The 246,273-nt window shown below is 35.9% G+C and overlaps 1 protein-coding gene across 18 annotated transcripts; it reads right to left on the minus strand.

The window, feature by feature from the left end:
- Positions 1-7,953: 7,953 nt before the first annotated feature.
- On the minus strand, positions 7,954-207,824 carry KCNC2 (potassium voltage-gated channel subfamily C member 2). Of its 18 annotated transcripts, none has more exons than XM_045466283.1 (6): positions 206,899-207,399; positions 205,094-205,775; positions 18,537-19,464; positions 18,027-18,130; positions 16,298-16,462; positions 7,954-10,243 (listed from the first exon to the last, which is right to left on the minus strand). In XM_045466283.1, exons 2-5 carry the CDS (start codon positions 205,754-205,756, stop codon positions 16,343-16,345), a joined length of 1,815 nt encoding a protein of 604 aa, XP_045322239.1. In that variant the 5' UTR covers positions 205,757-205,775; positions 206,899-207,399; the 3' UTR covers positions 7,954-10,243; positions 16,298-16,342. The 18 variants fall into 18 exon arrangements, 17 of the variants coding, with proteins under 17 accessions (XP_045322239.1, XP_045322231.1, XP_045322235.1 ...); XM_045466284.1 differs by having other exon boundaries at positions 8,917-9,082; XM_045466281.1 differs by lacking the exon at positions 18,027-18,130 and having other exon boundaries at positions 8,917-9,082; positions 10,151-10,243; positions 206,899-207,394.
- Positions 207,825-246,273: the final 38,449 nt, after the last annotated feature.

The following is a 246,273-nucleotide window of genomic DNA, read 5'->3' on the forward strand; positions in this document are numbered from 1 at the left end:
AAGAGGTTCAAAACACTGTAACTACAGAGTCTGTGGCAAGTTGAAGTTTTAACTAGACTGGTATCGGTGTCCGAGAAGGTCCAGTCCAATGGGTGAGGCAGGGTAGCAAGGGATCCAGGGACAGTGATAAATATGGTGTCCACTATATCCCAGATACCTTATGAGGCCCTGGAGATACTGAACAAAGGAACCAAATAAAAAGAATGAATAGTTGACCCTAAACAGGTAAAAGGAGCCAAAATGACAAAATGTCTTGGATGGCAAGCTTAAAATTTTGTATTTTATTCTGACACTGATAGATAAACAACTGGGGGGAACACAATAAGATATGGATTTCAGAAAAATCAGTCTAAGTAACAGTTCGATTTAAAAAAAAAATGTGTTAAAATTCTATAAGTTCGGTAATGTGGTTGGCAGTAGAAATAAGGTGATGAATGCCTGCTGGAGGACCCTAAGGGTCAATTTCCAGAAAAAGAGCAGTCCTAGCTAACTCATTTTATTATGTTCCTTGACCATAAAATGAGAAGAGATGAATGGCAGCAACTTATCAGCTTACTTACAGTCCCCTGTCAATTTAACCATCCAAGAAAGAGGGGACTTAACTGCTTCAAAAAAGGAAAGCAGGCACTTGAGTTTTAATAATTTTAAAATAATATTTATAATATTATGAATAGCTTCTTAAGATCTACTTCAAAATTAAAGTAAGTTACAGAGTGGTTGGAATTCCTCCCCACCCCTACTCATTCCTTGTAAGTCCTCAAAGTAGTTTTATTGCAGTGTTTTATTGATTCACAATTTGTGATATCTATTAAGGAAACGTCCAAAACAAATTGCATCATACCGGTTAAACAGACGAGGAAGACTAAGATTACTGCAATAGGACTTAAGACTGTGCAATAGGGAAGAGAGATTGAACTCAACTCTGCTAAAACAAAAGCAGCAGAGCTTTTAAACACTGGGGTGAGTGAGAGGAAAAGTACTGGAAGACATTTGGGAAGATGTTGGTCAGTGTGGTTGGGCCATCTGTGTTTTCTAACTGGCATTTTAGGCTCCTATCCTCCCACAGGCACTGGTGGGTAGGGGCACTTTCATAATTATTATATTTTAAAGGAATGGCTCCCAGGCCCTTGGGAAAGACACTCTTGGGTTGTAACTGGCAAGAGCTGGGAGAAAAATTATATTTCCAAGGGATGGAGAAAGAATATGCAACATCAAGTTTTCTAAAGTAAATGCTCTAAGAAAACGGAGGTCAGGGTCCTCGAGTCAAGGAAAAATAAATCTAAAGTTTAGTCAAATGAGGAGAATATTAAGATATCTTGTCATAATTACCAGTTGGTAATTCAATGCTTTATTTTTAAGTAATATGTAACCTGATATTTAACATATGAGAAACAATCTCATATTTAAGGTGGTATGCTTGCATAAAGGATTTTTTGATGGTGTGAGGCAACAGAAATGTCTGCTTCTGGCTCTCTAGTGGACTACATATATCAGAGAATGCTAAGTATTAATTCTGTGTCATTTTTCCATGTGTCTAACAAACCACATGTCAATACGTGGATATTTGGGACCAAGAAAAGCTGTTGCTAAAGGCAAACAGTCTTCTTCCACATTAATATTTTGACACTTAACATTACGATTTTTCATCATAGAGTTATCGGTTCTAAAAAACATATGTAGATTTACATCTCAACAATTTTAATTTTGGAAAATAAACCTTGTAATGATATTTGCCTTAGAAATCTCATTTGTGTCATTAAGAAGTTGCACATTAAAAAGCAACTTGTTCTCAGTAGTATTTTGTCATTATATTTTGCTCTTGTAATAAATCAGACCAAAAGCTTGTGTAAAGACCTTTTATACAAATAAAAACAAAAGAAAGCCAGTAATATTTTATATTTTGACAGTCATTAGTTGATTCTGAAAGCATTTAACCTTAATATTAAAGAATTATTATTATTATTTGGTCAACACTGAAAGAAGAAAATAAAAACAAGGCATCTAAAAGAAAGTTGCTAACTTCATTCTTTGCTAGGGAATGTGAAAATTGGTGATCTCTTCTCCTGACTCCTTGCTATGCAATGCAAACCTTTCAAGGTCTCCAGTGAAAAGAATGTCTGGCTCTTTTGTGCAGAACTTACCCTAACATGGTTTATGAAGCTGAATTATTGAATTTTTTCTTTATCTTTGGCTTGTCTTTTTGCTTACTTCACACTAAATGCCCTTGCTACAGTCAATATTCAGTATTTGCTACTTTACCTTATGCCTTTTCTTTGTCTCTATATATCCAGCTGTGTGTATGAGTATGTTTTTTAATCATTATTATCTTAGATTCTGGATATTTCTACCAACCATCCCTCCAGAATTCCTATAATTTTTTAATGCTTCTCACCAGCAGCCAAGGTGAGAAGGTGCAGTAACTGCAAAAGGAGGGAATACCATGTAGAGCATTTAAATTAATCCCTTTTGTTTCCAGAGAAACCAAGTTACTGGCAAGTGTGAGCTCTGGAGTAAAAAAAAAAAAAATACATACAGTAATTCCTTGGGTACTAACTTCATCCTTAATCCTTTGCAATGAGGTTACAGGTTTTGTTTTTGGTTTGGGTTGGTTTTGGTTGGCAAATTAAGCATGTCTTAATACAGCTTCTTTAGACCATTAAGAAATAATGGTCATTATTGATTAATAATTGATTAATTGATTAATTGATTAATCATATCTTTTTAGCTATGTAATACTGAGACCATTTATTCATTCAAGAAAGATTTCAAGAACTGCCACATTCAAATTATATGAAGAATCCTTTCCATATGGTGGCATTTTTAGCCATTTCATGTCATTATTTAGTACTCTTAATAGAAATGTGAAAATTTCACTTAATGCCAAAGTATTTAAATAATTTTGCTGTAATAATTTTGCTTTTCCTGGCTTATAAGAAAATTTATTCCCCCCCTAAAATAGTTACTTGATACTGAGTTATATGGAATGCCCTTATCTCATTTTTTTACTATGAGAAATATACTGAAAAATGAAAATATAAGTTGAATGGGTCTACAATACGTGCACACTATTTTACAAACAATAATACATCATATTTGATTCCAAATTTGAAATTTGGCTCCAAAATGAAAAAAAGAATTTCCAGAGAAAAGATATGTGGCTGGTGTGCTAATAAATGAGTAGCTAAACTATAAGGTAAGTGGACACATGACATTTATAAAATCTAAAATGATTTGATTCATGTTAGTGTAATGATTTACATAAAATAACTCTAAGCAAAAGAATATTTTTTCACATTGTAATGCAGCTAAGAAAATTGTCCTGATAATGTCAATTTGATTTGTTGCTGATGAAATATAACATTATATGACTATGGGGAAGTAGTTTTTAAGGTATGCTCATAAAATTTTTCATACTCTTTAAGCCAATAATTCCATTTGGGGAATATTTTTTTAAATATATTTTTAAGGTTTATTTATTCTTTTTTTTTAATTTTTAACATTTATTTGTTATTAAAAGACAGAGAGAGACAGAACATGAGCAGGGGAGAGGCAGAGAGAGGGGAGACACAGAATCTGAAGCAGGCTCCAGGCTCTGAGCTGTCAGCACAGAGCCCAATATGGGGCTCGAACTCACAAACCATGAGATCATGACCTCAGCTGAAGTCGGATGCTTAACCAACTGAGCCACCCAGGCGCCCCTAAGGTTTATTTATTCTTAAGAAAAAGAGAGAGAGAGAGTGAGTGGTGGAAAGGCAGAGAGAAGGAGACACAGAATCCAAAGAAGGCTCCAGACTCCGAGTTGTCAGCACAGAGCCCAAAGCTGGGCTCAAACCCACAAACTGAGATCATGACCTGAGCTGAAGTAAGATGCTTAAACTACTGAGCCACCCAGTCACCCTGGGGAATAACCTTCAAGAAAAAAAAAAAAAAAACCTCCTTGCCACAAAATAAAATATACAAAAATATACAAAGACCATTGACAAAATGGTCAATGCTTTGTGATTTATAATAGAAAACAGGAAAAAGAAATAGAAATCATGAATAGCTGAGGGCAATGAATATATATAGAACATTAACCTAATGGGATATTATGCATCCTTTTTACATTTTAATTGCTAAAGCAATACACCTATGTGCAAAATGTTTAGAAAAAATGCTATTCTATTAAGTTCAAGTATCTATCTTACATTAGGCCATGTTAGACAGGAGAAAGACCTGTGGGGTGTTTGTTCTTTATTTATTTAATAATACATACACATGAGACTTTACTTCTTAAAGCTAATATATATGTCCAGGCCTCATCCCAAGAGATAATTTCAAAAGATTTAGAGCTGAGCACAGAGGTATGTGTGTGTGTGTGTGTTTATTTAGTTAGTTAGTTATTTTAAATTTTTAATGTTTATTTTTTATTGTATTTTTGAGCATGAGCAAGAGCAGGGGAAGGAAGAGCAGAGAGAGGGAGACACAGAATCTGTAGCAGGTTCCAGGCTCTGAGCTGTCAGCCCAGAGCCCAATGAGGGGCTCGAACTCACCAACTGCTAGATCATAACCTAAGCCGAAGCGGGACGCTTAGCTGACTGAGACACTCAGGCACCCCACAGGCATGTGTATTTTTAAAGGGCCCCAACAATTTTTTCTGATGCAGAGCCAGAAAGGGACCAATATACTAGATGGAGTTCTTCCATGGCAGGGATGATGTGATCATTGTGTGGCCCTGCAGTGCTTCCCTGAGACCGCACGGAGTGGGAATACAGTGCCTGAGCAAGAATGAACTGAGGCTAGAGGGGTAAAAGGCCAAACTGAAGCATGACTGAAATGAAAGGTAAAATACACATACCCACACTCACACATTATATTAATATTACAAAATGAGAATAACAAAAGGAAAAAAGGCAAACCAACAAAATGAAACCATTTGGTTTGTGGAGTAGAACATTATGGAATTATATTTAACTTTCTTTATTTTTGTAGAAGCTTTGTTTATATTTTGTAAAAAAAAAAAAAAAGCTATTTTTAAGGAGAAAGAATCTGCTGGTAGATAATCAACTAATCTATTTACTTCTTGAAATGAAACAGCAGATTTATCAATAATTTGTGTGTAGTCCACATTATTGGCATTGAGAAAATGAAGAGAACCAAATTTTAAAAATGAGTGTAAACTAACATACTCTTACCATATTACCCAGCAATTGTGCTCTTGGTATTTAGCCAATGGATCACAACCTTGTATCTACACAAAAACCTAACAGAGATGTTTACAGCAGCTTTATTCATGATTGTCAAAATTTGGAGACAACCAAGATGTCTTTCAGTAGGTGACTGGATAAACTGGGATACATTCAAAAACTGGAATATTATTCAGCACTAAAAGGAAATGAGCTATCAGGCCATGAAAAGGCAAGAAGAAATTTTAAATGCATATTCCTAGGTGAAACAAGTCAATCTGAAAAGACTACATACTGTATGAGCCCAAGTATATGACATTCTGGAAAAGCAAAACTATGGAGACAGTAAAAATATCAGTGGGTGCCAAGGGTTAAGGGGAAAGAAGGGATGAGCACAGAGGATTTTTAGGGCAGTGAAACTATTCCGTATGATATTACAATTGTGGACACATGTCATTACACACTTAACAAAATCCATAGAATGTACAACACCAAGAGTGAACCCTTATGTAAACTATGGGCTTTGGGTGATAATTATATGTCTTTGTAGGTCCATAGAGTGTGACAAATACATGACCGTGGTGTGGGACGCAGACAGTAGGAAGATTGTGCATGTGTCGGGTGGGGGTAAATGGGAACTCTCTCTACTTTCTGTTCAATTTTGTATAGACCTAAAACTGCTCTAAAAAATAGTCTATTTAAAAAAAATAGCATTAGGTTATGTGGGATTCTAACTGGAAATCACCAAAGTCTTTGAAGATCTTGCTGTTCAAAATGCATATTCAGCGATCCTTCACTTTGCCATGACAATATGATAAAGAAAAATATCAAGATGCATAGGGGCACTTGTACCCCAAAGTTTATAGCAGCACTCTCAACAATAGCCAAATTGTGGAAAAAGCCTAAATGTCCATCAGCTGATGAATGGATAAAGAAATCGTGGTTTCTATACACAATGGAGTACTATGTAGCAATGAGAAAGAATGAAATATGGCCCTTTGTAGCAACGTGGATGGAACTGGAGAGTGTGATGCTAAGTGAAATAATCCATACAGAGAAAGACAGATACCATATGTTTTCACTCTTATGTGGAACCTGAGAAACTTAACAGAAACCCATGGGGGAGGGGAAGGAAAAAAAAAGAAAAAAAAGAGGTTAGAGTGGGAGAGAGAGCCAAAGCATAAGAGACTCTTAAAAACTGAGAACAAACTGAGGATTGATGGGGAGTGGGAGGGAGCAGAGGGTAGGTGATGGGCATTGAAGAGGGTATCTTTTGGGATGAGCACTGGGTGTTGTATGGAAACTAATTTGACAATAAATTTCATATAATAAAACATAAAAAAATTAAAGAAAAACATCAAGAAATACTAATTCAATACAATTATTTAATTTTTAGACAATGATGGAAAATATCATATCTTTGAAATAGAGTTAGTTTAGGGGAGAACAGGAAATTATTAAATTTAGTATCAATATGAATGATACTGAATCCATGTTACAGAAAATTAATATATATCTATAATTTAATAATATTCAAGAATTTAAACAATTAACTGAATTTTGGCAGGGGAAATTGGAAGAGAGACAATTTTTGTCAGTAAGAAAAAATTTTAAGCTGCATATTTTAATCATCATAAACTGCTCGGGATTTCAATATTTTAATAGATTCATTTAGCTCTAAATGTCTTCAAGCATGGTATAAATCCTCCAGAGTCCCTGCTTTGTAATATAGCCTTTTAACATATTCATTGTCTCTTTCCAAGAAAGTTCACTATTGCTATTCCATTAGTCTGTTTTGTGATTTATATCAAAGATAAAATGAATATCTTCACTTTTCATTCATGACTATTTAATCTTGATTTTTTAATAAAAATTTGATGGTAATTATCATCTATTAAAACACATTCTTTCCCTCTTCTTGTGCATTTTTCCTCTTTACAGTAAATCCTACATTCTGACACCACAGTTAAAAACATTTTATCAGTAATTACATCTAGACATATTCCTTTTATGAACTCAGTCTTAATAGACTCTTAATCAACTCGGAGCATTTTTAGACATGGCAAAGATTCTATTGATGCATAATAGGAGAGTGTTGGATTTGCCAACCTCGTTTCTCTTTTTCACTTTACACTTCCCTTAATCCCGATAGCTTCATAGCTTTTATAGGGTAAACTTACACAAAACCTCACCATATACTGGAATGTTAGCTATGTGTGGTGTGCTGTCAAAACAGAAGTCCATTACCCATAAGTGAGACAGAAGACATCTTTAGATGGAGGAAGCATTCACAAGAGGTTCAGTAAATATTAGAAGATAAGGCATTTACAAGAGGCTCAGTAAATATTAAAACCATGAGAAACTATGGCAGAGAAGATCATCTGCAGCAAAAATAAAAGTAAACTGTTCTGCCTCTCTGATCCTTAACTTTACCATCATCAAAATGAAAACAAAATATATTTACCTCCAGAATCGCTGTGATGATTAAGTCAGAACATATAAATGAAAATTCAGTACTAGTCATAAAATGCCATATAAATATTGGGTAGTATCACAATTAATAATAATTCTATCTCAGAATTATAAGAAACTTAGGCAGGCAAAGCATTTAGAAGAGGAAAACACAGGCTACATGCCCAAGACTTGAATGAAAGTGAGAGCTCTGTATGTTCATAAATCCCTGCATCCCAAATTCCTTGTATTATGTGTGAGCGTCTGCTGTGGTACCATGAAGCATAAAAACAGTAAAGCCTGTTGAAAATTCCAAAACAAAGAGAGGAGCCAAGAAAAGAATATGAATAATTTAATCAGATAGGATTCAAGTTTATCCCCAGCTTATTTGCCTTTTATTCTTCATTTCAGTTAGTTACATATCCATCAGTTATCACCAAGGTTGTGCATGCACCTTGAAATGTTCACAAAAGGTCCACAATACAGGGGTTCATAATTAGGATATATGTTATATTCAGAATCCCAGGGGAACTAATCGATTCTGGAAATATTGATTAAGCAAGATGAAGAATTCTTACACAGTTTCAACTACAACAATTTTAAACAAGTACAAGCTTCGGTTGCCACAAAACTCACAAAAAGTAATTGATTGAAGAATATCTCTTTTATGCAAAATATACATTTTAGGATATAATTTGATTAATACTCTACTATATACTGACATTACTTCCTTGATCATTTAATAAAAAAATACTCTCGTTGCCAGAATTTTATTTTCTGTAATATTTATAATTGAGGTAACAATGACAAAACACTTAAACCATGAATAACATTGGTGAGTTTTTTTTAAAAGTCATAATGATTCTCCAGAACTAAACAAATATGTGACTAAACACAGGTTAGTTTTGATAAATAGGCACTGAAAATTTCACAAAAAGACAAGCAGATAACATAAATGGTTTATAAAAAAATGATACCATCGATGTTCATGGATTCAAACAACAAAGAAGAAATAAGGGAAATTAAGACACATCTATACTACGCCATTTTCACTGCCTTGTATGATTCACAGCACAATCTACTGCAGGCCCAAGAGGGGCAATTCACAGAGGTATGGGCCTTACTTGAAGCTTCAGAGATATTGATCATGAATTTGGCTTCCTTGGGTGTGAGATGGCTGAAGCTGTTGACCCATGCACACGTGTTGGTATTTACAATTGTCTCATGGATCCCGGCAGGTCCACAAGCAGACCACTCATATGGGGAGCACCAAATGAGTTCCAGCCACAGTTCTTTACTAAGCTTTAGATGCCTCATGAAGACGCAGGGACTTCTTCCGAGTGCGACCTGGTCACATCAGGGCACATTCAGCAGCAGAAGTCTGTTTCCAGTACAGTCCTTGGCATGGCTAAATTCCATTGTCCCTTTTTCAGCAGTCAAAAATCCATGATAAATTCTGTACAACACTGCAGTCAATAACAGCAGCACCAGACAGTATATTAATTCCTTTACCATAAAGCTATATGGAATTATAACTTTCTAAGGGTGGTATTATTAAAAGGATCACAGAATCTCTAAATATCAGATGTGTACGTCTGGGTAAATACATTGCCGTACAAAATCTCAGACATGCAGTTCATGCTTTAGGACTTAGAGAATAATAGACGTTATGTGATCAATAATAAAAATGACATTTGTCTTCCTCACAAAAAATAAACATGAGAATTAAGGATTAATCAACAGTCTCAAGGATCCTGAATGCCTTAGAAATAATAATGTTTATCCCTCAATTTATAGTATGGCATTTTTCCTCCCTCACATGCCCAATACACCGGACACACTATTGCTATTGCATTCATCGGGACGCTGTAAACAGAATTTCTTCCACTTGGGCTGAATAAAACTCCCTAGGGGTTTTGCTGGAGTGTAGTGATGAATGCTGGTTGCTAGGTAGTAGACACTGACACTGCAGCCAGCAACCCAATGTAATGGTGATACTGCTGCTTAAATCCTGCTTATCAAAAAGGTTCACAGTACTGATTAACGTAGGTAGTCTACAGGGCATCATCCATTTACACACAAAGCAGAGAGGCTGTTCCAAATAGCAGAGAAGGCGGGGGGGCAGGGGAGAGGACCCGGTACTAAAATCATGAACATCTTATCAAGGCATTTCTGTGCTTCATGAAGACAGATGGCATATACATTGAAGACAGGGAGCTAAGACAGACGGACAAAACGCCATACAGGACAAAGCACCTGATTCAACACTGCCTGAAAATCTGATTAATCCCGTGAGTCAGAATTTAAGGCTGGTCAAGAAAGCCTCCAGTGAAAACAATCATCTTTGATGTTTGCACAAAAATCAATAAATAAAAATAAAGGAAGGGATAAAAAAAGACACGAGAGCTTTGGGTGATATTTGGCACTTTGCCTCTGAAAATGATGACAAATCCTGGGATTGGAAAAATATATATATGACTCTAATACCAAGCAGCAATTCCTGGCTAAACAATGCAAGCCTGGCTGGCAGTTACCTTTCTCATGTTTTGTGCCTTCCCCAAGTCATTAAGTAAGAGCTCTGGCCTCAGCTCGCGTGTAACCAGTAATGACAACCTCTTTGCAGTTATCTGTGTGCAAACAACCAGAGACATTCAGAACTCCAATACAGCATTTTTGAAGAAAAGTAAATCAACCAAGAAATTAAACTGTTTAAAACAAATATTTCTTTCAAAGAATAAGGAAAAAAAATGTCAAGGAGAAACTCGCCCTCCCTGCCCCACAATTCAACATGCAGAACAGTCAACCAGTGCTTTCATATCAGCAGGTACACATATCCTGAGCCATCCACGGTCCCCGAACTCTGCGACATTGCTTTCAGGTGATAGAGACAAGATGGTCCATGCAAATGAGCTGACCAAAGTCATGTTGTGTGCAATCAAGATAGGATCCCAAACATCTTCAAAATGGTTTAGAGTCACGAGAAATGAAGGTCCAATGAAGTGACCGGTGTTTGGAAGCACACTGTTTTACTTATATCTCCCTGAAGATATGTTTACGTATTAGCATACTGGCCAATATCTGACACTACCTGTCATTTTATTGCGAAAGGAGAGCAGGGTAATTAATATGGAGAAGTAGCACTACTTTAGATAATCTTTAAAGCCAGGAGAAGATTTGTGAGCTACCCAAGTGGCATTTCTGACTTCAAAAAGTAGTATCATGCAGGATTGAAACTGTATTTAATGGAGCCTGGAGTAACTCTACATTTACTTATTTCCATTTTGGGGTAAACAGTACTCAAATTCATACAATTTAGCCGACTGATGCAGTTTGGTTTACAAAATAGATGGGATGGGAGATCGAGGGCGCCTCAGAGGACAAGGAGAGTTGTAGGGTGATGTTACTGGAGACAGCCTCAGAGCATTGCCTGCCAAGCCCGCTATGTTGTTTAAGCTTCGGGATTTTTCATATCCTTTTATGAAAAAATGCACAGACATCAGTTGAATTCAACCAGAAAATAGACAGAGACAAATAATACCATGCAGGATAATCAAAAGTGCTATTTTGAGTTCAAGGGAAAAAAATTTTTTTTACAAAGAATTCCATATTGAGACCATTTATAACTTAAAAAAATAAAGCTCACTATAGCTGTCATTCCCAAGAAATTAAATCAATCAAAACTTATAGTTGTAATACTTCAAAATTCATTCTTTCCCACTGTAATTTGTACTGATGTAATTTTGATATATAAAATACTATAGATCTTTTAAGAGTTAGGCAAAGCAACTTAAGTAAGATATAAACTGGGCTAATATTTTTAAATTTCAGAATCTGTTTCTAAAAAAAAAAAACAAATGGGCTATTTTTTCTTTTCATTTTGTATTGTTTACTAAGCTAATAAGCATGATCAACTTTAAGTGGACAACTGTTTTTCCAGCATATTCAATTTTTCAGCTTTATAGTGTTAAAAGGATGATTCTTAAATAATGGCGTTTGATGCCATTATCTAGGTGATGTAGAATGCCCATTTCTATATCTTTGGATAAAAAATGTAAAGAAAAAAGGAAGGAAATGAAATATAAATTGAGTCATAATTTCAGTGAATTACAGTCTGAACTTTATGATGTGATGTTTTCAGTTAGCTCTCCACTGCCAAGAACTGAGAACCATTTGATCATAATTCACTTTTTCTATTATCTTGCGTTCTAATCAACTGTACGTGATTATCATGGACTTACGGAATAAAAGATCCTCCTCACAAGCTTTAACCCAGTGGTTTTCCTTAGTCACTCAAGCAACATTCCCATCAAAGTCACCTTTGGGAAGATTCATATATTGTAGCATTATTTATTAGACAAAGAGTAGAGGCAGTTCAATGGGGTGGTTAGCACCATGTAAAGTTAGAAGTGAACTGTCTTAAAAGCAGGACAACTATTGATTGAAAAAGTAGTCAAGAACCAAATGTAGGATTCAGTCATAAGAAAAACTAGTCAGGAAATAAATGTTCTGACAAGTCCACTGAAAAAAAGTGTTGTCGAACAGGAAAATGAAATTCCCTCAGCCGAAGCTGAGCAAGTGGATACAACTTCACTAAACTTCATGGATTCCTTAGTCTCAGGACATATTCCTTGGGCTCTGATTAGCCCTTAGTGTGCATGATTAGTATATGAGAAATAAAATGGGCCTTTTGTGTTTCCCTGTGTTCCTCTCAGGTACTTTTTTTAATTTTCATGGAACTTCTGGGGAAGAAGCTAATACTATCTCTCCTCCTTTCACTAGAAAAGAAGAAACATTTTCAGTGAGTTAGTGATTATTTGATTTTCAAGCAGCCAGTACAAGAATGGACACAGATTGTAATAACTGCTCTACTGTGGGAGAAGCTGGACTGGACAGAAACGTCCTTCCCCATACACACACACACAGAAACTTTCAGCGGTCTTCCTTGAGATTTTGTAGATGGAAATTTATGCCATCCATAACCTATTGTAAAATTCTCTAGGACATCCTTTCTGCTGATGAGAGGATTATATGCCAATAAGCTTTGTTAGCATTTAGAGATATAAAACATGGGAGGCAACATGTATTTCATTCTATTCCAGAGGATGATGGAATACTTAATAAGAGAATGTCTTAAATAATTAAAAAAGAATTGCAGATAATTTATCCTTACACAGGGACCTCCATGCTCCTGAAGAGCTAGTCATTACTGCTCTTCTGTAAAGACATTGGAAGTATAACTTTGGGAATTATATGAAGAATAATTTATCCTAGTTGACCATGTAATCTCCCCACAGGACCTCCAAAAAGGTAAAAATTTACTTGATCGTTTTATGTTAATCACCCTAGTTATATGTAAATCTTGGTTCCATTCTTAATGTTCAATTATTATTCTGAATTACAGTTTTTAACATAAATATTATCTATTCTGTTTATAAGTCCTTTTACTTTAATAACTATAATTTCAGTGTTAATTTGAAAAGACTTCCCTTCTAGTTTAATAACAAGTATTTAGTAAAATTATACATTATTCATTGAATATATATATATTTTATTCTGCAGGTTCATTTCTGATACAAAATTTGATAACGTTTTGCTTAAGCAAACTTTTTATTGAATGGAATGGTTAAAAATATAATTCATGAGAATAAACAATATTGAACCTACTTGGAATTGGCATCTAAATACAAGGTGTGCCTATTATATGGTCCTTTTTTTTTTAGTTTTTTAAATTTTTTTAACATTTATTTACTTTTGAGACAGAGAAAGACAGAGCATGAACAGGGGAGGGTCAGAGAGAGAGGGAGACACAGAATCTGAAACAGGCTCCAGGCTCTGAGCTGTCAGCACAGAGCCTGACACGGGGCTCGAACTCAGGGACTGCAAGATCATGACCTGAGCCGAAGTCGGACGCTTAACCGACTGAGCCACCCAGGCGCCCCAATTATATGGTTGTCAAAAGCATGTGCTTATATGGGGAAATATTGAAACTGCCTAGCAATGTACTATCAATGGGTATGTTTTTGTGTATGTAATATGATTTCCTAAAAACTACTGAATAAATAAAAACACAGGTTCTAAGTATTGGGAGGTCATTCTTACAGGGAATCCATAAATTTTCTTAATGTATGTCCAACTATATTCATACTTGTTGGTAGAAAAAGAATTCAGTGGGAATCTGGTAATTTCTTTTCATCTGTACAGGGGAGAATTTTCAGCACACTAAAATCAAATCAGTTGAAAGACCAACTTGAAAGATAAAAAAGGGATCACCTAGGAAATAAATGCCTGAATAAGAGTAATAGCAGAAATCTACAATCTACATAAAAGGAAACAAGAGAAGAAGTTAATAGATTCCTGATAAACATGACAAGACAACACACTAAAAAAAATAAGTGAAGTTAGCCAAACTGTTACAAGGACCGGGAGGAAAAACACAGTAGTGTAAAAAAAAAACCAAGCAAGAATGAAAAAAGAAGTTGATTATGATGAGAAATGACAAAGAATAAAAGCCCATAGATGAATTTTCAAAGATGTGCTCATTGATAAAGAGAATTTTGTCTTTGTGAAATAGAATTTTCTGTATAATTTTTCCATGCAAACTAAATATCTTATTAATTGCTTTGCTCATGAAACTTTGCCATTTTACAGAAAAATTCTATATTTGCATAATGTTTTATAATTTGCAAAGTATTTTTTCATATGTGATCTCCTTTGAAGTTTAAAATTCAAATATTGTCTGACAGTGGAAGGAAAAAAATTTAGCTAAGTTCTTAACCATGTAACCTTAGTATAAGCATTGGATGTGATACTTTATTATGTGATGTTCAAAAATGTATAAAAATATAGCCACACATTACATATAAATACATATATACATATATATACATATATACATATATATATATACACATATATAGTGGGTTAAGATATGTAATGTACTTAAAATATAATGTTCTATACAATAAATTACTAGTTATACGTTATTATCATTAGTTAATGTATGTATACATATTTTGCTTAAGTACAATGATAGGATACTATCATAAAATATTTAAAAAATTGTTCTAGCACTTAATATTTCAATGTAAATTAGCAAACAATCAAATAAACATATTCAAATAATTGAAATATATTTTGGCATAAAGAATAGATGCAGAGGAATGGAAGTAGCTTAAATGAAGAAGTATTTGAAATATTACATACTAAAGAAATAAAAGAAGAGTCTGACTTCTCTTTTGAGATCAAAGGCATGGAGACAGACAGGACAATAAAAAGTGTTCAGAAGCAATGAAAGAGAAGTACAATATGGGTAATGAGACATTTCAAAGAAGACATCACAAAATAAATATTGAAGGCTTAAAATTGTTAAAGTATTCAATTGGGAGAAACTGCAATGAATAGCAAAAAGTGAAGTATTGTTAAAACACAGTTGCACTAATATGAAAGTTTTGGATTGGTTTTCATTCAAATTCAGTACATTGCATAAGAAATAATTATAGTTCTTTCTCTATTCGGTCAATAAACAGAGAAAGAGAACCATGGCAATAAAGCAAACAGAATTATCAAAGTAGGAGTAATCAAAGAGCATATCAGCCCTTGGACCAGGGTAGGTAATGACACAAAATTATTTCTTAAGGAGCGGGTAAAAGGGCCCAATTGTCCTGAGATCCATAAAGTTTACCCAGAACAAAAACAAAAAACAGCACCTAGGGAATGGTCAGAGACAGTGGCATAATCTAGAAAATTGGAAGCACATGGTGGAGTGGTGCTTCAATACTGTTATATTCCTTGACCAAGATGCCTAACCACCAAAATATACTCATTCAACAAGTGTTATTGAGTATCTTCTGTGTGCAAGTCACAGTTCAATGTGGGTTGAAAATAGTAATAAACTTAAAATTATTAGTATTTCCTTGAAGAGAAATTCTGTATCACATTATATAAGTACACAAGTAGCCTTTTAAGTGATTGGATATACTGTTTTATATGGCCAGGGATGTTATATCTTTTTAACCTTGTGACATTCAGATAAATCATGGCAAAGACTGCCCAAATACTGGATAAGAGATTTAATTAGAGAATGTTTAAAGCTTTTCTTTGAAAAAAGCCCATTGTTCTATCAATTACTTATCAAATATATGCATAGAGCCAATTACTGAGTTTTATTACTTGTAGTTTAAAAGATAACTTTTAAAGACTGCTGAGTATATTATATTAAGATAATTAGATGAGCAACTTAATTTTTAAATACCCCATTACAATTCTTCCCATAGACAAATGGAAAACCAAAAACAAGAATGAATGAATGAATGAATGAATGAATGAAGACCAAAATGAATGAATGAAGAAAGAAAGAAAAGACAGAAATGAATGAAGAAAGAAAGAAAGAAAGAAAGAAAGAAAAGAAAGAAAGAAAGAAAGAAAGAAAGAAAGAAAGAAAGAAAGAAAGAAAGAAAGAAAAAGAAAGAAAGATGAAATACCTTTCAGATATGACAGTCAAGTGTACTGTTATGATATGTACTTTAAATGTTTATAATGAGAAAAGAGATGATGAGAAATGTGAAACAACACTGTGTGCAGTTTTTCCTAGAAAATGACGAAAGAGCATTTATATCACTCCATATATTAGTAGCACTTAATTTCTAAGTCACCTGTTAGGATCTGATTAAATGCATGCCTACCTTTCCTGATCCCTCCATCAGAAGCACACGTGTAATCACCTGTTGTCAGTAGGAAACATGTTTCCCCTCTTCTGTTTTTGTCTCTGGTACTAGAGCGTCTGATGGGGAGCCTTTCTGGGGGTGATAATGGCGGCTCACTTCCTGTACTGTCGTCACCTGATAACACTGGTCACAGCACCATGCCCATTGACAGACAGTGATGGATGAGGAAATGAGACAGTACAAAGAGTTTACACTGAATGTCCATAGTACAGTCACTCCATATACAAAACACAGTAATCACATCATGATAAGAAAAAGGATTTTCATCACTCATTACAAAAATCTACATGGAGCAAAATGGAAATGTATTGAAAAGGAGAGAAGTGTTCTTTGGGAAATTTCAATTCCATTTTGGATCCCATTTAGTAGGAAACTGACTTTCACAGAACTAATATGAATTCAAAACAAGTGTGATAATGAACTAGCACACACATTAATATCTTAAGATTTTTGACATGCTTTCTAGTTACTGTGAATAGGAATCTTTAAAAGTGGAGCCTACTTAAGGAAAAACTCCGAGGTACATATTTGTCTTTGGAGTTCTTTAAGACACAGGCTTTTAATATTTGCTGAAAGTAATTTCCCCCAAAATATTAATAAAATAAATCCAAAATCTCACTTTATATCCAGGTTCTCCTTTTTGAAATGAAAAATATTTTTTGAGCATAACGATGGAATAAGATTAACTTCTCCAAATGCCCTTGAAACAACTGTTTACTTCTATATGCTTGCCAAAGACATTTACATCCTATTGGCCTAGATGCTAGCTTGTTATAACAATATTTACCCAGGTTGAGAGTTTGTCCTCTTTTTCCATGCCCTTCATAAGGAATCTGCACAGGTATACTGAGAACAGTCTGATGAGACCAACATCAACTAAACTCCACTATTCATAAAGACATTCTTGGCCTAATAGTTTTTAGATATATTGACAGAATCTGCAGAACAATGTACTAAATGAACAAAAAGATCTTTATGAATAATATATTTAAGAAAGCATTTTAGTTCCAGCCACGTTTTTTTCCCCACTTACTTTGCGAAAACTTCTGGAAACTAATGAAGGGACCTATGGAAATGTTACTTGCCTTTTTTGTTTGTTTGCTTGCTTGCTCTGTGTAATTGGTGTCATTTCTGAATTATGCAAAAGTATTCACATAGGATTATCATAAATCTTTTTTTTACAAGAAAAATATTAAATATATCTAAGTTACAGGGAATGCACATATCTTAAATTTTCATAGTGGGCTCAAAGCTAATTAAATTGTTTAATCTACAAAATATTTCATCTGTACCCATACACAATAGAGAGGACACTACTGCCTATAACTTTGGCAAAATGAACATCAATTATCAGTTGATGTTCTCTAGATTATTTATGGCAATGGAGAGGAGAAGGGATTCAGCAATATATCACCCAAAATTCATTTTGGGAGGGAACAGAGCACCCAATGCGTAGTGTAGAAAAAAGGAAATCCACAGGGAAATTCAACTTTGCCACTGATTAGACAAAGCAGATCATCTATCTCCAGAATAATGGTGAGTCTATTATATTACATAGCATTTTACCCAATCTAAAGGGATTATACTGAAGATCCTACCTAAGTTAACAATCATGAAAATTTAATTAACCCTCCAGAATATTACTAGCAACAACTTGTATTATCAAAAGGGCTATCTTCCATATCACCTTTTTGGTGTTCAGGCTTTTCAAATATAAGCATCCATTCTTTTTAAGTAACTGCTTCTTGTGAATTAGGTTGAGATGCATGGCCCCATGTGGCAGAGATAAAACTGAGACAAACACGCCAAGCCAAATGATATGGAAAGCAACATTTTGAGAATGAAAGATGGAAAATGGCCAATATCATACCATCACATCGTGCAGGGGAACAAAGAAACATTGGCACAAGAGCAACAAACAGGCAAAAGAAAATATTGGCACCATCAGCAGAGGGCATTCCCACTAAAGCAGGAAAACTCTATAGACCAGCTACGCAGGCTTCTACTTGGAATCTACTGAGAAAAGCTACAGGCTACAGTCTAGCTATCTACAAGCCTGATACAAACACATGTTTTGCAAAGGGGTAGAACTGAAAACTCATGAAAGTTTACAGAGAATGAAAATGGTTGCCTTCTACCTAAGGGACATACTGGTCTATAAAGTATTTAATGGCATGCATTTGAAATTGTGCCTTACCTGATCTGTTATGTTCCAGAAGCCGATTGTCTTTGCCCAGACACGTGTCACCCTGTGTGCTATTACAGGCCATATTTAATTCTGTCTTGCAAAAAGTAGGTGAGCTTGCCTGAGGGGCAGGAGGGATGTGCTTCTTTCTTTTCCTTGGAAGTTTCTGCTTCGCCATTGCCAAGGAGTAGTACATCCCAAAGTTGTTGACAATGACAGGCACTGGCATGGCTATTGTCAGCACTCCAGCCAGAGCACACAGGGCTCCCACCAGCATCCCTGACCATGTTTGGGGGTACATATCCCCATAGCCCAAGGTAGTCATGGTCACTACAGCCCACCAGAAGCCAATTGGAATGTTTTTAAACTGCGTGTGCTCACTAGCTGAAGGGTCGTTAGGTTGAGCTCCTACTCTCTCGGCATAGTAGATCATAGTAGCAAATATCAAAACTCCTAGAGCCAGGAAGATTATCAGCAGCAAAAATTCATTAGTGCTAGCTCGAAGAGTGTGTCCAAGCACCCTCAGACCTACAAAATGGCGGGTGAGCTTGAAGATTCTCAGGATCCTCACAAATCTTACCACCCTGAGGAAGCCAAGTACATCTTTAGCAGCTTTGGATGACAGCCCACTGAGTCCCACCTCTAAGTAGAAGGGTAGGATGGCCACAAAGTCAATGATATTCAAGAGATTTTTGATGAATTCAAGTTTATTAGGGGAAAAAATGATACGGACTAAAAATTCAAAAGTAAACCACACCACACACACTCCTTCTACATACGTCAAGGCAGGATCCGTTTCGATTTCATATTGCAGAACAACGCTTGTGCCATTGATGACTGGTTCTGTCTTGTTTTTAACAATATTGAAAGCTTCATGTGTCTCCAGGCAAAAGGTTGTGATCGAAACCAGGATGAAGAATAAAGAAGCAAAAGCAATAAACTGTAGGGGGCGGGGGGAGGGAAAGAAATAAAAAAAGAAACAAAGAGTGATCTGAACTATAATATACTTTGATCCAAATCTAAGAGCATCGATCCCCGCAGATGAAAAAGAGCAAAAGCATATTTGGAGATTTTGGAGGTTTTGCTTGGGATGTTATTTAAGTGAAAGAAGACATGTGTAGGTATCATTAATTAGAGTTGCACATGTAATTTGTTCCAAGTTCTGTTTTCTGTTATATAGGCAAAAACTTTTGCTTATGTTGGAAAATAATTTCTTGACTCTTTTGTATAAGAAAATATACCTGTTAAGAAAGCATAAAAATCAATCCAAAACAACGTTAAAGGGCAGCAGACTAAAGAAAAAAATGTAGACAGTGGCTCCAGATATTGGTTCTGATCCTAGAAACCTTCATGTATTAGATCAAGTTTTACATCTATAAATATAAGGTACAGTTCTTACTGATGGAAATTTGGAAGCTACCCAAATTTAACTGTAGGTTTTTAGCTATAAATAAAATGCTCCAAGTTGTCATAGGTATGGACATGAAAAAAAAAAAAAAACCTTTTGAGCTATGTTAAAGTTAAATTGTATCAGCTTAAGGTGGAGACTTGTCCAAAAGAACAAATCTAGGGAAGAGGAATAGTCAACAAGACTGAAGAGAGAGAAACAGAGTTAAGGAACAAATTAAAAGACAATTTTCTTTCCCACCTGAAAAAGAACTCCAAGTGTTATTAGAGTAGCATGCTATAAAATTGCAGGGTTTTTTTTTTTTTTGTAATTCAACTTTTTAGTTCATTTCATTAGTCCCCATGTGAATACACACACCCGCTAATACAGAATAATAATAATAAAATCTCTCCTTATATAGTTCCTATTACTGCCAGACATTCATAAAAACAAATTATGTAATTAACTCATATCCATACTCATAACACTACTATTACCATATTTTACAGTTCTACAATATTAGCACAGAGTTTAAGCTACTTTTGCAAGATGTAAGATAACAAAAGGATAGACGAAACACCCTAACCTGATAAGTTTTGCTCCCAATTGTTCTGTTAACTACCAAACACTCGCATGTTGAATACAAATATGTTAAACCATTTACTTATCTTGGGATCACATACTTCTTAATATTCAAGCTCTGAAAACTTAACACCCAGTTGTCTGAGTGAATGGTACTGTGACAGTCAGTACCAGAGGCTTTCAAAGAAGCCTGTAGAGTTCTAGTGCTCTCTGATAATGCCCTTAGACTTAGCGTGTGTAATGAGCACCAAGAGATTGCCCCTTGAATATCCAAATTAATTAATTATGTAAGAACAAGAGGTCATCAGTCAAGTGGAGGGTAGCCCTTACTTGGAAATATTAGGGTATATCCAAATCCCAAAACTGTCCCCTAATACCTGTTCTTCACCCATACCATTGAAAAGATCTAAGTTTCAAGAAGAGATTGAAACTACCTCCTTTTTTTCCTGGTTGAGTTTCAGTGTAAGAGAGATACAAAAGGACTAAAAGAAAACATCTTAGAATTGTAACTATCTGCCTCAAAGAACCACCTCAAATTCTGAAATTGTATCTATGCAGGGTAACAGTTGGTACACTGTTCATATAGAATTACAAAGCATGCCATTTTCATGGTTTTGCCTTACTCCCCCACGCATATCTTCCAATCTCCCTTGGTTTTGACATTATGGTTTCACTAATATCTTTTCCCAGACATAATGCAAGACACTAACATGTTTTCACTCAGCTTTCCCTTTGTCCAAATATAGAGTTCATTTTTTAATAACTACTTGTTGTAACAGTATCACTAAGACCCTCTAGATGCTTTAGAAGATAGTATCTTCTAGAGGAAGAATCAATCATCCTTGATGCATGCATTACTTCTTAATGTAATCACAATTTTATCTATAGATTTGTTTCTGATTCCCCCTGAAATTTTTTGTCATCAGAGCCCTGCTGGTGGGTATATGTTGATGCCCCCACCAAGCCCCCCCACCCCCACCACATTGCTCCCCCATCCACATCCAGTCTCCAGCATTTCAGATGAAATGTCAAAAGTTTTAGTGCACACATTCTATCTACAAGGCAGGTAGACAATATAAGGCAGTTAAAGCAAACTGTAATTTTATTTTATGCGTCTAGTATTCCTCAGTCAGCATTTTTTCAGTTAACTTTGACAAACTCTCTCCACCTACATTCAGGTGAATTGAATGGGACTTCCCAACACTGCTGTTTCAAAATCTGTCCTCACTTCCCAGCCATATCCCAAACAACAAAGGCAGTTTTCTAGGGTACTTTGATGCTTGTAAATACAAAACACTGGGACCTTTTATGAGGGAACATTTTCTTACTCTTCATTCATTCATTCAAGTATGAATTAGGTGCCTCTCTGTGCCAGGCCACAGTGTTAGGGCTTCAATTTAACAGTAGATAACAAAACACAATCTGTGCATTTGAGGAATTCACAATCCATTAGGGACACAGACGTTAAATAATGAACCATGCAAAAATTATATAATTACAATTGTGATAAATGCAATGAAGGATAGAAAGGCTCAAAAACGGGGCTTTATTTAGACTTAGGGGTCACAGACACCTCTGACAAAATATCAATAGACTGGAATTTGAGGGATAAATGAAGGCTAACTTGATGGAAACGGGAGACCCGTATATAACACAGTAGGAAATTTTAACAAAACGTCTGGACTTTTTCAATCTGGCTTTCTCAAGTGATGCCTTTACTGTAACACTGCAGGAGCAGAAGGTTTTCCAAGTCTGCCTCTTTTGCACAAATTACGATGATTAAAGCCCAAGCTAGCACAGAGGCTCTGACATTTTAAAGGTTAACCTCTTTTCCTAAAGAGCTTTAAATAAACTAGAAATATTACCTAGGTTTTAAAATGAAGCTGTAAGGAGACTTTAAAGCAGTTTGATTGTTTATGGTCCTCCTTTGGACTTGCTGGCTTATTGGGAAAGCTTTAGAATTCACTTGTCTTAAATTATTGTAACAGCCCCATTGTTTGGGATGAAGTAAAAACACAAGATATAGAGGTTAAAGTGGTTTTTAACTTAAAGTCCTATGCAAATACTATAAATCATTATTATTTATACTTTAAAAATATATAATTATTACCTCAATAAGTACTACCAGAACCTGAGGCTTATGTTCATTAAATGAGTTATTATGTTGTCAGAAAAAGGTCAGCAGAGTCATAAGGTACTACACTTGGTGGTTGGAGTTTAAGTAACATGAATCATCTTGTTAAATTACCCATTTTAATTATCCACCCACAGAAGACATGAATAGACAGACACTTTTCTAAAGAAGACATCTGGGTAGCTAAGAGACACACATAAAGATGGTCAACGTCACTCATCATCAGGGAAATACAAATCAAAACCATGATGAGATACTGACCTCACACCTATCAGAATAGTTAAAATTAACACCACAAGAAACAACAGGTGTTGGCAAGGATGTGGAGACAGGGGAACCCTCTTGCACTGTTTGTGGGAATGTAGACTGGTGCAGCCATTCTGGAGAACCGTATGAAGGGTCCTCAAAGAAGTAAAACTAGAACTACCATATGACCCAACAACTGCAATAGTAGGTTATTTACCCAAAGGATACAAAAATAGAGATTTTGGGGGGTTCATGCACCCCAGTGTTTATAGCAGCATTATCAACAATAGCCAAACTATGGAGAGAGCCCAAATGTCCATCAACTGATGAATGTATAAGAAGATGTGCTATATATATATACACTGGAATATTACTCAGCCATCAAAAAGAATGAAATCTTGTCATTTGCAATGACATGGATGGAGCTAGAATATATTATGCTAAGAGAAATAAGCCAATTGGAGAAAGACAAATATCATATGATTTCACTCATATGTGGAATTTAAGAAACAAAAGAGATGAACATATGGGAAGTGAGGGAAAGAGAAAAGAGGGAAACAAACTACAAGAGACTCTTAAAGATAGAGAACAAACTGAGGGTTGATGGAGGGAGGTGGGAGGAGGATGGGTTAGATGGGTGATAGGTATTAGGGAGGGCACTTGTTGGGGCACCTAAGTGGCTCAGTTGGCTAAGCGTCCAACTCTTGATTTTGGCTCAGGTCATGATCTCAAGATTCGTTGAGATCAAGCCCAATGTTGGGCTCAGCACTGACAGTGCAGAGCCTGCTTGGGATTCTCTCTCTCTCTCTCTCTCTCCCACTCTTTCTTCCTCTCCCCCCTCAAAATGAATAAATAAATATTTTTAAAAAGGAGGGCACTTGTTATGATGAGCACTGGGTGTTGTATGTAGGTGATGAATCACTGAATTCTACTCCTGAAACCAATATTGCACTGTAGGTCAACTAACTAAAATATAAATTAATTAATTAATTAATTAATACTTGCCCATCCATATTCCTAGAAAAGAAATTTAGTCACATTCATTAGAATATACCTGGGGAGCTTACACGAATGTGAATTCCTTACCCTCCACATGACACATCAGACACAGATTCTCTTGTTTAGGGAAAGGGAATTTGCATTCAACAAGCTTTTGTAGTGATTGCTATGCATATCAAAGTTTGAAAAACACTGTTTCAGTGTATTTTCAACTTGATAATACAAAGTTGATAATTCATTACTAAATGAATTGGAGAAGTTTCTAAATTATAAGCATTTGTAGACTCTTAAAAGAATCTTCCTAAACCTGTGTGTGTGTGTGTGTGTGTGTGTGTGTGTGTGTGTGTGTCTTCACATGTGAGTTGTGACATAATTCTGGCTTCTACACAAATATTGGTGAAGAAACAAAGCAAATGAACAGCCTCCAAATATACACAACTCTAAGACACAAAAACTTTGAAAGCCAAAAGTTGTCTGTGTTTTTACAATTCGCTTGGAACTTGAATTTATCAATATTTTCATTAGCATTATTTAAAGAACCACATGATTTTGTATTTTTATTATTCTTCATTGTAATTTTTATAGCTCTGTATATCTTTAGTTTTTAAGGACTTTGTAATTCTGCCAGAGTGTGATAATAGTATAATAGGAAAATAAAAAAGAGTATAAAAAAAGATACAAACTGTCATTATGGGAAAGAGACATTCATTCCAGAAGTAGATGACTGTTTTGCTTTAAAAAAAGAAGCTAGATAGGTATTTTTTTATTTATAAAGTCTAAAGACACTAGAAATGGTCTAGAATGGGAAGGTCATAACAGAGAACTAAAGTATTCTTCATAATAACATGGTAGAAAATTGAATGTTGTCTTCTGACAACTTAAAAGTGGGGAAGTTGGAAGGAAATTGAAATCCAGAGAGAAAGAAACAGAATAGTTCTTTGAGGATGAGGAAAGTCCCATAATGGGAAGGAGCAAGCAAATGAGAGATCCCTGAGCGGTACAGCAGCAGAACTTTGGGACACCAATGGGGAATACCAAACTTTAAGGTGCTGCTTGCTCTGCTATGCCTTCAGCAAAAGGTGGTTGTACAAAAGAACCTAGTGTTGATTGATGGTGCTTCGAGTGATGAAGGTATTGGGCCATGCAAAGACAAAAGGAGGGGAGCAGTCAACCATGGAGGCAAGATACAGTGAGGTTCAGAAACTTAGAAGAGTACTAAATAAGAGTAAAAGATAATCAGGAGAAGTGTAGCCCTTGTGAGAGTATTAGAGTTATTGAGTTATTAAGAGAGAAAGATCTCCCCATAGAATGAAAAATAAGAGCTCAGTTTATTGGGAACTTAGTTTGAGTATCAGATGAAAAGGTGACCCCAGAAGCCTTGAAGACCTAGAATCATCTGGAGGCAACACTTGGAATCCATTATCAAGGAATTTGTACACTTCATTTGAACTTAATTTTAAGAGACTTGGATACAGAAAATATCTTGTTTTGTTTTGTTTTGTTTTTCTGACTCTCTGAGTTAAGCCCAAATGGGTAAATATGAGGTTAGTTTGAATAATATTAAGTAAAAGAAATTTAAAAGGAAAGAAATGGTGGGAGGGAAAAGGTTTTATTTGTTTTTCTCCTTCACAAACTGGAAAGTGCTTAAGGACCAGAATGATTTCATATCCATTTTTGTAGCTCCTGCTTTTGGCACAGTGGTTAGTATTTAGGATGGCTGACTGGCTGGATAGAAGGATGAAAGAATTAATGAAAGAATAAATAAATGAACAAAATAATAAGGTAGATCACATTCTAGTGAGAAGAAAAATGATGTGAGGAAAAGGAACTAACAGAAATGAAATAATAAAATATGCATATTGAAGAAAAAAAAGAAAGAAAGAAAGAAAGAAAGAAAGAAAGAAAGAAAGAAAGAAAGAAAGAAAGAGCCAAATTTATAGCAGGAGCAAATTGAACTGGTCTGTAGGTCCAAACATCGCCCTCAGTAGCTTCCGTTCATTCTGTTAATGGAATCTTATCAAGGAGTTGAGGGAAAAAATCACATTGTCATTTCTCTCTTCCTTTTCCCCTGTGATAAGACCACAAACTCTTACAGGCATTAAATGAAAACAAGATAAAGCATGCTAAATAATTAAAATTTTAGAAAGCTCTCTAGGTGTTATGTTGACTGAATTCACAGAACTCATGTATCATCTCAGGGACATTTAGAAGGGAGATGCCCTGCTACAATATTGACTTGTGGATGTAATAAGTAGCCAGTTTTTCTCCCTAAGCCCAGTGTCCATGATTAGCTTGATGAGTGTCTAATACTCTGTTTTTGTTTTGTTTTGTTTTCTAATTAGCGACCATGAAGAGAAAGCCCTCAAAGTGCGGTTCTACATAGAAGATAGTATGTACCTGCCTCAGTGCAAAGATTCAAGTAGATCTCTACTACTACTACTCTACATAGTAGATAGTATGTATCTACCTCAGTGCAAAGATTCAAGTAGATCTCTAAGTATGTATAGTAGGCCGACAGAAAGAGGAGGAAAGAGGAGGAAAGCAGGCTATATTTTTGTTTCATCATTTTCTTTCCTGTTAGTATTAAAATGAATAAAACTGAACTCTATAAGAACCTCAAAAGTGCCAAACATAATGAGGACCAGACTGATTAAGTGGCCTTTTTCTGTGCTCCCCTAGCCCAGGATCACTGATGGAGCAATTTTCACATACTTTTGTTACTGATTCTATAAGACCACAAATTGTTCAAAGAGAAGAACTTAATATCTATCTTTAGAGCCAAACACAGGCTTGACTGATGGCAAGAAGTAGGTGATCAGTTCTTGGGAAATTAGAAAAGGAAAGTGTTTTTGAAGTATGTTTAACTTGGTATGTAAAAATTCCACTGGCTCCAACACAGAATCTCCTTTAAAAGTCACCTTACCCATTAATTCACAATTAGAAACCTCAACCTATATTATAAACCTTTAAGGGGGAAAACAACTTGAAGAAAAATTAAACTTACCTCTATTTGAAAATAAAAGTCAATGACATAATTTAATAGTTGGAAATTAACATTACAGGGAGATTTTTTAAGACAAATCCTAAAATATATACTTTGCCATGGCCCAAAAATTCCAGTCCTTAAAGGAGATTCCCATTCATGGGCCATGACAAAGAAAAGCCTGAAAGCTCTTCTTGACCTTGACAATCACCTTGAAAACAGACTCCTCGAATCAGGAAATTGAGGTGACTGGAGTTCATCAATTAAGGTTGTGAAAATAGTCATCAATTGGATGAGGAGTTTAGGAAGGAGGAGTTTTCTTTCCTCCTTGATTTCCTCTCACTTGTGAAAGATGATGAACCATCACTCTGCTTTGAGACGATTTCTCACTTGCTCTGGCATCTTGCAGGAACTTTATGTACTAAAACTGATTTCAGGGCGCCTGGGTGGCTCAGTTGGTTGGGCGTCCGACTTGGGCTCAGGTCATGTTCTCAGTCAGTGGTTGGAGCTCCGTGTCGGGCTCTGTGCTGACATGCTGACAGTTCAGAGCCTGGAGTTTGCTTCTGATTCCATGCCTCCCTCTCTCTGGCCCTCCCCGCTCATGCTCTGTCTCACTCTCTCTCTCAAAAATAAATAAGCACTAAAAAAAAAGAATTTTTAAACTGAATGATTTCTTGGGATTATGGTTGCAATACTTGGTCTGGGATCAGCTTTAAATATCCTTTGTATGTAAATACTGATAAAGTTGTCAGATGCTCAGGGTTGCCTGACCTTGTCAGTTTTGCTGCAAAAAAACATTAGGTACATCGTACTGGGGTTATTATTCATGGAAACAATTGGTTAGGATCTATTTTCTCTCATGGAGCTAATGCTCTGAAAAGGGATCCCACCACAACAGTTTTAATCAATGCTTGGGAGTACGATTTTATTTTTATATAACTGTTAAGATTGCTGGGGGACTGAGTTAGCCAAAAGGAAGACAGTTGCCTGCTTCAAGAAGAGGTGTCATATTTCAGGTTAAGATGTGAAAGCGTGAAGAATGTTGCAGTAAATGCCGATTTCAGAACTCTTAGTGTAGTGTAGGAATTAAGATCCTTGGGAATTAAGTAACTATGGAGGAACATCCTAAATTGCAAAGATTTGCTACTGCCAGCTTTCAACCCAAGTCAATTAAGCCAACCTGCATTATCATAAAACTGCCAAAATGCTGCATCTGTTTAAATGGGAGTTGAGTTTGCTTTATTTGCCTTGTGTACCCTGTCCCTGCTCTATAATGTCTGTAATCATGAAGATGGAAAAAATTGTAACATTAGTTTCAAATATGTGTTTGTGTGTATGTGTGTATACTAAGGAATTTCAGTTTTTGCAATTCCACATGAGGTATATCTATTTTTAGTTTGCATTTTAAGGACATTATATATTTTCCAAACAGAAATGCTTCATTCTTATTATACACATTCTTCTTTTCACTCTTAAATAATTAAATAGAGACATGAGCAAGGACTTCCAACAATGAGGAATCAGAGCTCATAGTACTTCCTGATCCAAAATTTCCACTTTTACAAATTTACTCTGGTAAAATGTGGATACAAAAGTACAAGGATATATGTGGAAGGACATTCACTGAAGCATTATTTGTCAAAAAAAAAAAAGTGTAAGTCAATGGTATATAGCATTACAAAGAATGAGGCAGCTAAATATGGAATGATATCCAATGAAACCTATTAAACAAAAAGATGACTGTGGTACAACAATATGTAGAGTCTAATACAACTTCTATCTCTATGTACAACTAATGCATGCTTATAAATAAATAGCAACATTACATTCTTAGCAATAGTTATAAGAGTGGCATCATGTGAATGTGTTGCTAATGGAGAATTGTAACTGATTCTATAAATATCTTCAAAGTTTAATTTTTTTATAAAAAAATTAATCATGTATTATATGTTTTATTTTAAAAGAAAATTCAAAGAAATTAATAACCAAGAGAGGATTTAGCTTGGATCTTCATTCTCAATGACCATTATGCTGATTTTATTATGCCACAGAAATTATACATTGGCAGATTGCCATTTGCCTTCTTTTGCCCAGCACCTTAAATTTAGCAGATGCTCTTAATTATGTATGTATTCAAGTCTCATATACTAGCTTTGCCGTAATTAACAAGAATGTGGTGTTGTTCACAGAGCTGTGGTCTCTAGAGAAAGAAAATGGTCTCTTTCATTAGTAAGAATATCCTCAAGGGCCAACCACATAGGGACAACTACAGCCCTGCGTCTGCTGGTTCCATGCAGAGTTGACAATTACTTCAGCCTCTTTTGAGGCTGGTAAAATCAACTTCTCTTCATTCAAGTTTTACTGTTTAAAAGCAGTTCCACAAACTTTATTGGATTTATAACGTTGAATTAGATCTTTCCTCAGTGGGGATGCCAAAAACATATATGATTACTAAATTCAGAAATTAGTGAAGAAGGCGAAGAAGATTAACCTACATGTAACTGTATATAATCATGTCAGTGTTTATAACACATATATGTTTTATATTTAGATCAATGTATCAAATGTGTTTATATGTATAGACAGATATGTATACTATATACAGATATGATATGATATACAGATACAGGTATGAATATATTATGTAGATAGGTATAAAATTGATATAAAACAATATAAGATTTAGATTTCTCAAGTCAAGATACCCAAATATTTTTTGATCACTGAGACTTATGTGACTCCTGATAAAGATATTCCACCATGTTGATACCTTTATCCAATATAGATACACATCATTCTCTCTACATTTTTTTTCCTATGCAACAGGAATTTCACTGAAATTTTTACTTGGCTTATCCACTCACACCTGAGTGTAATTTTCTAGGATACAGGCAAGGGAGGCCTATACATGACATTAGTATTATCACAATGAATTATGGTGTTCAAAGTTTAACTACAATTAAAAGTCATCAAATATGGATACACAGGATCATTTTAGTTCTCTAAGTCTTATGATGAAATTTAAAGTGTTTGTAATTGATATCTTGCATGAAAATAATTTTTATAATTGCTTTATTAGACAAGAATTTTACAATTTTTAGTCGTAAGAATAACAGCTTATAGTCACTTCATAGCATAAACATGAATTGTAATTCTTAAATTCCAACTATTGAAAACTCCCTCCAAAACTTCCACATTTATTATATATTGTCTTAAATTCATTTTTAAATGATTTAGTTTGTCTTGTAATGATATGACCTACACCATCATGATCTAGGAATACCTAGGAGGTCACATTTTTAAACCCTATCTACTCTTAAGTCCTAGGATATCTTTCTTGAGGCCAACACTTTCCAAATTAAATTATGCAAGAATCCTGTTTAACTTAGTTGAAAGTGAGGGAGGTAAATAGAATGCTAGTGGAAGGCAAAGGGAGGTGACTAGCTTACAAACACCTGCCAAAGATTTGTTGACTCTGATAAGTCTGTTTCTTTCAACACTCTATACACTTTCAACACATCTGTCTAGCCTATTAGAGCACCTCTGCTGGTCTAGTCCCTATACAACATAGGGAATCCCAAGCTTTAGTCTCAAATGTTAGCATTCTTTTTCCATACCTGCTTGCTCAGTAATCCTTTCTAAAACATAACCATATGCACAGATAGCCAAGTCCTGAGTCTCCCATGGTTTATGTGTGCATTCCTTTTTCTTCAAGATCTTTTGTTTGGTGGATATTTGTTCTTTCTTACTACTAAGCTGGGTCAGGACCCCTCCAATCCACCCTAGTCTACTTCAGCAAGTATGCCTACCTGGAGAAAGAATACTAGAGTCTCAGTTCCTGATCTGCCTGGAAATCTTGGATACTCTTGCAAATAGATGCAGATTCTTCCCAGGGGCAAATTTCCTATATCCCGCAAAACAAAAGCTCCTGGGTTAACTGGTACTTTCAATACAAGAAGCAGAAAAGTCATATTTAAAATAGGGAGGAATTGATTGGCTATGTAACTGGAAATCCTATAAGGTGAACCTTAATGTTGTTTGCCTAAGCAATTTAACTATATCAACAGCTGTCAGAATGTGGCCTGGAATTACTAGCAGTCCAGAGACCCTTTTCTTGGGTCTATAAAATCAAAATTAGTTTGAAATAATATTATAATACTTTTTGCTTTTTTCATTCTCATTGTCTTACCAGTTTATAGAGGAGTTTTCCAGGGGCAACATGATGTGGTATATTACAACAGAATGAATGTGCCAAGAAGATAGGAGAATCCAGCCACTTTCTATTAAGTCAGACATGAAACAGATCTACAAAAATGTAAAATAATGTCACCCTTCTCACTTTACTCTTCCTCTTTCAGAAATTTTATTCTTTTTAAAAAATTATTTTTCTAAGTCATGGAGATGTAATGTAGAGCATTGGGAATATAGTCAATACTACTGTAATAACATTATATGGTGACAGATGGCAACTAGACTTATTATGGGGATCATTTCATAATGTATAAAAATATCAAATCACTATGACGTACAGCTAAAACTAACAGGATATTGTATGCCAATTACACTTCAGTGTAATTTTTTTCATTAAAAATATGTTTGCTCACATCACTGGATTACATCCTAATCATGGAAAATAAGTATCTCCTAACCTTTCTATAAATATTAATATGGCCTACCAGTGACTCCATACAAGATCATAAAGTCTCCAAGGCAATGTTCAATACAATCAGCTCCTTTACTAGATTATAAAGTAAATAAAAAACATGCATTTGTTATGTTAACAATTTTAAAACTGTCATGAATGAAGTGAGAGCTAAACTAAGTAATTCTCAGGAGTCACAGAAATCTATCCACATCTGCTTAAATACCAGAATCTTTTGAAATTTAGTAATCTTTTCTACTTCCATGATTCCAAATGCCATCAATGCACCAGTGATAGCTCACATGTCAATCTCCAGCTTATACCTTTCTGTGTGTGATTTATCATAATTTGCCAAATCCACAAGGTTCTTCAGGCTCAATTAAATAACAAATGATATAATGGCAATCAAAATAATAACTCTACTAGTCTGGATTCTCCAGAGAAACAGAACCAATAGGATATACCTAAGTACATAGAAAGAGATTTATTATGAGGAATTGGCTTACATGATTACCAAGGTTAAGAAGTGCCACCATCTGCTGTCTACCAGATGAAGGCTTGGGAAAGCTGGTGGGGTAGTCTTGGTCCAAGTTTGAAGACCTCAGAACCAGGGTCCCTCTGCCTTTCTGTCCTATTTGGACCCTCAACATGTTGGATGATGCTCACCCACACTGGGGAGGGGTTCTTCTTCACTCAGTGTACTGACTCAAATGCTAATGTCTTCTAGAAATATCCAGAAATGTTTACCAAATTGACACATAAAACTAACCATCACAGTGACTATCATGCATTTTAATAGTGAAGGTTTAAAAGGAACTTCAAACTCTACTTGCCCAATATATTACTGAAATCTATTCTGCCTGTTCTATTCTATTCTATTCTATTCTATTCTATTCTATTCTATTCTATTCCATTCTATATATTTCTTTTATTCTGAACCATCATTTACCAATTAACTAATTTACTACTTAGATTTTTTTCTTCCCCAGCATCTTCATCTGTCATATTCCTAAATCCTGTAGATTCTCAGACTTGAAATATCTCTAGTATTTTTCTCCCTTCTCTACATTCCCAGTGCTAATGGCTTAGCTTTTAATTTGACTTTAATTAGCTGTTTCTGGATTACTAGAAATAAGCACTCCTTCAAGGGAACAAATATGATTATGTCACTCATCCGCTTAAAATAATTTAATGGCTCCCATTATAGGATACACAATGTTCCTGATATATCATTCAAGGAATTTCTTTATGTGCACCTTACATACCTTTCTACTGTGAATATCACCATCTTGCCTAATGTACCAAGAACGCCAATCCTCATGCCTTTGTACATAGAGTTCCTTTGTCCAATATGCTTTTTTCCTTTGAATGACTGGCAAAGAACTACCTAGTATTTAAGACTCGACTCAGAAATCGTTTGGTCTTTGAAATTCCTGAAATATGAGGCAAAATTAAGCACTTTCTTGTTAGTTTCTTGCTTATATCTCTACTATAGCACTTATCTCATTTCTGCAATATTTTATTTTCTGCTTCTTTTGTAAAACACAATCTTGTGACATAAGTACACATTTTAAAAAAAAATTTTTCAGTGTTTACTTATTTTTGAGAGACAGAGAGCGACAGCGCATGAGTAGGGAAGGGGCAGAGAGATAGACAGACACAGAATCCAAAGCAAGTAGCAGGCTCTGAGCTGTTAGCACAGCTGGCCTCGAACCCACAAACCATGACATCATGACCTGAGCCGAAGTCAGATGCTTAACTGGCTGAACCACCGAGGGGCTCCCATAAGCAGGAATTTTTATTTGCATTTTATGTCAATGGCATTAAGCTAGTGCTTAATAAATATTGACAAGAAGTAATAAACACTGTGGCCAGACCAAAAATAAAGTTTAACTCAATTTTGTTTCACTTATTTACACTCAACCACTTCCTCCAAATGGATTTTTAAGAAGGCCTAGGAAAACAACAAATAGAATAAGAAGAAAAGTATAAACTGAAACTAATAAGCGAATAGACTGTCAATTTGAGTGACAAGAGCAGGGCAATGTCAGAGATAAAAAAGAAAGCAAGGCTTTAAGCAAAGAAGGATTAACAATGTCAATTTCTGTAGCGTTCAAAGAAGATAAAAATGGAGAAAGGCCTTTTGGATGAGATAATTACGCCAACATTAGTTTCCCTTGATGAAGCGTTTTCAGTAAAGAAATAGGAAAGAATCCAGATTTCATGGGATTAACAAACCAGTTGGTGCTGAGAAGTATAAGTGGCAAGTAAACACACACACTCACACACACACACACACACACACACACACACACACACACACACACACATTACTGCATTTTCAAGGGCTTAAGTCACTTTTGTTCACAGAGATCATTACAAATTTAAAAAAAATTGTTCCGCTTTAAGAATAAGAAAAATGGGGGGCACCAGGGTGGCTCAGTCAGTTAAGCATTCAACTTTGGCTCAGGTCATGACCTCGTGTTTTCATGAGTTCGAGCCCTGCGTCGGGCTCTGTGCTGATAGCTCAGAGCCTGGAGCCTGCTTCAGATTCTGTGTCTCCTTCTCTCTCTGCCCCTCTCCTGCTCAGACTCTGTTTCTGTCTCTCTCAAAAATAAATAAACATTAAAATTTTTTTAAGGGGCTAATTTTACAAAATATAAAAAGCTACTCAGCTAATACAGCACCAAACCATATTTTTGAAATTGTGAAGATGAGAGTTTAGCAAACAAACTAGTACCAAATGTTCTTGAATACTATTATCAAAATTATTTAAATTGTAGACATTTTTAAATCTATAACCAATGAACTATGTGATTATTTTGTATTGTTTTTAACTAATTTTACCCTCAAAATCTAACTCAGTATCTGTTGTCCTAAGAGGCATCAGGAAAGTAAGAAATTCATGACCTTGCCACTGATAACAGTTCTAAGGGAGTATTAAGTGATAATAAAAATTATCAATAGCTTTAAGATGACAGGGGAAATACTGCCTTTGTCATTCAAAAAGTAGCAACTATTTTGGGATGAGCACTGGGCGTTGTATGGAAACCAATTTGACAATAAATTTCATATATTGAAAAAAAAAGTAGCAACTAAAAATAATAAAAATAAAAATAATCTAAAAATAATAACCATAATAATACTAATAGGTAATGTTCAGCAAGCACATCTGTCCTAAAAATATTAATTTTCATCTCATTTAATCCTGAAAACATTTTGCATAGTAGATTCTATTAACCCATTTTATAGAAAAGCAAATTGAGGTATAAAGACTAAGGTCAAAGCTCTCTGTTTTATGGCATATATTGCTCTCTAAATTCATTTTTTAACAAGAATCTTCAACTCTATTGGGCAGAAATATTAAGAAAATAAATATTATAATATTCCTATAAATAGTGTTTTATACACCTATATACATGCAAATATGCATACATGAATGCTAAACTTTGGTCATCAATAGTACAAAAGCAATAAAACTAGGAAAATAAAATTTCTGAGCTTTATTCCTGATATTTATATACAGTACTTTTTCAAGGTCCTTATAAAATAAATAGTATAATAACCAAACGCTGATTCTACACAGGCAAAGATAAGGCTAGAAAGCAATTGTGTGTTCATTTTTTTGGACAGTTAACTATACATGCTGGGCCTAAAGTATCTAAAAAAAATTCTGAAATTTGCATGAATGGACAAGTGTGAGCCGAGTCCTTTTTCCTCCTGTATATATTTTTTAATCTCCATTTTCTAGCCAAAGAAAGAAATGGTTGTTTTCATAGATTATTTAGCTCATTTCAGAGCTTTCAGAGCAAGGTTTACAGGACTTGTCCTTGATATAGAGACAACAGAAGGAAAGCTTCTGAATATTTAATAGAGCTAGAAAATACTACATTTAATATTCTCTTGAGCTTGCACAGTGCTGACTTAGAAGGAAACCTAAAAGAGAAGGTGTCTCTTTTCCACCTGCAGAATCTTAAAAATACAGTCAGGAAAGCAGTCTCTGAAATGACACCCACAACTTGAACGGTTCCATTCTTAAAGGTAAAACACGTCTTTTAAAATACGTGCTGAAAGCTCTTAGTTACCTGGGGGGGGGGGGGGGGGGGGAATAACTAAACTGTGCTTTAGAGTTTCATGCATGTTCTATTTTTTATCATCTTATTTCCTCTTTTTAAAATTTCAAGTATTTGGGAATAGCTAGATTTTTAAGCTTTGTTTTATTTTCTTCTGCTTTGCCATTTTTGGGTTTTATTTATTTGTTTGAATAAAGCACAAATTTTAGGAATACTAAACAAATCATCCATCTAATACTATTTAAGAGTTTTTGCACATCCAATATGCCTTGATTTTGATGTTACAAATACGAAAATTCCTTTAGATAGGGTAAAATTTTAAAGAACTAGGATTGGAAAAGGAAGTTCCTTACCTCAAAGGTACTTTTAAAATGGCTATTATCCTTCACAGGACTTTTGAAAAATGCCCTAGAGTTTGGTTTCTTCTCTGTTCTGCAGTTTCTTTATACGTCGTTCAAGAGTCTGTAATTCAATTCAATAAATATTTATTGTCCAACTATTAAGTTGAAAGCCCTGTGGTGTGAAATTCTGGAGAAACCAAAACAAGTTCTTGTGTACAAGGAGCATCTATTCTATATTTCTGTAGGAAAATAAATGCCTCAAAAAAGGGTAAAATATAGTCCATTCAATAAGAAGGAAACAAAATGCTTAAAAGTCAGTGGTCAACCCACTCTGGTCAGTCTTCTATGCATATTTCTCCAATAAGAGCAGCTAGCTCTTGGGGTGGTCATCATTTGCAAACCTGTTGCCCATTCCAATGGATACATTTATGTTCATGCTCTCAAAAAGCAGGAAACCCTGAAGGTTGCTAAAGGCTGTATCCCTTTGAGACACTCTCACTAAACCACTTCCAGAATACCATGTTCTTATTTTCTTCCCACTTGTCTGGCCAATGCTTTTTAGTTTTCTTTGCTAGGTCCTCTCTTCCACCTGACCTCCAAATGTTCGAGTGGCATATGACTTGACTTCAGGTCCCTTTCTATTTCTAGGTGACCTGATATGGTCCAATTATTAAAAACCTACATGCATTTGCTTATGATTCCAAATTTGTATCTCCAGCCCTAACCTCACTGAATTCTTGATCATTTGTTTTCTTATATTGGTAACAGGACATGATGTCAAATAAGTTTACTTATTGTTTTTTATTTCTTTCCTTTCAAATCTGTTCTTTCTCTCAATTTCTTTTCCTCAGTAAATACAAAAATTGCTACTCAAGTCAAAACTGAGAGGTCATCTTGGTGCTTCCCTCTCCCTCCTCACTTCTGTGTCTAATTCACAAACTCACCAGAAGCCAAGTAAGTATCATCTTCTTGAGAAACTGCCATAGTCTTCTAATTAATTTACTTGTCCCCATGCTCGTGGACATTGCTGGAGTTACCTATTGCTGTGTAAATACTACCTCAAAACTTAGCAACTTAAAACAACAAATGCTCATTATCCCAATTTCATACAGGGTGGATCTGGGTAGGCCTGGCTCAGGGCCTTTCATGAGATTTCAGTTCAGATTCTGGCCAGCAACTATGGTCACCACTGGGACTGGTGGATCTGCATTCAAGGTAACTCACTCACAGGCCATTGGTAGGAGACCTCAATTCTTTGGTGTCTGTTGAAAGAAGGCCTCAGTTTCTTACCTATGGGCCTCTCATCAGGCTCGGTGAGTGTTTTCACATCATAACATGTCAGTTGCCCTTCCCAGAGTGAGGGATTCAAGAAAGTGAGAGAGAACAAGGAGGAAAATGTCATGCCTTTTATGACATTAGTCTCAGAAGTTTATGTACTATCATTTTCTCCATATTCTATTTGTTAGAAACAAATCACTAAGGCCAGCCCACATTCAAAAGTGGGAAGTTAAACTTTCTTTTCTTTGCTGAGAAAGCAGGGACTTTACATAGAACAACTCCACGACCATTGTGACATGTGGTAAAGTGGAATGAAAGGATTGAACAAATGAGCAAATTCAAGAATTGTGAGTTTGTGTGGATATCGACAGAATAGCATTGAAAAGAAGTCTAGGTGACAAAGTCTAATTAAGATTGGAGGAGATTCCAAAATTCCATGAGTAATTCTTTCTTTCTTTTCTTTTTTGTTTTTGAAAGAAAGGGAGAGAGAAAACATGCAAATGGGGTAGGGGCAGAAGGAGAGGGAGAGAGAATCCCAAGCAGGATCCATGCCCAGCACAGAGCCTGACATGGGGTTCGATCCCACAACCATGAGATCATGACCTGACCCCAAATCAAGAATTGGATGTTCACTCTACCGAGCCACCCAAGTGCCCCTGTGGGTAACTTCAATGAGAAGAAATGATCTAAGAGCACAGACGACAGAGACAAACTACTTCCAGTGGGGAAAGCTTCAGAACAGTGGTATGAACGTGGCAGCAGAGAGGAAAATGAAAAAGTACCTCTTTTCAAGAAATGGCAAAAGAAGGTGCAGATTGAAAGCAATCTCAAGAAAAGTTAGGTTTCACTTAGGCGAGGAGGTGGAGGAATGAAAGGAATCCAGACACAATCTGGTTGTGTTGGTCTGCTCAAACTGTTGTAACAGAGTATCAGAGGCTAGGTGACTTAAACAAAACAACACATTTATTTTCTCACAGTCCTGCAGGCTGGAAGTCCAAGAGCAAGGTGGCAGCAGGATTGCTTTCTGGTACAACCTGTCTTCCTGGCTTGCAAATGGCTTCCTTCCTTCCACGATCTCACATGGCATTTCTTCTATGTGTGTTTATTCCTAATATTTCTCCCTCTTCTTAGAAGGACACCAATCCTATTGGATCAGGGAGAACCCACCGTTATGGCTTTATTTAACCTTAATTACCTCCACGAAGGCTCTTTCTCCCAATGCAGTCACACTGGCAGTTAGGAACATCAATATGTGAATTTGGGAGGTGAAGGGGAGACACCATTCAGTCCATAGCACTGAATTAATTACTTCATAGCAAAAATGGACTGTGGGTTTCATGGCACCAGGTGAAAGAAGAGAAGAGCATCAGAGCCCAGGTTGTTGTAGGCAAAAGAAAGAGTTAGGATAGGTATTTGGAGGGTGGGAACACAGAGTAGGGAAGGAGATCTGAAAGGAAAGACACAGTGTCAGATTCAGAATGGAGTAGCTGAGGAATACTGCAGTCTTGGTCTATAAGCAAGAATGGGATCAGAGCTGAATAAGCAGTGGGTTGTCATTTCATGAACCAAATCACCTGAAATGCTTCATTCAACCATTGGGGTGCCTGGGTGGCTCAGTCAGTCAAGCATCTGACTCTTGGCTTCAGCTCAGGTCATGATTTCACGGTTCATGAGTTTGAGCCCCATATTGGGGGGCTCCTTGCTGATGGCACAGAGCTAGCATGGGATTCTCTCTCTCTTTCTCTCCCTGCCCCTCCCCTGTTTGTGCTCTCTCTCTCTCAAAATAAAAAAATAAACTTACAAAAAAAAATACATAATCATTGACAATGTTGGTGGTAAATTCAATAGAATGGTTCATATCTTTAAATTTCTTACTATACATTTTGGCAACAGAACATGCATATGAACCAGAGACAGGACGTATCCTTTCACAGCTTAGGATGAACATGTTTAGGCAGGTAAAAAGCAGATGAGAAAATAAAATGCAGAGGCAAGACCCATCAAGTATGCCTGTACTTCCTTAGCTTGCCAATGTGCTAATTATCACAATCAATTATTATTTTCCCCCAACAAATGATTCATGATGATTTGGATGAATGTTCAAACTTTACAACAAGAGATTAGATAATTTTCACTTTCTTGGTGCTACAAAAATGATTTTTTAAACTATGAATGCCTAAAATGGTAATAGAATTTAAAAAAACTTTCCATCCTGTTTGAAACTTGCATTGTTTCTAAAACTAGACTGTTCTCCAGATAGAAAAATATTAATAAGCAAAATTGATACATATGTTGCCTAATCTCTATTAAATTCTATTTCAAAATACCATTCATTAACTCCTTTGTGCCTTTATTTCATTGTTACACTACTGTAAGGTGCTATAAAATGCAATATCTTATTAGATTCTAAAAGATTCCAAAGCCAGAAAAAAGTCAAATGTTGGATGGACAACATTACTTCCCCATAATACCTTTTATCTTTCATGATGCAGCTTCATGTTATGGATATGACTATTTTAATAAGATGTCCCAGTTTATTTTTTGAAATAATGATAACTTTTCACTTCCAGGGGGAAAAAGCTGTAGTACACTAAACTCTGCTGCTAAAGACATATTTTAAGGGCACCTGGGTGGTTCAGTGGGTTGAGGATCCCACTCTTGATTTCAGCTCAGTAGAGCCCTGTATTGTGCTCTGCCTGACAGTGTGGAGTCTGCTTGGGATTCTCTCTCTCCTCTCTCTCTCTTTTTCTCTTTCTCTTCCCCCCACCTCCATCTCAAAATAAATAAACATCTAAAAAATGTATTTTAGTATTCCCTGTAATTGTAGGAAGACTGAATAAATTTTTCTCTAAGTCATATGTATTACAGAAATGATATAGAAATGACATTTTTTTTTTATTTTACATTACTGCTGTTATTAGGAGATACTTTAAAATTTCTTCCCATTGAATTTTTGCTCTGCTGTTGGAAGGAATGGCAATTGTTTTCAACAAGATGAATGTTTTCAAAAGTGGACTTTGGAATGACAAAAGAAATTATGCTCAAAAGTGTCATTTTCAAGTTAATTCTTGTGACAGGGTATACTGCCTTTTAATTTTGAGTTTGATCAGAAAATGTTCTCTCTCTCTCTCTCTCTTTTTGAAGTTTCATGCTTGAATGTTGTGGACTTAACTCTCCATTAAAATATGTCACTTTACAAATTTTCTCGAAGTGAAAATATTTTGTGTAATTGGGTTGTGTAGTGCACTCTACTGAATATACACGGTATGTGGTGCAGCAACAACAAATACTACACAAAAATTATATAAAATTTATAAAACTGTGACTGTATTTGCCCAAATGACATAGACAAGTAGATAGGTGGAAAAGAGAAGCCAATATCACTGAAATTCTTGATTATCTGAGCATCTAATAATCCTTATTTATTAATTTGGTTTTCATATATACTAACATTTAAATGACAAAAACAGAAATACAAAATTAAATGTAATTATTAGTCCTTGAAAAATAACTTCAATGGTAACAAAAGATTGAACCACAGGAATTCAATGAATCCCTAGTGGGATTCAAACAGTAACAGTCAACAGCCATTTGTCAGTTTTTTCAAAAGACCCCAACAGCAGTGAGAATGTAGTAATTCAACACATTGGGATACCTCAGGTGAAGTCCCAGTTTGATCTAATTCTAACATTTTTGAAATTTATGAACATGTGGTTTTAAATATTTATAGTGTTTTAAAACTATTATAATTATAATATAAATATTTATATTACCAATTATTAGTCTTCTGTAAAATTTTAATTTTTTAAATGCTCAAAGAAACGTTTGACATGATCAGGGTTTCCTTTACTTTCTCAAATAAAATTACATTTGTATTTTCAATTTGCTATAATCCCACTTTCACCAACAAAGAAAAATGTGATATATATCAAAATTTTATAAATACTTAATATCAAATATCTGTCTATTAAAAGTAAAACATTATCCTTCACTTATAGAAATATAAGAATAATTAAAAAGATGTAACTTTATGATAGTAATATTTTCATTTCAGCCTTCCTTATTATTTTTTATTTCTTCAACATTTGCACTATTTTTAATAATTAGCCAATGTATGAAAGGCCACAATAAAATTTCTTCTCTGCATCATTAGGTTCAGCTACAAATTTTGTTGTTATATAAATTCTAATACACTTAAGATTAATTATTTTCCTACAAAAACAAAGCTTGAACTAAAATGTGCTCTTCATGTCATTGGAAGTACTGGTAAGTGTTTTTTGTTTTGTTTTTTTCCATGGAGAAAATCACATAAATTTGGATTATATGTATGTTACAACCTATGAATAAATTAGTTTCTTAGATAATTTAGGCCTTTGGGCTATAATTGCTACTCAGTTGAAACAGTTCATTTGCATTTAAAAATGAAAGATTTGGATAATAACCAAATCAAGTAACTCACTTCATTGCAATTAATTTTACTAAAATTAATAACACTCTATTACTATTAAAATGATATAGTTATAGTTATATTACATGGACCTGACTTTAAGCCATGTGTTCTTTCTTCTTACGTAATCATTCATCATTTAATAAATAAATTAAAACATCAATTTTAATAAACCCAATATATTTTGAACCTGGAATTGCGTATTCCTGTTTTTACTAGTTAACTACAAATAGACAAAGATTTTCAAATTTAACAGGGTATGGTTAAAAGATATTGTTATCTTAAATATACCAAATAAATATATTCTAATTGTTCTTTTATCTATTACAAATTAATAGAAAAATAATTTTAGACCTGTAAAAATCTTTAACATCATGTTGTCTAATATCTTCAATTTATGGACAACAAAAACGCTTAACAAGTCGTGTCACATATCTGTAGTCACCTAGATAGTTTGTGGCAAAGTCTCTAATCCACTATGGTATTTATATGCAGTTCTATTTAAACTTTTACAACAAGCAAGCAGATAAATTACAAAACATTATAATATATTAAATCCATGCATTCAACAAGCACTTATTGAACACCCACAATATGTAACACCCATGACAGACAGGCAAACATGACAGATATAAACAGAATCCTATGGGAATGGAGGGACAGAAAAGATGAATTCTTCCCAGAAGATATGGAGAGTCCTCACTAAGGAGGAGTTATTGACCTCAGCTTGTCCCTTTAGAAAGCCTTATATGACTCTCTTCTGCATGGCTAGTTGTGTTAGAAGAAGAATCATATCCCAAACCTACTAAGGAAGCACTGAAAATAGATTCTACCCTTTAACTACGTGTTCTTAATATATAAAGATCTAAACAATCATCAATATGGAGAATGTGTTCAGGAGCAGTAGCTGCCCCCTTCCTGGATTCCCATACTACCTCACCAATTTATCAGTGTCCCTCACATCCTCCCTGCCCCCACTTCTGGCAGACTGTAAGCTCTTTTACAGCAGAGAAAATAATTTATTCTTTATGCTCTCAGTCTTATGCGTACAGAGGGCACTCAAACACTTCTACTGAACTAAAATAAACTGGATCTAATGGAATTATCATGGATTTACCTCTTTATTAATTATTTTATTTTATTTTATTTTATTTTATTTTATTTTATTTTATTTTATTTTATGTTAGAGAGTGTGTGCTAGTGGGGGAGGGGGCAGAGGACAAGAAAGAGGGAAAGAATATATCAAGCAGGCTCCATGCTTAGCATGGAGCCCCATAAGGAGCTCAATCCCATGACCCTGGGATCATGACCCAAACCAAAATCAAAAGTCAGATGCTCAACTTACTGAGCCACCCAGGTGCCTCAGATTTACCTCTTCAGCAAAGGAAGTGGGAAAAGGACGTCCCAAGGAAGGAAAAAAAAGCACAAGGTTTTAAAAGACTGTAGTGAGTCTGGAGTAGAGTTTGGCAAAGCCTGCACACCTGGAGGGTAGACCATGGTCATGGAAAGCAAGGGCATGTTGCTTATAGAGTAATTGATGGGTGATGAGTTGGATCTAAATTGAGAATGACTTCAGATGCCATAGTAATCATTGTGTCCTTCTCTGTTCACCACAGGTATCCCAGGGATGTTTTAAGCATGGTAATGACATAACTAGTCTTTATTTTTAAATTTTATTAAGTTTAATTAATGCAAAGGAAGAACTTTTGGGAGAAATAACTAAATAAGAATGTATTCCAATCAAGAAAATGAAAGCATAGGTTAAAGCCATCAGAATGGAGAAAGGAAATACGTTCCAGATATGTTTCCAAAGTAGAACAGAATTTGTGGATATATTTTGTTAAGAATTATTTAATAAGGTTAATAATTTGTAGAAAAAGATTTGAGAAGTAGAATGTGATTAACAGTTACAAAGGTCAGGGGGAAATAAAAAAGAACTTAAAATTGATGTTTGGACTTGGATAATGGAAAGTAATTGAAGACCAGAATGAGAATTCTTTCATGGGAGCGCTTACCTCAGAAGCAAACTCTAAGTTCAGGAGTGACTGGTAGAGGAAAGAAAGACTAAAATGTTCTTCACACAATTCCCCATACCATGAAAGAGATTTGAGGCAAAGCTTTAAAGGAGAGGACCAGTTAAAGGAAGGTCTATTTGTCTTTGCTTGGTTTTGCTCTTCTTTAGAAGATATTTTGAGTACGCTCACAGGCAAAAAGAAAGACATTAGTGAAAAGAAAGGGCTTGAATATACAGGAGGAAACATACTTACCTGGGAAAGTTTCTTAACAGAGAATTAAAATTAAAGAACTACTGAAACATGTCAAAAGAATTAAACATAGCTTCACTTTTATACAGCCTGTAAATCAAAATAATTGTCATCACACGCTTAGTATATATTTTTTTCCATTGAATGACTCCAGTGACTTAAGATTTCATTACACAGTGTGGGTGTTGCACAGTGACCACTGTGCTCACACAGATCTTATTTCAGTTCTTCCAATCTAAGCATAACTGGGCTCAATTAATCATTCTTTATTGCCAAATGCTTAAAAGAAGTCCCTCTACTGGGTATATCAAGAAAAGGAAAGCATTCCCTCCCACACCTCCAGCCTCTGGGTAGAAGCTTCTTGTAGATCTAAATTACAGACCTTGGGGATAAATAAAACTCAAGCCAATAAGGAGTTAATATCTCCTCTGTGCATCACATACACTGTCTACACGTTTCTTATTCAGAGAGACCAGAGAGCAAGGTTGAGTCTCAGGGGGTCAATTTCTGAAGCTGTAAAGTCAAGTTCAGTAGCCCCATCTTTACACCAAGAAGACGGTAAGCAAGATCTAACTGACTGCCTTGCAACAAAATTCATGAGACGTAGATTTCTCTCTCTGGCTCCTTCACTCATGCACAGAAATGTAGCTTTTAACAATCATTAGCTAAACTGTATGAACTAACTTAAGAAAATACACTGAATCAATAAAACATAGGAATATTCTGCTTAGTGAAAAAATATTTTATGACATATTTTAGGCAAAAATGAGTCACTTTTTAACTCTTATAATGTTAAAAATTGTAAAGGCAAATTCTTTCAAGGAGAATTAAATATTTTCAGAGGAAAATTCCCAGTCTAAAACATACATTGCCATTTCATCTCAATCCTTAAGGTGAAACACTCACAAATAGACCTTTTAAAAGGATCTTTACATATTCTTAAGTACATCCTATAAAATGATAATATATCAATATGTAAATGCATTTATAATATGTTCAATTTACAGGCACCTTTATCAGAGTTATATGTATTAATTTAATTTAAAAAATAACTTTATAAATTGTAAATGGTGATTAAAATACCATTTGTGGGAAATAAATGGAGAGTACAAATATCTTGAAAAATTAATTTTTTCAGATGAAGGAGCTAAAATATACCCATAGGACATACACATGCAGAGGCAGAAAATTACATATTAAAAATACATGCTTTAAAATTAATTGTCCATTTTCTTAGCCTATTTTTCACATTATTTCTTACGTTTATTTTGCTAAGTTTTAAATATTCATCTTCCTCATTGTTTTCCTGTAGCTATTTACATTATCATGGTATAGAAGGAAGCAAATTTTACAGGACTAGAATTGAATCATTTCTTCACCATTTACTATCTTTGCGACTCCCGGCAATTTACTCAGGCTATATTTGCATCCCACCATAATGATAGAGATAATAAAACTCTTTATGTAGTTACTATTTGATCCTCCAAATGATGTGACCTATGTAAAAGGCAGTGTATAATGCCAGCGTCTCTTCTAGTGTAAGAGGTGTCTTAGAAGCAATTTAAATAGACATTTGCTCTGGGTAGACTAATTTATGAAAATGCTCCCATGCCTCACCAGGTGTCCTGGTTTAGGGAACTGAGAGAGGAGATTTAGACCCCTACTTCCTTCCACCTAATGACAGGAGGTGGAACCTGCAAAGCCTACATTACAGCCCTGCACACTTAATGAGAAGGAACTCAATAAGTATTATGTGATATCTCCCCTTCTTAGACATACCAGGCTTCTAAATAAAGAAGTCCCCTAGGGCGCCTGGGTGGCTCAGTCAGTTAAGACTCCGACTCTTGATTTCGGTGCAGATCATCATCTCATGGTTCGGGGGGTTGAGCCCCATGTCAGGCTCTGTGCTGACAGAGCCAAACTCGCCTGAGATACTTTCTCTCACCTTCTTCTCACCATCTCTCACCTCCCCTGCTCATGCACACGCATGCACTTTCTCTCAAAATCAATAAATAAACTTTTAAAAAAGTATCCTAACAATACTGGTAGACAATTTTTCATAATTTTTTTCCATATAAGAAGGAAACCCAACACATTCTTTTTGTCTTAAAAGGTTTGGTTCAGGGGTCCCTGGATGGTTCGGCTGGTTGGTTGTCCGACTTCGGCTTAGGTCATGATCTGGTTTGCGGTTCGAGCCCCATGTCAGGCTCTGTGCTGACAGCTCAGAGCCTGGAGCCTGCTTCCGATTCTGTGTCTCCCTCTCTCTCTGCCCCTCCCCTGCTCTCTCTCTCTCTCTCTCTCTCTCAAAAATAAATAAACATTAAAAATTTTTTTTAAAAAGGTTTGGTTCCTCACTCATTCCTATTGAGAATTATCATATATATGCTATACATATTATTTAAGTTTTCAAAGAAGCAGAAAAAAAAATGAACTATCCTTCTTAGTAAAACTGTGCCCTCCCCCCTCCAATACAACTCTTTTGTGATTCAGCAGACACCTCAGAATAATTCCTCAGGGCTATCATCATGAAGAACAATTAACTCTCCAAACACATGTGAGTTAGTTAAGGTGTTGAATAATAGAACACCAAATACAGAGATTCTGTTTATATAAAAGTCTTGATAGGAAAGTTCAAATAGCTGTATTCTTTAATACAATGTTAATTTGATATATGTAACTTTGCTGACATAGAATTAACAGATCATGGACCTTGTTGTGAACTTGCATACAATTCTGTCTTTCTGTTGATGCCTTTCTTGCCTAGCTGTTCATAGCTGTTACTAAACATCATGTAATCAAAAGGGAGAAGAATTAAAGTGACCTTGACATTTGTGAGCACTGTTGCAAGACAAACATGATATCTAATTTGATTCCATTTAAAATGTTTTGAATGATTCTAATCACTGATAAGTAGATCCACCATAGGTGATTCAAACTGATGTTTAAAGAATATAAAAAAAAAAAGATGGTAAAAGGAAAGAAATGTATTCTTTGTAATAAGATCCTTCAGGAATGTCTGTTATTATAATATGTGCATTACAGATGCTTATCTTTCTATGTATCTCAAGTCTTGATGACAAATAACATCTGGAAAACTCAAAGGTATGAAACGTTAGGATACTTTGAAGGGAAAACCAATAAAAAAATCAATTCCTATATACAAAAAGTCCTTTTATGGTTAGCTTTGCAGGAATTCTTTCATAGATCTCAAAAATTTCTCTAGAATTTGCCTAGGAGTGCCTGGGAATGACAACCTTAACTTGCAATTGTCTTTCTCTTGTCAGTTTAAATCAGACCTTGAATACTATATCAGTTAGGTTTTTGAACTAAAGATCTTGAAATGGCTTTGATCTGACACAATTTTAAGACACAAGTCTGTCAAAATTGCCAAGTAAATATGACTTGCAGACTATTATGGGATTTCAGATCTCTCAATAAGACAGTTTCCAATGAAGTGCTCAGAACAATGCCCATTCAAAGGCATAGGAATACATCCCTCATTACAAAAATGTGTATTTATGTCATAGAAAAACGAATATCATATAAATTGTAGGAACTGAACTGAGAATTGTAAAGCTCATTTCCTGGCTTCATCATACTGCACAGGTTGTTTATCTGTGCAGACCTGATATTCTATCATCAAAAAAGAACTACTGCCATTTCTTTGATTATTCAGTCTAAACATATAATAAGTCTGCACGACCCTCTAAGCTTCTCTGAAACAAATGTTACCATACAGCAATAACAACAATAATATTGTTATTTTAAAACCAAACATAATTCTAAAATAGGTTCTTGGCTAGCTAAATTCTGCTGACAAGAACTTTTGATTATAAGTAAGAAATACATTTAAAAAGCTGTTAAAGTCAAAGCAATATCTCTGTACCAATTTCTGCAACTCATTTTCTTTGTAATTTTGCATGACTTCTCACTTCTTTGGGTTGGTAAGGTTTTCAGAAAATTCAACTTAAGAAAGAACTCAACAGAGGGGCCTCAACATGTTTAGTAAAAACCTTCCCTTGGGGCACCTGGGTGGCTCAGTGAGTTAAGCATCTGACTCAGTTTCGGTTCAGGTCATGATCCTGGGTTCATGAGTTCGAGCCCCACATGGGGCTCTGCACTGTCAGTGCAGAGCCTGCTTGGGATTCTCTGTCTCCCTCTCTCCCTCTGCTCCTCACCTTATCATGGTCTTTCTCTCTCAAAATAAATAAATTAATTATAAAAAAAACAAAAACAAAAACAAAACAAAACAAAAAAAAACCAGGAGCGCCTGGGTGGCTCACTCGGTTAAACAACCTATTTCGGCTCAGGTCATGATCTCACAGTTTGTGGTTTAGAGCCCCGCGACAGGCTCTGTGCTGACAGCTCAGAGCCTGGAGCCTGCTACCGATTCTGTGTCTTCCTCTCTCTCTGCTCCTCTCCCTGCTTACAGTCTGCCTCTCTCTCTCTCTCTCTCTCTCTCTCTCTCTCAAAAATAAACAAACATTTAAAAAAATTAAAAAACAAAAACAAAATTTTCTTTCAACACTTTCAATATTACATTTTTTCAGGTAGATACAGATGATCTAATTTTAAGTATTTTCTTTGTTTTCTTGCTTAAAATACTCTGCACAATTATAAAGCTGCACCTAAATTTGGACAGTGTGAATTATTCATCTAAACTATGTACAATTAAGATACAGTTTCGAAGAGAAAGGATATAAAACTCTCAAAGTATGGAGATAGCTGATTTTCAAACACCGTTATTGAATAAACCATGCAAATGATTTAAAATTCCAGAGAGCATATAAATTTATGGACTACCTAGATCTAGGTAGTAATTATTCTTAAGTTATTGTTATGTCTCTCAATTTATGATTTTTTAACTCAATGAATCCAAATAAACTAGATTTACTCAGCCTAGGTAAAGTTGTTGCATTGTGCTGAAGTTCTTCTGAAATATTCTGGATAATCGATCTTTCCCTATGGCAGTTTCACATATAGTAGCAATATATCATCCATTCTCTGTTATAACTCTTCAAGTTGTCTATCTCTGAAATTGTAAGCATTTTGAAAGGGAAAGATTGTGTCAGAAAAAAAATTGTCAACAAAAAACAGATTTAGAGTTTAAAATGATGGTTTGGCTTTATGATTATTGTTATATTCTATTGAAATAAGAAAGAAAATGATTCATTACAATATTAGTTATAAAAGAAATTAGGTAGGAAATCAGCAAGCTGGGGAAGAAAATCTAACCAAGGCTGATTCATGAATATATATATATATATATATATATATATATATATATATATATTTGCTGTTTGAGTAAACTGCTGCTGTTGAAATTCTATAAAACTCATCAGTAGACTGTTTCCAAAGTAGAAAGTATAGAAGAGGGGCACCTGGGTGGCTCAGTCCGTTAAAGCATCCAACTCTTGATTTCGGCTCAGGACACGATCTCACAGTTCATGAGTTCGAGTCCCATGTCATGTTCTGTACTGCTTGGGATTCTCTCTTCCTCTCTCTCTGCCCCTTCCCTGCTCTCTTTCTCTCTCTCTCTCAAAATAAATGAATAAACTTAAAAAAAAAAAGTGTAGAAGAATCCCTAAGCAGTTTTGAAGCCAACACAGGGAAGAGAGGAGGCAGTGAGGGTCTGCTATCCAAATCTTTATGAAGTCTCTGCTACTTGATCAATTCCACTTTCCTTGCCCTTCTGAAAATTTAGCATCAAATTAAGTTACCTCAAGGCAATAACTGCATTAACCCTTATAGTTTCAATAGTGACAGCCTTATTTACAATTCTGGTCTTGGTCTGTCACTGAAGTTCTAGTCTCTAGGGTCCTATGTGTAATTCTAGATTTGGATATGATCTCGGATACCACTTTCAAGTTTAAAGGCAGAAGCCTGGCCTAAGAACTGAGCTCTGCTCTGTTTTTATTCATTTCATAAACATTAATTATATACCTATTATGTTCCCAACATTAGGCATGACACACTGACACCACAAAGATGTATTGTATATATCCCCTGCCCTCAAAGAGATTGAAGTGCTAAATAATTGCTGAACAAGAGAGATGAGTAAATTAATACTTAGTATAATGGTGTAATAAGTGTTGTGTTAGAGAAATAGTGTGCCTTTGGAAGCACAGAAAGAGGCATATCCAACTCAGAAGGACAGTGAAGGTCTCAGTTGAATCAAAATCCAGATTACTAAAGGAAGGAAAGGCATTCCTGGATCAAAGTAAAGAAGAAATTAGTTAAATAGCAAAATGTGTTCTATTGTTGAATGAAAGTTTCACTTGGAAGAGTGGAAGCATGTGAGTCTAGAACGATTAGACGAAAAGAAATCATTTAAGGAATCTGAATCTGAATGTCAATCTATGAACTTTGAACTTTAATCCCAAAGCAACATTGAAGATCCATGCAAGAGAAAAATAGAGTCAGATCTATACTTTAGAACCCTATTAAAATATGATATAATCATATGTCATGATTTTGTGTGTGTGTGTGTGTTTAGTCTTGTTTTCTTCATTTATTCCAACATCCACCCCACTAAGCCAATGGTGGTGGTTAAACGTTGCCCCAGTCAAGAGATGTCATGATTCTTTATCCCATTATTCTTTCAAAAGAAAGCACAACTTCACATCTGAATAATCTCCTTAATCTCTTTGGAGAAAAGTTGAATGTCTTCAAACACTAATCTACCTCCCAGGAGAGCAAAACACAGAAGTGCTACAGTATGTAAACTTTCTAATCTGAAAACTAAAAGGTATTAGGGGAAGACTCTGTAAAAGAAAATCATAGAACCAGTCTTGAATCTGTTGGGATTGCATGGAAGGCGGATGACAGCTATGAATGTTTTGTTAATTTTTACAATGTTAGAGTCTTTGACCTAAATGTTGAAATTTCTGAGTGTAGTTTTAGAAAGTAAATGCAATTATACCTATATTCATGCTCCAAGTAAAAGAATATGCATACCAATATTCATGTTAGCTCCTCAATAAGTCAAGTATGAGATCTTTTTAAAATATCCTTCTAAAGCCTTTTTTCGAATGGACTTGAATTAATTACTTCCTATATAACAAACATAATTTTTCTATTTAACATTTGTAAATGACCTACTCTAACTATAAAAGCAAAGGAATTTTATAATGATCAAATTACTGCTTTAAAAAGCTTTTAGATGGACATGCTATTCTAAGACCTGATATGCAGTTAAACAATATAGCTCCTATGCACCTAGAACAGACTTAAGAATATGAAAATGTATAAACCAATGCCAGAATCTTTTCTTGATAGAAAGCTCTAAAATAGTGCCAAAGCCTCTTTATATGGTCAGAGTTTTCAATCAATTTATCCATCTGTATAATAAATAGTAATATTATTAGGCATTGTCAATAAGATGTTTTACTTATGATTAACCTCCAGAATGTGAGACCCTTGATACTCATTTTAATAACCCCAAAATACATTAGTGTATTTTAAGCAATGAAGTCGTTGACTTGCTTTATTTTACTATCTTATTTGCCAGTTAAAGGTACATATTTGTCTCTACCAACAGAAATATCTTACAAGCATTATTAGTTGTTAATAAATCTTAAGAATAAGGATTTTGGGGCCGCCTAGGTGGCTCAGTTACGCATCTGACTCATGATTTCAGTTGAGGTCATGAACTCACAGTTTGTGAGTTTGTCACAGAGCCTGCTTGGGATTCTTGTCTCCCTCTCTGTCTGTCTGTCTCTCTCTCTCTCAAAAATAAATAAATAAACTTAAAAAAAAAGGGTTTTTTTGTGGTTGGAAATATTTTCTAACTTACTATAGTCAATGGGAAGAGCACACATCAGTTTATAAAAAAATTTTAGTTTCACCAACCTTTAATAGATCAATAGATTTATTACATTGGGTCAATAGGTCATTGATTGTACATTGGGTACAATAGGTCAATAGATTTATTACATTGTTAATATACCATGTTATTGCCAGAGCTAGTTTCATTATTATTTACTGGGAGAAAATCACTTTTGGCATCATTCCTTAAATAACAATGCAACCATATATTTTCTATATGGTAAACCCTATTAAAATCAGTAATTTTCTAAGACTTATAAATGCTTGTTTTTATGGATATGAATGATTCATACAATAATTACTTTCCACACATGGTCATTTTGGTAATATCTTATCAGATCCAGTCTGAGTAAATTTAAGTTTGTTTCCTAATGGGATATTCCATGGTTCCTAGTAACTATAATTGAGAAAACAAGGTAAGGTTTCTGATGCAAAGCAACTTCTTGGCATTACTCATTTATTCTTTTTTTGTTTAGTTCATGATAACTTTAAAGGACAAAAATTTCCTCTCTTCTAAAGGATTCCAAGATATACCTTAATATGTAACTATGCATCTGTCAACAGTCTTAGAAATAACCATTAGAATCTTAGAAGGGAGCTTATGTAATTTAGGACCAATTCAATGGGTAATGTCCTTTGTTAGGATATCTAAGTAATGACAGGATAAAACCACAAAAATACAAATAAAGCGGCAAATAAGCTGAACCCCTATTTCCTTTGGTAATCCTGATGGAAAAGGACAAGAGACAGTAGCACGTTTAGAAGTAGATGTACATAATATACACGCATCCCAGTAGAAGACCGCTGTTGGAAATAGACTAAACATTACATATTCAGTTACTATCTGAGTTGTAAGAGGAGAGCCTTAATTATAATTATTAGGATATCCCCCTTTCTACTTCAGGACTCAAGCTCTCTCTGCATTGTTTCTATTACTTGTTTTCATGCTGTGTGGTTACTCTTATACTTCCATTTTTTTGTGTGTGAATCACTTTAATAAAAGGTAATACATTCAGCCCATCTTCGGTATCTTGTATATAGTATACATTAAGAAGACTGGTCAAGAGTAAGAAACCATTAACTATGAATAAGTGTTGGATAAAGTGGTCTGAATGAAAACTGGAGAATGTTGAGTGTGTTCCTTTGAGGAGACAGAAGGCCAGTAGTAATGGGAGACCAGCCCTGGTAGAAGGGCATTATAACGCAGGTTTTCAGGATACATCAGTATAAAGATGTATCCTTTGCTCAAACTTACATATTTGAACATTCAATTCAATATTTTCACATAAACCTATCTTCTATAATTATAATGACTTTCAAGGCAATGTCCTACCAGAGTAGAGAATACAGAAAGAGCTGTTGAATGGTAATAGCAATTTCCTTCAGTATCGTCATTCTTCACTATCAAAGAGTCAACACTTAGACAATAAGGGGTAAGGCTGAGATTCCAATCCAGTCAGTCAGCTTCTCTACTAACCAGGAGAGTGATTATGGTAAGCAAAACGAATGACTTGAAGGTATTGTGAAGATACTTTTAACATAATTTATATTCTTTCCATAATAAAATTGCAATGTTCTTCACTTAAGATGGCCTTTGAACACCATAAGTAAATTACCATGGGTATGGCTAGAGAATACCTAAGTAATGGTAGGAAAAATGCCTCTGGATTCTTCTTATATCTGAGCTTAATGCAAGGGCTTCAGAATTTTCTTATTGTATTTTCCTACTTCACTGAGATAAAAATGTATGAAACCACAAGAGCTACATATTTTATCATAAGAAGTTGAAATTAGACTAGGAGGTCAGAGAAAATAGAATTACTTGTTTTAATATAGATCCTGTAATATAATGTCAAAAGGTGTTTGTAACTTAGAGAAATTTTTTGTGATGTTGTGAATAAAAGGACATAGGATTATGTTAAAACCATATTTACGGTTTTGCCTCTTCCACTGAGGAGAAATGATAAACATGAAGAAAGATCAAACCTTTGATATTTCATATGAACACATTACAGTGTCCACTTTTCCACTGTTCCCCAGGAATTCTCTAGCAACCTACCATGGGGATGAAATTCCATTCCTGAAGGGAGAGGCTATACATAAAATTTCAATTTCAAAAGAAAAAAAAAATCTAAGTTCTCATGACTTTAAGGATATTATTTTTATTGTAACTGGCACATAATATATACTAAGAAATACTTTAGTAACTAAATAAATGAGTAAAAGAAGAAATGCATATTGAGCCCTTTTGCTATTATATTTGTGTGTTTAAAATATGTATATGTTTGTTTGTGTGTATATACTGCGTATATATGTTTGATCATCATAAGCACTTGCAAGTTAAATCTTATAATACACTGTAAAAGAAAGAAGTCTCTACACAAGGCTGGAATTCTAACCAGAAGTAAAACAAAAACCGTTACCAGATACCAAATTTTTTGATAAATCTAAGCATCTAATTGGCTAGCTGGAGTTCATAGCTCTTAATTAGAGTTTCTCTATATAAAATAACCAAATAATCAAGAGTTAAGATAATTCTTTAAGATATATTTTTTAAACCCAAAAATGAACCCATAACCATATGGTCAATTAATCTTCAACAAAGCAGGAGAGAATATCCAATGGGAAAAAAGAATGACCCTTCAACAAATGGTGTTGGGAAAACTGGACAGCAATATTGCAAAGAATGAAACTGGGCCACTTTCTTACACCAAACACAAAAATAAATTCAAACTGGATTAGAGACATAAATGTGAGACCTGAAACCATAAAAGTTCTAGAGGAGAACACAGGCAGTAATCTCTTTGACATCAGCCATAGTTACTTATTTCTAGATATGTCTCCTGAGGCAAGGGAAACAAAAGCAAAAACAAACTATCGGGACTACATCAAAATAAAACTTTGGAATGGGAGAAGATATTTGTAAATGATATATCTGATAAAGGGTTAATAATCAAAATATATGAAGACCTTATAAAACTCAACACCCAAAAATGAATAATCCAATTAGAAATGGGTAGAAGACATGAATAGACATTTTTCCAAAGAAGACAACAGACACATGAAAAGATGCTCAATATCACTGATCATCAGGGAAATGCAAATCAAAACTACAATGAGATATCACCTCATACCTGTCAGAATGGCTAAAATCAACAACACAAGAAACAACAGGTGTTGGTGAAGATATGGATAAAGGGAAACCCTCTTGCACTGTTGGTGGGAATGCAAACTGGTGCAGCTATTCTGGAAAACAGTACGAAGTTTCCTCAAAAAACTAAAAATAGAACTACCCCATGATCCAGCAATTGCACCACTAAGGTATTTACCCAAAGAATACAAAAATACTAATTCAAAGGGATACATGCACCCAAAGTTTATAGCAGCATTATCTACAACAGCCAAATTAAGGAAACAGCCCAAGTGTCCATCAACTGATGAATGGATAAAGAAGATGTGGTTTATACATACAATGGAATATTATTCAGCTATAAAAAAGAAAGAAATCTTGCCATATACAATGACATGGTTGGACCTACGACTGTAATGCTAAGTGAAATAAGTCAGTAAGAGAAAGACAAATACCATATGATTTCTCTCATATGTGGAATTGAAGAAACAAAACAAACTAGCAAAGAGGAAAAAAAGAGAGACAAACCAAGAAACAGATTCTTAACTATAGAGAACAAACCGATGGTTACCCAGAGGGGAGGTGGGGGAGGATGGGTGAAATAGGTGATGGGGATTAAGGAGTGCACTTGCCATGAGCACTGGGTGATGTATGGAACTGTTGAATCACTATGTTGTACACCTGAAAGTAATGTTACACTGTATGTTAACTAACTGAAATTTAAATAAAAACTTTTAAAAACAGATACTTTTTTAGCATTTTAGAGATAGAAAGAGAAAAAATATATAGCATCTGTTTTTGGTACATACCATTCCTTTATGAATTCAATTCAAGAGGGTAGGTAGAGATAATGTGTTTCCTGTTCTTGTATCTGAAGCTTTCCACATTTCATCAGCAATGAGAATAAGGAGGAATAAAAGAGATCCTAGAATTGGCAGTGACTGCAGGATAAGGGGCCCAGATACATGATGGGACAGTCCTTCAGTGAAGATTTTCTTCCACCTGGTTTAATTTTACAGGAATTTTTTTTCTTTTTTAACTTTAAAATATGTTGTTTTTTCTTCCTATTTTCTTGCTCAGTCTCATGATCAGTTCTGTTGGCAATGAATTATTCTTCCAAAATAACTCAAGAATTTCATTGAAAATAAGTTTTGAAATCACAAATGCATTTAAAAAAATCATTAAATAACTAGCAAAGGCTGAAGCAGATGCACTATGCAAACAATCCTTTCTCTGGTGCATTTGTACACTAAGAGTGAGGTTTAGAAACTGTTTTGTTTTGAATATGTGAGAGAGTGAATTGTATATTCACAATCATACATAAGCCCCATTTGGAGTGGTACTATAGAAGAAAAAACAAACCTAAGAAACTATCCAAGTTGTCTTTTGGTATAAACCAACTAGCCATGCATAAAGAGAACACAGAATTCAATCTAACACTAGTGATTTAGCTTCACAACAAAATAGGGCCTTCTTGAACATATGTGACATCTCTATCGTGGAAATATTGTTGCATCGTTCTGTACCTTCAAGCATGTACCAGTCACTTAGTGATCCCTCCCACTCTGGTGCCCACTCACAGCACTGTTATGCCTATACCAGAATTTCATTCTTAGACAGTTGTTGCAGTTTGTATTTGACCACCCCATGATGGCATAACCCTCAGTACACAGTGGAGTGCTGAGCATAGATCAGAAATTATATATATTAATTGACAGAGATTGATGGATCTGACTATGGTTTCCTAATCTTTTCATGGCAAATTCCTTCCGGAAATAGTATACACTAGCTAGCATAAGGTAAAATTGGTGATTTTCTGAATGTCCTTCTATTTTCTGTAATTATAATCTATAGCCTCTACACATAGTGCAGAACGATGCAGGGCTCAATCTCATGAACTGAGATCATGAGCTGAATGGAAATTAAGAGTTGGACACTTAACTGAATCATCCAGGCACCCCTGAAGTGTATCTTTGACAAGTTTTTCCCAGTAATCTTTAAACCTCTTGGAACAAGATTCAAACCAAATGAAATCCCATCCTAGAGAATTTTTTTTTAATATCAGGGCCCTGGTATATCAATACATTTTAATTATCCATGCATTTTTTTCACATTCAATTCCTGGGCAATTTATATTTTGTTTTAATATCAATATGTTCCAATTGGAATAATGAAGAAGCACAATCAAACACTGTCTATTCTTTTTTCTTTTCCAAACTGCTACTTTTTAAACATTCATTTTGACCTTAGAAGCACCTTTGGCTGAAGACTAGCTTTATACAGACAATAAAGTATAAAACAAGACCTAAGACTGACATGACCAACCTCAGAATACCTTTGTTCTATAGATTTACAGCTCCTTCTTAACATAATAGTTTGGTTGCTGGGGATAGTTTGCTAAATATTTTATCCACCAACAGGCTGATTCACTTCTGGTAATAAATTTTCCCAGCTACTCTGGAAAATGCTAGCAATAAAAATTTCCACTGCAGGTAATGGAGTCATGCCTAGATAATAGTTTGAAAATATAAGAAGAATATAATACCTATTCTTACCTCAGAAAAGAGAAGCAAAAATGTTGACATGAAAACACACAGAAACTGAAAATCATGATGCACACTTGCTGTGCTTAGAAAAGAAACATAACCCTTGGGGCGCCGGGGTGGCGCAGTCGGTTAGGCGTCCGACTTCACCCAGGTCACGATCTCGCGGTCCGTGAGTTCGAGCCCCGCGTCGGGCTCTGGGCTGATGGCTCAGAGCCTGGAGCCTGTTTCCGATTCTGTGTCTCCCTCTCTCTCTGCCCCTCCCCCGTTCATGCTCTGTCTCTCTCTGTCCCAAAAATAAATAAACGTTGAAAAAAAAAATTTAAAAAAAAAAGAAAAGAAACATAACCCATATTATTAAACATCTTTTCACACAACTGATTGGTACCTAGAAGCCTGTGCTTAACCCAAAGCCAATCCTATATGGACCTTTCTACTGATTTCTACTCATAACAAACATCTTCAGAATGATTGTGTTTTTAAAACTAAAAGAGGAGCGCCTGGGTGGCTCAGTCGGTTGGGCATCTGACTTTGGTTCAGGTCATGATCTCGCAGCTTGTGAGTTTGAGCCCCACGTCGGGCTCTGTGCTGACAGCTCAGAGCCTGGAGCCTGTTTCAGATTCTGTGTCTCCCTCTCTCTCTGTCCCAACCCACTCGCATTCTGTCTCTGTCTCTCTCAAAAACAAATAAACATTAAAAAATTTTTAAAAAATAAAATAAAATAAAATAAAATAAAATAAAATAAATAAAACTAAAAGATATTTCCTGTATCCTAGATGTGCACATTTTCATTGAATCTCTTGAGAACCACTTAGTTTAAGTTTAAGCTTGAACAAGTTGCTTTTCTGCTAAGTATTTTCAAAATGTGTAAAGGAGTCACAATGATATTATTTCTTACTATTACCTCACAGGAATGCTGCAAAGATCAATTAAAGCACTGTTTGCTGACAGCTTTGAAAAGTGCTATATAAACACAAGGTATTACAATTTTGCAGAATAAAGGTTATCTCAGGAAGTTTTAAATCTTGGAAATGAACGATGCATCAGAAGGCATTGGAATCATCTATAAAATCCATGTAATAATAATAATAATATAATAATATATTTAAAATTATAAAATGGCAGTGGAAGTAAGATTTCTAAACCTGATGCTGTTTCCTCCACCACCAACAACCTTCTGTAGTAAAAGGCAAATCTTTGGTAGATAACGACCACTAGACTAACACACCAACGACAGTGCTTTTGATACACATATGAAGAAAGGGCAGGCAGCATTATTTATCAAGTGCTATACTGTATGCCAGATCCTTTGCCAGTTGGTTTTAGGCAATGATCTCATGTAAGTCTTACAACAATATTTTTGGTATATGGGTATAATTTTAACTATTGTAGAAGTGAGGAAACAGTGTCAGACATATTTAATAATGTGCTCAAACCAAACAATCGTTCACTACCAGAGCTAAGTTTTCTGTTCTGGTCATCTGCTCTTTGCACTTCAACACGCTGTAAATATTTATTTTAATGGTCATTGACCAAAATAGAATTAATATGTCTCCTATATAATGAGAATTTAAATTTCCTAAAATGAGAGAGATTGCTGTGTATAAGAGTAAATACTTCCCTGTGTGCAAGTGAATATTACCTTGTATGCAGGTAGAATGTGTACACTGTCCAAGGTGTAGGTACATAACTGATATTTAGTTGTAAATGCCACTGTGCAGAAGGACAATTCAGAGTGTTAACACAACAAGTAAAATGAAAACAATCTTGGAAGAAAATGACATTTGCAATGTGTGTGACCTGGATTAGTATCCTTAGTATGTACAGAATTCTATTTTTTAAAAAACAATTATATAATTTTTTTAAAGGTGAGATACAAGTCAAAGAAGACAAGCAGTGATTTTACAGAGAAGAAATACAAATGTCCATTATGTGTTTTTAACGTTTAGTTTCCCTAGTAACAAAAAATTCAATTCCAAACAATAAGATATTTGTTGTCAATCAAATGCATATTTGAACCAGTGTTAATAAAATTAAGGGATGTTTATTTCTGGTTAGAGTGTAAATTGGTACAATATTCCAAAAGATTAAATTATAAATATGAACCCCAAATCTCGAAAATTTAAATTCTATTTGATCCAGAAATTCTTTCAGAAAATCACCCGAGGGAATTAAGCATCAATGTGTTAAAAATTTAGCAATGAGAGTGAACGTTCCTTGTAGTGCTGTTTTTCATGGTAAAAATATGGAAGTAAACTCAATAGCCATCTAATAAAGAATAGTTTTGGTAAATTTTAGTGCATTCATATACTGAACTGCTTTATAACTAATTAAAATAATATTGTGGAAAAATACATTATGATATTGAAAGATATTCACAAATTAACCAAAAAAATCAGATTACAAAAGAATACTGAGAATGATTATACTTTTGTTTATATACAGACAGCATGCGTTTCATTTTTTCATCCAGAGAGGGAGATACGTATATAGAGAGATAGAAACAGATCTGTCCAGATAGTGATAGAACTAGAGACACGTTGCGAGAGACACAGACAGATATCCCACAGAGATAGACTTGTAGATAAAAATATAGAGATATCTACATAGGGCAATAGAAATATATCTATAAATACAGAGTTACAGATTTGGATATATTCAGATATAAATATATATATATATATATATACACACACATATATATATATATGTATATATACACACACACACACACACACACACACACATACATACATATATCCAGCAAAAGTTTAGAAGTGGTTATCTCTAGGGAGTGAGGATTAGAGGTTTTCTATTTTGTTTATTTATATTATTTTGTTTAGAAATTTTCTAAGGTAAATATGTAATAATTTTTAAAAAGATAACCTGTAAAGGCAAAAACTAACAAAGGTCAACGCTGTCTTACCAAGAACAGTGTCACTGCTGTTTTCTGTCAGCTGTTTCAATTCATGGCAAGAAGAAAGAATCAAGACCCTTTTAGTCTTCTCCAATCACAATCTAATTTTGGTTTGTTAACTGTACTGGTAATTAATTAGCATCATATTTGAAATTTTCCAGGTTTAAAGAAAAATCCTTAGAGACAATCACCTTTGGTGCATTTTTCTGGTTGGAGCATAAATTGGTACACATTTCAGAAGACTAATTTACAAATATGAAAGTGTGGAGAATGTAGTTATTTAGTTAATTTGATAAAACCAGTGAGGGTACATGTTAAAGCCAAAAGAGGTTAATAAATTAGAAGTCATGAAAATAAGAGCTCCAATTCAAAATTCTGCTATTTACTAGGTATGAAACCTTGAAATGTTTCCAAAAACTTCTTCCATCTCATTTTTTTTTCATTTATAAAATTGGGTTAAAAATATACCTGAACAGAGATATGTGAATACTGACTCTGATAATATGCATAAAATCAATAAAGGTTTATATAAGAATTACAATCAGTGTAATTATTATTATTCTAAAAATAAATCAGGAAATTAACAACTTGAGTTAATTATCATGTTTATATATCAGTACAAAATATTTAAACCTAACATTTTTAAGCCTTTAGGAAGGTATTTTACTATAGTAAACACAGATTTTTCCAATATTTTCCTACTCTTTCTTTAATAGACTAGAAACACTGCACTGTAATTAGTAAAACTTCAAAGATATCAAATTATATAAAATAAAATGGCATTTAGTTAAACTCAAAGAATAAATATATTCATTTCTAAAGAGTAAATATATTCATTTCTATTCCCTGCATACTACATTCTTGAATCAAGCTGGATATGTGTAAGAAGTGAGGTTCCTAAATTGGATGCCTCTCTTTAATTAGAATCCTCTGTTTAATTTTTGATTTGAGAACCCCATACTTCTATTGAAGTATCCAAGAATTAAACCACTTCAAGTGTATTCACAAAGAAAATTGAAAAATGTGGATGTCAAGAGTATCTAAGGGGCATCTCCTCTACCACGGATAATATATAATGGAAACTGCTCTCAAGGGGCTCATAATCATGTTGGTTATATGTATACACACATATATATAAAATATATATACATTATTATTTACATATAAAACATACATGTATAAATATATATGTGTATATATAATGCACACAGGTTAATATATATGTGTATATGTATATTATATATATAATGCAAAACAGTAAAAGATTTTTAAAAATGCCATAGGAATTTACAAACATAAGATGTCATCCCAATCCTACTATTTTTAGATGATTAAGTATCACTCTTAGGCTCCTAGAATTAGGAAGTGGCATATTCAAATCTCTGCCATTTGATTTCAGAGCCTATGCTCTTAACCACTACAGAAGGGCTAACATCTGAAAACTCCATGAACTCTCTTAGGTCATGTATATATCAGTATGCTTAAGTAGTCATTTCTCAAATGGTATAGAAGTATCCCCAGGGAGTTTGCTGGTCTGATATAAGGTCTTTATCACCAGTCTCTCACAGTAGTACTCCCAATGACAGGTTCCACTTAACTGATTATGATCACTTATCTAGTAACTTTGCAAATAAAGATTCATGTCTCCAAATATAAAGAACAAGAAAATTAGAAAATTAAATATGACTTCTAGCTGTGTCATTAATGCAATGGTTGTGAGGAAAGAACATTACATTAAGATCCAAAACACCTGATTTCCCAACCTCTGAACATTCTCGGGGAAATTTCTTTTCTGCTGAGGGTAGAAGCCTGGCCAAAGCCCATACCAGTTCTAAAATTAATAATTTTAATATAATTCACCTCTTATAGATAAATATATACCCCCACCCCCATAGTTTGCTCCATTTATATTCTAGGGAAGATTTAGGATCAGGAAGTATCGATAATGACTCTGAAATTTCTCTACCCCCAAACTGAAGAAGCCACCATTGTGCTTTAAAACCACTTGGGAAGACTTTTCTTGGTGTGTGTATTGGGTCGGATGGAGGGAAGACTGGAAAGGGCAATGGATGAGAAATCTGGCCATTAGAAGGCAAGACCTTTGTGCCAAATGTGTGGCTGTTGAGCCACCTGCCATCGCTGTCATATGTCAGTTGTGCAGTTTAGGTAAATTGGAAGAACATGTGCAACAAAATAATAATAAAAAGAATTTAGCTGAGATCAGAAATAAGATGCATTTTTCTACTTCAATTTGCTTGGTATATTTTACCTCCTTGGTGATCTCTTAAAGTACTAAAATGCATATGAGTAAGTGAGATCTTTCCAATTTGTTTTCAACCTACATTTGTTCGTATAGTAGAAAAGAAGCTCAGTGAGTCAGCACGAGTCTTCAGGGCCAAGAGTTATTTTTAGTTCACCTTGAAACAAGTAGAATATAGTCCCTTAAAAAGCAGATTCATTTAGCAAAATGATACAATTTAAGATAAATGACAAAGTTCAAGAAATGAAGGAAAAGTGAACATCTGAAATTTCTCACATTAGATATGGCATTAATATAGAAATCATCTACATTGCATTCTAAGTGGAGTGGGCTTATTTGGTGATTGGCTCAACTAGTAAATTGGAATTGAAAAACTATAAAATATTTTTACAAGGGTTTTTAATGTTCAAAAGCACTTGAACTCATTTTATTTCATTCATGTAGTCATTCAACAATACCAACAAAATTGTCAAAATGCTTTCTACGTACCAAGTACTTTGCTGTGTACTAGAGATGGGAAGATGAATAACCCTTTGTTAGTTCTTGTGCTTATGGAACTTGGAACGTCAGAAGGAAGACATATCACCCTACGAGTACACTTATGGCCCCATCCCTGCCAGAAGATATATGTTTACCAAGTATCCCCTCTATTAATTTCCAAAGCCGTCTCTGCAGGTTTTATTATCACTATTTTTGTGCGTTTTATTTACTACTGTAACTTAGTAACTCAGTTAAAATTTACAGGAACTGATTTAAATGCTATAGAATTACATATAATTTAACTAAAAATCTACATCAACTAATGAAAAATTGTATAGTATGTGTGAAAGAAAACTTTAAAAGAGAAGGAGGCTAGAATAGGAGAAGGGGTGAGAGATCTTGAAAATGTAAAAGTTTCTGTACACATTACTTCCCAAATTTCTTTAAGTTCTTGCTTTAATTCAGAAAAACCCAAAGCAAAAATTGTTGAGAAAGCAAAAATAAAATGTGAAATTTGTCAGTAGATGCGTACTCACATACATACTTTACCGTTAAACCTCAAAGTAAGTAACCTTGCAAGGAAATAATTTGTCCAAGCCCCATCTGATAAACAACTATACTGAAGCACAAACCCAAACGTGTCTGTAACAGAACTCCTTGTTCTCAGTTACCACATAACAGGCTCCCCATCCCCATAATGAAAAGATAATACGTAAAGGACAGATTAAACAAGAAAATATAATATCACCATTAGAATGTAAGCCCCAAAATCTTAATTGGTTAATTCTGGAAGACTGATTACAAAGTTTTGTAACAAAACAGCATCACAAATTAAAGTTAAATCACTATGCTCTATGTCAGCATTCCACTGATATATCAAATATTCACATATATATGTATATATATATTTTTTAATTACTCAAGAAAACAGTGAACAGAAATGGGGTACATCCTGGTGATTTGTCTGTTAACATTCTACCGAAAATTAAGTGTCTATATAGTTCTGCTATAACACACTAAAGAAATATACTCTTTAGTCAGTCAATGCATAGGGTTTTATGTTAAGTAAGAAACTGTCACACATTCTCAGCATTCACTATGTAATACTCTTAAATTGATACCGTCTGTTAGAATGCTGTGTAATATAACTATAAAACAGACTCCAGCTGGCTCCCTTGGCTCAGAGTTCTGGAAAGCATGTAGACTTTCGGGAGTAGGAAAGCTCTAGATTCAAATCCTTGTGTGACTTTGGGCAAGTTTCAGCTTCTGAGTCTGCAAAATAGGATTGATAAAACCTACCAGCAGAACTATTTTGAGGATAAAATTATATGACTAAATAAAATGCTAATATATAGGAGGTTAACAATAAAATAGACTCCAGTTCCATCAGTAATTGAGTTAGGCTCTTCTTTAGAAGATCATCTTAATTATAGTGAAACCAGGAAAATAAAAATCCAACCTAGTAGGATTTAAAATATGACCTATGAATTTTTAAATATTGAATGTGGTTTTTACCTGTGTTTCATTTATATCAATGGGAGGTGTGAAGTAAAGAGAACATGCAATATTTAACAATTTTACACTTAATTGGACATTTACTTTCCACACTCTTTATCAGTGATGAAGTTGGTAGGATTATTACAAATGAAATTGTCATCTCCAAATGGTTAATAATGTCTTGGATTTCAGATTAAGATATCTAAACCTGTGCTCTCTATCTTGGTAGCCACTGGCTATATCTGATTATTTAATTTTAAAGTAATCAAAATTAAATAAAATTTAAAATTCAGCTCCTCTGTTTCACTAGACACATTTCAAGTGCTTAATAAACACATGTGGCTAATTGCTACCATACTGGGTACTGCAAATATGGAGCAGTTCCATCATTCCAGAATGTTCCATTGGACAACCCTGAAACAGGCTTTAATAGCAACTATTTTTAGCTTAGATTTTTTTCCCATACAAAATGGTCCAGTTTAAGACTTTCCAATAAGCTGAAATGGGATGTTTTTAAATAATATCTTACTATTATTATTAAACCAGTTGAGTCTTGGATGGCATCTTGTAAAGAGCGCCAATCACATTTCAACTGTCTAACATTTCTACCAGGAGTTTCTATATACGTTCAAACTCACTGCCTTTGGAATTACCTCTAAATTGTCACCATGCTGTTTCTTCTAATTCTTTTTTTGTCTTGTCCCTCTCTCCACTCTCACTGCCACTCTTATCAACCCTTTTCTCACTTCAATCTATCTTCCTAAGAAAAGCCATAGCAGCCTTCCAAAACACAGACAAGATGACACATCCAAGTACAAAATAAAGTGCAAACTCCTTAGCATAGCATTAAGAGACTTCATAAATCCTCACACACGCCACCAATGCCCTCATAATGCTTTGATAACTAACTACTCCTGAGTTTTTTTTTAAGGCTATTCCAAACACCTAAAAATAAGTTTGAGATCTTTAATTTTCATGACCTTCAGTTCCTCCATTATAAAGGAAAAAATATTTACTTTCAGAGATAATTTAGAGATTAAAGTTAAAGCATGTAATAAACCACTGCTGTTAATAACATTATCATCACCTTCTTCAACATTATCATTAATTTGGCTCTAACCTCAGTCTTTAGTTGCATTCTCAAAGTGTTCTGCACAAATTGGTAAAGACCCTTAAATTTCATTTCACTAGTGAAGGAAAATGGGTCAGACAAGGCACCATCCACTTGCCATGACAAATCATATCACTGAGGAGTAGCTGCAGGATACCAATGACTTTCTCATTACCACTAAAGGTTACTCAAAGGCTGTTGAGTCCAATGCTATAAATGACCGTAAATTGTTTTTATAAGATTTCTGAATTTAGTGGAAAGATTTTTATCATACCTCTTCTCTCTCCTCATGCAACAGCTCCCATCTGTAGTCTGCATGACTTATTGCCCAGGCACACTACAATAACAAACTTATCCAGTTGGCAATGTTATTCTATTACCACTAAATGAAAATTACTGGTGTATTATTACTCTAAAACTTATCTCAGTTTTCATTCTCAACTTTCATTTAAGCTTTTTAATCCTTCAAATTCATTTTTTTTCAGCTTTTCATGCAGCAACAATTTAGAAGCAGTCTTAAATGAAAATAGCTGCCTTTTGATATAATAAAAGCACTTGTTATTAGCAAACGCAAGGAATTTGCTGAATGACCATAACAGGTTAATCTACTGGAATCTCAGCTTTCCTCACACATGGTTGTCTTTTGGGAAACAGTAAAATAATGCCAGAAAAACAATTTATAAAATGAAAGGTCTTAAAAAGTAGTGATTTTATCCTCATGGAAAATAGGTCCAAAGTCAGGTACTAAGTTGCTCTAATTAGAAAATCCTCAGTTTATATGGGAGGAGGCAAGATGGCAGAACAGCATGGAAATTTTTTGTGTGTCTCGTGTCCATGAAATACAGCCAGACCAACACTAAACCATCCTACACACATAGAAAACTGATTAAAGGATTAACACAACAATCTGCACAACCTGAACCACAGAATTCAGCAGGTACGTGGCGCAGAGAGGTGAACTTGGGGAGAGAGAATCCAGCGGCAGGAGGGGAGCCGCCTTTGCAGGCAGAGAGGACAGAGACTGGGGAAGGGGGGAGAATAGGTGCTTGGGGAAAAGCACCCCTCCCCAAAAGCAGCTGGAGAGAAAGTGGAAAATTGGAAACAGCCGCAGGGCCTAAACTAAAAAGGAAGAAAGGAGAGGGTTTAAATTCCATTAAGACTGTAAACAAGGGGAGCGCAAAGGCTGCAACTCCACAGCTCAATACCTGGTGGTGCTCTGGTGGGAAGGGCGAATCCCCAGGAACAGAGTGGGGTTCGGGAGGTTCTCGGACCACACGGGAAGAAACAGTTCCACTGCTGGCAGGACATTTGGTAGAGACTGTTGAAGCCACCTAGTCCCAGCAGACCCCAGAAAACGGCCACATTCACTGTTGCTGGAACAAGGTCGTTAAGGGTGAAGCCTGGTGCCAGATGTGTGTTGTGATTTTCCATAATCCCTGAAAAGCTGCTGCTACACTATCTTGCGAACTTTTCCTGGGGTGGGCTGGCACCTAGCCTCAGTCTCAGGGCACCGGCAGCAGCAGGGTCCAGCAGGCGTTCCTGGTGCAGCTGGCATTTGGCCATTGCTCAGTGAGACCCTCCCGCGGAGGGGCGGAACGGGTCAAAGCTGCAGTCCTTCGGAAGTAAGGGGCTGGGGAAAACAGCTGCTTCAGAGACAAAACTCCAGAAAGAGGTACTGCCTGGGGCTTGGTCATGGACAGTGAAGAAGCAGGGAGTGGACAAAAGCTGAAAACAGAGGACGGGTGCTTGACTGCTGATCAGAGAGAACAAAGTTCCCTTACTAGAGACTGGATAGCTGGGTTACGCCATTTTCACCCCTCGGGCGCATGCGCATACACACCTACGAACGCTGCAACAATCTACCCCAGTAGGCAGGCAGTGCCATCTAGTGGAGAACAGAGCTGTTACACTGAGCCCCACCCAACTGGGACATCCTCACTCTTTAAGAACACAAGTCTCACCGCCTACTTAGTTTATGGACTATAAAGCACTACAGTCTGACTTCTGGGGAAAATGAAGTAATTTCAGTCCTATTTCAATCTGTTAGCAGGTCCATCTATTCAATTTTCTTTCCTTTTTTCTTTTTTTTCTCTTTTATACTTCTTTCCTTTTTCTTGAATACAGAAAGAAAAAATTCATTTTTTTTCAATTTTTATTAAAAATATTTTTCTTTAATTTTTTATTTTTTATTTTTTTTATTTTTTTATTTTTTTCAACGTTTATTTATTTTTGGGACAGAGAGAGACAGAGCATGAATGGGGGAGGGGCAGAGAGAGAGGGAGACACAGAATCGGAAACAGGCTCCAGTCTCTGAGCCATCAGCCCAGAGCCCGACGCGGGGCTCGAACTCACGGACTGTGAGATTGTGACCTGGCTGAAGTCGGACGCTTAACCGACTGCGCCACCCAGGCGCCCCTAATTTTTTATTTTATTTTTTAATTTTGTGTTTTTTCAAATTCTATCTTACTTCCATCATTCTATTTTAGTCTACTTCAGTGTATTCACCTTTTCAAATTTTTGAACGATTTCCTTGTTTTCTTTTTCCTTTTTTCTCTTTGTTTCTTTTCTTTTTCTTGAATGCAAAAAGGGAAAACCTTATTTTTACTTTCAATGTCTATTGAAAATATTTTTCTTTAATTTTTTTACTATTCTTTTTGCTTTTATGTAAATTTTTTCAAATTCTATTTTACTTCCATCATTTTATTTTAGTCTACTACAGTGTATTCACTTTTTCACATTTTCAAATGATTTCTTTTTTCTCTTTTTCATTCCTTTTCTTTTTCTTGAATACAGAAAGAGAAAAAAAATCATTTTTATTTTTAACTTTTATTAAAAATATTTTTCTTTAATTTTCTTACTAATATTTTCTTTACTTTTGTGTAAATTTTTTTCAAATTCTATTTTATTCCCATCATCTCATTTTAGTCTACTTCAGTGATTTCATTTTTTCAAATTCTCAAACGATTTCCTTTCCCACCCTTTTTTTTTCTCTAATCTGTCAAAACAATTTCAACACCCAGACCAAAAGATACCTAGGATCTGGCATCATTTATTAGATTTGTGTGTGTGTTTTTAATTTTTTAATTTTAATTTTTTTATTTTAATTTTTCTACCTCATTAATTCTTTTTCTCCATTCCAAATTACAAAACGAAGGAATTCACCCCAAAAGAAAGAGCATGAAGAAATGACAGCCAGGGATTTAACCAACACAGATACAAGCGAGATGCCTGAACCAGAATTTAGAATCATGATAATAAGAATACTAGCTGGAGTCGAAAATAGATTAGAATCCCTTTCTGCAGAGATAAAAGAAGTAAAAACTAGAAAGAATGAAATTAATAATGCTATAACTGGGCTCCAATCACGATGGATGCAGCGGTGGCAAGGATGGATGAGGCAGAACAGAGAATCAGCAATATAGAGGACAAACTTATAGAGAATAACAAAGCAGAAAAAAAAGAGGGAGATTAAGGCAAATGAGCATGATTTAAGAATTAGAGAAATCAGTGACTCATTAAAAAGGAACAACATCAGAAACATAGGGGTCCCAGAAGAGGAAGAGAGAGAAATAGGGGTAGAAGGGTTATGTGAGCAAATTGTAGCAGAAAACTTTCCTAACCTGGGGAGAGACACAGACATCAAAATCCAGGAAGCACAGAGGACCCCCATTAGATTCAACAAAAACTGGCCAGCAACAAGGCATATCATAGTCAAATTCACAAAATAATCAGGCAATGAGAGAATCATGAAAGCAGCAAGGGAAAAAAAGTCCCTAACATATAAGTGAAGACAGATCAGGTTTGCAACAGACCTATCCACAGAAACTTGGCAGGCCAGAAAGGAGTGGCAGGATATATTCAATGTGCTGAATCAGAAAAATATGCAGCCAACAATTCTTTATCCAGCAAGGCTGTCATTCAAAATAGAAGGAGAGATAAAAAGGTTCCCAGACAAACAAAAATTAAAGGAGTTTATGACCACTAAACCAGCCCTGCAAGAAATTTTAAGGGGGGCTCTCTGAGGGGAGAAAAGATGAAACACACACACACACACACACACACACACACACACACACACATACCAAAAGCAACAAAGATTAGAAAGGACCAGAGAACACCACCAGAAACTCCAACTCTACAAGCATCATAATGGCAATAAACTCATATCTTTCAGTACTCACTCTAAATGTCAATGGACTCAATACTCCAATCAAAAGACATAGGGTAACAGAATGGATAACAAAACAAGATCGATCTATATGCTGTTTACAAGAGACCCGCTTTAGACCTAAATACATCTTCAGATTGAAAATATGAGGATGGAGGAACATCTATCATGCTAATGAACAACAAAAGAAAGCCAGAGTAGCCATGCTTATATATCAGACAATCTAGACTTTATTTTTTTTTTTCAACGTTTATTTATTTTTGGGACAGAGAGAGACAGAGCATGAACGGGGGAGGGGCAGAGAGAGAGGGAGACACAGAATCGGAAACAGGCTCCAGGCTCTGAGCCATCAGCCCAGAGCCCGACGCGGGGCTCGAACTCACGGACCGCGAGATCGTGACCTGGCTGAAGTCGGACGCTTAACTGACTGCGCCACCCAGGTGCCCCTAGACTTTAAAATAAAGACTGTATCAAGAGATGCAGAAGGGCATTATATCATAATCAAGGGGTCTATCCACCAAGAAGACCTAACAATTGGAAACATTTATGCGCCAAATGTGAAAGCACCCAAATATATAAATCAATTAATCACAAACATAAAGAAACTCCTCGATAGTAATACCATAATGGTAGGAGACTTCAACACCCCACTCACAACAATGGACAGCTCATCCCATCAAAAAATCAACAAGGAAACAATGGCTCTGAATGACACAGTGGACCAGATTGACTTAACAGATATATTCAGAACATTTCATTCTAAAGCAGCAGAATATACATTCTTCTCCAGTGCACATGGAACTTTCTCAAGAACAGACCATATACTGGGACACAAATCAGCCCTAAGTAAGTACAAAAAGGTTGAGATAATACCGTGCATATTTCCAGACCACAACGTTATGAAACGCGAAATCAACCACAAGAAAAAATTTGGAAAGGTAACAAATACTTGGAGACTAAAGAACATCCTACTAAGGAATGAATGGGCTAACCAAGCAGTTAAGGAGGAAATTAAAAAGTATATCGAAGTAAATGAAACTGATAACACCACAACCTAAAACCTCTGGGACGCAGCAAAGGCAGTCATAAGAGGAAAGTATATAGCAATCCAGGCCTTCCTAAAGAAGGAAGAAATATCTCAGATACACAACCTAACCTTGCACCTTAAGGAGCTGGAAAAAGAACAGCAAATAAAACCCAAACCTAGCAGAAGACAGGAAATAATAAATATTAAAGCAGAAATTAACAGGTCACTGAAACCAGAAGCTGGTTCTTTGAAAGAATTAACAAAATTGATAACCACTAGCCAGTTTGAAAAAAAAGAAAAAGGAAAGGACCCAAATAAATACAATCAAGAATGAAAGAGGAGAGATCACAACCAACACAGCAGAAATAAAAACAATAATAAGAGAATATTATGAGCAATTATATGCCAATAAAATGGGCAATCTGGAACAAATGGACAAATTCCTAGAAACATATACACTACCAAAACTGAAACAAGAAGAAATAGAAAATTTGAACAGACCCATAATCAGTAAGGAAATCGAGTTAGTAATCAAAAATCTGCCAAAAAACAAGAGTCCAGGGCCAGATGACTTTCCAGGGGAATTCTACCAAACAGTTAAGGAAGAGTTAACAACTATTCTCTTGAAGGTGTTCCAAAAAATAGAAATGGAAGGAAAACTTCTAAACCCTTTCTATGAAACCAGCATTACCTTGATTCCAAAACCAGACAGAGGCCCCACAAAAAAGGAGAGCTATACACCAATTTCCCTGATGAACATGGATGCAAAATCCTCAACAAGATATTAGCCGACCGGATCCAACAATACATTAAAGAAATTATTCACCACGACCAAGCGGGATTTATACCCGGGATGCAGGGCTGGTTCAATATCCACAAAACAATTAACATAATTCATCACATCAATAAAAGAAAGGAAAAGAAGCATATGATCCTGACAATAGACGCAGAGAAAGCATTTGACAAAATACAGCATCCTTTCTTGATAAAAACACTCAAGAAAGTCGGGATAGAAGGAGCATATCTCAAGATCATAAAAGCCATATACAAATGACCCAAAGCTAATATCATCCTCAATGTGGAAAAACTGAGAGCTTTCCCCCTAAGGTCAGAAACAAGACAGGGATGTCCACTCTCGCCACTGTTATTCAACATAGTATTGGAAGTCTTAGCCTCTGCAATCAGACAACACAAAGAAATAAAAGGCATCCAAATCGGCCAGGAGGAGATCAAACTTTCCTCTTCGCAGATGACATGATACTCTAGATGGAAAACCCAAAAGATTCCACCAAAAAACTGCTAAAATTGATTCATGAATTCAGCAAAGTTGCAGGATATAAAATCAACGCACAAAAATCAGTTGCATTCCTATACACCAACAATAAAGCAACAGAAAGAGAAATCAAGGAATCGATCCCATTTACAGTTGCACAAAAAAAAAAAACCATAAAATACCTAGGAATAAATCTAACCAAAGAGGTAAAAAATCTATACACAGAAAACTATAGAAAGCTTATGAAAGAAATTGAAGAAGGCACAAAAAAATGGAAAAAGATTCCATGCTCCTGGATAGGAAGAACAAATATTGTTAAAATGTCAATACTACCCAAAGCAATCTACATATTCAATGAAATCCCTATCAAAATAACACCAGCATTCTTCAGAGAGCTAGAACAAATAATCCTAAAATTTGTATGGAACCAGAAAAGACCCCAAATAGCCAAAGCAATCCTGAAAAAGAAAACCAAAGCAGGAGGCATCACAATCCCATACTTCAAGCTATACTACAAAGCTGTAATCATCAAGATAGTATGGTACCAGCACAAGAACAGACACTCAGAACAAGGGAACAGAATAGAGAACCCAGAAATGGACCTACAAACGTATGGCCAACTAATCTTTAACAAAGCAGGAAAGAATACCCAATGGAATAAAGACAGTCTCTTCAGCAAGTGGTGCTGGGAAAACTGGACAGCAACATGCAGAAGAATGAACTTGGACCACTTTCTTACACCATACACAAAAATAAACTCAAAATGGATGAAAGACCTCAATGTAAGACAGAAATCCATCAAAACCCTCAAGTAGAAAGCAGGCAACAACTTCTTTGATCTTGGCTGCAGCAACTTCTTACTCAACACGATTCTGGAGGCAAGGGAAACAAAAGCAAAAATGAACTACTGGGACCTCATCAAAATAAAATGCTTCTGCACAGTGAAGGAAATAATCAGAAAAACTAAAAGGCAACTGACAGAATGGGAGAAGATATTTCCAAACGACATATCAGATAAAGGGTTAGTGTCTAAAATCTATAAAGAACTTATCAAACTCAACATCCAAAAAACAAATAATCCAGTGAAGAAATGGGCAAAAGACATGAATAGACACTTCTCCAAGGAAGACATCCAGACAGCCAACCGACACATGAAAAAATGTTCAACATCACTCATCATCAGGGAAATACAAATCAAAACCACAATGAGATACCACCTTACACCTGTCAGAATGGCTGACATTAACAACTCAGGCAACAACAGATGTTGGCAGGGATGTGGAGAAAGAGGATCTCTTTTGCATTGTTGGTGGGAATGCAAGCTGGTACAGCCACTCTGGAAAAGAGTATGGAGGTTCCTCAAAAAACTAAAAATAGAACTACCCTACAACCCAGTAATTGCACTATAGGCATTTATCCACAGGATACAGGGGTGCTGTTTCAAAGGGACACATGCACCCCCATGTTTATAGCAGCACTATCAACAATAGCCAAAGTATGGAAAGAGCCCAAATGTCCAACAATGGATGAATGGATAAAGAAGATGTGATAAATATATACAATGGAGTATTACTTGGCAATCAAAAAGAATGAAATCTTGCCATTTGCAACTACGTGGATGGAACTGGAGGGTATTATGCTAAGTGAAATTAGTCAGAGAAAGACAAAAATCATATGACTTCACTCATATAAGGACTTTAATAGACAAAACAGATGAACATAAGGGAACAGAAACAAAAATAATATGAAAACAGGAAGGGGGACAAAACAGAAAAGACTCATAAATATGGAGAACAAACTGAGGGTTACTGGAGGGGTTGTGGGAGGGGGGATGGGCTAAATGGGTAAGGGGCACTAAGGAATCTACTCCTGAAATCATTGTTGCACTTATGCTAACTAATTTGGATATAAATTTTAAAAAAATAAAAAATAAAACAAGTTAAAAAAAGAAAATCCTCAGTTTATGTGATGCAAACTATGTTTCTCTTGTGTTTTATTATATTTTCTAAACATAGTTTAAATTTTTTTAATGTTTATTTTTGAGACAGAGACAGAGACAGAGAGACAGAGAGACACAGTGTGAGCAGGGGAAGGGCACAGAGAGAGGGAGACACAGAATCCGAAGCAGGCCCCAGGCTCTGAGCTGTCAGAACAGAGCCAGACGCAGGGCTGGAACTCACAAACCAAACTGTGTGATCGTGACCTGAGCCGAAGTTGGACGCTTAATCGACTGGAGCCACCCAGGTACCCCTCTAAACACAGTTTAGAAGTTGTTGGAATATGTGGATAACTCTCTCTCACTGGTGGAAAAAATATTTATGGTCCTTAAAAATAACCTACAAGTGAGTAGTTCCCTATATAGTGCTCAAATATAAAAAATATATTGTATTCAGAAAACAGAATGCCATAAGGATTGCAAGCAAATATAAAACTAGGTCTTTTAATATATATGCAAATCCTATCCATTTTGGTTGTAAGCCAGAATTTATAGGATCTCAGTTATTTTGTCATTTATGGCAAATGTTCAACAACTCAACTGTGCTTACTAGTTGATTAAAAGGAATAGTATATATGCTGTATTTCTATATGATTTCCTTCAATTACTAGCATTCATTCTGTTACCATCATGTGTCTCAGAATGTGCTCCCTGGATCAACAGTATCACATCCACCTAAAAAGCTTGTTTGCCTGAAAAAATCTGAATTTTGGAGGTGGGGCCTGATCTGCATTTTAACAATCTCCCCAGATAAGTCAAATTTGAAAACACTGCACTATATTATTTAGAATTAAAGCAACTGAATGACAAAGCCAAAGGCAGATGAATGGCAAATAAATGTGGAACTTCATCTCTTTCCCCAATACTTATTTTAGATATAGAATGTAGTCAGTCTACATAATTACTCTTTAGAATAACAGACGTGGTTTTCAAATTTTCTTGACAAAGTTTCAGTAGTTTAAATAGTAAAATAGATTAATGCTTATATAGCCAACATAAATTTATTTGTAAAAATATCTTAATCAATGTAACAGTTCTCTGGGGGGGGGGAGCTTATTTTTCATTGCCTTGCAAATATATTCAAATATATTTTACTCAAGTTTGCATTAAAATTCATTGATGACAAGTTATATAAATATCTTCAAGGCAAATTAAATAAAGACATCTATTCCTGAAGAATGGGATTTTTCCCTTGGGTAAGCTATGATTATGGTAATTTTATTGTATAAAACTCTAAACAACAATGATAAAAAAATTAAAATTTTATACTTAAGGAAAATACATGAATAATTGTCAATCTTCCCTTCCCCTACCTCTTCATATTTCTGTCACAATCTCTAAATGAAACACACATTAAATATTACAATTTAGTCCTAAAAGAAACATTCTTTGAATAAGAGGCACAAGTTAATAGCTTTGTTTGAAATTAAATCTAATATGGACATAGGCTTATTATATTCCAGTAGAAGTCATTCTTCTCTGTACAGTTCAATCAGTTCATCACCAATTTTTATCACAAGATATGCCTATGACTTTAAAAGGTCAGGAATCCTACTTGTGATTGTAATTTGACCTTCAGATTTTATTAAATTGGTTGAATAGCTATCTGTTTCTTCCTCTTCTATTTAAAACCTTTCAGGGAAATGAAAGTGGACACTGGAGAGAAACCAGTGCAGTAATTGAAATTGTACCTTTTTATCATTTCATTAATACATAGAACCAAAATACTCTGTCAACCATAAACATAAAAAGAAGAGTGCATATTCAGATAGAATGGTAGCAATTCATAATGAAATAAAATTCAGGAAAGTCTTCTTTGAAATCTGTTCTCTTTTTTCACAATGTCAATTGTCTCAGCAGTGTTAATTCTGCATATTTTACAAGATTAGTTTATATCCATAAAAGGGAAAAAAATATGTCAAGACATGCTCCTACCCTCATGTGATTGTGGAAAATCAATCTCTGAAAGAAGCTAATGGCCCAGAGGCCTGATTTCTTCAGATGCAACATCCACTCTCGTGGAAAATCAGACTGACTATTCACCACAGATTGTTCACTCATGGATCAGTAGGATACGAAAAGACTTGAAGCCTTTTCCAGTTTATTCAGGGACAGAAGCACTCATTTCATCTAGAAGTATGGATAGCAACACATTACAAACTAAATTATTCTTAAACTGGAGACTGAATGAAGTTGTCAACAATGTTCACACTACAGCTGGGGCTGTTATTTGGGTAGGGAAATCCTAGCACAGCCCGACATTGACTAGAGCTTACTGCACTAATTTTGCTTCCACGTAAATGGCCAATGGCAACTAAAACCCATGGTTACCCACAAAATATTCAAGATTTTCAGAAAAAAATTAAGTTTAGCATCCTTATTACCTCCAATAGTAAATATAGATCTACTGACCAGCAAGAAAACTGAAGTAATGTAAAAGATAAAGAAAGAAAGAAAGAAAGAAAGAAAGAAAGAAAGAAAGAAAGAAGGAAAGAGGGAAGGAAGAAAAAGGAAGGAAGGAAATAATGAAGGAAGGAAGGAGAAAACTGAGGTAATGGGAGACTGCTTTGCTAAAAGGTTCTACCTAAAGAGCTTCATTTAATGTATTTGGAGTTACAACAATGCATACGCTCAGTGTAGTGCTTTACTAGATATTTCTTTTAAATTTTTGATTATTTTCCAGTTACTGAAAAAAACACTCTTGCCTCTCTTTTGGGTTCAGAATATCAGTGTTGCACATTTAGTTACTGTTCACAATTTGGGTGGGTACAGCTTTCTGTTTGTTAAAAGTAACATTAGGGATGCTTGGGTGTCGGCAGGGATGGTTGAGTGCTGGACTTTGGCTCAAGTCATGATCTTGTGGTTCCGCTCTGCCCCTCCCCAGCTCACACTCTCTCTCTCAAAAATAAACATTTTTTTAAAGTAACGTTAAACATGATTTCTTTTTCAAAGTTGTCTTTCAGTTTTTCAATTACACGAAATTTAAACAAACATGAAGTACATATTAAAAATTAAAAGTTAGCTGCTCCTCCTACACCAATTGCAAGTAGTCCATCAACTAACATTATATAAATGGACCAGCATAAAAAATTGCTCTACCAAGAAAATACACAGTTAATGAGTTGTTATGTTCAAGCAGAGCAAAGTAATAGCCTGATTTGTTAAAGGTGATATAGCAATATAGCAAAAAATACTCTGCTCTTGTACACTTATAAATAAATGCACTTATCCTCATACTCCCCTAGCTTAAAAATTGAACCTGAATAGCAAATTCTCCCCCAACCCCTCAAAATTATATGCAGTAGTATTTTGTCTTCTCATTTCTTCTTTTTTAAATGTTTATTTGTTTATTTTGAGAGACAGAGAGAGCAGAGGAGGAGCAGAGAGGGGGGCCAAGGGAGAGAATCCCAAGCAGGCTCGGCACTGTCCGTAGGTGTTCCATCTCAGGAACCATGAGATCATGACCTGAGCTAAAATCAAGAGTATGATACTTAACTGGCTGAGCCACCCAGGCACTCCCTCTCTTTTTTTTGAATCTCATTTCAATCAGTTGTAAACATAACCCCTCCCCAACTCAGGGAAATGTCTGGCTTACAAAGTCCTTCTTTTCATTTAACAAGAACTTTCACCTAACAGCAAGGTTTCCATAAGGACAATTCAAGAAGACATTGAGAAGTTTCCAGGAATTTTTGAACTGAATCAGAGCTGATAAGGATTAATTAGCTACATCTGTCCTCATGACAGTCCTGATTTGAGAACAATAATCAAATGAAAACTCTAGCAACAGAAATAGGCGGTGATAAAGACTTACTGCATCTCTCTCTCTCTCAAAGGTAAATCCCCACTGCAAAGACTCTAGAGAAACCAATGTTACAGTGAGATAGAGGATACATGACCCACTGTGCTTGCAAACACACCAATGAAGTCTAGGAACACCCAGCTCTTTTTAAAAGTTTAACGATTGGTGGGGCACTTGGGTGGCTCAGTCAGGTGTAAGTGTCCCACTTCAGCTCAGGTCATGATCTCAAGGTGGTGGGTTGGAGCCAGGGTTGGGCTCTGTGCTGACAACCTGGAGCCTGCTCTGGATTCTGTGCCTCCCTCTCTCACTCTGTTCTTCCCCCACTCATGCTCTCTCTCTCTCAAAAACTTAATAAACATTAAAAAAATCTTTTTTAAAGTTTAACAATAGGTAAAAACAGAAATTAACAACATCTCCTGTCCCCTTGATAGAAAAAAAAAAAAAAAAAGGCTTAAAGTCATCATGCTTTACATAGAGTGGACTATATATTGTCAGCTTTCCAGTACTGACAGAGGATGATCTGTGTTTACTCATCTATATTTTACAGATAACAGAAGTATAACGATGGAAAAGTGTAAGAATGGAGAATGGTTTATAGCTAATCATCAGTCAAGAAAATTACACAATCATACTGACTGCTATCATTTCCAATTTATGATCTTAATCCTTAAGTGGCCCCTTCGTGTTGTCAGGCAATTCTATTATATAGCATTATAATATATATTATGTTCCTTAATCAGGTAAAGATGCATGAGTGTAGCCGCACAGGGCCCTCACTTAGAAGGTCCCATGCTTGGTGTAATGTTCAGCTGTCACTGTCTTGAATTTTTAACAATTTATTAACAAAACTCTCACATTTTGCATTTTTCTTCAGGCGCTGAAATTTATGTTGCCAGTGCTATTCCTAGTCAAATCACTTTTATACTCTTCCACTCCCCCAAATGACTATTCCACACATTATTTTCTTTTATTTCTCCAGTGTCCTCTCCCTCTTTCTTGCTCTCAGTTTGATGGTTTGGGTGTCTTATTTTATTACCAAGAAGATGAAAACAATCAAAAGACAATTTTTACCTTTTCCCACAACTATGTTCGACAACCTACCTATATCTGTACCAATATAAACTTGGGTTTTCTCCTGTTAAATTAGGCAAATATTTCTTCCTTTTATCTAAAGCCACTTCTAACACCCAGGGAGCATGAGTTCTACCCAATGTTTGGTTTACTCCATCCTGTGACAGGCCAGTAAACCTGCCTAATTCTGGAAGACAGTATTAAGAAACCAATTTTGCCCTTACACCCAAACCACACTCTTCATTCCTACATTTATTAGTACTAAAGATAATATTTTTGGATCTCCATATGTTAATTCTTTGTCTTATTTTTCAGAAAAAAAAATTGAGTTTCAGGAGTCTCTCAAAGATTTCAACAGAAATCAGTTAATAAATATTTGTTGAGTGAATGAATGAATGAATGAATGTGGTTAAGCATGTTTTTAAATATTTGATTACTTAATCTACCAAGTAACTTTATATTAAAAAATATAATCCTGAATTCCTTACATAATTATGATATTTTATTCTTATTCCATTAGACAGGAATATGGATGGGTACTTTACCTGTGATTTCACCAACTGTAGGAATCCACTTCACATAAGACGGTGGTGGTCAAAGACTCAATTTACTTGAGAAAGTAATTTAGAATGAATGGCTTTTGGTAAAATGGTAAAGTTATGTATGACTCCATACAGCTTTACCCTCTCCCTCCCACAAGACATCTACTGCTTGAAGTCCCTAATTTTTTTCACAAATACCATGATGGATAAATCCCACAATTTGTACTTCCATTACACCACTTTGAACCAAGTCAACTGCAAACTGCTCAGCTCAATCTTATTTCCCGTTAGAAATAAATATACAGTTCAAGTTCCCCATGCCTGTAGGAGATTCAATTTACACATGAAAACTGAGAAGAATAAACTAGATGAATACTTTCTAATAGTGTTGGTTTCATGATAATATTTTAGGAACAGTGTGGGCGAAGTGGGGAAAGTAGTAAGTAATCCCAGTGGATTACATTCTATCAGAACAAAACTGCATTTACTTTCCTTATCCATTGAGTTTTCTCATAACACTTGTTTAAGATATTCTTCTGCTAAAAATTATATAAGCTCCTTTACAGTTCTAAATGCTTAAAATATTTTTGTTGAGTATAGGAAACATTATATGGCCAATTTGTTACTCAAAGGATCAATACCAGAGAAAGAAATGGTACTGTTCTTCAGAAGAGGGAGTAACAGCAAAAAACAAGTGATTATATGGAAGAACAAGAGCAAAGAAGTGACTAATGAACAATGCAAGGAGGGGAATGAGAGCATATATGGAACTCTCTACACTTTCTGCTAAATTTTTCTATAAACCTAAACTCCTCAAAAACAAACAAACAAAACCTCGGTTTGTCCAGGGCTCAAAAACAAAACAAAAGAAAACAAAAGAAGACAAAATGATACTAGCAAAGTAATTCTACCTTATTAAAAAAAATGCATTAGAAGCCATAAAACATGATTTTTAACAAAGACTTTGAATACAGTAAGACTAGCCTTGATCTTTACCATCTGCCTGACCTTGAAAATAAAATTTTTTAACTTCTCAAAACCTGTTTCATTATTTAAAAATAAAGACAAAAAAAAAATAAAGACAATATTTGTACCTATGTCCTTGTGCTTGTTTTTCTTAACATGAAGTACTCAAAAATTAATGGTATCCTTCTATTTGTTCTTATAGAAATAAGAGCAGGATCAAGTTATGAGAGGGTTCCGTTTGAACCATGGTACAAATTTACTACCTTGTACCTACTAGAGTTCTGAAATAATTTTTATTTTATGATTTTACTATTATGAGTATGTATAATTAAGAAGTTTTGCTCATTTTCAAGCCTTAAAGAGGTGGTGAATTAAGAGCAATGAGACTCCAACCTGAAGTTCGTAAGCAGATGCTGTTCTTATCTAGATAAGAGCAATTTAAGAATATGGTTTGCTTGCTGAATATTTTATGTTAAAACACATTAGCAACATTTAATGAAGAGAAGTTTGCTTCTGTTCTTCCTAATAAGAAGCATGAGAAGCTCTTTTAGTACCTACAAGTTTCACTGGGCACTTATGTTACTGTGCAATCTGTTGCTATTTGTAAAATATTTATTTCACATTACTCTGGTTGGTTGATTCAGGTTTTATTTCCACTGAGAACTACAGAGAAGCTTCTCAAACACATTCTAAACCTATCTAAAATCCCTCTTCTCTGTGGAATTCTTAAATTGTGTTGATCTGCTATGAGGAATTATTTCTCAGCAATCATACTGGAGGAATTCTGAAGTTATATAAAAGCATAAGCCAAGTGTGGTCTGAGAAAGGCTCACAAAGCTGCTGATATACACGGAGTGGGGCTGTGACCTCACAGAACTTAGGAAGGTTCTCTTCTCTCTGTCCAGCTGATTCACTGTTTGACCTTGCACAAGGACTCTTTCTTATTGGATATAGCAAATGAGCAAAAGGTGTCAATATCTTCTACATTCTTTAATAACATCTTAGGGGTTGATAACCTTAAGAAAACAAATCTTAGAAAAGGAACTGCTGGAAAATGCAAAGCATCACTATTATTTATGAAAAGCAAGATGTGAAAACTGGAATGTATTAATTTGAAAAAAATGTGAGTAGTATCTACAAGGCTGGCACAAATGCAAGGTGCCATCTTTCTGAAATAAATTTACTTTCTATTTCTAAGGCTCAAATGAGAGAAGGAAATTAAATATTGCACATACAAAGCCACAACTGTACAAGGCATTCAGAGATTTTAATCTAGTTCACATTCAAATAAAGTTCAGTTGCTCACACAGTTTTGCTTTGTTTTGTCCCTGAAAGGCCCAGCAGCTTGCCCAGCTGTCTATCGGTCATTCTTGATCATAGCTTTATTAGAGGAAGTCTGTACTCCTGATATTTCCTTTGGAACTAAAAATGGTTAGACATTTATATTGCTTCTGATCCTATGAACATGAACATTACAAAGGAGACATTACTTAGAAATTCTTATACAAACACATGGCATTTATAAGAATTCAACCTTGACTGAGTTATTATGGCTTCATTAGATAGCTGTTGAATGATTAATCATTTCAAGATAAAGGATTTAACTTTTGCTCAAGTACTAGATTACTATCACTCCCATCTCAATCTCAAGTCCCTATGGAATAACTTCAAATTAATAAACAAACAAAACATATCACAGGAAAAAAAACTGCCATATTTTGGACTTATAGCATTTGTCAGGATGAACAGAATAACTGTGAGCTGTGGGCTATTAGAGCAGTAGTCCAGAGTCAGAAGAGAGTTCTGACACCAAATGGTGGACTGACCTTGGGAAAATATCTGAGCTTCCATTTACACATAAAAATTGAAAGTGTTCACTTCCCTTCCTGTTAGAACCACTTTGCACATAACTTTCTTATTCCTGAGGTTCATCAGAAGATTTAACTGAATAAAAATATTTCTTTTCCTACATACTCTAAATAATCATGCGATTTCTAATAGTCTTTTGCATAACTAAGAGCTAAAATAGAAAAACTAGCTGATGAATTGAAGATAAAACATGGTCAATCTGTTCCTCAAAGAGATCTACATCAGCAGCTTGCTCTTCCTTTGGTTTGTTTGTTATCACTATCATATACTTATTTTACAAATTTCAGGGTGTTCATATAGCAAAACATACTCTAAGAGTCCAAACCAATTGACAAAGTCCATAAGAAAAAGTGAAAATATATAAGTAAATAAAGTTTCCTAAAGACATTACAAGTTGGATATATAATTTCACATATTGAATATGAAATCGAATTTGATGTGGAAATAATATTTCTATAAAACAACACACATATTTTAGATGTCATTAAGTACTCATGGATCATATTGCTATTATCACGTCAGTGTTCTCCCTTCGTAACTGAATAGTGTTAACAGACATTTAGAAAGTCTTAATGTAGTACAATGACACTGATTAGAACAAATCCAGAATTATAGCACATTTTTATACATTTTTTTGTCTTAAGAATAAACCTGAAAAATTTCAATATAAACACAACACAATTTTTAGATTATAAATTATAAGCTCTGTTACTGATCAAAGTGAAATTCGAAACTTAGTAATCAGATATTAAAAGAAATATAATAGATAAATAGGGGGAATTATGAAGCAGTAAAGGTGTTTAAATAAAGCAGATTCCCAAATTTCATATACAAATATCAACTCAATTTGGATAATAGACCTGAATGTAAGAGCAAAGCTATACAACTTCTAGAAGAAATATGGGGGAAAAAAATCTTTGGGAAATTTGATAGACATTTTTTCTTATATAGGACACAAAACCCAGGAGTCACAAAAGCAATATATAATATATACATTATATATATTAGTATACATACTAATATATATCATCAGTGTATATATATTATGTATTAGTATATATACTAATATATATGATATTATTTATATATTATATATTATATATATTTATATATATATTAGTATATATATATTATATATATTTATATATATATTAGTATATATATATTATATATATATTTATATATATATTAGTATATATACTAATATATATGATATTATTTATAAACTGATTTATTTATATATCTGATAATGAATTTGTATCCACAACATGTAAAGAAATCATAACTCAATAGTATGAATCAACAACCCAATTTTAAAAAAGGACAAAATATTTAAACAGACAATTCATCTAATAAGAGATGATGATAATGAATAGGCACATGGAAAAATATTCAGTATTATTAGTCATTTGGAATATGCGAATTAAACCACAATGAGATATTACTATAAAACTACTAGAATGCCTAAAATTAAGGGAGGGAAAGCAGACAATAAAAACTGCTGACAAGGATGCTTTGAAACTGGAACTCTTATACATTTCCTAATGAGAATGCAAAATGGTACAACTACTTTGGAAATGAGTTTGACAGTCTCTTACAAACTTATAAACATATCTACCATATGAACCAATAATTCTATTCACAGGGTAATTACCCAAGAGAATTGGAAATTTGGGTCAAAGGCCTATACACAAATTCTTCATTCACAATTTCACAAAACTGGAAGCAACCCAAATGTCCATCAACAGATGAATAATTAAACAGATTGTGACAGATCCATACAGTAAAAACCTATACAGCAACAAAAAGCAACAACTTTCATGAATCAGAAGCATCATCCTAATTGAAAGAAACCAGACACAAAAAGGTACACATTGTATAATGCCATTTATATGACATCTGGAAGAGACAGATCAGTGATTTCTAAGGGCTGAGATGGCTGGGCAGGGGCAAGGCTGAATATAATGGGGCATCACATTTTGGAATGATAGCAATCTTCTATCTTGAATCAGGTGTTGCTTCCAACTGTATACATTCATCAAAACTCACCAAATTCTTTTTCTTTTTTGAAAGGAAAATTATACATCAATAAACATTTATTTTTAAAAAATAGGTCTAGGGGCGCCTGGGTGGCGCAGTCGGTTGGGCGTCCGACTTCAGTCAGGTCACGATCTCGCGGTCCGTGAGTTCGAGCCCCGCATCAGGCTCTGGGCTGATGGCTCAGAGCCTGGAGCCTGCTTCCGATTCTGTGTCTCCCTCTCTCTCTGACCCTCCCCATTCATGCTCTGTCTCTCTCTGTCTCAAAAATAAATAAAAACGTTAAAAAAATAAAAATTAAAAAAAATAAAATAAAAAATAGGTCTATGGTTCAATCATAGAGGGCTAGTTTTTTAAAAAGTCATTGTAGAAAGATATGCATAGGTACAAAATTCCTGGAATAATTCAGTTAATCAGACCTTTTCAGTATTACTTTAGAGAACCATGTGTGACTTCGACTTGGGAAAACTTATAGGGAAAAAGAAAGAGAATATTGCCAAACAACAACCAAAAAAATCTGGTAGGGAAGACATGTAGAAACCATAAAACAAATGTTGGAACATAAAATGCATACTAAAAGAGAAATATGGCTTTAGACAGCATTAATTCTCAGGACTCTTACCTTGATTAACTCTAGGGTGTCTCTAACCACACTTCTCTTCCTGCTGCCCTTCCTGGTAGCTGAGAATCAATTATCTTCTCATGGGAATTGTTAAGCCCTCTCTCCCCACAGTTTTTAAGGATTGGCACAGGGGTCCTTCCAGGTCAGACCAGAATTTCAAGAATAAGCAATGCAAATTGGCCTGATTAGAAGGTCATAGATTTGGTGGACTGTTCCCAAATTTATGCGCTTATTTCCTTATTGGTTGACTTGGGGAGGGAGAGGCACATATCATACAGTTTGGTCCATAAAATTACTGCTGATATGGTGCTTTGAGAAGTCCTTGGAAAGACAGGATTGGGTGAAACATAATGAAAATCTTATGAAGAAGCTTCTATTCCTGCCCTTTGGTGCACAGTCCAAGATGCCTAGAGTGGCAAAAGAAATGTCTCCATTAAAAATATAAGAAAAAAAGGGGGGGGGGCAGAGCTTTTCAGTTTCCCTTGGCATTAACTCACATATAAACATGATACTGTATTTTTTGGGTGGGATCATATGGACAATTTGATATTGGTCATGAAAATATATTCTTTCCAGATGACTTGAACAAAAGGGGAGTGTTTGTTCTAGAGGTTATGAATCAAGATCACTCTGAAACTGCAGGATCATCCCCCCGTGTAACCACAAAAAGATCAATGCTTAAGTGGCAATTGACAAAGATTGGATTAATTGGATTTAACTCACATATCACATATTTGTCCATCTGCATTAAGAATTTTTTCTGAAGCTTTACATGTTTTAACACATTGCATCAAATTCCTATCCTTCTCCTTTTTATGAGATTTCTAACCTTGGGTCTGGTCACAAGTGAAAATTATATGGAAATATTGCTAAATGGGGGTCAGGAGACTTAAGTCCTTATCACCTCTGCAAATCTGAGCAAATCAATTAACCTCAATGGCACTCAGTTTCTCTTTAAGGGTTCTTTAAATGTTAAAATACCTAACTCTATTGGATGATAAATGAAAAGGAAGAAAATATAGCTTTCTAAGCCTCTATGACATGACATTGAATTCAGATTATATTATTTATAAAATCTTAAAGTCATAAAAATCTTTAACTTTTCAAAGTAATTTCACCTACATTACTTCATTTTTGGTTCACAAAGTTATTGTTTTTATATATTTTGAAAAAATTGTTTTTGCTTTCAAATGTTAATCATTGTATTAGTGAGAACTAGCAAATATTATATAAATGATATAGAAATATTTAGAACTACATATATTTGTGATATATAAAAATATATTTACCATATATTTATCAATATAACTTACTAGTGAGAACTCACTACCTAATGGCTTAGAGAAAAATAAACATATCCTGTATGTTGTCAATATAGCATGACTTATGATGATTCCTAATTCTTCTGGACAATAGTAGTTGTATCTCTGCGTTGGAAGAATATTAGCCAGTTTCACCGACATATATGCTACATACTTTTCTATGGTATTGAACAAGGAAGTCAGCCTTACCCTCCTGAGGAGAGCTGGCTGAAAGACATCCTCAATCACATTCTGGCATGTTAGTAAATTATAACACTGAATTATGTATGATAATTCTCTTTTAGGGAAAGAAACCACAAATAAAAGGAGAATGTTTCCTCTTCTCCATTACAAGACTATTGATAATTTTAAATCAATATTTCAACTGTGAATTGTTATTTTGGTGGCAGACTCATTTGGCATTTTGTACACGAGACTTTTCCACCTACTTTTAGGTCCTTTGTGTTGGGACTGCAAACCTTACACATATACAAAATTGGTAAGATAAGCTTTCTAATTAAGGAGATTTATAACCCATGTGCCATATACCTACTCAAAAATTCAATCCAACACAGATAGGAGGGCAGTTTTATCATGTTTTACTTGATAAAATACGGCTATTTTAATTACATTTTTCACTTTGATGAGATTGGTTAAATTTCAGGTCACACAGTGTGCAGAGACTTACTATTTCATTCTGGGGCAGTATCACAGGTTGGAATTATTGTGGGAATACCTAAAGGAAGTTTTGATGTGACTTGCCAAGAAGCCACATCTTGGTTCAGAGTTGGCCATTTGGTCTGTTACATCCTTTGAGAGTGCAGCTCTGAATTTAACAGAACAATAAATGAGAACTAGTTGATGCAGTGTGTGAGCCTAAAGAAACCATGACCTCCACAAAAAGAACATCTCTAAAACAGAGGAAACTTAGCTAATCCCTAAGACAACCTTTTCTTCCTAAGAGCTAACTAATGTAAACATACTTCTTCCTTAGGAAACCAAAAGGACCCAAACTAAAGTTTCCTTGTTATCCACCTTAACACAAATTTTTCAAAGCTTTGGGTGTGCTACTGGTAATGCTATGGAGTTTTTCCTTATTCTCGGCACCAGGAGAAAACGATGAGAGTATGAGCAGAAAAGGAAAATAAAAATTGCATACATATTCCTCTGTGGCCAAATTTAACAAGCCTTGAAATTGCTAGAAAATGAGATTTCATTTAAGAGGAAGAGATGGCATTTAAAACACCAAATCATCAAGTTCAAACTGCTTATCCCAGCAATGCAAACTGACAGCATATGCACACACATAATCAAATGGGAAATAATAATAGTACATCTCGATGGACTGCCCAGCACAAGAAAGTCAATGGCCCAAAAGATATGTCAAGAATAATTTCTTCACGTGCAGTGCTCTCATGCTGTGCTTTCACAGCATGATTTCATCAATGGAGAGTATATGAAACTCTTAGGCAATGAGACCGGATCTTTATTCTCACCCAGCCTCTTTATAAGGGAAGAAGAAATCAGGTTATTTTCCTAAAACGAGCAGCTCTTTTCTAAGAGGTAGTGGTGGCAGCTTTTTCTAAACAGCCATATTTCTGTGTATTCACACGAATCAAGAGTGAAGGAAAATAAGCTATTTTCCCAAAGAGAGTAGGGACAAAAAGAGAGAATTATACAGTGGGGCAGATTTGACTCTTTTCTTTTCCAGAGGAAAATTCCATCACTTGGAATAGTTTTTCAAATATAATCATTACATGCTAATTAGATGACTAAGGTGACATCTGCACTAGTTACATACCTCTAATTTTGGAGAGCCCCAGTTGCTACCCCAGGAAGAAAACACGCCAGTGGCCAGAATGGCCTTTAGTAAAAACTATATGTTGCCTGGACATTTCCTCAGAGCTACCCCCATAATATTTTTTGCTAGTGGCCAAAGGAAAGTAGGGTTTCTTTTTTTAGAACTACCTCCATAATATTTATTACCAGTGGCCAAAGAAAAGTAGGATTTCTAATTATAGATGCTTATGTATATGTACAAACACATTTCTAATTATATGTGTATGTGTGTGTGTGTGTGTATATATATATATATACACATTCATGTTGTTTTTGTGTTTTGGGGGTTTTTTGTTTTTCTTTTAATTTTTAAGATCAAAGAGCTTATCTTAACGGAAGTAATTAGGGGTAGTGTAAAAAAAATTAAGTCCTCACCTACATGGTGAGTTTCAGAAGTTTTTAGAAAGTGCCCACTGCCTATGGAATACATCCTTTTCCTATACATGGTTACTGACAAATAGATTTTTTAACAGAGGGCAATGCCTTCAATTTTACAAGATAATTTGTTCCAAATAGCAATATATGAAAGGGAATGTTTTGGTTTGAACCTCACATATGATATAAAAAACTGTGACTAGTACTTTCCTCAAGGCAGGTCTTCATAGTTGGGAGAAGAGCACTGGGACATGAGATGCATCAGCGAGTGCCAGCAGGACAGTCAGGATGCCAGGACAGGAGATTGAGAATGTTGAAGACATGTTCCAGCTTTTCCTAAGAGGGTACTGAATTGCTTGAAAAATAATCTCCAAGGACAAATAGAGGCTCTCCAAATAAAGACAATCAAAAGGGTTAAATCCAATTCCATGGAAAAGAAACAAGCCAATGAATGTTACTGGAAATTTCCAACTGTGAGTCAGAATGAATGTATGGACTCTATATCCACTATTATTGTTCCCAAATGTATGAGGTTTCTTTCTTTCCTTATTGTTATTGAGGTAGAATTGTTAAATAAAGGCTATGATTTGTCCTTATTCACTGTCTTGAAACCTGAAAATATAGCCAATCATAAAATTCCACCAGTTGAGCAACTTTCTGTAACATATTGAAGGAATAGTTATACGCTCTGGGGACTGATCCTTATACTTCACTGCCAGAGTTACTGAGTTCTTGAGTTACTTAATATCAACAATCCTGCAGAGCACTCTATATCTGTTGTCTCATTTGCTTATTATACCAGAGCTTTACAATGAATAAATATTCCATTTTAAAATGAGGTGCATGAAGTTTAATGTTAGTAACCTAAAGCCACACAGCTAGTATGAGAACTGGGACCAAAAATCTGATTCCAAAACCCCACATTTATTGAACAATGTAACACTTATATGCAGGGATTGGTACAGCGTGTTCTCTTCCAAAACATGGCCTGAGAGAATCAACATTAATGGTTGAATATAATCAAACTATCAAAATATATGTAATATAATCGAATATAGCAATATATAAAATGTAATCAAATATAACAATATATTTTATTTCTGAGCATAGTTTTGAAATATGTCTAGTTCATATATGAATTTAGTAATAATAAACTTTTACTTTGGGTTTATATTACCAGGTCCTGTTTTAAATGCTCTCCAAATATCCAAATGCTTTCAAAATATCAGCTTGTTTATCTTTATAACAGCCCTGTGCAGTATGTATACATAAAGAAATTGACATACAGAATAGGTAAATAAGTTGCCCAAAGTGAAACAAAATAAAAGATAGAGCCAGGTACAGCTAACCAAGAAGGTACAGCTCCAAACTCAAGAATCTTACCACTAGGTTGTATTGCCCTTTAAGTAATAAAAGCATGTTCTCAAAATTAATGACAATTATTACAATCGATTTATCCAACAAATATTTTTTGAGCACCTACTTTACATCAGGCCCTAATCTAGGTGCTTGAGATGAAGCTAGGATCAAAACATAACAAAGCCTGCCTAGGGAAGTTGTATTCTAGTGAGGAAGTCTGAAAACAGGCATTATCAACAAGTGAAATGTATAGTATGCTAGTCTTTGGAGAAAAAGAAAGGAAATCAGTGGAGTAGGAAAGTCTAGGTGTACAGGGAGTGAAGATTTACTATTTTAAATCTCCCTGCTGCAAAGATGACATTTAAAGAGAGGACTGAAGGAGGTGAGTGTGTGAAACATGCAGATATCTGGGGGAAGATCATTCTACCAAAGGGATCAGCAAGTGCAAGGACCCTGAAGCTAAAGAATGCTTAACCTCTATGAGTAGCATCAAGAAGACCAGCATGAGGGGCATCTGGTTGGCTCAGTCAGTTAAGCGTCTGACTTTAGCTCAGGCCATATCTCATGGCTCATGAGTTCGAGCCCTGTTGAGCTGTGCTGACAGCTCAGAGCCTGGAGCCTGCTTTGGATTCTACGTCTCCCACCCTCTCTGCCCATCTCCCACTGTCACTCTGTCTCTCTCTCTCAAAAAATAAATAAACATTAAAAAAAAAAAACTTTTAAAAGAAGACCAGTGTAACAGAAGCAGAATAAACCAAGGGATAGATTAATAGAAGTGAAATCAGTGATAAATGGAAACCAAGGTCCATAGAGCCTTGGAAGGACTTGGCTTTTACTTTGAGAATAATGAGATGCCATTGTTGGATTTTGAGCTGAAGGGTATTCTGTTCAAGAATGGACCAGGAAGAAAGATGTCAAGGTGGGGAGGCCTGGTAGAAGGCTATTGTACAAATAAAAGTGAGATGATATTGACTTGGACTTGGGTAGTGGTGGTGGAGATAGAAGTAAGTATCAAATTCTAGATAAATTTTGAAGATGCAGCAAATAGAATTTCCTAAAGAATAGGTTATAGGGAGTAAAAAGAGAGAGAGGATGGGGCATCTGGGTGGCTCAGTCGGTTCAGCGTCCGACTTCGGCTCAGGTCATGATCTTACGGTTCGTGGGTTTGAGTCCTGCGTTGGGCTCTCTGATGACAGCTCAGAGCCTGGAACCCGTTTCATATCCTTTGTCTCCCTCTCTCTCTATTCCTCTCCTGCTCATGCTTTCTCTCTCTCTCTCTCTCTCTCTCTCTCTCTCAGAAATAAATAAATATTTTTTAAAATATTAAAAGAGAGAGAGAGAGAGGGGTTAAACTTGACTCCAGTGTTTTTGGCCCACACAAATCACAGGATTAAGTTGCCATATTTTGAGATGGGGAAGACTTTTTAGAGAAGCAGGTGTAGAGATCACCAGAATTTCTTTTGGGGACATGTTAAGTCTGTCATGGAAGCTAAAAGGCAACTGGGAAGAGATGTCAATTAAAGCAATTGAATACAGGAATCTAGAGTTTAGAGAAAAGGCCTATCTGCATCAGCCTATTGGTAGAATTCAAATATCTTAGACTGGAAGAGATCACTACAGAGAGAAATAGAGTGAACTATTTGAGGACTGAGCCGCTAGAGAACTCAATCATTAGGACATTGGGCAGAAGAGAAAACAGCAGGAGAGACTGAGAAGAAGCAGGCAGAAGGTGGAAGGGAAACTAGATGACCTGTAGAACAAATGCTTTGAGCAGGATGGAATGATCAATTGTACCAAATGCTGTTGACAAATGTTGGTGTTGTCAGGGATTGATGACGTCACATTCGTTTTAGCAACGGGAGGTCATTGGTGACCTTAAAAATAGTAGTCTCTGTGAAACTGAGGGCTGAAAGCCTGAGAGTAGTAGGTTCAAGCAAGACTCGTAGGGTAGGGAAGATGAGAGGAAATAAGGACAGCTCTTAGGAAATGTTACTATAAAAAAAAGCAGAGAGGGGCGCCTGGGTGGCGCAGTCGGTTAAGCGTCCGACTTCAGCCAGGTCATGATCTCGCGGTCCGTGAGTTCGAGCCCCGCGTCAGGCTCTGGGCTGATGGCTCAGAGCCTGGAGCCTGTTTCCGATTCTGTGTCTCCCTCTCTCTCTGCCCCTCCCCCGTTCATGCTCTGTCTCTCTCTGTCCCAAAAATAAATAAACGTTGAAAAAAAAAAAAAAAATTTAAAAAAAAAAAAAAAAAAAAGCAGAGAGATTGGGGCGCCTGGGTGGTGCAGTCGGTTAAGCGTCCGACTTCAGCCAGGTCACGATCTCGCGGTCCGGGAGTTCGAGCCCCGCGTCGGGCTCTGGGCTGATGGCTCAGAGCCTGGAGCCTGTTTCCGATTCTGTGTCTCCCTCTCTCTCTGCCCCTCCCCCGTTCATGCTCTGTCTCTCTCTGTCCCAAAAAAAATAAATAAACGTTGAAAAAAAAAGATTTAAAAAAAAAAAAAAAAGAGCAGAGAAATAAGGTTGTGGCTGAAACAAATTGTAGTATGTTTCATGCTGAAGAGAATTATTCCAACTGTAAGAGACAAAACAGTGAGAGAAGAGAGCAAGAGAGAAAGGAAAATTGTTGGAGAGGTGTCACCCAGGAGATGAGATAAATGCATGTACTTAACACAAGGAGAGAATGTTATCAGATAGAAGGAAAATTCATTCTTAGGAATAGGAGGGAAAGCAAAGAATGAGGATATGGGCACTCCATGCAGATACATGCACACACAGGTTTCTTTCAGATGGTGCTGTTTTCACAATGAAATAAAAAGCAATTAAAAAAAATCACCCCCACCACCACTAGTACTGATTGAGTATCAACTATGTAGTAGGCACAGGGCTGAGTCCATTAATTATGTCATGATCCTGACATTACTATGGAGAAAACTGATATCAGCAATAAAACAATTCATATATTCAATTTCAAAAATACATTTTTAATTCATCACATGTTAATATTTAGGGAAAGCCAATATATGCAAGCACCAGTACATAGTAATGAATAGTAGTTTTTAGAATCAAGTCAATTTTCTGTCCGCAAATTTTTTTCATTTATGTTAGCCAGATAAACCAAAAAAAGAATATAACACAAGGATATGATAAGAGTTGAAAGATTGGGGATAATTAAAAGAGCTTTTAATATGAAATTTATTATTAAGTCAAATACACATGGAAATAAAATATTTTCCATCTTTTACGTATTATACAAAGTATTTAGTCTATTTTACTAATCTGTCAGAAACAGAAAGATTTCTCTAAAACTAATCTCTGATTAATGGCATGGTCAGTCAATCTTCTCAAATCTCTTTTAGATTTATGGTTTCAACTGAAGAGTGGAAGGAAAACAAAATGCATCTGTTTATTCAAATATGTTTGTCGCAAATAACTTCATGTAACATTTCTATAATTTTTAAGTGTAAAAATCAGAAGAGTAAAAGGAATATGATGATGGCAACCATAAAGAATATAAATTTTTAAGTAAGCAGAAGAGCAAACAGAGAAAAATAGGCCTAAGTCATTGATTTCTAAAATATTCAGGAAAAGCTACAAGAGAATTACTTTTACCCAATGCATATTAAAACATAGAGCTCTCCAGACACTTTTATTTTCTGAAAGCAGCAAGCAGAATCCTGCATATGAACCTCATTTACTTTGAAATCATGTATTCACTTCACAAAAGATTAAAAAAAAAAAAGATAAAAAGAACAGAAAAAAGAAAGAAAACAATTGCAGAGTAAAAAAAAAATAAAGTCACTTGAACCGTCCTTCGGCCCATGACCTCTGCGAGCTGACACCTTATTTTAATCAATAGTAAGAATGTTCGCTGAATAAATTAATAAATAAATGTCAAGCAGATATCTGGTACAGTGTTTTGGGTTATTTTCCACCCACCTCTTTGTACAATGACCTCTCCACAGCTACCTGAATATATCCAAGAAAATTAATTTACAGTCTGGATTATGACTCAGAATTACTAGCGTTTAAAAAAAAACGGATATGCAATAGACTGTGTGACCTTGGGTAAGCTACTTAACTTTTCTGATCTTTACTTTCCATATCTACTAAATAGGAAAAATCTGTTTTAAATTTAATGAATCACTATAGGATATCATAGGATAATAATAATATTACAGGATAACAAGATAATACAAACAAAGTATTTAGAAAGGGGTCTGGAACAACACAAAATGAGATATCTGCTGCCATGATCATACCATTGTTTGCCTCATCTTTCCTAACCTCATTGTAATCATGCATTTCTCTCTCCTGCTTCATAAGTTTTAATAACTCAGAAACAACCATGTCCATTCTTAAGCAATTCTACCTCCCCAACTACTTTGTTCCTTAATACCTTATATTATGGCAGTGAGTTTGAGAGCAATTTTTAATGAAAAATCAGAGGAAGAAAGAATAGAGGGACTAAAATTGTTTCTGATTATAGCTATGTAAAATAATTATATTTTATAATTGTATTTGCATATTCGTGTTTACCCTGTCTTTTTCATGTTTATGAACTGAAGACTGTTTAGGAGCAGGAAAAGGAGACCCTGCCATCGTTTGCCCTCCAAAGCCTCTAGAACAATTTCTCCAATATTGTTTAACCACTCATCTTACAAGCAATTATTTGAAAAATAAGCTCAGAATTGGGACTACTATTTACCGTGACTAAGCCTTTAACTCCACTTTCCATTCCAAAACAGATGCTGAATTTCACATACCCAGCAATTACAACTTGCCCCCACAAGCCCTCACAGCTCTTATAAGTGGATTCTTGGCTTAAATCTATTCTAAACCAAATAGGAAGCAGTGTGTTCATGAATCCAATGAGACAGTTTCAAGGCTGAGATAGTTTTCTTGGGCATGAACATTCAAGCAGTTCAGGGGAAATTCAAACTATTAGATTTAGCCATTAAACTTGACAGTAAATATCACTCCAAAGTAATATTTTCATATATATGCTAGAAAGAAGAGATGGACTTTCACAATTTCTCTGCAATCAAGTTTAGGGTAACTTGGATAAAGAGTTCTCTATCGGAAAGAGTACAAAGTTTAGAATCCAGACAAATTGGAGTTGAAATCTTAGGCACTTCCTAATGCAACTGTGGGCAAATAACTTATTTACTTATACCTCAGCTTCTTCCCTTAAAATGGAGCAATTATTATAGATAGATAGATAGATAGATAGATAGAGATATTGATGTGAAGATTTAAAAGCAAACCTAACATAATAAACCTCATAAATTGGTATTTACATTTTATGTATAACTAATCAGTCTTAAAGAAAGACCTCAGAGATTCTGGAGAGACAGCATCTCCTGAACTTAAACCTTAATTGCCACTATTCTGCTTGTGTTCTATGGTTCAAGACAACAGCCACTGAAGACAAATTGTTTACTCTCCTGTGTCTTATTGGAGTCCAGAAACCAATGGCCTCGTTCACCCAAAGATAACTTCTGAGAAGACCTGAGTTATTTTCGGGAGGTCATGTTCATGTGGGGTCTGAGAACTTATAGGGGAGCCATAATTAAGGCCATGTTGCTAACCATCTTTGAAGTTAAGTGGGTATTAAGGCTTGCATTGCCCCCCGGCAGGTCTGGCAGCATCTGAGAAGATCCTTCATGGTGCTTCATCAGGTTTCAAGTCCATGTCTATTCACTGAAGACCCAAAGGAACGAAAGTCTATTGGGCTTATATCCTTCCCTTGGTTGGCCAAGCACTTATGAGCCCTCATAACCTGACTTGATGGCCACCAACAGGCAATGAAACCTAAACACCTGTGGGAGGAATTTCAAGCAGGACATCCAAACTGAAAGCTTTTATTTTCAATAGTTCGCTAAGAAGAATCTGATAATAACTTAAAGCTAATAAAAAGCAGTATGACCATATACGGGTATTCCTTAGGTCTTAAAAAGTAATCTGGAATTTAAAAAAAATCAGTATAGGAAACAAAAGTGAACATGACAACATTTAAGAATTGGCAAAGATGAATGAACAAGAATATCTCAAAACAGAAAAAAAAATACAAGAATATAAAACATCACGGGAGAAGAGTTAAGAGTCTGAAGGAAAAATACAGGAGATTTGATATGCAAATAATAAGAGTTTCAGATGAAAGAAAAGGAACAGATGGAAGAAAGAGAATAATCAAGCCAACAATAGACAAAATGTTTTTTGAGCTACAGACCGAAAAATTCACCACATCCCAGAAAGGACTAATGGAAAAGAAAAATCTTATTTTTATATGTATTCCTGTAAGTTATTCTGAATTTCTAAAATGAGGTAAACTCTTTTAAGTTTTCATACAAAGTAACTAACTTTTGCAATAAAAAAGCATCAGACTAGCCTTCGAACTTACCTGGCATCCCAAAAGGGAGAGGAAGCTAATACAGACCTGTGAGAAAAGGACTGTGATCAAGAACTCACCCAGACAAGACACCTATCACCTGGGAAAATAAAAATGTATCTCTGGATAGGCAGAGATGTCACCCATGTAATCCCATCTGAGGAAAATACATGCGAAGGTGCCAAAACTCAAGTAAACAAGAACGGAGACTATGGGATAGGGGCAGAGGAGAGGAAGGAATGGAGAGCCATAAGCCTTGTAAAGCACAAAGATAAATCTACATGGATGATCTCCTTGAAGAGGCTGACAATTAATATGCTATGTAATAAATATACCTTCCTTTTCTGAGATCTTTTAACATAGTGTGTTTACCTAAAAAATGTTACATGTATAAAAATAAAGCACAATAAGAAAACGAATACTCGTGAACCAACCACGTGACTGTCCCCACACCTTGACTAGGCTACAATTCCTTTGGCTGACTCTACCAGCAGTGACCACCATCACTTTCTTGCTCTTTCTAAATTTATGGTTTTTTTAAAACATAGGTATCTCTATGTGATATACTCTTTGCTTTTCTTGTTTTTTAAGATTTATAAAAACTAGTATTAGATTATATGCAATTTTCTGGAACTTATTTTGATGCAATAATATGCTCCTTAAATTCATGCATGTTTTTCTGTGGATGATCTGCTTTCACAGCAGGATAACAACCCATTGCATGAACCCACTGCAAAGTTTGTCCATTTTCTTTTTGGAGAATTCTGGTGGTTAGCAGTTACAAACTGTATTGCTATGAAAACTTTCATTCATACTTCCTGGTGTAATAGTTTCTCTAAGGAATATGTTTAGATAAGTATATCAATTTATTGTATATTAATAGATATTCTACCAGGTAATGCCAATTTTCATTGGGGCTTTCATTGGGGCAAATCTAGGGCTTTTAGCTCATTCTTTCTATTCTGCTGGTGCTTACTTTCCTATTTGCATTGTTACTTTTCAAATTCATATTTTGTGATTATTTTAAAAAAGAAACAACTACAATGTTTCTTGGATTAAGTAGGGCACTTGCCATGATGAGCACTGGGTGTTGTATGGAAGTGTTGAATCACTATACTGCACACCTGAAACTAATATTATACTGTGTGTTAACTAAGTGGGATTGAAAGAAAAAGCTTAAAAAAAAAGAACCTCCTTACTTAGTGACAATACCAAATTTTGACAACTTTCAAATAAAGCTTATATACTATTGCCGTCCAAGTATTAAATACGCACAACATGTAATCATAAAAATCATAATTTACAAAGATCTTCTATAAGTTTTGCTTATATTTATATTTAGCTTATATTTATAAGTTAAATATAAAAAGTTAAATTTGATAAAAGTACCATAAGCCTTGATAATTCTACAACTACAGTATGAGAGGTTAATTTACGTCTTTCTGAGTAGGACAGAATACAGAGCAAAACGATTTTTTAAGGAATGAGGGGTCTGAAAAATACAACTAAAAAACTCAGTTATGTTAACCTATACTTTCTATCCATCTTTGAATCTATCTAATAATGTTTTATACTATTAGTACTGAATTTCTATTCATGTCTCAGGACCAAGTAATATTTATAAAAATGCACCATGTACTTGGCAATAAAAAATTTACTATATATTTTAAATTTTTTAAATTAAGAAATTTTACAGGCTATCAACAAATAAGTTTAGAAATGATGAAAAGATAACTGACAAGCTTACTAAAAGGACATTTTCTAAATGTTTTTCTTAACCCCTGCCATAAAAACTAATCAAAACTAAATGTACAAAATATTTTTAAAAAATAGAAAGAAAATTTATTTTAGAAATAATTGGAGATCTACTCAGAGGGAATCTTACAGATCTGAGTATCATAATTATTAATAAATAAGAACTGAAAAAATAGCTTGGTACTTGTCTTAAGAAATAGGAAGATAAAAAATAAACAAATAGACTAAGGAAGATGTAATTAATAAAGATAAATACTAAAATAAAAGAAGTACAACATAAAAAGGGAACTTCTACTTTCCAAAATATCTTTTGATATTCTCTTCTAGCTGCCTTTATTTTCCAAGTGTCCATTAATTACATTTTATAATTAACTATGATAACGCATTCATAATACTGAAGGGTTTTGAGTTTTTAGAAAGATGGTCATAATTAATTTATCATTGTTACTTTAGCTTATTACAGGTCACAAACTCAAATGTCTGAAGAGATCAGGTAAGGTACATAATTAGGTGCAGGAAGACAGGTGGAGGGTACATTAGGAAAGGCTGTGCACTCCCTATGCGGGGGAATATACTGGCTGATCTTAAAGGGGCTGCCACCAGCATCAGGCAAACACTGCCACCTGGGAGTGTGGGCCCAAGACAGCCACAGCTTTCAACTTTTCAAAAGATGCCCACTCAGCTTTCAACTTTTCAAAAGATGCCCACTAAGTCACTTTTGTTTTATTTTGTTTCACTTTTACATGAAATTACTTGGCAACTAACTTAAAATTTTTTAAATAGAGTAAGACACTATACTGTATTACCTAAAACTCATGAGCCAAATAAAGCAAACCTACAGCTAAACTTGGTCCATGGGCAACTTATTTTCACTTTCTGCCTTTAAACCTAAAATTTAGTGCTCCAAAAAGTGTTATAACAAACAGAAAGAGCAAACGGTGATTTCATTTTTAAAGTTCCCTCAACAAGTTATCCCATACATTTTGTTTGGAAAATTAGACAACTTTTACACACTCCTGTTGTTTAAAAGCAAAAAGACTTTCTATAGACAAAATTTAAAAATTATGAAAATATTGAATATCCAAATCACATTAGATTTTGTATCTTTAAGTAATTTTTAGAAAGCTTTTCTATTAAAACAGAAAATGTTATAAAGAAACCAAAATTTCTTTTTGGTTAAATTTATCACTTTATGTAATGTGAAAAAAATTATCATAAAAGATATCTTTTAGATATTATACTAATATCTAATCTAATCTAATATTAGATTACTAATATCTAAGAGTATCTAATTCTACTCTATGCTTATGAAACATTATTCATAATTCACAAATTATTCTCCAATGACCAAATACTAAGAAAAGAAAAATATTTCAATTGAAGGAAAGTTCTCTGAATTAGGCATAAAGATAATTCCTCCTTGAGAGCGAAGAAAATTACATTTAGTTTTAATAGGACTTCTAAGAGCCAGAAGATTTTTTAAATATTAAATATTGAAAAATTGTTTTGTTTTGTTTTGTCAATCCTTTCTACAATTGCCCTGTCCCTGTCTGTGCTCTATTACTATCTCAAATTTGGTCATGTCTACTCTACCTCATCTAAAAATTCTATTATGTCCTTCCTTTCCTCATTTTCTCCTTTTTGTTTATCTTTGATCCAATTTTCAGCATAAAGAAACCAAGAGTCTAATAGAAATCATAAGTACATTACTTTTGAATAATTGTAACCATATGAAGGACAAATACTGATAAAAGGCATCATACCAAAACTAACAATTTGAAAATGTCAGAGATACTGTTAGCAAAGGTGACCTAGAGTATACAAATATCACACAAATATCAAGTCTTTTCTTGACAATCAGCATTGCCTTGATAGTCTAATGACAGAAATATCATATGATATTAGATACCATTCTTTTATAGAATTCCATAAAAGAATTCCCAAGTCTAAACAAAGCAGAATCAATGTAGTTTAACTAGAAAACCTGAATTCAATTTATCATTTATATTAAAGGATAAGCAATAAGCAACCAGGTGTAGTTCAGAAGACACCACAAGCAAGAAGCACTTTATATGATAGAAAATCATGCTTGTAATTATATATCTCCCAACATTTGAACATATGGAGTGTTCAAGGTGAATATATACACATAATGGTGCACGATTTGACAAATTTAAATGCTTTAAAATTAATGCACTGACATTAATCACAATTTTCATACCAAGAAATTTGGACCGGTAAGGTAAATGTACTTAATTTTTATAATAAAAGAGCTTAATCTCTTGAATGTTGAATTCCCAACCTCGATGTGTTTGTCATTTGGATATGCAGACTCTGACCATCCAGACATTAAAACCACTATTTCCCCTGTAGTTTCCAAAGGGAAAAAAAAGATGGAGAATTTAGTTCAGTGTAATCTCCCCAAATACGCCTGAATTTAGGGTTTGTACTTATAAAAGAATCACACCATCCTATGCCAGAAATCCTGGCCTGTTAACTTCCTCATGCCACCCCCTAACCTCTTTGCCTCCAGCTCCAAAGGTCATACCTACCTTCTCTTCCAATGGAATTTAGCATAAGAAAGAGTACATGGGCTGCTCATTATTTATAAGAAACTGTCACCTAAATCTCAGAAACTTGTCTACGGCCATACCACCCTGAACGCGCACGATCTCGTCTAAGTCTCAGAAACTTATTGTTGTACATTCACAATATAGTTGTATTTTGATCCTGAAGTTAGTCTTGTCCATGGTTCGGCACATGGCATATGGTGCTTCTGTCTTGGGTCATAAGACATGGGGCATCTGGCCAGATGACTCGTGGAGTCAATATCTCCAGGAAAGAGATCTTTTCTTTTTTTAATCAACAGAATCCAACTTAATTATGGCTTATTAATTTATAAATCTACTTTGGCCTTACCCAAAGTAACTCCCCATAAACACACACACGCACACACGCACACACACACACACACACTTTATGAAAGTTTCATTCAATAGACCATGGCTTAAGATAAAAGAGAATTCAGAAAATTTAATTAATCTAATTTACATTGGAAATTCACTCAACTTAGTTTTTAGTTCGAACCTGAATGAAAAACTCAAAATCTGATGGAGTAGTATATAAAATATTCAACCAAAATGATAGTTCTTTTGACATTTTGGCTTAGGGGCTCAAAACCAGTTATGGGTAGATATGTTTTAATAAAAGATAGTCCTAAACAAAAAAATTCAAAAGCAAAAAATAAAATTGTGGATGGTTGCCAAATTGGCCCCTTCTTCTTTTTGTCAGCAAATATCATAGATTCTTATACCTAAATACTCTACCTTACAGGCATCATTCATTTATTCAAAGAATATACAGGGAATATTTAATAACTACCAGACACTGCTCTGGCAGCAGGAATATAGCAGGGAGCAAAATAGACTAAAACTCACCCTCTTGAGCCTGTGTTCTATAATGTACTGCTGTGTAAGTGCTTTCAGGAAAAGTAAATCAGGCCAAGGAAATGTTAGAAAACAAGATTTCAGTTAGGGGATTACATTCCCAAAGAGGTAACATTTGATCAAAGCCTAAGTGATGTGAGGAACTAAGCCTGCTTCCAGTTTTGTGCAAAGGATCTGGATCTTCTAGTCTTGTGCAAAGGATCTGGAATCCTCTCTGTTCCGAGAGTTACTCACATCATATTACTTCCTTTATCTACACTTTTACTTGTATCATTCTGTCCCCTAAATGCCCTCTAATTTACTTCCGCCTTTTGGAATCCAATCAGTTCTTTTCATGCTTCCATGACCCCTTCTCTAAAAACCCTTGTCAACACTCCATTCCTGCCTTTCACTGCCACTTACTGTGATCTGTGCCAAATGTCATCATACTTAGAATCTAAAAGAGAAGAGAACTGATACTTATAGAATTTCTACTATGAACCACAATCTCTGCCAGAAGTCTTTTATATATTATCTCATTTAATATTTATGAGATTTCTATGAGGTTAGGTATTAGTATTCAATTTCACAGGTGAGAGAACGGAGCTTCTGAGAAATTCTGACCACACAGCTAGTAAGTGGCAAAGACAAAATTCATACCCAGTTTCATATAACTTCATACATTTCATTCATTGTACTTACTCACTTATGCTTCTATATCAAAAACACAGTGTGTCTTACGTCTTTTTCCAAGTTTAGGATGTAGATGATTTTCAATGCTTTTGTCTGAAATTCTATTCACTTTCCCCTCTGCATATCAGATTTTCAGGGCCCAGCATGCTATAATGCTTTTCTAAATTAGTGAAAGCCACACTGATGTCTCTTCTCTAATGCCTGGTACACTTGGAATCCCAATTGAACAGATTGGCACCTATTGATTTCTCTATTTGTGTGATTCTTAATTTGTTTTCTACACATAATTATTTATGAATCTAATGAGACCCCTAGATGGCCTCCCCAGAAAAATAATGAATATAATGACAATACTGTGCATTCCTGAAACTCATCCCTGGATCCAATTCTTTGAATACTTTTATTTAAACTACCCAAGAAAATTACATGCTCCTTGAGAGCAGAAACTATCATTTATTTTCTCTTGAGCTCCCTGCAGTGCCTGGCACAGTGCTGAACAAATATTAAGTGACTAGCTTGTCAAAGAACCTGTGCTTTAGATTATGCAAAGTGATAGGTTTTTAGCATAAACCCATCTAATTCCATTTGCTGGAATAAAAACAGGTTGTTTGCATTGTGCAGAACCCAAAGGTTGGGGGATTATAACTTTAAAAAGGGAGTCCCACTGTCTTGGGGTTACTGAGCTGTGAATTCTGAAGCTGGCTAAAGAATCTGGATTCACATATTTAAGAGGCATGTCTGAAAGGAACCATAGAAACAGTGGAGCTCAACTAGGACTTCATGCTCCCTGCCTGTTCTCTCAAAGAGAACATCCAAAGAATATTTTCTCCCAGTGATATTATTGGAATTTCTCATTATAAAATAATAATCATAATCATGATTGTAAAGTGAAAGTAAATATTATTAGATTTTAAAAAGAAGACTATAAAAGCAGCTACTAAAAATCACTGTGATGAATTCTTCCAACTCACGTAATATCATTTTTTAATTTAGATTCAAATAAAATGAATATTCTGAGAGAATTGGCTGAATATACACATTGCAATAGAGGAAAATCCTGTAAAAGCAAACCTACATTTTAAAACAACCAAATAGAAACAGTAGGAATTAAAGACGAAACACGATATTTCATCCTGAAATTTAGATCACTAGGTAACAAACAAACAAAAAAAGGAACAAAACAGTAACGTAGGAAGGGTTGGACTGCAAGATGCCCCATTCCTAACATTGTCCGTCCTGGAAATCCATCCTGGACCCTCCCTCAGTGGATTCCACATGCAGGGTCCATGTACACACACCTGCAACTCATGGTTGGTACAACTTATTTCCTGAAGCCCACCCACCTCCAAAGAAACAGCCTTCCCTTAATTTTCTAAATCTAAAGGATGGCATCTCACTTGCTCTCGCTATAATTTCCAGCCCAGCATAAAAAAACTTTCCTCTACAATTGTCTCCCTAAGATTCCATTCACATAGCAACACATTTTTTCTTCTGTTTTGGATACAGTTACTCCCTGACTCTCATTATCACTGGTAATTGGGCTTTTTTTTTTTTTTTTTTTTTTTTTGCATTGTAGTTAAAAAGAAAAGAAAAAAGAAAGAAAGAAAGAAAGAAAGAAAGAAAGAAAGAAAGAAAGAAAGACAAAAAGAAAGAATATCCAGATTTAATTACACATTTGTCACCATAATTTAAGAACTTTCTGGGTTTAAAGGCTTAATGTTTCTTGCTTTTTTGATAGTTTGAGAATGTTTTGTTTTGAATTCATTTTGCCTGCCACTTTCAAAATATACAAAGGAGGAAAAAATGGGGAAGATACAAGCTGCACTGTCAACAGGCTGGCCCTGCGTTGCTTTTATTATCTTGACTACAGCCACCAATAAAAAAACAGACAATGTACATAAATTACCTATAAACACTGTCCCAAAAAGACTGCAATGCTGACTTTCTTGTTGACTTGTAATGTTGACTTGTCTTGGGAATTGTTAGGACCATGGGTAGTCTTGGAAACTCCAAATGACTTTTATAGCCAAATGTTATTTTTTGACATTTCCAACCACTTTACTACAATTTTCATCATTGCTCCTTAACAATGGTAATACTGAAGAATATTCAAAGAATATAAAAAAGAAAAGGAAGAAATCAGAAATATATAAGAACAAACTAAAAATCAGAACTAGGTTTGGAAGGATTAAGATAGAGAGGGCAATGATTACAGTTCATATTCATAAAATACGCAAATAATAATAGCATATAGAGTAAAATATATATGTATAATATATTCCATAGTATAATGAACTAAATATATGGAAATTATAGTATCTTTGTCATTTTTTATGAAGGGCATATGAATGAACTTTAGGGCAATGAAGTTTGTAGGCACTCCATACTACAAATTGAATGGCACCCTGGAAAGAAAGGTGCAACTCGGTGTTTCTGCATAGTAATTAGTGTGGGCCAGTTATTTCTCTATGTACTTGCCTACATCACTACACCGTACTTTCCTCACAACAGGACCTATTGTTATCTTTGTAACTTCAGTCCCAACACAAGGCTTTAAAATGTCAATACTAATATTTGTAGAGAGCTTCACAAAATCCCTGCGAATAAATGGAAGAGATGTTATTATCTACTTTAGACACATAAAGCAAAACAAATCTCAGACAGTATAAGTGACTAGATCAAGAACTCTCAGTTAAATGATCATTGGTCATTTACTAACAACCATTACTGAATGACTAGTATGTACCAAACTCCAAGAGTACAACCAAGGACGAGGCATAATCGTTATTGTGGCGTGGCTAACAATCTAATGGGGAGAAAGACATAATGCCCATGTAAACAAATAAGTAAAATAACTTCAGATACTACTGATAAGCAAAATGAAAGCAACATGGTGGGACAGTAGGGTCTCAATTGCTTTAGGTGGCAGGCTTACAGAACGTACTTTGGGAAGGCCTCTCTGAAGAGGTGACCTTTGAATGTCAACCCTAATGCAGAGGAAGCTGCCTGTAAGAATCAGGAGAAAGAGCATCCCAAATAGAAGAAAATCAAAGATCAAGTCTTGAAACAAGCTGGTGAAGCGCAGAAGGACCAGAGCGGCTGAAATGCTACGAGTAAGCAAGAGCTTTTAAGCCAGAAGGAAAGGCTGGGCATTACACGTAAAGAGGATAGGTTTTATTCTGGCTACATTGGAAATTGGCCTTAAGCAGGGAAGCAGGGGGATATGGTTTAAACTTTAGAAAGCTTACTTTAGCCAATATGTAGAAAATAAGGTAAGAAAGGGGCAGAAGTTACATTCAGGGCCCAGTGCAATCATTCAGGAAGGAGATTGTGTTGTGCATTACATCCCTTTCAAACACTGTCAGAGAGAGAACATCTAACTGGAAGAAATGAATATGATCTCCCTGACTTTTATGCTTTCCCAATGTCCAAGCACAGGAAAGAGCCCAGGAGAAGGGAATTAGCTTATAAGCCAAATTTAGTATTTGCACCTTACTTCTGATTAACTTTACTGTAAGTTACCAGGCCTGGTGAGAGTCCACCTAATCTTGGCAAGACACCGAAATTACAAAGAATAAAACAACATTGAAATGTTACATGGAACGTGTCTGCTTGACATCCCCTCTCACTGTATCCTTTCAGGCATTTCCTTTTCACTCAATGGCCCTGTTGAACAGATTAATATATTCAATGCACAACATGATAACTGCAATTCTGAGATATGAGGCTGCCCACAGTTGTTTCCAGGAATACAACAAAAATGCCATGGAGAGACTGCCAAAGAGCCATTTCACACGTAACTTCAAATTTTAAGTTTTCTTTGAAAAGTGGCTTTTGCCAAATGTAAGCACAGCAAGAAGGTGTGAGATATCTCTAGTGGAGATAAGGAAAAGAGTTTGGTTAAAAATAACTAGCATTATACATTATTTTATTATTTGTAAAGTACTTTCCTGTACAATGCTTCATATGATTCTCAAACTAACACTATGAAGTAGGATAAGAATAATAATAATCTCCAATATGGAGATGAATAAACAAGTTCAGGGAAGTTAGTGACTTAACCAAGAAAACTCAACCAGTAACTAGCCAACCGGGCCAGAACTTGAAACCAGTTCTTCTGACATTCAAGGTCATGCTGGTTCCAGCACTCTCCACTGTTTGCATTGAGTGAAGGCTCTCTTGTCCAAGAAATCTGCATAGTACTCGAGTTAAGAGCATAAACTTTGAGGTCAGGAACAGCTCCATCGATTGATCTGTGCCCCAATTCTGCTACTTGATTGGCATCTCTCTGTGACACAACAAATTTCACCTCAAAGTCTTTTTTTGAGGATTAACACAATGTATGGAAAGAGTTCATCATGCTTTCTTAAGCAACAGCAATAACTCTATAAATGACAGTTTTAGAAATGGATGACCATCACAACTAAATGAAAAATATACTCTAATTGGCTTTAAAATACCACTGTAAAACCAAATTAGGGATCAGGTGACTCAGACAGGTACTACACCCTACATAAAGCTTTCAAGGAAGATTTCCAGTCCATCCTCTATATCTCACTTATAATTAATAGAAGGCTGGGGAGTTAAATGTATTAAATATAAAACTAGAAAAACAAAAAGTTAGGTCTCTTAGGAGCTTCAGTTTAATATTTCTATCCATCTGCATGTAAATGGGTGTTCAAAACAACTCACTTCCAATTAATCCCAAATACTTTATCATTTCAATAGTTGCAAAGATTCCACAATATGGTAGCAGTGTCTCATTGATATTTAGGATCGATTTATGTTGGAGGACAGACCACAGATTCCTGGGCATCCTGGCAAAGAGGCTTGTCATACTCAGCATCCTGTCCTGGCTTTCCCCCAGGAGCTGTGGCCTCCCCCTGCTAGCATCCTTCAACCCCATATTCTAAATCAAGCAGGACATACAGCTGGGATTGCATGTAGCAGCACTTCTTTATGATGTCATTCCTTGAGCCCAGCCAGTTCTGCTTGCAGCTGTAACAAATCTGTATGCTATCTCCTAAGTCCTAGGGAATGGCACCCTTTTGAGGTTCTAAAGCTCTGCTTGGACTGAGGCCACAAATGAGGCCAAAGCCATCAAAGAATTGTTCTTAGCCCAACACAAAAGTGCTAAATTTAATGAAAGATTCTGGCAACAAAGAAAGTCTCTTACAAAGCATTGCTTGGCACATGGCTATTAATTATCCTGCCAGGAAAAGCAGTTGCTGGTCCTCGGAAAGGATGTCTTTGAGAGACGTGGGAATGACTAGAGGGCTCCACTGTTTTTCAGAGGCTCTGAGATTATGCTACCATTTCTTAGCTGCATATGTCTTTTCATTGGCTTTTAATCATTGCAACATTTTCTAAAAACTAGCTCTAACTATGAATCCAAAAAAATACTTTATGTATTTTTTAACAATAGGAGATGCTGGATTCTATTTCCTTCTACTCATCTCTGCAACTGATATAAGCAATTTCCCAACAGCAGCCTCTGTACAGAGTCTGCCTTCTATCTATTCTAGACATCTGTGTACATTTCTCTGTGAGCCACATGATCCACCATTCCAAGATTGGCCTTGATGCCTTCTGTTGTTCCAATCCTAGTCCTTACAATGTTTCTAGTTCTTAATTCATCTCACCCCTACTTCCCAAAACTATAGACCTCTATGACCAGTACTATTAACTTCCCTATTTGGCTCTTAAATATATATCTGATTTTGATGGATTTCCTATTCATTGCACTTGCTTTGTTTCCAAAATTCTCCATTTTGGGAGTCTTAGAGGAGCCAAGAATTGTCTCTACCAAGACAGCTGATTTAGGAAAATTTGCTAACAACTCTCCTTTTTCATTCTGCAATTAGTTACTTAGCAGAGGGCCAGGCATAGGGAGAGATACTAAGGACATGGCAGTGAAAAAATAGATACGTTCCATACCCTTGGGAAGGAGCAGATGCTAAACAAGTAATCACACATATAACTAGAAAATGAAAGCTGTGATAAGTGCTAGGAAAAAAATATGGGGGTGGGAGGGAGTCAAGGAAGGTCCCTGAGGAAGCGATTGCCTTTGTCACAGGACCATAATCACTCTGTGTTTAATTGTGCTTTTTGATTAGTTATTGAAAGAAGAATGTTGTATTACTTTGGTTAATATTCAGCATGTGATCCAGATACTCTCTGCAGCTGTGCCCAGAGAGCTTGGTCTTATTTCTTTTGGAATTTCCTGTGGAGTAGAAGCATTCATTTCCCATGGCCATATTTGATGGATTAAAATAAGTGCTACTCATTTGTCAGCTCAACTGTAATGTCAGAGGAAAATTCTCCATTCCATTTCTGGTATTCCCTGTGATCCTTGGCTATATCTACTTCATAGAGGAGAAAGGTGAGATCCTTTGTGTTTAAGTGATCTCACCCAAGGCCTCTGCAGGTTCATGATAGAGAAAGTTTCAGAAGACAGAGCTCGGGGTTATTAGTTCTTGAACACTGACTCAGTGTCTATAGTGAATGACCTGAATTCTCACATGCAGCCTGCTGACACTGGTAGAGGCTTATATCCTGCAGTGACCCATCCAAAGTACTTAAGAGGATGATGCATGAAAGAGAGAGACCATTTGGGGAAATCAAAAGCCAAGTTCCACCACCACCACTAAGGCAAGAACATTAGTCATTTCACCCAGAAGAATGAAGCCATTTCTGCCCTCCTAGACTCAGGGATAGAGTTCAATAAAGTTCACTGTTAGTGTGAAGGAAGAAGAGAAACAAGACCCATTTCATACAATCATGACCAGGGGCACCCTACAAGATTTGTCATCCAAATCTTACAACAATCCTATAGGACGGGCATAGGATCTTGCCATGATGCAGAATTGGAGTCCCAGAGCCATTTATATGGTGGAAAGAGACATGGCCCATTCTATAGTCCATCTAGGTGAGAACCCAAAGCCCTTAAGCTTCCCACTACACCTAACCATGTTGAAAAAAATAGAGTATGAATTAAGAGTTAAGTTTGTTGTAAGATATGTAACATTTTCCAGTAAATTTACTTGATGAGTGTCTTTTTTATATATAATGATTTATCAACAGAAAGTTTTATTTTTAAAAAATCTGAATAATAGTTCAGAGAATATAATTCAGAGAACAATAGTTCAAAGTTGAGGGCTCTGAAGTCCAATATACTTGGGTTTTCATTCTGTTGCTTCTGTTCACTGGCTTTACTATCTTCTTGACTTTATCTCACCTGTAAAGTCAGGCTAATAACAGTACACTCTGGGGCACCTGGGTGATTCAATCAGTTTAACATCTGACACTTGATGTTAGTAAGATCTAGCCCCATGTTGGGCTCTGCACTGAGCATGGAGCCTATCTGAGATTCTCTCTCTCTCTCTCTCTCTCTCTCTCTCTCTCTCTCATTCTCTCCCTCTGCCCTCTCTGCCTCACAATAAATAAACTTAAAAACAAAAAAAACAGTACACCCCATTAGAAATTTTTCGAGTGTTGTATTGAATAATGCAGGCGTATTGCTTAATGTCTGACACATACTCAAAAAATGGTAGCTATCTTTTTATAATCTATATTCACATGAATGAAATTGTTTCCTGAAGCTGTGTTAAGTGACTGAAAAAACTAAGCCAAATAAGCACACACCATTACATAATTTCAATAAAAGCTCAGATCTGCAGTACATATCCTATATTCCATTGTTTAAGTCTCAACCTTCTAGAAAACCTAGCTCACACATCTTTGAAGCAAAACATAAGAATGACCATGTAATAAAAAGATCACAGAATTCAGGATCCAAAGAGCAAGGTTCTAGTCCCAACTCCCCACCTGTGATTATATGATCTTAGACTTAATTCTTATGAACTGATGAATAATCCCATGTTTAACATAAAGAAAAGAGAATTCCCCTCCTCTACATAGCTTCAGTATCAAAGTAGGTCATGTCAAAGCATATAAAAGTCTAGTAAGTATGTTTTTTTAGTAAGTAAAACAGAAAAATTCAAGAATTGTCTTAGGTGATCTGTTAGGGCAAATAGGACTAATACAATTAAAAGACATCAAAGCAAGGCAGTACGTACAAAATTTTTTTGTTCATCTATGGACTATTCATTATCATCCAATGTTTGCTTAGATTATATAATGAACCATCAGATACCAGTTGAAATCAGAAAGCTGGGAAAATATCAGGTAGTGTTGTAGGTCATAGCTTCGCCAAAAGAAATTTATTGTTTGGAACTTGGATTTATTTTAATCCGAGGATATTTTAATTCAGGTCTTAGGCCAATCTGCCTTGATAATTTATAAGGATATTTTATCAAGTAGTATATTTAAAAAATTGAGTGGTTAGCAAATTCTAGATGCAAAAATCCCTAACAAGATCAATTATATTAAATTAAATATATTCCTTCAAAGAGTAAATACAAATTTTGTAGAGAAATAATTGAAGATTGGCATATAAACCTTGCTCATTATTTTAAAGGATAAATGTTTCTCTAACATCATTATATGAATTTAAGGTACTACTTAAGGACAACAGTGAAAGCAGTTTCATAAGATTTCAGCTTCAAATTTGGGTATAAAGAGACATGCATGACAAAACATTCAGTTTTTTAAGTCAATTTTTACTGAATAGATTAAAGCTAAACACTAAGATTATTTTATTTATTTTTTTTTTAATTTTTTTTTCAACGTTTTTTTATTTATTTTTTTTGGGACAGAGAGAGGCAGAGCATGAACGGGGGAGGGGCAGAGAGAGAGGGAGACACAGAATCGGAAACAGGCTCCAGGCTCTGAGCCATCAGCCCAGAGCCTGACGCGGGGCTCGAACTCACGGACCGCGAGATCGTGACCTGGCTGAAGTCGGACGCTTAACCGACTGCGCCACCCAGGCGCCCCAAAGATTATTTTAATTAACAGAATCAATGATATGCAAATCTTGGTAGACTATCACTTGAAACCAGTTCTATTCTTAATAGTACAAAAATAGATACAATGAAATACTTTTCTTCTAATTAAATGTTTTAAAACTACACTTAAGGAGAAGAGCAAAACAAACAGCTTAGTATCTACCCACCATCTTAAGCAAGTACCTTTCCTAAATGCCTCCTTTAGGGTTAAATAGGCAGTATGTTTGTAATCCTTAGTCCTGCCTGAATTTCTCTTCCCTGACTCTTTATTCTGCAAGGGAAACCATTATAGCAGAATCCATCTTTCCTTTCATATGGGAAGATTCCAGTTACATTTGAGGACAAGCTTTAAGGTCTTGATTCTAGACCAATAGATTCCAGGGATAAATAGACCAATAGTGTCCAGCTGCCTGTCAGCCCAACACAGCCTGACTGTAGCTCTGTCTCTGGGATGTACTCCACTCCACCTCCTTTCTCTCCTTCAGTTCTTTCCTACCCTGGCAGAACCCTTAGGGGTTTAATTCTCAGGGACCTTGGGGTCAATGAAAATCTCTCAAAATCACATAGAAATCAGGAGAAAGTTCAAAATCAGCCAGCACTAGACACATTGGTTACAAAGTGGAGGTTCCAAAGGTTATTTGTCAAAACCCAAAATTGAAAACCACTTTTGGAACACAATGGAACCATTCTTCAATAAACACTACACTTTCTAAAGCCTTATATATTCCTCCTTTGTCTAGTCTAGAAAATAAAATTTCACCTACAAATGCTAAAAGAAGATAATACAAAAAATTCCATAGAAGAGCCCAAACCTTTCAAATCTTGCCACGTGAAATTTGTTTTATGTATAGCAGGTTAGTTCCATATGAACTTAAATCATGTTCATTCTCCCAAATCAATTTTCACATTGTACATAAGGACAGAGAAAAAAACAATCTCTCCTCTACTGATCAATTTTTATGCTTCAAAAACAACAACAAAAACACACAAAAAACTCACAGATATGATTATTCCCACCTCACAAAACATATCTAGGGGATTTATACACCCCAAAATGCCTTGACACCATATTTTTTAAGTTAAAAGGCTATGGGTTTTACCTTATCATAATCTTCAGCTTTATGAAGATTTATTTTATAGGAAGAAACCAGCTGTTTTATACCTTCACCGAGGCCTGATAAAGAATTTAGGTTGAGATGAGAGGAATTTTATGAGCTGTAAATACAAATTGTTGGTAGAGGGGGCTTTTAAGATGCTTTAACAGGTTATTAAGGATTAGCTATCTGAGATGGTTTAAATATCTAATCATACACAGAGACAAAAAATGAGCTTTGGGGATTGCTTGCAGACCTATGATTCTGTAGAAATAGGCCATGACACAGGTGTCTTTCAAGATAAATATGTTTTCTATGTATTGAAGAAGGATTTAAAATGTTGAATTTGCATATATTGTGATTAAATCTCTACCTCCTAGCAGGCTCATAAAACTTTAAAAATATAAAATATTTTGTGTTCTCGTTAGTGATTACAATCTTCAGCAAAAATGTTTATAATCCTCTCACTGAAACTTACCATCTTTGATATCTTTATTATGATTCCTATTGAGTGGTCCTTAATCAAAATGCATCAAAAGTTGTAGGCAAAAATGATAACCAAGCTGGCAAAGAACATCAAATATGTTCATGTGATTGGTGCATATTCCCCCACAATGGGGAATAATTATGCCAATTCTCAGACTCATGAGGCTACACTTTCCTGCAGCAATTTGTACCTAGAGTGGGTGATATGCATGAACAAAGCACACAAAAGTACACATCTAAATTGAGTATTCTGGAAAATAATCTCTGTGTTTGACTTGAGCCAAAATCAGACCAACTTACCTTAACCAATGTACCAAGAACTTAGGGCCACATGATTATATTGTTATTCATCTAGATAGAAACTTGTTATTATGTTTATAATAAAATGTAAGCGACTGTGTTTCTGAACAGAAGAGTCAACCCAAGTGAAGAATCAAGGGAGCAGATGGGCTTCTTAACTGCACTATTTGCATATCCTTATGGAATGGCAGAATCTTTCACGTTTGGTTCTTTCTACTTTAGAAAGTGATCATTCTGAACATGAGTCACAGCTCTATGACTTCTATTTTAGTATTACCTTGTGTAAGGCACTTGGCCAAGACCATTAGAATGTTTGGGGTCAGTCATGGAGAGAATTGTGAAGTAGGTTTATGTCATTGACATTTTATGTGTCAAACGCTCTTTTTGTATTCCTTTTACTCTTTTACAAGATGCGCTGCGATCAAACTCACACATACTCAGTCTACTGGCCTGAACCTTCAAACAAAAGTCATTTCTTTTTCTAATTCCTTATCAGAATTCTGGGCCTTCCTGTTCCTAGACTCATCCATCAAGTTTTCAAACATAAATTTCATCTTGAATATTATTGAATATTATTATTTAGATATATAGAACAGCTAGATACATAGATACATAGATAGATGCATGGATAGATCTCATTTTACTCCTTAAAATAACCTCATAGATATTATTTTCTAAGTGATAAGGGAACTAAGGCCAAGATGGTTATCTAGTAGATTGTGGAGCCAAGAATAAAAGGCAACTCCCTCTTGTCTCAACCTCATGGCCTTACTACTCTTATAAAGTGAAGCATCTTTATAGACTAGTCCAGTGCTACAGGAACTAGTTTTAAGTGGAAATTTACTGCACTGGAGGGTATAAAACTAATAGTGAGTTAATGTGTTATCTCACTTATAATATGCGCACTTAGAATAATTTGGTAAATTAGACCTTTAAAACAAAGAAAAAAGAATTTCCAATTTTGAAATATCAAGCATTAATGTATACATTCATACATTCACTCAACAAACCTTCACTAAAAACACCTACAATGTGCCAGGCACTGTAGAAGGTACTAAAATTACAGCCTGTATAAAGACATTTCTACATCTCAAAAAATTTTGGTCAGGGGAGTTAGGCAATTAGACATCATTGATTACAGTGAAGTGGCAAATCATAAAAGACAGGTTTACACTGGCCACTAGGAACACAAAAGGAGTTTGGAAAAAACACTCTGTAAGGTTTCACATGTAATGTGACAAGTGGGTTGAGTTTTGTAGAATGAGGACGTTGATATTGCTGACTTTCAGGACTACGTGAAGAAATCCTATACGCATGAAGAAGTGTGAAACAACATGAGATGAGGCAAGAACTCATCTCATTGTCAGAATGGCCCTGGACAATGTGCAAGGCACAAAGAGAAGGCTGAAAATAAAGGGACATAAGCTGAGCTTAAGAGTCTGCCCTTTATCTTGAATCCTACAAGAATCCATCAAAGGATTATTAGCAAAAAAGTTCAGGTTAAGATTTTTGTTAGCAAAAGTTTAGTCTAGCAGTAAGAAGAATTAGAAACAGGCCTTTGAAGAAGCACTTGGGGCAGGAAGGACTTGCCAGTGTTCCTACATCACATGGTAGAGGGCCAAGGCTTCCAAATGACCCTGACATATTAAAAGAAAAACTCATGTATAGTAACCAACCTTTTCAAAAAGTTTTCCATCATGTCTACTTAAACAGTGCTGTGTTAAGCATTTCCTACTCTAGTTAATGTACTGTATATTGTTTAAGAATTCTGCTTTCTAGTTTGTCTCAGTTAATGTTTTAGGTTTGGCACTTGTCTCAAAGGTTTATGAATGAGAAGTTACTGTGGAAATTATGGAAGACAGGTAGTAACAATCTCTGTATTTTGGTGAAAGCCTCATTTTAACAAAGGGAGAATTAGTAGCTACATGACAGCACTAGTTGAAAATGTAGCTCAAATTAAATTCAAGCAATATTGAAAATTATAGGATCCCTCACTTGCTTTTAGAGAAAAAGGTCAGTTCTCCAACTGTTGACAGGAAGAGAGAAAGGAGCTTGATATTTAAGGAAAATTGCCTACAGCTTTAAGGAACTATGGAGAAAACGACAGTCTCAATGGTCTGTTTCTAGCAACGGTTTGAAACTAATAGTTGAACATGTCAATTGGAAAATATAAAGAAATAAGATGGGAAAGAAGCTAATCCTTTACAAGGTAATCAAAACACATAAATTCTCATCCCCAAATTGGAAAGCGTCAGAGGATGATGAGGCAAATAAACACATTGTCCTTAAAAATGAAAGTAACAAAAAACTAGAAATGATGGAAAAGTAAGAAGGGGGGGGTGCAAAGAGTATTTGTCTAAAAAGAGGAGGTAAGTGGAAAAATAGAATTTAACATTTAAAATAAAGATGATTATGTAAAAATGTTTGGAAGACAAATGCAATGAGAAAATGGCTGAACCCATTAAAAAAATCACAAGAAAATGTTTCTATCTTACAATTCAATGTAGCTTTTCAAATAAGTTATCAATTATGGAATTGCTAATGGAATTCCCCTGTCATCTTTGAATAAAATGTTAAAGATTTTTCATAGTCTTTACCTGTAGAGGAACAGACTATAATCATAAAAATATATGGATATGACATTCTCCAAACTAAGAAGGAAACATTTCAAGCCAAAACCATTAATAAAGGTCATAGTGATGAACATCCTTCTAATATTAAAGTGGCTTACAAGGAAAATTCTAGTAATGCAATAGGATGTCCCTGATTCAAACACCATATTGTAGAAGATTCTTATTACAGATTACCCTCTGCAATCTATTTTCTATTACTTTTTCTCCTAATTAGCCTACTTTTCTTATTAAATATTTTTAACCTGAAAATATTTACAATATAGATTTTTTAATGAGCATTGGAATGCTAAAAGAAAATCTTTGGTATAATAATCACAAAATTAACTAAAAAAGAAAGTAACTCAGAGTATGTTTCATTCTCTGTGGCCAACATTGGAAATCTTTTCCCTTTATTATACTCATTCTGAAGTAGGAATATATTTAACATAAAAAAGATATGCATGTAAGTATCTAATAGCCTTATTTCTGCAGAACACTGTCAATGACTGAAGCAGTGTGAGGATTGAAAGGCGTAAATAAATTCTTACAACTTCATACTCAGTGTGCTTTAAAACATGTCAGGGGAAGGCAAGAAGATTAGACTTGTGTATGTGGACCTCTTCAAGTTCCTCATAATTCCATGATTCCAACACCTAACTTACAAACTGAGTTAAAACAGCAAATCAGCAAACTCCACTAGTAAATAGGTATTGTTAAAAACAACTGAATACTTAATGTAAGCTCCCTGTAGTTTTAAGTGTAGGAAGCTACTTTCCCCATTTGGAGACTCAGAGAAATAAACTATTATGGAAAAAAGTAGCTCATATTTACATGTCAGGAATTCTAGACTTTTACATTTATGTATACCCAATATCAATCTCCTTTGTTCATAACAGGAAGAGAAAATCACATCTAAGATTTTGTCCATCAAGTCCTACAAGAAGAAAAATAAAACAATATTCAAGCCTCAAGAGGATTTTCAGTGCCTGGTTATGTTATTCAAAAATAAAGTTAAGCTTTAAAATCATTAATTTCATATAGGAGGTATAGAGAAATGCATACAATCAGATGTTCACCAGTTGTGAATCCCATTAGCTATTGATTCATGCTTTATTTATTTCCATGTTTTCTCGAGAGAAGATGCAATTAGCCTCTCACCTGCTAATCAGATACATAGCTTCATACCCCTTAGCATTTCGATGGATATTGATTTATGAAACTCAGGTCAAATTGTCACCAAATATGAAAGTCTTCACTGACTTTTATAAGCCAAGTTATTTTCAAGTAAGAAAAGCAGGCTGAATAGTCATTTAAAGCATGGATCATACTAAGGTTGCCAAGGTACCAACTTAAAATATTCCTAAGCTATTTATGCTTGCTCTTTCCTATGGTTATATGCTTCATCCCAAAGTACTATCTTATAAAAGCAAGCCATGGGTCAATGGGCATGGTGGCAGATCCTACTCCTGATTTTGGCTGAGGTCATGATCTCTCAGTTTGTGAGATCGAGGCCCTAGTTGGGCTCCATGCTGATAGCACGGAGCCTGCTTGGGATTCTCTCACTCCTTCTCTCTCTGTCCCTCCCCTGCTCGCTCTCTCTCTCTCTCTCTCTCTCTCTCAACATAAATAAATAAACTTAAAAAAATAAAAATAGGGACACCTGGGTGGCTCAGTGGGTTAAGTATCTCACTTCGGCTCAGGTGATGATCTCGCAGTCCATGGGTTCGAGACCCACATCAGGCTCTGTGCTGACAGCTCAGAGCCTGGAGCCTGCTTTGGATTCTGTGTCTCCCTTTCTCTCTGCCCCTCCCCTGCTCTCATTCTCTCTCTCTCTGTCTCTCTCTCTCTGTCTCTCTCAAAAATAAACATTAAAAAATTAAAAAAATAAAAATAAAACCATATATGGTTTTTATCTTATAAAAGATCTCATAGTAATAAAAGAACAATGCATATGTTCAGCATGGTAAAAGTAAGGCAGGATAGCCAGATAGGGAAGTTCGGATTTAGTCCACAGTAAAATCCATATCAGCTCACTGGAAATTCTGAATGAATGACCAACATCTACCATTCACAGATAAAATCAATCCCATCTGTTGTGCCTTCTGAATTATAACTGTTTGGATGCACCAATGCAATGATGTGTAGAATACTCTTCAGCATATAACTGGAATACATATGTTGAGAAAAGACCTAATGAAGGCTTGAGAGTAGTTGTGGTACTTTGTATATGCTCCACCAAAATAAACAAGATGAGATAATTATAAATTTTTAGACATGTGATGGAACAAAGCCAGCTAGAATGCCTCAAATAAATACAAAATGACTCACAGGATAAAGAAGGGAATATTTCAAAGGAAAGATAACCACAATTTTTACTGTTATGGCTTTCATTGATTTGGCTTTCAAAATCTACCCAGAAATTGAAAGGTGAATATAAACTTTACAATAATTTCTTATAGATCTTATCCTCAAATATTAATTACATTCTTTATGCTTTAGTATGTAGTAGCCTTAGTAAAGTATGTTTTTAAAAAACTGTTGGATGATCAAGAACCCTTTTTAAAAATAGAGGACTACTGGGATGCCTGGGTGGCTCAGTCCTCTAAGCACCCATCTCTTAATTTCTGCTCGAGTCATGATCTCGTGATTCGTAAATTCAAGCCCATGTCTGGCTCTGTGCTGTCCGATTCTCTCTCTCCCTCTCTGCCACTCCCCTTCTCTCTCTCTCTCTCTCTCTCTCTCTGTCTCTCTTAATTAATTAATTAAATAATTAATTAAATCTCAAAATAAATAAATAAACTTAAAACAAATAAAATAGGGGTGCCTGGGTGGCTCAGTCGGTTGAGCATCCAGCTCTTGACTTTGGTTCAGGTCATGATCTCATGGCTGGTGAGTTCAAGCCCTGCATTGGGCTCTCTGCTGACAGTGCAGAGCCTGCTTGGGATTCTCTCTCTCTCCTTCTCTCTGCCCCTCCTCTGCTCATGCTCTGTCTCTCAAAATCAATAAAATAAACATTTTTTAAAAATATCTTTAAAAAAATAAAACAGCACTACTGAAAGCAGTGGCATATTATTGTGGTTGTAGTAGGCAGAATGACAACCCTCTCCCCGCAATGTCTTCAGACTTGTGCGTATGTTATGCTGCCTGGCAACAGGGGCTTTGCAAATGTAATTAAGTTTACTAAGCTTCAATTAGGGAAAATATCCTGCATTATCTTGCAAGTCTAATCTAATAACATGAGCCCTTACAGGCAAAGAGCTTTCTCTGGCTCAAGGTGAAGAGATGAAGCAGAAGAAAAAGTTAAATTCAAAGTGTGAGAGAAACACCTTCTCATTGTTGGAGTGGGGGTAGATGGCAAGCAGAGAAGGAAACCAGGCATCCTCTCAAAACAAAGATGGTCTCTGACTGATAGTTAGGAAAGTCAAGATCTCTGTTCTACAACCACATGGAATTGAATATAGCTAACTCCTGAGTGAGGCAGATTCTTCCACAGAACCTGTAGAAGAGTGCTCAGCCCAGATGATACTTTGATTTCCAGTCTTGTGACATCCTGAACAAAGGACCCAACTGAGCCATGCTCTGCATGGAGTTCTGACCCATGCATGGAGTCATGAGGTAATAAATGAATGCTGTTTCAAGCCACCAAAATTGTGATAATTTATTACAACAGCAATAGAAAACTAATTCAGAAACTCTGGCTCTGGACTCAGACCCTCTACGTTCAAATCCCAGCCCAACCACAAAGACAATTTCAGAGAAAGTTTACTAATTGACCTGTACAAGTTTTCCAATCAGTTTTGCAAGTGATCAACCACTACAGCTAAGCATAATCTTAAGAAAGTTATGTCTCCATTCCAAGGCTCTGTATTTTGACTTGGAAAGTTGATTTAATAAAAACAATACCTTCTGCATAACTTTGTTGGGGGATATCAGGCAGATACTGCAAGTAACATATTTAGCTTAGTGGTTGGTATATAGTATGGGCTCAACAAATATTAGCTATTGCTATTTAAATATCAAATACATTTGCTGACATATTTAGCTAGATGTGTATTTGTCTATAATTTACATTGAAATATATCAACAATAAGTGGATTGATGGATAGAGTGTTGGATAAATGGATAGATACATATATGACAGAGCATATATAAAATGGAGCTGGTGGATATATGGATGCTCATAGTGAAATCTCTTTCAAGTTTTTGATCATTTTTATTATGAAAAAATCGGAACAGGGGTTCCCGGGTGGCTCATTCTCTCTCTCCCTCTCTCTCTGCCCCTCCCCCCCCCACTCATGCACTCTCTCTCTCTCTCTCTAAATAAGTAAATAAACATTTAAAAAATATATTGGAAAAAAACAAAATTCATGCCAGCAGGCTTTCACTAAGAAAACACCTTATGTTAGGGTAAAACAGTTATTATTAGCAAATTACAAATTTTGAAAATAAATCTTGCTTTTAGCCCTTGCTATTTCTCTCTGGCCTGTCACTGAGATGTTAAGGGAATCAAATTATATAAGGAATGAAAATTCTCAGTGCAAAATGAAACTATTATTTGGTATGTTTTTATTATACAATTAATAATTCTTCACAAAGTGGTACATTGGTATGTTTTAAAATAGACTCATTCAATCAAATTAAAGGATTCCACCACACTGCTGAAGAAATGTAATATAAATTTAATGACAGCTCCCTTGCTAATCCATGCTCCCTACCTGTCACTGCATTATCACTGCTGCTCAGTATTGCTTTCATTAATTCCTCGCTGACTCCCTCCTACATCCACATTGACATCCACATCCTCTAGTTGATTAATTAGCATATGAGGTTGCTTTGAATCTTGGATCACTGTAAATGCTGAATTATTAAAGAAAGATTAATACAGTTACTACACAGATTGACTTTAAACTTCACCAAATGTATTATATACCTCATTTTTATCCAGATACCAAAATGTTTAGTAATCCTTCTTTTAATAATTAGCTATTTGTAACCAAGGATTTTAATCTATACTTACTATAGATGGTTGAGTCAAGGATTCTGAATTTACAAATATCTTACCATGACCCCTACCCCTCAAGTCTAGAATACATGTAAAATTTCTATGATTTAGCAGTTGCATTTCATGAGTATTCTTACATAAACTGTCAAAATTTTATTTTCATATTTTACTAAATCTGAAGTAATTTTGAAATTTAGTACCTAAAAATTTGGAGTCTAGCTCTTATATGCAGGTTCAAAGCATACTAAAAGTGGAAGTTAGGAAAATGTTTATAGGTCTTAATAATCAAATGATAATTACAAAATTCCATCTTTATAATGCATGTTCTGGATGCTATAAGAATTAATAAACAAATGAGTAGAATACCAAGACTGCACAAGCAAGTCAATATGAAGAGGTGTAAGCACTGGTTTTGATTTGCACCTGGTTCCCATCAATAACCCTGAGAATAATACTCAACAGACCTAGTTCTAGCAAGAAAAAAAGTCTGTGTACTCTTTTCAAACTACATGGGGAGAAAGCTAATTTAAATTGACATTTTTCTAACTCATTTATAATAAATTACTTGCTCTCCCAGATGAGTGGGAAAATGATATTTCTAGTGTTTATATTACAGTGATTATGACTGATTATTCATTAGATTTTCTTTAAAATATGCATTCCCACAATCAGCTAAAATGTAAAGAAAAATTTTTAACCCCAAGGACAATATATTTCATCATAATTAAAGAAGTGCTGAGGAAACCCATTGATTCTACAAGGTTCAAGTTGATCATAATGCACAGAAATAGCCTAGCTACTAAAACTGAATGTGGATGCTCCAAAATGTTTCAAATTGTTCCCAGTAACAACTACATTTCACTTGCACAGAGATCATTAAGACCAAGTCAGTAATCATTCTGTATGTTGAAAGATGGCACATACAAGCCAAGTGAATCAGCTGTATTTCCTGGCTCAGCAGTGCTAACTAGGTGAGTAGGAAATAAGTAAGGAGGGGAGGGGGCGAAGTAGAGTCCAAAGAGGGTATTGACCCCAGCAACACCTTTAGCCAGTGAGTTAGGAAAAGGCTCATGGAATAAACCTCTTGGACTCTTCAGTCACATTTTCACATGAACGATATCAAAATTAACATCAGAGCCAGATGTATTTGAATTTTAATTCATCTTTCTGCATTTGAACTAGATGATATCTTAATTCCTCTCTGTATCAGTGCAGTGGCCCAATCAAAATGGATAAATGAGGATCCTTTAATGAAGGAATGAGGAGCTATTTATAAAGGTGTGGGAAAAGTTAAGGAAATGCACAAGGGATGGTGAATCAACCCAGAGATGGCAATAGCAGGAAGTGTACCATCCCTAGTCGTGAAAAGACAAATGAAGGCGCAGTATCAGGGAAAGCTGCCCCTTTAGGGGAGAAGCAGTTGGTGAAGAAGCACAGCTATTGCCAATTTAAGGTCCAGCAGGGAGGCAGGGACTTCTGGTCTTCTCCTTCTGAACTCGTGCTAGCTCCTCCAATTGGCTGAACCCTACAGGAATACAGAGGGCAAGGAATGTAGCCCATTGAATACACCTCTAGAGCACAAAGAAGGTGGGGGGGGGGGGCGCCTGGGTGGCGCCTAGGTGGTGCAGTCGGTTAAGTGTCCGACTTCAGCCAGGTCACGATCTCGCGGTCCGTGAGTTCGAGCCCCCTGTCAGGCTCTGGGCTGATGGCTTAGAGCCTGGAGCCTGATTCCGATTCTGTGTCTCCCTCTCTCTCTGCCCCTCCCCCGTTCATGCTCTGTCTCTCTCTGTCCCAAAAATAAATAAACGTAAAAAAAAAAAAAAAAGGTGGGGGGAAAGGATCTGGAAAGGCAAAGAATATCCTATATGTTCTACACAACCCAACACAATTCATTATTTTAAACAGTAGAAAAAAGAGAGATGAGCAAAACTAGTGAGCAGGAATAAAAACATGACAGAACTGTCTACAGCTCTCCACCAGTGGCTGAGTCAAGTGGCTCAATAATTCCACAAATGTAAACTAAGCCAAGTCAGCCCTCTTTCAAAGTGGTAAAATATTGAAGTGATAAAAGCTACTGTTCCTCATCTAAGTGGAAAGCACTCAGGTTTTTCCCATTAAGTGCGATACTAGCTATAAGATTTTCTTATATGCACTTTAACTGATTGAGGGTATTCCTTTTGTTCCTAACTTATTAAAACTTTTTATCACGAATTCTCATTCCTTTTTTTTTTTTTTTGCATCTGTTGAAAACATTAGATCATTTTCCTCTGTTAATGTATTGATATGGTGAGTTACATTGCTTTCTTTGCAAATAATAAACCTACCTTGCATTCCAGGGAAAAAACCCAGTTGGTCAGGATATATTATCTTTTTTACATTTTGTTAAATTCTATTTGTCAACATTTGATAATGATTTTTTTAGTCTATACTCATGAAAGATATTGATCTATAGCTTTCTTATAATGTATTTTGTTTTGAATACATTCTTTGAATTTGCTTTGAATAATACTGGTCTCATAAAGTGATTTGGGAAACATTCCATCCTCTTCTATTTTTCATTAGAATTTTTTGTAGAAGTGGTAGTATTTCTTCCCAAATGTTTTATAGCATCTACCAATGAAGGTATTTGGATCTGAATTTTTTTGATAGGAAGATTGTTTTAGATATAAGTTCAATTTCTTTAATAAATTGCAGGCTATTCATATTATCAATTTATTTTAATTCTTTGTAAAAAATCACATACAATTCACCATTTTGAAGTGTACAATTCAATAGTTTTTAGTATACTTACAGAATGTAAAATTGTACCTACTATTCTAATTTTAGGATGTTCTATCACACCAAAAAGTAATTCCATACAATAGCTGTCACTTCCTATTTCTCCTTCCCCTCAGTCCATGGCAACTGCTTATCTACTTTTGTCTCTATAGAATTACATATTCTGCACCTTTTTTTATAAATGGAATCATATAATATATGACCTTCTTGGGCTTGGCTTCTTTCAATTAGCATAATGTGTTCATGGTTTATTCACATTGTAGCATGTATCAGTATTTCATTTTTATTAACAAATCATATATTATATGGATATGCCACATTTAATTTATCCATGCATTAGTTGATGACCTTTTGAGTTGATTCCACTTTTTGCTTAATATGAATAATGCTGGGGCACCTGGGTAGCCCAGTCAGTTGGGCATCCAACTCTTGATTTGGGCTCAGGTCATGATCTCAGTTTGTAGGATTGAGTGCTGACAGCACAGAGTCTGCTTGGGATTCTCTCTCTCCCTCTCTCTCTCTCTGCCCCTCCCCTGCCTATGTGCACACACACAGTCGCTATCTCTATCTCAAAATCAATAAACATTTAAAAAATATAATGCTGCTATGAACATTCGTGTACAAGTTTTTGTATGGACATATGTTTTCAAATCCTCTTGGGTATACAGCTAGGACTGGAATTGTTAGGTTATATGGTAATTCTGTGTTTAACCAGCTGAGGAAGTCCCACACTCTTTTCCAAAGTTGCTACATTTTATATTTTCACCCAGAACGAATGAGGGTTCTGATTTCTCCACATCCTTGTCAATACATGCTACTGTCCATCTTCTTTATTATAGCCATCCTTCTAGATGTTCAGTGATTATCTCACTGTGGTTTTGATTTGCATTTCCGTAATGACTAACAATGTTGAGCATCTTTTGATGTGCCTTATTGGCTATTTGCATGTCTTTTTTGGAGAAATGTCTATTCAGATTCTTGGCCCATTTTTTAAATTGAGTTCCTTTTTATTATTAAGTTTATGAGTTCTTTATGTATCATGAATGAATACCAGTCCCTTATCAGATATACAATTTGAAAATATTTATTTCAATATGTAGGTTGTCCTTTCATCTTTCTTATTACTGTTATAACTTAGTTTTTACTATATTTATTTTATTTTGTGTCATTGATTTTTCTGCTTCTTTGCATGACTTTTGATGATTTCACTGAATTCCCTGAGTCTTAGGTCTTTCTACAGTTCCCTGTTGGAGCAGGAGCTATCCCCAGTTCTATATGACCTCTGGGATTATTTCACAATCCACTTTCCAGTAGTTCTTTCCCCACATATGCATAGTGTATTCGACCAAAAATTGAAAAATTCTAGTTTTCATATATCCAAAACAATATGGGAAGTTCCATCCTCTTTCATATTTTGCTCTGCAAATTACAGCATCCCTGGCCTCCCCACACACTAGACTCTTGTCTCCTCTAATAAAAGAGATTATTGGATTCTTTTAGATTCTCTCTCCCTGCCCACTAGCCTGGAAACTATCTCCAGGGAGTCATCTGGGACAGTGGCAGAACTCACCTTACTTGTTTTCCTTCTCTCAAGGACCATTACCCTGTGGCCTGGATATAGTTAAGATAAAAGAAAATAAGAGTTTGGAAAATGAGTCTAGAAAGTCAGAAATCATAAATTCCCTTCTAAGGAATTTATCGCTGTTGTTTTTAAATTGTTTTTGTGCTGTTTTTTTCCAAAAAGGGATACAATCAGTTAGTTATGTAATTAAAAGAATCACCAAATAACAGTGTGAAAGAAGGTTTACAGGACAAAAATTATAATGGGGACCTGAAATGGGGTGGAAATTTTTGACAAGGTGGAAAACTGCGTTTATAAATCACTCTAGAAATAAATTGCTCTGATGGGTATACCATTAAATCTGAAGAATGGCACAAAGGAAAGATTCCATGATGATGTTAGATTTATAACCTAAGAAAGTCAGTGATAATGATTCTAGGGAAAAGATTAAGGAATGCAAAAGAAGAAGTTATTTTTTTTAATGGGGGAGGAAGCTAAATAGTTAAAATCTAGATTATACACATTACATGTGATATACAACTAAATGTATTAAGACCTCAAAATATTTCTCTTTCTTTTTAATGTTTAGAGAGAGAGAGGAGGTGTGTGTTCACATGAGTATGGGAGGGGCAGAGAGAGAGAGGGAGAGAGAGAATCCCAAGCAGGCTCCACTCTCAGCCCCTGGAGCCTGACGTTGGGCTTGATCTCACAATCACAAGATCACGACCAGAGCTGAAATCAAGAGTCAGTCACACAACTGACTGAGCCACCCACGTGCCCCAAGACCTCAAAATATTTCTTGTTGATATTTGTAGGCATTATATTTTACTTGATAATCCTGTATTAATAAGTGGAAAGATGTTAGAAATTGGTAAACAAGTGATTTTTTCATCCTTTATAAACTTTATCCAAATCCTCATTCATTAGTAATTCCCTTATCATAATAATTACCCAATTTTTGGACATCCTGTCTAAATTGCAACACAATTCAACTTTTGATACAGCAAATGTCTGCTTTGAAACCAGTGTGGATGAACTTTCATCTACCTTGAGTTCATCTGTGAGGTTTTGGCAGAAGAGTCAAGATGCCTAAAGACTGTGTTAGAATCTTTAAACAAACTAAATTAAAAGATGACTCTCACTTAAGCATATATTTAGAGCAATGTTGAGACAATTTTAAAATAAAATCTTCTTTTCTGTACTTTTCAAAAGTACATCTTTTTCCAAAGATGTTTTGGACAAAAACAAAATAAGAAAAGAAAGAGCATGTGCTAGGGGATGGATAATTCCCCACACTGCAATATCTTTTTTTCTCCAAATGCAACTAGCATGGTAAGTTAGTTCCTGTTTCAGAAGAAGACTGTAATTCATCAAAATTGCCCTAATCTAAGTTTTTGTCCCTTATCAAAAGAAAGTGAGTTCAACTTACACTGAGACCAGAGTGCCAAAACTTTTTCCTAATTAATCAACTGCTCATTTCTGACTGCAAGACCCCTTTAGAGATTTTTACCATGTCTAAGGCCCATGGAGGCATCATCTACAGATCATGATCTTTTAAACGAATGATGAGAATTTCAGCAACACTGCATTACAGACTTCCAACAGTGAATTTTCTATTTGACTGGATTTTATTCCCCCAAGAATTCCTACTAGCTGGCGAAATATGAACATTTGTTCAGTTATAAATGACTTCCTGACTTCATTCATTACTGTAGAAATATCTATCCAGATTTGCCTTCAGGAATAAAAATTATTAAATAGATATTTTCTGTTTTAAAATATGTATAAAATTCAATAACTTAAGATCAAATAACCTATACAAATTTATCTTTTGGTCTATTATCTTCCATGTTAAAAAAAACTTCAAGATCTGGCTATCAGGTATCATACAAATTAAGAAAAGTGTAATGGAATGATTTGTAAACCAGCATTTCATATTGATCGATCTTTGTTTAAGAAGGATTTGTAGCTAAACTCAGAGGTTCAAGTGTCCCTTAATTTTCACTTAGTTGAGATGACTAATAATATTATTTTCTCTGTGAAAGTTCTTCAACAATTGAATGTCAGTCACTAAGCACCACATGTAAATTTGGTTACCATTTTGGGCACTCTAATGGAAGGCTAAAAAGTATGAAATGGCCCAGTGGGGGAGGGGAGAAATGAGACCCACAAATAAAAGAAATAGATTCTGGTTCTGCTTCTAGACAGACATAAGCAAACATTTTAACTTCTTTGTAATTCATTTTTTGATAAAATGGGAATTCATTCATCCAACAATGTGCCTCGTGCAAGTAATTGGGCTAGACAGCCGTGACACAGTGATGAACCAATCAGACATAGTTCTTGCCTTAAACAGAATAGTAGGGATGAATAACTAAAACAAACAATCATAATAAAATTTTTAAAACAGGAAGAAAATAAAAATGAAAAAAAAAGTGTCAGAGGTGAAAGGAGATGCGTATTACAAAAGTGTGAAACAGTGAGTATTGAGTCATATTTATCCTGCTTTTCTCAAAAGCGTGTTGTGATGTGCAATATGTTTAAACAAAACTCGTCATACAAATGGAAAGCTGCCTATTATTATCTCCAAAGGTGATTAAAATGTACCTGGGCAATTGTTAGAGTCACCTGACAGGTTTAGTCATTATCCACTTAAATTGATAAAATTAAAGCATAATGAATGGCCTGTAATAGATATTAAGTGATTACTTGTTGATAAAGTATTGTGATTTTCCAAAGATATAATGGGGCGCCTGGGTGGCTCAGTCGGTTAAGCGGCCAACTTCGGCTCAGGTCATGATCTCGCGGTCCGTGAGTTCGAGCCCCGCGTGAGGCTCTGGGCTGACAGCTCAGAGCCTGGAGCCTGTTTCAGATTCTGTGTCTCCCTCTCGCTGACCCTCCCCTGTTCATGCTCTGTCTCTCTCTGTCTCAAAAATAAATAAAAAATATTAAAAAAAAAGATATAGTTATATTGTGTTTCTACTTATACCATGAAAGCGCATGATTAATACAGACACACATATACAGGAAGGTACGATATCTGTGTTGTCTGAAACAAGAATAATACAGTTCTACTGAACATAAGTTATTTCAAATATGATGCTGGAATTCCAGAAAAATAGACATAAGGTTATCTTTGTGATGACTTGAGAGTGATCAAATGTCTAAGTTCAGTGTTGGAAGATGTCCTGATGTAACACTGCACATATTTACAATAATGTTGCCAGCCCTAATCTATTCATAGACCTAGCAAGGAAGAGAGAGCATTGTTATTCTCCATTAATAGATCAATCAAACATATTGATTGAGTTATATATTATACACAGTAGATTTTTCAAAGCACTAAGATTTTAAACTCTTTTAAAGTAGTATCAGTCTTTCTAGAAACATCTATTCACAGATAATTAATTGATATAATTATAATCATCTTACAATAGAGTAAGTTTCTCAATGCCTACTCTTAATATTAAATGTGATATGCATTTGTAAGTAATAAAAATCACGTTTGCTTTAAATGTTCTAAAATTCAGATTCGGGGCGCCTGGGTGGCTCAAGTCTCTAAAATGAAAACCTCTCAAGATGATTCTACTAAAACAGAGTTGGAAACATACAGACAACTCTACCTAGAAGAATTAAAAGCTAGAAAGTCATTGAGAAATAAGCTGAACAGGACTAATGAGAGACTGTCAGAGAGCAATACTAAACTTCTGGTGAAGACAGCAGAACCAAACTTTTCTCAGCACTCTTACTATGAGGCCAGGCCTGGAACCACTTATGTTGGACATTTTGAAAATAATTTAGTGCTCAATAGAAATCATACTCCAACAGGAAACTTAGTGATTCCTACTTCAAACCCACAGCCTTCAAATGACTACAGGAAGACTTACTTGATGAAGCTGCTACTGAATTTGAATAAGGATCCTGTAGAACTCCTTTAGTATCTACTGATAATTCAATTCTAAATCAAGATCTAGTATGGAAAGCGTCATATTCCGGGCACCTAAAATTCAGATTTGGGCCACCTGGGTGGCTCAGTTGGGTAAGACTCCAACTTCAGCTCAGGTCATGATCTTACGGTTCGTGGGTTCAAGCCCCATGTCAGGCTCTGTGCTGACGGCTCAGAGCCTCAAGCCTGCTTCAGATTCTGTGCCTTCTTCTCTCTCTCTCTCTCTGCCCCTCCCCTGCTCACACTCTGTCAATCACTCTCTTGAAAAATAAGTAAGCATTAAAAAAAATGTTTTTTAATAAATAAATAAATAAAATTCAGATTCATACTAGAGTTCTCCTCAGTCTGATCAACCAGGTTTCATGTGATTATCACATGAATCACAAAAAGGAATGACTTTTAGTAAACTCATTCATACCAATACCAATAAATACAAAATAAATACAAAATATTTTCCTTGAAATAAATACAAAATATTTTCCTATTCACAATCTTAAATGTTATATAGCCCAAATCACTAAGCCAAGATTTACTGATTCTTGTGACCTAGGGTTACAAATACCTGTTCTCCTTAGATTCCTTATCCACAGTTACAAAGCAAATGGGAATAAATCCAGGACCAAACAGATGGAGAATAGCTGGGTTCATTAGGCAACACTCCAAGTGTTTGTTTCTGGCAAAAAATGTAAGATAAAAAAATATGCCACTGAATTTCTAACCATTATGCACTCACCACTATGTGTGAATGTGATAATGATGGTAGTTAAATTAATGTGTCCCTCTTTGCTATAGGGCAGGTCTGTGTTATTTCAATCATACATTCAAACATTTACTGTATGTAGACTCAATGTCTAACTTTCTTAATATTAATGTCCTTAAGTCCTTTCTAGGGAAAATAAGAGAGGTTTAAAAAATAGCTAGATAGGGGTGCGTGGGTGGCTTAGCCAGTTAAGCGTCTTACTCTTGGTTTCAGCTCAGGTCATGATCTCACTGTTCATAAATTCAAACCCCACGTGGGGCTCTGCACTGACAGTGCAGAGTCTGCTTGGGATTCTCTCTCTCTGCCTTTCTTCCGCCCTTCCCCTGCTCACACTGTCTCTGTCTCTCTCAAAATAAATAAATAAACCTAAAAAAATTAAATTAAATTAAAAAAAATAAAAATAGCTAGGTAAAAATAAATAATAATTACATACATGCATACATACATACATATACACAAACTTCAGACACTGTTTTGAAAATAAATATTTTTAGTCTAAGAAGGAATTTACAAGCTAGGATATAATACTGATGTTACAGAACAGTCTTGTAATTGCAGAACTCTGCATTGGTTTTGTGACAAATGACTTCCACACCTCATAGGATTATGGCTTTCACAGTGGACATGATCTCTGCCCACTCATTTCTTCATACCAGTGACTTATCTTAGCTCTTTGGAATGATGCAGGTTCCTTCTAAGTCCACATTTTCTATCATTAATTGTGTCCTACAGATAATAGCACCCTACATGCACCTGGAGCATGATGACATTCTAATTTAATATGGTTTCTTCCTCTGACAAGTTTGTAATCATTTGAGAAAGATGTAAGCATTTTTCATTATATACATTAAATTTACGTTCAACTCCTTTTCTCTAATCTCAGAGGAAAGGTGCCCTTCCAGTGAAAACTAATTTGTCAGTTTAAACACTCAGGTCTCTCCATTACAACTGGGCCTCAGTTTCATCTATTATCCTTTCTCTTCTTTGTATATGTGACCTTTCTCTTCACTATCACCTTCTCTGAAATACCTACAATGAACCTAAATTCCTCATACTCTTTAATAATAATTCTTATGCTTTCACTCAGTATGCTCCCACTACAACTCTCCCAATCCACTGCAATTTCCTCTCCTCTTCCCTCCTCAATCAAATTTGCAGTAATAGTCTACTCTAGCTGTCTTCCTTTTGGTCGTTGTTGCGCATTTCATTGCATTCAGTTTCTTCTGCAAATGCCTTTGTGAAGGCCACCAGTGACCACCTAATTGCTAAATCTAACAGATACTTTCAAGGCTTTTCTTTTTTTAATTTTAAATCTTTTTTAAATATTATTTATTTATTTTGAGGTGGGAGAGGCAAACAGAGAGAGAGAGAGAGTTCCAAGTAGGTTCTGCGCTGATAGCAGACAGCTGCACACGGAGCATGAACTGTGAGATCATGACCTGAGCGGAGATCAAGAGTCAGATGCTTAACTGACTGGCAAGGGCTTTTCTTTTCTTTTTTCTTTAGCCCTCAAGATGCTGTTTCACTTAGCTCTATCCTACTTCACTGACCATTCCTTTTAAGTTTCCAGCAGTAGGTGTTTTCCCTTTTTGTCTTATAAATACTAATTCCTCAAGGATTCTATCCTTGATTCTTTTTACATTCTGTGCACACCTACTGGGAAGTCTTATGTAATCTTCCAGTTTTATCTACCACCTATATAATAAATACTTTTTTACAACTGCATCTGTGTTCCTGGCTTCTTCCCCAAGTTCCAGGATCCTATGTGCAGCTATACATGATCTATAGAATATACTTTATTTGTCATAACCAAATTCTTCATCAGAAAAAGAAAAATGGACTAATCATATTTCTGAAACAAAAGATGGCTTAAGAAATTATGTCATAATCACATCCATTAAAAATAGCAGGATTATAATTAATGTTTTGTCCCAATGCACTGTTTGCACATGCATCTTTACGCTAAAACATTGCTGTACAGATCATTTCCATTTCTGAATGAAGAAAGCTTTACAGTCATTATGACCTTTGGGAGGAAAATAAGACATAAAGAAGACATAAAGCCAACTTAAATCCTCTTGCTCAGTTCACATTTCCATAAACAAATATTCATCACCATGGAATATTTTCAACTCCAGCCTAGCAAGGAGCAGGACACCAATACCTCTGATTTAACCTCGACATTAGCAGTTCACATTTATTTTAATAGCACCAAAATGAAAATACAGTGTTAAGTTCATTTCCTGAAGAGAAAAATCTAATTCATCAAGATTCTGAGCACTACTAGAAGCCCACTATGGATATGTAGTGGCTTCTTAGAATGTGTGGTCCTTAATCAACAGTCATCCATGCTATGCCCTCACAGGGACTTACTTATTACTGGTATGGACATAAACGGAATCCTGCTAATTCCATTTTCAAAAGCAATGTTTATTTTAGAAGGATTGCATATCTGGAATATTTCTTGACATGAGAACACAGCAACCATTTGAATTCTTTGCTGATGCATTTTGGCTTTGCCAAGGGAAATAACCCACTGTTCAATCATTTACCTGTCTTACAAAACACTGCAAAAACTCTACCACTGCTTATCTCACTCTCATTATCATAAGTCTAAAATATCTCTTTATACATAAGTGCGAATTACCAATACCAATTGGAAGAAGAGGATGACAATATCTATACACATTAAATTATAAAATTACATTTTAAGGGCACTTGTTTCAGAATTATTTGGGTGCCTGTTTAAAAACAAAACAAAATAAACAAACCAAAAACAGATTTCTGGACCCCCCAGAGAATCCACTGAATCAGATATTTTCAGTAGAGCAAGTTTAATAGACTTTCAACGTGATCCTTATAAACATTAAAACTTGACAACACACATTTTTATTGCTTTTACTGAGTTGACCAATACTTTGAACTTTGAACGAGAAATCAGAAAGAGGGATTGAAAACAGAGGAGGTTGTCAAAGATACTTTTTTTTTAAAGGGGGGATCTTATTTAGAAAATGTTCAAGGAGATGCATGCCAGGGCTACTCACCTGAGAAAATGCCAAAGCAATGAAGGCATTCTAGCATGACGTTTTAGAGACCTCAGGGACCTAATAAATCACATTATTTACTGTCTACATCTTTAAGATCAGCTTGACTACCTTTGCTCTCTTTAGAGTTAAAATAACCAACTCACTTCACTTATTTCTGCCATACAAAAAGCCGTCGCTCCAAGCATCCAAGTTGGCCCAGATATAATAATAAGGCCAAGCCTTGGAAAGGAAATGAAAAAGAATAAAACATGAACCAAAATTTTACCTCTTTCTCAAAGGAAACTGTGAATTATGGTTAGAAATAAGCTGATGAAACTGTAAGTGATGCTCTGCTTTAAAAACAGCAGCAAGCGAAATACAATTTGGCAACCAGGAGGAAGAACACAAAATTCTCTTAAAAAAGAGATCACGATTGAGGGTGAAATTGTCGTATGTGGACAGGAATTTTTGTGTGAATTTAGTTCAGCTCTAGCTGCTATTCCACATCCATAAATACTACTCTTATTCAGGCTTTCTATCTTTTTCTCTAAATGCGTTTTCTGGTAGCAGCTAATATAACTCTTCTCCAGCACCAAGGAGGAGATGTCTAAGCAGAAATATGGTAAAGCTATCTTTTAAACTATCAAAATGATTTTGACTTTGGAAATAGGACTATTTTGCCTTAGAATTTTTTTTTTTTTAATTTCAGAAGAAACCCGTGACTCTTTGGTTAGGCTTTATTTTTCTTTTAAACCTGCTAAAGAATTAATAAAGTATCATAGAAGAAAAACTAATAGCAACCCATATTTGAGCCATAGATTCCCCATAATGAAAACTAAGCCAATATCTTCCCTAACTACTTCACAGGGTTGACATCTCTGTATGTTCTGAATGGCAATATGTGTATCAGTTACCTACTGTTGTATAACAAGCCACCCTCCTACAATTTAGTATCTAAACCAAAACCATATATTAGCCTAGTATTCTGCCTCGACTGGGTTTAGCTGAGGGGTCTTCTGATGGTGTCTGGTATGGTCATTCTTGAGAAGGATATTTTGTACCTGGCTAGTTTACAATGGTCTCACTCACAGGCTGGTGTTTTGCTGAGACTTTTGTTCTGGGCACTTCTGTTCTTCCTATGTGACTTCTCCAGCATATCCCAAGAGAGTAAGGCACCATGTGCATGCATCTATCAAGCCTATGCCTGCATTACCCATAATAAACCCATAATAAACTGGGTTTATTAAAACCCAGTTGGCCAAAATAAGTCACATGGTCAAGCCTAGCATCACTGTGGGAGGACACTGAACAGGACGTAGATGCCAGGGACATGAATCATCAGGGACCATTATTATCACAATCTATCAAAAGTGTATTATAATTATTTTGTGAACTGTAAAGAATCATACAAATATAAAAACTATAATATTAAAAGCAGTGAAATAGTAAAATGGATAATAAAAATAGTAAAATTTAACTACACTAGTAAATATAAAATAAGCCTATCAATGCCTTCCCCCCATCTTTGACCATTGACCTTGTTTGTTACCATTCAGTAAATGTGATTGATTTAAATTTCACTTTAAAAAAATGTCCTTTCAAGTACATGTCAGTGGAGATACATTTGGTATACACATCTTCTCAAGAGTAAATGGGACAACCAAAAGGCAGGCAGATAGAAAAGAATACCTGACACTTAGTAGGCAAAAAAAAGGGGGGGGGGGGGTTAGACAAATGAATAATCATAAACTCAGTGAAATAAAGATTAGAGGTAGAGATATAGGGGCGCCTGGGTGGCGCAGTCAGTTAAGCGTCCGACTTCAGCCAGGTCACGATCTCGCGGTCCGTGAGTTCGAGCCCCGCGTCGGGCTCTGGGCTGATGGCTCAGAGCCTGGAGCCTGTTTCCGATTCTGTGTCTCCCTCTCTCTCTGCCCCTCCCCCGTTCATGCTGTGTCTCTCTCTGTCCCAAAAATAAATAAACGTTGAAAAAAAAAAAAAGAAGTAGAGATATATAATTTACCATTTTTTAAATGATTGTCTTGGACTCAGAAAGATGGGGGGATGGGGGGTGGAATGAGAGATTGTCTGTCTCCTCCAGAACACTATTTAATGTCATTCTAAAAAATAAAAAAAACTATACTTATGCTTTAAAAGAAGTGAAAGGGAAAAAATAATTTGTTTCTTCTGTTAGCTCCCCTCAGTAGTTAGTAATTGTCACTGAGGGAAAGATCTTTCTTGTGTCTAACCTAGGCTTTTCATGCTAAAATTTGAGCTTATTACCTTTGTTTCTGTCCTTGGGCAACCTGCATGAATAACACCAGTTACCTCCTTTCCACAATCACATAACCTCTCTACACTTGAGGACTGTTCTTATGACCTCTCTTACTTTTCTCTTCCTTGCAGTTTTCTAAACTGTTTCTCAAAATGTTTTATTTTCAAGCCTTTGAACCACTTTCACTACACTTCGAAATCCTCTCAAAAATGTCAACACTCATCTCTAGGAAGTAAGGCTCCTTAATCTTAGGTTTTGATTAACCAGAGACAGCTATAATGCAGTTAAACTTCCCAACATTAGATTGTCTTGAGGATTTAAAAAGTTGATAAATTTACTTAGAATGAGCTTAAAATAACTAGTATAAAATATGGTTAGCAAGTACCACTTACAGTAGCAGTAACAGTAGTCATTAGGCATATTAGTTTTAAACATCCTCATGCACTGGCATTTTACTAACTGTTCTATACTCTTGACTAATGTTAGCTTCTCAGACATTATGACTACTAAATCTTCATCTTTACTCAAGCAGAGTCAATGATTTCCATTTAAGGATTCCATTTCTTAAAATTTATTCAACTTTCAAGGTTATTCAGACTTTGAATCTATCCTCTCACTTTCAAAGCAATGTTTCCATGTTTGGGTAAGGTTGTAATGAGTACTTATTTATTATAGTGGATTGAATAACCCGTGATGTCTTTAGAAGGGGCTGGAAGAAGGGCAATACTCCTTAGGGAGTATTACTAGGTACCAGAGTAGGAAATAGTTGTGTGCTTTCAAGGATTATCTGATGGAATTCCAATAATAATAATAATAATAATAATAATAATAATACACAAATAATGCTATCATGTATTAAATATTTACTATGTACCATACTGTGCAACATAATTTACATGGATTATTTCTTTTATCCTCACGAAAATGTAATGCTGTAGTAGGTACTTATAACTGTTCTCATTTACAAATGAGGAAGTTCAGTCCTAGAGAGGCTGAGTGACTTGCTTTAGGCTGCACATCTTATAAGTGTCAATGTCTGAATTCAAATCCAGGTCAGACTGAAGAACCTAAATACCTAATCCTTAAAAAAACTTCCTGCACAACTGCTACAAAATAATCCTGTGGGAGTTACTGGCTATATTTTGTAGGTGAAGAAATTGAGGCAGGGAGGTTTAAATAATTTGTCCAAGACTCCACCATAATTGGCATACCTAAGATTTGAACCCAAACCAGTATGACTTCATGATAAAACAAACAAACAAAAAAATCATAAGACACTTGTGGTCCTGGAAAGTACGACTCTGCAAATGTGAATTTCTTGTTAAACTATTTAGATAGACTTCTCATTTCACAAAGGTTTTAGGTTTGTGAAAAGAAAAATAAGGGGCACCTGGGTGGCCCAGTTGGTTAAGCCTCGAACTCTTGAACAGCTTGGGTAATGATCTCACAGTTTGTGAGTTTGAGCCCCGTGCTCGGCTCTGTGAAATTCTTTCTCTCTCTGCCCCTCTCCTACTCATTTTTTCTCTCTCTCTCTCTCTCTCTCTCTCTCTCTCAAAAATAAATAAATAAACTTTTTTTTTACATTTTTTAATGTTTTTTTTATTTTTGAGAGACAGAAACAGAGTGCAAGTGGGGGAGGGCAGAGACAGAGGGAGACACAGAATCAAAAGCAGGCTCCAGGCTCTGAGCTGCCAGCACAGAGCCCTTTGCAGGGCTCAGACTCATGAACCGTGAGATCATGACCTGAGCTGAAGCTAAATACTTAACTGACTGAGCCACCCAGGTGCCCCAATAAATAAACATTTAAAAAAAGAAAAATGATAGAAACAGTGAAATCTGTATCATAAATTGTCTTTAAAGCTCTCTTGAATATATGACCTCAACTGATCACTACTACTCAAGCAAGCAAGCACACTGTACCTGACATGACAAACTACCCCACAACACCTAGGGTCTTAGAACCATCATTTATTCTGCTCATGGATCTGCAGTTTTGAGATGAACAGGCTACTCCTGCTTCACATGAAATCATCTGTTGGAGGTTCAAATAAGGACTGGAGAGTCCACTTTCAAGATGGTCATATAGATTGAAGATAGGTGCAGACTGTCAGCTGGGCAGTCATGGATGTGAAGCCCCTCCCTGGACTGCTTGGGCCTTTTCATGGTGTGGTAGCTTGATTCCAAAAGTGAGAAACCCGACAACTACACAGAAGCTTGGGAAGTCACAGAGTGACACTTTGCTGTAGGCACAAGTCAGCCCGCCCACATTCAAAGGAAGAGAACACAGACACCTATCTCTTTTTTTTTTTTTAATTTTTTTGTATGTTTATTTATTTTTGAGAGAGAGGGAGAAACAGAGCGTGAGCAGGGGAGGGGCAGAGAGAGAGGGAGACACAGAATCCAAAGCGGGCTCCAGGCTCTGAGCTGTCAGCACAGAGCCCGAAGCAGGGATCGAACTCACGAACCATGAGATCATGACCTGAGCTGAAGCCGGACGCTCAGCCGACTGAGCCACCCAGGCGCCCCGACAGACACCTATCTCTTGATGGGAGAAGTGGTGAAGCAATGAAGTCATTACACCCTTGCATTCCTTTTACTTTAAAAGCCACTCTCCTTTAGCCCATTAATAGCCTCATCCCACTCCCAGTTCTGAAATCAACTCTATTTCTAACAGAGAGGAGGTACAAATCCCTGTTCAAGCAGTTCAGTAGCTTCATGATGAGTCAGTCTTGCAAGGTCTAAAGAAATAATGATGTTGATCAAAGAACACTCCCTCTGGGGGTTATAGCTCAGTGGTAGAGCATCTGACTACAGAGAACACTCCCTCTGGAAGTTAGATCTAAGATCCAATTCCAGGAGGTTCTACCAACTAAGATATGTGTTTAAAGCCTGAACAGGCCTCAGTTCTCTCACCTGTAAACTGAGGGGGTTGGTCTAGATGACCTCCAAGGCCTCTGAAATTTATAATCAAAGCAACTCTTTACCCACTTATTTTCCCATAACTGCATCTCATAACTCATACACTAGTGCCCATCCAGATGCAGCATTTTTCTGTCTCTAAAAATCCACGCTGTGACAAAGCACCAAGGACCTGCTCCTACAACCTTCTCAGAGGACAATGAGCACCTATCACAAGCACCTCTGTCACTCAGCTGCCTCACTTGGCTAGGAAGATAGATGAGTTTGGTAAGTAATCTGGATGAAGTGCTAGTAACCTGTCCCTCTTTGGAAATTGACTTGTCAGACTTACCTACAGACTCAAGTCCTGCATACATTTTCCTAAAATAACAATCCCTGTCTTTGATCCCCTATTCTCCTTGACCTTCACCTGATCAAAAAGTTCTAGTAGACTCTCTGATTTTCTGGCTTAGAATCCCCACTGCCATCTGATCCTGGGTTCTCAAGTTTATTCTGCATGCCTTTCTCTTTCTATAACTGCCTTTAACAAAGCACGCTGTGAGCTCTTATATATTTCACCTTGATCTTTGCTTCTTTCTGCAAAATAATAGCAAAACCTTTCTACAAAATCTTCTGTAAGTCAGCCTGAAAACTCCTATTATGTATGATATGTTTTGATGGGAGTGTTCATTACACATATAAAACTAATTTAAGTGTCAGCGATATTTGTTCTAATACGCATGTAGACATACTCTTCATCTGATAATAAAAATGACACACAGAAGGTAAAGAATTATTGCGTAGGAGTAAAGTTTGCCTAAGAAAATATCGCAATTCATGGTGAATACCCATTTTTATATGACTGACATTGTGTTAATAATTATAATAGTTTTACTTGTCACCAGAAGGGGAAAAAGGAGAATACTAGCTTTAGTGTAAAAAGATAGATTCATAAAATGTACTGTCTGATGAATTTAACCATGATTTCTTTTTTAATTATCATCTTTAAATTAGTTCTTTAAATTAGTAAGTCATAATATCCACAACATATTTTGAAATACAAGTTATTGAAAGACATAGATATTATCCTTAAATATCCTTAAAATGCAACATGGTAGGTGCATCATGCATTCATATGTGATAGAGCAGATATAATCAGTGAATTGGTAGAGTGTCCATTAGAATCTTACTGTTTTGTTTATTAGAACTTCTCTATGTTCTCTTTAGGATGTGCACACTTCCCAGTTTAAAAGGTCTGGGCAACGATTTCTAACATACTATGCATAGGCATAGATTCTATAAATTACACGTTTGCTACCGCTTATTTACAAAGTGGGTCCAAGCCAGTTGCACCAAGTACATAACCTATTTTCCTCGCACATATAGAAAATCAAAATGACAAATATCTTTTTAAGAGTTGTATAAGATATTGACCACATCCTGTCTTTCCTAAATCATTAATCTTACATCATATGACCAAATTAGTTTTAATATTTCCTTGATGAGCATATTTTTTAGTTGTGAAATGTGAGACCAAAATTGAATATAATGACTTAGAAAGATTTCATCACTGTCCAAGATAGTAGAAAAATAATTTTCAGAGTCCTGCTTACCATATATTTTATAAGTAGTGTAATATATGTGTTCTAAGTCTTTTTGTAACTGTAAAATATTTCACAATATAAGAAAATACTGAATATAGTATAATGAACACTTACATGCCCACCCAGCATTAAAGTGTACTTATATCATATCATATTTGTTTCAGGTCTTTTGTTGCTGTTGCTTATTTTTATTTAGGAGATAAAATGTTTGGCCACAGCTAAAGTCCCACAACCTCACTCTTTTTTCCTTGCTCACCAGAATTAATTACTTTGGCATAGCCATTGCATTACCAAGACTCAGGAAACAGAGAATCCTGCAATGGCCTTTTTTCACGGGAAAGAAGACAATCCTTACTCTATCATTTAATCCTTAAACTACCATTAATTCATTAATCTATCATTTCCATGCTGCTTGGATCTCTATCTAAATGGGGTCTTCATAAAATTTTACAATCTCTTCATCATATTCATGTGGAAGATGAAGGCGTTACACTAAATCAACCCATGATTCTAATTTATTTAAAGTCATTTGCACATGAAAATGAAATGATAACAATTAAAGAAGTGATCAGCTTTAAAAGAATAGTACAAAAAATGAAAGCAATAGTCATCCTAGGAAAGAACCTGCATCTAAAGTGGTCACAAAAGATGTTTATTTTGATTAAAGTAGGGCCTAGAATTTGGATACAATTTGAATGGATGAGAAAGGGGAAAAGAACCCTTCCTAAAAAGTGAAGTTGCCTGAATGCAGCAGACATGATACTTGTCTTGGTGGCCAAGACCACAAACCTGGGACTTCAAGAAAAGGCAGGGATAAGGTCCATATTCCAGTTTCCAAGCTCCATCCTTGAAAAGACCAAAGCAACCTAGATTTCAGATAAGCAAGGTGCACAACAATTTGGGAAGTAAAAGGTCTTTCTGGGGCCAAAAGCCAAGATTTACAGTTTAAGGGATAGAAACTAAATATGAAAAATATTTCGCCCAAACTATAAGAGCTCTTCAATACCATACTTAGGAATTTAAACTTCTAGCAAAATTTAGTGAAATTGTATCTGTTGCATAAAACTTCGGTAAAGAATGTAGCATCCTAATTGTAAATGAAAGCACAAAATGCTCCAAAGGATACAAATCTATGACTCGGTGTCACATGCACTTTTAATAAAATCCCAACTTTATCCTTTATTTGGCTATAAAAGAGTAAATGAGATAATCTCCATTGAAACTGACAAAATTTTATAGGTCTTCATGACATCCCATCTGTAACAACTATTCATTGAAAATGAGCTCTTAGGAGACATTCCCACTTTGACTAGATTTTAAACTATGCGTGTTTAGCTCAGAAGGTCTACCTGGTCCTATTTATATAGATAAAATAGAGAAACCAGGGTTTTTATCTGTTTTTTGTTTTCTTCTAGATGTGTCTTCTTATCGCGAAAAACAACTTGTCATTTAATTTAAAAAAAACTAATTCGGTGACTATAACTGCAATATTTTCACTTGACAGATTAAAAGAAACAGACTTTTGGGGCGCCTAGGTGGCTCAGTTGGTTAAGCATCTGAATCCTGGTTTCAGCTCAGGTCATGATCTCATGGTTCATGGGTTCAAGCCCCACATCAGGCTCTGTGCTGATGGCATGGAGCCTGCTTGGGATTCTGTCTCCCTCTCTCTCTGCTTCTCCCCGGCTTTCACTCTGTCTCTCTCAAAAATAAATAAATAAACATTAAAAAAAATTTTTTTAAAGAATAAAAAGACTTCTTATGTTTATTTTATATTTTATTTTATAGGTGAAATAAAATTGTATCATTTAATTGCTTTTACCAAAAATATAATGCAAGATCATTGGCAAGCATTGCTGTGGATTTATAGTTTCTCATCAAATTTTGGACCAATTCTTCAAAGAATAGCAAAAAAAAAATTGGCTCAATTCTCCCTTAATATCTATCTAGGGAACAAAGAATGAGTCAGCATTTCTAATTCAGGTTTTTGCCTCAATTCCAACTCAACAGTTTGAGGATTTTTCTTGTCTGCCAACACAAACAATTTTTTAAGATGGTTTTATTTCTTACAACACTTTTTACATCATATTGCACTTCATGATGTAAATGAGTGTGAATATCTTTTTGAGCACCAAAGTACTAAAAAAAAAATCTTGGTTGAAAATTGAAAATTGATATCATCTTAATCACTGTCTATCAAAATATTAGAATGTGATATACACGTGATGAATGGCCAATTCCCAGTAACTCAATGAATCAAGTACGCAATTTAAGGAAGCCTTTATCCATTCATTTAAAAATGCAGTGGTGTGGGAGCACCTGGGTGGCTCAGTTGCTTTAGCACCCAACTCTTGATTTCAGCTCAGGTTATGATCTCACGATTCCTGAGATCAAGCCCCATATCAGAGGGGCTTGTGCAGAGGAAGATCTCCGTGGAGATGAAACACAGGGCCTACCTACTTGGGATTTTTCTCTCTCTCACTCTGTTCCTCCCCTACCCTCTCAAAATAAATAAATATGTTTTTAAATGCAATGGTGTGGAAAAGTTGGAGGAACTGTGTGTGTGTTTGTGTGTGTGTTGGGGCGGGGGGTGAAGTATGCATTTTATTTTATGGTTTTCCGCTTACTCTACTCCTTGTATTACTAACATTAATTTGAAAAATTAAGTGAGTCCTGGGTCCACAAATTTCCATTCACAAATTAAGACTGTGTATTATCTATTTTTCATTATCTTTTGGTCTTCTGAAGACCACGTATTCACCTCTCCTTCAAAAAACGTTCAGTAACATAGGGCAAGCCAAGAAAATGCACACCATTGAAAATGAGAATAGTTTCCAGTTCAGCTGGAACCTTCGTCAGCAGAAGACAGTTTTCTTTGCCAGTCTTCTAAGAAGCTATACTAATGAAATAAACAATCACTAGGTATGGCAAATATTTCCATATACATTCTAGTTCAAATCTCATATTAGGCAACTTATTCTTCATTAGTGCTTCATATTTATAAATTAAACAGCTAAATGTTTGTTTTCATTTAGGTTTTGACCTGTGTCCCAGAATTTAAAGTATTCATTGGAAGGCATTTTAATTATCTGCCTAGAAATAAGAAGTCTAGTATAATTATCTAGTAATATAAAAAGGAGAATAATAAGTCAAAATATATATGTGATTATCAAAATTGGACAGAAAAAAACTCAACATCTTCTTGCTCAAATTTTGGGCATCTTAACTATAAGCTGTTACCAAGGATTACTGCAACAAATTCAGTAAGAATTCCTGTTTTATTCAACTAAAAGTTTTAGTGCTTTTAAAACACTAAATTTGGACACCTTTAGGTTGGGATAAACATTATAATTTGCCACAGTGCCCAACACTCCTTGGTATCTTAATATAAACCACTGTCTGTTACCTGTCTGACCCCTGAAGGCATTTGATTGCATACCTCAAATCTAAAGCAATATTCTGCGCCTCTATCCAGAATCTAGTAGAGATTGTTTCTGCTAAATATATATTGATATATTTAGGCTTTATGTTATTACGTATATTACTTCAAAATTTTCAGAAAACCACTCAACCTCATTAATTTGGGTGATTGAGAAAAATAAACAACTTTAATTACCTCTACTTAATAGTTTACTCTATTTTTCACTACACCCTCATCATCCACACTAACACACGCTATACTCACTAGTAATGGTGAGCTTATGGTTTTATGAAATATAACATACTGCCTTTACAATGTCTAGTCTCCAGGCTAGAACCATCATCACCACCATCTCCAATTTATTCATTTGGCAGATACCTACTAATATACAAATGTCAAAGCCACTTTTAAGAATGCTTTAACTCTCACAGGCAGACTGAGTTGATCTTTCCTCTAAGCACCATTTTTTTTTTTTAATTTTTTTTTTCAACGTTTATTTATTTTTGGGACAGAGAGAGACAGAGCATGAACGGGGGAGGGGCAGAGAGAGAAGAAGACACAGAATCGGAAACAGGCTCCAGGCTCTGAGCCATCAGCCCAGAGCCCGACGCGGGGCTCGAACCCACGGACCGCGAGATCGTGACCTGGCTGAAGTCGGACGCTTAACCGACTGCGCCACCCAGGCGCCCCATCCTCTAAGCACCATTAAAATACACATATCTTTTTGTGGTTATATTGTGATTATTTGATTGCATGGCCATCCATTTATTAAACTGTGAGCTCCAGCAAGTGCCTTGGGCAATACTTTAGACATAGTATTCATTAAATATTTTTCAAAAGAAAAAATAAATTGTTGCATAAATAATATCCTCAGTTTTCCAAGTCACTTAGAGAATCACTGTAATAATGCATTTAAGAAAATTGGATTCTAGGGAGACAAACCATAAGAGACTCTTAAATACAGAGAACAAACTGAGGTTTGCTGGCAGGGTGTTGGATTGGAGGAAGGGCTAAAGAGGTGAGGGGCATTAAGGAGGTAACTTGTTGGGATCAGCACTGGGTGTTATATGTAAGTGATAAATCACTAAATTCTATTCCTGAAATTATTATTACACTATATGTTAACTAACTTGGATTTAAATTTAAAAAATAAAGAAAAAAGAAAAAAAGAAAAAGAAATATATTTCTAAAAGAATGAAAGAAAATTGGATTCTGTGGGTGCCCAGGTGGCTTAGTGGGTTAGGCGACCAACTCTTGATTTTGGCTCAGGTCATGATCTCATGGGTCATGAGTTTGAGCCCTGCACTGGGTTCCACACTGACAGTGTGAAGCCTGCTTGGGATTCTTTCTCTCCCTCTCTCTCTGCCTCTCTCTCTCTCTCTCTCTCTCTCTCTCTCCCTCCCTCTCTCCCCCCCTCAAAATATATAAATAAACTAAAAACAAAGAAAAAAAAGAAAGAAAAGAAAAGAAAAAAAAAGAAAAGAAAATTGGACTCTGAAACCAGACTGTCTGTGTGCTAATTCGGGCTTGGCTACCACTAGCTGTGTTAACATAGGTGAATTACATAGACTCTCTGACCTCATTTTCTTATCTGTAACACAGGTATAAAAAAGGTAACTTCTTTAGGGCGCCTGCGTGGCTCGGCTGATTAAGCATCTTACTCTTGATTTCAGTTCAGGTCATGATGTCAGGGTCATGGGATGGAGCCCCGCGTGGAGCCCCATATCCAGCTCCATGCTAAGCTTGGAGCATGTGTAAGTTTCTCTCTCTCTCTCTCTCTCCTGCCCCCTCCCCAGCTTGCACTTTCACCCTCTCTCTCTCCCTCTCTTAAAATAAATAAATAAACATTTTTTAAAAAGCAATTTCTTTAAAGGATCATGATGAGAACTAATCTAGTAAATACATTTTACAAACTTATAATAGCCCTAGCACATAAAAGTGCTAAAAAAATGTTAACTATTTTTATTACTGAATCTAAGCACAGAAATAATGACTTTTTATGGGCACCATAAACATCATTTATAAAGGAAAACAAAAGAAATGTGTAATCCTCACAACTCTTTGATTTTAAATGGAAGTTGTTGGGCTTTTTTAATCTTGGAAAGGCTCACTGGCCAAGTGTATCTTTGCATATACATATGAAATACAGTCTCCAGGAAGAAAATGTTGTATCAGCACATTATTCTAATCAAGATTTTACAGTTGTGCTTAATATACATAAGACATCACCATTCTGTACATTCACTTTTAATAAATAATGCCCTCTTGAATATCAACGTTTCATTCACTAAATTTGTCTTTATGTGGCCACAAGAAGTAAATGTATGTTGGGGCGCCTGGGTGGTGCAGTCGGTTAAGCGTCTGACTTCAGCCAGGTCACGATCTCGCGGTCCGTGAGTTCGAGCCCCGCGTCGGGCTCTGGGCTGATGGCTCAGAGCCTGGAGCCTGTTTCCGATTCTGTGTCTCCCTCTCTCTCTGCCCCTCCCCCGTTCATGCTCTGTCTCTCTCTGTCCCAAAAATAAATAAATGTTGAAAAAAAAAATTTTTTTAAATAATAAAAAAAAAGAATTAAATGTATGTTAAAATGGAAACTGAGCTATGTAAAGCATAAGCTAAAAACCCCTACAGTAAAATGTAGAGGTAGATTCAGTCTTCTATGCACTTGCAGTTCTTAAATTAACACTCAGGATATTTTTTTCTATCGGTACATTGGATTATATACCCTGCATGCACCTTTTTGCTGAAGAATTAAAATTATTATATACATATACACATTATTTTGATCACATCATTAATCTTATGTGAAAAAGGAATCAAGAACTCTGGGAGGTGAACAATTACCAAAGATATTTTTACCTTGACGGTTTTGCCTAAAACCAGAAGACTTTGTCCATTTTGATAACTGGATAGAAGGATAAGATTGGTAAAACCCAAGATCCTCACAATGCAGGGACACTAATAGAAGATTAAATATAGAAGAAATAAACCCTTCTATCTGAAAGGAACATCAGACAAACATGACTATCTAGATCCTGGATGTGGGTGAAGAGAAAAAGAAATCTCCCCTGAGAAGCTATAACCATAGACTAGTTTTCACACAGGTTTGCAAATGGTATTCATTCCATATGTTCAGCACCAACGTCCACAAATTGAGAATTTAAAGGTGTCCCAGATTGGTGAAATGCCAGATAGCTGGCAGAAACAAATGTAAACCCTCTCTGGAAGAGCTCAACTTCAAACTACACATCAAAGAATTCCCACAGATAAAATTCCAAGATAAATGAATAGCTCACAGTCAAAATTCACAACCCATACAAAAGCTAAGCCACAATCAATAAGAACCAGCTGAGTGTAATACATAGGTAAGCAAATAACAGAGGAAGGAAGGGAGGAAGAAAGAGAGTGAATAAAGATAGATGATAGATAGATAGATCTATAGATAGATAGATAGATAGATAGATAGATAGATATCGATATCTATCTATAGATAGATAGATATCGATATCTATCTATAGATAGATAGATATCGATATCTACCTATAGATAGATAGATATCGATATCTATCTATAGATAGATAGATGATACATAGAACAAAAGTTAAAACAGACAACTGGCTCTGGAATTATTGTCTACTTATGTAACACATTTAAAGCAATTCAATCCTTAAGAAAGCAAGGTTTGAAAACATGACCAGAAATCAAACAGATTTGGAAAACAGAACAAATAAGACATATAGACAGAAATGAAAAATATAATAATGAAATAAAACTTATTTGACAGATCAACTAAAGGCATTAGTTTAAGAGAAAGTTAGTGAATGGAAATAAATGTCAAGATGTTACCCAGAATATAGTGCAAACAGTCAAAGAGAAAGAAAATGAAAAAGAGAATACGACTTGAAGGTAGTGGAAGAAAAGCTAATGTGGGTACAATGGTAGGTCAAAAAAAGCAGCCAATAAAAGGAAAGTGAGGTAACACTGAAGACAATTTTAAGACAATGGTTGAAAGACTCAACCCTCATATCCAGGAAGCTGTATGAATCCTAAACAGAAAAACGAAAAGAAATATACTCTTGAACACATCACAGTAAAATAAAAATTACCAAAATGAATGGGAGGATCTCAATATCTGCCAGGGAGAAAAACACAGATAATCTTCAAAAGAATGGTTATTAAAATAATTGCTGGTTTCTGAACAATAATAGAAGCCAAAAAAGAATGCCTCCCCTAGGTTACTGAGAGCAAATAGTTGTCAACACAATTCTATTTCCAGTATTGTACATTTCAAGTCATTTTCAAACAAGCAATAATTGAGAAAATATATTGCCAAAAGACTCTCACTAAAGCCAATTTTCATTTATATCTTTTAGGCCAAGGAAAATTATTCCAGATGTAAGATTTGAGATGTAAAAAGAGAATGATAAGATAACATACTGGTAAATATGTGAGCAAATCTGGATAAACTGATTGTATAAATTAGCAACAGAAACCTCTAATTGTATGCTTGTGCAGGGCCAGGGAGTGAATAAGCTAAAACACTGCACCATAATACAATAATACACAAGTATTATTACATAAAACATAATAATAATACATAAGTTGATGTAAGAGTGACCAAGTTAAGGAATTCTAAGGCATTTGATTTGTTGCAGAGAATAAAAACATAGCCTAATAATAGACTCCTCAAGTAAAGTATGCATGTTAAGTGTGCTGAGGTAATCACTAGAAAAAAATGGTCATAAAGCACATAGCTCCCTAAAATTATAGAAGAATATATATCATAAGAAAGAAACATTTGAAAATTCAATTTATCCCAAAAGACTGGAGAGAGAGAATGGGAAAAATAACAACAATAAGTACGAATGAATTTCAAAATACTATGCTGAAATAAAGTAAAAAGTAAATAAATATAGTATGATTTCATACATTTAAAGTCCACAAAAGGTCAACACTCAACCATTTGCTAGTTAGGGATGCATATAAAAGAACTATTATTTGCAGTAATAGCTATTTGGTGGGTGAGATGGTGATATGTGATGGGAGAGGGGACATGGAAGTTTCCTAACAGACAAGTGATCTCCTTTTCTTAGTCTCAGTGAGGTAGCAATGATGTTTATTTTATCATTTTTCTTAAAGTATGCATGCAATGTTATGTACTCTCATATATATACTATGGTATAACTCACTATAAAATTTTAATTTTACTATCAGGACTCTTTATAAAGGAAACTTACTTTAATTCCATTGAGTAGTCTCATGACAGAACTGGCTGGAGCATATTGGAAGTGGATGAGTCCCTGATATTTAATTATTTGGCAAACATACAACTACTACATTTGTTTTATCAGGAGAAATAACTTGTGGAAGATTTAGATAGGAGCATCTGAAAGACTGGCACCTCAAACAAGCCATATTCTTTAGACAAAACTGGCTATTAGAGAAGGAGCAGCTGAGATTTGGGACATCTTGGTTGAGATCTCCTTTCCAGGGATTGTCACACCTGTCCTCATCATCGTCTATTTCCAGACTCCCAGACAGATGTTCTCATGAAGGGTCAGTGGTTCTCAATTTATGCAGCCTTTACACCTTGGCAAATGTGAGGCATGTAGGACTCTTCCTCTCTGGCATTTATGGTGTGTGGAAGATAAGCTACAATAAATCAGACTGACTAAATTTCCTAAGCCCATCTGGTGCTGCTGCTGCATAGATAGATGCCATCGTGTTTTTAAAAAGAAATCCGACTGGCAATGGTGTGTCTTGAGTCATGAAATGTGTGAGCTGGTCACCCAAATAAGTAGGAGAGGAAAAATCACTTCAAGCTTCTATAATTCTGAGCTATTTTCATTTGATGTCATTTCATAAATCATATGGTACTGGTGCTATAAAACTAAATACACAGTATATAAATAGATAATGGAAATGCCTGTGGCTTTCTGCAATAGTTACAACATGGCAACTGCTCTATGAGATTTCTTTCACATTTTAAGCATTTTGAAAAACTAAAATTTGTTTCTGTCAGTTTTCCTGTCTTTATTGACTCTATCAAGAAGTACCTTTCAAGTTTCAACACACTTTTTTACTCATATACTGAGCTGTATGCTAAGTATAAAGAGAGTTCCATAACTATCACCAAACAGTGTGAAGCCCACACAAGTTCAGGAATATTGAAAGATGCTACTAGATTCAATTCTGTCTTCTAACTCTCTGTCCCAAGAAAACTGCCCCTCTTCATGATGTCTGCAAAAATCTTTGGCTCAGATATTGTAGTAACAACTATCAATACAGAAATTGAATTAGAGCTTGATTATGTAAACTGAGGAAATTATGTTCTATGGTGCCTATAATGAAGTGAGTTTCTCTCAGGCATTCTACTATTTAACAGATGATTTGGAGGCAGTAGAACAAAATAGAAACATAGAAAACTAAGAGTAGCAATATCCCCCCCCCCAAAAAAAGCTGGACTCGAATCTAGCTTTAAACAAATGTCAGGGACAAGTAACATAAAGAAGAGTAGACTCACAATCATTCAAGAGAATGAAGGTAGTACCATCATGATTGCACAAAGATGGAGTCCCAACCAATTATATGTAGATTTCCATCAAAGTCAGAGTTCATGGCTGAGATAGGGCAAAATGAAGATGAATTGTCTTTATGATGGCAAGGCTTTATATAGCCCTGATGTGTGAGTTCATGTGCTATATATTTAGCCAAGGATGAGAGAAAATGAGAAGGCTTGTTAAGTCTTCCAGTGACTCTAACTTGAGAGGGTGCTTAGCTGGGGAAAAGATGAGAGAAGAATGACTGTTAGACATTGCCTGAGCAGTCGAAGAGAAGCAGAGCATGGTTCCATAATGATGACATTAGGGAGGTTCAAGTCACTGGGCTAAGTGCTTTAGATACAGTTTATCATTTTCTCTCACAATAAGGTTTTGAGGCAGGTATGATTTACAGATGAGGACAATGGGAAATCCCAAAGAAATGGGACCACTTACATCCAAAAAAGGAGAAGATGTTGTCATCAGGGAACATAAACAAGAAATAAGTACCTGCAATGCAGCACTATTTATTTAAAGGAGGCGGGGGTTGGGCTTCAGTGTTTAGAAAGGATGTTCTAATAGTCTGATCTCAAATCACCAAAGGAGATGGTTATATATTTCTTCCTTATAGTTGTGAGGATGGAGATGTCACAGATATTGAAAATATCTGAAGTAATCAGATTTAGATAATGCACCAGGATCAAATGTGTTAAGGTTTAGAGCAGTGGTCAGCAAACTATGATCCATGGGCCAAATCTGACTCCTGCCCATTTTTTTGTGCAATCCATAAGCTAAGAATGATTTATACATTTTTAAATGGTTGAAAAATATGAAAAGAAAAATAATAATTCATACATACAAAAGTTATAGAAAGCCCAACTTTCAGTGTCCATAAATACAGTTTTATTGGAACACAGCCACACTTATTCTTTTACATAATGCCCACGGCTGCTAACATGCTAAATGTTGAGTATGGTCACCACAGACTAAAATATTATCTGATCCTTTATAGAAAAGGTTTGCAATACTGCTCTAAAGTCAGCAAATCTTGATTCAAACCCTAATTTTTTGTAGCTATGTTATCTTAAGAAAGCCACTTAATTTCTTTAAACCTCAGTGTCCTCATCTTAAATGATACCAACCTTGAAAGTTTATTGTGAAACAAAATGATAACCTATCCAAACACTTAACCTAGTGTATTGCACATAATAAAAACTCAAAAGAAATTATAGCTACAGATACTGTGTCCAGATAACTCTAACACCCTATTGAACTTTCCAGCTTACAATTTTTATATATCATGGGTTCCATAAGCCCATTTAGAATTTTTCAATATTATTATCATACCCAAATAGGTCCATCATGTTTTCATTTTCCAGTAAAGTGGCTAATGTGTTTATGAGACAGAGGGTGGCTTAGCCAAAACTAAAACTGTGTAAGTTATCAACTATGCCATATAAATCACCTTAGTTCAAGAAATACTTATTGAGAGTCCACCATGGTCTAGGGACAATCATAGGTGCTGCCTAATGGTTGTATCCTCCTTCTTCCTCACTGACAGAAGTTCAGTTTTGTTAGGAGTTAAAGAAAGTGATAATGTAATTGCCCAGCTAAAAGAAAACACTACATTTTTCTACTTACCTTGAAGGTAGGAATGATAGTGCTAATGAGAAGTAAGTGGGAGTCGCTGGGTGACAGTCTTTCATTTTGGCTGGGTTGCCCCTTCCACTCTTTGTCCTTAGTCCATGCCCTTCCTCCTCTTTGAACTGTGTACATGATGGCTAGAGCTCTAACCATCATTTTCTGGTTATGAGGGAAAGGCAAAAATTGCAGAAACCTATGCTTTAACATCCAGGAGCTGCTACACCAGCAACTATCTACTCCAAGACTTCTTGATAAATGAGAAAAATTAAGTCTTTAATTTGTCTCTTAGATGTTTCTGTTTCTTGTAGCCAAATCCAGCCTTAACCAGTATATCCACCCTCAAGGAGTTCTTTGATCCATATCCAGTACTTCTTTGGTCTCAGGCACCCAAACATCAAGACTACAGTTTAGCAATCTTGTTCAGCTTATCATTTGTGCCTGAGTGACATTATATAATCAACCAGCACCTTCAAAATGATAGCAAAAGAGAACTTTTCTAAAATGATAGAAAAAGAGAAAGAAAGAAAGAAAGAAAGAAAGAAAGGGAAAGAAAAGAAGGCAGGAAGGCAGGAAGGCAGGAAGGCAGGAAGGCAGGAAGGCAGGAAGGCAGGAAGGCAGGAAGGAAGGAAGGAAGGAAGGAAGGAGGTGTGTCATTCCCTGGAGAAAAGGAACTTGAGCGGCTGAGCTCTGAATGAGACATCCTGCCTGCTGACTACTGACAGTGGTGGTATTGACAGCAGCTCTGACTTGAGAGCTTGAACTCTGTGCTGTGAATCAGCAATGCAATTACATTATCACTTAAAGACATTAAATGGAAACTTCAAACTTCATAGACCTGTGGTTCACCCACTCCTCTAGAAACTTTTTCTCTTACAAAGATTAGATTAAATGGCAGGGAGGCTTTAATAATGTCAGGACCATTTAAGTCATAACTTGCTCAGACAGGTTACTTATTTAAGTGGCATTTGTATTTGGCCAATCTTTGTCATTAACTGAATCCTCTGGACCTTATTTACACAGTTTACATTTGAAGTCAATAGAAGTTGGTAGGAGACTTATTGACATTTTCTCAGTGTTCGGTAATGGATTCATAAACTTTACCAATTTTTTCGTTTATTAATCTATCCTCTGAATAAGTCTGTCATCCACCAAACCTCAAGCTGTGAAATAGAACAGTTATAAAATCAATAATGCTGCTTTGTAAACCAAAAAATGCCATTCCAATTTTCCGAACTAACAGAATCTAACTTTGTCTTACTCGAAAATGGGAAAAGTTATCTGAGCAACTTTACTGACCACCTTTAAAAAGAATGAAACCATACATGTATTTGGAAATCATTCACTAAATCGCTGAAGATTAAGAGTCTCGCGTGCTTTGCCGAAGATTACATATCTGGTTTGAGTAAAGGGTTGGACTGAAGATTATATTTTTAGATAATGAAGAAAAAAGTAGCCACACACTTTTAATTAATAGCAAAAACAAAGTAACAATCTATATCCCTTAACTTCACACTGGGTGTAATCTTGGTTTTTCCCTACCATGAAGGCCTGGTGCTTTGAAATCTAAAACAAGGTTTCTTCATGGTTATGACATTTCCCATGGCATTTACTCAAAAAAATCAATCTGGCTTCACAAGCACTGGAAACAGAGTCTTATGAAACGAGAAAACCATAACAAGGCATCAGCCAAAAAAGTTACTTTGATTTTTTTTTTCTGCCCAAAAACCTTCTGAGAAGCTTTATCTGAAAATGGATCTAGTAACACTTCAAAGGCAAAGGCCATAAGAGGCTTTTTTTAACAGCAGGGTTACCTTCTTCTACAGATTTAATTTCAGTCCCCTGAGACTTTGAATATAATCAAGGTATAGAGTCAATACTGAGCAAAATTTAATTTGGTCTTGTCCTAATCAGACCCAAGGGATGCAACAGAAATGACAAAAATTCCTGTTTAAAAGGCTTGGAGGTAAGGGGTGGAAATGTTATTTGTATAACTGAACTCTAAGTTGCAAAACAGTGTGGGTCTTGCTTTGGTTTTTGTTTCTCTCCCAATAAAAAAATTCCTTAAATTCCAGTAAAGCATAAGAAATATTCCACTGATTGCTTTGGGAATACTAGCATGACAGGCAGTTGAATACAGAACCCTAATGGACTCAAGTCCTGTGGTTTAAGATTATCTCATGAAATAATTCAAGATTTATTTGTATTGGGGAAATGCAGTGAGAAGAACCAGTCCAACCCCCTACTCAAACGGATGTGTAATCTTAGGCAAAGCACGTGAGACATTCTTAAGCTCAATTTCTAACCTCATTGAACAATTATTAGAACTAGAAGGCATAATGATCACAAAAGGGCTCAACCAACTACAAAGCAGCTTATATATATAATTTCCATTTTCTATAGTGGCCAAAACCCTATATCTACCAGAGAGTTTTTTTTTATAACTACATATTTAAAGCTCACTCCTGGAGATCCCCGCATACTCAGGAATCTACGTATTTAAAGTCCTTTGGGTTATTCTAATGCAGTCAAGTTTGCAAATCACTGTAACTATACTATGAGTTAACTGAAGGCAGAGAAAGTGTTAGACCACCTTTAATCTCCTGCACCTACCACAGGTGTCTGCCCCAGAATACATTCTTTATAAGTGAGGGCTAAATTAAAAATATATAAATGAATGAACACATGGTAAAAAAAAATTCTTAGTTACTGTTATGAGATGAATTGTTTCCCCCCATATACATAAATTCATATATTGAGGTCCTAACCCCCCAGCACTTCAGAAAGTGATGATATTTGGAGATAGAGCCCTTTTAAAGAGTAATATACCATTTAAGTTTAAATGGAATTGTTAGAGTGGGCTCTAGTCCAATATTACTGATGTCCATATAAGAAGAGGAAATTTGGACAGAGAGAGAGATACCAGGGGTGTGCCTGGTGTAAGGACACAACAAGGTAGTGGCTCTCGGGGCACCTGAGTGGCTCAGTCTGTAAGCGTCTGACTTCTGTAAGCTCAGGCTATGATCTCGCGGTTTATGAGTTTGAGCCCCATGTCAGGCTCTGTGCTGACAGCTCAGAGCTTGGAGCCTGCTTCACATTCTGTGTCTCCCTCTCTCTCTCTCTCTGCCCCTCCCCTCTTTGTGCTCTCTCTCTGTCTCAAAAATGAATAAACATTAAAATTAAAAAAAAAAAAAAGAAAGAAAATACAAGCAAACCTGGGTTTATACTTTAGGATATCTAAGTGTTGATTAATCTCAAAAAAAAGCCATGATGGCAACAATAATAAACATATGTACAACTATGTATTTTCAGAATTAAATAAGATTATTAAATCTAAAATATTTTTGTAAATATTTATGGATTTATTCTTACAAACACACTTTCAAAATATAAATAACATCTACTCAAGTATAAACTAATTTTACCCAAGCTACATGGGAAACTATTTTCAAATAGTGGTGCAGAAACAAAGAGTTTTCAAACACATGAAAATAGTCTGTCAAATGGAGGACTCTGATGACTGTTAAATGCAAAATTCACTTCATCCAGAATCAGAGACTTTTACAGAATGAAGTTCTGCAAGTTTTAACATCATGAAGTTGAGGTATCTCAATTTCTGCTTAGTAGAGAACTTGATTGCCATCTTCTCCTCCAGCGTTATAAAGAAAGAAAAATTATTACTCTGATCACCTTGGTAAAATGTATGGTTTGGCAAGTTTTATAATCTAGAACTGCCACATACAGTCACACAGATTGACCACTGCCCAATTCTAGAGAGTGTCATTTACATGAACTTGAATGTGACTTGCACTGTCTTGAAGTCATGCAATATTGTTTCTGAGTGGGGAATATATTTTTACTCTAAATTTTCTTACTAGAAAAAAACAGCCTTATTCCCCTATCCATAGTACATTTCCATGGGGCAGGTGAAGCAGTAGCAATTAAGAAGCAATATGCAGGTAGAAATATGAAAAACCTGCTAAAGAGAGAGTTGATAACATTCAAAGCACTGAAACGGTAACTTAAATTCCTTCAAAGTTATGAATTCTGTGCTTATAATATCCCCAACATGTACACCATTCATGCAATCAACAGTGATTGGACCCACCTTGAACAGAATGCTATATGAGGTACTATTTGGTATTATAAAAAACAAACAAACACATTACAATCATGTTCTCACTCTCTACTACAGACTGAATGTCTGTGTTCCTGCAAAACTCATACTGTGAAACCTAATCCCCAACATAATGGTATTTAGAGGTAAGGCCTTTGGGAAGTGCTTACATCATGAAGGTGGAACCATCATGGCTGGGAATAGCATCCTTATAAAAGAAACCCCAGAGAGCTCCCTCACATGTGATGACACAGCAAGAAGATGGCCAGCTATGAACTGGGAGACAGGCTCTCCCCAGACACCTCTATCTGTCGGCACCTTAATCTTAGACTTACCAGCCTCCAGAGCTGTGAGAAATAAATTGCTGTCATTTGTAAGCCACCAAGTGTATGATATTTTTGTTATAGCAGCCTGAACAGACTAAAACATTCTCTCTCTCTCTCTCTCTCTCTCTCTCTGCCCATCTATTTATCTCTCTCTCATTTTTTCTCTTTCCATGCCAGTGAGCCTTTCTGTATGGCTAAGTTTTCCATGTCTCAAAAATAAGCTCTTTTGTTAAAAAAAATTAATGTCATATAAACCTCTTTCTAAGATGTATTAAATGTCCTTCTCATCTTTTTTGACAGAATACTTAACCTCAATTTCTTCATTTATAAAACATTTGGCTATATGGAATCTGAGTTTTGCTAAATAATCGAGGTTATTGCTTTCAACCTAAATGGTGACTTTTTTTCATGACATACTGGGGCCATCAGCAAAGAGTCTGCTCAAATTTATGGAACTCTTTAAACACACAAAATGGCACTTAATGGCTATGGCTTTGGAATTATTGATTACTTATATATTTTTGTTCTTTTCCCTTGCTCTTACACTGTCAGAGGCTATGTCTTGCTATGATGAACATCATTGCATCCATTTGTTCTGACTGATTTTCCACCTTAAGTGACATCCTTAAAATCAGATAACCAAGCCTGCTAAAACCCTATAGAAAGAGGCTTGCCTGTGAAATGTTAGATTTTGACTACAGAGAACAAACTTAATGACATCTGTGTTGCCTACTCATCATCAGAAAACCTCTCTTTCTCCTTTTGTTTTGGCTTCATTTTTTGGAAGAGGTCACTTCACCCCCTTTCCCTATTTGCAGATTAGTGTAAGGGAACATTTTCAGCTTCCTTGAGAAATCCCCATCTGGGACATTCACATGGGGGACATATTTTAGCAGAGATTAAAAAGGCTAAGGGCATGACTTACTTCCTCTTTATTTCCTGTACTGAAGAGTAGGAGGATCTTTCCTACTGTAATTCGTCCTCACAAAGCAGACTTATTTGACTGGTTGTAAAAGTGGGTCTACAGATCCAGACCCATCTTTCTTTCTTCATGCAGGTAAGCCTGAGCATGTGAATTACTGCTCAGTGAGAGGAGGGTGGCATGTTCCTTTTGCCCCAAAGCCCAAGACTGGCACGACAGCTTCTTGGAGAGGCCCATCAAGGGGAAAGAGACGAGAGAAGAAAAGTGGGTGTTGCTGTTTTCATGTGCTTTTCATCAATTAGTTATTAAAGCTGATGTTTTATTTCCAATTAGTTGTTAAAGCTGGTGTTCCTTTATATATATATAGCTCCCTTGACCAAAACTTCAAAGGGAAAGGATTGATAGGTCATATCCAGAAAAATATTACTATAAAATTGTTATGGGGAATAAACAAAAGTTCTTGGGAGAAATCTATTTTTTTCAAATGGGATTCCTAAGCTTAAAGTCAACCAGATGGTGAAAAAGAACACTTCTCATTTGGAACAAACACATTTAAGTTTCTGCAAATTAATAATTTGTTTTAATACCAGCCACTTACAGCTGGAGAATAAATGAGCAGTAAATATAGCATTTAAGCACACACATAATTCTATGGATGGTTAAACTTCAAAAATATGAGATAGATACATTGTCCATTTAAAAAAATATCTATTGCTACTTACTCATTCCAACCATTTTTGTCCCGTTTGTTTTTAAAGAAGCTGGTTATGTCATCTTGAGTGCAATTTTGACAATCTCACCACCACACTTGGAGACTATAACTTCAACAACTTGAAAAACACAGATTAAATTATGTAAAGTGAAAGATGAGTTCTTTTGCTGAAACCTAAAAATTTAAAATGCTAAGTGTTTATTTTAAAACACTTATAATTTTGCTAGACTTTCTGTTAAGTAAGCTTTTCCGATGAGCCTATTTCAAAATTGCCAGGAGACTTGCTGTAAAGATTGTTGCTGGTACTGTGAGACAGGCCCCAGGTGGAGAAAAGGTAGTTTCTCTTTATTAGAATTTTTAAGAACAATATGAAACAAGAATAACAGAATGGTACCTGGATTCAGGAATTCTCAAAACTGCCTCTTTAAAGAGTTACCTTCTTAGGACCGCCTGATGGCTCAGTTGCTTAAGTGTCCGACTTCAGCTCAGGTCATGATCTCACCGCTCGTGAGTTCAAGCCCTGCGTTGGGCTCTGTGCTGACAGCTCAGAGCCTGGAGCCTGCTTCAGATTCTGTGTCTCCGTCTCTCTGCATCTTCCCCACTCACACTCTGACTCTTTCTCTCTCAAAAATAAATAAACATTTAAAAATTTTTTATTATTTATTTTTTAGAGAATGAGAGCATGAGCAGTAGACAGAGGGAAGGAGACAGAGAGAGAGATAGAATCTCAAGCAGGTTCCATGCCCAGCACAAAGCCTAACTCGGGGCTCAATCCCATGACCCTGAGATCATGACCTGAGCAGAAATCAAGAGTCAGATGCTTAACTAACTGAGCCACCCAGGAGCCCCTAAAGGGTTACCTTTAATACGTGACTTAAGCTCCCTGTTACATGGCTGGTTTCTCATTGGTCGCTTGCGAATACAGATTCAGCATCTGAACATTATTAGCCTGACATTTTGTTGTTGTTGTATTTTTCCCTATATATTTTCAGTGAGGAAATTGGTCTGGACTTAGGTGATACTCAAGTATACTCAAGTTGGCCCTGCCTAGGTATACTCAGCCCAGTCCCACACACTACCATCTAAGAGTGAATTTGAGTCACTTCCCTTTGTTCACAGTAAATCAGCATCCTTTGTGAGGAGTACTCCGGTTATAGTATATAAGTATCTGAAGTATCACAGGCCAAATTTTACCCTAAGTCCCACACATATTTGAATATTTTTCACAGTGTGCACTAACTAGGAAATACCAGTTCCTAGAAACCATTTGGATTTCTGATCATTTGCTTGTAGCCACCATCCCTGCAAGCTTTCACTAAATACATTTGGGCATAACTATTGATCCTTAACTGGAATGCATTCCTCTGGATTAAACTGCTGCCACGTAGAGTTTTGGTAACAGGCTCACTAGGTATCTGCAAGAAAGACATGAATGTTCTCTGAGTAAGTAGATTATAGTCCTTTAAACACTAGCCTATAGCAATGGCAGTTTTATTTCCCCTCAAAATCTATTCTTGATCTATAAAAAATAGTCAATATTATGGTGCCTGGAGTTTTCTATGTGTTACTCATAGGTCAAAAATAGTTGAAATAAAAATATATTCATTTGCATGAACTATTTAAAATAGAATTTATATTTGTTGGGTATTTATTAATACTTCAAAAGCTCATTTAACAAATTCTGTCAGTTTTTCAATTTTGTCCTTCCCTAAATTTACTACCAAAGGATCTACCAACCTACTGCAGTTATAACAATTGCACTTAGGCCAAGCCATGACTGCTATACATGTTTCCATTTCTATTTCATTTCTCAGTGATTCTAACTTGTTGAGATCAAGATAGTGATCTTAAGACAGTTCCGTAGTAATATTTCACAAATCCATGGGGCTTATTCACTAAAAATTCTAAGGAAAACTGATACAAGGAGGTCTATATTGTTATTTTTGAGTCTGACTAGAAGTATTTAGAATATCTATCCTTTAATGATTTTGTTTCTGTATGCTATCAATGGCCTGAGTAGAAAAATCTCAAAAACCTCTAACAAGTGAAGAGATTGAAGCAGTAATTTTTAAAACTATCTTCCCCCACCAAAAAAAACTCAACCTACATAGTTTCACAAGTGAATTCTACCAAGCATTTAAAGTATACCAATTCTTCACAAACTATCCAAAATAGAAGAAGAGGGAACAGTTTCCAATTCATTCTGTGAGACCATTATTACCCTGATACCAAAACCAGAAAAAGACATCACAAAAAATAATCTACAGAATATTCCTTATGAACACACACACACACACACACACAAATCAACAAAATACTAGTAAACTAAATTGAACAAAATATAAAAAGGATTATATATCATGACTGAGTAGATTTAGCTCAGCAACAGAAGGCTAAATTAAATCTAAAAATTAATCATTGTAATACACTCTATTAATAGAATATAGGACAAAAACCACATTATCATTTTAACTAATGCATAAAAGGCATTTGACAAAATCAAACATTCCTTCATAATAAAAACACTGAAATATCTAGGAATAGAAGGAAACTTTCTCATCTTGTTAAAGGGCATGTGCAAAAAACCCATAGCTAACATCATACTTAATGGTAGAAGCCTAAGATCAGGAACAAAGTCTAATCCCAGGAACAAGACAAGGATGTCCACTCTTGCCACTTCTATTCAACTGGAATTTCTAACCAGGAAAACTATACAAGAAAAAGAAATAAAAAGCATCCAAATTAGAAAGGACGAAGTAAAGTATCTCTATTTGCAGATGACATGATCATGATGATAAGGAATCCACTTCAAAACGTTGTAACTCATAAACAAGTTTAGCAAGTTTGCAGGATACAAAATAAATATGCAAGTATCAACTGTATTTCTATACACTAGCAATGAACAATTCAAAAATGAAATTAATCATTCCATTTAAAATGGCATCTAAAATATTTAAGAATGAATTTATTAAAAGGAGAGCAAGATTTGTACATTGATAATTACAAATATTTGTAAGCTTAAACATCTCTAACTAAATAAATAAGTAAATCCATGTTCATGAATTAGAAGACTTAATATTAAGATGGCAATGCTTCCCAGTCGATTTACAGACTCAATATCGCTATCAAAATGCCAATTGACTTTTTTGCAAACATTGACAAGCTGATACTACAATTCACTTGGAAATTCAAGGGACCTAGGATAGCCAAAACAATTTTAAGAAAAAGCAAAGTTGGAGGATTCACACTTCTCAATGACAAAACTATAGTAATCAAGACAATGTAGTAGTAGCATAAGAATAGATATGTAGATCACAATGAATAGGATTACGATTCCAGAAATAAACCCTAAAATTTACGGTCAGTTGATTCTGACAAGGGTGCTAAGACAATGCAGTGTAGGAAATAATTGTCTTTTTATGTGGTGCTGAGATAACCACACACAAAAGAAGGATGTTGGTCCTTTAACTTGGGATATACGTATCACAATTGACTCCAAATGAATAATAATCCCAAATGTAAGAGTTAAACTATAAAGCTCTTAAAATAAAACAGGAGTAAATCTTTGTGATCTTGGGTTACGTAATGGCTTCTTAGCTGCTATACAAGTGCCCAGAACAGGGCCATCTGGGTGGCTCAGTCAGTTAAGCATCCTACTCTTGGTTTTGGCTCAGGTCATGATCTCATGGTTTCATGGGTTCAAGCCCCACATCAGGCTCCGAGTTGACAGTGCAGAGACTGAGATTCTCTCTCTCCCTCGCTCTCTGCCCCTCATTCACTCACTCTATCTCTTTCTCTCTCAAAATAAGGAAGTTTAAAAAAAAAAAAGTACAGAGAACAATGCCTGGCATATAGTTAGGTCTTGTTTATTTTTGGAATCTAGTTAAATAATATTTTATTTTATTTTATTTTATTTTATTTTATTTATTTTATGTTTATTTATTTATTTTGAGAGAGAGAGAGAGAGAGAGAGAGCGAGCATGGGGGAGGGGCAGAGAAAGAGAGAGAATCCCAAGCAAGCTTCCCACTGTCAGCACAGATCCCAACCTAGGGTTCGATCCCACAAACACTGAGATCATGACCTGATCTGAAATCAAGAGTTGGATGCTTAACTGACTGAGCCACCCAGGCCTCCCCAGTGAAATAATATTTTAATTTCAGTATATTTAGTTATATGAATAATGTGTCTATTGATATATTTTGTTTTATATTACCTTCTTGCTATTTTCTTTCTCTTTTTCTTATCACTTCTTTGTCTCTTAATTCTTTCCTGGATTTATCAAGTATTTTTTAAAATTAGTCTGTATGTAGTTATTAATGTTTTAGTTAGGCATCTTTGTATGTATTAATGGTAACCTTTGAGATTACACTATGCCTCAAGAGAACTTTTTAAAGTTCTCTTAAATTATTACTTTTGCCTCTTTGCAAATAATTCAAAAGTCTTAAATTGAATAGCACCATTTTCCTCCTTCTGCCCTTTGTAGTATCATTGTGTTATATTTTACTTTTACATAGGTTAGAGCCCTAAAATACATACATATTATTATGGCTTCAGTCAATATTCTTTTATATTTACCGATTTCCAGTTCCATTCCTTCCTGCAGCTCAATGCTTTCTTTCTGGAATATAGTAAAACCTTTCTTTGGGAGCATAATTCGTTCTGAAGCATGCTTGCAATCGAGAGCACTTGTATATCAAAGCGAATTTCAAGAACCATTGGCTCAGCTGTGATCATATGACATTCAGTGTCATGTACTATTCATATTGCAAGACATCGATCCTTTAGCAAGTTAAAATTTATCAGAAATGTTTGCTCCTCTTGTGGGACACTCCCAGAACAAGTTACTTGCAATCCAAGGTTTTATTGTATCTTCCTTCAGCATAGAGAACTTTCTTTAGTATGCTGATAGTGACGGGGCACCTGGGGGGCTCAGTCCTTGAGCTTCCAACTTCAGTTCAGGTCGTGATCACAGGGTTCCTGAGTTCCAGCCCTGCATGGGACTCACTGCAGTCAGCATAGAGCCCACTTCGGATCCTCTGTCCCCCTCTCTCTGCCCCTCCCCTGCTTATGTTTTTGCTCTCAAACATTTTTAAAAAATAGTATGCTGATAGTGAATGTGTTCAGCTTTTGTTTACCTAGAAATGTATTTATTTCTTGTATTTTTGAAGAAAAGTTTCACTGAAAATGGAATCCTAAGTCAGTGGGTTTTTGTTTTCCATCATTCTCTGAAAATGCTATTTTATTGTGTTCTATCTTCCATAATCTGTTATAATATGAACAATTCCTGTTACTCCATCAAGGCAATGTCTCTTTTCCCTGGATGCTTTTAAGAGTTTCTCTTGTGTGCTTAGGTGTGTTTCATGTTCTCATCTAGGGTTCTCTAATCTTGAACCTGAATTTTATCAGTTATGGAAAATCCTCAACCACTATCATTTTAAATATTGTTTCATTCATTCCCCTCATTTTATTACTAGAGCTTCCCAATATTTACACCATTTGATCATGCCATAAATATCTCAGGGTTTTTCCCTATTCATATTCTTTTTTTCCCCATGTGTTTTTGTTTGTATTTTCTACTGATCTCTCATTTGATTTCACTAAATCTGTGTTCTGATACTTCTAGTCTACTGTTAATCCAACCTAACAGATTCTTAATTTAGCATTAAGAGTAGAGTATCCATTTGAATCTCTCTTATAGTTTGAAAGTCTACATGAAATTCTCCATGTTTTTTATTTATTAAATTCATATTTTCTTTATTAACTTTAATATATCAGTTGTAGTTAGTTCTTGTCTGCTAACACTACCATCTGGATTATCTGATCCAATTGTCTATTTTTCCCTTGATTTTCTTGTCTCCTCCCTAGTCTTTTAAGCTTTCATTTATATACCAAATATTGTATATTTAGAAAAAAAAAAAAAACATATAGACTGAATTTGAACATCTTTTCCCCAGAGCAGATTCATCCTTTCCACTGTTAGGTAGATAGTTTGAGAGGCTAATTACTTAATCCAATAAGGACATGAAATGGATCAGGGATACTTTGCATTTTCTGTATGATTCAATGCATCTGTAGATTTCAATGTCTAAGGGTAAGATTTGTAGAATGTGTTTTTAGGCTTCTTCCACTAGCAGGATTTTGCTGCATCAGAATGAGAGTGTATGAGATTTCACTCTGCTTTGTCAGACCAAGATTAATCTTAACTTCACAAGTGTTACACTTTTTACCATTAATTCATTAAACTCTCACAGCAACCCTAAGATCACTACTATTATAATATGTGTTTTACCTGTGAGGAAACCAAGCAATAGAGTGATTAAGAAACTTTCCCAAGGTCATTCAATAATTAGTCACAGAGCTCACATTTAAACCAAGAAGTCTAGAGCTAGGAACCATGCTCTTAACCACTACACATTCATTATTGCCTTTCATAGATATTGTAAATGTTCAAAATGGGAATTGGTTGAATAAATGATGCAGCTGTCTATAGAATATAATGTAACCATTAAAATTACCACATAGATCTATATATATTCAGGCACATGAAATGACAGTATATGTATATTCTTAGGTAAAAAAGAGAGAGAGAGAACAAAGCTGTATTATAACATGATTTCATTTTTGTGAAATAAAATAGTAAGGTATGCATTGCTGTAGACATATGGTAAAAATGTGCAAATGTGTGAAAAATATAAAACAATATACATCCACATAGTAGTGTTGATTATCAGCCAGCATGAGGCTCTGAGTGAATTTTTACTCTATTTTCTGTATTTTTATTTTTCCCTTTTGTTTCCATTTAACAAGCATGGAATACTTCATTAATTTTTCCATTTATAAGATAAAAATTCATTTAGTAAATACTACAAAGAGTACACTTGAAGGATTAAAAATAATCTAGGGCCCCTAGCTGGCTCAGTCGGTAGAGCATGAGATCCTTGATCTTAGGGTTGTAAGTTCAAGCCCTATGATGAGTGTAGAGATTACTTAAAAATAAAATCTGTTTTAAAAATCTAGAATTTTTCCCCAAAATATAAAGTAAAAGCTCTTCATGGGTCACATTTTTCTCTTCAGAAATTGTGATAATTACAAGCTGAAAATCATTCATAAGTGTAATGCATGTGAAGAAAATCATAGGTCAATAGTGGAATGACATAATGAGGAAACTGAACAAAGAAAATAACCTTGAGGTTAACATATGTAAAGATGCATGAAATTAAAAATAAATAAATAAAGGTTGACAACTAGACTTGTCTTAGCAGAAAGGTCTTTGACCAATCTGAGTTGTAACTGATAAATTGTGTTTACAGTTCTATGCTTTTGGCTCTTCTGTTTTCTCAAAAGTACCATTGAGAAAGATTGAGTTATTAAATCATACATTCTACTGGATAATTTTTTTATTATTTTCATTTTTAAAATCTTCTCCCTTTTCACACAATTCCTATTTTATAATAGAAGTTAATCATAGTTGTATATGTGATGGTATCCTAAGACTTTCTGACACCTTGATGGCCTTTAATCTATAATGCATAAAAAAGTTATGTTAAATCCTCAATCATAATTTCTAATTTTCCTTTAATCTCTGCATTTTATCTTCCATATTTGAATGACAACTCTTTGTTAAAAATGTATGATATGAGATTGCCAAAGACCAAAATGAGCTCCATTTTGGAGGAGTCCCTCTCTCCAAAAACCTAATCTCTTCTTGCTATTCATCATTGACTCTCCCTTAACTGACAACATGACCGCTTGTCTCTCTTTTTTTTTTTAAATGAATAATTTGAGAAAAAATGAAAGGCATGGCTATGTTGGGAAAACCAAACAACCATTTAAAAAACCTTATCATGACTTTTAAGTATCTTTCCTGAGTATCTAATATGTGTCAAACTAGTAGGTGTACATAGTAAATATATACTATAGATTAAAATAATAATGGATTATTTATTAAGCACTTGTCTATTGCTGAGTATTGTGTTTAGTCTTTTACTAAAGCAGAATAACAGCAAACATGTATAACCAGTCCTGTTTTGCAAAATAGAGAACTGAGTCAGAAAAGCTGATTGCCCAATGTCATAAAGGAGCTGAAAAATGGGGGTGCCAAGCTGCAGACCCAGAGAGTTGGTCTAATTGCTGTGCTATATAATTATCGATTGCATAGCTTCCATACCCAGTAAGTTTCATATAAATTTACTAGGAAAATTATAATTAACTAAAAATCAAACAGAACACAATTGTTTTGAGACTCACAAATGAAAAATATAATGTTTTGATTTTCTTTTGACAACTGCATTTTCTGTTTCTGACTAAAACCAAATTGACAGAAGAAGGAAAATTGCTCAAATATATCATACACACACACACACACACACACACACACACACACACACACACCTCATCCAACTAATCCCTAAATAATTTTGTAATCAGTCATTGTAAATAATGTATCAGTCTATAATTGGCTAGAATCTGCTCAAATGTATTTAATCAGCCAAAATAAATATTAAAAATATGTTTCAGTATTTTTGGAAGTCAAGTTTACACAATCTTCATTTAAAGTTTCTCTTATTTTGTTTAGGCCATAGCTGTAACTATCTGTAAAGTTTTCCTTCTAAATATAATCCAAATAATAACTAACAGAAAGACTTCCCTTTGCAGAAGTCAGGTCGATGTGGTTTTTAATCATCAATATTCCATCGAGAAAGGTGCCAAAAGAGAAACAGCAAACATTTTTTGTCAAAGTCAGCTCTCCACCAGGCAATTAATTTACTACATGTAGCCTCCCTTTCTGAAACCTAGAACTCAATCCAATCATAAATAAATCATAATAATTAATCTCTTCCAAGCATAAAGCTGTTTAGGATTGTCTTGATCTGAGGCCCTGATGTTCTTTGCCAACAAATTTCTATTCTAGCACCCAGCACAGTACCTAGCACATAGTGAGCACAGATCAAAAGTATTTTTTAAAAAAATGCATAAATCATTGACTAGCACAAAACAAATATAAAACTAAACGACTCTGAAAAACACTTGAATTAATAATAATGAACTAGTATAAATTATTTAAGATTTATAATGAGGGGCACCTTCAGTTGGTTAAGCGTTGGACTTCAGCTCAGGTCATGATCTGGAGATCCATGGATTAGAGCCCCAGGGTGGTCTCCATACTGACAGTTCAGAGCCTGCAGCCTGGACCCTGCTTTGGATTCTGTGTCTCCCTCTCTCTCTGTCCCTGCCCCACTCGTGCTCTCTCTCTCTCTCAAAAATAAATACACATTAAAAAATATATTTACAAGATCTTCAATGATGTTTCATTTCTAGTGATAATGATGATCTCATTTAGAATGCAAAATAAAGGGGCGCCTGGGTGGCTCAGGCGGTTGGGTGTCTGACTTCAGCTCAGGTCATGATCTCAAAGTTTGTGAGTTCGAGCCCCGAGTTGGGCTCAGTGTGGACAGCTCGGAGCCTGGAGCCTGCTTCAGATTCTGTCTCCCTCTTTCTCTGCTCCTCCCCCACTCATGCTCTGTCTCTGTCTCAAAAATAAATAAACATTTTTTAAAAAATTTTTAAAAAGAATACAAAATAAAAATTCTCTTTTAAAATTTATAAAATCAAAAGATACAGATATATAATTTTCTTAACTAACCAAACTTCATTTGTACCTTCTCTTCACTGAGCATTAAGGCAAAAAAGTTTGGAAGTAATTTTAACCAATATAATCAACTTCAGAGTACCTTCATTTCTTCATTTTCTGAGTTTCATTTCTTCAATCATTAGTATATATTTATTTCCTTCCTGATGACAACAATAGCAAAGTCATTTTTATTTTTTATTTTTGTTTTTTGTTTTTTTACAGAGAATGCAGTCAGGGAAAGGGCAAAGGGAAAGAAAGAGACAATCTTAAAAAGGCTCCATACCTACCACAGAGCCCAACGAGAGGCTCAATCTCACAAACCACGAGATCACGACCTGAGCCAAAATCAAGAGTCAGAGGCGTAATCGACTCAGCCACCCAGATGTCCCCAAAATCATTTTACAGACAGTAATTTCTTTAATAAAAATTTTGATTGAGTTTGGATTGAATACTCTTCTTCCTCATAGTTCTAACATTTTTCCAAACTGGTCCTTTAATTTAATCAAGTTATTGAAACAATAGCAAACTTAAATATTCTAGATCATTAATTAAACTTGATCAGGATTCTTAAATATTATTAATACATGGCGAATTTTTCAAATGTTGCAGAATATAATAATTACAGAATAATAATCGTAAACACTTTCGATGCTATGCATGGATTCCCTAGTAAATAGAAAATGGCAAAAACATATCTTTTCTTGCCTCATTCTCACCAAAAGAGAGATGGAAACTTTGCAACACTGCTGTACAGTCTAAAAATGACACAAATAGATTTTCTTTGACATAGTACAGATCAGTGGCCCTAATCCATTCCTTTTACCATATAAAGGTGGTCATTCAAATCCAGCCTTCAATTGAAGCTTGAATCCTCAAATTCCTTCCATTCCCCACTTCTTGGCAGTTCTTAGAATGTGCCTTCTTGGTTGTTGAAAAATGAAGCCTATTCCTGGCAGAAACCCACCAAAATTTGGTTATTTATTTCAAATAGATTCAAAAAGAAGTTTTCATTTGAGTAGTCAATATATTTCCCTGTATGAATTATCTACAGTTTTGTACACTTATCTGTATGAACATTTATTTTTCTGGTCTGGTTGGAAGGATAGCAGAGAAGAAGAAGTTTAAGAAAAAGAAATTAATGCCAGATTAACTCTTCTCAGCTAGCGGCGATAAAGAGGTGCAAAAAGCAAAGAAGTTATTCTGTCCAGGGGCAGAGGAATTTACTTTTTGCTTGCCACGCAGAACTTCCAGGAAAACAGCAAGAGGAAACAGTCAGACCAATGAGAAGAGAAGAACCTGTGTACCAATGATGAACACAACAGTGGACATCTCAGCTTAAGATGAAATCATACCTTCACACAGGGCTGGGACAAGAGTAAGGTAAATGAGGCACAGACCTTGAGTACAAAACACTAAGATCAATTTAACACACGTATATTAAAATTCTACTCTCTACCAATATAATTCTGGGATCTGCCTTTCATAAAATATCTTAGCTCAAAAGAATTAAATAAGTCAAAGATGGGTAAGCTGTAAGTTAAAATAAGTATCACTAGAGAATTACAAATAAATTCCCATCAGGTTCAACAAAAGGTAGCTTACACCTATGGGCAATTGTATCTAGGAATTACATCATGGGCGCTATTCTCTACATAACTCCATCCCTGCTCCTTTCCCAGGACTTAGTAGGACTGAACGTCTGTTTCCTCTTTGGTTGAAAGTCCTAAGGGACTATTTCTGGCCAATGAGTTGCAAGTGGCAGTGGTGTTGGTTACTCCCAGCCCAGAGCATTTAATTGCTAATGTAAGGCTCTGCAGAGTTCTTTTTTTTTCCCCTCTGGCATAGTAAGGAACAACTTTGAAATGGTAGTCTCTGAAGAGCTACAATTAGTAGGATTTCCATGCTGCCCCATAAAGTACATGTAGCATGAGCAGGAAAAAAAAAACTTTGCTGTCTAAAGTCTCTAAGACTTTGGAGTTCCATTTTACTGTGGAATAACACAACCTATCCTCATTAAAATGACATCTAACCTCAGTGTTCAAGAACAGTTTATGAATAGGTTTGCCAGATAAAATTCAGGGTGCCCAGCTGAATTTGAATTTCAATAAACAATGGAAAAAATTAGTATAACTATGTTCCATGCATTGTTTGGGACATACTTGTACTAAAAAAATTATTCATTGTTAATCTGAAATTCAAATATGATTGGACCTTCCATATTTTTACTTGCTCAATCTGACAACCCTATTTATGAAGGCAGTAGTACCTGAGATGGACTTTAAATAATTAATAGATTTTTGACATATAGAAAAGATAAGCAAATGCTCAGGCAAGGGTCCAAAGTCCAAAAGTACAGAATGTTCCAAGATCAGGAAGTTTAATTTAACTTAAACACCGTGTACTTGGAATGGAAGACATCCTTACATGTTGTTATTTCCTAGGATTTCATCCATGACCCTACTCTCATTATTCTATGTTTGTCCTAAGCAGTATCATCCACTCCAGTCCTTCCTCTCATGAGCTGGAAGTGGACTAGATAGGCAGTCTGGGCTATAACTCACTTCTATAACCTCCCCCTGGTGACAGCCACCATCTCTTGCCTAGATTCTTACAATAGCCACCTAACCGTCATTCAGCCCTTGCTCCCACTCCTATATGTTTCAATATAGTGACCACAGTAATCATTTTAAAACAGAAGCCAGATCATGTCACTCTTCTACTCAAAATGTTTCAATGGCTTCCATTTGACTCAGAGTAAAAGTTGAAGTCCTTACAATTGGCCTACAGGCCCTATAAGATCTTATGCTCTGCAAACTCTCTGACTTCATTTACTATTGTTCTTATCTTGCCCCACACCAGCCAAATGGCCTCCTTGATGTAGCTCAGAAGCAGCAGACACACTCTCAGCATGGAACCTTTGCACTCCCTCTTGACTCTACTGGAAAACACTTTTCCCTTATTCTTTGGCACAGCTTGCTATCTTCCTTCCTTCAGGTCTCCGCTCTAATATTACCTTTCCACTGAAGCCTTTCCTTATGGCTAGGACACTGCAATCCTCATCTCTTATCAGATATTTTCTTTCATCACCATGTAATACACAATGTATTTAACCATTTATACTGTCTGCTCCCCCAATGAGATATAAACACCACAAGGATAAAGGTTTTTGTTTTATTCATTGTTGCATCTCTAGTGCCTAAAAGAGCAACATGCACATAGAAGGTTTTCAATGAATATTTTTAAATGAATTGATGCATAAATATTGTGGAAGACAAGAAGAGTCTTTAATGGTTTGAAGTCAGTAAGCATATCATTTGAGTTCTTCTTTTTTTTTTTTTAATATTTATTTTCAAGAGACAGAGTGCGAGTGGGGAAGGGGCAGAGAGAGAGGGAGACACAGAATCCGAAGCAGGCTCCAGGCTCTGAGCTGTTAGCACAGAGCCCAACGCAGGGCTCAAACTCACCAGCTGTGAGATCATGACCCAAGCCAAAATCAGACACTTAACTAACTGAGCCACTCAGGAGCCCCATCTGAGTTCTACTTTAGCAAGATTACTTTAGCAACCAAGTGTAAAAGGAATTGTGATACTCTTAATTAAAAAAAAAAAAAAAAAAAAAAAAAAAAAAAAAGCTAAACCAAAACATCAATGTAGGGAAGCCCAATAAATTTATGATTTTTTTCTAAAATGTCTCCATGTATTTTTGAATATCTAATACCAAACTTTTTAAGAAAATATATGCTCCTATTTTCCAATGCCATAATCTTCTCATGAATAATCCCATAAATAACACAGGAGAGATAAGAGTTCATTGAGGAAGCTATTTCTACAACAATAAAAGGGCAATAGTTGGGCGAATGGGGAAAATATGTATGTGAGAGATAATATAGTATGACAATTTTAGAGTTATGCAATCAATTGGATAAGGAAAAATGTAGAAATTTTTTCAAGATATCTCTGGAGTTCAAGACCCATGTGATAGTGCTGTAAATAGCAACAAAACATTTTACAGAGACTTGGAATTTTTAATCCTTATGGGTTATTCCTATATTATTTTAATCACCTTTTAAATTCTTTTATCTACTCTCTGTTAGCAGACCATGTTTCTATCAGCTTTGCTCATCCCTATCCCATATCAATGTTTAGCAAACTATTTGCATTCTTTCAAGAATATAAGAGCAGTTGTAGTTTATCTTAAATTTTAATAACTAATAAAGCTCTTTCATGAAATAGATTTTCATTTTTTAATAGTTTAATTTTTCAATAGCTAGTTATTATAGGTTCATTTTAGGCACTACATTTTCTTACCCATAGTATTAAAAGGGACCCATGTGATAGTTTATCATTAAAACAGATAAAAATACAATGAAAGTCTTAGAAGAAAATATAGGAGAAAAGCTTCATGATGTTGGATATGGCAATCGTTTCTTGGATATGATAGCAAAAGCACAGAAAACAAAAGAAAACATAGATAGGTTGGATTTCATCAAAACAGAAAACCCCTATGCCTCAAAGGACACTGTCCACAGAGTAGAAAAGCAGCATACAGAATGAAATAAAGTATTTTCAAGTCATATATCTGATATGGACATGATATCAAGAATATATAAAGAATTTTTACAAGTGAATGACAAAAAACACACACAACCTGACAAAAAAAATCAGCAAGGGACTTGAACAGACATTTCTCCAAAGAAGATATACAATGACCAAGAAGCACATGGAAAGATGTTCAACATCACTAGTCATTAGAAAAATGCAAATCAGAACCACAATGAAATACTACTTCATACTCATTTTAAATTGTTATTATAAAAAAAAGAAATTAACAAGTTTTGGCAAAAATGTGGAGAAACTGGAAATCCTGTACATTGCTGGTGGGAATGTAAAATGATACAGCCACTGTGGAAAAATGTTAAGATGGTTCCTCAAAAACTTAAACATAGAATTACCGTATGATCCAGAACTTCTACATCCAGGTACAGATCCAAAAAAAAAAAGAAAGAAAGAAAGAAAGGACTTGAACAGATACTTGTATACACACATTCATAGCAGCATTATTCACAGTGGCCAATTATGGAAGTAATCCAAGGTCCCATCAACCAATGAATGGATAAACATGGGGCACCTGGGTGGCTCAGTAGGTTGAGCATCCAACACTTGATTTCTCCTCAGGTCACGATCTCAAAGTTTTTCTCCCTCTCTCTTTGCCCCTCCCCCACTTACACTCTCTGTCTTTCTCAAAATAAGTAAATAAAGTTAAAAAAAAAAAAAGCCAGATGAATTGATAAACAAAATGTGGTACATACATGCAATGAACTATTATATTGCCTTTTTTAAAAAGGGAAGAAAACTTTTACATATGCTATAACATGAATGAAATTTCAGGATATTATGCTAAATGAAATAAGCCATTCATAAAAGGGCATATATTGAGATTTCTAGAATAGCCAAATTCATAGAGACCAAAAGTAGAATGGTGGTTTCCAGGGGCTGGAGAAAGAGGGGAAAGGGGGTTAGTATTTAATGGGTACAAACTTCCAACTGGGAAAGATGAAAATGCTCTGGAGATGGATGGTTGTGATGGTTGCACAACAATATGAATGTAGTTGATGCCATTGACTTTACATTTAAAAATTATTAAGATAGCAAATTCTATAGTATGTATATTTTACCACCAAAAAAAAAAAAAAAAGATAAATTGATTCACATTCTTGCAGCTTCCAATTAAAATCCCTTCATAAAAAGAACAATGAAGAAAAAGAATACAACATCTCATGTTCCATGGCACTGTGCAATAGTTCTGATTCTGGTGAGAAAGATGAGAATCAAGATATTTGTCCAACTCTCCCCCTCCACCCCTGCCCACACATGTCTGTTCATTGAGAAACCTCACCAAGACCAGACAGTATTATAATAATTGTCTGACAATTTTTCTTCCTGATAAGTTCTCTTTTTCTCGGTAATTTAATATTAGTAAATATAATTTAATATGATATAATTTAATAATTTAAGTTAAATATAAGTTAATTTAATATGTTACAAGCTTTTACTATCCTCTCAAATGTCCTCTGCCACTTCTCGCCTCCTACTTTATCATAAAAATCAAGGCCTCAGACATGAACCAGTTCATCTCCTGGCCCATTTAGAATTTTATCTACATTAAACTTAATACTATTTAATTATCTTTATTCTCAGAGAATATATGATTCTTGAGCCATCCATTAATCCTTTCACCCATATCCATTTATTCATTCATTTAGGAAATATTAATTGAGCATCTGCTATGAATCATTTCATTGTCTACCTTTTCTATAACTCATTTCAAAAATTATTTATTTTCCTTTTTTTCTATTTCTTGATTTCTCCCGGCTCTGAGTACATTCAAGTCATATCCAAACTCAAACAATATCCTCTCTTGAATCCAAATGGACACTTCTTTGAATCTGCAAGTCTTTCTTACTAAAACCCTTTCACTTTCCCTTAGGCAATCGCCTTGAAAGAGTATTTTAGACTAAAATTTTCTATTTTTCACTCTTCACACTGGTACTTCAGTTCACAGAAATATGGAATCTTCCCACATAGAAACTGCACATCCAAAGGTTATTGATCACTATGTTGATAAATTGAATAAGTACTTTTCAGGCCTTATATGATTGGATTTCCAGACTATCTACGGCATGTTGGCCTTTGCTTGGATCCTTTATAAATGTTTTATACACATAGGTTGATGATTGGCCATATCTTGTCTGACCATACCTTTTCTCCATGGCCATTATTTCTCAAGATACTTTGTGAATCCTCTTCTGCACACTCTTTATATTTTGCCATGTCACAGGGTTCTATACTTGGGGTATTAGTCTCATTACTCTACATACTTGCATTTAGGTTTTTTAATCCACCCCAGCCCTCCCTCTGATCTAAGCTTCAGGCATATAGTCAAATGACTGATAAATGCATGCATCTGAATGTCCCACAAACACCCCAACATGCCTACGTTGTATTTATCATCTTTGTCTTATAACCTTAATCTCAGTTAATGACACTAGTCACTCACCAAAACCTAGGAATCATTTGACTCTCTCACTTTCTACATATAATGACTTCAACACTATGTTGCAATTACATCCCAAACACATTTCAAATACAGAAGAGTGCCTTTTCCATATTTACTAGCATTGCCTTAATTGAAATCATCATAGCCCCATAAATCACTGGCGGAGCTTCCTAACTCCCTACTGCTATTCGTGCCCAAATTTATATAAACCCATTCTCCTTGCTAGAGTAGGTATGATCTATCTGATTGAACGGTGCCTTCAGTTAACAATGAATCCTTAATACTTCACTTTAGAAACAGAATGGTTCATTTCAAATGATACAGTAAATTTATACAATCTCTTTGAAGATAAATTTAGCAATTCTTATTAAAGGCCATTATAACATTTGTGACCTCTGAAACAGCAATCCAAGTCCCGAGACTGTGTCCAGCAAAAAAGTTCAAAAGAAAAGAAAATGTGTACTTGCAAATATATTCTTATCACTAAGACCTCAATAATAATTTATAATAGTGAATAAAGAAATATATTGATTGAACATTGTGTCTCATTAAAAAGTGTGAAGAGGAAGACTGTAGCAACATGAATGTGTTAAGAAGTTAAGACAATGCTCCAAATTATTATACACTGTGCTTCAACTTTGTATATTAGAAAATAGAAGGAAATGAAAGCAATTGTTTTAGAGTGTATTAGTTTGCTAGGGCTGCCACAACAAAATGTCCAAGACTGGACGATTTAAACAGAAATTTATTGTCTCAGTTCTGGAGGCTAGAAGTCCAAGATCAAGATGTCAGCAGATTTAGTTTTTCCTAAAGCCTCTCTCCTTGGCTTGTAGATGGCTGTCTTCTCCCTATTTTCACATGGTCACCCCTCATTCTGTGTTGTCTGTGTCCTAATCTCTTCATATAAGGACACCAATCATGTTGGTTGGTGAAGACCCACCCTAATGACCCTATTTTAACTTAATTAACTCTTCACTGGTCCTATCTCCAATACAATCACATTCTGAGGTGCTGGGCCTAGGGCTTCAATATATTAATTTAGGGATGATACAATTCAACTTATAGCACAGGGTAACAATTATAAGTGAAACTTTTTTATCATTTTATCAAGACTTATTAATATTATAATAGAGCTTTAACATGAAAATTTTAAAAAAATAAGAGCTACTTTCCAAGCAAAGCTGCTATAAAATGAAGTGAGAATTAAAGGGAAGATTTAATAAACTTACATTAAGAAAGTGAATAAAGTCTGATCCATCCCCCCACTTCCTGGCAAAAAGAAAAGTGAAGAAACATCATGAAGAGGTAATGCTATTCCATGAATAGACACAGGGTTCAGGAAATGTGCCTACAACCCTATAACCTTATTGTTGAAATCTCAAATATTATATATATATATATATATATATATATATATAATACATAATATAATTACATTATATAATACATATTTTTAAAGAATTGTTGAATTGAAAGGAAATTTGAGAATTATATAAATTAAGATGCTTTCAGTTGCAACCATCAAGGAATCAAGCTGACTAAAAATACAGGGAACTTAGATCTCAAATTTTATGAAAACCAGAAAAAGGAGAGGCTTCAAGTTTGGCTGTCTCACCAGCTCAGCTAGGTCATCAAGTGGTCAGATTCATTCAAATGGTCTGCTCTAACATCCTTTGTCATTGCATCCTTCGTCAAACAAAAGTTTTAGTCATCACATCCAGATATAATGTCATACAAAGAGAGAAAACTTAGCTCTCATCTTGAAATGCACTGTTTGGAAGGAGGGTGCTCTCTGCAAATGTTTCCTTGGGGATGTGACCTAAAATGTCATTGTTTTGGTGAATTATTTACTTATAAAATGAGTAACATTGTTCTCAGACCAGTCAGTCCCACCATTGTACCTAGGTTGGGGTCAGTATCATCAGAGACATACAGCTATCTACAGAGAATGGTGGCTGACTGAACAAAATTGGATTCTCTTATGAGGAAAGGATGCAGGAGACAGAGGTAAATAATAATGTCATTGTCTTATATATTAACACTCTAAAGGGGAAAAGCAGACAGATTAAATACCTTGTCCAAGAATTGAGTGATGAGCCCTACCATTGATGCTCATGTCTTTTTGAAAGTGGAGCATCCAGTGAGAACACTGGTATTCCTCTCGCTTTTGTAATATAACTTATCCCCAAGAACACATTGAAGGCATGGCTCAAACACGAACTGCTAAATGGACTCTTCCACTTTCATCACAATCTATATCTATGCATAATGATGTAGTTCTATGAACCACATGAATTAGCACAGATGTATACATAGGCCTACTACATGCCTGTAGAAACTAGGCCTTTTCAAAAAGAAATCAAATGGTAGGTAAGAATTACACCAGAATATTGATCTACAGAGATGGCAAAATGATTCCTGAAGTTCTTAATGTAATGGACATCAAATTTTTCAGCAGTCACTGTTGGTGAAGGCAGTGTGAAAAGTTTCCTTCTTGAAATTATGTTTTGTTGACTACCAAAAATCTTTTCAAAGACCTCATTGCAGAGTAAAAAGCATCCTAGATTTGGAGTAAAAAAATCCCAAGTTTGGAATTAGCTTTGCAGCCTACAAACTTTGCAAACATGGAATTATTTACAGCCCTGTAACCCTCAAATGGGAATTTAATCAAGTAAAACAAAAACAATAACTATAACACAAATACACCACCCTCAAAAAAACATTGCAGAACTGCAGTGAAGAAAAGTGAGATAATATATATGAAAGCATGTAGAATACAGCTTTGCACAAAGAAGACACTTCTGCCTTTGACACAGAAGGATCCAAACAGCCAGCATGAAGCAAGGAATACACATTAAGACTGCCATTTTGGGGGCACCTGGCTGGCTCAGTCGGTTAAGCATCCAACTTCAGCTCAGGTCATGATCTCACGGTTCATAATTTCGAGCCCCACATCGGGATATGTGTTGCCAACGTGGAGCCTGGGGTCTGCTTCAGATTCTGTGTCTCCCTCTCTCTCTGTCCCTCCCCTGTTCTCTGTCTCTTTCTCTCTCTCTCTCTCTCTCAAAAATAAACATTAAAAAAAAATTTTTTTTTAAATTTTTTTTTTTTTTCAACGTTTATTTATTTTTGGGACAGAGAGAGACAGAGCATGAACGGGGGAGGGGCAGAGAGAGAGGGAGACACAGAATCAGAAACAGGCTCCAGGCTCTGAGCCATCAGCCCAGAGCCTGACGCGGGGCTCGAACTCACGGACCGCGAGATATGACCTGGCTGAAGTCGGACGCTTAACCGACTGCGCCACCCAGGCGCCCCAAAAAAAAATTTTTAATAAAATAAAAATAAAAAGACTGTCATTCCATAATGGTACAAGAATTTCAGCCCTCTTTATTCAGATAAGAGAAAAAAAAAAACAAATCATGCATAGGAAACTTCTATGAGCAATGAGCTTGTAGATCAGGCAATGGCTACCCAGTACATTGCTATTCTATCTCGGGGTGTGAATGTTTCATCTCTATAGAAATCAAACAAACCAGATAGAAATCTCACTTCACAATTAAGTATGAAAAACAGAAATATACTAAAGAAGACAATAAAGGAATAAGAATTAAATCTTATCATTCTAAAAAATTTCATCCATATGTTCCAATAATGTGTGATGTATATACTACTACATAATTAAACAGTTTGATTCTGAGGTTGAATCAGAGTACAATTAAAAATTAGGATTTCTGTTGGAAATGATACAGTATTTTACTTGTCTATAAACATTCAGAGGACAAAAAATGTTTTTAATCTTTATTTATTTTGAGAGAGAGAGCATGAGGGGGGAGAGAGAATTGCAAGCAAGCTCTGCTCTGTCAGCACAGAGCCCAATGTGGGGCTCGATCCAATAAGTGTATATTTGGTGACCTCATATACAGATTCAAACCCTTCTCAATGACTTTCCAGCTATGTGAACATGGACAAGTTATTTGACCTCATCAGATCTCAATTTCTTCATCTATCAAATGGGGATCATTGCGCGATATCACAGTTTTATCTAAATGATTAACAATAATAATGATGTGAAAACAGAGCTGAGGTCTCTTAAATCATTTAATCCCCATTACAAGTCTATTAAGGAAATGTTATTCTCTGGATTTTCAGATAAGAAAAATGGAGGTAAAAGGAGGAACAGGACCATACCCAAAGTCATACAGGTGGGTAAGTGACAGACTTGGAATTATAACTCAGGCAGCCTGCTTTCAAATTCCTGCTCTTCCCAGTGTGCCTGTCAGGCACATGTTAACAACGTGGTGTGTGTAAATGCACAATGCCTGCCTGATTTCTGAGAAGTACTGAATGTGTGAAATTTTCTCAGATCTTCAGTCCCTTACTCCAAACCCTGAAGGCTGGATCTTTTTCAGAATTCCAAATATTTTAGGTTTTAGAAAGACAATATGGTACCTTTAACACATGTTATGTGAAACTTTCAGCAGAGTCTGGGGCAGCGCCCCATAATCAAGCACATTAATATTTCTGCAGCAATCAGAATATTCACACTAAGTGGGATAAATAAAGAAAACTATAAATAGTGTCACCCCACTTCAGGACAAGTTTTACTGCAAATCAGGTACTAAAAACTGTTCTGCTTCCAGAGATTTGGGGAGTTGAGAATTGAGGGCAAGAAATTGTTGGCTATTTTATGCTTGGCACTCTACTGTATCCTAGGGACTCGAGATGTCTAACAGCACAGCAGTAGAGACAGAATTAATATATTATCATCCCAACCTTCTATCCCAAAATATATTGTTCTGTTATCTCTACTTCTAGACTCCTAATGATGGCGTCGTGAGCAATCTGATTGTTAATTCATGTTACTGTTTGTGGCTGAGAAGAGCCCAAGGGTTACCCCTCTCAGGAAACATATTTACATGTTAACAGAGTCATTCAAAAATCACAGGGCATGAATTAAAAGGACTGACCCTACTACTAGAAGTTTTTTTACATTATATAAGTAACATGGTACAAAGAGTTTGGTGTCCCTCAACTCAAAATCGTCCACAAACAGAATACCTACACAGAGACCTCAAGCCTCAATTTGACAAATCCTTTGTGTTAAACAAGTAGAAGCTTCCATAACTATGATCATTTCTAAAACAAATTCTAGTCTATTACAGGAGATACTCACCAGAATAAAAATATTAAGCTTTCTCAATGTCTAATCCAAAAAATGAAAAATACAAAAACCACTGTGCCTAGCATCAAAATTATCAGACATATTCCGACATAAAATAATCAGTTACTGGAAAGACCTGGAAATAACAAGACCCTTTTGAATTTCTGTAAAGCTTTGATGTGCTTTGAAATATCATCTACATATGTTAGGAATTTTAACATAATCACTATGCTACTTTTCAAGTCCAACTGAATGAGATCTGTCTTTTCACCATAATGGGGATGTAAGAAAATGGAATGTCAGCTCCCCTTAGGGAAGCTTCACAACTTTAATAACAGAAATCTGTTTTACCCTGGAATTAGAAACTAAATTAAATAACATTTTTGTCTTAAAATATTTGATTGATCAAAGAAAAGTGAAGCTGTTACTATTTTTCCCAGTTAAAAAAAAAATCTAGATTGTCCAGTAAAAATGTAAATACTTGTTTGGTTTTTTTTAAGGAACCTGTAATTATTCGAGTTTGTATACATTTGTATGCAGGCAAAAACTGACAATCAGGTGTATGACAATAAGATGTTCAAACAGAAAAATCTTGCCTAGATTAGTGTAATGCTTCTTTAACCGGTAGCTGTCCTTCCATTCTTGATCTTCTCCTATCCATTCTCCAAATGGTAACAATGATATTTCTAAAATTTAAAATGGATTTCGCCACTCATCTTCCGATCAATTAATCCCTCACTAAATTCCCATCGCTCTTAGGATAAAGCCCAATATCCTTTACGTGGCTTACCAGGCTCTCCAAAGTCCCCATCTGCCTCTGCATCTCTGTCCATCTCTCCCTCAGATGCTCAGAGTTCCAATCTTACTCAACTTCATTCTCTTCCTCACCACTGGTGCACCTGATACTCTTCATGTCACAGTTCACACACATCCTTGTTCATACCCACTTCTAATCCACAATTTCTTTCAAGATTCTATATAAACTTCAATTCCTATAGGCTTTCTCTGATCACCTTAGCTTGGTTAGATCCACTTTCTAGATGTTTCCTATATATCCCCTATTAAAACACTTATCATATTTGATTGTAATGATTGGTTCTGGTTTTCCAGGCACAAATTCTATAAAGATTTGTGCGTTATCTCATTAATACTCATTAACAGAGTATTTCACTTTTGTAGACACACAAAGAATGAATAATTTTTAAAAATACATATGTCTTGTAGGATCTGGACATTTGTTGTTCTATTCAAGAATATATACCTATTATGTAGAGTCTTCATAGATGTTGATTGGCTAAGCTAAGGAAACCTGGATTAATAGCACTGAATTTAATCATTAATAATAACATCCACCATTGGATGAGTGCCTTCTTCATGAAGGCAATTTACATATTTTTCTCACTTAACTCTTACTACATCGTAGTATTCAGCAAAGAAAGGGAGGTAATTTCCTGTAAGTGAATAACTGAATTGGCAGAGCTGGAATGTGAGCCCCAGTCAAATTCCACCAGGCACTTCTTTTCACTACCTTACATTGTCTGATATTATGTGGTGCCACACAGTATCACAGTATTTCTTTCTTGAATTAAGGAAATGTAAGGGTCACCAGGCACAATGATCTCTTTTAATTATCTATAGCACATGGGAAAGATTATATTCAAAATATTCATCCAGTCCTGTATGATGTGTTGATTGAAGAGCCACTCATGCACCTAAGTGCTTGCTTGTGAAATGATCTGTGAATCCACAGAGATAGAACAGAGTTGAAATGCTTGTGGTGGTTACATGCTCAGTTCTCACTATTTAGAACCAAGGCTGAGCAATGGTTGAGACCGGTGATATCCTCATGGGAAATTTTTAGTATGTAGGCATTCATAAATGGACAAGTGAATGCAGTGAAGGGAGCAGAGGTGTAGAGCTGGAAAGATGCAGAGAACAAATGTGGAGAGGTGAGAATAGATTCCACATCTGAAATGATTTAAAATCTTTTGAATTTTCTCACAGGAGTTACAGAATCAAGAGTTTCAAAAAGGACTTTATATTTAATTCTTTAAAGGAATGGTAACAGGGGCGCCTGGGTGGCTCAGTCAGTTGAGCGTCCGACTTCAGCTCAGGTCATGATCTCACACTCCGCGAGTTCGAGCCCAGCGTCAGGCTCCGTGCTGACAGCTCAGAGCTTGGAGCCTGCTTCGGATTCTGTGTCTCCCTCTCTCTCTGCCCCTCCCCTGCTCATGTTCTGTCTATGTCTCAAAAATAAATAATAATAATAATAATAATAAACATTAAAGGAATGGTAACATAACATATTTGATCAGATACTAAGGGATAGAATTATGAAAGACATCCTTTGGCACAATGGTAACATTTGCAATTACATGCAATTCATTAGTTCACACACTTACTCAATTTCTATATACTTCTGAAAAGAGAATAGTGTGAAATCTGTAGTCTACTAAATATAAGTATTATCACAGTCACCTATAAATGCTACTTTGGTTATTGATCCCAATGTCATTGTAATTCCAGTAAAGAAAATAGAGGTATACCTTCAGTGGAGTCTCACAGAACAAAGGAGTCTACAAATCCTGCATTTTCGGAAATTTTCTTTAGGTTTCTTTGAGTTCTAGAACACTCTAGTGCATTTTGAAGAAAAACATTGCACTCTCCCTCACCATTCCTTCTGTGCCTCTGCATACAACTCGAGCCAAAATGATTAACTTGTGGGGTGCCCTCAAAGTCGAAGCATTCCCAGTGTTGCTCCCCTTACTGGCAACATAGTTTTTCTTAGTCCTCTGCCTACATTGGTTCTGTCATTTAAGACTCAGCTCAGCTGTTGCCCTCCTCAAGGAATTCTATCCTGACTCCTAGGTGTGGTCTGGGTCAGTTGCTCGCTCCAAGGGTTCTTAAGACATTCTGTGTATGCCTCCCATGAATTTATCAAACTGTGTAATTGCCTGCTTACCTGTCTGCTGCACCCCCAAACCCCAGTTACACTGTATGGTCTTCAGGCTAGAGGCAAGTTCAGCACCAATAGCACTTAGTAGGCATGAAACTCAATAAATATCTAATCCGTGAATAATGAAAATTGATTTGGGTACTTAATTTTTCTGATAATTTCTCTCTGTGGTGTGCATTAGAGTTGATATTAGAGGTGATATTTTTTGTAAGTTCACTAAATCCTTTAAAGAAGAAAGACTATGGAATTCTCAACATGTTACATTTTCAGCGCCAGGAACTCCATTTGCACACACTGCTGCATCTTAGGAACATGCTTTTTTTTTTTTTTTTTTTTTAATTTTTTTTTTCAACGTTTATTTATTTTTGGGACAGAGAGAGACAGAGCATGAACGGGGGAGGGGCAGAGAGAGAGGGAGACACAGAATCGGAAACAGGCTCCAGGCTCTGAGCCATCAGCCCAGAGCCTGACGCGGGGCTCGAACTAACGGACCGCGAGATCGTGACCTGGCTGAAGTCGGACGCTTAACCGACTGCGCCACCCAGGCGCCCCAGGAACATGCTTTTTTAAAGCTGTTACATTCATATTTTTTTATGAAATTCATAAATGACCAATGGAAACAAAATTAGAAATAAATAATATTTTAGGATGAAAAAATAAATGATGGGAACCAACAAGTGAAGGTAGAGTGTGACTCATTTCTCAAACAGAATTTGTTTTTTATGATGCAGCATCTCAAAGGACTTGTGTATTGAAGAACACACTTCTGTTTGGAAAGATTATGCCCTTAGTATGACATTGACATTGTTTAAAACATTTTTAGAAGTCCTCTGTTGGAACTGACTCAAGAGACAATTTACCAAACACTAGAAAATCAGTCTTACTGAATAATAGTTATAGGATATGCTCTTTTGTTCCAAGCTCCTTCTTTGTCCTTATTTTCTTAGCTGCTTTCCTTCACCTGTTTGTTCCTCGGTTACTGAATCATAGGGAGCTCACAGTGGGGCATGCTGGCACAGCTTACGAAGACAGCTATTTGCAGAAGAGACACAGTGAAGGCCAAAGGGAATGACTGTGGAACCAAATTGAAGGCAGAGACAAGAAACAGTCTTGCTCAGAGTATATCACGGAGCAGACTGCTTAATTTAAGTTTAATTACGCACTGACTGTTACCTGTCTGAAAATGCCACAAGCGATAACATAAATATAACAGTCTAAGGAATATAAATGAAAATTATGAGAAATCACATTATCAGAAGGTAAGAATTCATATACCCATATATTTAAAAACACACCTATGGTGGGGCGCCTGGGTGGCTCAGTCGGTTGAGCGGCCGACTTCGGCTCAGGTCATGATCTCGCGGTCCGTGAGTTCGAGCCCCGCGTCAGGCTCTGTGCTGACAGCTCAGAGCCTGGAGCCCGTTTCAGATTCTGTGTCTCCCTCTCTCTGACCCTCCCCCATTCATGCTCTGTCTCTCTCTGTCTCAAAAATAAATAAACATTAAAAAAAATTAAAAAAAAAAACCAAACACACCTATGGTAAAAACATGGATCTCCATATAGCACATTAACATTAACAGTTCCCCCTTTGTGTGCAATTCTTTAGTAATGATTAAAATCCCTATTTATTCAATAGTCAGACCTCTTTTGAGTAAAATGTATTGGGAAGAGGCCATCAACAGGCAAATGGAAGTCATATAAAAGTCAACAATACGTAAAAAATACAGAGTCACTTAACGTATGTTGGTTCAATACCATCTGAATGAAAGTTGACATTAAATTTTACCCTTCCTCCAGTTCTGGGACCACAGATACCACCTCTGGCAAGGACTCAACCATCTCTGCTGTTGTTCTGGCAGTAGTGTCACTGGATGGCTTGAGAAGTTATCTCTATTTGAGCACTGACTGCTTCAAAAATTAGAGCTAGAGATACAGCAGACCCTGTACAGCACCATGAAGATGTAGAGTCAGAAAATTTGGGTAGAGACTAATGCTAAAATAGTGAGAAACACCTCAAAATGAGAGAACCACGAGCCCCGCGTTGGGCTCTGTGCTGACCGCTCAGAGCCTGGAGCCTGTTTCAGATTCTGTGTCTCCCTCTCTCTCTGACCCTCCCCCGTTCATGCTCTGTCTCTCTCTGTCTCAAAAATAAATAAACATTAAAAAAAAAAATGAGAGAACCAAAAATTTCATTCTAAATTCTCTTTAAAACACCATGGGAGTGAGGTGCCTGAGTGTCTCAATTGGTTAACTGTCCAACTCTTGACTTCAGCTCAGGTCAAGATCTCACAGTTTGTGAGACAGAGCCCCATGTTGGGCTCCGCACTGGGCATGGAGCCTGCTTAAGATTCTCTTCTCCCTCTCCCTCTGCCTCTCTCTCTCTCTTTCTCTCTATTTCTCTCTGTCTCTCTCTCTCTCTATTTCTAGAAAAGAAAAGAAAAGAAAAGAAAAGAAAAGGAAAGGAAAGGAAAGGAAAGGAAAGGAAAGGAAAGGAAAGGAAAGGAAAAGAAAAGAAAAGAAAAGAAAAGAAAAGAAAAGAAAAGAAAAGAAAAGAAGTGAAGCCACAGTGTAGGGTTGCCACTGTAAGGTAGCAAATCAACTACCTTTACATGTCAGATAAGAAACAAATATTTTTAGTATAAGAATGACCCATAATTTGGTACACATATTTATACTAAAAACACTTATTTATTGTTTATGTGTAGTTCAAGGCTAGCTAAATGTTGTATTCTATGGCAACACCACATCCATAAAGACATACTATAGCCCAGAAAGTTAAGAACAAAAATTAACAACATGCCAGAATCCAGGAAGAGTTTAGACTAATAAAATAGCTATTGATGAGAATAGTTAAGAATTAATGTTCATAGCAATATTGTGCAAACTTTTGAAGTGGGAGTTGAGAAGGAGTAAATGTTGACCGGGATTAGGGAAATCTGAAAACCCCCTTGAACTCAAAAGTTATAGTTGGTGCAGTTCTTATGTCTGACTAGGAAAACCACATCATACAAGAATCATTCCAAGAATAATCTCTCAAAGAATGGGAAGTACTTAATAAGAAGGAAGAACTCTACTTCTGCAACAATATTTTCCTTAGTTGTTACTCTTTTGATTGCCCAACAAGTGGAGAGAGTTGCCAGTGTAGTCATGTTCTCCAATATCAGCAGTGTAACAATGAGCCGTGGGAACTCCTGCTCCTTGTTCCTTATTGTCTAGAAACCATTTCAGGGAGCTGAAGGAAGAAACAGGCTTACAATTGTTTCCCTCAGAGATACATTTGCAGGTTGCCTTTGGAGTGCTGCATGCGGGGATATGTATATTAAATAATCCACTTATGAAATAATCAGTCAACCAGCCTGTCAAGAAACACTTCTTTGAGTACCTACTATGTACCAGTATATCCTAGGCATTGATAATTCATTAAACAAAAGTGATCTCAGTCTCCCCTGTGCCTCTTGATCATTCACTCCTTGTGCCTCATTCAAAGAAGCAGGCAATGGTATTAGGAATACTATCTTACTTTATTTCACAGTCCAAACCTAGTGCAATTATACTCAAGGCAATGATGGAAAGTTGTCAGCTGTGCTCTCCACAATCTATTAACAAAAATGCAAATATTCTTCAAAACCGTCTACCACGGCCTCTGGGATTTTCTACCTGTGATCCAATGGAAAAAAAGCTCTCCTGTCCCCTGATCTAGACATACAACAAGCACTTGATAGATACCACCAATCATTAGACTAAATATTTGCACATCAGCCTGCCCTTAAGCTTCATATAATAGTAATTACCATTTATAGAAGGCTTATATTATATTAGACATTCTGCTATACTTATTAAATGCATTATTTTATTTAGTTCTCATATCATTTAATCCCCATATACCCACTTCATGACTAGGTTCTTTCACAAATAATGAAACAGAAATTTAAAGAAGTTAATTACTTTATCCAAGGTCATGCAACTAATGTGTCATACAACCATATCCAAATCCAGGCCTGCCTGATGCCAAGATCTATGCTCTTAGCCATCACAACACACTAGAACATACATGGATTATAAGGAAAGGGAGACTGTGCTAGAATATAAGTGGATTATGAGGAAATTCAGGACAATTCTGAGTCTTGGATGCATTCCAATGGTAGGTATAGAACCATCTCTATAGGTGGGATGGAGAAACTGAGGGGTGGGGCCGGGTGGTGTGGTGTGGTGTGTGTGTGAAATACCAAGAGAACTGCAGGATAAGAGTAGAAGTACTAGAAGTGCAATCTGCAGTGAGAGATAAATGAAAAGCATCTTGATATTGGAAAGTGAAGTTGTCCCTGTAAAACTATCTGCTCCAAGTGCACTGTGAGACACAGTTATTGATTCAACAAAAACAAAAGCAAGGAGATAAAAAAAGAAAAATGAAAAAATGAGAACTGATCTAAATGAGAAAAGAACCAAGCAACCCAATAAAAAGAATGTACCAAGAATGAGAAATGTGTTAGAAAATTAAAGTTTCTGTTGATTATAGAAAAGAAGAAACCTGATATTGCAAAAAAGAATGAGATAATTAGAAATGTAGAAGACTATTTAGTAATTTTTGCAAGAATGCACAAGAAGGAAAAACACAACAGTGATAAAAGATGACAAAGAAAATAGAAAAAAGAAGCGTGAACATATACAAATAGGTAGATTTGTTTTTAAAAATGATGTGAAAACAAGGGAGCTTCATATGGCTCATGAGGCCTCTGTGATTGTCCTCTGCCTTTCTTTCCCCTTGGCTCCTGACCCCCTAGTCACACCCACCTCCTTTCAGTTCTTCCATCCCACCCCACCCCCTTATGTCTAGGCCTTCTATCCCGCTAGCTCCCATTTATTAAACACTTTTTTTCCTTCCTAAGTCCCACTTGATGTTTTAGCTCATGTCCTGTTTGGGGCCAAGGCTTGTTTAGGGTTCCTGCCTGTGTTGACAACGTGTGGGAACTTCCCTGTCCTCTCTTTTGTGTACACTTTATTGTTTCTAAATCTCAGACAGAACCTACAGACTTAAGGAAACGAAAACCAAAACTTCTCTATTTAGTCAAGGTCAAGGTCACTTTTGTATGTGAATGCAAGTCATCCCTGAAAAATAAATTTGAAAGTATACGGCGGCGATATCACAAGAAGTATTTTCAAATTGACTCAAAAAGGAGGAAATAATGAGAAGAAAGCAGAAGTGGTAATTTGTTAAACACTTACAAATATGTCTGAAAATTATGGCTGAAAATATATAGTTACAAATTATATACCTATAACAATAATAAAAAGAGATAAAGTATAAGTTATAACTATTACAACTCTTAAAATAAATTATCACTTACATACATGGCACATACTTAAAATCAAAAGCAATGAACTGAAATACTATTTCAATCAATAAGGACTCAGTAAAAGACATATACCGATGATTAATATACTAAAAGTAGTAGCTTACTTACATGACATCAATAACTAGTTAAAATGTAATGGGGAGCCATATCATTCACAATACCAACTAAACATAAAATATATAGTAATAACATCGAAACAAACTTATAAGACATATATGAAGTAATCGATGACAATCTTTTTTTGAGATCTAAAACCAGATTTGAATAAAATTAAAAAGGTACTGTGTTCCAGATAACAAAGGTTAAACTCTCTATAAGATTAAACTCTCTATACCCCAATGGTTAGAATTCTCTTAGAGAAAATAAAAATAAAATAATTATACTAAATCTATAATAGTCTTTAGTGGATAAGAGGGCTATTTGTTTCTTCAGTATATTCTATACTTCCCCAACTGTCTATAATAAGAACACGTTACTTGCACATCATTCATCATCAGGGAAATACAAATCAAAACCACAATGAGATACCACCTCACACCTGTCAGAATAGCTAAAATTAACAACTCAGGAAACAACAGATGTTGGCGAGGATGTGGAGAAAGAGGAGCCCTTTTGCACTGTTGGTAGGAATGCAAACTGGTACAGCCACTCTGGAAATAGTATGGAGGTTCCTCAAAAAATTAAAAATAGAGCTACTCTATAACCCAGAAATTGAACCACTAGCTATTTATCCAAAGGAAACAAAAATGCTGATTTGAAGGGGCACATATACCCCAATGTTTATAGCAGCACTAGGGACAATAGCCAAATTATAGAAAAAACCCAAATGTCCATCAAATGATGAATGTATATATATACAATGGAATATAACTTAGCAATCAAAAAGAATGAGATCTTGCCATTTGCAACACTGTGGACGGAACTAGAGGGTATTATGCTAAGCGAAATTAGTCAGAGAAATTAGTCAGAGAAATACCATATCATCTCACTCATATGTGGAATTTAAGAAACAAAACAGAAGAACATAGGAGAAGGGAAGGAAAAATAAGTTAAAAACAAAGAGGGAGACAAACCATAAGAGACTCTTGAATAGAAAGAACAAACTGAGGGTCGCTGGAGGGGTATTGGGTGGAGGGATGGGCTAAATAAATGAGTGATGGTTATTAAGGAGGACACTTGTTGCGATGAGCACAGGGTGTTATATTTAAGTGATGAATCACTAAATTCTATTCCTGAAATCATTATTACACTATATGTTAACTAACTTGGATTTAAATTAAAAAATAAATAAAAACACTGGTGCAGCCACTCTAGAAAACAATATGGATGTTCCTCAAAAAGTTAAAAAAAAAAAATGCCCTATGATCCAGCAATTGCATGACTAGATATTTTCCCAAAGGATACAAGAATACTGATTCAAAGGGATACATGCACTACAGTGTTTATAGCAGCATTATAAACAATAGGCAAATTATGGAAAGAGCCCAAGGGTCTTTGACTGATGAATGCATAAAGAAGATGTGCGTGTGTGTGTGTGTGTATGTATGTGTGTGTGTATATATATATATATATACACATATATGTGTATATATATACACATATATGTGTATATATATATATCACATATATAATATATACATAGATAGATAGACAGACAATGGAATATTACTAGCCATAAAAAAGAATGAAGTCTTGCCATTTGCAGTGACATGGATAGAGCTAGAGAGTATTATGCTAAGCAAAATTAGTCCAAGAAAGACAAATACCATATGATTTCACTTATATATGGAATTTAAGAAACAGAACAAATGAGCACAGGGGGCAAAAGAGAGAGAGAGGCAAAGCAAGAAACAGATTCTTAGCTATAGAGAACAAACTAATGGTTACCAGAGAGGAGGTGCATGGGGATGGGTTAAATAGGTGATGGGGATTAAGGAGGGCACTTATTGTGATGAGCACTGGGTGTTGTACTAAGTGTTGAAACACTAAATTCTATACATGAAATTAAAATTAGTTTAACATTGACTAACTAGTTTAAAATTAGTTAACTGTATGTTAACTAACTGGAATTTAAATAAAAACTTGAAAGGAAAAGGAAGGGAAAAATAGTAGTAAATAAACTGTAATGACCCTTAATCTTAAAAACATAAATTTGATTTAATATTGCTGTGCTTTGAATATTATTAATGTATAAGTTTTACTGTATTATCTCTCAATGGTTTTTCCTAAAAACAATACAGTTTTACCTTATCTCTATAATGTAGAGTATATTTGTATAAATGAAGGCTTTTCTATCCATTTGCATAACCATTAGTGTGCACATATGTTTCTTCAAATGTCTTTCTCAGTCCTTTTATTTGCCACAGCTCAGAGGAAATATCCAGACAAAATTAGGTTTTAATATAACGGTCTTCATTACTGCATTAGTTTGATAAAGTGTATTCTAGATACAATGGGGAAAATTCACCTTTGGATATTTCTATTTTATTAAATGAAATGAGATAACAGTACTGTGATGAATAGGAATCTTTTTTTCTGCTCTCCTTGGCTAATTTCTTTGCTGCCACAACATCCATTCTTTAGTATCTTTTCTTAGGACACAGCATCCTTCAGTGAAGGCCCGATTTCCATGTAATTAGTGAGACAATCAGTGCCATCTATTATCATCAGTCAGATGCTTCTCTACATAATAGGGACTAGGCATTTGGTCCCACTGGCAACGGTTCTGTGTGAAAAATTAAAGTGCCCCAATATGTAAACATTATTTCAGCTTAATGCTATTACTTTATTTGGGGACTTTAAGTACCAAAAAACATCTGTTAAACTACCAAAGTTCACATTCTTACGAATGTATTCTCAAGGGACAGATGACAAATTAAAGTTTCACTGTTTTCCAATGAGAATTTTCTAGGATTTTGTAATAATGGTAGTCTAATAATCTCCTTTACAGCAATGGTAAAGTCATACACCACTGTTAGGCTTGAATTCCTTCATTAGATTAAGTGTTTAGGTTCCACAAGAGATAAAAGTAGATATAGTAGGTGGGCTCAAAGAAAATAAGAAGAAACAATGACTTTGTAGGGAAGAATCATAGAGAAGTGATCCTTGTAGAAACTTATGAATTATTTAAATGGTGGTAAAAACTCACTGAGAAAACTACCAGATGCTGTTTATAACTCAGGACAATGACAACAACAAGAATAAATGGCACAAGTTCATAACAAGTATGGACAAGAAGCTTATACACATATCATTAAATTCTAGTGCAAGATAGTAAACTTCATCTCCTTGGCTAAGTTCTCATTAAAAATGATGAAAAAAAAAATCACAGAGATGGAAAGCAGGAAACATTGCTATTCTTGAACCAGAAATACTATGACATAGAGCAAACAGCACTGGAATAATGGAAATGCAGGTTGAGGAGAAAAGCAGAATGGAATTCAATATAATGCAAGAGAGAGCATTTCCTGGGATTGGTCCAATCCTTGACAAGGAAATCCAGAGGAAACCCAAACTCAAAGGCAAGAGGTACTAGGACAAGAAACTGGCTGTGGAGCAACCTGGAGGTCCCCCACTTCCTTTAGTGGCTGACTACAGATTTTTCCCTCAAAATATAGTCCACAAGAACAGCTCTCTAAATTAAGTCGAGAATCAACTGAGGGGAAGACAGATCCTGATTAGGTGTGTTGATTTGATAGAGGAAAGTGAAGCAAATTTCTAAATGCCTCAGATTTCCTCAAAGTGCATGGAGAAAAACAAAAGGAAAGGTCACTCCACATTAACTGAAATACAGTAAAGTCCTGTCTCCAAATAGAGCATCCTTTCTTAGACCTTGAGAGGGTTCCTAGTTTGCCCACCCACTCTGAAGGGAATCCTAGGTTTCTACCTGATCCTGTCTATATACCCACATAACACTATAATCAACCCCTACCCTCTTTCAAAGGGAAAGATATGTGAAGAAAATCAGTGGCATAAAAAAGAAAAAAAATGAAATAATAGAAAAAAATATCCATAGAAGAATCAGAGTTAATACCAGAAATGTAAGAGAACTTTAAAAAACTGTCTAACTAGTATCTTCAGAAAGATTCATAAAGATATTCTATATATTGTATCCATTAAATGAGAGCACACTGATATGGAAAAGGAGAAATCAGAAAATAAAAGATGTATTGAACAAAACAAATGTGTTATCAAAATAGTGAAGTTCATGTGCCAGTTTGAACAGTATCTCCCCATAATTCATGTGCACCTCAAACCTCAAAACATGACCTTATTTTGAAATACCATCTTTGTAGAGATAATTAGCTAAGATGTGGTAATATTGGATTATTATGGGCTATAATACAATAATTGGCATCTTTATAAGAACTAAATGAAACACAGAAATGCAAAGGGAAGACCAGCATGTGAAAACAGAAACAGATATTGGAGTGATGCATCTACAAGCCTAGGAACCCCCAAATTACCAGCAACCACCAGAAGCTAGGAGAGAGCCATGGAACAGTATTTCCCTCAGAACCTCCAGAAGAAACCAATCCTGCTGAAACCTGAATTTCAGATTTCTACCCTCCAGAACTGTGAGAGAATAAATTTCTGTTGCTTCAAGACATCAAGCTTGTAGTAATTTGCTACCGTAGCTTTGGGAAAATAATCTAGTCAGTTAAGCGCTATAATACTGTGTTTGCAAAGTGATATGGACATTCAGGAAGAAACTAACTACTTTTGAGAGAGTTTAGAAGGTGTCAAGTAAGACTTGATAATTACACAGGATACTAAAAGATGATTGAGTAAACCTATTACAGCCAGGAGGAGCAAGTATTCCAAGCAGTAGAAAACTGTATGCAAATGCAGAGCAACATGAACACATACCTGAAATTCAGAAATGGCAAAACGTGGTCTGACTTCAGTCAGTATTTTACTGGTGGATTATGAGAGGTATTATTAGAAACACAGGTAGTGGACAGATTCTGAAGAGTCAGGCAAAACAGAGTATACCTCAATATGCCAGCCATAAAGGGATTTTAAACAAGAAAATGGCATGGTATATTTATGCTTTAGAAGGAATTACTCTGCCTTGGACCTGAAGTCACCATCTTCTTCCTTGCTTTCATTTTGTTTTGCTTCCTCACTACAATTGCTCCTTCCTGGACTTTTTTCTAAAGGAAGTATTTATTTGAAGTAAGTTTCTAAGGAGTATTTAGAGCCACAGAATCTCATTAGAATTTTTTGGATCCTCAGTTCAGTGTAAGCTTCTAGCTTTGGAGTCTACATTAGATAGTCAACTTAGAAATTATGCAAAAGTTAATATTTTCTTGGGCCTCAAACCAAAATAATAACAATGCAAAGCTAACATTTCTTCTAGAGAGGACTTCTTAGTCCTCACCACCTTTTTATGGTGGGGAATTATTGTAACCAAAAATTTTAAGGGACATACTTGCATCTAATTTCACAACCATAAAATCTATGAAATGGCTGTCTATAATTGGGTAATTGGTATTGAAATATAAAATAAAACTTACAAAACATAATACAAAATATTATGGTGTTAAATCCCTTGAAAGAAGAACTACTGATAAACCAGACTCTTAAATCATGTAATCACAGAATTTTGGATTAGAAAAAAGTCAGAAGGTTTTGCTTGTCTCACTGTGCGACAAAAACTAGAAAGACATTCTTGATTTCTCTCTCTGCCTCATTCACTGCACCTAATCAATCAACAATTCCACTTTAACTATGTTCATTTTACTTCATCCGTCTGGCCACTGTCTTAATTCATGTCACCAGTATTTCTTACCTGGATTACTACTGCAATAACATGCTAAACTACAGTCCTCCTGACAAATTTGCACTCCTCGGCACCAGCCCAATCCCCTCTTCAGGTACAAAGGTTTCAGAGCGATATTCCCAATTACAAATCTGTATGCCATTGCTCCATTAAAAATTCTTCAAGAGCACCCCCATTACCACCAGAGGGAGACCAGACCCTCTCAACAGAGCTTACCAAAATTTTGATCCAATCTCAGCTTCTGTCTCCTGCTACATCTCGCGATCCCTTACACAGTGCTGCAGCTGTCCTGAGTTACTTACAGTATCTTGCACAGACCATGCCTTCTTTCCCTTTTAGAATTTCATGCAGGCTTTCTATCCATCTGAAAAGTCCAGCTACCTCCTCTCCATCCTCTGGTACCAAGAGAGACATTTCCTCCAGGAGGTTTTTTCCAACCTTACCAAGACTATGTTAACTTCCAAAATACGCTATGCCTGCTTCTCCTGGAGATCTCATGTCATTGCACTGTCACTTCCCTTTTGTTGTTCTCTTCCAGGAGACCACAAACTTCTTAAAGGCAGGAAATATGCCTTCACCTTGCCAGTTGCAAAATGCCTGGCATATAATACATACATGTTAGATATTGTTCTAATTAATCACTACTTATTCTTGGGGGATAAAATTGAGTACCTACAATTTCTCAGACAGTTATCCAGTATCCACATGAGAAATCTCAGGAACAAACAACTTATATTTTCATGAACTTTCTAAATGCCAGAAAGCTTCCTCAAATTGTGCTATTGCAGCCACACCATAATAGATGATGATGATGATGTTGATAAAACTCACATTTACGGAAACAGGCACTATGCTGAATTCTTTTTTTTTATGTTTTTTTTTTTTTTTTTTTGAGACAGAGTGTGAGCGGGGTAGGTGCAGAAAGAGAGGGGGACAGAGGATCTGAAGTGGGCTCCAGCTGACAGCAGAGAGCCTGATGCTGGGCTCGAATTCATGAACTATGAGATCATGAACTGAGCCGAAGTCAGATCTCAACCAACTGAACCACCCAGGTGCCCAAAGGATTCTTAACATGAATATACTCAGTCTACTTTCATAACAATCCTTTAAGTCAGATACTATTATTTCCAGTCCAGATGAAAAGTAAAAGCGTTAGAGAAGCAAATTTATGAAAGTTACACAGCAAGCATATGGTGGAGTCAGGATTCAAACTCAGCCAACTGAGTCTAGCCCTTAGCATTAATTCACTCCCACCTCAAAACCAAATGTCAGAGAGCCCGTCTTTCAACTCTTTGACCTTAAAAAGATCTGTAATAAAATAATAATAATAATTAATATAATTAAAAAATAAAAATGTAGTGAAATTTGTTTTAAATTGGCTTCCAAATTCATCTGTCAATGGAACTCTTTTGAGGAACAACCCTTGTTAATATCCTGGAGAGCTGCAGATCTATAAAATGCACTTTGGGAAATAATGGTCTAAGCATGATTATTGTCCTAATTCACTGTTAAATTGCATTTGCTCTTGCAACGGTCACATCAAAGTACTGGCATGTACTGGGCTAGGAGCCAACTGCAGCCCCAAAGATGCTCACTTGATCTGAATCTTATCCAAATCTGACTACTGAATTTGAATCTCTGGAGTGAACCCCAAGGAACAAAATTCAGTCATCATCTTACATTACTTCTAGGCACATCTAAGATTCAGAACCACTGTTCTGGAATACACTGTGTTTTCCAAATAATAGTGTTCAGTCTTGCCCTGGACTGGGTATCTCACACCTTATCAGGAAATCTCCTTTCTAAGCCTTTCACTTCCAGATCCTTTCACTTCCAGTTTCAATCTTTCTTACCTCTCAAGCCTCTTCTCTGGCCCTCTGGTCTTTCTAGTACATGGCATGGCATTCCTCCATGTTTGCACACTACTCAGTTGACCTTCCTCTTGATTGCTGGAAAACACTTATCTTTTGGAAGTTAACTAAAATGTCATCTCCTCTGTAAAGTGGGTCCCTCCTCAGTCTGTGTGTTCATACTATACTAATGTCTCTATTGTGGTGTTTAATGTATTGTATTGTAACTATGGATGTACAAGTCTTCTTTTTCAACAGAATACAAGTGTCTTAAAAGGAAATGTCAAACTTTAGCCCTTCTTGCTTACTCAGTACAAACTAGTCCTGGCCAATAGTTGAAGCTCAATAATTGTCAGCGAAGAGATTCGAAAGCATTTTAAAGCTTTTGTCTTTGGTGCTTGGTTCTTGTCCAGTTTGTTTAGCTAGAGAGAAATGTAATAACACCCGATGACAACACGTTATTTCATAAGCCAATCAATACAAGCTAAGGGAGAGGAAACACAAAAGGTTGTTGGTAAAGAAACCAAACGCTGAACTGAAAGTCAACTACTCAGAAATAATGTTACCAAGAAACTATCTAAGATAGAGAAGTCAGATGAATTAAATCAATGATTGATAAATAGATAGAAGAATGAACAGATTTGAAAACCAATACTCAGTACAGTAAAAAAAAAAAAAAAACTAAAGAACTCAGACTGCACATTACAAATTGAACAGCACACTCAGTCACTCAGTTAAACAACCCTGTTTTTGCATTGAAACTAATCAATTTTGAATGTCGTTGAAGACTATTAGTGAATTAAAATATGCTTGATTTCATTAACTTTCTTGAATTTTATACCTCTGGCAGTGTACTCTAAATATCAAAGCACCGTCAACACCTTATGAACCCGGAAATTAAGCATAAGCTCAAAATATTTCTCAATCATGATAAAGATATAATAGTTCTTCAACTTCTATATGACTGTGATAGGTTCACCAGGCCTGATCATAAAATTCCAATAGCTTAAAAAAAATACTTGCAGCTTACATTCTGTTTGCACAAAAAAAGGGCCAGCTAAGGCTCTATTCTCTCCACTTCCTACTCAATTTATATGAAAGACAAGTTTTATTAAAGATATTTTAGAAACCTTCATAATGGCCTTCTCATTGCTTACCTCAAGAGAGAAGCAAGGCAATTCAGATGATAAATCAAACTATAATAGTAAGGAAGTTTATTCTTGCTATGATTACTTTGTTATTGTTTCCAATACAATTATTACACAATATTCACTTTTAGCAAATAGCATTTTACCGTAAATCAATAAACATAAAAATATCAAATTAAGCAACCCTATATTTGAATTTCTGTTGTATAATTTGCAAACACAGAAACAAATTTTACATAAATTCTGAATAATTTCTGCTGTTTTCATTGAACCCAATCTGACAAACCACTCAACAAATAACTTTATTCTGGCTCAAACAGTTTTTGCTTAAACATGTTGTCTTAAATTTAGAATTAACAATATTGGGGCGCCTGGGTGGCGCAGTCGGTTAAGCGACCGACTTCAGCCAGGTCACGATCTCTCGGTCCGTGAGTTCGAGCCCCGCGTCAGACTCTGGGCTGATGGCTCAGAGCCTGGAGCCTGTTTCCGATTCTGTGTCTCCCTCTCTCTCTGCCCCTCCCCCGTTCATGCTCTGTCTCTCTCTGTCCCAAAAATAAATAAACGTTGAAAAAAAAAATTAAAAAAAAAAAAAAAGAATTAACAATATTATTTGGATATGTCGACAAAATTACTTATAATCACTATTTTAAAAATGTATTTGTATTTTATCATTTAGTGAACAACTTAACAATTCTGGACAAAGTATTGGTGTAAAGTAAGACCAAAAGGTGGCTTATTTTCATCTCTGGAACTCTCCACAGAGACATCTCAAATGAGAGAACACCTTCCATTGGTGAGGCGAAATCACAGAACACCAGCCAAGAAAGGCTATATTGACCTTTGCTTCAATTTTCAAAGATGTCAGCAATGTTGTAAGATACGTAAAGAATAGCAAAACTCTAGGATCTGATAGCAAATCACCAGGGTCTTCAAACAGAAAGTAAAGAAGACATTACTGAGGCGTCTACATAGAATTTTCTTGATACATGGAACACTAAGGAAATGTCAGATTACAAAGATGTCCTTAGTATTATGAACTTTCAAAGGAAAAGGTCAGTCAAGTGACTGCATAAATTATTTAGAGTGTCTTTTTCCCAATACCACCAGCGACACTTTGGCCCAACTTCTTCTGTTTTGGTTCCTGTAAAATTCATTCTCTCAAACACCCCCAAATTTTAATGCTGTTTTACATTTCATCACAGTCTGGTAAGCACCACCTTTGACAAACTGTCCACTGAAGAAAGGCTAAAGGAAAAGTTTTTCTGCCCTGTATTTACTGACCTGACAACAACATCCAATCTCATTTGCAGATATTTTTTTTTTTCAACGTTTATTTATTTTTTGGGGGACAGAGAGAGACAGAGCATGAACGGGGGAGGGGTAGAGAGAGAGGGAGACACAGAATCGGAAACAGGCTCCAGGCTCTGAGCCATCAGCCCAGAGCCTGACGCGGGGCTCGAACTCACGGACCGCGAAATCGTGACCTGGCTGAAGTTGGACGCTTAACTGACTGCGCCACCCAGGCGCCCCTCATTTGCAGATCTTAACAAGAGCTCCAAACCTTTCACTCCACTGACTCACCCGTTATCTTGTGTAAAACCACTATAATCTGGTTAATTACATGTGAGAACACAATGCTCTATAAAATATATTAACCATTACTAACAGAGTGAACTAGGTTCACACTGATAGATTCCCAAGGCAATAAATCAAGTAAGAGTAGAGAAACATATTATAAAAGGCACACACATACAAAGGGATATAGGGAAATAATAGGAGGTAAATGCATAAGCAGGTTAGTTTTGAGGCCTTAAAGGTAGTAGAGCAGTAAGATGTAGAACTGGTAGAGAAGGCAGCAATGGAAGGCTGTACCTGGAGGGCAGTCTGGAAATAAAGTGAATACATAAAACAGTAACAATTTCCCCGCTATGACTAAGCAACAGAATAGGGAAAGGGCAGACCCTACCCATGCTATTCTTAACATGCTTGCTGCTTCCTAAGAGCTAAAGATTGCACATCTAACGTTAAACACAGTGCAGACTAAGCAACTGAGATTGAATGGGATAAATCAGAAGGTCTAAATTCTAGCCGTGCTACTGTCGCAAGCTAGCCATAGCTATGAACAAGTGAGCTGCCTCTTCCATGAATTGAGGCAATTGTGCCAAGTGATCACCAGTGTCCTTCCGATTCTATGTCTAATGAACACCAGAAGTCTGTCATATATAACAGTAATCAATCTCACTTAGAGAGCATATATTTTGGATACATATACGTATAATACATACACACACGCACACACACACTAAAATTCTCAAATCAAAACTTTAAGCCATATTCTTACAAAATTCTTTCATTGCTTAAACATATAAAAATTTTATAAACCTATCCCCTGAGTACGCATCTATGTTAACGACAATGAATGTATCGTCTTTTTATGTAAACATGTATATCTTGAAATAGAAAAACTATTTTCCCAAAAGAGAAACATAGAACACTATATAATACATATATATTTACCTTTAAATATTCTTCATTAGTGGCTACATTAAAATATAAATTTATTTTAAGTATGTTAGACAGCATTCTATTCTCTGTGTTTATTCTAATAAAAGGAGTTATGAAAGATATTAGAACTCAATAATTTGACATTATTTTGTAAATACTTAAATGTGTGTTAGGCATATCTGTAAATCCTCAAGTGAATAAGACTTTTCCTTCTGTATAAGATACAGGAAAGGGAAAAGGATGGTGTCTTTGACAAGACACTTTTCAAATGGAAATAAAACGGAGATTATCTAATCAGTTATCCTTGTGGTGGATGGATATACACCTGCACTGAATCTCAGATTTAGGAAATGACGGAGCCAATCATCTTTATGGGTTTCATGACTGAGCCACAGCAAAATGATTTCCTGAGATCAATATGTGGTTGAGGGAAAGCTGTTTTCAATGGGAACAGGAAGCTAGGAGCTAACCTGTTTCTATGGTAACCAGAGCAGCAGCTACCCAACAGCTGTAGGGAAAAAAAAGGGCAGAAAGTTATAAGTGTGAAAAAAACAAACAAGAAAAAAATCAATACTGGTTTACCTCATTAGTGTAATGGTCCTTAGAGTACAATCACAATGAGGGCAGACATTTTGTTTCTCCCCCGCCCTCTCTCCAGGGTTTTTAGCAATCAGTACCTTATTTTTCCTCCAAACCTCAAAATCTAAAAGCTGGAAAGAAGTTTGGACACTAGCTAGCCCAATGTGTCATTTTCTTTTTTCCAGAATAAGTCAAAGGAAAGCAAGACTCAAGAAGATGAAGTAAATTCTCCAAGGTCACACCACTGGTTGTGAAATCTAGTTTAGTGTGTGGGTCTCATATATCCCACCCAGGCAGTTTTCCAATACTGCTTCCATATATTCTCTCCTCCTGCTCTCTCCTCCACCTAAATACCCACATTTTAGTCACTTTCTGTGAAAACATTGACTATATGATATTAAAATTAATGACCACCCTTCAACCTATAAGTAAAAGCAGTGCTGTCTATTCATATATATTTATATGAGAGAGATTGCTTTTTGAAAGAGTCTGAAATTATGTCCTTCATACTGAAAAAGAGTCCTTCATATTTCAAAAAGAAGTGGATTAAGTTTGTATAATATATTGATGGTTATTGTTTACACTATGTTGCCGCTACATATTTCCTTCTGGAGATCTGTGCTTATCTTTCATCAGTCCTTTAGTGCCCTTTACTATTTCATTTAGACATGTTTTTAAAGGTTGCCATAATAAAAGGATATGACTCGGAAGTTCAAAAAATATGAGGCCTGAAAGTGCATTTTTTGTAGTAGTAAAAATAAATGATAATGATATACATTGTCAAATGGGAAAGGTTGACCTGCATGTTTCTATATAAGGCTACACATTCCTTGTGTTCAGCTGCTTTGAAAATAAGGCTCTCAATAGAGAAGAAGAATTTCTTTGACTTGCATTAGCTTTGTCAACTCAAGTCTACAAATGAGCTTTTAGCAAAATATCACAGAATAAAGTCATACCTAATCTTTCCAACTACATTCACCTTTGGCATGCCTAATACTCAGCAGTGAATTAAATCACCTAGTTTGTGATCAAATACACAACTGAAAATATAATTTTCCATTGAACTTACTTGATTCTTTTTTTTTTTAATTTACATCCAGGTTAGTTAGCATATAGTGCAACAATGATTTCAAGAAGGAAGAACTTATTCGATTGTTTCAATGATGTATTGAATTAGTTACTCTCTGAACCTATCCAATACTCAGAATAGAAGTATAAAGTTAATTACTTTGTGAGCTCTACAGTTAGCGGCCTGGAAAGAGTCAAAGGACACTTACATGTTTATATGGGCAAATGCAAAAACACCAAACATTACAGCACACTTTTTTCAGGGGTCTGAAGTTTGGATTAGTATTGTCATATAGTTGGCCATGACTTTTAATTAAAATGGAAAGGAAATGAGGACCCTAAATAATTTGGTTGTTTTGTATAAGTACAGCCTTCATCACATTGTCCAATAATATTACAAAGACAGAGCCTATAAATCATTGTAAAAACAGAAAAACCAAGATAATACTTTCATCATAAAATAAAGACTAACAATGCCTTAACACCACCATTTCTAAATGTGTCAGGCAATATTTCCATTTTTTTTTTGAAGAAAATTTATCTATAATATCCCTGGAATTTTTTTTTGCATTTCTTAATTTAATAGATAATGTTTTTAGAAAATGTTTTATTATAAATAGAGTGGTGAGCTTATTGAGGGCAAAAGACTATATCTTCTCCATGTATTCTGATAACTGACATAGTTGAGTGACTGCATAACCAATACTCACTGATTAAATATTCTAAAAATTCTAATAATTGACAATAATTTTTTATGAACAAGCTATAATACTTTAAACTTCAGCAATACTTACAAAAGAAATATTAATACTTTTTCCTTTAATCTTAATATGTGACTCAAATAGCCCATTCCTTATTATAATTTTTTAACTTAAGCGTTACACTCAAATCTGGCAAACAGTTATTTAGATCACTTCTTTCCTATTTTATCTGTGGTTTGAGGAAGAGGAAAAAATAATCCATAAAAAGTAAATTAAATATGTACAATTCTGAATCCAATTCTATATATTGAAATTTAAATGTTAATAGTTTCAAGGAGTATATTTTAATAATTTGTGGAAATAAACTAATTTAAAATTACTAACAAAATGAGTATTTTCAAAATCTAACAAATGATTGATTCCCATGGATGATTCCCATGGATGATTGATTCCCATGGATGATTCCCATGGATGATTGATTCCCATGGATGATTCAGGATGATCTGCACATAATGATAAAGGCCGGAGAACATACATAAAATGATCTGGACCCAAAGACCAAAAAGCCAACATCTTAAATGTGGTTCCATGGCAGTTATTCTTTCTATGCTCTTTAAAGGTAAAAGAAAAACAAAATGCCCTATCACCTAACCAAAGATAAACAAGTGACCGAGGAAGAGCGAGGAGAAACATAACTGCTTTCAGCTCCTTAATATTGGGAACAAATTATTTAAAATATTTTGATTCTGGTGTGTTGACCTTATCTTATTTTTTTTTTCACTTCTAAAAAATCCAGAAGTTCAATCAAAGAATTTCGGCCTGGCACCTGTCCACTTACCTACGATATAATGTTTTCAGAAGAAAGTACATACAACCTTCATTTCTCTTAAACTTAGATATTAAATTGGGAAATATACAATGCAAGACATTTTCACAAATACATCTATGCATCCTTGATTTTTGCTATTTGTAAATTTCACCCAATGGCATCAACAGAATAATTTCTCCTTTTATTTCCTGATCTCATTTTTTTTCAGAACAGGTTTCCATGACCACTTATATTTGATTTCTTACAAATTTCTATTTGGAATACTATTCTTACAAATTCATTTAAGTATAAAATATAAACTGTTACCAAGTTAACCTGCACAATTTTGACCTTTTGAATATGTATTTACATCATAAATTTAAAGCAATAGAGGAGGGAGAAATGCCAACCAAAACAAAAAGCAAGAATACAATGGTACAAAATTCAGCTAATTATCTATCCAGTTCCTGTCACTGTGGTTTCATTCTGGCACTTTAGTTCATAAAAGTTAGAAATAAAACATATCTGTTATATAATTGAGCCAATCTCCTCAATATTGGGAAAAGATAAAGACATTGATGACAGGTATAACAAATTGAAATAGGAATTCAGCCAGTTGAAATTGTTCATCTCAAGTATATCAATAAAAGATGAACTAATGTAAAAAAAGTAAAGAGGGTTTATAAAAGTTAAATACTTAACTTCTACCAAGAATGAGGCTTGTGGAAGTAAGACCACAGCTGAAGCAAACCACTTGATAATTGACTTATGTCTCCTAGAATCATGTCCATGCAAAATATTAATTTCATCCTGTTGACCTCCCAATGTAATATTATTTATCAAACTAGTCAGATAACATTAAGTCAGGTCATCATCTGAACTAAAAATGTTCATATAAAAATATTAAATCACATTTCAGTAAAATGGTGACTTCTGATTACTCTTTTTAGGCAACCCCCAATAACTTGAAAAGGGATTTCCCTGAAGACAAGCCCCACAAATGTTAGCCAATCTGAAAGATAGCAAAACATCACATATCAAATGGTCAATAAAAATGCGAAGTTCAAACAGGTTCAAGAAGTTAATTCAAATCCCGTATTTTGACTCTAATGGTGGGTGGTGCAGGGTAAAACCTCTACCAAAGACCTCTACGGAAGGTCATAGATGACCTTTCAAAGTTAGAATTCTAGTAAGCGTCTTATCCTGCATTAAATCTCAAGAGCAACATGATCTGCAGATTTCATAAACCAGTCAGTTATAATCAGTGGTTATGGTAAAAAGGGCCTGGGGAAGACGTCATGAGACCTCCAGCATAATTTTGGATCTGCTATTAACTTGCTGTATGACCTTGGCCATCACTTAGCATCTGCAGTCTTCATTTTCCTCATCTATAAAATAAAGGGTCTTCATGAAGTGACCTCAAGGAAACTTTCCAGATCTGTGATTCTCACCTAATTCTACTTCTAATGGCTCTTTGACCTTGTGTTAATCTCTAATACATCTGTGTTCTTTCCTCACCTAAAATGGCTACATGTCAAACCCTACTACTGTTACAATGAAATCTTAGGAACATTTTTTTAAAACTATTTTCAAGTTAATAGTCTACCCTTTAATCAATAATCAATAAAATCAATTTCCATAGCAATAATAAAAATGAAACACCATCTTAAAGTTTTTGCTATGTAATCTAGGCCACAATGAAATCTATTATATTATCATGAGGAAAGATAATAAAACATTCTGTCTTTTTTTATAGCGTGCAATCTGGAAAAAAAAAAAAATCACATGATGAGCCTGAACACAAATTCAGATTATCTTTTTAGCCACCAAGTGGAAAGAGTACTGTGGCACTCAGCTGGAATAAAAAACAAAAAAAAACAAAAAAAACAACAAAAAAAAAAACCCAACCACAGATGTAATGGTCATGAGTCTTTGATTTAATTTAAGTAAATATGCACTTGTTTTTGTTTTTGTTTTAAAATCCAACTCTTGTTGAATTTATAGAATGGTCTTAACAGGAAGAGTTCAGAGTTGAAGTTATTAATTCCATATTCAAACACTAAAATTTATGTATGCATTTAAACGCCAGATCCAACAGAGGAGCAATGCTTAAAATTGTCTCATTCATATTCTATTTCAAACTGAAAACAAAACATATCCTCAGACTTCTACAGTGGTATCAGAAGCACATCTTCTGACAAGTTATCAGATAGGCAGCTGCACAATACCTCAGATGCAGAGACTTCTGACATACAGAAAAAGACAATAATGAGGATGAAGCCATAGTGAAGCTGCCTTGGGGGTATTTTTTCCCAGTGTCAGAAACAAACCAGACACACGCAGTTGCAAAGATTTAACTAAATACAGTACTCTGTGCTCATGTATAATTAAAAAACATTCACATACTGTATAATTTTTTGGTTATTTATATTTCTTTTATTCCCTTTAAACTGGAGAAACCAGTATTAGTTACTTTTATAGTCCCTTCATGGGATTCTGAAAAATTAATTGGGAGTCTCAAGGACTAAATTTAAACTGTCATTCAAGCTAGAAACCGAAAAGAAAAAAATTGAGGATGGACTCACAATCTGAAGAGTAAAATAAAGTTTGCCACAATCTAAATTACCCAGATTTAGACAATCGGACTAACCTAGCATCACCAAGTGACCAATTCAGAGTCAACCTGTAAGAAACACAGATACAGCCCAAGGGGAAAATGACCAGCTCCCAATTTCAACGTGCAGGTGGGGTCCCTGCTCAACTCACTGGGACAAACAATTCAGCTTTCTTCCCCCTTGGAAGGAGACAGGCCCAAATAGCACTCAGGAGAGTCTCTTCACAAAGTGACCCCGCTGGCCCACCCTCTCCCCACCCAGCCACACAGGTATATTCCATTTTCCCTTCTCTGTCTTCAGATTAGATCCCTAATTGGAGCCACTGCTCTGAGTGGATCAGATGTGGAGTGTCAGGCCTTCCTTACTGAAAATGTCAAATCGTGATGACCAGAAGGCCTGAAGAAACATCCAAACTAACGAAAAAGTTGGAACAAAAGAGTCAGGGGAAAAAAAAAAAAAAAAAAAAAAAACTCAAGGTGAAGCGCGACACCAGTTTCAGGACAAGGTTCCGGACAGACTTGCACCGAGAGGTCGACCTTTGCCCTTCAGTTCCCATCTGCTAGAGTAAATCTGTTTGAGTTGAGGACAGGTGGAGGATGGAGGGGGCGGGGAGGATGGCGGCCAGGGTCCCGGAGTTTACCTTGCACCAGACGGGCTGCTAATCTCATCCTTAGGGAGCCCAGGTTCTCTTCTCCCTCCCACCCCCTCCCGCACCCCAGAGGCCCTTGGTGGAAGAGAACCGAGAGTTGGGAAGGAGCTGGAGCAGAGGGAAGGGGGCGGTTCTGGTCTTACCCTGGCGGCTCTGGACGAGTAGGGGTCCTCGAAAAGGGCCCACATGCGGGGCTGCAGCCTCCTCCAGCGGCCAGACTTGCCGTCGGGGCCCCCCAGGCCCGCGGCGTCCTCGATGCCCAGCCTCTTGGCCGCCAGGTCTTCGTCGTCGCCGGGGTCGCCGCCGATGAGGTCGGGGGTCTCGAAGATGTCGAGCGCCTCCTCGGCGTCGCGGTGCTGCCGGTAGGTCATCCAGCAGCAGGGCTCCACGTCCGTCTCGTCGATGCCCCAGAAGGCCAGCTCCTCCTCGAAGAGCGGCCCGCACACGTCGGCGGGGCAGTGCAGCTTGCCCGTGCGGTAGTAGTTGAGCACGTAGGCAAAGACGCCCGGGTGCCGGTCGAAGAAGAACTCGCGGCCGCCGCCGCGGGGGCTGCAGTTGCCCGCGCCGCCCTCAAAGCAGCCGCCCGGCCCGGGAGACAGTGGGGGCGGTCGCGGCGGCGGCGACAGCGAAGGGGGCGACGGCTGCAGCTTGTCGCCCGCCGCCGTCAGGCAGTCGCCCGGGGGCTCGGAGGCGGCGAGCAGGGCCAGGCGCGTCCCAGGCAGGGTCTTGAGGGTGCTGCGGTAGGTCTCGTGTCGGGTGCCCCCGACATTGAGGATCACCCTCTCGTTGTTCTCGATCTTGCCCATCTCTGTGGCTCAGACATGACTGGGGGGGAGGCGAACACAGCGCCAAGTTAAAGATCTCGGCCGTCAGAGCCGCCCCGTGACCCCCACCCCCACTCCCAGCGCGAGTCCCAGGAGGCAGGGCTGCAGACGGGCGAGGGGCAAAGGACCCTCCCAGGAGGAAACGCGCGCCCAGCTCTGTCCCCGCCTCTAGCAGCACACGTTCCCCGGGCTTCCAGAAAACTGAGGTGGTCTAAGCTTCCCTGACCTTCCAGGACACCTTCTTCCCGGCCTCCCACCTTTCTCCCCTTGCTCTGATCTCTCCTACTTCGTCTTTTCACCCTTCACTTCCCTCCCCTCTCACAAATAACCGGCTCCTAGGTCCTAACCCCCATCCCTCCTCTCTCTCCAGACCCCTCCTCCCTTGCCCCCTTTCTCTCCCCCTGCCCTGGCCCCTCTCTTCCGCTCTCCTAGACCCTCTCTGGGCCCCCCCTGGCCTGGAGGCAGTTCTCTTAGGCAACGAGTTTCCTCCACGGAGACAACTTGGTGGTGCTGGGTGAGAGCCCCCGGACGGGGCGGGGAGCCCCCCACTGCGCGCGTACCCTCGGGACTCTGGACGGCTCGCAGCGCCCCGGCACTCAGGGCACCCTTTGCGTGCCCTGTTCCCGGTTCACCTCCACTCTCCCTCACGGACCAGGCACAAAGACTGAACGCAGAAGTCAAAGCACAAAAATCTCCCTGCTGTTGCCTTTCACCAAGGAGACCTGTGACTAATTTCCTGATCCAATTTCCTTTTCACATTATTGTTGTTGTTGTTGTTAATATTATTATTACTTGGGAAAGGAAACCACTAACTAGGATACATTTTTTGAGAATACGAGTGATCAACGCATCCCACCCCATCCCCCCTTCCCAAGAAAAACAAACGCCTGGGGGATGGAGGGTGGGGGCTTGCTTTCTAGGAGGGGCGAGGCCCTGGGAAAAGCCGCTGGAGGCACACCCCCTGGATCCCTGAGCTGACAGCGTCCCGGTTTCCAGTCTCCCAGCCACCTCTCCCCAGGGCTTCACCTCCACATTCCTATTGCGGAATGTGGGGGGATGCCTGCCCGCAGGGTCAGCATGCCCTTCCCGGCAGATCACCCCCTTCCCCTCCCGCCCCCAGATACCTTAACGAGACCGACAGAAAAGTGGTTCTGCTTTGGTTTCCGAGTGGACGAGCTTCTCCGGGCAGCCGGACTGAGTCCTGACACCCAGCCGAGCAGCCCTGCTCCAACGAGAAACTACTTGTTGGCGTTTTCCGGGTTCAGGTGGTTGGGCCGCTCCTCCGGGCGCTGGGGTCGCGGAGCCAGCCCCCGCCGGCCGCGGGCCGCGCTCCCCGCCTTCATTCTGCGAGCTGCGGGCTCGCCCCGCGCCAGCCTCGGCGCCCAGAGTCACCATCGCGCAGGGCTGGGCAAACCATGGAGCTCGGGGCGGGTCCAGCCGGCGCTCCGCGACCCCGCCGGGAGCGGGCACCGCGGCTGGCCGTGGCCGCGGCGGAGCTGACCGCAGGTCGGGAGAGCTCGCCCACTTGCTGGGGAAGTCCCCCGGCTCCGACCTGGACCTGCAGGTTTTGTTTCTCCCCCGCAAGCAGCCGCCGCCAGAGCGGTCCCTTCCGCACCACTCGCCAGTCAACCACCAGCGCCAGAGCACAGAGCTCGGGAAAGGGTGGGTGGGTGGGTGGGTGGGTCTGGGGAAGCTCTCTTGTACCAACCAGGTTCATATATTTTTCTTCCGTGAAGCTCTATCCCCACCCTCTCTGGAGCTTCTGCCTGCCTTATTTACACCCCACGCTCCACACCCTTTCTCTTCCCACTGCCCCACCCCTCCCAACAAGTGACAGAGCATCTCTAAGACCAATTCCATTTTTTTTTTTTTTTTTCCTTAATGACAGCTGAGAGGAGAGAGAGGTCTACTTACAGGTGACAAGTGAGTCTTGTTTCTCGAGTCTTACACATGGCTCTGGCTTGCTCTTTCCAGTCAAATGTAGGTCTCCAGTCACCACATCATGGTTACATAAAACAAAACAAGTTTAAAAAGTTTATTCCAGGAACATAATGCTCTAGCAAGTGAAAATTCAGGGTTCTCTATCAGAAGCTACAGAGGCGAGCTACAGATATCCAAGTACCAAAGGAATTATCTAATTGCTCAATTCCTCTCTCAAATTTTATTGGGCCTTGTATAGTTTGCTAGGGCTGCCATAACAAAGTACCACAAACTGGACTGTTTAAACAGTAGAAATATTACCTCCAAGCACTGGAGGTAGAAGGTAGAAATTAAGGTGTGGCCTAGGTTGGTTCTTTCTGAGGGCTCTGAGGATTGGACATATTCCAGGCCTCTCTCTTTGGTTTGCAGATGGCCATTTTATCCCTGTGTTTCTTCACATCATTCTCCCTTGTATGCAAGTCTGAGTCTGTCCAAATATCCCTTGTATATAATAACACTTGTCATAATGCAATAGGGCCCACCTTAATGGCTTCATCATTAAAGACCTATCTCCAAAATAAGATCACATTCTCAAGTACTGGAAACTCGGACTCCAACATCTATCTTTCTTTCTTTCCCTTTTTCTTTCTTTCCTTCCTTCTTTCTTTCTCTTTCTTTCTTTCTTTCTGAAGGGGTAGTGCTGGGATACAATTCAACACATATCAGTTCATACCACCAGAGTGTGTGTTTCTGTGTTGGTGTGTATATTGAGAGAGAAAGACTCTATTCCACAGGTATAGCTTAAAAGTATTGAAGGCCATGGAGTAGGTAAAACACTGGGTTGTACGTAGGAGGAAGTCTCTCTCAAAAAACAGATACTGATATTGACACTGTGATTTGGAAAGTATAAGAGTTACAAGTTACTAATAAAAAAGTTTTCACAATATACAGGACTGCAAGATAGGAAGTTAAATATAAATAGTTCCTTAAGAAAACACCTATCTTTTATGATAGTAGATGACTAAACAAAGTAAAGAGTTAAAAGAAGTCTGAAAGCTAATCAATGTCTAAACTAATATAAGAAAATATGGCATGGATACATTTGTAAGAAATTTACTAACAGTATGACAGTAAAAGTGTAGTAATAACCTAAGGAATAGCTATATGGACCCAGCCTTGTGACAACTTAAATTTGCTTTACTAACAAACACTCACACTCAAAAGTATAAAGCTTAAATGCTGAAGAAGTGATTGTAGTTTAGCACTATTATCAGTCATTGAGGCATTTCTTAAAATAACAGTGATAGTAAATTTCAGTTGCCAGGAAATTTCCAAAGAAAAATTATATTCTAATTATAACATGTGTTCTCATATTGTCTAGATGGTTCCTTATATAGTTTAATGTAAATTCAATAGGGAGAAAAAGGCATATGGTTTGTGTTAAAATAAATTAGCAATAGTAAGTGTAGTAGCAGAAGCATTTATAATAATAGATAACATTTACTGAGATCTTACTATGTGCAAAATGTTTTACATAAATTACTCCTTCTAATTAAAATGGAGGAAATATTCACATTAAATTACAAGACTTCCAGAAAGATAACTCATATAGATGATAGAAATCAATAATGAAAGCCTTCAGCTTGATAATATTAAATTTGTATTTTGAGGGATCTATAGAGAAACCAAAGGAAAGGTGGGGGTGGGGGGGATGATGCAAAGGAATCATGGAGGGGAAATGAGAAAACAAAGGTCTAATGAATCAATTTGAGTCTAAGTTTATATAAGCTATCTAGAAATAATCACATTGACAAGAGGATCATCTTTTAGAAGAATTCACACTTTTCTTGTGATTCATAAAGGATTAGATGTGAAATTCAAGAACAGTTCAGATAAGTTTGAAAATAAATACGGAAAGATAAAAGGATGAGATATGCATATCAATGAAGAATTGATAGAAAAAGCAGTGAATGAAATACAGTCTCTTTTATTTTTTTTTTTTTTCTGGTCAATATAAGAGGCGAAGATCCTAAAACAAATATTCAATCTTTATTATATAAGACAGGAGAGAACAGAAAACCCCTCCAGCTAACAAACTCCCTGATGCTTCTGTAAAAGACAGATAAAAGTGAAAAGAAAGCAAATCTTTGAAAGATGGCAATGGAAAACTGAGGTGGAAAAAACAGTTGTGGTTTCCTTTGTTGGTCTGTGTGGAGCAAGGATTTAAAAGACCATATGGACATTACCCCTGGCGGAGAAGCAACTGAAATGCTGCTTTCTTTATATCCTTGAGTCAGCATCACAGAAGGCTATGGAAACTGAGCACTGCATCACCACCAAAATGTGGCTTGATCTCATTAAGCCACACTGTGACTGTCACAATGACATACTTGTAAAAGTTTAACTCTTGAACAAATTAACTCTTATAAAGTTCACTGTAAGAATTTTAAAAATATTAGTCACCTTCAAAAAGCAATATATTCATGAGCAAAATGCCTCTGCAGATTAAGAAACGGCCACAATTTCCCACCCCGCCCTGTAGATATGCCCCCTTGTAATGTGGCTTTGCATCTGCTCCCATCAAGTCTGTTTCTCCAGCCCCTGAATCTGTACTGGCTTTGTAGCTTGCCTTGGCCAACAGAATGAAGTGGGAGTGATGTACCAGTTTAAAGCTTTGGTTTCAAAAGGTCTTGCATACTTCTGCCCTCTCTCTTTTTTGGAACCTGACCCTAGTGCTATGACAATAAGCCTTAGCTGGCCTGCTTGATGATGAGAGGCATAAATACCAGTCTCTCTTTCTGTCTCTCTCTCTGTCTCTCTGTCTCTCTCTGTCTCTGTCTCTCTCTCTCTCCCTTTCTCTCTCTCTCTCTCTCTCTCACACACACACACACACACACACATACATGAGCACACAAGCACACACCTTTAATACAAAGAGAACCACCATTAGGAAACAAGTCAGAAGATATAATAGAGCAAGGATTTAAAAGAAATGAATACCTAAAAGAAATAAAATGCCCCTCGACAGCTAAAACTTCTTATCTCTGCCCCTAGATGATTCACAGCTAATTCCTAGAAGCAGAACTGCCTTGCTCTTATGCATGTGTCCAGAAGAACTGTCCAGCTGAACTTAGCCCAAAGGCACTGACCCACAAACTTATGAGCTTCAAAAACACTGTTGCTAGGCTATTAGGTTTTGGCATTGTTTATTTACCAAACTGATTCATCCTCCTCTAAGCTCCTTTTATCTGAAAAGTAAAAAAATATATACATATGAGCTTACTTACCTGTCCTCTTAACAATAACATTTATATCATATATTGCAAATTCTAAAAGAAAATCAATATATGATATATATTTTCCTCATTTCATACATTTTTGAGAGGCAGTATTTCTCAGTGGTTAATTCCACAAGCCATGGAGGCAGGTAAAATGGAGTTCATCTTCTGAGTGTTACTCACTAGATAAAATCGCACAGGTCCTTGAACCTCAATTTGTTCTTCTATAGAATGGGGAGGATGACACTATAGTTAATGTGAGGATTAAATGATATAAGGCCAATAAATACTTAAGAAAGTTGCACATTTTAGGCATCTATGTATAGTAACTTTTATTGCCAAATAAAGAAATTTCACACCAAATAACATAGTTAATGACTGACAGAAGCAGGACAATAACCATATTCTCTGATGGCAATCCTAACCCCTATCTGTTGTACCATCCTGCTTTGTACCGAGGTCAAAACTAGCTCAAATACCAGATAATTCCATAGAGATGTAATGAAACCAAAATGCTAGAATTTTTGCAATAAGTCTGCATCCTCCTCAAATTATTTTAACTTAAAAATATATGTATTGGAGTGCCTGGGAGGCTCAGTCAGTTAAGCATCTGACTCTTGATTTTGGCTCCAGTCATGATCTCACAGTTCGTGAGTTCAAGCCCCAGGTCGGGCTCTGTGCTGACAGCATGGAACCTGCTTGGGATTCTTTGTCTCCCTTTCTCTCTGTCCCTCCCCTGCTTTTGCTCTCTCTCTCAAAATAAATAAACAAACAAAAATATATATATAGACCACCTTTTAATGACCTATTTTATGCAACACACAATTTTTTTAATACCCAGAATAGTTATTTGTGACAATTATGAGAAGATGGATGTACATTTGAAGAATTCATGGATTACTAATTTTACAACTTGGTCATTTGATTTGCAAGAAATATTTATATATTTTTGCATTGCTTGTCAAGAGCCAGAATCTTTGCATAAATAACCAACATAACAACATAGACAGTTAGCCAATTTGAGCTTACTGTATACTTAGAAAATTAATGTGCAAGAGTGCTGAGAAAAAGCATTTTACATTGAAGGAAGGGAAAATTTTTCCACGAATATAGGATGATGTTGACTGATGAACATTGAAAGCAAGAGTTGAAAATAGCCTTCTTGTTGCAAAAAATTCTGGGCCATAATCCTCTTCACCAGCCATTAATTTTAATAGATTATGATAATAGATAGATGATAATGAATGGTTAGATAGATAGATGATAGATAGGTAGGTGGACAGATAAATGATAATAGATAGATAGATAGATAGATAGATAGATAGATAGATAACCTTAGTAAATGGAGAAGCCCATTATTCACACCACACTACTTGAAGTCATTGTAACTTACATAGGGGGTAAGATGCAGTAGTTTTTTCCTAGGATGACTGCTCTACCACTAAGTGTTAAATTTTTGGCAGATATCAATAAAGTGCACTTTACTTTCTAATGTTCCTATTCCTCAATAGGTCACGGATGCTAGATAAGACATTTCATTAAAATTTTATAATCTGTATTTTTAGTACTTTCCTGCCTTCTATTGCTAATTATTTCATACTTGTATGACTTACTCTACAACATTATATACATTTATAGATTCACTCTGTAAATTTTCTTTGTAACTCCCCAGCCTTAGGAGAGCTCTATGCTTTGAAGTGCATCAGACTCCCCTGAGAAGCTTTTTAAAATGCAAAAGTCTCCACCCTGAGATTCTGATTCAGTTCATTTGTTCTGCACCAATTTCTGCAATTGGAAATCTATGTTTTTTAAAAACATTCTATGCTTCAGGAAATGTCCATGGGAAGCTATATTGAAGTGAATGTTTATAAAAAATATGACAAGACATTAGCTGAACATTGCATCTGCAGAATATATCAAGGAGGGATGGGACAGGAAGAGAACTAACATTTATTAAAAGATAAGCTATAGATACATATTATTTTGTTATTCATTACAGTAAGTCTAACAAGCAAGTGTTGAAATACTCATGTTCTTCATATTAGGCAAGAGATTGTTGAGTGATTAGGGAAAAAGAATTATTAGTAATTGCAATAGTCAAAACTTTCTTAAGTACTCAAGTACAAAATAAAATGCCAACAGTTTTAGATATAACTCATTTGATCCTCAGCCTCTGATTTTACCAGAATTATACTAATGAGACTAAGACTCTGAAATTTTACAATAACTTGCCCAATATCACAGAGCTAATAAGAGACAGCTGGTAACATTCAAACCCACAGGTGTTTAATTCCAATGGCTGTGTCCCAGAGAGTAAATGGCAGAGCCATGATTTGAATATATGTAGAACCATGATTTGAATAGGAAATAGAATTTAGACATGACCAAAACAATAAATAAACTTGAAAGATACCAATTGTTTAGTGAATTGAAAACTCATTATCAAAAGATCTCAGAGCGGTATCTCCTCCTTCTGTTAAATAAACAGTGCATGATAAAAACATAATCAAAACAGTAGATATTTGAAGAGGACTCTGTTTGTATTTCTTTGATACAAAAGGAGAAGAATGGAAACCAGGAGTCACAAATATTGTACTGTGAAAGATTGGAAATAATCAGGTTGATCTCCCCAGGAAATAAATTAAGCTGAAAGAGACTAGCAATAAAACTAAAGCTGGTATAGGCACACCAGTTTAGCTTCATTATTAGGAAAACATCTAGACAGTAGAAGAGAAGGCTTCTGAAAAGCTACTGTATGCAGGTTTCAAACGGAATTGAGGGAAGTAAAAATAACAGTCAGGGCAAAGGAGCAGTTCTAAAGAGGATACAGACAGAGGAAAACATTATTGAAATTCATCTCCTTTAACCAGACCACGGAAACCTACTTTTCAATTTTATTTTTATTTACTTTTTAAAGAAATGGAGCTATGGGATGGCACAGAATATCACGCAATTGGGGGGACAGAAATAAAAAAATAATATAAAACTACAATATGGATTACCTTGATAAAATCAACCTCTTCAAATGTTAAACCACACACCAAAACACACAATTAATTGTTTTCAAGAGATATAAAACACTTTTTGAATTTCTGTTAGGAGAAAACGTCTATTTCAATGCTACATTTAAATACATAATCTCTTTTAAAAATCCAGTATTCTCTGAGTGTCTTGAACCCTTTTATTGCCAGAATTAAATTTGAACATTTAGCTAAATTGATTTAAGAGCAGCATTGGTTGATTTCATTTCATTACTCTGATGGGTGATACAATTTATTAATGAAATGTAAGCCAAAGGAAAACTCACAACACACATTCCTCCCTAATCCTAAACACAATACTCCCTGCTTTTACTACTAATCATTTCAATAGGTTGTTTTAACCCCTTTTAGGCAAAGACCAAATGTATATATTGGGTAGTAGAAGCAAGTTAAACAGCGTATGTGAAGACTCTAACTAAACTGTTCCAAAGGCAGAGTAAACAGAATGCCTAGAACTAAACTCATCACCCACCACTTCAATCCCCAATTGAGCCTTCTCCAACTCTTCCTGAAATCTTTGAGTGACAACAATATGCGCAAGCTAAACATTTGGAAAACATTTGTGACTCACTCCTTTTTCTATCTCATATCCAAAGTCAACTCTGTTACCAAGTTCAGAAAGTTCCTTCTCCTAAGCATCTTTCAAGTCTGTTCACTTTCTTCCATATTTAATTGTCCAAGCAGTCAACGTCTCTTACCCTGCAAGGTATCCACAGCTCTGTAACAGAGCTCCCTGTCGTCAGTATGATGTCACAAAATCTATTCTGCATGCTGCAGTCCAAATGGTCTTCCGGAGAATAAAGATATTTAAGATGTCCGTGCTGTTTTGATTGATTACCTCTCAATGGCTATCTCTTGCACTTACAGTGAATCCAAATTCCTTCAAATGTCCCTGTTCATCTCACCTGGGGCTTTTCTTCCCAATACTTTCTCTTCCTTAAACTGGCTGGGGACATTCCCACATGCTGTTTTTGTTGTTTTGTTTTGTTTTGTTTTGTTTGTTTTCTGGAACCCTCTGAGCCCTCCTCACATGTTAACTGCTACTCAACCTTCAAATCTCAGTTTAAACATGATTACTTTCTCAAGGGTTTCCTTGATGCACTAAGATACATGGTACTGTATGCGCTCAGTATTCTGTGTGTGCACATAGAGCTCTTTATTTCCACCATCAGAACACTAAGAAACCAGAATTATAATCACTTGTTCAACTGTTTTTCTCCCATTCTAGACCATAAGAATTGGAATCAAGTCTGTTTTGGCCATAGTTTTATCCCCCAATGTCCAATTTAGTGTCTGGCTTCCAATGCTCAATGACGATAGTAATGAAGAAGATGGTGATGATGATAAAATAATTGCAGTGGAGATTATACTGCAACTGGTGATCCTGGTTATCATTATTTGTACCTACCATCTTCCAGGTTCTGTGCTAAATGATTTCCCTGTATTCTTCCATTTAATTCTCACAACAGTGCTTTAGTATATGTACTATGATCATTTGCATTTTATAGATAAGGGCATGAACATAGAGAGAAGTTACTTTAATTGCCTGAAATCAAGCTCCTAGTTATTGGAGTAATATTGAAACAAGGTGTGTTGCCTGCAAAAATTGTCTTTTTCAATAATATTTGTGTTGAATTTTGTTGAATATTGTGGGCAATGTGGAAGAAATTGTTCTTTATGACTCCAAGTTCCTATAACTAGAATTTTAGGTATTGGATTCTTATTTTATTGGATTCCAGAGGTTTCAATCTCATTCATTCACAATGTAATTCTAATGCTTTCATATCTGCTTCCTTTTCTTAAGAATTCTAAAGGTGGTATTTCCTTGGATAATTACAAAACCCGTGATATCCAATAAGTTTGCAAAGCTAAAAGGTTTTTGATGGGTATTAGGGGGTTTATAGATCAATGTCCTCTTAATTTCTAAATTAACTTAGTGAAATATTTTTCAGTTAATACCCTGTTCTAATATTAGTCATCTATAGTTTAAAAATAAGAAGAAAAAGTCTTCCTAAATAGAAGGAATCTTCTCAGCCTGGTTCTTATCTGAAGTAGGTTAGACTCCAAAAGCCTTGCTTCATTTTGAACCTTCTCTGCCCCTTTCAGTCCAAGATAATTTCATTCCTTTAGTTTCTTAATGTATCAAATGATATACTCCATTAAACAAAAGATAAATTCCGAAATCTTTTCTCAGAGTCCATCTAAACCGTGGGTCCTCTGTAAGGCTGCTGTGATACAAAACCCACAGAAGACTTCAGAGTTTCCTTGTTTTAACAGAGAAGGTCTATGAGGCATGCCCTTACACTTGTTAGATGCCTTTTATCCACGTGAAAGTGTCTGTAAGGCACACCAAGTATACCTTTTTGAGATTTTAACAAAGAATCTTATAGGCCCATCTGAATTTGATTTCTTATTTTGATATTCTTTCGCTAGGAGGTATTGAGAAAAGAGAGTTTTATTTTCAAATTTATAAAATTTCTCTAAACTATGCTAAAAAAACTCAGAGATTTCTTCTTTGGTGCATCTCTTCTTCTCATATTTTATTACAGGCAGCAAAAAGAAGCTAGTTGTTACTTTGTACATTCTGCCTAAAAATCTCCTCTGCCAGATTCATGAGTTCATTGGGTTCCCTTTGTATTTTTCATGCAACAATAGACAACAATATTGTCAAACTTTCTGCCACTGCATAACAAGATTCTCTTTTTTTCCTGCAATAATAGTTTCCTCACTTTCCTCCAAGCACTTGCCAACAGTTCCCCCAAGGTATTTCCAGCTTCTTACTAACAGTCTATTTGAGATTCTTTCAGCTCTAGTCTACCGCTGTGTCCCAAAGCCAATGGCAGATACTCTGGGTTTTTATTATAGCGGCCCTCTGCTTCTAGAACCAAATTCTGTTCTAATCATTGCTGTCTCATAAACTGTTCCAAAACTTTGTGGCTTAAAACCAGAGCCGTATTATTATTATTACTATCTCTTAACAGTTCTGTCGGTCAGGTATTTAGGCAGAGTATGGCAAAGAGGGCTCATCCTTAGTTCCATCATATCTGTGGCATCAGATGGAAAGACTCAAATGGCTATGGGCTGGATCAGCTGAGGCTGAGTGAGAATTTGCCACTTACATAGTTTTAGGATCTTTCTATGGGATATCTCCTCTTAGTTTCCTCATTACAGCAGGCCAGGGGAGTCAGACACTTGCTTCTTGAAGCTCAGAGCTTCTTCAAAACCAATAGATCCAATAGATCTTGGTAGAAACCACAAGGAATCCTATGATGCTGCAAATATTACCCTAAGCTCCAATGAGCAGTTTTATTTCTAGTCCCTAATGTATTAAGCTAGTTCCTGCCTTGGAACCATTGCACTTACTGTTTCCTTTGCCTGAATTGCTATTCTCATGGATCTTTTCCTGGATTGCTCTTTGTCATTCAAGTCTCTGCTGACTCATCATTGCATAGTGACTGTCCTGACTTGGTTATTTCCTGCATCAGTCACCAGAATCCAGGAGGCATGCCACTTTTCTTAATGAAATGGGGGGGGGGGGTGGTTTGCAGTGGAGACATCAAAAGGAAGCAAAGAACTCTCCTTTACATATGCTAAGATACTGCAACTACTTATGGCTCATTTTTTTTTTCCGGATATTTTCTCTCTCCTGAATCTTAGAATTCTATGGAAAGCAAAGTTATTCACAATCTTATTTTTATGTATCTTTTTTCTTGTTTTTCACCTAGGAGTCTAGAGAATGTATAGTTTTAAACAGAAGAAATAAGTTAGAATCCAGGCTTTAAAAAGTTAAGACCAGAGAGCAGAATTGCCAGCCTTAAAATACCCTCAACCCTTCTACGAACCATGTCAATCATCACCAAGCCATCATCTTATGTTTTAGTTCCATGCCCTGAGTAACAGTAGCAATAGATGGAGGACAGAGGAAAAATGTCCAGTAAAAACAAAAGCTTCTGCATTTTTTATTCATTCAAAAAATATCCTAAGCTCTCATTTCTCATCTGAACAACAGAATACCAAATGAAATTGTAAACTTGGGGATTTTTGTTAGACATAGGATGAAAGTTCTGACTTCAATGAGAGTAAAATGTGTTGTGTTGTCATAGTGGATGCAAAAGAAATTATTAGAAAGCAATGCCTGGATTGGCTCGGATGAACTCTCCCTCTGGGCAGTAAGGGAAACTAGAAACTTAATTGTAGTCTTGTCCCAGTCTTAGAAATGTGCAGTCCAAATCGCAAGGGAACATCATTAAACATCAAGTTTCATCACTTCCAGTAGGATTTAGAAGCAAGTTAATTTCACATGCATTTTTTTCTTAGTAAGGAAAATGTTTCCACAGAATCTAACTCATGGGAATCTTACTAGAATCTATTACACCGTGAAAAAAAAGCAATACAGAAATATCTTTGTGCCATTGCTGAACTAAAAAAGCATAGACAAAGCTGGTAACTTGCATAACCCATTAAGAAAGAGTACCCAGAAGCTCCATTCTCAGGCTAGCAAAATAAAAATCTTGAATCTCTTCCTGTGAAGATAAAATTACTATATTGGAGCAAAAATACTTGTAATGAAAATAGAATAAAGAAACTCTGGCCATAAAGGACAACTGGAAATACAATTTGCTGAATGATACCATAACATGTCCACTACCCATTTGCTACCCTACAAGAGATAAGAGACCTCAAAGGTTGAACATTTTACTTCTAGAAAAAAAGAAGCAACTCTCATTTAGCATATAAGAACATTAAGATTTTTTCTAATATCTAGGAGAGCTGGTGTATGTTCTGGTTGTTCACATTTTCAAGATATGGAGCAGTCATTTTTTTATTTTTCAAATATTTATTTTTCAATATTTTATGAAAGGCTGTCTAGAATGTATTTCACATTTTTAGCCTTAGAATGTGGTATGTAAGAAGCATAATTTATCCTCTCTATGAAGATAGAAGTAAAATACTTTATTATTGCTGTATTACCTTATATTCATTTTATTATTGATGAATTTAACTCACTAATTAAATATTTATTTAATTTCATTTATACATATACACATTCACTACACACACACACACACACACACACACACACACACCCCTTGGCACATCAGAGTAAAACTGCCAAAGAGTAGAGACAAAGAAAATATTTAGTTGTAGCCAAAAAGAGGCACGATATCATCAAATGAGTCACAATAAGACCAAAATCTCAGTTATAAATAGAAACAATGAATATTATAAAAAATAAAATATAACAACTTCAGAGTATTGAAAGAAAATTATTTCCAACCTAGAATTCTATAGCAAAAATATTCTCAAAAATGAAACAACTATATTTTCACACATAGATACATACACACGTGAGAGAATTTGTCAATAGCAGATTCACCTGAAAGAAATAATAAAGGAAGTCATTTGGGTGAAAGTAGATTGAGCCCAGATGGAAACATGAGAAGAGGGAAGTAAATACAGAGCAATGAGAAAGATAAATATGTGACGAAACCCAAGTGAATATTGACTTTATAAGCTAATAATAATATCATGTGCTGTCTAAACTGCATATAAAATTTAAAACAAAATAAAAATACCATAAAACATAGAGATATATAGAATTTACATGTTCTAATGTCTTTTTTTTTTTTTTAACGTTTATTTATTTTTGGGACAGAGAGAGACAGAGCATGACCGGGGGAGGGGCAGAGAGAGAGGGAGACACAGAATTGGAAACAGGCTCCAGGCTCTGAGCCATCAGCCCAGAGCCTGACACGGGGCTCGAACTCACGGACCGCGAGATCGTGACCTGGCTGAAGTCGGACGCTTAACCGACTGCGCCACCCAGGCGCCCCTCTAATGTCTTTTAATGTTGTTTGCTTTATGGTTAAAAAGTTACTAATTTACATTATACTTAAACACATCAAAGATGTATATTATAATCTCCTAGGTAACCACTAAATAACAGTAAAGTGATTTTTTAACTAGAAGTTAATAGAAGGAAAAATAGGAAAAATATTTTTTTAAGTTTATTTATTTATTTTGAGAGGTGGGGGGAGGGCAGGAAGAGAAGGGGAGAGAGAGAGAATTCCAAGAGGGTCATGATCTCATGGTTTGTGAATTTGAGCCCTGGACGCTTAACTGACTGAGCCATCCCGGTGCTTCTGTTCTTCTTGGTTTTACAGCCTGGTGATTGCTTTCATGAACTACTCCATTTTTTACTGGAATCATATATGTAAACATCATATATGAAATGTTATGGAAATAATCTGAAGCCTATGGTGACATTAACTTCCCCAAGAGTGGAATTACTTTTGCTACCTTTTCTGTTACTGCTCTTTGATCTTTTGCTAAGTTTACACATATTTTTGAGTAACTTAAAAATTTTACAAAGAAATGTTCAGCTATTTTATTTAGCTCATTTTGAAAAAAAAGCAAATATTTTAGGATACTCTTAATTCATCTATTAAACAATTACGTATTGTTAAATAAATTATTGTGAGACCTATGCAGTCAGAAAAGCTAATTATCATGGATTACTTAGATCCCTTGGTAGGAATTTAAAAAAGTTGATTTCTTGAAGGGCTTTTCTACTTCTGGTTCAGCCTTATTCTAGGAGGTAGCCTTTCAAATTCTAACCCAAAGGTGGGAGATTTGCCAGTGCTATTCCTTCCATTAAATTCTGATACCAAATTTTCCTATAGTCCTACAAGACTAAAGCCTTGTTCAGCTCTCCCTCTCTGAGACCCTTGTCTTAGAACTGGCAGATGTTTCCCCACTGTGAACTGTTGCCCAAATGTCAGGATCACTTCTCTGAGTTTCTCTTTATTCCTGAATCTTTGCTTCATAATTCTTCACCACCTTGTTAATTTCCTGTTTCTTCTAGCAATTTTGTCTGCTTTTCTAGATGATCGAGGTGGTCTCTGTTACTTCGCCTGCCATTACCGAAATCACTTCTCTATGACCTTTTGCTAAAAATTATTCAAAAGAAGTATGAATTGCTTATTCTGATTCAGTAATTAAGTACAACAAAGAACTGCTCAACAATTTTATCTAATTCATTTTTGCAAAGAACTTAACATTTCAGGATATCTTTTATTTGCCTTTTCTAACAATTACTTATTGAAGATTTATACATATGTATACATATGCGTGAGCACATGTATACATGAGTATACCATAATGAAAAGACACAAAAGTTTCCTACCTCTTAGCATTTACTTTTTCACTGGTATAATACAGTAAACACACATAAATAAGTATTACAATTTTAGATTATAATAAAAGGTGTGAGGAAATAAACAATAGATTGTTATAGAAATGAAATGGTAAGCTGAAACTTAAAAGATTCAGAAGGAAATCCTTGTGCAGAGTGTTGGCAAAACAGTGCACAGGCGGAGGGAAGTAAATAAACAAACATCCCAAGGAAAAAAAAATCTTGCTGTGTTATTAGATCATGTCTGAAGGTGTGTGAGCAGGGTATCAATATGAGTTGAAGTTGAAGAGGAAAACAGAATCATGTAGAACCTTGTGGACTATAGTATCAACAACTCATTTTTGTTCCAGAACTTTTTTTCATAGAATACAATATGAGTTATGGTGCTGAACTATAGCTAAGTTAACAGCCATAATACTTCTACCCAAGTGGCTACAAAAAGAAAATGCTCTCAGGCTACTAAACTGAGAGGAGAGCCTGGACTATCAATATAGTTAGTGACTAGATTGTTTCTACTGACAGTTTTACCTCTTAAACTGTTGTGGGAGCAACATGGGAAATTGCTACTCTGAACTTAATAATGACCAAGAAGGAAAGACTGGTTAGTAAAGTAAAAGTGACAAGAACCTTGAAGACAGGAAACAATGCTACCTTTAAAATAACAACAAAAGAAAATTCCAGGACATTCAACCAACATTCTTCATGTTTTTAGATGGAAGTATTTTTTATTACTTTGAGAACAAAGTGAAAATGGATTCAGGCAGTCGGAACCTAAGAAGAAAGACCTCAAAAGTTTTCAAAATGCTCCCAAAAATGTAATTCTGCTGACATCATTATGGAAGAGATTCTGATGAGGAAGAATATGGGGGCAGAAACAATAAAATTGATATTTCCACAAAGGAAGCTTTCTGGTACACTTGATTTAAAGAGACAAATTTGTGAAACCGACAAAATAGTTGTACTTAAGAATGTTTTCAGGAGGGGCACCTGGGTGGCTCAGTCGGTTGAGTGCCCTACTTCGGCTCAGGTCATGATTTCACAGTTCCCGAGTTTGAGTCCCACATCGGGTTTTCTGCTGTCAGCCTGTCAGCACTGAGCCTGCTTCGTATCTTCTGCCCCCCTCTCTCTGCCCCTCCTCTGCTTGCACTCTCCCAAAAATAAATAAACATTTTTCTAAAAAAGAATGTTCTGAGGAATTCTTGTACACAATGCATTTAAAGTTATAAAGATATTAAAAGACCACTTTTTGGAGCAGAAACCGTCAATGGGGCAGCTTGAGGAAATGTTGATGTATTATGAGGAAGAAAATGACACTGAACTATTTTGTATTTGTATTCTCCTGCAGGACGAATAACTATAGAGAGTAGAGTGAACACACCAAAAAGAGGGCGTTGAAAGCCAGAACATAATATATTTAAAGAGAACACAGTTACATCTCAAAATGAGGCCAGTTGTCTTCGACCAGGTGAATTATTGCAAAAATGGTAAAATAACTTGCCAGTGAGTTGGCTGAAGGATATACGATGGATTAATTTTTGAGAAATTCTGGTGAATACATGAGCTACTACAAGTCTGGAGAGAACCTAATGTCTCTAATATTCAAAAAGGCAGAAAATAGAGTGAAAAATCCAAGGGACTATCTTGTCTGAAGAACACTTCTACAAAGATTATAGTGGTATAATTTTTGAATTTTGTGAAATGAAGTTTTAAGAGACTTAATACTAGTATATTTTTCCTTCTCTCCATGCTATGTGTGTTCCAACCACAGAGGGCCCCCTTTCATCCAAATACCTGGCACATAATAAAAATCTGATCAACTTGGGTTGAATGGATAATCTAATTCTCAAATCTCGATGTCTCTATAGCGGTATCATGCAATGGATTTTCCCACAGAGACCTACTGTACATGCTATTCCCTCTGCCTGTAAACCTCTCATTCTCTTGATCGACACTTCCTTCATCTCCACAGCTTTGATCCGGCCAACCCAATTCATCCCTCATGTCTCAGGTTCAACACCATTTCATTACGGATTCCTTTCCTGACCCCTCTCCACCTAGAAACACAAATATTGGACAGATTCTCCTGTTATATCCTTAGTCTTTCATAGCATTTTTCACCTTTACAACTGATTCATTGTCTGGATAATTATTTACTTAACATTTGTCTTTCTCACCAGACTGTAATCTCTATCAGGATGAGGAGCAGGTTTATTTTGTTCATCTCTACACCCCAAGTGTTCGGGTCAGGGATATTTATTGGTCATAAGTTCTTTGTAAGGCTGTTTGTGGGTATAGGGAAGGTCTTTTATAGAAATCTCTAAGAAAATTGGAGAAATATGAGCTGGTCATGGTTCAGTTAGATTGAATAGCAATCTTGGATTAAATGACTATTTCCCAGGGATAGAGATTAAAGAGGGTCTAGAGAAACAGTATATATTATGTGTCCAGTAGCACATCACATGATAAAACAGTGATCCATTATCTTTAGTATGAAGAAGAATCACCTTTGTACTTGCCTAAAAGGGCAAACTCACAGCCCCACTCCCAGCTGGTTCCTGAGGTTCTCTGTACTCTCCCTATAGGAAATTTTTCCAAGAATTTTGTGGTTTTCTTCAGGGTCTCTGACTGGAATATCGCAAGGACATTCTGTCTCCCATTGATCTTTTTCTCTTGGGTATATTCAGTAACAAACTACATTAGTAAGAGTCTATCTTGGTGGCTTTTCTATTTTAGGCTACTGTATAAATGACATGCACGATAGAATTACAAATCAAAGAAAACATTTTACTGTGAGGGAAGAAAAGAAAAAAAAATTTACTCCCAGCACAGACTTTTTAAATAAACATTTTAGTTTAGAATAGTTTTAGATATACAGAAAAAATGAGAAGGTGGTAAAGAGTTTCCATTCACCCACACCCAGCTTCCATTGTTAATCACATCATACCTTATTATGGTACACTCGTCACAATTAATGAACCAGTATTGATCATTGGGATTTGGGAGTTTGTTTTGTTTTGTTTTGCCTTGCTTTTGAACACTTCCTTGCTTCCTTACTTTTTGTGGTACTTTTTGATACTATAAGATATTCTGAGCTCATTTTTAATATTCCCTGACCTAATGCTGGAACCAGCCATTTCCCCAAAAAAGGCCTTTTTCTTTGAACGGAAAATGCTATTTGAAACCGAGATCTAGGTGTTCATTGCTACTTGGGGGTCATTGCTTCTAGGCTCCCTCATCTGACAGAATAAGGGAATACACGTATATATATTAACCTATATATATGCACATATCTATAAACATTTCTATATGTGAACATCGGTACTATATTAAGCTAGACATGAGTTCACACTGAAGTCTCCGAGTCTAATCCATTATTACCACATGAATTATTTTAGCCTTGATTGTCTGCAGCCTCCAAATCCATCACTGAGAAGCCTGGCTCCCATTGTCTTATTTACTTACTCAATTGCTTAATCCAGTATACACCTACAGTAGTTTCAGAATTGTTAACTCATACATGTGGGAAACAGTGTTACCGCTGGAACAGAGCACAATGCTTACTTAAAGTTTGCTTTCCTTTGGTGCTATAGATTCCACTCATCTACTTAGGTCAAAAGGTTTGCCTCCACCCTCTTCAATGAGATTGTTTCATACACTGGTAGCACAGACAGATCTTTTTCATATTCTGCATTCCATTCTAGGATCCCTCCATCTCTTGACCTACAAAGTTTCTGTAGAGAAATCAATGCAGAAAGATAGCTTTCTAGGGGTTCCCTTGTATATGATTGCTCTTTTTCTCTTGCTACTTTCAAAATCTTTTCCTTGTCTTTGACTTTTAATATTTGGTTATGTGTGTTTCAGAGTGATCCTCTTTGGGTGGATCTTGTTTAGGATCTTTTGAACTTCTGTACTTGGATGTCCATACTTCTCCCTTAATTTGGCAAGTTTTCAGCTGTTATTTCTTTAAATAATCTTTCTGCCTCTTTTCTCTCTTTGGGATTGCCATGTTTATAATGTTCCCATAATTCATGTACACTTTTTTCATTCTTCTTTGCTCTTTTTGCTTTTTGTTCCTCTAACTGGCTAATGTCTAATGATCTGTCTTTGAGTTCACTGATTGTTTCTTCCACATGATCAAGTCTGTTGTTGAAGCTCTCTACTGAATTTTTTTTTTCAGTTTTATCATTGTACTCTTTAGCTCTTGTATTTTTGTCTGGTTCTTTTTTATGGTTTCTATTTTATAATTAAAACTCTCATTTTGTTAATGCATTGTTATCCATAATTTTTTTCATCGTTTATCTGTCTTATATTTCATTGAGCTTCTTTAAGGTAATTATTTAGAATTATTTAGATCAGGCAAATTGTAGATCTCCTGGGAATTTCCCCTGCCCACTCCCTTTGCCAGCAGACCTACTCATCGATTGTGGGAGGAGACTGGAGTCCAATAAAGGGCACTTTCAGGATCCCTGGTGGTGCAGATGGACATATCTCCTGCTGAGATCCTACCATTTTAGGTCTGCAGGAAGACTGTGACTATGAGGAACTGGAGCCCTATATAAGGCCCTTTCAGGATACTCAGAGGTACAAATATATATCTTGTTGGGTCCCTGGTGTCAGCATGACTATTTGTGGACTGTGGCTGGGATAGGCTAGAGCCCAGTTACAGAACCCTTTTAGAATTTACGGCCTTCCAGGTGTGGCCAAGAGAGGCTGGAGCTGGTTTACAGACCACCTCAGGGTCCACAGTCAGCACTGAGTTCTGTATGCCTGTTACACAACATACAAGTGAGTGTGATTCCTCCAAGGTCCCTTGACATGTGGTGCGGGTAATAGAACCAAAGCCAAGTAGGACAGTAGTTGCATCCTCAGGGTTTATGGAGCTGCTTCCGATCTGTGGTTGGGACTATTGGTGAGTCAGCCGCCTAGCTGTGAGCCTTCATTCTCAAAACAGCTCCTCCTGGTTTTAGATTGCAGCAAGGTTTCACATCTTAACTGGATTCTCAAAGCTCCCACAAAGGCTCTTTTGTCTATGGATGGATGCCAAATTATTGTCGTTGGAGGGGAGGTAGATGTGAGTAAAGTATGTCTTCTTTGGCCCTCTTGTTAATATATATCACTCTTGCCTGCATAGGTCTGACAAGAAATCAGCCATAATTCTTACCAAAAAATTATTGATCTATAGTAAGATTCCCTCATCATCCCCTCTGTCTATTTTCATGATTTTCTCTTTGTTTTGGTTTTTTGCAGTTTAAATATGATATGCCTAGGTGTGGATTTTTGGTATTTACCCTTCTTTGTGTTCTATGAACTTCTTGGATCTGTGATGTTTGTCATTAATTTTGAAAAGTTCTCAGATATTATTATTTCAAATATTCCTTCAGCTCTGTTTTCTTTCTTCTCTTTATTGTATTCCAATTATATGTTTGTCATATCTTTTGAAGTTGCCCCACAATCTTGAATATTATGGTCGCCTTTTGTCATTCTTCTTCTCTGTGTGTCTCAGTTTTGGAAGTTTCAATGTACCTGTCATCACTTAAATTGTGAAACACTGAGACATTATCTTAAAACATCCTGTTGCTGCAGACACATAGAAAAGAATTGGCAGTATAAACTTCATCATCTGTGTTCTCATGTAATCTTATTGTCCCAATTATCGTTGCATTCTTTTTTGTTTAATTTTGGAGGATAAAAGTATTAATTCACTTGTCAGTGAATTAATACAATCCAATACCCAGGGGTTTTTTTTAATTTTTTAACCTTAATTGCATTTTCAAAATCCAGCAGTCATATTTTTAATCTCTAAGTATCTTTCTTGGATTTTTAATGATGTTCTACTCTGGTTTTCTTGAATTTTAACACATTTACAGATTATGGATTTTTTTAAAGTTTCTTTAATTTCTTATAGTAAGTTTGTTTTATAGGTGGGCATTTGTTTTACTTCCTCAGAGTAAAACATTCAATAAATACATTGGTCAACCTTTTGGTTTACTTAACCTTAGAGAGGGAAGCTTATGTCTGAAAAATTGTGGGGTTGAGATGGGTTGTAAGAAATTGAAAGGGTCCTATGTAAGTCACAAAAGCAAGAGAAAAACTTACATTTGTTATAATTTTACTTTGGAAAGTTAATGATCAAGGACATTGCACTTGGATGCAGTTAAGCCTGGGTTTTCTCTTCTTTGCTGAAGATTTTCTTGTCTGTAATTATGCAGTTGTCCCAATGCTTTCTATAAAATTATTTTCATTGGCTTGACAGCTCTCACTGGGAACTACCCTCAGCTGTCTCCCTGATTTAGCTAAAAGTGTAATATGAGAATAATCTGTACAGCAGGCTCCCTCCATTGCACAAACCCTGGCATCCAGGAAATTTCTGGTGGTAGACTTAATTAGGATCAAGTTATGCTTCTTACCAACTGCTGTGCACCCACACTCTTATCCAGCTCTTGCCATTCAAAATTAGGTAACAGTAATGGTTTTTTCAGTTCTTCCTGAATTAGGCTACAGTTTTATATGCAGTGAGTTAAAGGATAACATAGCTTCCCCAACACATTGTCTCCTTTTCTATAGCCTGTAGACTCCTCAAATCTTAGAAACAAGATCCACATTCTTTTCCAATATTAATTTTTGATACATATTTTTCACTACTGTTATATTCCCTCGGTAATTTAATGACAATTTTATGAAACATTAATGGTAAAGTGCTTCAAAAGTGGGGGTTCATATTCCATAATTTTATTATACTCTATATTAAATGTGTTAAGTCAATTGAATACTACTAATCACAAATATTATATTTATCTAAGTTTTACCATAGTGAAGTCATCTGTCTTTACTTCTTTTGGATACTTTTGAGATTTTCTCCTTACCATTGGTTTTCAACAATTTGATTAAGATGTGCCTTAGAGTGATTTTCATAAGGTTTACTCTGCTTAAAATTTATTGAGATTCTTGGGTCTGTAGACTTATAGTTTCCTCCAAACCTAAAAAATTATTTACTATTATTTCTTCAACTGATTTTCTCTCATCTCTTCTCTCTCTTTTCTCCTTTTGAGATGGCAATTGTATGCACGTTAGACTGCCTGTTATTATCCAACCGGTCATTGATGCTCTGTTTATTTCTTCCCTCATTTTTTGTGTCTGTACATAATTTTGTATAGTTTCTACAGCTTGTGTTTAAGTTCATTGGTCTTTTTTGCTGCTGGGTCTAATTTAATGTGAATGCTGTCTCAGTCTTTTCAGGTTGATATAACAAAAGTGTCAAAGACTGAGTGACTTAAAAACCAGATATTTATTTCTTACAGTTCTGAAGGCTGGGAATTCCAAGGTCGAGACACAAGAAGATTTGATATCTAGTGAGGGCACACTTTCCAGTTCATAGATGGTCATCTTCTCTTTGTGTCCTCACATGGTAAAAGGGGCAAAAAGGCTCTCTGGAGCCTCTTTTATAAGAGCACAAATATCATTCATGAGGGTTCTACTTTCATGACTTAATCACCCTCTAAATGCCCACTTCCGAACACCATTACATTGAGGATTAGATTTCAACATACGATTTGCGGGGCACACAGACATTCAGTCTATAGTATGATCTACTTTATTTTCATCTCAGATACGGTATTTTTTACCTCAAAAATTTCAATTTGAGTCTTCTTATATCATTGAACTCTCTCCTTTTCATGATCGTGTTTTTTTCTGCCTTCTTATTCATATGGCTCATAATTAAAATAGCTATTGTAATATCTTTGTTTGCTAATTCCTTCATCTCTGTAATTTATTATTTGATTCTATTGACTAGTTAAAATTCTTCCTACATTAAAAAATTCAATTCCAATATGTTCCCTAAAAATCTTTAACAAAAACTTATTAGAGCCAATTAATCATAGTAGCCAAAAGTTGAAAAACAATCCAAATATATTATCAAATTTTAGTATATTCAACAAAATATTACTCAGTAATAAAAAGGAACAAACTACTGATATACACAAAAACAAAGAATAACTTCAGAGATACCATGTGAGTGAATGGAGTCAGACACCATGCAGAGCAGATATAGGCAGGGTAAATATAGTGTGACTATTTACATGCATTTCTAGAACATAGAAAACTAATTTATAGTGATAGAAATCAGAACAATGGTGGTTGGCATGAAGCAAGGGAGAGGTGATCAAACAGAAAGGAGTAGAAAGGGACTTTCTCTGATGATGTTACTGAACTAAACAACAATTATAATTTTGGTCAGATGGATTTATATATTTTCCAATTGATTGAAGAGTACTCTTAATATCTGTGCATTTAACTGTTGGTAAGTTATAGCTCAATTTAAAAATGTTATGAAAACTTCACTGAAGAGAAATAGTTCAAAAAGAAAAAAACAAAACGAATTGAAAATAATTGCAACCTATGAATGGTTCAAAATCTTAACTATCTAACAAAATTTGGAAAATTATCAAATGTTTCTAAAGAATCAGAAAATTTGAAAATACAAATAACCAAGGATTATGACTTAAAAACTTATAAAAATCAAGAGTGGGATACAAAAATAAATCATAAACGTTTACTGACAGACCTGAAAGAAGAGCTGGAAAAGGAAAAGATGGGTCATGAGCAATAGAAGAACAATTATATAATCTATATTTTAATATAACCTCAACCAATGATCAAAGAAATTAACAAACAAACAAAAAAACCACCTAATTCTAAAGTTCATGAAAAGAACAAACTAAGGATGCTATGGAAAATATAGCTAGATGCTATGGAAAATAGAGCTATAGCTTTTTTTTAAATAAAATTAGTGATGAAAGACATGAATAACAGAAGTTAAAAGATATTACAAAGAGTCTCTGTAAACAGATCCATGTATATACTTTAATTTAGTTTGTGGTGAAGACAGCATTGTAAACAAAAATGAAAATGTGGACTATTCAGTTACTAGTATTTGAAAAATTGGGTTTGCACATTGAAGAAAAATAGATCTCCGTGTGTGTGTGTGTGTGTGTGTGTGTGTGTGTGTGTGTAAATTCCAGGTTAATTAATATTACAAAAGCAGTAGAAGAAATTGTAAGTTAATATTGGTAGAGATGTTTTCTAAGTGAAACACAAATCCAAAGAAAAGAAACTGACAGATTCTATTTCTTAGAAACTAAAGACTCCCTAAAACAAAATAAATCATAAATAAAGCTAAAATTTCAGCAAGGTTCTGGGGAAAATTTTGCACCGTATATTACTATATTACTGGCCAAGATTACTATCTAAAATACACATACACACACACACACACACACACACACTCACATACACACACACACAGAGTTCCTAAAGTCAGTTAAAAAAAAACAATAAAAACAATGGAAATAATGGACAGGATGTAAGTTACAATGGATAATCACAAATATCTACATAAATATATACAAAAAGATGTTCAACCTGATTAGTTATAAGGAAAATGCAAAATAAAAAGGAATTATTTTTCATATGTTTGACAAGAATTACAGTGATTACATCAAGCCTTGGCATAGAAATGAGGAATAGTACTTTTGTACACTCTTAGTGGGAGTACAAATTGCAGAAACCATTCTGGAAAACAAGTTGACAGTCTATCAAAATAAAATCGTTCATCTCCATTGACTCAGCAGTTCTACTTCTAAAAAACAATCCAAAAGAACTATGCATAGATGAGCACCAAAATAGACACAGTAGAATGATTTATTTGTTGTGGTAGTAAAAATTGGAAACCTAAATATCCATCAAAAAATTATTCATAATAATATTGTAGTGTATTATATGGCTATTGAAATGAATGACATAGGCTTTTATGTGCTTGTACAAAATTTAACCCTAACTCTATAAAAATGAAGTTATAAGATGCAAAAACTAAAGGTTAAAGTATCCATTTCTATCTGATAGAAATCCCAGAAAGAGAAAAAAAAAAAAAGAAAATGGGGGCGGCTGGTGGCCAGCCAGTTAAGCATCCAATTCTTGGTATTTCAGCTCAGGTCATGATCTCACAGTTCAGGTAATTGAGCCCTGTGTCAGGTTCTGCACTGACAGCTCCAGAGCCTGCTTGGGATTCTCTCTCTCCCTCTCTCTCTGCCCCTTTCCTGCTCATGCTCTCTCTCTCAAAATAAATAAACATTAAAAAAAAAGAAACAAAGAAAATGGAGAGGAAAGAACTGAAAATATAACAGTCATCATTTTTTTATAATTAAATAAAGATGCATACCCTCAGTTGAGAAGCCTCATGGAGTACAGAGCAGGGCAGAAAATATAAAGCAGTCCATATTTATATGGTACAGAAATATTTAAAAGCATTGAACACAAAGAGAAATTCTCAACATCTCTAGAGTTAAAACAGTAAACTTAAATTTGAATCATTGACCCAAGGTCTAAATAGTAACATAAGATGTGAAAAGGTAAAAGACTAACATAGCATATAGTGGATGAAGTATGGACTCTGTTGTGAACAATGTTGAAATAATTGGTTCTCAGTATGAAAAGCACAATGAAGTTATGACCATATGTCACAGAAATAAGCTCCAGGATTGAAAGGATATTGTGAAAAGAAAAACAACAACGTTAGTAGGAAGTGTATTCTGATATCTTTTATCTCTCTATGGAGAATTATTTTTAAATAAGAACAAAAGGCATTAATGATATGAAAGCAAATTGTGTATAGTGTTACATCAAAGGTAAAGATTTTCTCAAACAAGGGCCTCTCAAATGAAGTTAGAAGTAAGGGGGTATTTGCAACATCTAAAACTGACAAAGGATTAAGATCTATAATACACAAAGAAGTATTATAAGTTATCAAGAAATGGGGAAACCAGAAAGAATTGGGAAATTATATGAATGGGCGATTTATACACAAAAACACCATATAAATATATATATATGTATATATATACATATATATATATACACACACAAACATATGGAGAGAGAGACCAATAGCAGTAGTAATCATAGAAGTACACATAAAAATAATAACGATATACGTTGTATTATCATCATATTCGAAAAAGTTCAAATAATGTCAAGTATTGATGCAGATGCAGGGAAAAAAACCCTGATGCATTAGATGGCATCCATGGCACTCATTTTGGAAATAAATTCTATTGACTAGTAATCAAATAAGGGTATGCATATATCCCACAAAAAGAAAAAAAATTCCAGTGAAACCCTTGCTGAGGTACACAAAAAGGCATAGATAAAACTGCTCATTTGAAGTACAATAGTAGTAAAAAGTTGGAAGCATTCCAGATATCAGTCAACAGAAGACTAGATAACTTAGGGGGTTACTGAAAAGGATAATTCCAATAAGTTCATGCCAAAATTTTTCCAGTTCTATATAGGTTGAGTGAAAAAAGTAAGAAATATAACGCAACACATACACAAATGTGTATGCATTACATGCAACAATACTGTATATTTCACACTGACACCTTTATGGAGAGTGTGGATTGACAGGATATAAAGTAAGCACAAAATCAAGAAAAAGCATATGGGAATGAGATCATATAGGGAGATGAAGGGCATAAAACTATAAAAATAAACACTTGTCATACATTGACTAATAACGTACCAAAGAATATACCTCAATTTAGTTGGCGCCCTTGAGATCCTCCTCAAATTTTAATGTTCAGTATGGGCAAGTCCACAGTGAAACAAGCATTCACATATGCTACTATTAGGTGATACTTTTCAGGACCTAAATGCCAATCTGTGTTTTTGGAATATATAATAACCTAGTCAGTTACCAAGTACATAATAATGTATAAAAGTAGTTTTATACTTTTATAACTGTCAAGAGTTTTATCACTCTTGACTAGCAAGGCCACTTCCAACACATCAGTCTGAGCCTTTGTCTACTTTCTAAGATACTTCTATTTTATTCATTCAGCAGATGTTTACTAAACTCTAATTTCATACCTCAAACTCTCTACGAATTCATCTCTGTCCTTTACCGATTCCCCATCTGCTTCTCTGATGGCTCTATTATTTTATCTTTTTCATTTTAATCTACCCCTAAACCTGAAAATCGCCAAAAGCTCAACCATTCTGTTTTTGCCTAAAATACTTTTTAGATTAATCCTTTATTCTCATAGTTTCTCCATATTGTCAATTTCCAAATCCAAATCTATTTTTTCATATGGATATTGATGCTTTCATATCATTCTACTACCTCAAACTCAAAATAAATCAGTTGAATTTCATCATCTTCCCACCAAAATCATCTCTGATTGCCAATTACTGCCATCTTCTCTGAATGCATTGTTATCCCAATTGACCACTTAAGCTAAAAAAAAAAAAAAAAATCATATATTTGTTTGGCTCTTTTCTTTCCTTTATCAATCATATCAGTTCTCATAAATTCACATCTATATTAGTTTCCTATTGTAACAAATCACTATTAATTGGCTTAAAACAATATGAATTTATTATCTTACAGTTCTGGAGGACAGACGTCTGAAAGGAGTCTCACTGGGCTAAAATCAAGGTGTCAGTAGTTAGTAGGGCTACATTCCTTACTTGTTCTAGTGAGAAAGACTGCAATGGATGGTTGCCTTTTTTTATGATGCCATTTCTCTGGTTCTTTTTTTTCTGTCTCCTTCTTCCTTGATGACTCTTGTGATTATACTGAACCCACCTGGATAATCCAGAATAATTTCCTGGAATAGCTGATTTAGCACCTTCATCCCATCCTCAACCCTAATTTCTCCTTGCCATGTAATAATCACAGATTCTGGGATGAGGATTTGAACATCTTTGCAGATCCATTATTCTACCTACCACAAAGTTTGTTCCATACCTATTCAAATTTCACCTCTTTTTTAATTTTTCTCCATATTTCATAATTTAGGACCAATCCCTTGCAAAATCCTTTTCCTTCCAAAATGCTTCTGGGGTTCTTTACCAGGCACCCTGCATGTGTTCAAACCAAGTCACGTTTTTTATCATCCACCTGTATCGTTGTCCTAGTTCTTATGTCACAAATGTTCTTTTTCAGACTAAGTCATGTCATCTTGGAGTATCCACCACAACCCCCATCCCCTCTCAACAGTTGTGAAGTTGTCTAAGACAAGCGAAGCCATCTTTTTAAAAAATTCAGTAAATCATTTGATGCTTAAATGATTGAATAAATTCAGATTTTGTTTAGTAGATATAGCTGTTTTATTGTACCTAGAAGAGAACAGTATTTCTTAAAAGTAAAAATTAAACAATTCATCCCAGAGTTAGTATTACTTTGTTGTTACCACCACCCCCACCCCCCACCCACGCTAGCAAACCACTGAGAACAGCCCCAGGTGTTACTCTGTTCTTTCCTGCTAGATTGAAACTCAATAATTCCAAGTTAAGCCTCATCTCAATATCCTCAAAAACCCAATTTGGCAATTCCTATTATTATCTGCCTGTACCCAGTACATTTTAGCAAGCCTCCTTTCCTGAGGGCACTTGCCTGTCTTTTTAGAAAAATTCCTTTTTCAATTGCTCCAAACTCGGTCTTTTCCAACTGGCTGGCATTCAGTTCTTCTGGAAATGATTGCCTGTCTTTCAGGCTACATAAAAAACATAATTCTTTAAATTCCAGAATTTCTCATAAAACGTTTCCTTTATTTCACTGTTCATAGCCATACCAGACCAAATTTCTGCTACACGATTATTAATAAGTCATGATATTAGTTGGTCTGAAGATAATGTGATCACTTTCACTGACAGGGAAAACAGAGACTGTAATTCAATATCCAATAACATTTGAAGAAGGAAGTATTTCTTCACAAAGCTTTCTGGGTGAAAAGTGCTGTATAATTTCAAAATAACACAATCATTTTATTTTGGCAATAGAGGAAATGAGCTTCAAAGATTCCAGGGTATGTCTACTCAGATGCATTTTCAGACATCTCTCTGAGGGAGAAAAGCTCTATGTGGGGGGGGGGGGGGGAAGCTGGTGTTGCTACATTTGTTGATGAAGGTAATTACTTCTTGGGGCACTTGCGTGGCTCAGTTAAGCATCTGACTTGATTTTGGCTCAGGTCATGATCTCACGGTTTGTGGGATCAAGTCCTGAGTCAGGCTTCCTCTCTCCTTCTCTCTCTCTCTCTCTCTCTGCCCCTCCTCCACTATCTCTCTCTAAATAAATAAATAAATAAAGATTTTTAAAAACAGTTCTAACAAAATAATTAGGACGGAAGACCAAAACATCTGGTGACTTAAAAGTTAAGTTTGCTGAGGCACTCAACATTGTTCAGCAGTTCGCAAGTATTTACTGTTGTCAAGAGGTCGGAGAGACAAGCATCATGGAAACCAAATAGGGAAAAAGTAAAATCCTGTTTTGGGGTCTTCACTGGTTGTCTCTGACCTGGAAGAAAGAGTTGCTGGGCCACAAAGTAAGTCATCTTGTCACCGTTTGAATTAATTATGAGCTACCTGGAGGGTTGCGGTGAACGGGCTAGCAACCCCTCACAGCTCCCAGCACATGGAAAAGCCTTGGATTTAATCAGAACTCTTGATGCTTGCTGAGAATCTCCTCACACATGGTACTCAGTGCTTCCCAGAGGCAGGCAGGGTACAGTACTTCCTGCGCAAACATGATGAGTGCAGAATCTAGAACAGGAAATCTCTGAGGTTGATGACCTTTGAATGATCCTCATTCCTGTTTTAATGACTGAAAATTGTTAACATCCCACACTTCCTCTTTTCTATGCCAGGGCACTTGACCGTTACTGTTTTCAGATTTCCCTTTCTAATCTTTTTCTCTATTGAACAACCCCAACCACTCCCCCACCCCTTCAACCCACCCCCCACCCCCACCCCCCGCCACCTTATCCGTTGCAGAGCAAGACTCTTTCCTGTGGATAATGAACTGTCCTGCATCCCAACCTTTCTTTCAGGACCTCTTCAAAGTTCTTCATACAGACGACAGGGGAAAGAAAGTCTTCCAAAGGAACCAGAGTACTAGCCCAAAGCAGCATTTCCCAAGTGTAGATTTCTTTGACATTTTTGTGTTATCATTAACATGTACATAAAGTTTGCATCCTACTTACTTCCAATTGTATCTGAGTTTGTGTGAATCCAAAATGTATGAAATTGTTTATCAACCATGGAAATTGATGCTACAGGAAGATAGGCCTTGATTAATTACGACTTTCAGTATTCATGTAAGCCTGGAAGCTATTCTTTTCTCCAGGTCTACAGGAAAGTGTGTATATCGAGAGACTGTAGAGGTGACGTTCCCCCAACCCCCTAACTCTGCTTCCTGACCTTTACATTTTCATCTTCCAATAAAAATCTATCTTCATTTAAAACAATTTATCTTATATTGTGCTTGTTAAGTTCACTTTTTTCAATGCAGACTTTCAGAGCTGGTTCATAGTCTTTCTCTGCCATACCTGCACCACAATTCTAGGTGATTTCAGAGTTTACACAGACAAAAAATTCACATCCTAATTTCAAATGCCCTAGACCTCTTTTGCCTTACCGTTTCACCCTCTGCACTGTAGCCCTTTTCTAAGGGACATGCCTTATCTCGTGGTCCGTGGGTTAGAACCCCGCATCAGGCTCTGTGCAAAAAGCTCAGAGCCTGGAGCTAGCCTGCTTCAGATTCTGTGTCTCCCTTTCTCTGCCCCTCCCCTGCTCATGCTCTCTCTCTCTCTCTCTCTCTTTCTCAAAAATAAATTTAAAAAACATTTAAAAAGATTAAGGTACGTGCCTTGAAGAGGTAACTTGAAACTTCGAAGTTCTACATTCCATTCATTGTCAACAAATTCTTGATTTTTCACCTCTTATATACTATCCTTCCCACCAAATATGCACAGGAATCACAACAAACCCTCCAGGCCCTGGATTCCACCCCCCTTTTTCTTATTTGTTGATTTCATCCTAGTCTACCTTCTTTTCTCACTGACAAGGTTGTTCATCTGAAGTTCCTCATCACCAGCAACCTGCAAACCCAAATCCTTGAGCAGTGAGTTACCCTTTTTTGGTTTCTGCATTTTGGAACTTGGTAATGCTAGATAAAAAGCCCCTGGTTCTTTCTTTGATCTTGCACTACTGAATTCATGGTTTCCAACATTGGCTAGGACCTCTGCATCATTTCAGGATTTTACTTGTCCTGATTAGTTCCCTTCAACATTCCCCTCAAAACCCATTCAGAACCTGCTGCCCTGAAACCCCTTTCCCTCTCAGACTGGACTCTGTTTTATTCTCAGCAGATTTCTGCCTCTTACTTCATACTTCATCAAGAAAACAAATGCTCTCTCCTTCCACTTCCTACATCCTTTCTCACAAAATGTATTATCGTATTAACATGTAGCTAAAGATCATTTTTATTTAAAGTGAAAAACATAGTGCCTATATTTAAGTTATTTTCAATTGTTTGAGAGGCCCTAACCCATTTGATAGTTTAGAATATGAAAATAGACCAGATCTGCTCTGAATAATTATAGACGACAGTGTTCTAGTCTATGTATTCCTGCCTCGACGAGGGCTGAATGAAAAACTACCCAGTCCTCCATTTATTGCTTATAAACTATATACATATTTTAAATTCTGACACAGTACAATTAGATTTCTAAAACAGAAAGCGCGGAAACTGTGCCACTTTCAAGTTGAAAAAGACAGTGCATCTTTGATCACTGCAATGGGGACAGAGCTGCTGAGACTTCATTCCTTAGAACCCACCTCTTCAGAGTCCTCACTTTCATCAAGGTGGCTATCCACTAGTGTTGTTTACAACTCAGAAATACCCTAGCTGCTGTCTTGGAGGTCTGGGCTCTGCACTGAGAAACAACCCAAACCAACTTCTTGTAACATTTGAGAGAAAATATTCAGCTAGACACTTAGAAACTACTTCCCTTCAATAAAAGAACTCAGTGTCATTAATCTTCAAATGCTTTATAACAAGCAGGAATATTCGTGATAATTTGCTGATTTACGTTTGTACTTCCAGATTGAGGAGGTACAAAGCTCACACAGATGGCTTTGCTTTTGAAAAGACTAGTTGAAAATTGTAAGCTTTCAGCTGAGCTTCCAGGTTACCAAGGCTCGATATTTCCTTCCTTTCTGAAATACGAAGTATAATGTTCTTATACAAGTAGAACAAAGTTCAAGACAGCAGCCTGTTCCATTTCATAGTTCTGAATTTTTTCCAGAATTATATTTTCCCTTCATTTTCTGTCAGAACCAGTGCATTTACACTAATTTGGATTACTTCAGGAGTGGAAGAAATGCATTCTTGTTCAACTATGCCGGCAACCAGCAAACAAAACAGACTCCAATGTGAGGCAAATCTTAGGTCTCCCTGTCGTAAAAGCCAAGGATCTATCCAAAATATTGGTAGCCAGGATGAAAGTTTATGTGCAAGATTCCCCCAAAATGTTGGTTAAATCCCTTAGGTCTTTACATTTTCCTGTCTCCAACACAAAATGTTATTGTTCTCAAGGGTAACCTTCATCAAGCTTGGCCCTCTTTTTTTGTGGTTGCAATTTCTGTTCTTACTCCAGGGAGATTTTCAATAGCTCAGATAGCTGGACTTATTCCAGACTGCCAAAGATCTACGCCCCCAGATCCTTCAAACTAGGTAGGAGATGCTGCATCTGGCCTAGAGATGGCTGAGCACAGAGGGACCGGACAGACTCTTCCCTGGGTCAGGTACCCACCAGTTTAGCAGTGCCCCCAAAAGGCATCCGACTCTCCACTGGCACTAACATCTCCTCTCAACCTCACAGCCCCAGCGTCATGCCCCTGCCCATGCCAACCTGCCTGCTGGCAACATCTCCTCCTGCAGACTCTGGGGTTGTATGTCCCCAGCCCCTCTGGAGCCATGCCACGCCACTGGTGGAGGCCAAAGAAAACCTCTTTTTGTTCATCATTTTTTAATTTCCAAAGTTAAAAATTGCCCTCTGAATTTTTCTTTTATTATAGGACCCCATTTTTGTTTCATAGGCAGACTATCTTTTCTCACACCCTTGATGGTATTAACTATACTTTATTTGGTTTCTTCTGTTCCACTGATGGTCTTTGTTATTGTGCAAGTTGTGTTTTCCTGTTTGTTTTTGTCTCTCCTAAATTGTCTTTTCTTTTTTTTTTTTAATTTTTTTTTAACATTTATTTATTTTTGAGACAGAGAGAGAGAGAGAGCATGAACAGGGGAGGGTCAGAGAAAGAGGGAGACACAGAATCTGAAACAAGCTCCAGGCTCTGAGCTGTCAGCACAGAGCCCGACGCGGGGCTCAAACCCATAGACCGCGAGATCATGACCTGAGCTGAAGTCGGACGCTTAACCGACTGAGCCACCCAGGTGCCCCATAAATTGTCTTTTCTTGAATGTCCACTGATTGTTGGCTGTCCTTTCATATGTAAAAGTGAGAAGCTGACTGGAAGAAGTGCATGGGTGTGTGTTATGGGTGGAGGGTATTAACCTGGTTCTCTGGGATTCTAGGAGCTAGACAGGAGAAGCAGCCTGCTGGTCTTGCATTTCAGCATGTAGATTTTTGCATTATCTTACCACTCTTACTCCCTACACACACACACACACACACACACACACACACCTTATCCTGTGTGCCTGTTGTCTCTGAACTCAGAGGCTCCTTGGGCTCAGTTTCTCCAGACTAAGCATGCTATTACCTATGATGCATGTGGGTGGGGTAGTTTCCTGACTGCTCAGAAAGTGTAAGGGACCAGGGAAATTCAACCAATTTGTATATAGATTTTCAACCATTCATGTTGCTAATCATACCTCACTCCATGTTCTAAGCATTCTGAAAGGGAAATTAGATCAATTCTTACAGGTACTCCTCCTCTTATAGGCATTTGGATTCCTCTTTTTTATGGTCTGCTAAAACCATTAAATTTCCTCCGTAAGTTTGTTGTCTAAACTTAAAAAAAATCTTTCATCCACTATTCTTCACTGATATTTTTTTTTAATTTTTTTTAACGTTTATTTATTTTTGAGACAGAGAGAGACAGAGCATGAATGGGGGAGGGTAAGAGAGAGAGGGAGACACAGAATCTGAAACAGGCTCTAGGCTCTGAGCGATCAGCACAGAGCCCGACGCAGGGCTTGAACTCATGGACCGCGAGATCATGACCTGAGCCGAAGTCAGATGCTCAACCGACTGAGCCACCCAGGTGCCCCTCTTCACTGATATTTTAATGAAAAATTTGGAGGGAGAACTGCTGGACAAAGATGGTCAGCCTACTAAGTTTTACTGGAAGGGCTCCATAGTTAACTTGATATTTCTAAAACATTGGACAACATCATAGGTATACATATGGTTTGGGGGCAATATGTAATGCCATATAACAAATGTAACATTAGAATAGGCTTCTGGCTCCACCTTCAAAGAATAATCAGAATATGAGCCTCCTAGCAGCTATCATCCCAATCCAGTGATATCATCCTTGACTAAGACGCTATCATCTATCATGTGGATTCGAACAGTATAGCAAATGACAGAAGACAATCTGGATTTACTCTGATGCCTGAAATCTCCCCGAGAGCTGACTTCACACTATGCTTGCGAGCATTCAGAGGAGATGTCCTACATTATGCTTGTACTGTTCAATGACTAAATGCCTAGGAGTCATGTTAAATAACAGGCTTTGTTTTCTCCCCAGACTTAAATCTGACATAACGTTCATTTGTCACTCTAATATGTGTGTACCAGCCTCTTAATGCTCTTCTGTGGCTGCCTTTTGTAGAAGGGGTCTAGACCACTGATAGAACCCTTATCTGGTGAGAAGAAGTGGGTGTAGAATGCAGGAGAGGAAAGCTTCCCCCACTGGCAGGAGCCATCTTGGCTGATGTTTTGTAGTTTTGCCAAAATAAGTGCAGTGATCTTTTGTCGAGTAATCAGCCTCCTCTTGCTTATTATGTAGCTGCAGTTCCGAGATTTGCTTTCAGCAAACCCAAAAAGAAAAATGTGAACCACATGCTCCTGACAGTAAGTAGCTGATTCAGTACTAACATTAGGACCTTATCCCCGAACCTCAGAAAACAAGCACAGTTTAATGCAGCTGGTAGAATGGGAGCATATGAATGAAATACCACTTTCAAGACCTGCCGAGTAGCTTGGGAAAGCTTTAGAGTGAGATGAATGTCTGTGGAATAGGTGGGTGGCTACTAACCACTGGACATAAGTGAGAATGCACTTCCCATGTCTAACCCCATTTTTCCAACCACAGCCAGGAAAGGCCAACAGTTGGAATACACCCATTCCCAACCATCCCCACCCTTTTTCAAAAAAATCTGAATGTTCATCCGTGTGTATTCTTGACCCCATCTTCTCCCAAACTACCTACTACTCCATCAGTACCTCCTGTTTTTTAAATCTCCTTCCCTTTTACCTTCTTTTTCTTATTATTCTTAAGTAGTACCCTTGATTTATCTTCACAAGTGTGTTTTGCCTTACATTCAATTTTGTCTGGTATTAATTTAGCTTTTTCATCTTTCTTTTGATCATTTTTTGAATAGTATATATTTCCTCATCCATTTTGATATGGTTTTAATTTAGGTAATTAATTATTTAATTTGGGTATCCTTATAAGTAGCCTGTGGCTAAAATTTTTATTCAATATGATAAAATCTGCCTGATGAAATTAGCCTAATTGTATTTACTACAGTTACTGATATTGTATTAGGATTTTACTAAATCTTATTTTGTGGTTTCTGTTTAGCCACAGTTTTTCATAGATTCCTTCCCTACCTATCTTCTGTTTGATAAATATTTTTATGTTTCCTTTTTATTCTATGATGATTTATTTTCTTTAAGTTTATTTATTTATTATTGTAAGGGAGAGAGAGAGAAGGGAGAGAGAAATAGAGACTGTGTGTGGGGGGGGGGGGGGGAGGGGCAGAGCAAGAGGGAGAGAGAGAGAATCCCAAGTAGGCTCCACACCATCAGCACAGAGCCTGATGCAGGGCTTGAACTCATGAACAGGGAGACCATGTCCTGAGCCAAAATCAGGACGCTCATCCAACTAAGCCACCCCGGTACCCCTCTGTGATGATTTCAAAGCTGAAGATTGCATTTTTATTCTTTCTGGTGATTTCCGCTAAAATTTTGGCATGAATACTTAACTACAATTTTTAACAAACATTAACAGTATTTCTACCTCTACCCCTAACCAATCACACTGTCTTTTACAATCTTTTCCCACACGGTGTTATTGTTGTTGTTTAGAGTTTTCATTTTATCCTTTATTTTAAATCCATGCAAAAAATAACTTCATTGAGTAGCTCATTTAATTTTTTGTCATTTGCTTGCATTTGGAGCAAAAGATATAAACCATCTTGAATGGAAGCCCTTAAACTTAGGAACATGTTCAAGTCTCTCCTCACTGTTCTGGAGGGGTTCCAGGGCTGTCAACAGATTCTCAAAGGGGAACACTGTCAATAGATTAAGGACCACTCACCTTCAGAATAAAATCCAAGTCCCTTCTCATGGCATACAAAGCTCCCAGAACCTGCTCCTACCAATACTTCTGGGTTTCTGCCATTCCTTATAGGACTAGTCAAATTCCAGCAGAGACAAAGCAGTACACGAGCATGCACGTGCATGCACTCACAAGAGTGCAGAAACACACATGCACAGAGCACAGCACATACTATGCTGTCCCTTACTTCTGAACATTTGCTCATGCTCAGTGAATCTAGAATGCCTTTCTCCTCCACACTTCTCCCATCTTTGTCTCTGATATTCACTAGCTAACTTCATGAGCATTTTCCTCTGATGAGCCACCACCATCACATTGCTGGGACTTCCATAGTTGTTTATATTTTATAATTTGGCTTATCTTTTTTTTCAATGTTTGTTTGTTCGTTTTTGAGAAACAGAGAGTGAGCCAGGAAGGGGCAGAGAGAGAGGGAGACACAGAATCTGAAGCATTCTCCGGGCTCTGAGCTGTCCACACAGAGCCCAAGGCGGGTCTTGAACCCCCAGACTGCAAGATCACGACCCAAGTTGGTTGCTTAACTGACTGAAGGCGCCCAGCTTACCTTTTTATAATGACTGTTTCCCACATTAGACAAAGAGTCACATGAACGTAATGAGTCTGCCATTCATGGTTTCATTCTCTAGTGCTTGGTTCAGCACCTGACATATAGGAAGTACTCAATATGTATTTGTTGAAGGAAAAAACAAAGGAGAAGAACTACAGACTTGCTTAAGGGTAAAAAGCAATTAGGCTAAATACTTTCAATTAAGATTAGAGTCTATCTCTAGCTTCAGAATTAGCCAACCATAAGGAACACTAGTGAGACTCTTAATGCAGAAATGAGAATTCAATCATCTAATTGGAAAATAATAGTGAAACAGGAACTGTACAAAATAATTGTTTCTGGGGTGTGTGTATGTGCAAACACACATACACGCATATCACATATTCTTTTTTTCTGTTTTTCTATAAGATAACTTCTTACTGAGTTCTGAGGAACAGATGTCTCAGGAAATATAATTGCTGGGTCCTACCTGGAGGTTGGGGGTGGGGGGAGCTTGCAAGGTAACAGAGGGAAATGGGGAGACATTAATCTCGCTCCATTAAGAAAAAAAAGATGTTTAGGATATAATGATGTATAAATATGCCATTTATAAGACAGAAGATAGAGATTCAAAAAAAATGGGGAATCGCATTAATTTAATATAAGAGAATATAGACATGGATATTACACCACTGAAATTTAACTTTAAAATATATGAAAACAACACCTGAATAATACAGCAAAATTGGTAATCAACATATAAAATATAAAAATTGAATATATTCAACATAAAAATTCTGAAATTAAAAAAAAAATACAAAGATAAGTGAAAAATCAGAAAATATGCCCAGTATCAGATGAGCAAGCTGAATACTGTGATATGTCCTAAAAGAGGCTTAAATTTCAAGAAAAAGTAAGTAAAGAATTCTCTGAACTCCAAAAGCAGTAAACAGCTTACTATCAGGAAACCAAAGTCAAGAGTGCTTCAGACTATCAGACAGTGGGGTGACACCGTCAGAGTCTGAAAGAGGAAGTGTGTGATCCGAGACTGGTACACTCCTATTCTAAGAGATGCCAATTTCCAACATCCCTTCCACTCATACATCTTTCTTCAGAGAACAATAGAGTGTGGTACTTAGAACACTACTAACAAAGGATTGCAGGAAAATTCGAAGTAACATCTTCAGATGTCTTACAAATTACTTATTTTAGTGATGTGTAAATAATGGGGAGATTAGAGAATGGCCACTTAAAGGGGTAAAATACAAACACCCCGAAGGAAAGAAGTTGGCGTGGATTGTAAATAACTCCAATAATTTCTGGAACAAAATTGCACTTTAAAAAAACATCAGTTTTTCATATAGCAGTCCCAAAGAATGTGACAGGAGAGAAAGAAAAACATAAAAAGCATAAAACATCTGATATACTAATGATCCAAACATATTGGGATTGCTGAGGCAGATAGAATTTTATGGATTTATGTCAGCTGACAGATATTTATTGTGTATTTATGCATCAGATGCAAAGCCGGAGGCTATACTAGACTATGGGAATATAGTGATGAACAATTAAAAGTGGCAATTGCCCTCTCAATGTAGGTAATGGTTGATATAAACGAATGTGAGTGGCAAAGCGGTACAGAGGATAAATGGTGCTATGGTGAGTAAAAGGAGTTCTAAAATTTCTGGCATTACAGATAAAACCTGAAAGTGTGTTTTGAATTGTTTATAATAAATTTCAGAACTAGAATGATACCTTCTGAATGACACTGAAATACGAAAGGAAACGAAAGTAGGAAGTGCATCAAAATCTTACCCTACATCTGCCTTCCAGCCTTCGTTGTGTTAGGGAAGTAACTCCATTACAAACTTATGCAAGTGTCATCTTTCCCGTCTCTTCCCTTATTTTTCTAGCATATGTGCAAATACAGATCTGCACACACACACACACACACACACACACACACACACTCATCTAGAATATAATTTCCATATCTGTCCATGCTGCCAATCACTTATCACACTTAGCAGTCACTGGCTTCTTCATCTGCAGTTTCTGGGACCTATAAAGCTTCTTGAGGACAGAAAGCAGACCTTATTCTACTTTGGACTACCAGGGTCTAAGCAATACCCCTCACTTCTCTGTCTCACTAGAAGCTCTCAAAAGTCCCTTTTTCCACTTCAGGTGGGCCTATATCCATTACAGTTGTAGTCTACTTAAACAAACTCCCTTTTAACACATACACACACACACACACACACACACACACACACACACACACAACTACTCAAAGATAGGTGAGAATAAATGATCCCTTGAGCCTCATTCTAAGAAAACAGGCAAGCTTTTGTTTTTACTGTCCCAGAGTTGGAAGGAGAAATGATAAGAACTCAACTCAGGATCTGAATTTTTTCTGCATCTTATAGCAATAAGAACCAAACATAAATTATTCTCTCTACAAATTGTCTTGCCATATTTATTAGAGTCATTGGTGAAACAGGGGAAATGGACAAATTTTTTTCATCAAGAGAATTATATGATACTTAATCTAAGACAGTGATAAACTCACTAATTGCCAGAACTAATATAATGTAATGAGTAACTGTTGCAGAGGTAAAATATGTTCTGCAAAGCTATGACTTTATATTATAGTTCAATTTCATTTATCTTTAATAAAGTATAACTTTGGATTCTACGTATCACTCATTCATATAGACGTATCATGCCTATTTTCTTCTTTAATGTCTCAAAAGAATTTTATAAACCATGGGCCATATTAATTAAATCCCTGATTACTTAACAAAATGTTTTTAATATCTTTGTTTTATTCAAATTCTAATTAAGGATTTGTTGTGCTTACTATTTTTGTACAAAAAAATAACCCCAGAATTTAGCAGCCTAAAGCAACCATTTTATTTTGCTCACAGAGTTATGGGTCAATTATACTTCAATAAACCTGAAATTAAAAATAAACAGAATATAGAAAAGCTCATCCAGGTGGTTCTCACTTGGGGTCTGTCAAGTGAATATGGTGAGAGGTTGGTTGGGGCTGCAATCAACCCAAGATGACTCACGCACATGGTAGACAATTG

The sequence above is a fragment of the Leopardus geoffroyi genome, chromosome B4, assembly GCF_018350155.1.
Source record: "Leopardus geoffroyi isolate Oge1 chromosome B4, O.geoffroyi_Oge1_pat1.0, whole genome shotgun sequence".
In the NCBI taxonomy this organism is placed as follows: domain Eukaryota; kingdom Metazoa; phylum Chordata; class Mammalia; order Carnivora; family Felidae; genus Leopardus; species Leopardus geoffroyi.

Bases quoted from the DNA above. Each gene is read 5' to 3' on its own strand.
- KCNC2 (XM_045466275.1), bottom strand. From the start codon at position 205,756: ATGGGCAAGATCGAGAACAACGAGAGGGTGATCCTCAATGTCGGGGGC. The intron at 19,465-205,093 runs GTAAGACCAGAA...CGCCCCCTACAG, and splicing joins ACTCGTCCAGAGCCGCCAGG to TTTATTGCTTTTGCTTCTTT. The intron at 16,463-18,536 runs GTAAGGCACAAT...TGCTGTGACCAG, and splicing joins TCTGGAACATAACAGATCAG to TGTTATCAGGTGACGACAGT.